This window comes from Epinephelus fuscoguttatus, linkage group LG13 (genome assembly GCF_011397635.1).
Source record: "Epinephelus fuscoguttatus linkage group LG13, E.fuscoguttatus.final_Chr_v1".
Classification (NCBI taxonomy): Eukaryota; Metazoa; Chordata; class Actinopteri; order Perciformes; family Serranidae; genus Epinephelus; species Epinephelus fuscoguttatus.
In genome coordinates, this window is record NC_064764.1 from 38878885 (window position 1) to 39167242 (window position 288358).

Here is a 288358-nt window from a genome sequence, read left to right on the forward strand (position 1 = left end):
TGTGACGTCAGCCCCATCCAACACCTCCAGGGTGATCAAACATGAACTGCATGTTCTGTGTCAGCAGCACCTGATCTTCACTAATTATACATGGAAGACATTTTGACAGTAGGAAAACACAGGCGTAAATAAAGAGTTTAATGTCGACCAAGTGTCATTAAGATGCTGTAGTTTCAGGTTCATGTCATGCATGGGCAGACTATGAGACAACAGGCCCCTGGGCACAGATGTACAGAGGGCCCCACAGTCTCTCCTACACAGGAGCAAGACACAAGGACTGAGCAGTGGTTTTACATCTCTTTGTAGTTGATATACATCTTTTTGTGGTAATTTTGTCTTTATAAGGTTGTTTTGTGTCTCTTTGTGGACATTTTGTGTCTCGCAGTTCATTTCGTGGTCAAATTGTGTCTCTTTGTGGACGTTTTGTGTCTTTTTCGAGTTATTTTGTGTCTGATAATTTTGTGTGTCTGTGGTAATTTTGTGTCTTTTTGTGGACATTTTGTGTCTCTGAGGTCATTTTGTGTATTTTTCTAGTTATTTTGTTTTCTTTGTGGTCATTTTGTGTCCTTTTGTAGTTGTTTTGTCTCTTTGAGGTCCATTTTGTGGTAAGTTTGTGTCTTTTTGTGGATATTTTGTGTCTCTGAGGTCTTTTTTGTGTCTTTTACTAGTTGTTTGGTATCTCTGTGGTAATTTTGCGTATTTTTTTGTGTCTCTTTGAGGTCCATTTTGTGGTCATTTTGTGGGAATTTGGTGTCTCCAAGGTAATTTTTTAGACATTTTGTAGTAATTTTGTGTCTTTTGTGGATAGTTTGTGTCTCTGAGGTCTTTTTGTGTCTTTTCTAGTTATTTTGTGTGTCTTTGTGGTCATTTTGTGTCTTTTTCTAGTTGTTTTGTATCTCTGTGGTAATTTTGTGTATTTTTGTGTCTCTTTGATGTCCATTTTGTGGACATTTGGTGTCTCCAAGGTAATTTTTTTAGACATTTTGTGTCTCTGAGGTCTTTTTGTGTCTTTTTCTAGTTATTTTGTGTGTCTTTGTGGTAATTTGAATCTCTTCCTGGTCGGTACATGTTAATTTGTCATTTTGCAGAGGGCCTCCTGACACTTAAGGCCCTGGGTCTGTGCCCGGTAGGCCCTGTTCAGTAATCCATCCCTGCTGTCATGGCGACCGGGACACTCGAATAGAACAGAGCCATTGTTAATGCTTTCAGTAACACCTGTTTTCGTGTCAACTCAAAATGTCTGCTGTAAAGAAGGTAAAATCAGCCAGGTTTGAAAACACTGTGTGAAGTGTTTCCCCAACACATTAACGCTCATGGTTTAGAAGCGAGATGCTGTGTGTGTGTGTGTGTCTGTTTCAGGCAGTCAGACCAGGTGAGCCGAATCCCCCAGACGACCCAGATCCAGGCGGTTGTCACAGTCGTCTCCTCCCATGGTAACCAGATGTGCAGAGATTATGGTATGTGTGCTGAACTTTAAAGTGACACATTCTGGTGAAACGAGGGTAAAATGACCAACAAAAAAAAGGAAGCTGACCTGTATTTGATGCCTCTACAGATGGTCTGTACCCGGGCCGTCTGTGGGAGCCTTTTAGGCGGTGAAAAGACAGAACACCGGTTAACATCTCTTTCATCCTGCATCAGAACTGTTTACCCCAATTTTGGAAGGTTTTTTTCATGTTACTCTTGAGAGGTCACATGGTCTCTAATGTGCTGAGTAGGTTTCATAACCACTGAGCCACTGACACCCATTAAAACCCTGTTGTATAATAACTGTGTCACTTTGAAAGTAATATTTTAGGGACATTGAAGTGGTGGAGGATGTGTGCAGACCCTTTACTTAAAGGGACAGTCCACCCCAAAATCAAAAATACACATTTTGTCTCTCACCTGTAGAGCTGTTTATCAGTTTGGATAGTTTTGGTGTGAGCTGCCGAATGTTGGAGATATCAGCTGTAGAGATGTCTGCCTTCTCTCCAATATAATGGAACTAGATGGCACTCAGCTTGAGGTGCCCAGAGTGCCAAAATACATTTGAACAATTCAACAGTAATGTCTCTTTCCAGAAATCATGACCTGGTTACTCAGGATAATCACAGACCTTGTTGTGAGCAGTGAGTGTAGCAACATCACTTTGGCTCTGACAGATCAAAATCAAGTATTTCCACCAGTGATGGGCAAAATTTTTTGAATGACTCTTTAAGTCTCCAGTAGGTTTATGTACCGGAACACCTGCCGAATGTCCAAGTGCTCATGAATCCCTGACCTGGCAGCAACGGCACTGAACAAACTGGCGAGGACCAGTTCACTAGCAAAGACCACACCACAACAATCTGTCATGTAAAGGTTTCATTGTAATTCAGGAGGTGTAGTTGTTGTTGAGGGCTGGTGAATGGATGTAAGTGGGGACGAAGGTGGAAGAGGGATGTCTTCTGATAGGTTGATCTGGGAGGATGTACGGAAGATCGGGAGTTTCGTCTCCCGAGCTGATCACAGGCCCCCCAGAGAGTACACAGAATGAGACATGGGAGAGGTGTGCACCAGATTGAATACGAAAAGATGAGGGACGAAGTGAAGGGAGCGTGGGTTGAGAAAACTGAGACAATCAGAGCAGGATGGGTCAACCAGGTGTAAGTAGGCTTGGCAGGTAGTTAGAGGTGTGGCTGAGGCGAGGCCCTGCTCCTGAACCTAAGTTAACAAATTAACGTCATTTAAATCAAACTCAAGTTGAGTCCTCTGCCAGCCAAGGCCAATGATGTGTACACATGCTCCTTGGATGGTCATTCTGCTCTAGATATTACTCCATGGGCTCAGGAACACATTGGAAAACTATTGTCGGTAAACACAGGTCATCGCTGCAGCTACAAATGCCATGCAAAGTGAAAAGCAGATATCAACAACATCCAGAAACGGCGTCGACTTCTCTGAGCCTGAGCTCAGCTGAGATGGACTGACACAAAGTGGTCTGATGAGTCCATCATGGACATCATGTCCTCCGGGCCGAAGATGAAAAGGACCATCCAGACTGTTACCAGCACAAAGCTCAAAGCCAGCATCTGTAATGGTATGGAGGTTTGTTAGTGTCCATGGCATCATGGGTAACTTCTTGTTTCGTGAAAGCTACATACAGGTTTTGGAGCAACATATGCTGCTATCCAGACGACGTCTTTTTCAGGGACGTCCTTGCTGATTCCAGCGAGACGATGAAACACTCTGCACATGTTCCAACAGCGTGGCTTCATAGTAAAAGAGTGCAGGTACTAGTCTGACCTGTCTGCAGTCCACACCTGACTCCTACTAAACATGTGTGGAACATTATGAGGCACAAAGAACGACAACAGAGACTCTGAACTGTTGAGACTCTGAAGTTGTGCTATTTCATTATTATATTTCTATGTCTATATTATAAATGAGATCTTGGTCTGAATGTGACTTTGTATTTGTACTTAAATACATCACTTGAGTAAATGTACTTAGTTACATTCCACCTCCGGGAGTTGAGTGAACTCTCTCTGCTCAGTGTAGAAAGATGTCCGTCCATACAGCGTGGACAGTACAGTAATCTTATGTCACACATTGTATTGATCGCCCCTCACATCAGATCACACCGCTGATGGTGCACTGATCCTCTAATCCATTTCAACATCTGCATTTCTGATAAGTTTCATGTCCAACTTCATGCTGTGTGTGTGTGTGTGTGTGTGTGTGTGTGTGTGTGTGTGTGTGTGTGTGTGTGTGTGTGTGTTGGTAAGTTACCGCTTTGACTCGGCCATTTGATCTGAGAGCTTTGCTTTACTTCTGTAATCCTGCCAACCGCCCATCTCCATCCCCGTCTCCATCACCATCCACCCCTCCTTCCATCACTCCATCCAGGGGATTTGACTGCCATTAAGAGATGGCTTTTTGCTATGTGTGTATTATGGAACACACACACACACACACACACACACACACACACACAGTGACGGAGGGAGGATGAAGTGTAAAAACACAACCACTCTCACTGAGAACTGTGTCAGGCTGAAGCATCAGTTGTGCCGTTGAAGGTGCACCGTGCAGACTGATGCGGGACGGACAGGATGGACACATGGACAAATATTTGGAGCGTGACTTCTAACACACATGGATGCAGCTGTTGGGGAAGATCTGCAGGTATGTCGCCTCCACCTCTGCATGTTAGATACATATCTGGCACTCACAGTTTTGATATTCTGTAAATGACTCTCCCTGTTATCAACAGTTAAAGAGTCAAACTGAGCTACAGCAGTCACCTCCAGACTTCCAGCAGCTGCCTTTGTTTGTCACATATTTATATAATTCACAGCAGTTTATCATTTAAGTGCTGATGTGCTCTTTTTGTGCCGTTTCAGACCTCCGTTAATCCTGGCATGTCCCAGATGAGAGACTACAGTAATGACTGTCATCACTTTCACTGGTCAGTTTCAATCCCTTCACTCCTCTGCTGTTTGTTTTTTTTTTTTACCACCTCTGCTGTAAAACAGACGATACCGTCTCTGTGAAAGAAACCTCACACCTTAAATCCTCCTAAAAACTTCAATTACACACCAAGTCCCTTTTAGCAGCCCGATGTGGCTACACATTTTGACAGATAAACGCCTGTCTCAATTAGAAGCCTGGTCTCGTTACCAAGCAGTTCATTTTTACCAAAGTTCTTCTGATGTGTAAAACAGACTGTTGGCTACACACTTGAGCTAACGTTAGCTGTTTAGATCACACATAGAAATATAAATGTTTAAAGTTTGGTCAGTTTGGTGCTACACATCGTTAGCTTGGTTAGATTCTCCTCAATTCAATCATTCAGTTCATTTTACTGAAACCACGAGCGCCTAAGACGACCGTGATTTATCCAGATTTACTGGCATGACGAAAAAAATGGTGACTCGAAGTTGTCATGAAGTCAAAAAAACGAGTCCATTCCTTGATTACCCAGTAACTTATTCATATTCCTTAAGTCTGCAAGAATCAAAACAGTGTCATGACGCTCTCTCTGTCGATGCCTCGTATGTCAGAGCTTGATTAAATGAATTATTTCTAATTGAAATTTTAAATTTTCAAATAAAGAATTTTATACATCTTATTATATACTTTTGCATAAAAGGAATTAAAGGCCTTGAGTTCAGTGATTTAAGCAATAGCCTGGGCTACTATTTGAAGCTTTACGGTAATAAGCTCAGGAAGATTTCTTTTGACGAACCATCCTGAGATGTTGGGTTACCTGTGTTGATAGACGGATTGATTTGACTGATTGATCAGGGCCGAACTCGAGCGAGGGCGATCTGGATGGAGGGTGAAATCCCAGCAGGCACAGACAATACCTATTGTTGTGGGGCTAATCTCTGATGTAAGCTGTTCTGTCTTAATCACATCATCATTTCACCAGCAGCTGGCAAAGAGACAGTTCAGCCCTCGAACTGCCATCAAGCATCAAATCATTACTCCATCACTGTCCTTGTGTCGCTGCGAGCGTTACATCTTGGTGAGCCGCGACCACGGGAGCTGATCAGCATGTTTGGGTCTTTTTTTATTTACTGGTGCTGAGGTGGTTGTAGATTTCTGCAGATTCTTAGTGTTGTTGGAGCAGTGGGGTAAAGAACCAGAGACAGAATCTGTGAAATTCATATTGATCTAAACTGGGGGGAAATGTTGAGTAAAAGTTAAGTAAAATATTTGCCTTAAAAACTACTTTCACAAGGTTCATTTAGTAGCTGTTTTAAAGGTTTCAATTGTGTTATGCAATCCAGCAGACAAACACAGGTAGCTACAGAAGCCTTAATGGTTACGAGTTCAAAACTAATTTTCTCTGTTTTCTCTTAATCAGCGATAAAAACTTAATTTCATCTGTTGTCTTAAAGGTCCAGTGTGTAGGATTTAGGGGGATATATTTGCAGAAATCAAATATAACAAGGTGTATAATCACCTGAAAATAAGATTCATTGTTTTTGTTCCCTTAGTATGAGCCGTTAGGGAGCAGGTCCTCGTCTACAGAGATTACCATGTTGCACCGCCATGTTTCTACACTGTTAAACATAGAACCAAACCTGTACGTGTCGTGGGTCAGGTCTCAGGTCTCAGGTCTTGGGGTCCGGGTTGACTTGTGAACACCTCTAGTTAGAGGTGCTGGTGGAATTTGTCAGAGATGGGGACTTGAGTCATTGTGACTTGGACTCGAGTCGACTTGAGTCGCTGTTTTGATGACTTGTGACTTGACTTGACAAAAAATAAAAGACTTGAGACTTGACTCGGACTTGGAAGTTAAAGACTCGGGACTTGACTTGACTTCAGACACGATGACTTGAATGATTTGAGTGTTATTCACATCATGTTTTCAGTTAGAATATAAAAATATCGATTACCCGGTAGGAGCGCAGGCTGAGAATGGCGTTGTCATGATTGGATCACTACCCTGTCAATCAGTCATGCCCTCTCTATGTACCTTACGTGTTTATTGGAGAAACACGCCCTCTTATATCAGATAGGCATCAACATGTCAGCGGGAGGGGTACCGCGAGTAATTTATTTATTTAATTTATACTAATTTATTTGCTAACATTAACCCCAGAAAACGTGAGCGAACATTCTGACTGGCTCATCACAAGACCAGCTGGACGTTTTATAAACGAGCAACACAGGGTTAAATGAGCTAAATGGGTGATTTTGGCCGCTGCCTTGGTTAGTGTGTGTGTGTGTGTGTGTGTGTGTGTGTGTGTGTGTGTGTGCTCGCGCATGGGGGTCGTCCCTGCAAAGTAAACATTGCAGCGATGAAGTCACCTAAAATTTGGTTAAAACTGAGTAACCCAGGTAACTTAGGTTGTAAAGTTGAGCGAATACTGTTTGAGATGGACTAAATGAAGTAATGGTTTTAAAATTGAGTAATTATTACATGCTACAACACTAGTAAACAAAGTAGATATTGCTTAAAAACAGATCATGACATAAATATGGGTTTAAAACTAAGCAAAGCAAGTAAATATAATTTAAAATGGAATAAATAAATGGAATAAATGAAGTAACTTTTAGTTAAAAACAGCATGTGAGGTTGATTTGGGTGAACAGCTGAGTTAATGAGGTGTATATATAGCGAAGACAAGATTCTCCAGGTAAAATTACAATAATAAGGTGACTTGGACTTGACTTGACCTATTACAGGACTTGACTTGACTTGACTTGACATAACCTGTGACTTGACTTGACTTGCCCAAGAAAAAATGACTTGGGACTTACTTGAGACTTGAAGGTTAAGACTTGAGACTTACTTGAGACTTGCACATGTGTGACTTGGTCCCATCTCTGGAGTTTGTTGCCTTTAGACAGAGCCAGGCTAGCTGTTTCCAGTCTTAATGCTAAGCTAGGCTAACAAGCTGCTGGCTGTAGCTTCATATAGGCACTAGAGTGATATCAATCCTCTCCTCTAACTCTTAGCAGGATGGCAAATAAGTGTATTTCCCAAAATGATGTACTCTTCCTTTGACTAATTTGTCACTGCACAACAGAAACTAAGACGAAACAAAAATGTTATTCCAATAAATTCAAGTTGGTTTCTTTTGTTACTTGTAGCCACAGTATTTTTACGTGTTGATAAAAATGCAGTCAGATCTTGTGTTGAGACAGGGGGGACATTTTCTCAACCTCAATGACAACAATAAGTTTGGGAAGCACAGATTTCGAACTCCAGTGTCGATTTGAAATAATTAAATGGAAGTTTTTAGTCCTGAACTACTTTGGAAATGATTTCTGTCCTCATATTTGAACAGCCCACATGGAAATTGGTCGCATTGTTCCGAAAAACTGACGAGTAATCAGATGATGCTGCAGTAGAGTACGGATTACAGAGAGCTGTGGATATAATCTGTACACATTTCAGATGGCCATGTGTGTTGTTTTAGTTGAAGAATCCTGTCTTGTTTGGTTCCTGTGGTTCTTTGCAGCTCAGTATTTGGGCCTGACTGCAGAGCTGTTCTGATATTTGTTCTCCCTCTGTCCTCCTCCAGTCTCTGTGCTGTGCCTGCTGCCTCAGGCGGTGCTGGCACGGTGGGCGTGTGTTCGGGCGTGTCCAGCGTCCTGCACCTGCACTCAGGAGAAGAGCTGCAGCGTGCTGTGCGACCGCACCGGCATGGCTGAGCTGCCCAAAGAGTTCCCCTGCGAGGCCTCGGCCATCAACCTGGACAAGAACAAACTCAAGTTCCTGTCAGAGAGGGCCTTCGGCACCCTGCCCTCCCTCAAGTCTCTCTCTCTGGACCACAACAACATCTCCTTCATCACCCCCGGAGCCTTCAAGGTGTGTTTTGCTTTTTGAACGCTGCCCATTAACCAGTCAACCTTGTACATTTTTTTGATTTTTTTTTTTTTTTTTTTACTATTATGTGGGAAAACCATGTTAAACAAAATATTATTATAGATGGTACTCTAAAATGTGTCTGGAGTCAAGTCAATTTAAAAGATTAACAAAAATAACAAATAGCATGTTTTTAGGATCTGTACTGGAAAAAAAGAACAGTAAGATGTTGTCATTCCATTTTTTTATTTGATTTACTCCTCTTAAAAGACAAGAACAACGTCTACAGACTGCACCTTCTGAAGGAGTTGTACATGTTGTTCTGTCAGTGAGTAATAGTTTGTGACATGCAGGTTTTCATAACATGAACTACAAGGTTGGCTTGCATTTTTTGTGATGGCCTCCAGCAGAGTGAAAACTGCTTGAGAAGAAAACACTCAAAGAGCACACACACTCTGTCAAGGCTGAATTATTCTCTCGATTTTTATAACAAATAATTCCTTAAAAATGCACATTTAGTAAATGGATCTCAAGTAGCTCCTGAGAAACAAGGTCAGTTCATCCAAAGCACCAAACAAACTAACATTTATTTACACATAGTGACATCCAGCGTTGTGGACAGTTAAAGGGAGACTTCAGATTTTTTTGATGTAGGGTTGTACTAGGTACTTATCGATTGACAATATATTACATACAGTAGATGCCAGTCAGCACGTCCCCAGTTTGGAGAAGCAGGCTGGAGTCTGACATGGAAGCTCAGCAATGTACTGTGTTGGATGGGGGCCAGCAACAAAATGTACTTAGCCACCTAAAAATGTCCCACCTAAAAGAAAAATCAATATCAGTGTCAGTGTGCACTATATTTAGAATATTTTCCCTGCTGTACCTTAATGTCAGACAGTTATTTTCTACTGGAAAATGAAGGTGTTATATTGCTCTCTTCAAAGCCAGGCTCCATTTAGAAAAACAGTGATTTAACATTGCTGAACACAGGAGCTTTTAGTCTACCGCTGCCTCAATCAGTTAGTTTGTTTGTGCCATTTTATTACTTTGGTGTTTAAAAGGGTTAGTTCGGATTCACTAAAGTCACACAATAATACAAATAAACGAACTCACCAAAGCAGCAGTAGACCAGCAGCTCCTGTGTTCAGCAAGTTAAAATGACTGTTTTTGTCAATGGAGTCTGGTGGCTCTGACGAGAGCATAGATGGGGAACTGAAGCTGTTAATGGCTTCTGTACCACAACAGGCTGTCTGCCTGAAAGGGAAAGCAATAAAAATACTCCTAATATAGTGTACACTTGGTGGAACTTCTTCAGGGTAGCTAAAATATGTTTTGTTGCTGGCACCCATCCACAGCATTGATGAGCTTCCGTGTTGGACTCCAGCCTGCTTCTTCAAACTGGGGGCAAGCCGACTGCCACCTACTGTATGTAATACACTGACTATGGATAAGTACAAAAACAACCCCACCTGAAAATATGCCTAGTTTCTGAGATATCTGCTGCTGAGAAATTTGCTGCAGCTCACACTGGATGTGAATGAAATTAAAATGGTCGTGCTCAAATCATCACAAAATTACATTTGAAGAGCCAAAATAGCTTCATGCAGAAACAACTTCCTGATATAATATGTTCTTTTTTCCAGTGCTTTGAGCAGCAGATATATAAAACCAAAAATATCTGCATGATTACCACTAGGTTTCAGTGGGATTATATGTTTGGAGTGAACTGCCTCTCAGAGAAATGAATCCAGATCTGCACCAGAAACAGTCACTTGTTTGTTCGCCCAAATTTCTACGGAAATTCATGTGAACCAGTATTTTTCTTACTGATGTGTTATGTGCTGTGAAATCTCTTCTCTTGACAGCACTTCTGCTAAAGCTTTGAAGTTTTACAAGGGGTCTTGTAAGACTGAAAAGCACCTTGTGAAACTACATGTTTAACCCCCCTCTGTCCTGCAGGGCCTCGCCAACTTAGTGGAGCTGAAGATGGCGCACAATGAGTACATCAGTTACCTTCACACACGGACATTCACGGGACTGAAGAAGCTGGTGCGCCTGGACCTGTCAGACTGTAACCTCTTCAACATCCCTGACCGCATCTTCATAGAGCAGACGGCGCTGAAGGAGCTGCTCTGCTTCCAGAACAACTTCAGGAGGATCCCCGGAGCCTTCAGGGGCATGGAGAACCTGACTCACATCTACCTGGAGAGGAACAAGATCGAGGCGGTGGCCTACAACTCCCTGCTGGGCCTGGGTAGTCTCAGGTGAGTCACAGGCTGGGGTGTTGTTAACTCACAGAGCTACAAGCAGGAATTAATATAGTCTACATATGTTAAAGCCTGAATGTGTAATTAGAGGTGATATTTTGTGATGCAGAATTAAAGCTGGAGTGGGCAGAAATCTGGAAAATGAAAAAAAGCAGAACTTGAAAAGACACCATCCTCCTAAGCCCCTTCCACCAGACAACCACAGGCATATGCACACACTTCATACAGTAACCCAGTGTTTCTCATACATAGATGTATTTAATCTTATTTCATTGTAAAGTTGCTCTCGGCCCCTCCCTGCCCAGCTTTGTCTCTCTGTTTATCAGTTTATCAGACCAACCTTTAGTCTGTGGCTGTAGCAGCTCAAATTCAGTCAGCACCAGGTGTCACAGTCGGATGGGGGCCAGCAGCAGTGTTGGGTCTTACTTGTGTAACAGCAGCAACAGAAAGTTTCGTGATCCAGCAGGTAGTCGGGGCCGTCCGTACCCTGGATCTGGAGTTCGAGCTGGCTGGATTCGGGTTGCTGCAGCTGCTGACAAGGGGTCTGCTTTTGGAGCTGCTGCCCATTCTGCTCCCACTGAGGTGGTCTGTAGCGGCGGGGAGTGAGGTGGAGGACACTCTAGCTAATGTTAGCTACATAAACTAAAATGTAAAGTCGCAGCTGTGAGGCTTTGGCTCTGGTTGAAATATTAGCAACATTTTCTCTCCATCTCTGAAACACTCACTGATACTGACTTTTTTTTTGTTTATTGTCAGATTCTCTTTTAGACTCTCTTTGATCAGTCCGTCTTTCTTTCTTGGCTTGCTTTGCAGTGTAGGCAGGTGTTGCCAAAGGTGGATTAGCAACTTTCTCTGCAGGATTCTCCGTCTCCATTGAATCAATCTTTCCAAAGGATCACAAGTATCTGTATTTGTAGAGCTGCCAATAGGAACACCCTCTCTCTGAAATGATCTGAGTCTCCTGTCATGGATTAGATTTTCTAAAGCCTAAAAACAGATTTTTGCCCAAGATTTTTGCCCAAGATGCCAAAATGAAACTCCCTACCCCAACTTTAACTCTGCCATCTCCTTATATCTGAACATTTCAGTCCCTCAAAAGCCCATAAAATTTGTTTAAAGAAGAATTCTGAGTTTTGGTATCTTTGCTACAGCTCAGTTTCTCTGTGATGTTAATGTGGAGAACATTTGTCTTTCTTGTTGTGCTTTTCCTTTTTGTGTGTGTTTTGGTATCAGGGGGATCTCTGGAGAGTATTAATATTTTTGATCTTGTGTGGTTGAGGATGTGCTGACATCAGTTCAGTCTTTAAAGGTGCTTTCACACCTGCCCTGTTTGGTTCAGTCCAATCAAATTCAAGTTCGTTTGCCCCCTCAGTGCGGTTCGTTTGGGCAGGTGTGAACACAGCAATCACACTCAGGTGTGCACCAAAACAACTGGACTGACACCTTCTTGAAGAGGTGGTCTCAGTCATTGTTTGGGTTAAACATGAGCATGTTCCAGTCCTGGATTATTAATGTGCACCTCCTCCTGTACTGCCTTAATATGCACATTCAGCACATCCAATGCATCAAAACATTGTTTTCTAGTTGGAGCCGCGTTTGCCTCGTTTTCAAACTGTATGCTTTGACTAAAATGAACAATGACAGCAATATAGTCCACGATGAGCAGCGCTAAAATCAACCTGCGTAGTTGTCCCTCCATTGTGACATTAGAAAGTGTCACATTTATCTTGCAAGTGTACTCTTCTTCAACGTTTGCTTTACTTCCTGGATTTTTCCCACATGGAAATTCTGACCAATCAAGAGCAGCTTTCTCACACAAGGCATTTGATCTGGTCCTCTTGTAAATGCTGCCGTGAGAACACCAACCAACTCTAGGCAATTATACAACTTTGGAACAACATGAGTCCCTGATTCAGACCAAAGGAGACGACTATAGGTCTGAAAGCAGACTAAAATGTGTCTGTCTTCTTCTTACCTCAGGTACCTGAACCTCCAGGAGAACCGCATCAATGTGATCCATGACCAGGCCTTCCAGGACCTCGTACGGCTGGAGAACTTCTACCTCAACGACAACCTGCTGTCTGATCTGCCCCGGCTCGCCTTCAAGGGTCTCATCCGCCTCAAGATGCTCAACCTCGGGGGAAACCAGCTGACCAACGTGTCCAAGACGTGGTTCAGTGACCTGGTGGAGCTGGAGGTCCTGTACCTGGACAGGAACCAGCTGGTAAACATCGAGGAGGGCACCTTTGAGAACCTGACCAGCCTGATCACGCTCCACCTGAACAGCAACAACCTCACCACCCTCCCCTTCCCCGTTTTCCAGCCCATCTACTTCCTGGGCCGCCTCTACCTCTTCAGGAACCCTTGGGAGTGCGACTGCTCCTTCGAGTGGATGAAGGAGTGGATGGAAAGCTACAAGCTGGTGCGGGACATCCCCTGCGCCTCTCCGTCCTCCGTGGCAGGGCTGGATCTCAGCGAGGTGGTTTTCACCAAGGTGAACGGCACATGTGTGGACCCTGGAGAGCTGAACTTGACCACAGCCTCGTCAGAGATCATCTCCACCACAGAGAACCGCTTCAACAGCCTCATCTCCAAGCTGCTCCAGCAGGAGCTCAGAGAGGAGATGGGGAACGGTACAGAGAGCCTCCGCAACGGGACCCTGCTGGAGCCTGAGGAGGGGCAGCTCTCAGCAGGGGTCGGAGGGCGACGGGCTGAGGCGAGCCAATCATATCTCTGCTTCACTGCAGTGTGGCTCATCTTTGGTTTGATTGGCCAGTTAGATATTAATTACTGTCTTTCTTGCACATGAGAAGAGTGGAAATGGACATGGGGTTTGCTTCCTGACCCTCTGAAACAACAAGGAGTAGCTTTTTTGAAATTGCCGATGAGATAAAAGATGTTTTCATTTCTCTATGAAAGCATGGAGGAATACGCTTCCTCTCAGGTGTGGTTGCTGGTGTGAGTCTGCCCTGCCAAACCTAGGATTGGGGATTGTTTCATGTGAAATGCAGGCATGGGCTATTCTCAGCTATCTTCAGAGGAAAGACTGACATTGACATGGCAGCATCTATGAGCTGGTTCTATACAATAATCTATGATATTTATAGATTACATAACTGATGCAAATCTGTCCTCCTGGTTCATAAACAGCTGTACAGTTGCAGGATTTCTACGATCACAGACGCGGGTGTTGATTTCAAACGACTGTGGCGACATGCTCATATATGTAAACCTACACTTTCTGTTGCATAATGCTCAATTTTAATTAATATTATATAATATTCGTAGCATTACGTAGTCTGTTACGAGTGTTTTTTTGTATTTCCATTCACATCTATGTGTAAAGTTAAAGGAGATAAGAGCTCCCGCAGTTATCTCCTAAACAGATGTCCCCTCTGCTCGTTTCTGTTCATTCAGCTCTGCAGCTTTTCCATAAATGCATTAATCTTCTTATTGCATGCGGCTCAGTGTCGTCGCTGCTTCCGTGTGCTACGGCGTAATGGAGGGACTTTGTCGTTGCTTTTGCCTCCGGTGCACTGGACTGTTTTCCCCATATGGACGTGACCTCTCTGTATATGGGGGTGTGACTGCCATATGTCAGGCTGTGGACGGGGGAGGGAGTAGTGTCAAAGCATTTCACTTCTCTGTGTGATAAGAAAGCTTTCAGGTGTATCACAATCTGCAACATGTTGTGCATATTTCAGAGTTTCTCTGTATAAACTGATGTGTTCTGTGTAGCTGATAAAGATCATCCCTGTTCTAACACCAGCCACTGCTTTCGTCTTACCCTGGTGAATGTACGTAGTTTGGTTCAGACAGCCGGTGATCCAGTTCAGTGGTATTATTAGACAAACTGCTCTGTCACATGATATATTTTTCTAAATAAATAAATTAAGAAATTGCTGTTGAACTTTTGACGTGCCTGCTCAGTAACTCCTTTCAGCCTCGGTCGAGGAGTCGACCCGTTTCAGCGGTGAACACCGGTTAATCTGCACGCTGGCCTGTTGGCCCTTTAATGTGGGATTAGGCTGGGACTAAGACAACTGGGGGAGCTGGATCTAATGCAGCTGGTTTTAATCCCAGACCTCTGCAGGAACGTCGCAGGGAGTGCGTTCAGGATGTTTTTAATTCATCTGGTTGAAATGACAGAGGTGTCACAGAAGGGCTACTGTAGTGAGGTCACTGTTGTCTATGTAGCCACTGGTTTGCGTTTCACAGGTGTGTTGTAGGACAAACTGGTCATGCTTCCTTTTACAGGTGATTTCCTGTTCATTTTCTGTAACTGCTTATCCTGTTAGGGGTTGTGGGTCAGGCAGGGTTCACCCTGGACAGGTCACCAGACTATCACAGGGCTGACACATAGAGACAGACAACCATTCACACTCACATTCACACCTACGGACAATTTAGAGTCACCAATTAACCTGCATGTCTTTGGACTGTGGGAGGAAGCTGGAGCACCTGGAGGAAACCCACGCTGACACGGGGAGAACATGCAAACTCTGCACAGAGGGACTTCAAAAAATGAACTCTCCTAACATGTGTAGTAGTATGTTAGGAGAGTAATTTCTCAGTCTTATTATCTTCAGTATTTCACAGTGGTATCTACATTAGCCTGTCTCCATCCAGCTAAGGTGACGTATGAATTTCAAAACCATACTTCATAAAAAGCAAAGTGAAACACAGCTGTCCTCTGTCACCACTGCCTCTTTTTTCACGTTAATGCTGCAGGATTACGCAACAGTAAAACACCGTGTTCAGGCTGCCGTTTGTTCTAATCACTCACTTGGATTGATTGAAATCACAAAATGCAGCACTTGACTCGGAGGTCAGCCGAGTGCACATCCACCTGAACCAGGACTTTGTATTCAGTGTGCGTGACATTTTCTAAAATTTTAAAAGTCAGTTTTAGGACTGTGAATTATGATTATTGTCATTATTATTGTTTTGTGGATTGTTTTTCTCCATTAATAGATTGATTCGTTCCATTTAAATGATGCATTGCAAAAAAACTGTAAAAAGATCATTACATTCCTCATGGTAAAAAATATATTTTTATGAAATATTTTTGGGTGCATTTAATGCCTTTATTACAGCAGAACAACGACAGGAAATGAAAGGAGAGATGTCAGGAATTATATGCACTTCATGGTTTGCATCATATGATTAACTCTAGGCAATTTTAAATACTGACTTTTTTATATTTAAGTTTAGCTGCCACCACTTTCATTTTCTCCTCAAGGCATCTGAGTGACTTTTGAGTTGATGCTGTCTCTGATTGCTGGTCTGTTGATATGTATCCATTTAAACGCCACTTTTTTATTGATTGTTTTGCAGATTGCTTTCTTCTTCTTCTTCTTCTTCTTCTTTTTTCTTGTCCCAATCAACAGTCCAAACCCCAAAGATTTTCAATTTGCTGTAATAAGAATGAGAAAAGCAGCAAATGCTCAGCAAATATTTAAAAAAGACAAAAAAAAAATAAAAATTATCAGAAATAGTGACATTTTGTGTCAGTCGACTGATTGATTTTGATTAAACATTTCAGCTTCAAAATATAGTCATGCAGTCACAGGGACAGAGATTAGTGAGTTCAGTAATATCACAATGTTGTTCATCTGACTGTATTTGTTTGTGTGTTGCATGTTGCTTTGTGTCATTTCTTTGGCATGTTTTCTGTGCAGTTCTTGATTCAGTTAACGACCCTGTTTGCCCTCAATAATCCATTTTCTTCCACTCTGTTTGCCTTTTGTCACCATGTCCCTGCGTGCCCTCTCTGCCTCACTGTGTGTTTGTGTGTTGTCCTCCTTATAAAAAAAAAGCTTATTTATTATTATGAATATTTTTTTGTGATGGTTAGCATTGTTGCCTCACAGCAAGAGGGTTCCTGTTATGAACCCAGTGTGGGGGAGCCCGTTTGTGTGGAGTACACCAAGACATTTTGTGATAGTTTGAACAACATACTATACTATGACTTTTTGATGATCTTTGATCACATTATAAAACATGACTTTTTTAAATGAAATTTTGAATGACATACTATACTACGACTTTTTGATGATGTTTTGAACAACATACTATACTATGACTTTTTTTTAATATTTTGAACGACATGCTATACTATGACTTTTTTGTGATGTTTTGGACGACATGCTATACTATGACTTTTTTATGATGTTTTGGACGACATGCTATACTATGACTTTTTTGTGATGTTTTGGACGACATGCTATACTATGACTTTTTTGTGATGTTTTGGACGACATGCTATACTATGACTTTTTTGTGATGTTTTGGACGACATGCTATACTATGACTTTTTTGTGATGTTTTGGACGACATGCTATACTATGACTTTTTTATGATATTTTGGACGACATACTATACTATGACTTTTTTGTGATGTTTTGGACGACATGCTATACTATGACTTTTTTGTGATGTTTTGGACGACATGCTATACTATGACTTTTTTGTGATATTTTGGACCACATACTATACTATGACTTTTTTATGATATTTTGGACGACATACTATACTATGACTTTTTTATGATGTTTTGGACGACATGCTATACTATGACTTTTTTATGATGTTTTGGACGACATACTATACTATGACTTTTTTGTGATGTTTTGGACGACATGCTATACTATGACTTTTTTTTATATTTTGAACGACATACTATACTATGACTTTTTTATGATGTTTTGGACGACATACTATACTATGACTTTTTTGTGATGTTTTGGACGACATGCTATACTATGACTTTTTTATGATGTTTTGGACGACATGCTATACTATGACTTTTTTTATATTTTGAACGACATACTATACTATGACTTTTTTATGATGTTTTGGACGACATACTATACTATGACTTTTTTGTGATATTTTGGACGACATGCTATACTATGACTTTTTTATGATGTTTTGGACGACATGCTATACTATGACTTTTTTTATATTTTGAACGACATACTATACTATGACTTTTTTATGATGTTTTGGACGACATGTTATACTATGACTTTTTTATGATGTTTTGAACGACATACTATACTATGACTTTTTTATATTTTGAACGACATACTACACTATGACTTTTTGATGATGTTTTGAACAACATACTATACTATGACTTTTTTATGATATTTTGAACAACATACTATACTATGACTTTTTTATATTTTGATCACACTATAAAACATGACTTTTTTAAATGAAATTTTGAATGACATACTGCAGTATGAAGTTTCTATGAAATTTTGAACGACATACTATATTATGACTTTTTTTCTGATATTTTTGATCACATATTAAACTATGACTTTTTAATTAAACTTTGAACGACATACTATACTATGACTTTTTTTCTGATATTTTTGATCACATATTAAACTATGACTTTTTAATTAAACTTTGAACTACATACTATGACTTTTTGTGAGATTTTGATTACATATTATATTGTGACTTGATACTGTGATACTCTGCTCAGTCTGAGATGTTTGTGCCAGTGGAAAAGAAAAAATGAGAGCCACTCAAAGGTTCACTTTCCAACACATAAAAGGAAATATATTTAAAAAATTGTTCATACTGAAGAGCTTGTATCATTGCAGAGTCATTTACACAAGGGGCAGTTTGTATGTCATTCTGTCATATTCATATACATGTTAATCAGATGCCTCCTCTTCCCTCGCAAAGTCGTCACCTTTGCAGAATGTATAGTGTACACTTCCTTTGTAGACAGTTACACAGTTTCAGAATAAAAATCAGCATTTCATCTCTCGTTGATTTTTAAACTTGATTGAAACATTAATACTCTTGGACATCACATCTCTGAAATGGAAAATGAGGAATAAGGTGGAATTCTTCCTTTTCTTGTGTATGACAAATCAAAAAGAGAAAAATCGACTTTTATTAGATTTTTTTTTTACAAACACATCTCACTACATGGTCAATCATCATCATTATCATCATCATTATTATTATTATTATTATTTTTTTTTTTTATAAATCTGTGGTTTAGAAATGTCACCCGAAATGCAAGGGATGTGCATAGGTGTCAAGTCAACGTCCGGCTCCGTCGCTGTTAGTTTTTTCTTGCCCCTCTTGCTTCCCTCGGCTGAGTTCAGTCTTCCAAACAGCTGGAATGTTTTTTTAAGGTATATATTTTTGTCTTCTTTTCTTTCTCAGAGGTTTACAGAGGGACACGGGGAACACTGACTGACTGACAGCATGGAAGCTTGCAAATGTCCACATGCATGATAACCTCATTCAAATCTCTAAAACATTATTTATGGATTTATTTAGAAGAGACAGTACCTGGCAGGTAGGAAGGTAGAAAGGTGTGAGATAAAGTAGCTGTACTGAGGGCTGACAACAGGATGATGGGAGGATGTAACCCAGTGTTACAGCTCAGAAAAGAACAAGAATGAATAAATAAGGAGGGCCGGTGACATGATCTATAGATGAGAAGACATTGCAGTGTGTTTGTGTGCTTTTACTTCAGTCTGCCGACAGACAGAATACCCACTGACAGTGTCTTTCTACAGATGGTTTAGTACTACAACACCCAACAGGACTACAATGCGATGGGAGGATGGGACACAGTACTGTCTCTTTAAAACAAACATCTACAAAAATGTTGCCTCCTAGCTAGTACAGACATGACAATATTCACTTTTGTTTAAACTCTTGTTTTTATACATCACTATGACTAGGTCGTCTGTCAGGGCAAGAGTCCGATAATCGGCTGCCACAGGTTGTTGGTGCGGCGTTCAGGAGGAGTTCGGTTGAATGCTGTGGTCGCTTTCACAGTACGCTGAGGGGGGTTCTCAATCAAGTGCAGTGTAGAGAGAGGTTTCCCGTCGTTTTTTTGTTAATCGTTTTTTTTTTTTAATTTCTTATTCTGAAGAGGGGATGATGGGAATTTGGCTGAGGTGTTGTTGCTGGGAGGGGAGGAGGAGGAGGAGGAGGTGTAGGTGTAGGTGGTGTCAGTCAGGGTTGCAGGTCAGTAGACCCAGGACACGGGGACCCACTGGCTGGTGGTGCACACCAGGTCAATGGCCTCCTCCAGGTGCCTGATGGTCTCGTCAATCTCATTGTTGATGATGGTCTGGTCGAAGTAGTGAGCGTAGGTCTTCTGCAGGATCTCAGACTCCTTCTGCAGCCGCTGGAGAGACTCGTCCTGGAGGAGGAGGAGGAGGAGTAACAGAGGGTGTTAGACATCGATGAAGGCAGAGAGGGTGATGGAGAGAAGAGACCACATACAGGACTGAAAGAGAAATCCTACAGGCCCCTACACACTGTGTGATCGAGCTGTCTGAGACAAGAACAGAAAACTGAGAGAAACATGATGAAAACTTTGCGAGCAGAGAGACAGATCAGAAACTGAGAAAGATACCATGTACAAACTCAGTGATCACACTCTGGACATACAGACTGGCCGACACAGGCAGGCTGCAGTGAGAGTCTCTCTCCATGGGATATTTAAAAACAGCAGCTTTGTGCATTTAGTCCTTCTCAGGCAAGCTCAGGGGTTTAGTGTTGCTGGAGCCCACAGGAAGTGAGGATTAGAATATATACACGTAACACCTGAAGATCCACTCATTATTAAAAGTGTCTGTCATCCAATAAAGACAATAAAAACTAAAGTGATGGTCAAAGTTGTCACAGTGAAATTTAAGGTGTGCTGATGGATTCACGTCATCAACTCATGCGTTGAGTAACATTACAAGTTAACGTTCCACCTTAAAAGTTGCCGGCAGTCGGCCCAGTGAATGAAGTTATTTTTTCTCAGACTCCAGCTGCTGTGAGAGGCAGCAAAACATCCTTTCATTTTATAGTTACAGTTTACTAATAAAACTCTCCACAGTATGAACAGCTTTTACAGTGGGAACAGGGCTTTAGGGTACCTAGCACACCAGATCTGTGTGCTAGGTACCCTAAAGCCCTGTTCCCTGTAACTATAAAATAACAACTTTTAAGGTGGAACGTTAACTTGTAATGTTACTCAATGCATGAGTTGATGACGTGAATCCATCAGCACACCTTAAATTTCACTGTGACAACTTTGACCATCACTTTAGTTTTTATATGACACACACTTTTAGTAATGAGTGGATCTTCAAGAGTTATGTGCGTATATTCTAATCCTCACCTGTAGAACAAAAAAAAAAAAAAAAAAAGCATCACAGAGCGTCGTTCCTGTGGGCTACAGCAACACTAAACCCCTGAGCTTGCCTGCGAAGGACTAAATGCACAAAGCTGCTATTTTTAAATATCCCATGGAGAGAGACTCTCACTGCAGCCTGTTCTATTTGTTGTGAAAATGTGGGCGTGCAGCCTCGTTCTGTGGACGATAAACCAGGTGCAGACTGACAAAGGAGGAAATACAGTGAGTGCTGGACGGAGCAGTGAGTGACAACAACCCCGCCCACATTTAAGAGGACTGTCTGAACACACCGAGGGTCTAGGTACCATGTCTGAAGGGTTACTGCTGGTTCCAAAGGTACTGTGCCGAAAATGTTTGGTGGAAATGGGGCTTTCAATGATTTTGTTTTAATACATTGTTGTTTCTTTAATAATTTCATTACCTTTTTTATTCCATTGCATTTAATTGAATTCACTGTTTTAAATCGTAATTGTGCTTTAGCAACAGTGTGTGTGGGGGCCTTTACTCAGCAGAAGAGGAAGTGAATGGGAAACACAGAAGGCGGCACTTTCCACTAGAAGCATATGGCAAGGAACACACACACAAACACACACACACACACACACACACACACACACACACACACACAATTAAAAATAACAGTGTGTAGTCACTGTCCTGTCAGGCTTTACTTACTGGCAGCGTTCGACACCACCTGGGCATCTGAGGGGAGCGCCAAAGAAACAAAGCGCATGCAGCATGCAAAAATAAACGAGTGCAGAGAGGAATGAGAGGCAAACAGACGAGAATGAGAGGCTGCTAGCACACACACGCACACACACACAAACACACTGAACACACTGTGTGATGGTGACAGTGCTTCACATACTGACTCTGCAGATTTTAACCAACACAAAATCTGTCAGTGAATCAGAGTTTAGAAAACCAGCAGACAGGTTCGGAACAACTGATGATGTAAAATGTGTCACTGTAAATGGGTCAGACATGTAACAACTAATTGTTTGAGTCATTTTTTTTTTAAAGTAAAAATGAAATATTTTCTGGTTTCACCATCATTATTTGTGAGGATTCGATTTGTTCCTGTTGTTTTTCATACATGACAGTAAACTGAATATTTGGGGTGTTAAAACTCTGATTCACAGATAAACCTCTGCATTTTGACTCGACAGTCTTAGAAACAGGTGTGCAATTTTAAAACTATCTAAATCTGGGTGGTTAACAACACATTATTCTGCAGTGTGACTCGTTACACACATTTATTTTTACTTAACAGGACTTATATAGTGGGTCACAATAAAGTTTTATTTTTAAAAAGGCTCAATAAGTTCGTTGAGCAGCTGGGCACTGTGGCTTTTTCAATTTTCTACTTTTGCAAATATTGTTCAGATGGAAAAAGTGCATTTGTTGTGGACTATTTTCAGCAGCGGATTGATCCTGATTCAGTGCTGTAGTGAGTATTTGAGGCAGCAGGACGGTGTGTGTGGGATTGAGTCAAAATAAACTACAGTCTGTGTGTTCATGGTGATGTAGGAACGTGGTTCACTGATGTGTTTCTATTTGTGGGCAGCAGTGGAGCTCTGAGGCACAGAGGCAGAAGATAAATCAGGCTTTGGATACATTCAGTGTTGTTTTGGGTCTTTTCATGAGATTTTGTGAATAATAATAAACGTGGAATATCAACACCCTTATTCTCTAACATGTATCGTGTGTGTGTGTGTGTGTGTGTGTGTGTGTGTGTGGTGTTCCCACCTCATTGATGCCTGGCGTGATAGTTGGTGCAGCAATAAAGACGACATACGGGGCAAACTCTGCTGTCCGCAGGACCTTCAGGGCCTGATGGAGAACAGGTGTTAGACATAAAAATGTCCTCATATATGCACGAATGCACACACACACCTCCACACATCATAGGCTGCATAAATAGGTGGCTGACGCGTCTCCACTTCCTCCCACTTTACAAAACATTTGGAGCCAGAGTCTGCACAGTAGTGATATCTGCACATTGAATTCCCGCCCATAGCCCTGTCTGACCAATCGTGAGCAGCACCGTTAATTGTAAGGACACTGACCGGCACAAATTGCCGTCAATCATGGCGTCAAACCCACTTTTTATAGCATCAATCAACAAATTAAAACAAAACTTCTCTGGTATCTAGATATTATCATACGTCTATGAACTGTCATGTTGTCCATCTTTATTATACAGTCTATGACACACACACACACACACCTGAGGTTCGACATCCAGTATAGCTATGTGTCCCTGTTGGTGGATCTTCCGGATGGTCTCCAGCCGCGTCCCGTACATGGCGTCCTCGTGGCTGCCGTACTCCAGGTACTCGTTGTTGCTGATGTCCTGCATCATCTGGTCGTGGGAGACAAAGTAGTAGTTCTTCCCGTTCTCCTCATCTTTCTTTGGAGGTCTGGTTGTGTCTGTGGGACACCAGGACACACAGAGCGTTTACATCACTGACACACACACAGTGGTGCTCTTAAAAGCTGCAGAGGACTTCGATCATGTGTCTTACGTGGGATGGGGTAGGCGAATCTGTCAGGGTGTTTGGTGATGAGTGTGTTCTTAATGTGTCGTCTGCCCACTCCATGGGCCCCTGACAAAGACACACACAGTCAGTTATAAAGGCAGACGCTCAGATTTCCTGCTGCTACACTCAGCAGTACTCACCTAACAAAACTAGTGTTTTTCTCTTGAAAGCAGGAAGCTTCACAACTTCTTCATACGTGACGAGATCTAGTTGGTCGAACACTGGAAGTGAGACAGAGAAGCAGAGTAAGAGGATGTGGAGAGGAGCATTCTGGGACACACAGCAGTTAGAGTGAGGGGAACAAGGCGTACTAAAGCGTCTTAAACACATCTGGTGACTATGTGGTGAAGAGAAGAGGAAGTTGGGACATTTGTCAAAACAAAGAAGATTAAAAATCTCTCTGGCAACAAGCCTAATGTTGAAACAGTGAGTGGAAAAGACGACTGGAGAGCTGAGATGATCTGTGGAGTGATGATGAGTCTTTTAAAATAACATCCCATCAGAAATTCCTCCAGTGAGAGAATGGATCATGGGAAGAGCTCATGCTAGAAAACAAAATATATTTAATCAGGATAATGAAAGTATAATTACTGCTGCTGTGTTCATCTGTGCCTGGTTGCATAAAGACTGCTACAAGAAACAGCTTCTCTTGACTGATGAAGTGAAGAAGATTTCTGAAGTCTAGCAGGACTACAGAAAGTTTCCATGAGGATGACACTGCTGTAAATTGAATTTAGCTTGTTATCCAAACCTCAGTGATGTCTTCATAGAGTTGTGGCAAAAACTACTTTGTGAAAAAGACAGAAAAATGAGCAGAGCTGGAGGAAGAGACCTCACGTGTCTGACCAGCTGATTAAATCTAATGGAAAAGTGTCTTCTAGTTTGAAACAGTACTAAAAATATAAGTCAACTGATTCCTCAATAAGCAACAACTCAGTTTGCGTTTAAGTGTTTTTTGGTTGAAAAATGCTTAAAATGATCTGGTTCCAGCTTCTCAAATGTGAATATTTGCAGCTTTTTTCTTTGTCTTCTATGATAATAAATTAAATTCAAGGTTTCCCACACATTCATTTCATTAAAACAAAATTCACTTATTGCCAAACCTGAATATCTGTCTCGTTGGAGGGTTTTTTGATACATCCAAATGCTGAAAAAGGACTTTGTTTTAGGCGAACTAAATGCCTTTCATGACCTGAAAACACACTGAAATAGACGCAGCTACACATATGCTGTGTGTATCTGGAGTTATACCATGGTTGTGTTACCTAACCAACATATTCACCGTAGTAGTGACATGTCAATGGACAGCAAACATCTGTCACTTAAAGCAGTTCAGAGCTGATCAGATCAGATCAAACTTTTCGACCCAGCAGAATGAACCGTTACGTTTCACTTTCAATGCATCTGTTGTTCCGCTGCTCCATCTCTGCCCCGAGTATGCCCAGTGCTTCGACAGAGTGGTGCTACAAATAACTGAACATAATATATAATCCAGCAGCGCTCCTAATGAACAGTCCAGGTGCAAAAATAGAAATGCGGCACGCCATGATTAAAACATCTGACGCCACAAATAGTAGCTGCAACAGTCACTTTTTACAGTGTGTTTTCAGATAATAAATGGCATTTTGGTCAACTAAAAAAAGTTCTTTTTAGCATTTGATTGTATCAAAAAACTCTCTAAGGAGTCGGATATTCTGTTTTTGTAGTGAGTGATTTTGCTTTATTGGTTTTCATCGTTTTTCTGTTGAAAACTATTATTAAAGCATTATTAGCACCATGCTAACCAAGCTAACAACTAGTGTTAGGGTTACCTCCACCCTTTCATCCAATATGGTCATTTGTGGCTGTGAAAATAAAAAATGGCGACGGCGAAAATGCCAAACTCAAGACTTTAAAACAGGAGTCCACAAACCCATGTGTGACGTCACGGTTGCTGCGTCCATTATTTGTACAGTCTATGGATCAAACACGCAATGTGAATATCCCAGCTTTGGCTTTGATTAATTATTATTATTAAATATTCTTAATTATTAGCCAGAGCTCAAGGTGTCGCATTAAAATTGATTGTTTTATCCAGCAATCATTCAGTTTACTTTCATACGTGAAAAGCATCAAAAAGCATCAAATTGTCATATTTGAAAAGCTGGAGACAAACATTTTCTGCTAGAAAAATAATCCACTTATTTTTAATTCTACCTCATTGATTAAGTCTTTTCATAAGGACTTGATTTAAGTTAAGTTTGTGCAACGATTTCCTTTAAAAAAAAAAAAAAAAAATCACAAGGTTACTTTTATTTACTGACTTCATCAAAAGCTTTATGCAACTGTGCACAGATTTCTTTGAACCTAACTTTAGTAACTGAACATTATATGGTGTGTTTTTCAACAGAAACAGTAATTTCAGTGAACGCCTGTTACGACCCTCTAAACATTTCTCTGCGTGACAAAACACAGAGCAGAAAAAATGAGGGTAATTGCAGGTTGTCTGTTGTGCAGAGTGTATCACATGTTGGAGCAGAGCTGCTCACTGTACAATGTGTTCTCAGCCTCTGTAACATGAGCCTCCGCACAGCCACCATCTCAGGGTGCTGACTGGGGAAATACAATACCCACCAGTCACTGGGTTCTCTGATGCAACAGGCGGCTGCAGACTGACGGTGAGGAATTGTTTGAAGCTGCACAGAGTGAAGAAAGAAACTGTATCGACTGAGTATGTTAGTTAATGCCAGAGACTGTTTACTGTCGTCTGGCTCTGCTGATGAGCACATTCAACCAAACGTGGATTAAAAATGGGTTAAGATGAACATCACAGCACACAGTGTCTGAAACACACACACACACACACACACACACACACACACACTAAACTACATGTTTCAGTTTTGTCTCAGCCTTCTGTTGTTTTATGATCCAATCAACAGAAGCAAAACTGAAGCGGTGGCAGTGACAGCTGATTTAATCTACAGGGTTAATCAAAAAAACAGAGAGAAGAAGAAGAAGAGAAGAAGAGAGAGGAGGAGCTGGTTGCTGTCACTGGTTGTTACTTACATGCACAGAGGCCGTTCAGTAGGAGAAAGCGAGAGAGATGAACAGGAGGGGTCATAACATGGTTCGGTTACAACAGCAGAATTACAAAATGTTACACACAAACAGCAAGATACAACAGCTGGGCAGCTGTGCAGCACAGCGCCAACAATGGAGATGGAAATACACAGTGTGCTGCTGTTGTTGCTGCTGAAGGGTAAAATCACACCGACTGGTGAAACGTCACTGTGTGAGACGTGGTGTGGACTCTGCAGAGGATCTGCTGATGGTGATGACAAACACCAGCAGCACTGCAGAGTCTCAGACACACTGGGATCAGTCACGGCCAGAAAGGGAGAACCAGGATGTGTGCTGTGAATTTGAGATCGACTTTAAATAGCAAATAATTAATCTGAAATTTGTGTTTATTACAATTTTCTACTTTGATGGTTTTCTTTCCAACACATAGTAATATTTAATCTTTGAGGTGGAAACAATAACGACAGTTGTTGGGAGCTTAAGTCTATTTTCCACACACCAACACGGTGAATGAAGAATCCAAAAAAAGGCAAACATTGTTTGACTGATTGTTTCATTGACTGAATTAAAGCAAATGGCATTTAACAACGGCAAAACTACATAAAACTTCTGTTTGCAAACTCTCACACAGCTCGTGCACTATAATCTAAGCCTCATTCGTCCAGTCGTACGCTCAGTACTTCACAAAGTGTTTCTGCTGAATTATTACAGTTTGAAACATGCGGTTACACGGACGAGGTGCCTGTCTGAGTGTGCGCCTGTGTTTGAACTCTGCTCAAGCAGAGGTCATACGTACACATGCTCAGGGCATTATTCATAGCAAACAGATGTTTAGATTTAGTTTTGCTGTTGTTTAACACAGCCCCCCTTTTTCTTCAATTCATCAAGAATGTTTGCATTGTTTTGGATTCTTTGCTCGCTGTGGAGGCATGCAAGAAAAACAAAGTTTTCTTAATGAATTCAACGTACACAAATCATCATTTTGTGGGTGAAGTATTCTTTAATGGCTGTAAGGTAACAGTGATGAACTGAGCTTATTGCCTGAGCTGTTTACCATCTGAACATTTCAAATAAAAAGCTAACAAATGTGAATTTCTGTATCGATACCAAAACAATAGCTAATGCGTCCGGGGAACATAAACATGCTGTAATCTTATTTTTCAGTACTCAAATTATGCAAAAACTGCTCATTACATTAGTGTTTAATAAAGAAATCTGTCACAGATTAAATAAAGTAAAATGTTTTCTGACCCAGATCAGAAACAATTTGATTATAAAGTAAGTAAACAAGTCTAATGTAGGAACATTTGGGTCAGTACTCTGCAGGTTTGAGGTTTGACACCTGGTCCTGGTTAACACTGAGTGCAGTGAAGGAAAAGCTGTTGTATGCAGCCATTAGAGTTTGTTGTTTGAAAGTGTTGCTCTGAGATGTTCAGCACTAATGTTAATATCTCATGCACCTGATGCTGCACTGCACTCTGATTCAGGGATGGAGGCCTGTTTGATTAAATCTTGTTGGATCACCTGCGCAGTTTCTACTTCATTCACACTTAGAGCCTCACAGCTGCTGTTTTAGCATTAAAGTAATCACCACTGCAATAACGTGAGGTTGGAGTTATTTGGCTATGACATTTAGTGGTGGTGCAGATGTGTTTTGTAGAAGGTGTTTTTGTTTCGGTGAGTACAACAGTTAAATCCTTGCTTCTCACAGCTATGTTTTCTTGGGTGTAGGAAATAGATTTTGAAGAGAACTGGAAATACCAGACTCTCGATGCCCTGTGTTCAACCCTTAGTTAGCACGGATGGACAGTGAATGACACCATGAGATTAAAGAGTTAAACATGAACTGTTGATGATAAAATGGGGGATGAATGAAGTCATTGTCTTCAGTTTAAATAGTAATGAATAAATGCAGGCGACTCCATGCGTTCATGCTTTTATAGCTATATAACTATAATGTTGTAAGGTGCATGCTTTAGAATATAAAGACAGTTCCTTTTAACTGGACATGAGTCAGCAAAGGTGTCCATGGACAGTTTGACAGACATGCTTATAAACTGGATACTCAGATGCACACACACCCAAACGTACTGCACACACAAATATCATCCCATCATCTTCTGAGAAGAACATGTGACGCAGGGGCGATTGCTTCGAGACAACAAGGGAGGAAATGAACTTCCTCTAAAATTTCATAGAAGAAATGGTCAAATATGCACTATAAATTTACATAAAATAAGAATTTACATTGCATTAAACGTGCTCTAGGATGAGTTTAACATCATGAGTATGATGTTCAAACGTCAGCTGTTTATCACCAGTTTTCAAACGCGACCTCCCTGTCATTCATTCTCGTGTGTCAGCACAGTGGACGCGGAGCCTCCAAGCATTCCTATGAGACAGCTCTAAGCAGGGTTTTTTCATGCAGCAAAGTGAGACGGTCATTGGATAAATGCGACAAAACTGTCCCTTCCAGGGAGGCTAAGCTTCCCGGGGACCTGATGGAGCGGTAGGCGGGAGAGGACGCTCGGTGTCTGCATGATGATTGGAGGGATTGTCCAAAGGCTGAACCCCTTTGTGACTGACAGCGCTTCGCATTTCGAGCTCAGTCCCATGCGGATATTTGCGAGTGTCATCTGGAGTTCCTTATTTCCATAAGCCATATAGCTCATTTTCAAACCCATCTGAAAATCTTTGAGGTGTGTTTTGCTGAGATTCTATGGCATGAGTGTGGTTCAAAAACGGCTTCAATTAAATGATCCTTTCATAAGTTACAGCCTCGCTACAATATGACAAAGTTTATGATGTAAACTTAAAGTGAGCTTCCCCTGTTTGAAAGACCAGCAGCCGCCACTGATGCGACATATAACTTGTCATCCAGAACTCTTCTCCTCTCTGCGCTCAAACAGTCTGTTAGGAGCTGGTTTGTCTCTACAGGTGCTGAGCTGGGGGTCGTTTCTCCCCCTGGCTCTGGTCCCAGCTGCAGCGTGACTTTAAATCTCTGCTCCTCCTCACTGGGCTCATTTGGAAGGTAACGTATAGATTTTGCTCCTGATATAGACACGACATATACTGACAAGTGCACGTGCGGCCATACACACACCTGTTGCTCGGTGCACATACTGTACAGAAGGTGTGAAGCTGCTCTGAGTACACACACGTGTTTCATCTCCTCCCTCAACCCTTCACACTAAAGTCTCCATTAACTTGTTCTGGTGGTTCCCACACTGAGATCTGGATCCTCCCCCAGGGGTCCCACGATACATTGCAAACACCGAAACGGTCTTAACCAAGTGATTTTGGTGCCTAAATCTAACGATGTTAACCACCATGTTGTTTCAACATATCTGCAACATAATGACATAATTGCCAACATTTTTTTAAACAATTGGGTTGTGATTTTTTGTCCCTCTCTCATCGCCTGTCTCAAAATGTTGGTCTGACAGTTATTATGCACAAACAATTTGGCGAAACATTTCAAGGCAATCATTCGCAGCCAATCATCAGATAAGAATACAACACATTTATATAAACAACAGACCCAACAAGGTGAAGGCTGAAGCCGCAGTTTTTTCACCTCTACAAAATCTATTTGGCGTCAAAACTAAAAGTAAACAAAAACTTCCTCAGTCTCAGCACTTAACTCTCACTCCTCCCCCGCCCCTTCCTGTCTCCTGTGTTAACTCAACAGTCACAGCTCGAGTCTCAAACACACGTGATGAGTTTTTGCCCCACAACACTGGCCTGGTCACACAGCCAGACACATGGCTGTGATATTCGAGAGGTGCATCTACAGTATGTGCTACATCGATGCCCAGATGCCGCTAAACATAAACTGTGTCTGATACTGTATTTGATACCACGTGTTCACTGAAGACACAAATGGTGAGATACTTTAGCACACATGCACGTGATTTTAAACGATGTCTGAATGCAGAGATTTGCCGTCTGTGTCAACGAGCGGCCCACGTTTCCCTAAATCGCCTCTGTGCTCGTATAAGATTTCTGCCACACTGGCAGCTTTGACTGTCGTTCCTGGCCGTGACTCTGCTATTGGAGATGAAAGCGACCAGATCCTGTTACACACCAGTCCCACCTACAGACACACGGACAGACACACACTCACCAGCCCACACACTCATGCATACATGCACTGGAATGTCTGCAGCATGTTGCTCTGTGTGCACATGCATGTGATTATGAATGTGTATGTGTGTGTGTGTGTGTGTGTGTGTGTGTGTGTACATGCTGTACCTGCGTTGTGCTTTGCCAAATACTTGTCTTTGTACTGTTTCTTCTTCTTGCCAAACCAGGTGCAGCTGGCCTGCTGCTCCTGCTTGGTCTTCTCCATGGCTATACACGCCACCCGCCTGCCACAGACACACAGACAGTCAGTGTTAGTTTAGTGTTGAGCTGAGGGACTCTCGATATGGGGGAATAATAACCTTGACTTTTTACCCAGGGATCGACTTTAAGGCTTGTCCGCTTCTCCAGGACAAGTGAAAATAAATATACTTGCCCCACCGGACAAGTTAAAAGTCATACACAAAAAAAAGTACTGCGTGTCTTCATGTAATGTGCCACTCATTACTCGCAGACAGCTGGAGCGATGAATTTGACTGGGTGCGTTACAACAAACAGGAAGGGATAATGTTCTGCTGCGTCTGCCAGGGGCCACCCAACTTGTCTGACAAGTAGGTGACATCAGCTAGCTGGTGTTAGCAGCTGTGTAATGCCCGAGGTCAGTCGTATCCAAAGTCTGGCCTGGAGGCCAACTGTCGCCCGCAGACTGATTCAAAACAGCTCTCAGCTTGTCTTTCAAAATATACTTTGTGATTTACACAATATTGGTTCATCAAACAAGACACTTTGCATTTTTTAAACCTTATAACACCAGGACAATCATACGATTTGCAGCATCAAAGCAGAAGTAATGTGTTTTCAGTAACAGATGGAAAACATCCATCCATTTTCATCTGCTTATCTGGGGAAAGGTTGCGGGGCCAGCAGGCTGAGCAAAGCAACCCAGACATTTCTCTCCCCAGCAACACTTTCCAGCTCCTCCTGGAGGACTCCAAGGTGTTCCCAGGCCCGATGAGATATGTAATCCCTCCAGTGTGTTCTGCCCCGGGGCCTCCTACCAGTGGGACGTGCCCAGAACGCCTCTAACAGGAGGCGCTCAGGAGGATCCTGATCAGATGTTGAACCACCTCAACTGACCCCTTTCGACACAAAGGAGCAGTGGCTCTACTCCGAGCTCCCTCCAGATGTCTGAGCTCCTCACGCTATCTCTAAGGCTGAGCCCAGACACCTCACGGGGGAAACTCTGCTCATGACCATAGGTGAGGGTTGGGACAAAGATGGACCAGTTACTGCCTAAAGTGAAGGAGTTCAAGTATTTCAGGGTCTTGTTCACGAGTGAGGGTAGAAGGAGAGGGTAGCAGCAGACATGGCCACAACAAAGAAGCACACAGTGAAGAGCGAGGGCCACCACTTTCAGGAGCAGTGGAAAGAAGTCATTTATATGTGATTTTTTTTAACTTCAAAAATAGTTTGGACACCTCTGCCCTTGGTAAAGAAACTGATCACCAACCTAGAGAATTTTGACGTGCCCTTGCCGATCTAAAAATACATTTTGAGGAGAGCTAAGCTACAAAACGAGTTAACTGGAGAGGGGAGAGAACAAGCTGAGACAGTGAGTGTGGTTACTGACAGTGGCAGTGAGTGGCAACGTCACGTAGCTGCTGAGCTGAGTGGAACCAAAGTGGCAGTTAAGAGACTCCCTCGACTAAGTAAAGAGTGTATTTTGGTTTCTCTGATTTCAAAAAGGGCGAAATTGTAACCTCCTTCCCGAAAGTAATTTCATAAAATGAATAAAAAACAAAGAAGTAGACTGTGGTGTTTCACCAAAAACAGCTTTAAGGCTGCTGAGCTGCTGACAGCAAACCATGCACACTTCTCTCCTGGTTGACAGCAAGTCGAGGGAGGCGTCTCTCAACTGTGGACACAGTTCCACTGTGGTGCCTCTCAGCTCGGCATAAAAGTAGTAAAATATGTCAGAAAAAACATCATATAAAAGTCATAATATGTCATAAAAATACGATAAAAACTGTCATAAAAATGTCGTCTGTCTGAATTCTGCACTCCAACCAAAATGAAAACAGTAAATTAATGTCATTTCACCCAGGAAGTGACTTTTGCACCTGGACATGTGAAAGATAAATCGTGCCTCAAAAGTTAATTTCGAGTCCTGTGTGTGTGTTTTTTCCTCTCACCACTCCTGCAGCTCTGGCGACGGGATGAGACCTGCCGTGCCGTTTTTCGTGTTCTCCAGCTTGCCCTGCCACCAGTTGTGGTCGTCCTTGGAGATGATCTGGATGATGTCGCCCACCTGGAAGCGAATGCCGGCCTCCTTGCAGGGGATGAGTTCATCTTTGGACGGGTCGTATTCAAACTGAGCCCTCACGTAGATCTGTGAGGAAAGGCACTGATGTTAAACGAGTGAGCTCACTGAGGCATGGAGAGGGGTGGTGGTGTTGGGATTTCCAAAATGGGCAGTGGTGTGTCAATTGAAAGAAGTGAGTGATGTGTGGGGACAGAGAGGAAGATAAGAGTGGCTGGATGGTAGACTTTGGCATATTGTGGCAGCTAGAAGTGAAGTAATGAGCAGTGGCCTCTTGGCGGGGGTGGGAGGGTGGTGTTTTGGTTGCCAGGTTGGAAACGTGTTTCCAAGGAAGGGCTTCCTCCAGTGAGATAAACCCAGACACTGCTGGGCTTTTAATGAGCCTCTCAACACGCTGGTAATTTCGGCACAGGCATTGTTTATGTGTCCATTAGTTCAAAACAACAGTCATTATCCTGCTTTATTCCATTTTTAACCACACAGCCGTTTGTCGCTGATTTACAGGCTGTGTGAGAGTCAGCTGGTTCAAGTGTCAGGACTAAAGTGTAGAGGGGTTTTTTGGTTTCTTTTTTAGGGGGGTGGGAGAGGCTGTCTCTTACCTTCACAGACATTTTGTCCTTGATTGGAGGTCTGGATACAATCTAGGATTTGAAAGCATCACACACATCATGCAGCAAAACGGCTATGCAATGTCTAAACAGCAGCATGGCGGCCAGGGTTGGTGGAGGGGACAAAGGTTGGGGGGGGGGGTGATGATGGTGGTGAGACGGGACAAGGAGGTACAACTCCTCTTTAGGAGCGACAGAGCGCAGTCTTACCCTCGTAACACTTTCTAAATATTTGCCTCCCGTCAGACAGATTATAAACTGAGTCACTTTAATGGTGCTGAGATCAAGCTCTGTGGTGTCAGGTGGTCTGTTGTGGACTCTACCGCCCCCTGCTGGCAGCATCCGTCACAAGATCCTTTAATGCCACGTTAAAAGAGATGGTGTGATGTTGGGGTGAGTCATATTGGATTACTGACACATAAAGACACTGAGATGGGGTGAGGTGACAGTTACGGAGGATTGTTATGTGGACACAAAGCTTCAGTTGGCTTGAGGTTGCTCATGAGTTCATGTCTGACGTGGGATCAGTGTTTAGGGTGATCTGTGGATCTCTGCAGGGCTCTACAATGCCTGTGCCATTATTACCACACATACAGATATAAGTGAAGGGAGTGAAGTGCTGCACTGTCGGGCTGATGACACTAAATTGGTCACTTATATTGATTTAGTGTATTAGCTTAACGCCAGTGAAAGAAAACTGAGTAGAGGTCTTCATAGGTGCTCTGAGTTCATAGTAGCAGAGACCTGACTTCAGAAATGAGTCTGACTGGAAACAAATCAGTTATAATAGGGTCAGGTTCTATCGCAGTAAATCTAATAACTGAATATATGTTAAAAAAATTAATCATCAACTATTTTTACAATCAAATTATTGCTACACTTTTAAAGCCAAACATCCTCTGATAACAGCTGCCGAGTATTTGCAATAGACTGTAAAAAGAAAGTGCACGTAGTCACCGCTGACGTCACCCACTCGTATGTAAACTAGCAATTTGAAGCTTCAAGTTTGGCATCTCAGCTGTCGCCATCTTGGTTTTTTGGGGCTAAAAGTGACCATATTTGGACAAGATGGTGGAGCATCCACAGCTGATTATCAACTGCTGATTTACAGCTCACAACTTGCACCAATGGCTGACGCTGCTGGCTAGCCAAACATCCTGGCACCGACTATTTGCTGGAGTTCACCAGCCTGTTGTGCATGCAGCATTCGAGGGTAATTACAGGCAAGGCCATTCTCGGCTTTCAATGTCTGATAGTCCACCACGAACATTGTTGTCTCGCCTCATCTCGACTCGTCAACAAAAACGACACATTGATTTCGTCTTAGTTTTTATTATAAAGATCTATTTTTAGCTTGTCATCGTCTCATTTACAGCCAGTGTTCTTCTTTTTCGAGTTAGCTGCTAACTGCTAACAACTATGTTTTAAATCTCCCGCGGTGGTAATCAAATTATTGCTACACTTCTCAAGTCAAACATCCTCTGCTACCAGCTGCTAAAATGTGAGTATTTGCGATAGACTGTACCAAAGAAGTGAACGTAGCCACCGTTGGGGTCACCCACTGGCATGTAAACTACCGACCTGAAGCCTTAAGTTCAGCATTTCAGCTGTCACCATCTTGATTTTTTTGAAGCTAAAAATGACCATTTCTGAGGGTGGAGCTGGGAGGTCCCACCAAAGTATACGTTCCACAAACTCGGATCACATGGCACACCCTACTTGTATTTTGGATCGTCAATGGTTCTATATCAGACTGGTTCTAACTCTGCTCGGATCCGTTCAGGATCAGGTCTCTGTTTTTGAAAATTTGCAGGTCTGTTTCACACTGGGTCCAAAATATGAAGACCTATGAAGACCTCTAGGACCAAGTAACTAATCACAGAACTGGTGCGGGACACCTTCATGCACTCTGTAGATGTCCAACATCAAGGGACCACTGCAGTGTGATTTCTGTTTTGTCTGTGGAGGTGTGTTTGTTAAAGCGTACAGGTGAGGAGAGAAGGATCACACAGATGTGTGTGTGTGTGTGTGTGTGTGTGTGTGTGTGTGTGTGTGTGTGTGTTGTCAGTGACACAACTGGTCTGAGATCTCTCGTCTTCCTTCACCAGCTGGATGTTCACAGACAGACCGATGCATCTGCATTAATGCTGCTCTGACTGTTCTCCTCGTGCATTTGAAGGAAGCATTATGTTCTCTAAATCAATAAAATCTAATTTCCCAAAACACCCTCAAGACAAAGCTTAATTTGAATCCAGATGCATTCTGTCTGCTCCTCTCTTTGGTCTGCTAACAGCTCAACAGCTGCAGACCATTTTGGGATAAAGTATAAAAATTTGGTGCAGGCCCAGAATTCAAAATCTTTTTTTTAACAGTTTAAAAAGAGGTCAGACGTCGGCCGCACAGCCAGACTAAACAAACAGCTATCTGATGAATTAATCCAAATTACACTGACGAGTTTTGTGAAGCAGAACAAAGAGGGGAAGTCGAGACACACACTTGTGTATAAAGGGAAGGGATGCAAGCGTTGTGTAAGGAGCTAGTGAGTACAGGTGAGTGAGTGACTGTTATTCACCTGTCGACCTTTGGGCTGAATGGTGGACGGCAGGTCCTGTGGGAGTGAAGCATCGACGACAGAGAAACATGGTTAAACAAAAATAAAACAACAACATTCAGATATCATTTAGAGAACTTGAAACCATGCATGCATTCATCTGCGATCTAGCTACTGCTCGAGAGAGAGAGGAGGAGAGAACAGAGTAATTCTCATCTGTTAAAGCAGATCTGGCCGTGGAGCAACCAAGCAAGCAGAGAGCAAGCAAAGCAGCTGCAGCATCAGCACCACCACAGTGTCTGTCTGGAGCCTTGGCACAGAAACAAAGGAGCTGCACAACCTGATTAGGTTTTTAGTGTAATGCACGGCGGGAGCCCGGAGTGTGTCCCCTGTGCCACCGTGACCACAGGAGGCCCGGTGTGTTGTGTCAGCAGTGAGGCACAGCACGCAGCAGGCGTTATGAGGCACACCAATTTGTTAACTGAGATATCGGACACGGGGGCCTTTGGCTCAAACATGAACATGAGCAGGGAGAGTACGCTGCGACCCGCCTACTGCTACGTCTACTGCTACTGGGACAATCACAAAATAAACATGAGCCATTGTAAAACTGTCGGAGAGACACGGACATGTAAAAATACCACGACACATGAACGTGACAGATGAGACGCATCGGGGAGAGGAGAGAGAAATGACTGTGGGTCTGTCTGAGGGGGGTTTCTGGGGGTGGGGGGGTGGGGGGGTCCTTACCAAGATAGAACTGTTAATGCTGGAGTGGCCATTGGCAGGGGACTGCCTGGAGGTGGTGGGGGACTCTTTCTGAAATAAGACACACAGGTCAGCAGCGCACAGCCACCACACACACACACACACACACACACACACACACACACACACACACACCTCACACACACATACAGTCACACATTTGTGGGCAGCGACCGGAGGCGATGAGAGGGTGAATCTGTAGAGCACAATAGAGACCCCACAGCGTTGACGTAATGAAATGCGTCAACAAGACATGGGAGACATCATCATCAGCTGCCCTCCAGCCTGCACGTCCTTACAGCACCACAGGGGGGCGGCAGACTAACATTAGATACTCGTCTGAGAGACCATGAGGTCATCGCTAACACACACTGCCACAGCTCAGGGACTGAACATCCCACAGAGCAGCCAGTGTGTGCTGCACAACCAACAGGGCAGACATTTAAATGTAATAAATGGTTTTATGATATGATTTAAGAGATGAGCTCAAATATAATAATAATATAGTTTTAACTCAAGGGAAAGAAGCTGAGATGGAAACTGAAATGTGAAGTTTTATAAGCGGAAATCATGATCACAGAGAGCTTTTCAACAAAACAATAAATGACAAATGAAGTGACAAATCACCTTTGTGTATAAACTGATAATTCATAAATTATTCTCACGATCAATCTGGTAATCTATGGAGTTATATTCAGTGGTCTTTTCTCTGTCTTCAGCTAAAAACTGCAGTTGCTGTGGTTTGCGTGTACGACTCTCCAAAATAAAAGCCATGTTGTGCAGCAGCAGCTGACCTCAGCTGTCACTGAGTTTTAACCCAAATAAGGAAAACCACAATAACCCTGTCATCCCGCTTTTAGGCTCTTAGCTCTGCTTCCCAAATGTCTTTTTTAAAATAATGTAAGTAATTACATACGAGGCTCAACGTGGCCAGGTGCCAGATTACATTAGTGAATTCCCTTCTGTCCACAAAGACCTCTCGGATTGGCTGGTTTAACCCTTTCAGCTGCTCCAGAGTCCACGACACAGGGCAGTGAAGCTTTGATTCACAGATCTCCTCCCATCTAGTCTTGGTTTGCTGACATTGTTTTTGTGACTGATTGTTCCTGCTTTTTTTTGCTGCTTTTAGAACTCGGTATCTGGTTTTTGGACTTTCCCTCAGCTGGAGTGCTCTTTGCTTTAAAGGTGCTGTATAAATACAAATAATTCTATTTTATATAAATCATTACTTAGTGTCTGACTTTGTCTCTCAGCTTGTGCCGGGCAGGAAGAGTGTGTTTGCTGCTGGAGCGCAGTTGATGAGAGCCGCGAGACTCAACCCAAACAATGAAGGTGTTCGCTGTAAAATCGGTTGATGGTTGTTTTGTGTCTTTCATATTCTGCATGTCTTCATCATTTATGAGTTTATTTTGCCTTATCAAATCAATCTGCTCCGTGTGCGTCAGTTTTAACAAAAGTTATGAGCTTTAACAGTTGTGAAATCTATTTTATTGTCATCATTTTATTGCTGTTTTGTCTTTTTAGTACATTTCACTTTTTCCAGTTTTTATTTTACTCTGTTTTAGGGCCGCACAATTAATCAAAGTATTATCAAAGTAGTAATAAACTGAGGAGAGCAGTACACAAACTGCTGGAGCTGCGGATAAAATGTGCCACAACAAACTATTAGAAATGAAGCTTTGTGGTGCTTAAGAGACGTCTCAGTTTACAAATAATTTCCAGATTTTAGAGAACATGTTTTTTAGTACAGATTGCTGCAAAAATTACATCAGCATCATTTTTATATTTTTTTTTCTTCAGTAAAAACAAAATGCAAAAATTAAATTCCTGCTAAATTTGTGACTCACATTGCAATGTCTGTCGAAAAAATGGCAACATGATTATTTTGATTGTAGAAAGCAAGTGTCACACTGCGTTTTGGCCTTTGTCTTCAATGAAATTTAGCGTCATCAAAATAAAATAAATGCACATGGAGCCGGAGTGTGACACTTGTTTTCTACAATCAAGTCTACAGCTCCTCATTCTAATCCTTTGTGTGCTCTATTTTGCTCTATTCTGTTGTACTACTATTACTGTAACTCGAATCTCGGACTCCACCAGCTTTTTGGCACTGACACAGCAAGGCGACAGTCCACATTAGGCCATCGGTGAGTGTCTATCACCCTAGCCGGCTTTTCTTTTTGGCCAATTCAGCATGATGAATGGATGGAGATTTTTTGGCCAAGACGATGGCCAATATTTTGGGAGATCCGGTGCAGCCGGCAGATACTTGAGCCACGACATCCTCTTCTGTGTGCTAGTGATGTTGGCTAATCTCTAGAAACAAACATCTGTAGAGGAATGCAGATACATTTAAAAAACTAATAGAAATTTCAGCCAATCATCTGCCTCTCCACACAGACAGTTTACCTGGCGTACAGACGTGATCTGTCGAGACTACTTGGACTACAAACTTAAAGCAGGATGCTTCCAATAATAAAATCTTCTCCAGCTGCCTAAAGTCATCTGCGTATAGAGAGTACTGTTATTACAGCTTACACATCTATTGTTATTACATTTTTGTTTTATTGTCTCGTGTGCACTGGTCTCAATTTGTTAAACTTTATTTGTCTTTGTCATCTTTACAGTCTGCACGTGTTCTTTCTTATTGGTTTGTAACACAGACAAGGTTTAATTGGATTAACTGATATTGTCCTGTGAGGTGTTTCTGTTATTGTGTCCACCCCTGTAGTGTGTGAGTGTGTATACAGGACGGGATCACACAGAGAGGTGTGGCTCATTCCTGGACCAGAGGAGGCGGAGGGAGGAGAGGGGAGGGGGTGGTTCCGGTATCTTGGTTGTGAAATTGGTGTGCTGAATATCAGAGCCCCAGCAAAACACAGCAAAACACACACACATACACACACACACACAACCACAGCACACCCCATACACACTACATATGTTGGTTACACACACACACACACACACACACACACACACACGCTCAGTAACCAGGCGAGCAGTTAGTAACCAGATCAGGAGCTTCACAATCAGCAGTAAAGAGGAGGAGGAAGAGGAGATGTTACCTCACACGAGGAGCCCTGCGTCCGGTAACTTGGCACTATTTTGAAGGTGATGCTGCCTCGCATCTCCCTCTGTGGACACACACACACACACACACACACACACACAGATACTGTGAGTTTTGTCTTATCTTTTCAGAGGGACAGTTCTGATTTTTTGAGGTGGGACTGTATGTAGGTATGAGTCAGTGTAAACACAGAAGCTAAGCTATGTGCTGCTGTTAATGAGGGTCAGCAACAAAACATATCTTTGCTAGCTAAAAAACAGTTTCACCTAAAAAAAAAATCAACATCAGTTTAAGTGTTTGCTATGTTGAGAGTATTTTCACTGCTTTACCTTTCTGTCAGACAGCCTGTTTCGATGGGGGAAGCCATTAATGCTGCAGCTCCCATCTATACTGTCATCAAAGCCAGACTCCATTGACAAAAACACTAATTATAGCTCGCTGAATACAGAAGCTGCTTCGATCAGTTAGGCTGCTGTCAGCCCTAGAGTGGTCTCCTTTGGTCTGAATCAGGGACTCATGTTGTCCCAAAGTTGTATAATTGCCTAGAGTTGGTTGGTGTTCTCACGGCAGCATTTACAGGAGGACCAGATCAAATGCCTTGTGTGAGAAAGCTGCTCTTGATTGGTCAGAATTTCCATGTGGGAAAAATCCAGGAAGTAAAGCAAACGTTGAAGAAGAGTACACTTGCAAGATAAATGTGACACTTTCTAATGTCACAATGGAGGGACAACTACGCAGGTTGATTTTAGCGCTGCTCATCGTGGACTATATTGCTGTCATTGTTCATTTTAGTCAAAGCATACAGTTTGAAAACGAGGCAAACGCGGCTCCAACTAGAAAACAATGTTTTGATGCATTGGATGTGCTGAATGTGCATATTAAGGCAGTACAGGAGGAGGTGCACATTAATAATCCTCCAGGACTGTAACATGCTCATGTTTAACCCAAACAATGTGTCATGTGACTGCAGTTGCTTCACATCCAGGTCGGAACACCTTCTCACCACAAACCAACCGCACCAGAGTTCATTTGTAACTGGACTGAGACCACCTCTTCAAGAAGGTCTCGGTCCGGTTGTTTTGGTGCACACCTGAGTGTGATTGCTGTGTTCACACCTGCCCAAACGAACCGCACTGAGGGGGCAAATGAATCTTGAGTTTGATTGAACCGAACCAAACAGAAAACGTTTGTGTTATTGTGTGACTTCCGGTGAATCCGAACTAACTCTTGTAAACATCAAAGTCACAAAATAACACAAATGAACGAACTGATAGAGGCAGCAGTCGACCAGCAGCTCCTGTGTTCAGCTGTATTAAATCACTGTTTTTCTCAATGCAGTCTGGTTATAAAGACAGCGATATAACAGCGTTTTTTCCTCCACTGGATATCATGTCTGACATCAGGGTAAAGCTTCTCTGCTTCTCCAAACTGGGGGTGTGCCGTCAGACATCTACTGTATGTAAAATCTGGACTATCCCTTTAAGTATGTGACATTTAGCTGATTAACACAGTAATGTAGAGATACACCGAGCATGTGCTAACAGACTTAGTCATAAACATATGAACACACACACACACACACACACACACACACACACACACACACACACACACACACACACACACTCACCAGCATCTTCTGCAGCTGCTCAACAGTCTGGTTGGCCACACTGATGCTGTTGATCTCCCTGATCTCGTCTCCTACGTGCAACGTTCCTGAAAGGAAACAAGAGGAAGGAGGAGAAACACATACGTGGAATCAGACCTTCGTCCTCATTAAACAGCCTCGTTATATTTCATTACTTTCTCTTTTTTTCTCCCCAAAGCAGAGAAAAGCATCCTCTGTAATCGAGGTGATTTTCTAATTACCTCATGATAAATCAACTGGGGATTAATTAACAGTATGTCGCCGTCACAAAGAAACACAGCAAGTGTTGCCTTCAACCAAAAGAGCAGATAAAGCAGCTGTTGGAGTGTCTGGGGATGCATGTGCTCACACTTAGCAACCTGTACTTCTCTGGTCTCCTGTTTAAGTGAAGATGGAGGAGTTTCTGCTTCCTGTAGATTCACACTGACAATAACACGATATTTTAAGTTTTATTTTAACTAAAACCCTATGTTTTTTGTTTTTATTTTACATTAAATGAAATTATAAGCACCATGAAACGGAGTGTCTGCAGGTATCTGACACTTAACTTTAATGCATATGAAGGCCTTTTTGAAAGATATTTTTAACCACATTAAATTTTTGGATAAGTTATATTTTTCTTATTTGAGCACAGGTTAAGAATTAAAGTAATTATCTATCTGTAGGAATATGGTTATAAGTGTGAGTTAGGTTAATCTGCTTTTTGCCAACAGGTAGAAAGACAGCCTGAGGTTCAGTGGTAGGTTTACAGATTTGTAACATCAGAAATAAGGACTGCTTGACTCATTTTAACTAAGGCTGCAACTAACCGTAATTTTCATAGCAGATATATCTGTTGGTTAATCTCCATTAGTTGATGAGTTGTTTGGTCTATAAAATGTCAGAAAACTGTGAAAAATGTCTCAGTGTTTCCCAAAGCCCAAGATGACCTTCTGCAACATCTTGATTTGTCCACAACCTAAAAATCATAATGCTCACCCACACCTGCTCCCGAGACCTCATCACCCCCGTCCTCAAAACCTACACTGGCTCCCCATCACACATCGCATACAGTTCAAAATCCTCCTCCTCCTCACACAAAAAGTACTCAACAACCAGGCCCCTCCTACCTCACACACCTACTCCACCACCACACCCCCTCCCGCGACCTCCGCTCATCTGAAGGAAATCTCTTCTCACTACCTGCACGGACCAAGCACTGAACTTAGGGGGACAGGGCCTTCTCCATCGCTGCCCCCTCCCTCTGGAACTCACTCCCCAAACCCATCCGTATCTGCACACACCTCCCAACATTCAAGACCATGCTCAAAACTCACCTTTTTAAATTAGCTTTTAATGTATAAGTTTGTGTGTTTTATACTGTTTTATTGCTGTTTTTTATTCTGACTCAGATCTATTTTATGGTTTTTAAAAAACTGTAAAGTGTCTTTGAGCATTTGTTAAAAGCGCTTACAAATTAAATTTATTATTATTATTATAATTATTATAAACAAGGAAAGAAACCAAAAATTCACATTCACATTTAAGAAACAGGAATCGGAGAATTTTGATTTTTTTGTTTTACAAATTTACTCTAATCCATTAATCTGTTATCAGATTTGCTGGCGATTAATTTAAAGATTTTTTGGGGGGCTTTTCAGGCCTTTAATGATAGAACAGAATTGGCGTGAAATGGATGAGAGAGAGAGGACGCGACATGCAGCAAAGGGCTGCAAGCTGGAGGCGAACCTGTGGCTGCTGAGCCACCACTAAGCCACGACGCCCCAAGGCCATTAATTTAATAACTGACAACTAATCGATTAATCGTCGCAGCTGAAATTTGGACAAAAAGAAATTGAAATATGGAGAACTGAAATTAGATGACCTATAAATTCAAGACTATTTAATGACTTTTAAGGCCTGCTACTTATAAAAATTTAACTTAAAACATTTTGACTCTTCTTAAGGACACACAGACACCCTGTGATGCTGTCAGTGTGAATTAGAAGTCAATCTCTAGACGTGAAATAGTCAAACTGATTCTTTCAGGTATCACAACAGACTGTGTTTAATAAATACTACTTACCGCACACTGCTGTTCGTCTGTAGCAGCAAATTTGACTATTTTACAAATATTTACAAGGCATGCCTCTCATAGAGTCACACAGCCTGTAGGCAGCCATTTATAATACAACACCCTTTATCAATGTGTCGGCATTAAAGGGATATTTCACATTTTTTAAAGAAGATAGTCTGAGGTATTTATCCATAGTCAGTGTATCAGATACAGTAGATGTAAGTCAACAAGCCCCCAGTTTGGAGAGGTAGGCTGGAGTCTGACGCAGAAGCTAAGCAATATACTGCTGTGGAGGGGTCAGCAAGAGAACATATTTTAGCCCAAACAAACTGACTTATTGAGGCAGCAGTAGATCAGCAGCTCCTGTGTTCAGTGAGCTTAAATCACTGTTTTTCTCACTGGAGTCTGGCTGTGAAGAGAGCGATGTGACGACCTCAGACTCATGTTGGAAACTGTGGTCTGACAGGAAGGTAAAGTTGTGAAAATATTCTAAATATAGTGTACACTTAAACTGATATTGATCTTTTCAGGTGGCTAAAATCCATTTTAGATCTGCCCCATCCACAGCAGCACACTGCTACAGCCTGCTTCTCCAAACTGGTGACCTGCCAACCTCCATCTACTGCACGTAATATACCGACCATGGATAAGAACCTCATCCAACCCCATTTCAAAAGATCCCAACTATCTGTTAATTGCCAGTTGTAAGAGTGTACCTTGTCTGTGGATCATCCCTCCGTGCATTATCCTTGCAACGATGCAGTGGTTTGACTCGTTCATCTTCAGCGTGATGCCCTGCGTGATGATACAGAGCACACAGTCTTAACAAAAGGCACCATTTCAGTGAGCATGTGTGAGTGAGTGCAGTGCATCTGTCATGCTGCGTTACCATTGGCTCGTCTGTGTTCTTCTGGAACTGGACCAGGCGCACCCTGGTGACGTTCTCCAGGTCCATGTCTCCGTTGGCGCTCTCTGGGGAGTCCCCGTTCAGGTAGGGCGAGGTGGGCGGAGGGGTCACCCTCAGAGCCTCGTCGCTGTAAACCTCGTGGGCCACCACGTCGTGCGCCTGCAACAAGGCCTGTGGACACAAACACAGAGTCGGCGTTAGGACGGCTTTATACAGAGATAAAAACAGGAGGATGAGCACGGCAGAAAGAGTGACGGGGTGCCTACAGCTGCAGCTCAGGGGTGAAGGTGTGAATGGCGATTCAGTAGCAGCCTGGCGATATTTGCACATGATGTAATGTAGGTAAACACAGTGGATGGTTGTGTGTGATGTCACTGTGCTCAGATGTGGCACTTCTCAAATCAGAGGCTGCAGATTCATCAACATATGTAACTAGCTTCAGATGGCTGCAGGGATTTAAAAACTGAGGGAGAATCTTTTCATACAGTATAAAGCAACCATGAATATCAGACACTGTAGCAACCACTCATTAATTTATAAATAAATGCAGATTGTTTAACTGCTGTTCCTGCTGTCAGTGCATTAAAGGCCTTTACACACCGTGGGTGTGATGAATAAACACCTGCCTGCGAATATTTTGCTTCAGTGATGCAAATATGCAACGATGACCGGGATCCTTTTGACCCAGAGCAGCGTCTGGCGGTCTGTTTATGGTCAATTGTTGTATAACCTCAGGCTACTGTAAGATTTTTTATTGAGTTTCTTGTTAGTAAAATGCACTCAGTGAATTTGAGTTCCCTCTGGCTAAGTTACGCAGTGTATATGTCCAGGGCCTTTGTGTTCCTCATGTCATTTTCTTTAGTACTTACATGCATAAAAAATAAAATGCTGTTCCTCCCTGCCCGCAGCAGTACAACAACAGGTAAAATAATATACATTCACCAGCCACTTTATTAGGAACACCTTGCTAGCAGTGGGTTGGACCCCCTTTTTAATTCTTGGTGTCACAGATTCAACAAGGTGCTGGAAACATTCCTCAGAGATGTTGGTCCATATTGACGACATATTGATGACATCACACAGTTGATCCATGATGAGAATCTCCCGTTCCAGCACATCCCAAAGGTGCTCTATTGGACTGAGATCTGGTGACTGTGGAGGCCATTGGAGTACAGTGAACTCATTGTCATGTTTGAGATGATGTGAGCTTTGTGACATGGTGCGTTATCCTGCTGGAAGTAGCCATCAGAAGATGGGTACACTGTGGTCATAAAGGGATGGACACGCTCAGCAACAATAGTAAATACTCAGAACAACAACCATGTCACGTTCAAAGTCACTTCAATCACCTTTCTTCATCATTCTGATGCTCAGTTTGAACTTCAGCAGCTCGTCTTCACCATGTCTACATGACAAAATGCACTGAGATGCTGCCACTTGACTGGATGATTAGCTATTTGCTTTAAGGAGCAGTTGAACAGGTGTACCTAATAAAGTGGCTGGTGAGTGCATTTAAAATTTCCTTTCAAAACAATACAACAAATGCAGAAATAACCCAGTTCTCAGCTCAGCGCCTCATCTGAACCCACCTCCCACCTGTGCACTCTGTGCTCTCTGCTCTGAAATACAACAGACGGACTAAGCAAATTTCAAGGTCAAGTGGTGTCAGGGCTGCTTCAGCTGGCTGCTGTGCCTCCGCAAAAATAGTTCCCTAAAACAAAATCATGTTAATGTGTAAGTCATCAAAATTCACCTCAGCAAAATATGTAAATTCAACACTTCAGTGCTTGTTCTGATTTTACATTTGACTCAAAGTGAGTGGGATCCTGAACCCCAAATATACTGTCTCACTCAAGGAGGGACATGGAGAGTATTTCATGGCAATCAAACTACACACAGAGTGAGAACCAGTTGAGCTCGACTTCATTCTCAGGTCAGACCACAGAGGAGCAGGAGGGATTTACATCACGACTCTGTCTGCGTCTCTACTCTGCCGTAGTCTCAGGTATTCCCCCTCTTCCTCAGGTGCTTTTGGTGTGTCGCCCCTGTGTCTGTTTGAGTTAGAGCGGCGTGCGTTGTGAAGCTGCAGAGCCCGCTGGTGCCTCACACCCACAGAGTGTTCCTCTCTGCTCCTCCAACAGCCGCAGAAGCCCCTGAGTGGCACTTTAACAAACCAGTCTGAACTTCAGAGGACGGCAATCAAACCTCAACAAAGGGGGAACCTGTCACTGTCTTCCCTCAGCGTCTCTCTCTCACTCTCACACACACACACACACACACACACACACACACACACACACACACACACACAAAAAGATCAGAGAGGCAGAGACGTGAAGGCAGTGGCAGCGTCTCTAACTTCCATGTCAAACTACATCACATAAAAGAAACTTCATGTTCCGAGACACAGAGGAAGTTACGGTTGTGTGTGTGTGTGTGACTGTGCCCTAATAAGGACAGGGTTAAGGGGTTAACTAATCCTTCCGTGCCGTGTGGATGTGCTTGAGTGAGTGTGAGAACGCAAAAAAAAAAAAGAAACAGGGAAAAGCAGCACAAGTGAAGATAAGTGAGAACGAGTGTGAGAGATAACAAACGCAGAGCGAAGGAGGGACGGGGGAGAGATTTTCAGATTATCTGATGCCCCGGTCAAATTCTGTGAAAAGAAAACTTTTCAAAAACAACCTGCAGCACTCAAACCAAATGTAGACTTCACAAACATCCTGTAGATACCTGTTGACATCGAGGTGAAACACACAGATGTTGTTAATGTAGCCGAGGACAGAAAAGGTCACGGCAGAAAACACTGAGGTCACACAGTGACATAAACTGCTGCAGGAGCTTTCAAATAATTCGTCTTAAAGAGGGGAACAGGAGGTCTGCGCCGCACTCTGGGTGGACCTCACCTTTCTACAGTTACAGCTTAGGTGTGAGAGATGTGTGCTTTGAGCCATGCTGCATTCTGTGTTCTCTATTTTCATCTATTTTTTAGTTTTATTTTTTGTATTTATATTTTTATTTCCTGAATTGCCTTGTTTGTCTGTTTTATATTCATTCTGTCTATTTTCAGGTGAAGCACTCAGAGCATGTAGTTCCCTTTTATAGAGCACTTTGTGCTGTTTTATTTGTATAGAAGTGCCCAATAAATAAAGTTTATTCTTATCATTATTCTCTCCAGTATAATGGAACTAGACGGCACTTGGCTTGAGGTGCTCAAAGTGCCACAGAAATAGATTTGAGCAACTCAACATCAATGTCTCTTTCTAGAAATCATAACCCGGTTTCAAAAGGTAATCCACAGAAGTGAGCAGTTTCATGTAGGAACTATTTTCTTTCTCCCGAACTACACCCACCAACCCAGTTACTAGCTCACCTAGCACCACTGAGATAGCTGACGTCACACCTCAGTCGAGGCGGACGCTGTAATGTTTACATGTAATGATTATAAGTACATGCACACTTCCCTCTGTGTGGTGACATGGTTTGTCGGTGTAGCTCGACAGAAAGGAAATAACATACATGACAAAACGTTTTGACTTGACCAGCAGACTTCACTACAAGCTGACTGGCTACTGTGTAGGATTTAGTAGCATCTAGCCCGTGAGACCCCCCAACCATTAAAATCAACTGATTCATATTGGGATCTTTTTGTACTTTTAATGTAAATAAAACACCGGAGTGCATAAAACCCCTCAAAATAGAGCTTGTTCATCAAGAAAAAGTGCAAGAGGAGGATCCTCCAGACCCCCTGACAGATGTGTCAGCTAGGCCCTGAATGTCCTCATTTTACACTGCCAGTTTCAGCGAATGTTGGGCCGTTTTGCCGGCAAGCTGCGAGCGTTTAGACACACAGAGCCGGATTGGCGAGTTGATCCGAGGTGTCCAATTTTCCGCCTCGTAGGGTAGACATATTGGTGGAACCCTTTTAGTTTAAACAGACCGAGGCGGCCTTCTGTAACGGGAGGAGCTGTTGAAGACTTGTGGGAGGAGCTGTTGATGACTTGTGGGAGGAGCTGTTGAAGACTTGTGGGAGGAGCTGTTGATGACGCCGCACGTGCGAGCCACTGGTGGTGGATAAACAGGAAACAGCTGATAGCAGGAATTAGCGAGCAGCTAGTAGCAAGAGGGAAACACAAACCTGACAGACACTGTAAAGATGAGCAACTGGGGAGACAAGGAATTGCGGGCCCTCCTTGTCCTCGCAAACAAAGAGGCCATTAACCGTCAGATGACGGGGACGGTGAAGAACGGGCCGACTTATGAGAGAGTCACTGAATGACTGACCAGCCGCGGCTTCCCTCCCACGTCACTGTTTACGTCACATGCTGAGCTACACGTTTTGTTACTTGCTCATGTCCCCCATTGCCCCGAAAAAGGCACATTCTGTATAAACAAAAGTAGGTAGGCGGCATTTTGCTGCACTCCCCGATTTTGTTTTTATACTGCCAATGCTGAAAAAAGACCGATTGGGCTTTCCTGCAAATTTGCACAACTCCTGTTTAAAAAGGGCCACAGAAATGTCCCTGTGTACCCCTGAACTATGTTGATCTGCTGTGACTGGCCCCTGACCTCCTGTTTGTTTGCAAAAGTGTCCCCTGAGCAAAGCAAGTTGACTATCCCTGGTGCAGGAGAACTACAGTGGCTGCTGAAAAATGCAAATGGACCTATCTAGAGGCAGTGTTTGGTTCGTCCGTTTTTGGCTACTGTAGAAACAACACGGTGGACACCATGGACAAGGACCACGTGTAGATATAAACAGTTCATTCTAAGGTAAAAAACCCACAATGATTCCCTTTCTCAGGTGATTATACACTACAGAAAGTGTAGTTATGGATATCACATTCCATTTCTGCCCCTAAATCCTGCACACTGGACCTTTAAAGGAGGACACTGTTGTAGCACAGACATGAGAGTGATGTTGATATCCTCATCTCACTCATGGAAAGAAAGCTAATAATTATAATTCCCAAAATGTAGAACTAGTGAGGACAGGAAACAAACACTATTCCTTTAAACACTTCACTCTCACTCCTCGCTGGTGTGGTGTCGTCTGAACTTCGCTCTCACTTGAACTCATCGGAATGCAGAACTCGCCGGTGCCTCTCTTCCTCCCTCCCTCCGTCAGTTTACGCTCTCGTAGCGCTATGAGGGAGCCGGGCCTCTGACCCGACACAGCACATCGCATCAGACTACGCCTTACTGACCTCCATCCACACCTCCCCTCCTTCCTCACCTCGCAGTCTGAACCCTCTCCTTCCATTCATCTTCATCACTGATCTCCTCTCGCTCCTTATCACTGCAGTCTGATACACTTTTCCCTCCTTCTGTTTCACGTCTCCTCCCTCCCTCTGCCTCCCCCTCTGTGTTGGTCTGTCTGTCTGATATCATCGAGCAGGCCACTGATCAGAGACGGACATCAGACGCATTAATGTGATAGGATTAGCAGGGGAGGCTGCTGACAGGCCCATAGTGACTTTCTCTTGACTGGATTAACCCTTGCTGCTCAGTGCTCAGACTCAGACGCGTCTATTTCAGCAGAATTACTCTTGAATGTTGTTTTCAGAAGCAGAGTTGTACCCAAATGTTAATTATATAACAACATAAAAAACAAAAACTGTGACCTTGTTAAGATGAAACCACTTAGCGCTCTAACTGACACCACATTGCAGAAAATAAAGCTGTAAAAGCCTCACACTTGTGTTGCTCTCTTTTAGCACTTTTTAACTCACAAGTTGCAGAATATAAGGCTGAGGCCCGCAGAGGCTGTCGAGCAGAGACACACGTATTCAATCGCGCTTCATCGAGCTCACGTCTGTTTGTACAGAGGCCTCCTGCACCCGTCTGAGAGCTACAACGGACATGAGTCGTGCATGTGTGTGTTTTGACTCACCATGAAATGTGGCTGGGTCAGTATCCGTCTGAGTTCTTTAGCTTCGTGGTTCTCTGGGTAGCAGGAGATCTCTTCCAGTACCTGTCGACGTAGAGAGAGGAAGAAATATTACAACAGTCTGTTTATGACCTGAAGTTCTTCCTCACATCACTCACACACACCTCAACGCACTGCCATACCTGCTGCACCTCAGACAGTATATACAGAGCGACCCGACTACCTCACAGCCGCCCTCAAACTTTCACCACCTCCAACATGTCCAACAGCCAATGTGAGACACCACTCAGAGAGTCAAAGAGACTGGTCAAGGCTCTGCCCCTCCTCCTGCCCTTTAGACGTGACTTGATGTCAGCTCCAGTTATGTTGCGCCTGAATGGTGAATGTGGCATTGTAGAGGTGAGGCCTCTGAGGGTGTGAGTGTGAGTGTGTGAGTGAAACCTGCATTGTGGAGTTACGCTGCACTCTGTCGCTTCAGTCTGCCTGTCAATCAGAGGAGTGTGCAGTTTGCGAGTGTGTGTACATTCAGGTATTCATTATCTCTAAACTGTGATAATCACATTTACTTGTCACGCTCAGGAGACGGCGGCACTCATCGCCATCAAAACCATATGCTGCAATCTTGAGCTGCTCCTGAAGGCTGACAAAACATCTCCCTGCCTCCACACTGAAACTGTCCGATCTTATAAGTAATAAGAATCAGGGTGTGGTGCTGCAGGAGCGCACAGGAACGAAATTCATGTGCATCTTTTTAAGTGCTTGCAGACCCAATCATCACTAAAGCCTAATTCACACTATTGAAGAGTACCAGCACCAATACTTGTCTTTCATGCCGCACACTGGGAGAATTTTGTTATGTTGCAGACATCATATTTTGTCACGCAATGTGATTGGTAAAGTCACCACTGTCGCAAACAACATGAACAGAGGTCTGCCCACTTCAGCTCCCTGCAGGGCAGTTTATTAGCACATCCACGAGTTACGTTTCGAGTTAATGCTCTTCTTCAGACTTAGCTGTATGTATAAAGACACATCTTTAAATCCGTATGCTCCGGTCACGTGATTGTCACTGGATGATCTCCGTAAAATACACACCAGAAACAGCAAATTACATTTTATACAGTATATACAAATGCATATTATAATGACAAACCGAACACTGGCTCTAGACAAGGACATTCAGGTTTTTGCGTCCCACCGTTGTTAGCAGCCCCTCCGTGACGAGCAGCGCCAGAAAAACACTGATTTGTAATGTGAAAGTGATTTATTCAGTGTTTTTACTGATTTAAATCTGGTCCATTTGGTTTGGAGACGAAGAGACCTCTGTGTATAATTCCGCTCACAGCAAAAAACTCCTGAACGTCTGGATCTTAAGTTATTAGAAAAATAAGCAGGTGGAAGAATCACACACACTCTCCCACTCACTCCTCTCGCGTTTAGTATTGATGCCGGAGGACAGCGTGCCAAAAAGTACATTTTTGCGTGCCTCCACTTCAGTGAGCAGCGTCTCCAATTCACATTCTGTGAAGTTTTTCTTTTTTCCTGTCTTACTCATTCTTTTGTTTTAGTTTTCTGATCGTGCAGAGAGGGGAATGTCAGGTGCAGGGCACATTTAAATATGATTTGCATATTTAAATGGGAGAGTGGACGGGGAGGGGTCGGTTACTCCAACATGTGCGCTCAATTCCACGTTGATTGGGATGTACAAAGGAAATGTGCTTGGATTCATGCATATGCACAGATTCATACATCTGGATGTTTTTGTGCGTACGACATTTTCTAGATTTAAGCGTATGCCATGTTTCAGTAGGAAATCCACACAAGCCTTTGTACATGAGGCCCCTGGTGTCTTTGTGTTAGAGAGGAAGAGACCTCTGCAGATGATTTGGCTCCTGGTAAAAGCCTCCTGAACAATGAACACTGAAGGAATTCTAACCAGGAGAAGTTTCAGCTGGTTGCAATCTGCAATCCTTAAAGTTATATAACACTAATCTCTCTAAATCTGACACAGTGAACTTTTAAAACAAGTTGATGCAGTTGATCATTGTAATGATATTTATCAAGAAAAGAACCATAAAGGTCTGCTACAAAAGCCTCCCCAATCCATCACTTCTCTTCTCACCAGAGCAGATCTGAGGTCTGCCTCACTCTAGTTCCTCCTCAGGTGAACACTGAACCTGGACAAACTGTCTGTCTCTACTTTGCACCTTGTAAATGGAATAAATTACAGAGGAGTTTAAAGATTGAGCGTCTCATCCCTCTTAAACTCGGACTCTATTAAATAATGTCTGTGCTTTTGTTTGTCAGGTCTCAATTACTCAGCAACACCACCTGATTACATATATATATATATATGTATATATGTAATACTTTGACTCTGAGTCACACTCACAGCAGGTCTGATAATTCCTCCTGCTCAAATGTTCACACTCAGATTATTGTTCAGTACGTTCTGATCAAACACAACAGAAAGTTCTAAAAAGTCGGGGCGCTGCGTAAAACATGAATAAAAACAGAATACATGATTTGGCAAATCTTTTTTTGACCTATATTCAGTTGAAGACAGCACAAAGACAAGATATTTAATGTTCACACTGATTAATTTTATAATTTTTTGTAAATATAAACTCATTCTGAATTGGTGGATAGATATTAGAGCTGCAGCAATTAGTCAATTAATCAGTAGATGATGGCCAGAAAATTAATAACTTAATTGGTAACTATTTAAGAAACTGAGTTACCGCTTTAGTCGATATTCTTTTGCAAAAGAAAATAAAAAAAATAATAAAAATACTTGCTTATTTTGTGCTTTTATACGCAACACTTCCAAGCTTTTCTTTGTCAGAAATAATAATAATAAACTTCAGTGACCTGCTTCAGATTTTTGGGTCATTGGTTGGATAAAACAAACCCTCTGAAGACGTCTCCTTGGCCTCTAGGAAATTGCAAATTTGACTTTCTGACATTTTAAAGACAAAACCAATAGTTGATTAATGGAGAAAATAATGGGAAGATGAATCGATAATAAAACTAGTCATTAGCTGCAGCCTTCATGGATATTAATGGATAACATCAACTCTCCCCCTCAGTCCGAACCTCCTCCAGCTCGGCCTCCTGCTCTACTCATTAGTACAGTGAACAGCGTGCACCATGATGGTGAGTTGAGGGCTTACATATTCCAGATGTTTCAAAGCGCCACTTGCTTCGTCTTGGGAGGAACTCTTAAGTGAAGGAAGACACAGGAAGAAGGTTATACAAGCTGCTGACTGTGATGACAGCGGTCCACCCCGCCTTTAATCAGTGCCAGCCGCTTTGAATGGGCTGTGAATTTGTGAGATTAGTATCTACAGCCAGAGCAGTTCACTCCACTCCCAAGAAGGATTAGTTCTAACGCTAAGAGAACTGATAGGTTTGAAGGTAAAGACGTGCATTAGTGGAATCAGAACAAAGCCTTGTTAAAGTCTGAAGCACCTTATCGCTGCTCTGCTGGACCACAAACCCACGAGAGTCGACTGGAAGCTGCAGTCTGATTGGTTCAAAGCATTTCAGGGTCAGCCAGAGTGAATCAGTGGAGACAGAAGGAAAGCGCAGGAGGAGGAGGAGGAGGAGGAGGAGGAGGAGGATGAAGGTAGGGGAGTGGGTCGTCCTTGAGGGCACAACCAAGATTAAATAATGAGTTTATCTGAGGTGAAACTGTGTTGAATTACACTCAGAGTTTACTTAGTACACTCCTACATGGATTTATTATACAGTCAGGTGATGGACAAAAACAGGAAGTGACCAAGTGGATCAACATTCTTCTGTCTGAAGTAGAGCTGCCCCCCAACAGTCAACCAAACATTGGTCGACCAGAAAGGTTCATTGGTCGCTTAGTCGCCGAAAAAAAAAAAAAAACTATTAACAGCTGCACCTTGTCAAAATAAATCCAAACCTATATGACTGGACCATGTGTGACTTTAATTTGAAAGGACAGACACAGGAAGTGTCCACGCTCAGCAGTCAGACAGGAGTCAGGTTAATCTCCAGGGCTGGTACCTGCGGTTATTCCACAGGCTAGTTAATAACATGTCGGGCAGGAAATCCAAAGTGTGGGATCATTTTGAGAAGGTGAAGGACGAACCCAAGGTGATATGTAAACTCATCTTCATTGGTCGACTACAAACATGACGTATCATCTGAAACATGGAAGTAGCTACATGCCCATTAGCCCACAGCGTCATTAACAGGTGGCTCGCTCAGTGTGTGACGTGCACAATATATCAATTAATCATTACATAATCATTACATTCATATCAGAAACAGACTAGTCGACTGATGGCCCTAAATGATGACTACTGGTCGACTAGGAATATTCTTAGTCGGGGGCAGCCCTAGTTTGAAGCTTCGATAAAAAGCACTACAGATTAAATGTGAACATGCTTCAGATGAAATCAGTTTAATTTGCTGCAGGTGAAGCTTTGGCACATTCGGTATATTATTCTAATGTCAGGATAAAAGTGGGTCAGCTACGGAGCACAAATCTATAACCCATTACATACAGATTTTGTGAGATAGATTAAACTGCTCTTCATCTCTGACAAATAAACGAAGCCAAAATGTGCACACAATCCTTTAAATCACTGGTACCTTAATGAATATGTGTAGAATTGGAGCATTAAAGAAAAGGTGAACAATTCAAGGCTGTGCTTTTGCTGTAATCATTTCTCCTGCTCATTCTAACCATTAAAAGATCCTTTAATAATTCAGTTTTAATCAAAGTAATGGAGTACAAAATCCACAGCCCTGGTTTTGTGCTAAAATGTATTCAGAAGTTTATCTGAAGTTCACATCAGGTCAGTCTGAGTCTCATCTTTTCAGTGCAGAATTCCCTTTTGTGTTTCCTTGTTGGGTTGCAGCAGCAGAGGGATAATAATAAGAAAAAGGGAGAATTTTGTACTTTAAAGAGTGTACACTTTGGAAAATTAGATTTTAATCTCTGGTGGTTGAAGCCTCAAATTAACCTCTGATAAAGTGTGCAATATATTTTTACACTATAAGGGGTGATCTGAGGATTTCATCCAGTATGAACAAGAATATTAACAGAAGGTAAATCCAGTATAACTCTACGTTTATATGACATCAGAGAAAATGGATTTATTGTGTCAGTTTGACTAAAACCAGCCTTTAAAATACATTTTAATATGATGTGATAATATGATGTTGGAAACTATAACTTGACTCCTTTACACTTCTATGACGGCTCTCGTTACTCGTTACATTTGTTTTGAAGTTAATGGATGATCTTATCCTCTTTCTAAAATGCATAAGTTCATAAACTGTAATCATACAGTTCGGCATAGTTTGTCCAAGTGGTGTTCCCATACCTCTACCTCGCACATGTGCTACTCAGATTGCTCAGCTTATCAGCAGAGATAGGTAGAGCGGTTACTGTGGTGGCTACAGCAGCAGATGTAGATGAAGATTCTTCCTTTTATCCTTTTGTCACTTTGTGTTTGTGTGGGTACCTCTATCCGCTTTGCAGAGTATTCAAGAAGCTTTTCACTCTACGAGCACATCAGTGCATTCAGTGGTTGTTTCAGAGTCGTCAGGTTCTGTAAATGTATTGTGACAATATACAACAATGTGTTGAGGTAAAAGCAAGTGCACTGATAACTTAAGAATTTTTAAAAGCAAGTACTCCAGTACTTTAACTCAAGTAATAATCTGAGCAACTTTCACTTGTATTGGAGAAATATTTGACCAGGAGTATCTGTACTCTGACTCAAGTAATAGCATGGTGGGCCTTATCCGCCTCTGATTGTCTGTCTGTAACTGTATCCTGCTGCCTGTCTTGTCTAGAACACTCTTGAAAAGGAGCTTTATAATTTTAAGTTTTTTTCTGGATCAATAAAAAAAATAAAATAAAAAACAAACCTTTAAGTATTTTTCCCCTAATGTTAATTAATTTTTTTTAAGCCATCCATCCATTTTCATCTGTTTATCCGAAGCCGGGTTGCAGAAGCAGCAGGCCAAGAGACGTCCCTCTCCCCAGCAACACTTTCCAGCTCCTCCTGAGGGACCCTGAGGTGTTCCCAGGTGAGATGAGATATATAATCCCTCCAGTGTGCTCTGGGTCTGACCTGGGGCCTCCTACCAACACCTCAAACAGGAGGCGCCCAGGAAGATACTGATCCGATGTCCAAACCACCTCAACTGACCTCTTTTGACATGAAGGAGCAGCGGCTCTACTCCGAGCTCCCTCTGGATGTCTGAGCTCCTCCCCCTATCTCTAAGGCTGAGCCCAGACACTCCAAGGAGGAAACTCATTTCAGCCGCTTGTATCCACAACCTCATTCTTCCGGTCACTACCCAGAGCTCATGACCATAGGTGAGGGTTGGGACGTACATGGACCAGTAGATCCAAAGCTTTGCCTTCTGATTGAGCTCCCTCTTCACTACCATGGTCCGGCGCGGCGCCTGCATCACTGCAGCATTTTAGTTACTTCTTTTACTTTACTCCTCTTTATCATTTATTATGGTAATTCTATGCATGTTAGTAAGAATGTCTGTATGTTTAAGTATTTAAATTACTGTCATATCTTTTATAGTTTTGCTTGTTTTTGTTATTGGAGAAGTTGGGATCGTGAGGTCGGAGGGACGTACAGTCGCTGTTGAAAAGATTGACACTTTCATTTTTCTTTTGTTTATTTGAGAAGGAGCTCAAGTAGCTACTGTAATATATAAATTATAAATGAATAAAAATAAAGTATTCCTGTAAAACAGTCAATAATCATTCAAGGTGCAGTACAGACAGTCAGTGCTGTGAGAAAGCTTCTGCTCCTGTCACTGTTTTATTTCCTTTTAGCCCGTGAAGCATAAATTAGAGGAACTACAGTAGGAGGAACTGATGTGGATCCAAATAAACTTAATTTCTATGCAGAGTGGACACAGTTTTTTATAATGAGTGACACCACTGCAGTCAAAAAGTTCTGGTTTCCGTATTCACACGTCTCCCAGACTGTGTGTTCATTCCTCCTATCATTCGCCATCTGCTGGGAACTCCTGAGAGCTGAAGACAAATCTGAGCTCTCCTAAACCCCAGAGCAGATAGCATTACTTTCATGCCTATAAAAAGACGATAAAATCATTTCGGAAACAAGCATGCATCATGCCAAGAGTTTCAAGCTGGCCAGGACAAAAAATGTCGACTCTGAGATGCTTTGAAAACACAGTGAGTCTGGTTATAAGCAGAGTTTAGTGTGTTTGTGATGCTGAAGTGGCGTTTCTTCTCTGTAGCCAGAAAACTAATAAAAGACACGGCGGATTAAAAAAGTCTTAACTCCCTCACACTCGCACAGACAGCGTCACATCTGTTGCGGCTCCATCTGCAACTCTTGATCCATCCAGACTGATTTAAGTAGGAAAATGTGAAGCTGACTCTATAAGCAGAGCTGCTCGGACACAGTGTACACAGAGCTGTGTTAATTAGCCAGGTCTCTTTGACATGAACCAAAAGCCACATAAAACAGAGCTCGCCTCCCCTAAATGCTTTTCCCTGTCTTAACAGCACTGGGCTTTGAGACGCCAGCCCTCACCCACTGCCTCACTCTTCAGACTTTTTAATTGCTCCCCTCAACAAAGCACACAACGTAAACACGGCAGCATTTTGTCTACCTGCACACACAGATACACTCACACACTTTTCATTTCTCACACACACTCCTTGTTAAGCTCCAGCCTGCATCCTGCTCAAGTGTTTACACTGAGAGGTAAACACATCAACCCAAACTAACAGTGTGTGTGTGTGTGTGTGTGTGTGTGTGTGTGTGTGTGTGTGTGTGTGTGTGTGTGAAGTCATCACAGCCAGGGTCAGACCCCGGAGACCATAATGCAACTCTCTGTAAAGAAAGAAAAACCACACTAATAGCCCACAAACACACTGTTGGTGTGTGTGTGTGTGTGTGTGCATCTCTAATGAGGAAGGTCACACACAGAAGCCAGAGCTCTTTATTAAAGCAGCTCTGTGTAAACAGGCCACTAGGCTGTGATACAGCTGCTCCGACAATCAGCCCGAGTCACAGCGAGTCTGATCGGGAGCACACAAACCTCAGGAGGTCACTGGAGTTTGAGAGGAAGCTCACAGAGGACTCAATAACTCCACATGAATAATTGAATGATTCAATCTCTCTCTAATTTTGAGTCAATATAATTTCTGTGCAGCTGTAAAACAAATCAGGAAGAGCTGACTTTTTCTCCTTGTGTTTGTGGAGTTTACGTCTTCGTATCACTTCCTACAGGTGCTCTAGTTTTACTTCTTGTACTTGTGTTTGAGTATCCTCTTTGTGTGCCACTTTAACTCTGCTATGCTTCTGTTTTTAAAGAGACAGTTCAGATTTTTTTTTTTTGCAGTGGGGCTGTATAAGGTGAGACAGTGTATTACATACAGTAGACGTAAGTCAGCATTTGGCTAGGACTAATCGACTATTAAAATAATCGGTGACTATTTCAGTAGTTGATTAATCGGTTTGAGTCAGTTTGAGTGAACTCAAACCCTTTGGCGTGAGTATGAAACAAGACATTATGACATCATTTTGGGGTTTGGGAGAGACAGACCGAGATTTTTCAACATTTTAACACATTTTTCGATAAAATGATTAGTTGACTAATCAAAGAAATAATCGACAGATTAGTCGACAATGAAAATAATCGTTAGTTGCAGCCCTAGTCTGCACGCCCCATGATTCAAAAAGCAGGCTGGAGTCATGGAACATGGAAGCTAAGCAATGCGCTGCTGTGGAGGCGTCAGCAACAAAACAAATTTAGCCACCTAAAAAAATCAGTATCAGTTTAAGTGTATGCAATATTTAAAATATATTTTCACCACTTTACCTTGCTGTTGGACAGTGATTTCAAGCAGGAAAATGAAGCTGTTATATCGCTCTCATCAAAGCCAGACTCCATTGAGAAAAACAGTGATTTAACATAGCTGAACACAGGAGCTGCTGGTCTACTGCTGCCTCGGCCAGTTATTTAGTTTGTGTTATTGTGTGTTTTCGGCGTTTAGAGGGGTTAGTTCAGATTCACCAAAGTCACACAATAACACAAACTAACTAACCGATCAAAGCAGCAGTAGACCAGCAGCTCCTGTGTTCAGAGAGCTAAAATGACTGTTGTGGTCAATGGAGTCTGGCTTTGATGAGAGCATAGATGGGAAACTGAGGCTGTTGATGGCTTCCCTGTTGGCTTGGGCTGTCTGATGGAGAGGTTAAGTGGTGAAAATAATCTCAATATAGTGTACACTTAAACTGATATTTATTTATTAAGTCAGGTGGGACATTTTGTTGCTGACCTCTCCACAGCAGCACATTGCTGAGCTTCCATATCAGACTCATACCTGCTTCTCCAAACTGAGGGCGTGCTGACTGACATCAACTCTATGTAATATACTGTCTGAAGATCCGAACTGTCCCGTTAAATCCTGTCCTTCACAGGGTTTACAGACTCTCCTTGGTGCCTGACACCAACTCTTCCAGCTCTGTTGTGATAACACCTGATTTTAGGGTTATTTTAACAGTTTCAGTTGTTGGATGACTTATTTTATTTATTTATGTCTTTTAACTGTGTGCTTTCATTTTGCTGCTCTTTAAATTTTCTGTCTGTATTTGTTTCTTTTTATGCTGTCGATGGAAAGCACTTTGTGCTCCCCGCTTGAAAAGTGCTAGACATTTATTCATTATTTTGTTTATGTCTGTGTCATAGGCGGCACGGTGGTGTGGTGGTTAGCACTGTCGCCCCACAGCAAGAGGGTTGCCGGTTCGATCCCAGGTGTGGGAGCCCTTCTGTGCGGAGTTTGCATGTTCTCCCCGTGTCAGCGTGGGTTCTCTCCGGGCACTCCGGCAGACATGCAGATTGGGGACTAAGTTAATTGGTGACTCTAAATTGTCCGAATGTGAGTGTTGTGAGATTACAAGACACAATTACTTTGCATAACATCTTCCGGTCTTGCATGCACAGAGGCATTTCTACAGATAACTGGTTTATTTATATGTTTGATATGTAAACACATATCTCAGTCTTTGTGCATCTTCCACAGTTACAAAATCAGTATCTGTTTTTATCTCATGAAACAAAGCAGCACTGTGGGGGTCACTATAAAAAGGCTAGATAGGAAATGAAACAGAACTCACAGTCTATACAAATTTTCCAATGTTTGCAAACAAGTACTTTCTAATTAACAGTACTAAAATCGGTCAAATTTGTATGGCACACTAAACTACAAACATTATTAATCAAAAATAAACAGTCCGTCTAGTTTTAGAGTATTGTGCTCTTACTGCCACTACACAGCACAAGTTAAGCAGAAGCAAGTATCCCAGGTCAAGTAACCCCAAAATGTATTGTCCTTATATGAGGACACAGGGTCTCAGGAGGATAAAGATGGATGCATGAGAGACTAACTTTGATTATAAAGGTAACAGACTGACAGTTCCAGGAAAGCTGGATTTTTAGTTGTGTGAAAATGAGATAAGTGACTGACTGACTCCTCAAGAATCTAACTATACATGAAGTTATGGAGGCTACGAAGTAGAGGCTGACATTTTTCAGGAATCCTTTAGGTCACAGGATTCCCACAGGATGGGAGGCAATTTCACTGTTCATCACGTGAGCAGGACAGGAGGGAATCACAAGCCTGTCACACCTCTCTGCTCCTGGAATGCCGGCTGTCTACGATCATACACTGAGGTGGCATTATGCTGGCGTTTTTTGATTTGTGGGATCTCTGTGTAAAACGGGCTAAAAACAACAGAGCAGTTTTTATATTTAAATAGTTCTGACAAGAAAAAGAATGATCTTAACTTGAATAAACGCGGGAACAGGAGTCATTCTTCTGGGACTGGGAGGACAGAGGAGTTTTTTGTTGGAGCGGGATGATACAGGAGTGAAAATCCACTCCCTTGAAACCCTCAAGAGGAGATACTGAACTCCGTTTCCACCAACAGAGGGGGGTACCAAACATGGTCGAGCTGAGCTGAACTGAACCGGACTGCTCGGTAGAAACGGGGCTTTGGAGACTGCTATAACAGTGACTGGTCAGCGTGGACTGCTCGTGTTTTCTCCTACAAGTTTCTGAAGGTGGTGGAGTTTGTTCATCATAAAGAAAACATGACGCAAGTTGAAAGCAGTCATCGTCTCGGCTGTCGCCTTTTCAGTAGCACACATCTATGAAGGCTGCAAACCTGCATCACTCACTCTCACAGTGACTCAGTGAACATGAGCAGCCTTGACTTTATTCCTCTGTATCACAAATTGAATGAAAGAAAGTAAGTTAAAGCTCTCAACATGTGAAATCTGACGCTGGAATATAAATCATCACTGTGGGCTGCAAAGCTGCAAAAAGCAAAACCTGAGCTCTCTGCAGCGTCGTCTTTAAGGTCAATATTTCAGAAACTGACTAAACTGATTTTTACCAGCGCCCCCACCCATCACATTCAAAATTGGAAAATTACTTATTAAATTGCTCTCATGGTCCCGAGCGTCATAAAACTTTCTCCAATGGCATAAATGACCTTTTAAACCTTCGCTTCACAGAAATGAGGTTTTCTGGTGACAGCTCTGGGTTACATTGATCAAATATTAACTGTGTTTCAGCAAAAGAGCAGGACGTGACAAATGTCCGCCGTGTTACAGAACTGTATTCGCCGTAAGGGAGCGGCCTAGTTATAATATATGAGCAGTGTGAGGTCGAGGTTTCATCAAACACACCCTTAAATTCCACCGTCACATTTCAGATGAAGGGTTTTTTGATATTCCAACAAGTTTATTAAAGTGAGATTCTCTTTGAAGGATGACGTTAAAGTTGGAGTATTCCCCATTTTTACACCGATGCCTCCCGGGACACACGTGTTTGTGCCCGGCGTCGACGTCACACAGAGGAAACAGAGCAGGAGAGCAGACTGATGCACAGCAGAGACGAGTTAGAGCTTTAGTGAGCCAGAAGCGAGAGGAGGGATTAATTCAGACACAAGTGTGAGCTCAGAGAGGGAAGCCAGCGACTAGTGAGACTGCCATTCAAATCATGATCACACGCATCACATGAAGAAGAACGGGACAAACAGGAAGTGTGTTCATGTTAATGCTGATGTGTAACTGTTGTATGTAAAGTGTGTGTGTGAGTGTGTGTGTGTTCACCTCTTTGGCTCTCTGCACGGCATCACTGGGGGGGTTTCTGATCTGCGGTGACGACTTTGTGTTGATCTTATCGTAGAGCTGAAACCAAAAGATAAAAGTCAGTCAGGCGGAGAAACACAGATGATCAGTGACGCCTCGATAACAGCTGATTGATCAACAAGTTCGTCAGATGAGACAAAGCCAATCATGGCTGCGCTTTTGTGATGTTGACATGTTTGTTTTTCAACGATTATTGATCAATTTAAGCCTCTGTTAGATGTGGGATGGGTTTCTACACTCAGCGGCAACAGAGAATGTTCACCTCCAGAAGAAGCTAAAATAGTTGTGACTTTCAGGAGGATTTGTTGATTGCAAATGACAGTCATATCCCGTTGTGTGCAGGTCACTAAACCATCCACATTTACATTCACACCTACAGACTGTGGGAGGAAACCACGCTGACACGGGGAGAACATGCAAACTCCACACAGAGGGTGTTCGAACCTGACACCATCTTGCTGTGAGATGACAGTGCTAACCACTGCAACACCGTGCCGCCCCAAATTATCATCTACTTTTACGTTTAATTTAATCAGATATAATGTCACGAAAGGTTATGCTACAGCAACACAAAGATGCACAATTTATTCAGTTTTTGGACAAAGTTTTGTCGCTCTGATGAGGCCAAAAAGTTAATAATGTCCCTGTCTGATCAATCACCAATTAAGGCAAGGCAAGGCAAGGCAAGGCAAGTTTATTTGTAGAGCACAATTCGTACACAAAGTAATTCAAAGTGCTTTACAGAACAAGAAAATGCATTAAAATCACAATACAAAATAAAAACATAAATAATCATTATAAAATGAACTTTAAAAGAGAAGAGTGCAGATAAGATAACATCCTTTCAGTCATATGCACAGTGAAATAGAGCTGTTAACCTGCATGTCTTTGGACTGTGGGAGGAAGCTGGAGCACCTGGAGGAAACCACCGCTGCTGCAAACTCTGCACAGAGGGGCTCCCCCACCCTGGGTTCAAATCAGAAACCCTCTTGCTGTGGGGCGTGCCGCTCTATATACTGTTGTTATAGAATGTCACATCAAAACTGTTTATACTGGCAGCGATGCTAATTTGAGATGACTGCAACACTTGCTTAGTGACAATTTTGAACAGATTTTCACCATCTTTTTATTCAGAAATAAATTCTGAGAGTTATAGATCCTTCTAGGAAAGGTAGCACCTCATTGGAGGAGGCAGAGGACCAACTACTATAGACATAGACCCAGAGCGTCAGGCAGTCTGTCTGAAGTGAATTTGCCCTCTTGGTTCTGACTTCGGAGTCTCCGTGTTGTTTCCAGGCCTCATAGAGGAGACTGATATCTGATTTCGTAGCTCTGAACTGTGTGAGGAACACTGCTGCTATAATATGTAGTGATGTCACCTTGTCATGTTTTTGAACTAGTATTAGTGAGGGTGAACCCATGAGTGTTTTTATACACTCTCTTTGAGGTGTGCAATATTACTGATGCCATGTTTTTATATACACAAATTACAGGGGATGATCCTTTGTAAGCCCTATGACGTTTTCCTGCCTTTGAATATTTAGGTTTGACTTCATTCCCACTGTAGATATATATAGAAGATATTTTTAGGACATTTTGCCTTTAATGGACAGGACAGCCAAGTGTGAAAGGTGGAGAGAGAGAGAGAGAGAGAGAGAGAGAGAGGATGACATGCAGCAAAGGGCCACAGGCTGGACTCAAACCCGGGCCGCTGCGGCAACAGCCTTGTACATCCACTAAGCCACCGACGCCCCATTCCTCCCCACTGTTAAATCCTTTTGTCAGTTATCTTGAGTTATCTTATTATATAATGACAAAACCTCTGTGTGTGTGTGTGTGTGTGTGTGTGTGTGTGTGTGTGTGTGTGTGTGTGTTCCATGTTTTTCTCCTCACTGACTTGGTCAATCCATGTGAAATTTGGCACAGTGGTAGAGGGTCATGGGAGGATGCCAATGAAGCAATATTACATCAATTGGCCAAAGGGGGGCGCTATAGCAACCGACTGAAATGTCAAACTTTGAATGGGCATATCTCATGCCCCGTATGTGGTAGAGACATGAAACTTTGCACAGAGATGCCTCTCCTCACGAGGAACACATTTGCCTCAAGAACCCATAACTTGCGCTTATATAGATTTTCCGCCATTTTGAATTTTTTGAAAAACACTTCAAATGGATCTCTTCCTAGGAAGTTTGAGCGATCTGCATGAAACTGGGTGAACATAATCTAGGGAGCAATATCTAAAGTTCCCTCTTGGCAAAAGTTGGAAAACTTCCTAAAACTGAGCTTCTATAAGGCAATGAATATTGCGGAGGGCGTGGCTCATCACATAAAGGTGTATAACATCTCAAGGGTTTCACCCATCACCACGCAACTTTGTAGGCATATGAGCACACATAATCTGAGGGGACCCCTCCATTATTGAGCCCATCAAACAAAATGGGGGTGCTAGAGAGCTCATTTCTTATCTAGGCCTAACCGCCATATGGATTTTTACTAAACTTGGTAGATATGTAGAACAGGACGCCTCAAGGTGACTGGAGAAATTTAACTCTAATTGGCAACTGGGTGGCGCTATAACAACAGAAAAATGCTTCAAAATGGCTAAAATGTGACCGATCGCTGTGGCTCCCCCTGTGGACCAATGTTGGTGTTTTTCTAATTTTTGGTATGACTAAGTCATGGTATGGTATGCTGTACATAATCACATAAACTGTCAGTGTGTCATTCTGTCAGTCAGTCATTCTGTCTGTCCCACGTTTTTCTACTCACTGACGTGGTCAATCTACAGTCAGGTCCATAATTATTTGGACAATGATACAGTTGTTGTCATTTTGGCTCTGTACACCACCACAATGGGTTTTAAATGAAACAATGAATACCTGCAGGATGAAAGCTGAAGTGTTTGGGGCACCATTATCTGCTCAGATTCAACCAAATGCTTCAAAACTCATTGGACGATGCTTCACAGTGCAGTTGGACAATGACTTGAAGCATACTGCAAAAGCAACCAAAGACATTTTTAAGGCAAAGAAGTGGAATGTTCTGCAATGGCCAAGTCATATCATCTGACCTGAATCCAACTGAGCATGCATTTCTCTTGCTGAAGCCAAAACTGAGGGCAAAACACCCAAAACACAAGCAGGAAGTGCAGACGGCTGCAGTAAAGGGCTGGCAGAGCATCACCAGGGAAGAAACCCAGCATCTGGTGATGCCTATGTGTCCAACACTTCAGGCAGTCATTGACTGTAAAGGATTTGCAACCAAGTATTAAAACTGACTGTTTAATTGATGATTATGTTAGTTTGTCCAAATACTTATGAGCCCTTAGAGTCGGGGGACTGTGTGAAGAAATGGTTGTAATTCCTACACGGTTCATGCTACATTTTTGAAAAAAGCCTTAAATGAAAGCTGAGAGTCTGCACTTTAAGCAGGCATTCATTGGTTCATTTAAAACCCATTGTGGTGGTGTACAGAGCCAAAATGACGACAACTGTATCACTGTCCAAATAATTATGGACCTGACTGTATGTCAAACTGCACACAGGCATTGAGGATTGGCATAGGTAGAAGGTGACAAAGCTATCAATAGGTATGGACTAGTAATAATGATTCTTATTTTATTTAAATCGTTTCTTTTCTGTTTATTTGGCTTTGAACCTTTTTTCTTGTTACTATATATGTTGATTATTTACGGTATACATTTAAGTCATTTTCATTTGCAATTTCTGCCAACGTGTTTTTTTGTCTAGTAGGGCTACACCTATATATCATGTAAGCTGTGTCACATGATCCTCCTGTTTCCAATCCATTTTACACCCTGATGAAGACTCTCTAATGGAAACGCGCTGGTTTATCCATGTATTAATAAAGCATTTTTAATTATAGTCAGAGGGCCTCGGCTGCATTTTTGGACATGCTTGTCTGTACCATGGACTTTAACACTGTTATTGTTTTTTTTTTATCTCTGTGTTGGTGTTATTTCAAACACCATGATTGGCTGATGCCTTTATTCATGGTGCTAAAGCTCAGAAAAATCAACCTCTACTAGTCACACTCTATGTGAAAATACTCAAAACAGCAGTTTGAAAAATGTGTTGACCTACGAACTGATTATACACACAAAAAAAACACCCACATGTGGAGGAGCTTTCAGATATGTGAAAAATATTGTGCTAAAATCTGATTATAAAAGATTTCTTACACTGCAGTTACACAGTTTGCTTTGTTACTTTGAGGATCAGTGAATCAGCAGCTCAGTTGCATCTTCTTTTATTTCCATCTCTGGAGCTCTGGAGGACCTTGTTTACTGTAAACTGTATTATGTGGCGGAACTGCAGCTATCTTTGGTGTGTGGAGACAAAATGTGGTTAAAACTTTGGTGTTTTTCCACTGAGATTGGTTAAAAACAAAGCAGTTGTCCTCATTTATCCCACTTGTCCTCAGCTATCTCCCTCTGTTTGGTTTCGTTTGGCGTCAGCACGTCAATACCACTTTTTCTGTTTTGTTCTTTTTCTTCTCGACATCGAACATTTAACAAGAAGGAACTGTTTTCTCATCTCTCTGATTGAAGGACGACAGACACAAGAGCTCTGTCTGTAAAAATCCCAGCTGACTAATAAACCGCGCAGACTAGACGGGCTTGTATGGGTCTAGTCAAAGATGAGGAGTGTGGGTGTATTTAAGAGATTTTATGTTTGTAGACAAAATGTCCCTGAAACACAGTCTGAACAAAGACAGCAGCTGTGCGCTCCAACCGAAGCAGAGGGCGGCTGTTTTAACAAAAGATCATCTGAAACAACTATCATCATATTCAAAGCCGTGTCATGTTTGATGAGTAACTCTTCTGGTGTATTTTTCATTTAACCTCTTGTACAAAACACAACACACACACACACAGAGTCACAGACAAACAGTCCTTTTGAAACAGACAGTTCAATACAACCCTGAGACTCAACACGCTTCTGTTTTCCCTCTCACAACAACATCAACAGCAGCAGCAGCATTACACATGTGATGCTGGACATCATCACAGAGCATGTGATGGACACACAAACAACACTGACCTCAGAAACTCCTCATGGTCTGCATGTTGTGCACTGGAGTATCAGATCCAGCACTACAACAGCTCAGTTTGCTTTAAAGAAATTAGGCTGCACAAAGTGTTTTTAAACCACAGGCGAAAATAAAGGTGTTAAAAGCTGCTAAAAAAAACACACTCGAAGGCGAAGAGAGCAGAGGTGTGACAGGACACAGGAGTCATGGTTCAGTGCATGTTTGGTACAGCGGGAACAAAAAAACAAAAACAAAAACAAACGCATGAAGATTTCTTTTCATTTCCTCTGAACAGCAGAACAAGTGTCAAACACAGAAACAATCCTCCTGCTGGGGACTAAGGGAACATTTTGCCCGCCGGCAACTTTGGTAAACTATTTTCATTATAAAAATAAAGAACATGTCAAACACTTGTGTATCACACGTACGAACACTAAACAAACACTTTCCCAAAAGGCAATAGGTCACCACAGGTTGTAAAACTGAAAAACACCTGTTGTGATATGAAACTGAAAACACCAAAATACATAGGATAATAAAAAGAGTTCCACCTTGGCTTTATCTCAACATTCAAAGCACCTAAGCATTCAACATCCTGCTCATCAGCACATCTGGGCGATGCTGTCGGATGTGTGTTAGCATGTTGGATGTGTTTAGTCCAGTTCAGACCAAAGATTCACGATGAGACGGGGAAACAGGTAACTACTTGCAACGCTCCGTTCTGCAACGTTCTAAAAACCTGCCGGTTCACACCAAGTCGCCACCATGAGACGGTGTATCATCTCTAGTCAACACCTCTCTGTGCTTCTGATCTGTAACGTTGACAGGAAGTGACCGCCATGAGACGGCGTATCATCTCTAGTCAACGACTCTCTGTGCTTCTGATCTGTAACGTTGACAGGAAGTGACCACCATGAGACGGCGTATCATCTCTAGTCAACGACTCTCTGTGCTTCTGATCTGTAGCGTTGACAGGAAGTGACCACCATGAGACGGCGTATCATCTCTAGTCAATGACCCTCTGTGCTTCTGATCTGTAGCGTTGACAGGAAGTGACCACCATGAGACGGCGTATCATCTCTAGTCAACGACTCTCTGTGCTTCTGATCTGTAACGTTGACAGGAAGTGACCACCATGAGACGGCGTATCATCTCTAGTCAACGACTCTCTGTGCTTCTGATCTGTAACGTTGACAGGAAGTGACCACCATGAGACGGCGTATCATCTCTAGTCAACGACTCTCTGTGCTTCTGATCTGTAACGTTGACAGGAAGTGACCACCATGAGACGGCGTATCATCTCTAGTCAATGACTCTCTGTGCTTCTGATCTGTAACGTTGACAGGAAGTGACCACCATGAGACGGCGTATCATCTCTAGTCAACAACTCTCTGTGCTTCTGATCCGTAACGTTGACAGGAAGTGACCACCATGAGACGGTGTATCATCCCTAGTCAACGACTCTCTGTGGTTCTGTTCTGATTTGCAGCTTTTCAGACTTATTTTGTGGCTGAATATAATTTGTAGCTTCTTAAAATCTGAATGAGGATAGTGATAGTGAGATAACATCTTATACAAACAATGGAGTTGTTCCAATACCTATACCAGTGTCAGAAATGCCTCTGATACTGCCTAAAATGCTGGATAAGATAGCCACAAGTACACAAGTCTACGTGCCGTTCTGATACCACATAAAGTAGTTTCACACCCGCAAAAAACATCAGTTCCCCCCAAAAGGTACAGTCACATGACACATTGTTTGGGTTAAACATGAGCATGTTACAGTCCTGGAGGATTATTAATGTGCACCTCCTCCTGTACTGCCTTAATATGCACATTCAGCACATCCAATGCATCAAAACATTGTTTTCTAGTTGGAGCCGCGTTTGCCTCGTTTTCAAACTGTATGCTTTGACTAAAATGAACAATGACAGCAATATAGTCCACGATGAGCAGCGCTAAAATCAACCTGCGTAGTTGTCCCTCCATTGTGACATTAGAAAGTGTCACATTTATCTTGCAAGTGTACTCTTCTTCAACGTTTGCTTTACTTCCTGGATTTTTCCCACATGGAAATTCTGACCAATCAAGAGCAGCTTTCTCACACAAGGCATTTGATCTGGTCCTCTTGTAAATGCTGCCGTGAGAACACGAACCAACTCTAGGCAATTATACAACTTTGGAACAACATGAGTCCCTGATTCAGACCAGAGGAGACCACTCTAGGGCTGAAAGCAGCCTAAGACACATCAACATATTGCAAATTTGGTAATTAGAGAGGTGACTGTGGCACTGATGTAAAATATAATAAGTTTCCTTTGAGCTTAAAAAACAAAACACTTGTAAATGAGAACAATAGGGAGCAGATAACTGGCGTGATATCATCAAAGAGATTCACGAGGTGGCAAACGACTAAGACTGACTAAGGAACGTCGCCCCCTCACTCCTTAAAATCTAATTTACCTTCTTTTTGCCGTGGGTTTGAACAGTCATGGTTAATTATGTGTAAATTATGCAGGGCTACATGCAGACTTGCTGTCTATATTATCTAATGTTGGTTACGTAGAGGTCATGGCGGCTGGCGATGACGTAACTGTTCTCTTGTTTTTGACAAGAAAAAGATTTTCTAATAAAATCTAAGATGTTATTTTGAAGAGAGGGGATAACCAGTGTGGTTTCCATTACAGCTCTGCGACAGTGGAAAATAACTCCTTAAAACCATCAGCTAATGCAGTGAATGGGCTGTAAAACACATCTGGTATATTTCTGTAAACTGATCCATTTGTGTAATTCTCTAACAGCCTGTCCAGACGCACACACAACGTCCAGCAGGCAGAAAATAAAAGCCATTGTGGGTTTATAAGTGAGCGAAATTGTGTGTGTGTTGCTGTTAGATGGAGGAGGATGTTGCATCTCTCCCTGCTGTGAAAACCTGACACTAACCAGCACAACAAAAAAGGGGTCCTGGGAATGACGACGCACGTCTCCAGTGTGCATCTGCATCCCTCCTTCATGAGCACGCCGTCTCAGAAAGACAAACACAACACACTCCTCAGGAAATCCTTATAAGACTACCAAAATAAAGCAGACAGCCCGAGGGCTGAATCGTACTCAGTGCCACCGAGTGCGTGCCGTCCCACATGCTGTCTGCAGCCACTGAGCATGCATACATATTTACTGCACTCTTGTTCTTTCAAGGGGAGAGTTGTCAACATCTCTCTGCTTTTGTCGAGTGCCAAACAAACTTGAGATGACCTCCGAGGGGTTTGTTTGAAAATGTGCAAAGACTCTGCGGCCCACGTCTGAACAAACAGTACCAAATATTTAGATGTTTGCAGGTAGGAGGTGTGCTGTGCATGCTGAGAGCCTGGCAGCCATAATTCAGGTGTGCAGATATTTACAAGCAGGCACAAGCATGATTGCATCATGTCTTTATGTGCCATGACAACAAGCAAGCAGAGAAACAATAACATATCTTAATTTCCTCTTAGTGACAAATAAATTCAGACATTTCCTAAAGGGCATCTTATTACCCTGCCCCCATTAGCCTGGGAGCCTACAGAGCTTCTGAAACTAGCACAGGAAGAAAAAAGAATACAAATACACTTGACTAAAACGCCTCATTATACATGTCAAACGCCAAAAACACACACAGGGGGATGCCAGGCTGACTTTAAATTAGCTTGAGGCGTCTCTTGACAAAACGCTCTTCCTGCAAACACATCACAAAGAGAAGCAGGAAGAAAACACACTCACCCAGGAGACGGTAAGTGGTTTGTCAGAAAGAGGCAGCCGACACAGTGCAAATGAGACTCTAGTTATCTGAACCGGGAGACTCCATCCGCTCTGCAGGATTTCTGGTTTCCTCTGAGAGTTTCAGCGGTGTGGAGGCTACTCTGAGCCTCACGCAGGGTGATGGAGGCTGTGCTTGTTGTGAATGGCACTGAGGCCTGACAATAGAAGCCATTGTTCCTTCACTGCACTCTTCTGTCCTTCTCTGACTCCCCCCTCCTCTCAGAGCGGGGCAGGGGTGTGAATGTGAGGCTGAAAAGGAGACATCTGCAGCCCCAGGCTCCCACTGACACTGCCGCACACACACACACACACACACACACACTCACTTGGCAGATCCACCAGTCTCCTGCAACCCACTTCAACCTATTCAGCCTCCAGCAACTGGGAGAGACTTTAACACAACACACACACACACACACACACACACACACACACACACACACACACACACACCTCTTTAGCAATCCCTTTTCCTCAATTGACTCTGTGCAAGTCCCGGTAGTTCCCTCAAATGTTTTAATTTCAGCCTCTTAAGACTAATTTGCTTCTTGGAACTCGTTAGAAAAAGACGGTCGGCCTCGACATTCAACCACATCACACTGATTTAAGCGCCCATCTTTGCAAACATCTGCAGCAGCTTATCGACAGTGACATGAGCTTATGTTCACAAGTTCACGAGTTTGGATACCAGCGCAGCTCTGAACAGGAGGGCGAGGATATCGACTGACTGCTCGTATCTCTTCCTTCGACAGCTACCAACCCTTTGAACCGACTGCTCTGGAGCTGCTGCACAGAGATGCTCAAAGATGTCAGAGTTTTGAACGTCATGACTTTGTGAGCTCAGGACCCTGAGGTTTCAAATTCACAAAGGATTGCTCGGCTTTTGCAGCCGCTAAACCTGCACTAATAGGACAAAAAGAAACCATGTAGTTCTACAAGCGCCTGCAGAGGGTGAAATGCACCCTTAACTGTGCTGTAAAGCAAATAGCATCTCAGTGCTCCTGTGTTTGCACATATTAAGTCATACACATAAATCTGGCAACTGCAAAAACAGTACAGTCCACAAAGATTAGCACAAACAGCCACACACAGTTACAGTGACACTATCAGCATCTTCAGAGAGCTGGAAGGAGCTGATCACATTCACAGGGGTGTCACGTCCAGACTTTCCAGACTGCTGAAGTTCTAAGGAATGCCTCTCATATTATGTATTGTGATACTGCTCGGGCTGCCACACGTCCCACTTATCTCAGTAAGATTTTTATAATGCAAAAGACATTTTTGAGAGTGACGAGCTTTGCTAAAAAATGTGAATCATCTGCTTCTTTCTTTGGAAAATATCAACTTTTATCAAGTTCTACTGTGAACATAAACCAGACTCTTGTATTCATGTATGAATACGTTCCCACTTGTGACTTTCCGAGTGTTTTCAAGATCTTCCTCAGACATTCACTCATATTCTGTAAGACACTCTGAGGACCTTTATTGTCCATATTGTCTGACTTTTCTCAATCAATATTCACTGAAACACAGAGGAGTTTCTCTTTGGAACAACCATCTTTTCTTTTTATGTATGATTGCTGTTATTTAATAGGGGAAGTATCATCATCACCCATTTTTGACCTCTCCTGCACAATGTTTTAACTTTTCATTTCTTTTTCCTGTATTGTCTACACACATATGTGCAAGTAAACTAAACTAAAACTCGCTTTCTAAGCGTTTCAGTTTTCTTCGTCTCTGCTGCAAAGGCAACATTTACTTTGCTACATGGATAATTGCAATCAAATGCAAAAAACAGGAAAATTGCACTCAGCTGCAAATCCTTATGTTATGTGTGTGCTGTAATATCATTAGTGCAATATCTTTTGTGAACTGTACTTTGAGACGGGGCTGATGGCGGCTGCAGGTGATGCACAATTTATGTAGACTCACAAGTCAGTCTTTAGACGCTTTGCTTAACTAAAGACTGATGACTTTCTCCCTGATTTTGTGTTTAGATGGACGGATACAATTTCAGAGTTTTAAAAAACTCCCTACGTTGCAGAACCAATAGTAAATCTGCAGGGCGGTCCTTCGGTGGCTCGCTGAACTCTTGTGCTTGTAAACATAGTCCCACTGGAAACACGTGTAGCGGTACAAAATGGCTCAGCCGCGCTCGCAGAAAACGCCGTCAAAGTTAGTGGATGTTTGTCGCGTTTGCGGCGACACATTCTCGCCAACTAAAAGAAACAAACATAATCTTTTACAAGGCCATGACTCATCCGTCCGGCCGGACTATAGAGGGAATCGCCTTGTTGTTTAGAAATACTTCCGGGTAGAAAACCAGCAGAGCTTTTAGCTATATATATATAAGCTCTAACCAGAGCTATAAAGCTCTGCTGGTTTATATATATCACATTTTTCACATCACTGTATCACCGTTTAGACTAATCCGATGTTTGTAAAGTCTATAAACACAGTGATTGAACAAACATTACTATTTGTGTGCACGTTTAGCTGGGCCAACTGTTAGCTGTTAGCCCTGTTAGCCGTTAGCGGTGTCTGTAATAGGTAATAACTCATTAAACGGTCCGTGAAAAAAATATCTTTTCCAGCGGATATCTTAGTTACAACATGACTGAGCTAGCAAAGCAGTTTTGTGTTGTTATGTGTGGTATTTATTCAGTTTTGGGAAATCACAATGTCTAGAAAGCATCAGTGGCTGCAGCTGACAGGGACAGCTAACAGCAGCAGCAAAGCTAACATCAGGACGTCATCTGTTAAAAGCCTCCCGTTGTCGGATACGACATGAAACTACTCCAGTTAGCTCAATCATGTTGTAACTAAGACATCCACTGGAAAAAATATTTTCTTCACGGATGAGCACACGTTTGATAAAACAGAGTTAAATCTCTCGGCATCCATTTTCAAGCTCTCTGTGTGTTTGTTTCCTTGCGGACGAGAAAAGGGGGAGCACACATTTCCGAGAAGGCGAGTCCTTTTCAAAAATACAAGAGGCGTTGCTTTGTTGCCGGCTGTTTTCGCCGGTGTGTTAAACACACTTAAGAAAGGAGTGTCCCCAGACTATCAGAAGGTGGAGATCTCTGATTGTCTGGTGGCGAGACTACAATTTATGAGGCTTTCAGCGGCTGGAATCTTTTTTCTATCTGAATTCACCTGTTAATCTCTACCAGCTCCACGAGCCAGATACATAAACTCTGTGACCCCAGACACACGACATCTATTGCATGTCTGTGCGTCCTGGATGACGGATCCCTCCTCAGTTGCTCTTCTTGAGGTTTCTACCATTTTTTCCCCTGTTAAAGGAGTTTTTTGGGGGAGTGTTTCTTTATCCGCTGTGAGGGTCCACAGGACAGAGGGATGTCGTATGCTTTATAGTCCAGCCCCTCGGAGGCAATATAAATAAAACTGAATTGAATTGATGGTTTTGTAGAGACTGGATGAAACTGGGCTCACATGTACAAACCTGATTTCCCGGACGGGTGTCAAGAGTGCTGCAGTACTTGTCAGACTCATGACAGGTTTTAAAAGAGGATCAAAACTGATGCACCAGAATTCAGTTCAGAGATATAGTTTGTTTTATTCCACCTCTTCCTTGTCAAAACCTGACACCTACACTACCCACAATGCAACTTGACTGCTGACACTTGGTGTAATGGTGTAATGCTAGTAGCAGCTAATGCATCCTGGAGCCTCCAGCCTACAGCAGAGATGAGCAGCAGGCTGCAGCAGTGTGCTCTAACTCCACACCTCCAGATTTGTTTTTTACTCTTCAAACTTGAAGTCTTCAACCAATGCTGACTCAAGTGACATCACTCAAGGACATTTATCAGACCTCATTGAGGCTTTATACACTTCCTGTTTGCCAAAAGAACTTCCACCTGCTCCACAACTCTTTAGACAAAAAAGACATCAATAAGAAAGAACAGCACAGAGAAAATGCAGAAGGATCCAGTATCAATAATCATGACACTTGTTTGATCATTAAACAGCAGGAGGTCATTAAGATTTGAGAGTTCATAGAGCTGATAGTGAACCAGACTTAAAAAATGTTTCCCAAACAAGAAGATCACGGTCACAGAGAAATTAAAACCTTCCAACATCAATAGAAACATAAATCTGATCTCACAAAAGTTACTAATCCAAATTTAGGTATTCTCATATTTCCCTCGAATATGCCTGGTCTGACGTGTGTGTGCGCGTTTTTTCTGTTTTTAAAAATACCAGTTCAAGTGTGGGAAACCGCAAACGCAAGTTTGACACATCTGGCCTCCTGCTGTGTTGTTCAGCCTGCTGTTAAACCACAGTGACGGAGGAGAGAGAAAATCTAAATCTACAAGTATTGTCTATTATTATCCTGTGCAGCTGCAGGAGGACATTTTCACTCAGCCGTGAGCTGCTCTGCAGATGGGAGGAAACTGAGAAAGGTACATTCTGTATGAACTTCATTAAGATATGTTGTTAAAGTCCTGTTTTGTCAGCACAGATCATTATTATAGATAATTATAATATTCCTTGTTTTTAGATACTGTACATTCAGAACACAGAAATTAAAATCAAATCAAAGGAAAATCTTGTTCTTGTCCTGAAGACCACAATCCTGAAATTCAAACAGCCTTTGAATCCAGTGAGTTTGTGTGTGAGGTGGATCATAGCGCGTCTCCGTTCTTCTTGGTAGTTGCAGTCTAATGTGTGACACTGAGACAGCGCCTGGATGCAGGCGACAGATGTGTTAAAAAAATGCAACGACAACACAGATTTTTCTTAAACAGGAAGCACATAACGAGGGCAAAGTGTCTCTGTCTCTGTCGCTCCCTCAGCCTCTCTTGATGCTGATGATCTTCACGCTCATCCTGTCCTTTACAAGAAAGGCAAAAATGCCACAAAAATAATTCCTTAAAGAAGTTTTCCACCCTCGCATAAATACACATCTTCTCATTTCCTAAATTTTAACAAGTAAGAAAAAGCTGTCAGCTAATTGGTCTTTATCGTGAGCAGTATAATGTGTATCAGTAGCAGCATAATATTTTATTTCTTTCCATTTGTATCAGAGTAATTAAAATGAATATGAACATACACCACATTCATTTCTGTTTTCCCATCATTTATTGTTACAATCATCTGATTTTCTGACTTGTGTTTCTGGATGTTTCTCTCCTCTAAATGACTCAATTGTTGGATAACATTCCTACAAATCCTCATGTCTTGCCAAGAAATCTTGTGTTTAACACCCAGAGACATAGCGAGAGAGAACTGAGTAAACAAAATGGACTAAGGGAATAATAACAAGCAAAATTATGCTCTCACGGCGTCAGACAAACTGTGGACTAATCTAAAAATGCTGTCTGGCCTCTGCCGGCTGCTGGGAACTGCTGCTGCTGGGGATTTTGTGACCCAATATGGTGGCAAAGCAGCAAAGTCACAGCAACTGGTCATCAGTCACCGCTCACACTCTGCTGCCGTTTGTTTGTACACACACACACACACACGCAGAGGAAATACGGGAGGAATTTAATGACATATTTAAAAACAACATGACCTTTTTAAATTGCCTCCAGAGCGATGAGCATCCTTGTGTGTGCAGGTGGAAGGAAGCTATTTAAGCCTTATATTAATCATGCAAAGGCCAGCGCGCAATGCTAACTCATAGCTGTGCGTCGTATCGACAGCACAGCCGCATCCAAACACACCTGCTGTTTATTCACTGGGGGCTCAAACTGCTGGTCTGACGGCACCAACCCCCCCGACATGTTTAATATTTATCCTTAAGTGAAGTTTCATATGGAAGACAATGTTGGAGCTCTGAGGGCGGGTTGGTTGGTGCTGCTGAGATGATCACACTGTGGGTCTGAATGAGACTTAAAGCCGGCCTGCAGACATTTATTGACTTCTTCTTTATTTTAGAGTGATTATTTACTTTCATAACAAGGCTGCAGCCCAAAATTTGTTTTTTTATTTCACATTTAATATCATTAAGTTGAGCCCGACTGTGTAGCCTGTCAATATGAATGCTTCAGTTTTACTGTGGAGCATCAGACAGCAAAATAAAGCTTTACCTGGAGGACATGCAGCTTCAACAGAGCTGGACTACTGATTATATTTAGTGGACTTCAGCGTAGGGCTGTGCCTAAAAGTTCAAAGCTTCATTATTAATGTTGACATTCAAATTCTAAATCAACATTCGAATGATGTGTGTCTGTCCTTTAACGGGACATTCGAGCAGCAATCTAACATTCATTCATTTTCCATAGCCGCTTATCCTGTTAGGGGTCACATTCACACCTACGGACAATTTAGAGTCACCAATTAACCTGCATGTCTTTGGACTGTGGGAGGAAGCTGGAGCACCCAGAGAAAAGTCACACTGACACGAGGAGAACATGCAAACTCCATTCACCCACAGTGGGGTTCAAACCCCCTACCCAGGGTTCGAGCCATGAACCCTCTTGCTGTGAGGCAACAATGCTAACACCGGATTTCCACTGGATGCGTGTCCGTTGCGGAACGGCAGCGCTGGTTATCCGCTGCGTGCTCCGCCGTCCGTCAACACCCACCAGCTGCGTTTGCTGTGCGGTGTGGTGCAGCTCTGCCAGAAGACATCTCAGTGCACCTCCATGATTAACATCTCCTCGTCCATGGTGTCAGTGGGGTGAAATGACGTCTGAAAACCTCTGACCTGTTGACTTCAGGCCTGCCTCTGCCCATTATGTAGTTTTCAAGGTGTAGTGCAGGGAAAATATGATCCGCCATGAACACTGTGTATTTTATTTTGAAAATTAACTGGATGTTTTATTTTGTTTCTGTGCACGACTTCCTGCCCTGCACGATCTGCTCTGTGCTGAATTGCTGCGTTGTGCTCCGGCGTCCGGCAAAAATAGAAGTCCTGCATATCTGTTGCGGAGGGCTCCGGAGCACCGCAGCTGAGACGGAGCCGGAACGCAGCACAGCCGCAGCCGGTGGAAACACACACATTGACTAGAATTGAATCCTATTGGCTCCGCTGCCGTGCTGGAGCGGAGACGCAACCCACACGCATCTGGTGGAAATAGGCCGTAAACACTGCACCAACGTGCTGCCCGGCATTCTAACAGCACAATAAATTACATTTATTAATCATATAAAATTGATTTAATGCAAGTAACTGTACATATTTCTTATGTTTACTCTCATTCTATTTTGTTTAATTTTAATGATGTATATATCGTAGTTAAATTTTCACACTTACAGCCTCAGCACAGTGACAATATATATTTCATTTTATACACTTTTAATATCTTAAGTACTAGTGTTAAACACTGTAGCACAAGGCACTTTTTTATTTCCATTTTATTGCTTTATATTTACATACTTCTATTTCATACTCTTATTCTTATTTCTTATAATTCTCTATTCATACATCGATACATAAGAGCAACTGTAACGCATCAAAATTTCCAATCATGGATCAAAAAAGTATTTCTGATTCTGACTCTGATTTGATTAAAGATAAATAACTAATTCAGTCACATTTATAATTTTATTCAAATTTAGAATTTTATTTGAGATTGTTTTTTAAAAGATTCTAGGCTGATGACACTGTACAATATACTTATTCAAAAATCTCAATAAATGTTTTGAAAACAAGACCAGGTCAAAATCTTGCATGTGGTTTGAAATGCTAGAGGGCCTTTAATTTGAAATTTGAGGTTCAAAGACAAAACAATCGTCTTGTGCTGGACACATTTTCCCCACAAATACAACATGCTAATATTATTAGCATCAGCCTATGACTATTCCCATTGCCTAAATTAGCCTAGCAGCTAGCGGAGTTTTCCTTGACTCTTACGAAGCCAGGTTTAATCACACAAGACTTCAAGAGCTATCTTGTTGGGGATTTATTGTCTTTACAATTTATTCTTTGGTTTCTGTGAAATAAAAGTAAATAAAACTTTGTCTCCACTGAGAGAAATGGTTTCAGTTTACAGAAATAACTGTCAGCGCCTGCTCATTTTGAAAGAGCATCAGTCACTCTGACTAATGGTAAGAGCCTCAGCATGAGGCCTGTCTGTAATGCAGTTTATTTTTTATTCACATGATGTTCAAGTGCCTCCTGGGAGACACCAACCTGACCTAATTTGAGATTGATACCTGTGAGTGCAGCACAGGAGGATTTGGGTCAAGTGGTGTATAAAGGTGTAGTGTACAGCTGTGCCACAAACTGACGTCTCTGGAGTAGACTCTACATATGTAAAGTCTGTTAATTCCTTATTTTCTGTGCAACATTTTATCTTGCAACACAATGACTGACATACAACAGCTGTCGTGTAGTTTCTGACTCTGTCGTGGGCGAAAATAAAATTACTACAATGCATGCAAATACGAAAAAAAACAACAACACTGTGAGTGAATCATCTAATTGTGTGCCGATCCAACATGTTCCCACAGTGTCAAACATAAGCCAGTAAAACAGAGAGTTGTATAACAGAAGGCTGATGTGAGTAGAAACGTGGAAGTTTGTTATTTTGCAGCAGCTGGATTTGAATCCTCATCAATTCATTAACTATAACAAAGATGCACATCTATCAGCTCTGTCTAGTACGAACTTTGTACTCTGAGTGAGTGAAGCCGGGGTGTCTATTCTCAGTCAAATGTTAAAACCTGTTTCCACCACAAAACCAGCAACTTGCTCCACTTCCTCACTTGCACCAAACTCTCATCATGCCTCTGCTCACACTTATACCACAGGGTACAGATCATTTTGTATCCATGACAGGGCTATTTCTCTCTTTGTTTTTGCTATCTATTTGCAGCGCTGACGGTAATGACCTTTTTTTTTTTTTTTTTTTTTATTCCAAAGAAACAGAGCAGCTGCTGCAACTAGAAACACACACAAACCACACCACTTCCTGTTGCCAGAGGGTTCACAAATAAATCATTATTCTGTTGCATTAGTTACCAATAAAGGAGAAAAGCTATCATAATAAAACAAAAATGAATCAATCACAAAGGTGGTGATGTTCCAGTGTGCCTCGGTGTGACACTTACATCGAGCAGTGTGTGTAGATGCTGGTCCTGGAAAACACTGTGGAGGAAATCTAGATCCTTTTCACTGCAGTCTGTCAGAGCATGGATCTCCTCTAAACTGTCCAACACCTGAGACACAGCCCCTGCAACACACACACACACACGACAGCCTTGATTTGTCAGTCAACTTGTGGCTCTCTGAATGTGTTTGCGGTGAGCATGCACATGCACAGAAACATTTAACCTCTCCGTATTTATAACTGTGGTGAACATTAACGGCAATTTACTACATACGGAAGGACATCTCTCAGCTACAGTTCAAGAGTAAGAAACATCATCATCACAACACACAGAGAACCAGCGGATACGTACGTTCAGCTGCTAGTAGTCCTAACAGGTTGGGAGCATTAACAGAAACAAACACATGAACAGATTTTACAAATGAACACAAGTGTTAATATCAATGTTAAAATGGACCTATTGTGCTTTTCTTTCGTATATATAATTTTACAATGTCAGATGTTCATATTAAACATGACCAAAGTTTCAAATAATGAGGTAAATGTATGTAGAACTAATTCCTTGAGTGAGTAAAAAAACCTAAGGCTTCAAATCGTTCTAAACACTCTGTTTACAAGACAAGCCGACGTCAGCTAGTGACAGATTTCTTTATATTGTCTTCTGCTCCAGAGACGCTACTGTAAGTGTTTATGTTACATGGTTTATTTGCACAATTAAAAAAACACAAAACAGCAAGAAAAAAAAAATAAAATAATTAAATACAGTGCAGGGAGAGGCAAAAAACCCAGAGGACTTATTTAAAGCCTCCACCTAATGAAATTTTCACAAAGTTAATAAAAACTCAAAAGTACAGAAAAATACAATACATGCACTGCTACATGTAGCTACATGCTAACGTCAGGGAAACATTTATTATCGGTTGCCGAAGTTGTTAATTTCTCCCTGATTTCAGATCATATTTCTGCTGGAACATGTCCGGTTGTGTTGAGTAGAGCTTGATCTATATTGGAGTTTGGGGGCCAATGTCGGGTCCGATGTGAGGGAGTAAAACATTTCTGGTAACGATACATTGATCTATGTTGTTATACACATGCACACAGTAAAAATGTTTGATTTTCAGTATGGGTGTGGTCTAAGATCTCCTGAGCTCAAATATTTCATTATGGTCACAAATAATAAGGCAATGTTTTTTATAGATGTCATTTCAGGGTAAAAATACGTGATGTTAACTTTGGGAATGGAAGACCTGATGCTACCCCATCGAGGTTAACTCCCGAGGATTTGCCGGCCAGTTGCTTTACAAAGCCCTTAGCTGCTGGGGATCAGAGCACTGCACAGCAAGAGAGCCATCAGGAGCATCACTAACGCTGCTGAGAGGGCGTCAAAATGACTGTGGATCAAAAGGGGCGATCAGCGGACCACACAAGCCACCCATACACGGGCTGGGGTCTGATCATCCCTGGCTGGATCGCCTGGGTGAGATAGTCGGTAATGTTGAAAGACTCGAAACATTTGAAGACCCCAGGTTACATCACTGATGATGTGTCTAGGTTGCACCTTAAGGTGTTTTTAGAATCATTGGAATATGTCTAAATATATACAGTTATTACAGCTTGAATTTGGGGCCTGTACGTGTCAGTCATTATCAGTAAATTATATATTCAGTCGTCGTCAGTCGACAGTAGCTGCACTGTCCTGTAGAGATAGGACTGGCTATTTGATGTGTGACAAGGTTTCAAGGAGTTGTAATAATAGTGTTGGTGTGGGAGAGTGCCCCCTGCTGGATTAACTATGGAATGATTCCAGTTGTGCGTGTTATATTACTAGAAAATGTCCCAAGAAATTTTGGCTGGTGCTGCTACCACCACAAAAACATCATGAAATGTAAACTGCGATTTCATGAAAACGGTTTTAGATTTCAAAATGCACATCAGGCTCAATAAAGTCCCAGGTCTCGTGAGCTGTTTAAACTTTTTAATAATTTTTCTATATGAAAGTACGGCGATTTGGTGTGGCCACAAAGTGAGTGGGTTTGAGCTTTGTTAACATTAATTTCCCAGTATTTTCTACGAGGAAATGTATCACAGTTTTTTGCAATTTTCTGAAAACAGCTTGGCAAATCTCTGTCAGTCATAGCGCACGATTCCCCACCATTTCACACATTGGGATTAATTTTAGATATACAGACAATTACAGATATACAGATTGAAAATTGGTCAAGTTCCAGTGTTTAGAAGCTTTTATTGTTGATTGTTACGCTATTCTTCGTTACAGTCACGCCCCAGCTGTGAGTACCCTGCTACATGTAACCACAAGCTAATGTCAGAAAAACATGTAATCTTGGTTGTGGATGTTGTTAATTTCTCTTTTTGAATCATATTCGTGCTGAAACCCATCCGTCATGTTTTGAAAACTTTTATTGCAATTCTTTTAATGGTAGAAAGTGCCTCTATTCTCCGTTACAGTCATTCCCCGGCTGCGAGTACACTGCTACATGTAGCGACATGCTAACGTCAGAGAAACCTTTAATCTGAATTTGCTAATGTTGTATATTTTTCCCCAGATTTCGGAACATATTCCTGCTGGAACATGTCTCGTTGTGTTTAGAAGCTTTTATTGGTGATTTCTTACGGTAGAAAGTGTCACCATTCTCTGTTAAGACTTATTCTCTGTCTACAATGATGGTGCAAACACCTGGAAACACTAACTAATCCGAGCAGACAGGGCTTTTTCAGGAGGGGGGCCTGAAGAGACAGATGCTAAAATGGAGTGTCTCAGACAGGGTAAATACAAATGTTCAGCAGAGACAGGATGAGGAAAAGACAGCGTGTTTTGACCATTAAAGCCTGTAAACATGTATTTTGGATTTCTACTAAAACAAGCATGAACCTGAAAATGAGCCTAATGGGTCCTTTTTAAAAACAGCTGGAAGCAAATATTATTTGAACGATGGGAAATAGAAATGTGTCTGCGTCCTGCGACTGAAACACACTAATGTCTCAATATTATTCCTTTTACAGCGTCTAGTAACCTGTGTAATGGAAATTGAAGAGAACAATCATCAGATCGCTGTGTGTGGAGCGTTTATGTTGTCGTTCTGGATGTGGTGCGTTTAAATGCAGCTAGAGTAGAGTCAGTTTGTGGTAATAAGAGTCCCTGCAGGGCCCGAGAGAGAAAAGCAGAACCAAAAAAACAACAACCAGAGGACTAACCAGAGGAAGGAAATCTGAGGGAGGAAGTGCGTTGAGGATGAAATGATAACACATTTAAGTGTTTAGTGTGAGTGTTTGTGTACCTGAGGAGGTGGGGTCTTCAGAGAAGTCGTGGAGTTCCTCGGGGGGGTCTCCATAGAAGGAATTAAACTTGTGACTGGACACTGCAGCCAGAACAGCCCCCTGAAACATCAAGAGAATTTACCTCATTGTTGCAGACACAGTGATATTGTCACCACAACAAACCTCAAATGTTGCAATATCTGAAAATGGATGCATGTCAGCACGTATGTGTGTGTGTGTGTGTGTGTGTGTGTGTGTGTGGACTGAAACCTTGAGCTTCCTCCTGGAGTTGAACTTTCTCAGCTGCTCCACAGTCTCTGGCAGGTGGATTTTGTAGGCATACCGGTCCCTCTCCTTGGAAATACAACACAGGAATAAAAGAATTACTGACACAAGTAAAGATGTAAAGGAGCTCTCCACTGATCTGACACATGAAGATCAGTTTACCAGTCATGACGAGCAACATGCAGCCTGTGAAAACAGTTATATGATGCCTTCTTCCCCCTTTCATGTCCAGTCCTATTAGCCTGGGGCTTGTAGACAAACTTATAACAGACACCCTGCTTTGCAAACTGCAGATGTCACATGGTTGTTAACTAGTCAGGGAGTCTCATGGAAGACAGCACATTATGGGAAATATGGTGTCCAGCATTGTTATAGTTTGATCCCTTCTAGACACTCGAAGTCAAGATATCTGGGCATCTGATGCATCAATTTTTCACTAATCTTTTTTTAATTTGTCGCCGTCAAGTCCTCAAACTTCTTGGAAGTGCAATATTAAAAAGCTGGAATGTCCCTCTTAAAGAGAACTTCAGTGTCCCTGAAACAATGTCAGACTTAAGATGGGCCAAAATTGATACTGCAGAAAGAGAAATATCCCATATTCCGTGCAACCTTCTTTCCTGTCAAAACCAAAGGCCTGCATTACCCAAAATGCAACATCATTACCCACAGTGTGGTCAGAGATTTGGGTGTGTTGAGCTATTGTAGCCTTGAGCCGCGACTCTGCAGCAGAGATGAGCAGCGGGCTACAGAGGTTTACGTCTTTCTAACTTCACAGTTGAAGTTTGTCATTTTTTTTCGAGGGCAGGGGATCTTTAGGTGGAGATAGCAGGTCAACAGTAAATGCCACACAGAAGTGGTATATGTCACCTGAAAGCTGGGAACCTGAAGATGAATTTGAGACGCAGCTCAGCACTGTGTGTCAAGTTTTCTAGTCATAAAAATGTATAAACATTTGTGTTGGTTTGGTGCCTATTAAGACTTTGAAAGTTAGGAGAGTATAGCAGATCAGAACATCATGATGGAAGTATATGACGGCTATTCTCATGCTCAGTTATGTCTCCTGTGTTGTTGCAGCAGCTGTTGAGTCTATGCCATTTGTTACACAGATGTGGTGCTAAATTTAAGCATTTTTCTCCCAGCCGAAACTTAATGAAACAGGCCAAAATCTCTCCAAAACACCACATTCAGACACCAAGAACACCACAGAAAATCCATTATGTGATTGGAATCAAAATTCTTCAATGTTTGGACATTTCTGTGAGAATAACATTTGTCTGTGATTGGATGGCGAGCACTTCTGTTCTGGAGACTGCTCAGAGACCCCTTATTGTCAGTATATCTATGAAGGCCATCCATCCTCTGAATGCTCAAGGTCTCGTGATTGTAAAGTTTCATGAGGCTGTGATTAAGGTCACAAGGTCAGAATCAGTCATTCTATGCAGTGAAATCAGTTTCAAAGAAATGGTCTCTACAATGAAATGACTGCGACGGGGGGCTGACATCATCACACATGAATAAAATAGGGCTCATTGAATCCTCAAAAGTCTGTCAAACCAAATTTATACAATTCCGACTGTTTAGAGGTCAGAAATATACAACACAATAGGCGAACATGTCATATTTGTTCTGTAGGCGAAATATGACAAACCTAAAATTTAGCCCAGCAATGGAACATTATTTAACCCCTTCCCGATGTGATAGCGGGACTGGTGCCAAAGGATGTCTTAGATCTTCTAGTTTCATGAGACCAGCTTTCAAACTTTAAGACAGTGATGTCGGCCAAACACGCAGGAGTACCTGGCTGAGTGTGAGGCTGCTTTCACACCTGCCCTGTTTGGTTCAGTTCAATCAAACTCAAGTTCGTTTGCCCCCTCAGTGCGGTTCGTTTGGGCAGGTGTGAACACTGCAATCACACTCAGGTGTGCACCAAAACAACCGGACCGAGACCTACTTGAAGAGGTGGTCTCAGTCCGGTTCCAAAGGAACTCTGGTGCGGTTGGTTTGTGGTGAGAAGGTGTTCCGACCTGGATGTGAAGCAACTGCAGTCACATGACACATTGTTTGGGTTAAACATGAGCATGTTACAGTCCTGGAGGATTATTAATCTGCACCTCCTCCTGTACTGCCTTAATATGCACATTCAGCACATCCAATGCATCAAAACATTGTTTTCTAGTTGGAGCCGCGTTTGCCTCGTTTTCAAACTGTATGCTTTGACTAAAATGAACAATGACAGCAATATAGTCCACGATGAGCAGCGCTAAAATCAACCTGCGTAGTTGTCCCTCCATTGTGACATTAGAAAGTGTCACATTTATCTTGCAAGTGTACTCTTCTTCAACGTTTGCTTTACTTCCTGGATTTTTCCCACATGGAAATTCTGACCAATCAAGAGCAGCTTTCTCACACAAGGCATTTGATCTGGTCCTCTTGTAAATGCTGCCGTGAGAACACCAACCAGCTCTAGGCAATTATACAACTTTGGAACAACATGACTCCCTGATTCAGACCAAAGGAGACCACTCTAGGGCTGACAGCACCCCAAGAGGTTTTTAATAACAGTAAGACTCAACTATGTTGCTGTGTGTTTTCTGACACAACTTGCATAAAACTGGTCTTAGAGGTATTCAGAAATTTGTGAGTATGGTATACCACTGGAAACTTTCCTCCACCATTACCACAAAACCTGCCCAGGTCAGTGGAACATGTGCTTTCATTGAAGACCACACCTCTATTATGTTGTAAAGCTTGGAGTTATGACTATAAAGTTACTTACATGCATGTTTATAAAGTATTTTTCCGATCACAACAATAAATCACTTTAACCAACACCAGCAAAAACACATTATGAAGAGTTTTTACTCACTGACAAACAAAATTCAGAGGCCAAATAATCAGGTTCTGGCTACCTGTGGCACTGTAGAACATCATTTCTCTGTAACAAGCACTACCACAAATACGTATGGGTGTAAACTGAGCACTGTGGTTGATGTCAGTAGGTCAAAGTGGTGACACTGCTGTATAATATGCAGACGACCATGACATGAACCCATTTCCTCTTTTCCTCTTTTCGGGCAGCAGCTTTTTGACCGATGAGTTCATGGGTTTGTTGGTATTACAGTAACTGCACTGCTGTATGTCCTGTGATGCTGCTTTCAGACAGTTGTGGTATTTCATCAGGGGCAAGTAGAAGTCAACACTCGAGTCTCATTACGCTGCTTCTGCTGGACCTCGCCAACAGAAGTGGATCCGTCTAAACTTTCTGCAGTTGAGTAAGAGACTAAAATGCAGCATTGAGAGCAGGGATGCCCCTTAAAATGTGGAGATGTGAATGATGTGTCATACAGCCCCCAGACAGACTGCAAGTGTCTCAGTTGAATTGTCATCTTTAAGTGCCCCTCCATCACTGTCCAGAAGACGACACAATAAAAGCTTGTGCTGACAACACATGACAAGCGGTAACACCACTGTGCCGCCGCTCACTGTCACTGTTTTCCTGTGCGAAGAGCTGTGGCACCCGAGTGACTGATCATTACGTGATGGCTTTAGGCTACATGGGTTTACTATGCTGCTCTCGTCTCAGCCTAAAACTTTAACAAAAGTCAAAACTTTGGATACACGTCTCAGAGAATACCCACGCACCAGAGCAGGTGATATGTCATCAGATGTATGAGTGGATGTTTGCCATGTTGCAGGCAGACATGAGGTGATGTAACATGGTTAACACTGACAGTGCAGCTGAAAACAGCCTTTGGTGATGGTGCATTCAGGTTCTCGTGATGTGTCAAAAACCCAGAGGAGTGAAACTATTGTATTAATCTGTCAAATCAGATTCGACACTGAAGAGCATGAACATGATGATAAAGTCTAAGTGAACGCTGCATTACCTTCAGCCAGGGGTGGTTAAGAGCCTCGTAGACAGTGATCCTCTCAGCAGGGTCCAGCATCAGCATCCGCCTCACCAGATCCTTAGCGCTCTCTGAGATTTGGCCCCATTGACGTGGATTCATCTACACACACACAAATACACACAGACTTTTCAGGAATACAGCATTTTTCTAGGACTGTCCTTTGGCTGCGACACAAGTATCTAATTCTAATCATCCACATATACCTGGTCTCTGAGGATGCAGGAGCATAAAAAAAGGGAATGATTCATGTACTATAGATAGTGACAGTAAGAAAAGAGTGACACACAAAGGTCACAGATTCACTGTGTGCACTTTAAAGGCCCAGACACACCAAATTGACATCAAAGAACTAGTGGTGTTGAAGGCTGACTATTGTGTCACCTCACATTGCCTGTGTCTCGGCCAAAAAGTTGCACATGAACACACCTCAAGGACTACATTCAGTGGCGAACCAGCACATATGTTCCGCACCTGCGTGAGAGGAAGTAACTGTCCACTCCAGCAAGTGGCGGTGGTTTATATTCGTCATTCAAAAAGGGAAACCACAAGACCAACAGGATGGATTCAAGATGCTAGTTAGCCAGTTAGCATATTAGCAACACAACCCAGAGTTGAAAGAATAAAGCATATTTACTGTGCGCTAGCCAACAATAATATAAACCAACATAACACGTTTCTGCTAAAGAGCTCAATGCCTAATATAACAAGTTTGTTGCAATCTCACCCCTCTTAACTTAAGTTCTTTGTTTGCTTTCCTCACTTCATTCACCATCAGGCTCCTACATCTACGACACAGATTCAACATTCTGAACCCACCACATAAAGGGACAACATGGGTCAATGATGCGGGACACAAAAACCAGGGCAACAGACACACACCGATGGCCCGATGTTGACTAACAGCCGACCATCAGCTTGTCGTGTCTGGGCCTTATGACCATTGAGCCTCAATGTCCCCTACTTCACAGATAATTCAAGTTTACTTGGGTTACATTTCTGTAGTCTCAGCCATTGTTCCTATTTGTAATAATAATGTCTTGGTAGTTGTTTCCTGATAACCAGGAGCTCAACTATGAAGAAACCCAAAGACGGTATAAAAGAAGTGGACATATCCTTCCAATCTGAAAAGTGAAGCCAATGCTGAAGTGCTTTAGAATTGCATTCTTCCTAATGGCCAGCTGGGGGCGACTCCACTGGTTGCTAAACCAAGTGTGATTGCACAGAAGTCAATGAGAAAATGAACCTACTTTTCACTTTACTTACTACTTCAGTAAATATTTTCCTAATGAGTTTATGGTCCCAATCTCTAGTTTCAAGTCTCTTCAATAGAACACAACGTTCATTTCACACAACGTTCTGATCTAATTAAGAGTAAAATAGACCATAAAGAAGGGAATGCTTTATGCACGTCAGTGAATGAAATCCCTCTGATTGGCAACTCAGTGAGGAGAAGAGAAACGGAAGTAAGGAAAGTAAACTACTTAAGTCAAGAGGACGTGAGATCAAAAGAATCCAGTCATGTGAGGTAATATTTTTTTTGCCATTGAGCTCTTCAGCAGAAACAGTTCTTAATTGTTTGTGTTCTTGTTTGCTAGCACATGGTTAATTTAATTTGTTCTTTCAACATCGAGTTGTGTTGTTAATGTGCTAACTGGCTAACTAGTATCTTGAATCTGTCCTGTTGGTCTTCCTGTTTCCCTTTTAGAGTGACTAAAACAGACTTCCCCCACCACCTGCTATTTCCTGTCAGGCAGGTGCAGAACATGCGTGCCAGTTGGCCTTTGGCTAGTTTTTGCGGTGTGCTCAATGAAACTTTTAAGCTGAGACACAGGTGATGTGAGGTGATGCAACAACGGCCTTCGTGTGTCTGGGCCTTTAGGGGGTGGCAAGGATATTCTCCCCGCTCCACTGTCTTGTCCAAATTTGGTCACTTCTAGCTTCAAAAATCCAAAATAGCAATGATCAAAATGCTGAACTCAAGGCTTCAAAACAGGAGTCCAGAGAGTAATGGGTGACATCATGGTGGCTATGTCCACTTTTATCCAGTTTATGGTAAAAACAGAATTATCTAAACCACTTTTTTTTGTGAGTAAAAACAAAAGACAGCGCACCCAAAACCTCAGCAGTAAAGCTGCATTTACACAACACTGGCATGACAGGAAGCTGGAAGTGTTCCCTCGTGCTAAATTTTCAGTCACACCAAATAAAAAGCCTGAAACAGCTACTTTTGTTACGTATTTGTAGCAGTTTGTTACCAAATGACACCAGATACAAAAAGTGTTTAGCTTTAAAATATTAGCTAAGTGTTAATGTCGGATTTATTCTGATGTAACTGTCAGCAGCGTTGCATTTGCAGCTGTTCTGCCAACCGTTTGTTGACCTGTCTGTAGAATTCCTGCGAATGTTTTGTCCCACTTGGCAGCTTGTAATTATGGTAAAACCAAATGGCGTGTTCTTCACTGTAAAGGGGAAACATTCTGTGTCTACAACTGCATCAAGTGTTATATTTAGAACCAGGAAACTGATGTTCACAACCAGCAGTCTGTGTAAAACATCAAACTGTTCACCTTGTTTTCTCTGCCAGATGAGTTGGACTTATCGGGGAGTTTATTTAAATCCTGTCTGACTTCTATTTTACAATGTTGTCATGTTCCCAGATCTCAGTCCATTACTCAGAGAGCACAATGTTCTGTTACATACAGGAACTACAACCAAAACTATGACTGTAACATAAAAGTTTATACTGGAACAGAATTGTCTTTTAATGTGCCGACATCGACTAATGCTGAGCTGTACAGCTTTATAGGAAAAACATGCAAATCCAATTAAAGTGTGGGCTGTCCCTTTTTAGGTGGAGACTCTTGAGTTTAATGCTTGAAACCACACATTTAAAAACTTTTTATTGCCCTCAGAGACTGCGGAGGCTCTTTGGACGACCTCCTGACCTTGTATTTGCCCTTGCAGATGGCTTCGAACAGACGCTCCTTGGTGCCGTAGAAAGGCAGGCAGCCTGAGAGGAGGATGAAGAGGATGACTCCACAGCCCCACACATCCACAGGTTTACCATACGGCTCTCTCTTTACCACCTCTGGGGCCATGAAGTGCGGAGTTCCTACTCGACCTGGGGTCACAAAGACAGAGCGGTGTGGGTGTCAGATCATGAGTGTATAAATGCCTAAATGTTAACACACACACACACACACACACACACACACACACACACACACACAAGTAATAATAATAATTTAAATGTTTGCAGCCTCTGAACGAGAAAACAGAAGTGTTTCTGTGTGCACTTTGTGAGGATATTTGTTTCCTAATTTGAATGCAGTGTTACATGAAAGAGGAAACAAACCTGTTGTGGCTTTGTTTCTTATTTCTCCACACCAGCTGAACGATGACAGTTTTCACGCCCCGTTTCAAATTTACAGCTTCAATTCCTGGTTGTGAAAATGCAAAGTGAAGTGGACTTTTGCTGCTTTCCTTTCTAAAAGGTCACAACCACGATTTTCTTTCTGAGTCAAGAGTTATTTTGATCCTCAGGTCTTTATGGTGTGACTGAACTTGCATGAGAGCTGCTGCTCAGTCCCATTAGGAATACTCGATACATTTCTCTGGACCAACTGTAATCACTGGGTAACTTAAGAGTGCTGAGGATGGGACGATATACAATTTTACTGCAGATTTAAAAACAGTCACGATAAGTTGACTGTGGGGAATTTCCATTATTGGGCTAATTGTGAATATCCTGTCCAGCAGCATCCAAAGGGAAAGCTGGACAATGGACAATAAAAGAGGTCTTTAATGATCTTAAATCTTAATAGATCTTAATCAAACATCGGCTTGTTTCATATTGAAAGATATTGGCCTTTAGTTTCCCGGCGCGGCGCAGGGTGGCGCAGGGTGGCGCAGGGTGGCGCAGGGTGGCGAACCCCGCGCAGAGCTAGTTTTGAGCAGCACAACCTGAGGCGCGCTCAGTTTGGTAGTTTGGCAGACCGAGGTGCGCTGAGATGGGTGTGGCGGCGCAGCAGGGGGAGGTGTCGACAGATCCAGCTTGGCGCAGTGATAGTTTCGTGCCAAAAGGCTTCACCGAAGGTGCGGTAAAAGCTCGCCAGCTGAAACCAGGTCTACTGTCAGCGCAGGGGGAGCGCAGCAGGTGTAGTGGCAGTTTGGCTGACTGGTGGACAGTGCACACACGGAGGCAGGTTTCCAGAATATCAGGCACATTAACGATGCAATAAATTGCCACAAAAACCACTATTCATTGCAACTATCTGCAATCAGCACATAAATGTATCTCTATATCGACTGTCCCGTCACATCTGATGTCAGATCAAAGGGGATTGGCACCGTTTGGCATGTTTGGCACGCGTAATGGAAACCCAACCTGATTTGATTAACACAGCTGCAAACTAATGAGTTCACATCCCTCTCAGCCAACCACAAACAGCCACAGCATCAGATAGGGAGTATATATTCAGCATCTGTCATCTTAGAAAAGTCAAAAGAAAAGAAACAGAGTGAGACTGCGAGATAGAAAGGGACAGCGCGCACGCACGAGAGAAACGCAACATTGATTTACAATTGTGGTGACCTCCTCCCAGGCTACCTTTACATCATCACCGTGGAGGTCTGCTCGCAGTTCCGTATATTCAGACACTGTGAGCTTGGATGTCCCGGACCAAAACATCAGTTTCCTCCTGGGAGGAGAAGTTTGGCCGTCTGACGCTGCTGCTCTCTTCTGCCATGGCGAATTGAGTAAACTCTCATTACGCCTTCGCGCGGCGCATTTAAGGGCGAGGAGAGGGGCTCATTTGATTGGTGTGATGTGTGTAAAACCCACTCCACGCCTTCTCTCCTCCCTCTTTCCGACTTGCACAGGTAGGAGGGATGGAGGTGGGAAAGAGGAATAGCTGCGCCAGGGCGCACGGTATGCCAAACTTACAAAATCCGCCTGGCTACACCCAGTTGCCGAAGCGCAGGTGCGCTGCGCCTCCGCCTCGCCTGGTCTGCGAAACTAGAGGCCATAATGTCAGTTCAAATGGCTGGAGGCGTGTGTCCTATCCGTGATGTGAGAAAAACAATTGTGTCTTAACCAGAGGTGAGGTAATGTGAGTTTGGACAGTTTAGTCATTTGTTACCACCACATCTGGACTCATAAAAGAGAAACAGCTCCCACTTTGTGAGTGCAGAACAAACTTAACAGAATGATGTAACAGATGCTGAATGTTGTGAAGGAACAGACGGCTTAAATCCCTAACACTTTATGTGATAGCTAACACTGAATGGGAAGAAAGTTACATTAATGTTTATACAATATACTATATGATGTTCTCAGTCAGTGGCGGAGCAACATCCTTATATCGTTAAATATTACTTTATTTATTCTTTAATCAGCTCAGCTGTGTCAAAAATGTTGTGATGGAAACAATACAACAACAGAAAACATTAAAGCCATCAGGTGAGAGAGCTCATCAAATATGTTGTTGTAATGTCAGCAACTGGTGCTGGAATGTTCTATTCAGTCCTGTTTTTATCTTTATTTCTTTACATTTTGTCAGATTGGCTCCATTAAAAGTATGCTGAATTTGCTGTCTGCAGCTCCTGTTCAGATCCCATCTCCTCCACAAGACTGCTAAGGAGACACAGTGCTTGTGTCTCGGTACTGGTGCCCCTTTGCCACACACAACCACGAACTGCTCTGTACAACACCATCCGATACCTCAAAGGCTGCCTGGATTGAGGTAAAATGGAGGGACCAGTGGAAGTCAGCAGAACCATCAAGGCTCCACCTGCCCCGAAAGCAATAGAAAACCCTAATCGCCTGAGGAAAGACGTAGGACGCTTCGGGGCAGCATTGCAAAAATGGGGTCTCGTGGACACCCTGGACAATGAAACACTGGACTGGCTTGCCTCAACGGAGCTGAAGGTCTCAGGACATACGCCAGAAGAAGAAGAGGATTGTACCCATGGATGTACAGACAACTATCACTGGATTAATTTGATATGAAGAAACATTTATTATTCTCAGTGAAGTCCTGAAGCGCATATTTTTACTAAGATTTCCTAACAGATTTATGGACGTTTCTTCATGTTGGACACCAGAGACAATGATATCCTGGAGAAGTAGAAGTCACATTGAATAATACATACATATACATTTATACGTGTGTGTGTTTCATGTGTGATTTTTAACTCTAATTCCCCTCATGCAGTGTCTTCCTCTGCACCCCCTTGGGAGTTTCTAGGCTTTCTCTTTCTGAGTGTCTATTTCAGACCATATCCTGTCATTTCCCAGTGGTTAAAATTAGTCAAACTACTGAGGAGCACAGTGGATATTTTATTCCCCACCTACCTCTGTAATGTTAATCCCATTCTGGTGGGAGCTTCAGACACTTTTGCACAACTTTTTATTTCTTTATTTAGCTTTAATTAAACCTGAAAGGTCCCATTAAGATACAATATGTCCTTTGTCAGGGAGTCCAGGTAAAGACAGGCAGCAAATATTACAAACTTTCAAATTCAAGTACAAATGGGGACTGACAACACTACAGGAATCAGGAATCAGGCACTAAAAAGAATCAAATAATGGCACTTGTTAAACGCAGCAACACTACTCTGTAAAAACTGATTTTATAATACTTTAAAAAATGTCAAGAGAGGGTAAAGTTTCCAGGTTGAGTGTACCGTGCAGCTCATTCCAGGCTTGCAGGGCGTGAAAGGAAAAGGTGGATTTATCCAGCTGTGTTCGGGGCAGTAAGGACCACAAGGAGAATTTTTTCCGATGACCTTGTGTCATAAATTAAATACGGTCAAAAAACTGTTTGCCCCAGTTTGAAAAATGAAAAGTATCATTAGAGATACATTTCCTACACAAACACTGGTGAGAATTAAAATGTCAGTGATATTTTAATGACTCTACATGTTCATAGTGTGTGTGGTTGTGTTACTGTACCTCCTGCCACCAGTCCCGACTCTCCGAGCTGGATGGCGACTCCGAACCCCCCCAGCTTCACCGGAGCTGAGTTCTCCTTGGACGCCAGCAGCACACAGTGAGGCTGAGAACCAGAGAAGAGAGGAGAGAAGATAAGACACATGATTTGATGCTCGTGTTTTGCTAATTAAAGAGCGACACCCTCCTATAAATAAAAATGAAAATGTAAAAAAATCGCATGTGCGAGACACACCCAAACCCCCGAAACCATCACTCACCACGACCTCACACAAATAAGCCACACTGAAGGAGGATCACAGGACGAGAGGAGTGAAATACATTTAAGGTTTTGCTTCGGCATCTTGAGCACAGTGTCAGTTTGTTTTAGTCACAATTTAGTAATTTCAAACCTTTTGCTGAGTTTGTTTTTAACCAAGATGTTTCCAGCATGACAGAGAATTAAAAGAAATGAAAATGCAGCCACTGCTTGAGGAGAAATTAACTAACGTGCAAATTAAAGTTTTGTTAGACACACTGGTGAGGAGGGAAAACGTTAAAATGCTGCAGTGTCGCATTATTCCTGAAGGACGGATCAATATTTATTTTCCCAGGATGAAGTAACCCAACCATGACTTTTCTGGTTCGCCTAAAGTTAAAGCAGCTTCTTCCATCCTTTCACATACTCTCCGCTGCTTTGAAGCTCATTTTATGAACAACATCTGTGGTTACGAGCCGTTTCTCATGCCTCAAAACATGTGTTGCATGTGCATCTACTGTATACTGTATATACGTCTTTGTGTATGACTTTGATTGTATCACGCAACCATCCTCTGCAGGTGGAGCGGGCTGACGAGAAAGATAGATTTGCATAAGGACTTCTCATCAATGTTCACCTAAAACTGCTGGTTAGTGTCAATTAATATAAAGATTTAACATGTTAAACTAGAAGTACCACCTCGTGGTTGTGTGCCTCTGTGAACCAGTCAAGTTGCAGTTACAGTTTACATCCATGTCTGTGAAAAGCCAATCCCAGATACTGGGCGAGAGGCAGGGTTCACCCTGGACAGGTCACCAGACTATCACAGGGCTGACACGTAGGGACAGACAACCATTCACACTCACATTCACACCGCACGCAGAGAAAACCCACGCTGACACGGGAAGAACATGCAAACTCCGCACAGAAGGGTTCCCCCCACCCAGGCTTCAAACCAGGAACCCTCTGTGAGGCAACAATGCTAATCACTGCACCAACTTCACTGTTAAGTACAAGTGGACATTGGTGAAAATTTTTGAGAAATTCCCATGAGGCGTTCTCGACATATTGTGCTCACAAGAATGACACGGATGAGGTCACAGTGACCTTTACCTTTGACCAACAAATTTGAGTCCTTATTGACTCAAAGTGGACATTTGTGCCATTTTACAGAAATTCCCTCAAGGCGGATGGACAACCCAAAAACATAACGCCTCAGACCACGGCTGTCGCCAGCGCGTGGCATAAAGTCTCCATGTAACAGCAGTTATCCTACTCATTTGTTTCTCTTATGCAAACCAGTCGAATGAAAACAGTACGAGGACACTCAGTGTTAAGACCTTCACCTCTTGTCTGGTTTATTCACCCCATGTGTAAATCTAACTTTGTGGCTGTTAATAATGCCCCTGCTCTGGCGAAGATTTCATAACATGATGACATGATTATTATTCAGAGCAGGTGTGTGGTTCCACATTTAGCTGCAGAGGTTGACAGTAGCGAATGTCTGCTGGGTGGCAGTTTAAACCTGGTCTTCCTTCACTCTGAAGGCTGCTTTAATTATCATGAAGACATACACTGGTATTTTGGGAGCCTTTTTCTTTCACAGTTGGCTACACTCAGCGGATACCTCCATATTATAATCAGAGCCCAAAGTGGAAAAGCATATTGTGTATATACAAGTGAAGCATGCTCTGTGATCCCACGGCTTGCCCTCATGTGTGTAATCAGAAGGTCTGCGCTAAGCCCTGCCCTGTCTTTCTCTCTATCTCAGCCCAGGCTCTGCATAGCGGCTGTGAGGAACGAGGGGGGGGGGTTAACCACAGCTTCAAGTTTTCACCATACGACATCACCACATTCTGCACTTCAGCATTTCTCTGTAGACTTTCCACAGCACTGCTGGGGAGGGCACGCCTCGCTCACAGAGGAAACAAAAGACCGACTCCACAGAGAACTGTTCTCATTTGAACTTAATATTTGAATAATAGCAGAGTTAAATACACAATGACAGAAGGAAAGGATCTTGAAACGTGTGAGTCTCTTCAGGACAGCGAATTTTGGATAGCCTTTCCGACAGAGTAAGCTGGAGGGGAATATACTGGAGAGAGTGAAAAGGACCACAAAAAGCACAACTGATACTCTCCAGCTCAGAGTGTGTGCACAAGTGTTTTTAATGCACTTCAATGCCTGGGTGAGTACTCTGACAAGTTTTACTTTTAAGTATTATCAACATATCTTAGTTTGTTATCCTGGCTGCAAGATAAGGGCTGTGTGCTGCAGGGCAAGCACGCTGATCTTCTGATACAGGCTGACTGAGTGTGCACCTCTGGTTGCTCAACTGTCTGGGTGTTACAAAACTAGAATTCGTGAGTTTGGGGTTTCTGTAAACTCATCTCCTTTACATAATTCATAGATGAGATAGGACAGAAAATTAAAACCCATACAGAGTTATCAATGCTGTCCTTTCTGTCGGTCAGCTGGTGTTTTATGTGGTTATTAAGGGCAGGATTAATGCTGATTTAGGACTAATCCATACAGCTGGACCAAACAAACCTGCACTAATCAGTCCAAAACTTCCTCTCTCTTTCTTTCACAGTTCTTTTTAGAGAGTTCCACAAATAAATTTGCAAAGAGAACACCCACTACCACCTGCTGCCACTCAGTGACGTTAAACTGACTCTACTTTATCAAAGAGTACACTATGAAAGACTACAGTTAATACAAAGCACTCAGTGATGGAAACTGAAATTGAGAAATGAAAAGCTTTGGTTACAATGAGAGGTTAAACAGGAACAGCGCATCCAGGCCTGGAATTTAAAAACACCACATCGAGGTGTGTCAAAGGTCAAAACATAACAATTTCCATATTTATTCCTGTATTTGTGTGGAGGGTTCAACAAAGAATTTCCAAGATCAGCTGAAGTATGGAGTTTCATTTTGGCATCACTCAGCAAAAATCCCGTATTAAACTTTGAACTCTGATTAAAGTCCTCTTGGCTCTGTCTTCAGAGCCTGTGACGAAAGGCTTTGGCCAGTCACAGGTCATTTCAGAGGGAGGGCGTTCCAGTTGGCTGTTCCACAAATACAGATGCTTGTGAACGTCCCTTCAGATGGTGAAAGCCGGATTCAGTGGTGGAGAATCCTGCAGAGAAAGTTGTTTTTTCCAGTACTGGCAACAACTGCCAACACTGCAAAGCAACTCAAAGAAGGAGTACGACCCGATCAAGAAGAGAGTCTAAGAGAAAACGTTGCAAATAGTTTAGCTTTCTGCTAACCGAAGCTAAAGGCTCACAGCTGCAGCCTTAAGTTCACGTTTATGTAGCTCATATTAGCTAAAGCTTCAAATCACAGCGTGTCTTCCGCCTCACTGCTCGCCACTACCTCACCAGGAGGAGAGCAGGCAGCAGCTCTGGAGACAGACCCCAAGTCAAGTGTTGCAGCAAACCAAATCCAGCCAGCACAAATCCCAGCTCTAGGGGAACGGACAGCCCGAACCCTCTGCCGAACCAGCAAACTTTATGTTGCTGCCATTACAGGTTAGACCTGGCGTTACCTCTGGCTGCCAGCCTGCTATGACATCCAGCACTGGCCAAATTCAAGCCGTTACAGCTGCGGAATGAAGCTCTGGAGCTGCTGCCAGCTCTCTTTTAGGGAAGCAGTCCACAGTGGCGGGGAGTGAGGTGAAGGGACGATGGGGTGGCTAGCTAGCTAACTATCATTTGTGGTCTGATTAAGAGAAAAAGAGAGGGGCAAGGAGGAGAGAGAATGAGCTGCCAACAACTCTACAATAAAATAAGATTAAATAAATCAATTCATGGGAAACACTGGGTTACTCTTTGAAGCATGTGCATATGCCTGTGGTCGTCTGATGGGAGGGGCTAAGGACAAAGAGGGGAGAGCTGCAGGAGGAGGGTGTAGTTTTAAATCCTGCATTTTTTTAATGCCTTCTCCAGATTTCTGCCCACAGTCCAAAACTTTCTCATGAGAAGGACAGAAACAAAAAACAAACCTCAAAACACACTACAGTTAATCTAAAAATATCTGCCTTCTTCCCATTTGACAGGACTGAGGATCACAAAAGCCATCATGACACAAAACATCTCCACCACGTCTGCCACAACCACCTTCGAGACTTCAAACAGCTCCCTCTTGAACTTCACCACAACCCCAGGATCCTGTTTGGATTACGAAGCTCTGCAGATCCCGCTGGCGGTGCTCTACACTGTCATCTTCGTCCTGGGTCTAGTTGGGAACCTGGTGGCTCTGTGGGTTTTCTTCTGTGTTCACTCGAAGAAGAACTCAGTGCGAGTGTTCCTCATAAACATAGCTTTTGCGGACCTGCTGCTGGTGGTGTGTCTGCCGTTCAGGATACTCTATCACAGCCAAGGGAACGAGTGGAATCTGGCTCCCACTCTGTGTAAAGTTGTGGGCAACCTCTTCTACATGAACATGTACATCAGTGTCACGCTGCTGGGGTTGATCAGTGTGGATCGCTACCTGAAGATCCATCGAGGTGCTGGGGTGCAGCACAGATTGAGGTCCACGAGGTGGAGCACTGCCCTCTGCGCTATCGTCTGGATTGTGGCCTTCTCTTTGACTTTGGTGCTCCTGATGTCAAAGAATCACCCAGAGGGGAAGAGGTTGGTGGTTATCTAATTATTGAGTCTTATTGTTTTGGTCCCAGCATGTGTGATATGAGCACTCCGAGCTGATATGTTTGCTGTTTCCAGGTGTTTCCACTACAAGCCGCTCCACAATGCAAAGTGGAAAGCCTACATCAACATCTTTTTGCTGGTTCTCTTCTGGCTCGTCTTCATCTCTCTGGTGGTGTCTTATGGAAAGATTGCCCTCAAGCTTCTGAGGACATCACAAGAGAAACCAGACCTGCCCAACGCGTCCCGCTACACACGAACCGCCAAGAAGTCCTTCTTCATTCTCTTCCTCTTCACCATTTGTTTTGTCCCCTATCACATGGTCAGGGTGTTTTACATCAAAACCCAGATTACAGAAACATCGTGTTTCTCACAGAACGTGGCGGACAAAGCCAACGAGGTGGCTTTGCTGTTCTCAGCTCTCAACAGCTGCCTGGATCCTGTTATGTACTTCCTGTTGTCCTCTTCGGTGAGGAAGGAGGTGCTACGCTTGGTCGGCAGTATGTTTTGTCTGCGAGATGTTGGTGGAGTCAGCGGGAGCAGCTCCACGGCGGAGCTAGATGGTAAGAACATGAGGACTGACAGAGGACAGACAAACATCAGCTTTACTAGCCATCTGAAGGAGAAGACATTTATTGAATCCAGCTAAGGGATGTAGAGGAACTCTGAGACACTGAGCCTCCATCTTTTACGAAGTAAACATGATGGGAGCTAAACTGGCGAGGGAACAGTAGCAGCGGCAAGGAGCGTGAGGTTAACTCAACATGTACGGCCATCTGTGCTGTTGCCTGAGTTGTCAATGGAACTTATCTTAATGGAGTATTCTGAACTATACATCTTGTCATCTACAGTGAACAAATGTATATATATATATACACATATAAAAGAATTACCTGCTTACGTTTTCTACAAACCAGTCAAGTTGTGGTAACCGTTTACATCCATGTCTGTCCAGACTCATATGTAGCCATGACAGTTGCAAATGCTTCTAACATGGATGTGGCAGCAAAGAAGCAACAAATTCTAAAACATAGATGCTTCACACATCTTCAGCCCGGCAGCACAAAAGATCTATTCATTCATTGTGGTTTCAGGATGGACATTAAAGATTAGTGTCACCAATTCAGTATCTGACCAAATGTCTCCCCTTCTGTACCTAAAATATGACGTTAAATGATGGGTAGAAATGTGTTATTGCAGTGCATTATGATGTCATATTGAAGTTGACCTTTTGGATATAAAATGTCATCACTTTATCATTTTTGTCCTATTAAACATTTATGTTAAATTTTGTCAAAATTAGCTTATGAATTCTTGAGTTATGGCCAAAAACATGTTATGTGGGGCCACAGTGACTTTTGATCTTCGACCACCAAATTCTGATCAGTTCGTTCTTGAGTCCAAGTGGACGTTTGTGCCAAATTTGAGGAAATTCCCTCAAGGTCTCTTTGAGATATCACGTTCACAAATGTGAGATTGACACAAGGTCACATTGACCTTTGATATTCAACCACCAAACTCTAATCAGTTTATGGTGAGTCTAAGAAAACATTTGGTCCAAATTTTCACAAGTTTTTCTCAAGGTGTCCTTAGAATATTGCATTCATGAGAATCAGAGTGCGAAATTTGAAGAAATTCCCGCAAGTTGTTCTTGAGATATCAAGTACACAAGAATGAGTTGCATCAGGTCACAGTGACCTTAACCTTTGACCTATGTTCACCAAAATCTAACCAGTTCATCGTTGAGTCCAAGTGGACATTTGTGCCAAATTTGAAGAAAGTCATTCAAGGTGTTCTTGAGATATCACGTTCACGAGAAAGGGGCTAATGAACAACCAAAATACATAATGGCTCGTGTCGAGGCATAAAAAATGGTGGAGCACCGTCAGCCTCATAGTTTGATTATCCTGTCTGAGCTCAGAAAGTGAGCTTGGCTGTGGCTCAGAAGGTAGAGCGGGTCATCCACTAATCAGGAGATTGGTGGTTTGATCCTCAGTTTGCATGATGAAGTGTCCCTGAGCAAGATACTGAGCCCCACACTGCTCCCAATGGCTGTTTCATCAGTGTGTGAGTGTGTTAAAGAAAGTAGCAGGTGGCAGGTGTGTGAATGGGTGAATGTGACGTTGAAGACTGGAGAGCCACTATACAAGTGCAGGTCCATTTCCCATTCACAAAATTTCTGACATTAGGTATATGAACTTACTGATGGTGTCATTTTACAAAAACCTGCCGTGTTAATACTGTGTCATACTGCCTAACCACTTCCCTTTAGTTGAAGTAACAACCCTCTAAAATGCAACATGGTGAGATCAGAGTTGGTGGATAACTGTTGTGTTGTGTTGCCACCTGTTGTGTACAGGTGGAGACATTAAAGGGATGAAGGCAGAGCTGCATTTTGTACTGCAGCCAAATTTACACAGTTTCAATATGGCCTCATGTATTAGTGGCTATGAAGGCAAGGCTGCAGAACATTTGGGGCTTTTGTGTACTGTATATGTATTTATTGGTTATTTGATTCCACTGATCTTGCAGAGACAGACTTTTCAATCATGTATTAAAGCAAATGTAACATCTGCTATTGATGGGTTTGGAGTTATCTAACACAACAAGGGTGTAGTGTCTACAAGTAGGGTTGTAGGGCAATAGCAATTAAACGTTTGTTCTACCAACAACAATCCTTCCATTTGCATCCTTTCAAGGGTCATTGTGACTTTAAATAATTTAAATTCTGTAATACAGTGACACCATGGAATCGCAATATTTTCGGAGACATTTATCATAAAAATACCCTTACAACCCTATCTACAAGGCACAAGTCAAGTCTGCTCAATGACTGGACAAGATCGCAACAGAGATATGTAGAGGACACCAAGACTCGAGCACGATACAGAATTTCTGACAAACAGAGTGGACGCTGAATGTGACATCCTTTCACAAACACACACAACCTAATAAGAGTTCAACTGACATGAATGCATCACAGTGTATGAAGATATTTAAACTTCATGAACAATTTAGTGCTACATTTTGTTTTAACACAGTGAAAAACACCAGTCTTTGTACAGAGACTATCCGACTTTCATTGTGTCTCATCTGTTGTACTTTTTTCTTTTCATTATTATCATTCTGAATTTGTTTCCAGAGCAACACAAGTAACCAACAGGAACACACATATGACACAACACGAGAAAAAAGGGGGAACTGGACTAAAACGAAACAAACAAAACAAAAAACAAAGGGCAAAAGTCCATATTTATTTTTACCACTGTGTTAATGTGATGTAACTAGGTGGTAAGAGATAAAGCAGTGACCACTATTATAAAACTGGTGACTCTCCTACTTTACTCAGATCTGAGGTCAAATAAATCCGAGGACACAATGGACCGAGACGTGACCCTGCAGACAATCAGAGTGCCATTTTTCATTCAGACAAATCCGAAGGAAAAGACGATGCGGACGACATCAAAGCCTAAACTTTCATGACAAATTATGATGATCACAAGCGTACAGAGAACCCAGAGGACCATTTACTGAGATGAAAGCACTCTGAGGCTTTACCAATAGAAAACCACTCTTTGTAAATGTCACAGCTCTTTTTTTTTATATGTAAAAAACATGTCCTCCTACTGAGGACTGTGTCCGGACTTTATACTGTGCTTACTTATTTTCAAAGCACATATCACTGTGGTTAGTTATACAGATAAATGTGTTGTAAGATGCTATAGATTCTGCAGAGTGACCAGAGGAAAGAGAAATTTCTGCCTACAGCCGACTCTCTTTGCTGCTCAGCTACAACTAGAACAGCAGCGCCACCCCAAGGCCGAATGAATACAGACAGTGTGAGGAAATGTAACTGGATCACTGGGTATCACTTCTGTGTAGATGAGACTGAAGGAGGGAGACAGTGGACTTTAGTCGTACAGCGAAAAGCTGCTGAAAAGGAGTACAGGTTCTTCAAGTGGAGAGATGGAAACTCTGAATTCCAAATGTGAAGAAATAAAGAGCTAGGAAGAGTCACTATCAAGTTGGGCAATAGATCTGAATACATTACTTGAAGAGGATGATTACAAAATGTGTCATAAGCTGCAGCATGGTGCTGTCAGCATGCATCGCATTTCATCTAAGACTTCTTTAAATACACAACCACACAGCAGCACCATTTCTCACCCTCATTGTCTATTCTCTGTCAGTATGTCTTTCATCATCATGTATGCTAATTGAGGAAGTCCGAACAAATATAGCGTGAGTGACACCAACACACCCACAAACAATAGACCAGCTCTGAAATGTTTACCTCGACTCAATGAGAAGCAGGAAGTAAGAGAAAATCTTCATGTCAAGCTGGCTGGTGACTTCTGGCGTTACCTTCACCTGTACATGTTTAACTTGAGGGAGTGTTGATGTTTTTGGATGATCTCGTCACAGGTATGTATAACACCATCGGAGTCTGTGTGGGATGCTGATGTGGATATGTGCTCTCATTTGCAAGATGTTGAAGAAAATAAAATGACTAAAATGATACAGAAAATAACTCAATTTTTAAAAAGTAAAACACCTAGAGACTAAATTCCTGGAATTTGTTGTAAGTTTTCTTCTCGTGTTCTTGTGCAGAGACACAAGAACTATTATCAGGCAATGACTTCAGTAGAATTTTCCATGTACGTCAAATTAAAAGGAAGAGCTCGTACCTCCACTGCGATCATCACACTACAGACGTGAAACCAGCTGATGAATATTGCTGATAAAGAGACGGTTCAGATATTTTGAAGTGTGGTTGCATGAGGTACTTACCCCAAAGTCAGTGTATTACCTGCAGTAGATGTCAGTCAGCACGCTCACAGTTCAGAGAAGCAGGCTGCAGTGTGATACAGAAGCTGAGCAATGTGCTGCTTTGAATGGGTCAGCAACGAAAAGTATTTTAGCCAGTCTGAATCAGGGACTCATGTTGTTCCAAAGTTGTATAATTGCCTAGAGTTGGTTGGTGTTCTCATGGCAGCATTTACAAGAGGACCAGATCAAATGCCTTGTGTGAGAAAGCTGCTCTTGATTGGTCAGAATTTCCATGTGGGAAAAATCCAGGAAGTAAAGCAAACGTTGAAGAAGAGTACACTTGCAAGATAAATGTGACACTTTCTAATGTCACAATGGAGGGACAACTACGCAGGTTGATTTTAGCGCTGCTCATCGTGGACTATATTGCTGTCATTGTTCATTTTAGTCAAAGCATACAGTTTGAAAACGAGGCGCGGCTCCAACTAGAAAACAATGTTTTGATGCATTGGATGTGCTGAATGTGCATATTAAGGCAGTACAGGAGGAGGTGCACATTAATAATCCTCCAGGACTGTAACATGATCATGTTTAACCCAAACAATGTGTCATGTGACTGCAGTTGCTTCACATCCAGGTCGGAACACCTTCTCGCTCACAGAGTTCCTTTGGAACCGGATTGAGACCACCTCTTCAAGAAGGTCTTGCTCTGGTTGTTTTGGTGCCAACTTGAGTTCAATTTAAGGGAACCAAACAGGGCAGGTGTGAAAGCACCCTAAGTGTACGCTATTTTGAGAGTATTTTCACTTCTGTACCTTTCCGTCAGACTGTCTATTTTGACAGGAAAGCCATTATTGTCTTCATTTCCCCACCTATGCTCTCGTCAAAGCCAGACTCCATTGACAAAAACAGTAATTCTAACTTGCTGAACACAGGAGCTGCTGGTCTGCGACGGCTTCGATCAGTTAGTTACTTTGTGTGAAAGTGTGACTTTGATGAACACATGAACTGACATTGATTTTTTTTTTTAAAGGTGGGACTTTTTTAGCTGCTAGAACATGTTTAGTTGCTGACCCCTTCATAGCAGTACATTGCATAGTTTCCGTGTCAGACTGCTCCTACAAACTGGGGATGTGCCGACTGTCCCTTTTCTGTGTTGTTAAAAGAAGATTTTTTTTCTCTTCCCACTTTTGTGTTCTTACAGATTAAATGGAGTACACGTCGGACACTCTTCCAATGGATAACGTTTCCCTCCCCTTCTCTGCTCTCTCCCTCTGCCCCACCACCGCCACACTGTTCTTCCTCCCCTCTGCCTACATGCTCCTCTTCCTCACCGCTCTCCCGGGCAACGCGCTGTCTTTGTGGGTGTTCCGGCGGTGCATCTCCTCCATCTCCCCCATCCATGTTTGTCTGTCCCACCTGAGTATCTCCAACCTGATGCTGTCCATCACCACACCCTTCCTCGCCGCCTACTACGCCTGGGGCTCAATCTGGTCACTGAGTGGTGCCTGGTGTCAGCTGGTCCTGCACGGTATCACCCCGGTGCTCCACATCAACATCTACATTAGCATGATGATCCTCACTTGGGTCGCCCTCAGTCGCTTTGCAGCCCTCATCCAGAACACCCACGCCTCCAGGCCGAGTGGCTGCACGAAACTGCTGCCAAACACCTTCTTCTCCCATCTCAAAAGGACGTCCTTTGCCACCAGGGTGTGTGCCGGAGTGTGGGCAGTGACAGTAGGGTGCACGGTGCCGATTACAGTTTACTACTCAGTAAAAGAAGCTGTTAGCGTCAACGCTTCAGCAAGAAGTGGATGTGTGGAGGTGTGCTACAGCCCTGATGTGGAAATAGGGGGCAGTCTGTCTGCGACTTTCACCATCCCTGTTATCATCCTGTTCTTTCTGTTCTACCTGCTGGTGCTTCTCTCCTACATGACTGTGTTAAAGCATATCAGACGCTCACGTCGCAGCACAACCGTCACCACCTCCCTCAGCCTGCTGGGTAGGGTGCTCCGAAACATCGTGGTCATCCAGGTAGCTATGAGTTACATCATACTCTGAAATAACAGCTTTAAAGGAACGCTTCACCTCTCAAATGACCGTCGTCTGTGTGCCAGTTACTCACCTGTGTTGTGTTGGATTTGTGAAGAAAACTTTCGGTGGATGACAAAATTCAAAAATGGAGAAAATTCTTGATGAATTGAAGTCATAGGGGTCCACGTTTAACAACAGCAAAACGATATCAAAACATCTGTTTATGAATTAAACTCATGCATAATATTCCAAGTCTCATTTATCCAGCAGTATGCTCAGCACTTCCCAGTTAGACAGACCCTTCCGAATATTTTCACACTGCTGATTTATTCCCGAGTTAATAGTCTGAATGGGCGGAAGTTCGCTGCAGAGATCAGCCTCTCATTGGGCGGAATGAGCCACCCACTGAAGTCCCGCCCTACCACCTCCGGTTGTGCAGCAGTTTTCAACCGTTTTCAACACGTCCTTTACTAACATTTGCAGTGTTTGATCTTGCGGGGATGTAGCCATTTTTCTGCCATGGTTCGCGTCCTGTAGGCGATATTTTTGTGGGCGTGTTACACCAAAACCTGTTTCCCCCCACCAATATTTTTGCAAGCGCACCGTTGCTGTGGCACCGCCCAGAACGATTGTGATTGGATGAAAGAAATACAAGCAGCCGGGGTGGTTTTTTTTTTTTTTTTTTTGATTCTTCGTTTTTCACTGAAGCATGCGAGAAAAACAGTTTTCTTAAACGTAACACAAGGCAAGTTATTGATAAACCAATGATCATTCGGGGGGTGCATTTGTCACCATGATTATTTCCTATCTCTTGGTTCAAGCATAAATCATAAACCACTTCCACCCATATTTCACTCTGCTTTCCACAATCATAACCAGGACTGTCAGTCTTTTAACCAGCTCCTCTCAGGTTGTAATTTCAGTTTGCCTGCTGCCGTACCACATCTTCAAACCCATCTTCCTGTCTCGGGCCCATGACCTACGTCAGCTGTCATCTGGTCACAACACCTGCAGCCACTGTCATCCACTCTCTTCCTTAATCGAGGTGGGTAAATATCACATTAATGCAAAAAAAATAAAAAATTTGTACAGTTACACAGAAACTCATCATCCTGTACCCCCTCTTGCCATCCTCTAGCTGAAGAACTGCCTGTTTCTTCTGGCTGCACTGAGAGGTTCAACGGACCCTCTGATGTACTTCCTGTTAGACAAGACCTTCCGTCATCAAACCCTCAGACTTTTTGGGTACGACCAGAACAACACTGGAAACCAACAGATGTGTTCGCAAACAGGAAGTACCACTAAGAGGGCTGAGCAGCTGCAGGACGGAAATGTGGCCACTGCTACCGCAGACACAGGTCAAGGAAGTGTTTTGTAGGCGGCAAATGTTTCTTTTAAAAGCAGCCCGATGTATAAAATGTATAGTGTACAGAAATATATGAATCGCAGTGTCTTCTTGTGATGTCACTCTGTCTTTTACAAAACCCAAAATAAAAAAATGAAACAATCCACAGGGAAAAACAGTGTCATGTTCAAGTATACAAGGAAATGTTTGTAAAGCACTCGTCATGTGCAAGAGCAGGATATAAATATTTGATAGGTGTGTGTCATAAACCTTGTTCAGTAATTGCGTCTAAATTATTAAAGCGGCATTACAGAGTGAGCTGCTGTTTGTGCAGAAGGTGTGTGAGACTGCACTGGGAGAGTTTTTAAGAAAACAATGTTCTGTGAAGTATGGCCCCTGCAGATGTGAGCGCCCCGAGGGGCCGGGGGTTTTCAGACTGAAGCAGACAGCCGAGAGGATCAGACACCGTCGAGTGTAACACACAAACAAACACACACAGGCCAGAGGAAAGACACACAGCACACATAAAGACGGAGAGGAGAGGATAATAATGAGTGATGTGCTGAGCTATGGGCGGCTGTCAGAGCCTGTGCTGCCTGTAATATACTGTAGCTGGAGAAAAACTACGAACTGGAAAAGTCCCATCTTTGGTGTCAGAAGGAGGCGGACACAAACTGAGGTTTGAAAAATAAAATACAAAACACCTTTTTCGCATTTATGTCAAGTTAGCAAATGACACACAGTGATAAATTTAGTCAGTGTGTCTTTTAAAATAATGATAGTCGGGTTGGGTACCAAACTCTGTGCTTTGAATGGTATTAAATGAACTGTGTCGGTGCTACGGACCACTGAGTCATTAAATCCACCTGTGCCAAATATCGCTACCAGAAAGTGCTTCTAGGTGAGAATGCCGGGTTAGACAAGAAGCAGAAGTGCTGCAAAGCACCCTGAAACCAGGAATCCAGCCATGGAGCTCTACAGAGCCACCACAGTTCAATTTCAAACAATAGGTGGACACTCCGCTTGCCACTCCATCAGTCGCTCCCACGGCTGCTCTATCGCCTTCCCACTGAACCAAACTGTAGCTGTAGCTCCTATCTGCTGCGACGGTTTCAGTGTCTGGTCTGTTTTCAACAAACCAACCAGTCAATCAATTATTCATTTGTCACATGGGATTATACGAGGTACACCTCCAGTGAAATGTCATCTATCCTTTAACTTGTGCACTGTAATTTAGTTTTTGTGTCTCCTTACATCATTGGCTGCTGCTTTATAACTGTCCATGTTTCCAGTGGGTTCTGGTTGTAGAATGATTTAACTGTCCACACATCCCATCCTTAACATGATGGCCACACGGATGCTCCTCTTCAACACGTACTAATGAACCTTCATTAATATAGGCCTATATTTTATCTCCAAGTGCACGTCACACACTGAGCGAGCCGCCTGTTAATGACGCTGTGGGCTAATGGGCATGTAGCTACTTCCATGTTTCAGATGATACGTCATGTTTGTAGTCGACCAATGAAGATGAGTTTACATATCACCTTGGGTTCATCCTTCACCTTCTCAAAATGATCCCACACTTTGGATTTCCTGCCCGACATGTTATTAACTAGCCTGTGGAATAACCGCAGGTACCAGCCCTGGAGATTAACCTGACTCCTGTCTGACTGTTGAGCGTGGACACTTCCTGTGTCTGTCCTTTCACATTAAAGTCCCACATGGTCCAGTCATATAGGTTTGGATTTATTTTGACAAGGTGCAGCGCTTAACAGAGTTTCAGGTTTGTTTGTTGTTTTCTTTCTACGACTGAGCAATCAATGAAGTCTTGCCAACTAATGACCTTTATGGTCAACTATTAGGGGGGCAGCCTTAATTGTTACATCTCTTAAGTCCAACAAAAGAATCAAAAACATTCACTTTTATATTACAATTGTCTAAACTTTACTGAAATGCTCATTTAGACCTGAAAACAATAAACAAAATCTTTGCATCTTTACCCAAATGTATTTTTTGTATCAAGAGCAGTGACTCTTTCTGCCTTCTGTTTGATTTATGTTCAATTTAAACATGTTTTTAGGAGCATATCATAATGTCACACCTGCAAATTTAAATAACTTTCCTCAAACACATTACCATACATATTTCTCTTACTAGCTGTAGTATCTGCAGAGCTTCAGTTTTATCGGCGTCTTTCATCCCACTTATGACAGCTGGTCAGTGAGAGAACGCTGATTAGAAACATTTCAGTGACTGACTGTAAAGCTATAAAACATGTGGGAACAAAAACAGGATTTAGAGAAGTGAAGGAGGCGTATTCTGCCTGTCCCCAGAGGAAATGATGCCCTTGTCTCCAGAAACTTTTAGAAAACATTTCATTTCTCATGTGAAACTGAGTACTGCTGTTCACGTGCACATTTGTTATGCTGTCATAAAAAAGTGAGAGGTCTCTTGCAATGTATCGGCAGGAAGGGCAGGTCTAATTTAAGTCACACTCACTTACCCTGATTAACACGACCTGTGGAGGCTTAACTGAAAGCATTTTTTCGCTCATTTGCTGAAACCAATTCTTTACTGAATGATTGCGACTGTTATTTAAATAATTTCCCCAATTATTCGACTTCATTACGGATGCCAGCGGCCCGTATCAAAGACTATTACTTAACCCTCTGTGTATTCAGTGCATGTATATATGTGTGTGTGTGTGTGTGTGTGTGTGTGTGTGTGTGCATTCTTGCATTCATTTGTTGTTGTGAGATGAGCAGGAGTCTCCCCAGAGATGGCATTAGTTCCAGTGGCTGTCCATTGTTGTCAAAAGACACACACAATGACTGATTATTGTTTTTGTGTGTTCAGACAAAACGCTTTCAGACATGAAAGATGGTCGCCACCAGCAGCACTCTCAGGAGGTGTGAGGATGTCCGTGCTGTGCCAGCTGACAAACAGCAAAGAGCACTTTTTTAAAGTCCTCAGACGGAGAGCAGGATCCCGTCTTTATGTTGTTATGAGGAGGTTTTTCAGACACGCACCTCCTGTTAGAGAGCAGGAGGATATGAAACTAACGTCACAGAAAGTAGGCTTCACACATATGTAGAAGTGAAGACACACTAGCGCTGCCGCGGCGCCTCATGTTTCCTCAGCACACACCGGATGCGTCGCACTGCAGCTCATGAACAGATGACCACACAAAGCTATTACTACTTTTACTTTAAGATCTGTACCTCCTCCTCTTTGTTTAAAATCAAGTGTGTTCAGCCCCTGATTAAATTTGATTTCTTACCTGAAGAGCGTATCTCCAGAGCTATGACTCTCCAGGCAATATCTTTTTGGCCATTGTCTTTAGAATGATGGGATTGTGGGTTGTTTAGCTCGGGTTATTTCTTGACCTCAACAACAAGTCACTCTTGAACCATTCTTTGTCACACACGAGACACAGCAGCAGCAGCTACAGAGTTCTCTTTATACATCCATAGTGAAGAGAGGAGTCGAGCTAACGTAGGAGCAGAGAAAAAGAGCTGCTAGCAGAGAGCAAGTGGAGGAAAAATGTGTTTTAGTTCCAGGACCAGTGAGGCTGGGAATAGGACAGTGGCCTTAAGTGCCACGTCTACAATGAATATAATAAGGGCATATTTTTAAGACGTGCAGTGTTTGCCATCGGTGTGTTTTTGCCTTAAGGCTGCTGGGCACACACTGATTGTTATTAATGCTACGCCTCTTGCTTCTCACATTTTTATGGGCTGCAAGCTGCTGCAACAAGTGTATCTTTAACATAGCTTTGAGATCGCACTACAGAGCAGCTACAAAGTCCCTCCTTTGTATTTTCACACTGAACCAAACAACAACGGCATCGTGCCACTCCAGTGTGTGATATCAGACATCATGCTGCCATCGCGGAACCAAAAGAGGCGTGACTGGCCTGATGTTTAACACAACAGTGTCGGCCTCTAGTGTGACATTAACATATGTGTCGGCAGCGCTTTATAAATAATAGCAATGGCATAACATGACAATAACAATCATGTTCTGTCTCTGTTACACAGCGGCTGATCTCATACTCTGCTTGGAGGGTAAGGAGCTCCCAAACCTCATTGTTTTCCCACTTTGCTGATATTTTCAGCCACTGTCTGTTGTTCCTCTGTGAGTTAGCCACTAACTGCTGCTTTCTGCCTTTTAAATGTCCCGCAGTAGGACGCACACATAACACATCATCAAAACGTCACACCTGTCCTGCCCGTGGTCCCATCCTGCTGGCTGTTGCATTCATACAGACACAGTTTAAGTGCTATTACTACCTCAGGTGGCAACTTAAAGGCGAGACCACTCTGTCCCCCCATTTCGCGATCATACCCTATATAGAGAATGGTGAGGCGGCATAACAGCACAATACTACCGCCTTGAATAGGCAGTGCAGAAGGGGCTTTGGTTGACTTTACACTCAAACGCCAGCTACAGGCTGCTGATGAGAGCAGCATCTGTTTGTTGTTTTCCATCATGTTTTTATCACATGAATACACTGTATACAGAATTATTAATGCTGTAGCTCAGAGCTGTTTATACACAGCACAGAAACAACATATGTATCTGGCACTGATTATCTCAGACAAAAGCACAATATGTGAACAGAGACAACAAGCTGTGTCTGTCACTCTGTCTCTTTCAGACAGACATTTGGACAGTTAGACAACAACTCTGCAAAAACAAAAACAGCTGCAATTACATAACAACAAAAACTGACACGAATGTGACGAGCACTGTTACACAAAGGTGTAATTTTGCCATCAAACCTGGACAGCTGAGACGCATTTAAGATGAATGTATGCAGATCGAGTGTGTGTGTGTGTGTGAGACTGTGAAACCTCAATGTCAGAATTTCATGGTCAACACCTCAAGGCCCATTGGATGCCATTAAAGCAGATATTAGCTGTGCTGTGCAGCCACCCATCATCACACAAACAGCACTAACAAGACGGCTAATAGTCCTCTGCGTGTATCGCAGAGCAGAGGGCCATTTTACCTTGTAAAAACAGCTGACATTCAAGTATTCAGCGGGGGGATGAGTCTTCTCTCCATCCATCTCACTCCTACCTATTCATATGGAGAATATGGCATTCGCTGCACAGAGGGACTGACACGTAAATACACAGATAAAATCCATTAACTTTTATCTGTTTCCAGATCAAACTGACCACCTGTAGGTGATGATCAGGCTTCAGAACAAACCACTCGTGGGGATATTCACTGAGGCTGTTGCAAATTATCTAAAAAAAGATCCGATACTGCAGCTGCGTTGACACGTGTTGCACATCTCTAGAAAGCAACGGAGCATAAAAGGATGTGTTTACTGCTGCTTACCCTGAAATATTTGGTTGAAGATGACACACTTTTCACGAGTGAATTAATCCCGCCAGACTCAGGACGACTGTGAGTGAGGAAATATTGGTCAGATTGTTGTCAGCTCAACAAAGATCAGTTGTTGAATATGTCGGGAAAAATAAGTGCGGGAGATTTTTTTGCTGAAACTAAGTCAAACTCATTTCACGAGATTATTGCTGTAAACACATCAGAACTAATATAGCATGCCAAATTAATTATGAATTAGTGGCAGTTTTGATCATGTCGCGCTGGACTGGAGCTGCTATGAGTCATTGTACGTCTGAAGAAAATAGCAGGAGGCCACGGAGCAGAGAGGCGAAGCTATGTGAGAAAATAACAGGCTGCTCATTGCTACTCTTTGTTGTTTAGCTGCATGGAGAGTTCCTGTAAAGTAATCTCATGATGCATCTTTGAATTTGAGTCTCTGTGACTCTGTTAACACTTGGTTTTAAAATGTGTTTCGAGACACATCGTCATTCACACCTGTGTCAATCATGCATCTCCAGCTGACCGCCTGTGTTCAGACCAGGGACAGACTGGGACACAAATTCAGCCCGGGACATTCGGATGCACTGGCCTACGCACCGGCCCACGCACCGGCCCACGCACCGGCCCACTTGGTGACCGGCCCATCGGGATTTGTCCCAAACACCCCGATGGCCAACCGCCATTGGTTCAGACATTGTTACTGCCTTCGTCTCTTCAGCTAGAAGGTCAAAGGGCCCTGCGCAGAGATATTAAGTCCACACTGTCACTAGTGAAATTAGCGGCTATGTTGGTACAATTGGAGATACCGCTGTCGGCAGAATTCAACACGTCTCTTCCGTACGGTAGGTACGGTCATCTTAAAATGGGCAAGTTGTAGACCGTTAGCACACTGTCACCGAAACAACTAAAGCGGCCATCACTCATGATGTATTTTCATGTTACATGCTTATCGGGGACACGCTTGTTTATTTACTTACCAGTATAAAAGCTCGGCATAAACTTTAAGTACATAAGGAGAAACACAATTTGACTGTTTTTTGCTTAAAAAAAGCTGCAAATCTTTAAATATCTCCCAAGGACCACACTCTCTACCTACACACAAACGTAACCAAAGGAAGCAGCTTTTTGCGATCGTACAATCCTGATTCCAAAAAAAGTTGGGTAGCTGTGTTAAACGTCAATAAAACAGAATGGAGTAATTTGCAAATCCTTTTTAACGTACCTTTTTGGGATAAAATGTCATCACGTCATCATTTTAACCTGTTAGATATGCGTGTGAAATCTTATCATTAGCGTTAGAATTCTTCGATTATGGCCAAAAACCTTCCCCAACAGTATTCTTGTGATATTGCATTGACAAGAATGAGACTGACGCAAGGTCACAGTGACTTAAATCTTTGGCCACCAAAATCTAATCAGTTTATTGTCGAGTCCAAGTGGACGTTTGTGCCAAATTTGAAGAAATCCCCTACAGCAAATTACCCCAAATTTCAAATTCAATATCGATACCCAGGAAAATATTCAATACTTGATACCATTTTCGATACAGCAGCAAAAAATTAAAAGGCATGTCATTTTTTTAAATAAAGATCAGAACAGTAACATCAATGATAACAACAAAAAATCCCCCCAAAATAAATAACAACCAGAAACAAGATCTGTCCATACAAATGTATTTATCTACAGCCCTGTTTATTTTCTGTGCTTCTGGTGAACTGGCACCATGTTTTCGTTGCTGATCAAATAGAGTTGGTAGTTTAGGCTCAGGATGCTCCTGTTTCTACCTCACTATGTGATCAGAGAACCAGGGGTCACGGGAGAAACCAAACGTTTTTTCAGCTTCAATCTGTGACTTTACAGTTAACATAACTTTCAGATGCACATAATTGTGTTGTCCTGTTAAACTAACATTGTCTATTAATGTTACAGACGGGCATGACTGATAAAGTTTTCTGCTTAGCTCCCACATTAACGTTAGAAGTTATATTTCAGTTTGATGCTGGCGACACCAGCTGCTAGTGAGGGGAGGGGCTGTACCTGCCGTCTGCAGCGTGCTGTGTTCACTTCACTAAATATTTCCAAAGAGCGCTTTTTCCTTTATCATTTTAGACCAAAACTGGCTGCTCTGATCCTCCTGCAGCCGCGCTGGCCATATTACAGCAACAGAAATGTGTGCATGCGTGCACAGCGACGACAACAAGCCGGGTTGCAGCGAGGGCTCTGTGCCTGCCAGACGCTACCTGCACAGTGCGTGTCCGCACCCGACAGGCACTAAGGTGGCGTGCACTGTTAGTATCGATACTTTTGTAAATTAGTATTGTATCTGGATACAGCGTTTGAGTATTGATACTTTTCAGAGTATTGATACTTTTGACAACCCTACGTTCACCAGAATGGGACAGACAACACAAAAACATGCTGCCTTCAGCCCCAGCTATTGCTGATGTGGAGGCATTAAAATCATAAGCAATAAAGTGGAATGACACAGGAAAAAGTTCCCAAACGCTTGGTGAGTGCTGTAAAAGGAAAAGGTGATGTCACACAGTGGTTAACAGGCCCCTGACTGGAGGCATCAAATTCAAAATGACTGTATATTAACAAAAAAACAATTAAGTTTTTCATCTTGAATATTAAAAATTCTGTCTTTCTACTATATTCAACTAAATAAAGGTCGAAAAGGATTTACAAATCATTGCATTATGTTTTTATTTATACAGCATCCAAACTTTTTTGGAATCAAGGCTGTAATTAAAGACTAAAATAGACTGTGACATAAAGACAAATACTGTAACTAGCATTGACCTCTCTCAGATAATTTAGCAGAATTACACTTCCTGATCACATCATTTTAGACGTCTGATGTGGCTGACACCAGCTGACGTAACACATGCGCACCGCTTTAACCACAACTTAAAGACAAGTTCTCTGTAACAAGAAATGTGGAAAAGTTACGAGGAAGCGTGAATGCTGACGTCTGTGCAAAGTTTCAGTTTTCCTGCAGAGTCTCTATGTTATATTCTAGGAACTCTAAAATTCACAGAGGTACAGCCGGCTGTTTCTTCTGACAGGAGATCCCTTCACCTTAGCATACCTGGAGAAAAAGAGATACTATTGTTGTACGGTAAGGTATGGCTCTCTATTCATTTATGTTTACATCAAAGGTTCTGCCGTGTTTATGGATTCCTCGCACTGCTCAACACAACGTCAGGATCTGTGCTTTGCAGATCAAACGTTCGGCATCACTCCCACTTCAAAAGAGTACGCTATAGCACCAACACTGGAAGGAAACTTCACCGGCGCTCAGCGCTCAAACTTGTGCAATCAAAACGGAGCAAGATAAACTAATTCTACCAGTTTGCGCTGCATTTGCATGAACGCCATCTGCAGCAGCGCGAGGGCCAAAGGTAAACACACAGATGCACGGAAACAAACACACAAACACAAACACGGTGGCGCTGCTGTCACCAGTGGAGGTCCGCGGTGGAGTGAGGAGGAAGATAAATACCGAGACATCATGGCGATTTATGAACATCAGGATTTAAATGGATTCAGTGACTTTCACGCACGGAGAGATGTGGCACACTCGAGCTGATCCATATTCAACAAGGACAGCTTTGTGGTTAATGCACTGCATGTGTACGTACCGGTCTGTGTGTGCCCCCCTGTGTGTCCTCGTAAAGGGCATAAATCTCAGGTGGTACATCTGATAAACGAGAGACGGGAGCTCACACAGAGAAGAGAAGTGACCCTGCAAAGCTGCATTTGTACAAATACTCATGTTCTATTCATCATATATGTATATTTATACACTTTACTGTTCATTTATTCAGTCGTTTTCCATAACCGCTTATCCTGTTAGGGGTCACGGGGGGGCTGGAACCTATCCCAGCTGACATTGGGTGAGAGGCAGGATTCACCCTGGACAGGTCACCAGACTATCACAGGGCTGACACATAGAGACAGACAACCATTCACACTCACATTCACACCTACGGACAATTTAGAGTCACCAATGTCTTTGGACTGTGGGAGGAAGCTGGAGCACCTGGAGGAAACCCACGCTGACACAGGGAGAACATGCAAACCACAAACCCTCTTGCTGTGAGGTGACAACACTAACCACTGCACATGAGAGATGTGTGAGTGAGGATGTTTGGCTGAAATGCGTCCTACATCTCTGGGGAGGAGAGGGAAAAAAATATACCAGGAGGATTTTTTTTTTTATTATTCTGTGTCCTTTGTGAAAATTGTTCTCTGTGGGCCACATGTTAGCAGTGTGACACACACACTTAGACACACACACACACAATTCCTGACACTTAAATCTCTGACAGAAAGACTGGACTGCAGTGTTTCATTATTAATCGACTTACTGCCAGCAAACACACTGCCCACAGGGCTGAGACTGGTTGACATGTGGAGGCTGCTGCTGCAACTCTTTAGCAGAGAGACACATCAGTATTTTGTTATCATGGAGGGAAAACGCTCCTTCAACATTTAAAGACACAGTTAACCCCCGCAGTAACCCTGGTGTGTGTTCTGCAGTGAAGTTCAGTTTAATGTTCTGCAGTCTCAAACATGTAAAGCACTACTCCAGTAATACTATAACAAGCTCACTACAGTTTACAGCAGATTTTTAGACAGGAGGCATATGGGAAACTGGACTGTGGATCTGCTCACACTCCAAGACAGCTGACAAAAATGCCAGAAATCCAACTGATGGCAACTAACCAGGCATCATGAGCCCAAACTGCACAGAGAACAAGAACTGATCTGGCAAAAATTCGGCCTGATTATGAAACTAGTCGACCAATTCGGGCTGAAATCAGGCTTAAAGGGACCCAAAAATCAAAAGTACATATTTTTCCTCTCACCTGTTGTGCTATTCATCAGTGTGGATAGTTTTGATGTGAGTTGCCGAGTGTTGGAGATACCAGGCAGAGAGATGTCTGCCTTCTCTCCGATATAATGGAACTGGATGACACTCAGCTTGTGGTGCTCACAGTGCCGAAATTGTTTTGGAAAAACTCAACATCAGTGTCTCTTTCCAGAAATCATGACCTGGTTACTCAAGATAATCCACAGACTTTGAGCAGTTTAATGTAGGAACTACTTTCCTTCTACTAAACTACACCTGCCAACCGAATCACAGCTCACAGATGAGAGCAAACACTAATGGCGTCCTCCTCAGCTGAGCTGAAATGTTAGCAGTAGATGCACTCTTCCTCCTGCACAGTGAGATCATAGAAGTCCTATACACATTGCATCAGTTGCCCTTTGTTTAAATGTAACAATGCCTACGTGTATCATCCCCATCATAGAGTAATAAATAAATAAATAATCCATCTTGGTTTTATGAAGGAAGAGGTGTTACCCAAAAATGTCACAGTTAGAGCAAATGGGTGGTGCAATATTACGGAAGCGTACTGCATTCACTTGACAAATAAAAAAGCCCTGTTTTTCTGAGTATTTTTTTCTGTTTTTCTGAGTATTTTTTCTGTTTTTTTCTGAGTAATATTTTCTGGTTTTCGTGGTAATTTTTTTCTGTGTTTCGTGGTAATTTTTTTTCCTGAACGAGGAGACGACATACTTCAAAATCTTGCGAGAAGCTCCCACCTGGCACCTGTAAGTGACCCCTGCATCCATGGTGACTCCTGCTCATGGATGTATTTTGCATCTGTGCTCCTGCTCCTAGACAATTTCAACTACGGGGTCAATAAGGGTAAGACACGTAATTAGTTACACACAGGGTATGATAATCTAGCTATGTTTTCCACTGCATCCTTTTAGTGTAGGCCTATCGCTCAATGTAACAGGTTAGGTTAGTAACAGGTTGTAACAACGTTAGCTGACAACTGCCAGGTGGGAGCTCCTCGCGAGATTTTGAAGTATCTTGTCTCCTTGTTCAGGAAAAAAAAATTACCATGAAAAACAGAAAAAAATACCCCGCTTCCGTAGAATATGACTGAGTATATTAGCTCAGTACTGAAGTACAATTTTAGGGGTCATTGTTCTTTATTTGAGTATTCCATTTTATAATAATTCATACTTCCACTCCCCTAAATTTTGGAGTCAAATATTGTATTTTTTACTGCACTAGAATTGTTTGAAAACATTAGTTACAATAAACTTTGCAGATTTAGATTATTAAAGGTAAACTGAGCAGAACTGAGAGTTACTGTTTGTCATCATGCTCGCCAGCAAAGGTGAAAGTAAAAACCGAAGCCAAAGCCAGATTCCATCTCGTTTGGCATTTCGTCTCGCTGCAATTGTCTTTTTTTCGGTGCTGTGTGCTGCTTACGGTCTGGCGCCTGATTGCTAACTCCCAACATCCCCAACCTCACCTGAGCACTGTAGGGGACCATGCACATAAACATCCTGAACACAGGAAATAAGAAGAAAATATGAAAATCCAGGCAGAGGGCAAAGTCTCTGCTGATAACTAAACCATCACACACTGAGAGTGGGTCTTCAGTGATGACTTGGTGGGATTACTTCTGTATATGAAAATCCTGCACAATATACCTCTGATGCAAAATATAAATCATGATGTATTATTAAAGGTTAAACACCAAGCAGAATATAAAATAAATAAAATTATCCACCTGTCTACCAGCTCCAAAATTTAAGTGATGAACACATTCAATACATAATAATAATCCAGTAATTTATGATTTTAAATGGGTCATCCTGCCCAGTGACTACCGTAAAACTTCTATTAATAGCCCAGGCTATTATTTGCTTAAATCACTGAAATCAACAGGCCTATATTTGGGACAGGCCTTTAATTCCTTTCACACAAAACTGTTGCTCAGCAAAGATCAGGAAATACAATCAAACTGTTTATTTAAACCAGTGTAAATATTACTTAACATATCAATTATGAATCATTAGTTTGAGAGTTACTGCACTTAAAGATCACTGCACCGTGCACACAGACACAACACCACTTTCTCCTGTTAAAACAATCCTCACAACTTGGATTAATTTCTATGGAAAAACTCTTCTGATTCTTTTGATGTGAACTTACAGTGTGATAGAGGACTGGACACAAAAGGGACTGGGCGTTTCACTGAAGTTTTATGGTACTTTAACTTTTAGTATTTGATGTATATTTTGATGGTAATATTTTTGTACTTTTACTAAAGCAACATTCTGAATGCAGAGTGTTTCTTCACTGCCGTGTTGCTACTTGAGGATCAGTAACAGGTCTGAATACTTGAAGACACCTGAAGACAGGTGATGTAACTGAGAGCTAAAACAAAACAGCTATCAGTCCTCCGACCAGAAACACACTGACGGTGGCTGTAAACAGTGGGCTGTATCATCTGGTGTCCCGCTGAACTTACCGGCTGGCTATCGCTCACACATAGACAATGAACCTAAGCCTAAGCCAGTAATTCAGCAGGGATCCAGTGTGGGAGAGCAGCCGACTGGAGACAGAGAGATAGGACTGTACGGCCTACGATGACTAATACCTGAGCACAATGCCGAGGACAGAGATAGTAACCCACAACAGGAAGCTGACTGCAGCCATATAATATGCGTTATGAGTCTCTTGCAAAAGGCAATAAAACACATATAAAAGGAAGCACTGCAATTGAGATCTCTGAATATCACATAAAAAACATTAAACTCACAACTGGGGAGGCTGCCGAGGGAATTGTGTTGTGCACTGCTTGTTTGTGAATGCGGAGAGTGTGACGGAGGAGACAAGAGACGGCGCTTTGAATGCAAAGCCTTGTTCTTTCTCTCCTGGAACCGGGCTGGCTCTACTTATTGTAAGAGTTGGTTAAAACTGGCTGACACAATAGCTACCTGCAGCCCGCAGCACACACAAATAATGATGTACAATCACACGACTGACGCAAGCAAATGCATTAACCTTTTAACACAAGCACACACATCTGCACACACAGACCCGATGTGAGGGTGACATACTGGAGGGAAAAGCAGTAAAAAGCATCTCATAGTAATTCTGCAGTATGAATCTCATACGTGACATGTGGATTTCCTGCTGTGAAACCACAGGCCACCTGTCACTCCACGGTTTCCTACCATCCACCACACAGCAGGACGCAGACACGGTCTCATTCAGAACACTCAAAGTAATGTGTTGTCTTACTTTATGTGAATGACACCTGATTTAAAAGTGTTTTAAATTCACCGTGGAGTTTAACACTGAGATCAGGGTCGCACTGAGGAGGCCTGTCTGCTGATCTGCACCATGATATGATAAATTAAGGTGAGCTGATGAAGCCAAAACTATCTCCCGCTTTTTTAATCCCAGCACTGTCAAACAGGAGTCCTTCAGTACACGCTAACTGAATCTGTATCTGGATCCTGCACACATGGACAAAGCAGTAAAAGAGGAGAGTGGAAATATTTTTATTCCAGATACTAAAGCTGGATTTGTCCTCCCAAACTCACAGGCTCACTCAGTCATGTTTAGGAGGCTGAGGCAGTCTACACATGCCAACAGGCGCCACCTACAGGAAAAGAAAGTACCTGCAGAAGTAAACATAATAATGCTGCAGCCTGCAAGCATAAAAATTAACAATTAATACCACAGCAGGCAACTGAAGATTATTTTTCTTTTTCCTGCTGCTGTTTCTGAGTGTAAATTAGTATCAAGCTGTTTCTCAGGGAGACTGAGATTCACTAAGACTGAAGCTTTGTGCTCGATTGACCATCAGATAATTGAGTTACAGTAGGTGTGAACTGACTGCAGCTAACTGTTTTAGAAAAGTGCCGATTCAACTTTAACATCACAGGGTGTCTACAGGTATAGCAGAGTTAAATCTGAGACTTTTTCAGACCCTTTAATATCACCTTATATGAAATTTAAGACCAAACCTGCGATGGAAATACACAGTGTGTGTTTGTTTGACACGTGTAAGTACTCTTTCCAAGTAAACACACTGATGACAGTTCAAACTGAACAAAACTACAGTTATTGGGTCTGTCAGGATATTTAAGACCCATTAAATCTGAATTTAAGACAATAAGACATTTTAAGGACCAGCAGACACGGTGGATCATTTTGGGGGATGTGCTTTGTGTTGCTGCTGAAATATATGCTCTGTACAGACCTTCTGTTATTCAGACTACCCTCACTGATATCAATGTGGTGGGCAAAATGACAGAAACACCTGTTGGTATAAAGCAACATGAACCTTCACTAAGGCCCTCCCTGTACTGGCTACTATCCAATCCCACGTTAGCAACTGTAACTGAGCACAGGAGGCCTGTCAAGCTATCAGAATAAGGGAACGTGCAGAAATGTAAATGTATATGTTTTTTTTTTAAACTTTCCTGAAGCCAAAAACACAAGACGAAAGATGTCTGATATGAATTTAACAGTGTGGAAGACTGACTCACACTGAACCCAACAAAGATCAACAAAAACTCCTTCATTTGCTCCAGGTATGGACCTGATTAGGTCTATATAAAGAGAGACCTAATCAGTGGCGTAAAGCAGTTACAACGGGCCCCAGTGCGCACTAGTTACTAGTCATAAGGCACGCGCGCACACACACACACACAAAGCTTTGATTTACTTTAATTTTACAGATAAGAAACCATAAATTGTGAAGACAATAAAGCCTCCATTAAAATAGCATTTGTGTGTGATTTATCCTGGCTTCATATGAGCAGAGGAAACCTCTGCTAGCTGCTAGGCTAATTTATACAATGTAAAATGCCATAGGCTTGTGCTAATAACGTTAGCATGTTGTATTTGTGGGGAAAATGTGTCCAGATAAAGACAAGTGTTTGTCTGTGAATGCTGTAAGTTATAGTGAAGCTGATTTGTGCACTTGTGTTTGAGATTGTCTCTGTTAAGCCATGTTTAATGTGTGTTTAATGTGTGTTTTGAATCAACTAAACTTTACAGCACTTCACAGAAACCCGACCATGAACTTGTGTTTTGAAGGTGTAACTGCAGAGTGACACAGACACACCACCACACAAGTATAAATGCTCACAGTAGCGTAGACCACGTGGGTAGGCTACAACATAGGCTCTCTATAGAGCTGACACACAAGTATAAACCCTGCTTTACTTCTCCTGCCTGTAGACCATCAGACTATAGGTCTGACTAGAACTGATGGTGAGGCAGCAGCTTTACACCTGTCTGTGTCTGATTCTGGGCGCTTTAAATGAACAACTCTGTGTCGTTCTCTATAATCATGTCTCTGCGATGCATCGTCACTCCTCATGTGTTAACATTACTCCAGCTGCTCGTACTTAACGCCTCGCAGGCAGACACAGCCACTTTGCAGCTTCAGCAAACTGCGGTTGTAGTAAAGTGTGAAAATTAAGTCAGAAATACCTTGACGTCTCGGTGGATGACATTGTTGTCGTGGCAATAACGTAGCGCCTCCAGGATCTGTCTCATGTAGTGACTGAGGAGAAGACAGTGCACAGGTATCGTTACATCACAGTTAAGTATATCTAATGGTTATAAACTTCAAGAACAGCATGAGAGAGAGCATCAAACGTGTGTCACCTCACCTGGCAACTGCTTCGCTGTAGACAAAGCCAGCATCAGCTCTCTTCACAATCTCAAAACACAGGTCTGCTCCATCCATACTGATACAGACAGAGACGGAAATAGAGACAGACGGAGACAGAGGATCAGTGTGGTGTAAAGGTCAGGGCAGGAATCTGGGTACGAAGGAAAGGTCACACTTATTAAAACGTCTCTGTGATTGGTAGTGGAGGTGAAATGGAAGACGGCGGTCAGAGGAGCAGAAGCTGTAATTATGTTTCTGTCTCTGAGGGTTGATGCAGAAACAGCTGTATCACCACAACTGCTGACGTGATGCTGACAATATTCCTGTCTCGGCTGACTCGGGGATTTAGACACGGTGACAGTTATTCTTTAAAAACAACTTCAGATGAAGCGATTTGAGGAAATTTGTTTTTTTTTTGTGTGATCTTTCAAGAGGGCAATTTTGACTTTCTCTGAACATAATTACTCAGAAATCTTGTTTTAACAGTCTGTTTGATTAGTAAAATACACAGATGGAGATGATTAACTCCAGAGACCAGATACAGAAAACTCAATAGATTCACGACTAAATCTGGCTGAGTATGCATGAAGGCAGAAACGTGTGCAGGTATTCTTTTCATAACATTTATAAAGACCCGGGATCACCTGATTCTGTTACATAAATCTCAACTGTTGTGTAACTGGGTGCACATGCATGAGCCTTTTTCAACACCATAGGCAGCCACAGATAGAGACACCCTTAAACATCCTTTTGCATATCGATTCCTGTGCCCACTGCACCACTCTTTAGACCTGTCAATGAACAACACGGTAAATAAAGTGCAGTTACACTAAGTGCATCTAAATGGACCCCAATATTCCACTAATAATCAAAATAAAAATGCCTCACATAACCACCTAGATTGGAAAAGACTGGCTGATTGATTGGGCTGAGAAGGGTGGTGTAAACCTTTATCATCCTTTAATAGGAGAATTCTGGTGCTTAATAACCATGTAAATGCTTAATGTGATCATTTCTCCCTGGTTGTAATAAATATATTCTTCCTGCACATGCAGAGGTAACACTGAGGTGATGTAGGAGGTGGGCGTGCCACAAACAACATGCTGCATCAGCTGTTTCTACGAGCCTCCCCCTGCTGATTTTGACAGAGAATCATTCATATATTTAAAAAAATAAAAATAGCACTCTGCTCGTGCTACCTTCTGATGCCAGTGCTCTGAGTAACAAATGTATTCCTTGATTTTGAAAGAGCAGCATTATTGTTATTGTTATGGCCTGTGATGTGGAGCTGCTGGACATAACTGTCTTGTTTTGCCAACAGTAACAGTAGTCTGCATTACGGATGCACGATAATACCAGTACATCATCGGTATCGGCTGATACTGGCTTTAAAAAGAACATGCTTTTTCTTATACTGCACAATGAATGAATATTACATATTACACATTACATATTACATGTGGGCCATCATGATAAGTATGCAAGAGTATGCATGCATAATATGATGTTAATTCCACTACAGAAAAGACTCGACCATCACTAAAATTAGGTGGGAAAAAAATATTTATATCAGTATCTGTTATTGGTCAAATGAGTTGTTACATATCTGCATACCGGATATCTGCAAAAAAAATTCAATGTCTTGCATCCCTAGCCTGCATATGAGACGTTCAGACAACACTGGTAAACTGTACAGTCTGACGATTATCCACATGTGAAGTATTAGCATCACTAACCATGTTGTATGTAGGGATGCACCGAAATGAAAATTTGTGGCTGAAGCCAAATAAAATTAAACGCTTGGCCGAATACTGAATGCCGTTGTTTAGTTTTTCATTAGTTTTTGCAGATGAACCCCCTCCAGATTAGTGTTGTCACGGTACCAAAATTGGGACCCACTGTGCGATACCAGTAAAAGTATCACAGTTCTGAGTAGTATCACGATACCACAGCGAAAATGAGGCAGATGTGCCTTTTGTCATTTATAAAAAGATAAATCACTTTTCTATAATACATCAATATTTCAATGGAATAAATTACTTATTGACTTATTCATACTTCAAAAACAGGATCAATAAGTGATTAACATAGGGGGGATCAAAATAAAATAAATAAATGAAATAAAAATCAACCAGCCACCCTCCTTCCCTGACAAGTAACGAACAGTCCCTAAAGTGCGGTGAGGTTTGTGGGCCGTTACTGCCACAAAGAGAGAAATGTGAAAGGCTCGTTTCTCCTCTGACACGTCACATACCTGAGTGCTGCCACAGCTTGGCTGTCCAGGTGCTTTTGGGCAGTCATGACGCTAAGAAGACGACATTATTGGAGCTGGAATTCTCCATTGCTGGTAAGCCTTATCTTGCGCCGTGGAGCACTATGACTGCCGTATTGCTGCTGCTGGTTGAAATCTGTACTCACACAGCGTGCTGGACAATTTATTTTGCTCGCACAAAACTATTTTTAGTCGCAAATGCAAGTGCGGTGAGGGACAAAGTAAAATATCGCCACACTGCCGACATTTCACTCCGTCCGTCACCGCATGCTGTTTGATTGCGTTATCAAAACACGCCGCTATTCTTCGGCCATGCTTTTCACTTATTCCACCAAATACCGAAAGTGTTTTTTTTTTTCTCAATATTCGGCCGAATATATTCGGTTACTGAATATTCGGTGCATCCCTAGTTGTATTAATATGCAGAACGGCTTTATCTCTTGTTTTACTTTATGTATTGAATGAACTGAATTTTCTCAATTAAGTTGTAAACTAGAATTCCTGCCTTGCAGTTAAGTTGCACTTAAAAGTCTCCATCCATGTCAGTGAAAACATGGATGCTTCACACACAGAAGATCTATACAGTCAGCACAGTTTCAAGATTAGAGTCACCAATTCAGTATCTGACCAAATGTCTCTCCTTCTGTTCCTGAGATATGACGCTGAGTAATGTCCAGCTCAGTGTTTTTGCAGAACATGATGATGTCACAGTGAAGCTGACCTTTGACTTTTTGGATATAAAATGTCATCACTTCATCATCTTATCCTGTCAGACAACTGTCCACAGTTTTGTTTTCACATGAACTTTCGAGTAATTTTGACCTTCGACCACCAGTGTCTTATCAGTTTACTGTTGAGTCCAAGTGGCCGTTTACGCCAAATTTGAGGGAACTCTCTCAAGGCTCTCTTGAGATATTGCGTTCACATGAGTGAGATGGACAGGGTCACAGTGACCTTGACCTTTGACCACTAAATTCTAATCAGTTCATTGTTGAGTCCAAGTGAGTGTTTGTGCCAAATTTGAAAAAACTTCCTTCAAGGCGTTCTTGAGATATTGCGTTCACAAGAATGGGACAGGTGAGGTCACAGTGACTTTGACCTTTAATCTGTAACCACCAAAGGAATGGTGTCCGCTCAGGTGCTTTTGGAGCGCGCTCTTCTAGCCTACTTAGTTGTGCTCAGTCTGACATAACCTTTTGGGTACACTCAACTTGGATGATGGCTGATTATCAATAGAAAGTTTCCATATTAAAAGCAAAATGATGATTTTAAAGGATCTTTTAATAACTGCAGAGTTGTAACTGTCACCCATATCTTTATTTTTCATATAAAATATATTCCGGCTCAAGGCCGACTACAGACACCTCAGTGAAAGGACTCAATTAACCCCATGTTTTACGATAGTGTGCCAGCTATTGAGCCTTTTGGCAAGTGCATATCAGATTTTACCGCGCATGTGTTGTACCCCAACGATATGATGAAATATGACACAGTGAAAACTCCTCTTTGTAACCTCCTTAGCAAAACCTAAGGTGGGTTTTAAACACTGCAAAGCTTCCTGAGCCTCTAATGCTTGTGGGTATGGAGTTCCATTTCCTCACTACTTCAACCGGATGTGTTTCTGACCTGCGGTACCAAGTCACTGCTAGCAGATGCCGCTGCTGAGATAGACCAGGCATCCTCGCAGGTTGTGAGATCATAAATGATTTTAAACAGGCATGCATGAGAGAAGAACTAAATTAGATATTTTACAGTCAGATCATGTCTTAGATTTGTTTTAATATAATGTATACAGACAGAAGAAAGTGGTAAAAAGTACAGCAGTGTCTCCGCACACTCCTCCTGACTGAGTGAAATCAGTTGATCTTATAATAAACTATTTAAGAGTGTGTTTCAAAGCAAAAAGAAATTTTAAATCCGTGGACGGTCAGGTTCTTTTCAGAGGGAGAGATGTGGAAGACCTTCAGAGAGATGAGAATATTTGCACTCACTTCATGCAGCATATTAACGGAGCCTTCAGCAGCAGAAGCTGTTTCTGTAATGGTGAAGTTTTAATGCTTTTGCATTCATAAAATCCCTCCAGAGGCATTTACAGTAAAGATACAGCTCTGACAATAACAGCTGCTCAGCGCAGTCAGAATCAGGTTGTAGCCGAAGGTGACAGCGCGTCTCACACCTCGCAATCAATAAGCTGCCGGGGACTCACTTTTAAGCTGCGGTCATTAGGCCCTTACACACCGCCTTGGTCCTGTTTAGCTGGCTGTTTACTTACACACACACACACACACACACACACACACACACACACACACACACACACACACACTGAAGACTGAGTGACAATCCTCACACACGCACGCACACTTAATTATGGCCCAGTCATTTTGCTTCAGCCGATTCTGTCTCTCATAATTGCTCTGTTCCCATTCTTCCCCAATTACTGTAACCTACTCTTTATTGTCACTAAGCCTCTGCACCAATTAAACAGGGCTGTTATGTAGGACTTGGCTGTGGCACATCCATATTTCCTCCACTCCTATCACCTCACACACACTCTCACATTTTAAGGCTGCCTGATTAGCCAGCAGGGAGACCAGGGAGATAGGGAGACACATGAAGCTGTCCACATCTATCTGCCATGTTTACCCCGTTATCAGCTCTGCTCTCTGCACCACTCCAAGAACGCCTCAAATCCACCTGCACTCCCACGTGTGTGCATTAGTGTGTATGAAACACAAGCTTGTGCACAAATGAGCTCCAAAACCATGAAAATCCCTTTAAATGGAGCTCGCTTTGCGTTTCCTTGAGAGTTCTCTCCCCTGCACCGAGCCGTATGATGGAACTGTGTGCGAAACCCGAGCGCTCGCCTGTTCAGCGATAACAGAATTAAATGATAAAGGAATTAGTTCTGGGAGAGAAGGAAAGATGAAGATAGGAGGAGCTCTGGGAGAGGCACAGCTCTGAGAAAGGCTGGAGGTAGCAGCGAGTGTGAAATCTTAATCTCATCTCTTTCCCTTCATATATATGGGACTGCGCTCGCCCCCTGCACACCGTCGTGCCCCCTTTTCTTTTTTCTTACCCCACCCCCATCCTCAGCTAACAAGCTTTCTCATATCAGTGCTGATTATATAAAACCACCGCAGGGTTCCTCTCTGTCCTGCTGCTGCTGCTGCAGCCGCCCTCCTCACACTGTCATCCTTCTCTCCTTCCTCTCACTCCTCCGACTGTATGTCCTCCGGTAGGCGCAACCCACTGTGACCCCGCCCACCATCTCTGCCTTTCACCCACATGAGCTTTTGATGTGACTTGTATGTTTGAGTCATGTTCCTTGCTGGGAGAAGACTTACAACTCAAAGACCATGTAGAGCATCCCGTCTGAGCTGTACGTCTCCAGCAGCTCCACGATGTGGGGGTGCTTCAGCATGTGGCAGATGCTGGCCTCCCTCTTCAGATCTGAAGAGCAAACAGACACAGAGAGATGAGCATACATGACAGCAGGACCAGCGTGCATTCATATGATCTGTCATCACATACTGATTAGCCCTATTAATTCTACAACTGAAAGATGACATAATGGCCCTCATTCATCAATCTATCTTACAAACCAGTGCAGATTGGAGCGTAGAAATCATCTTACATTGGGGTTAACGTGGGATTCATGAAACGTTCTTATACAGTATCACCGATCACAGTGTAGGAATGATCAGATGTTGATAAATATGGCAGCTGAAAACAATCGTCATTTACATATCCCTACCAAGTATATTCTGAGTCTAGAGGCCTTGTCCCTTGAGAGTGAGAGTGAGCGTTTACAACATGGAGAATCGTGATACAGCCAAGAAGAGAAACTTCTCTACGCCAGAAATGGAAATGCTGACATCCCAGGTCCAATATAACCAACTGGTTCTATGTTACAGTCTGAGAAGTGGAATCAAAGGAAGTCAGAAAAATTAAGTATGGAAAGAAAACACTGCTGCGGCCTTGCAGAGTATAATCAGCCTCGAGGTTGGAATATTTATACATCCATGATATGTACCAACCTACGGCCCACATTTACTGATAATATAGCCTGTACATTTTATCTTACTATATAATGACGAAACTCAATATTACATCAATTGGCCGAAGGGGGGCGCTATAGCAACCCATTGAAATGGCAAACTTCGAATGGGCATATCTCATGCCCCGTATGTCGTAGAGACATGAAACTTTGCACAGAGATGCCTCTCCTCATGAGGAACACATTTGCCTCAAGAACCCATAACTTCCGCTTATATAGATTTTCCGCCATTTTGAATTTTTTGAAAAACACTTCAAATGGATCTCTTCCTAGGAAGTTTGAGCGATCTGCATGAAACTGGGTGAACATAATCTAGGGACCAATATCTAAAGTTCCCTCTTGGCAAAAGTTGGAAAACTTCCTAAAACTGAGCTTCTATAAGGCAATGAATATTGCGGAGGGCGTGGCTCATCACATAAAGGTGTAGAACATCTCAAGGGTTTCACCCATCACCACGCAACTTTGTAGGCATATGACCACACATAATCTGAGGGGACCCCTCCATTATTGACCCCATCAAACAAAATGGGGGTGCTAGAGAGCTCATTTCTTATCTAGGCCTAACCGCCATATGGATTTTTACTAAACTTGGTAGATATGTAGAACAGGACGCCTCAAGGTGACTGGAGAAATTTAACTCTAATTGGCAACTGGGTGGCGCTATAACAACAGAAAAATGCTTAAAATGGCTAAAATGCGACTGATCCCTGTGGCTCCCCCTGTGGACCAATGTTGCTGTTTTTTCTAATGTTTGGTATGACTAAGTCATGGTATGGTATGCTGTACATAATCACGGAAACTGTCAGTGTGTCATTTTACCAGTGTGGCCCACTTTTAAGTCAATACAACATATAAACTCTTTAACTATCTGCCTTTCAACGTGCTACCTCAACTACTAATGTACAGTTTTAGCCCACTAACTATCCCACTATTGGCAATGGTACTACTGTACTTTCAATAAAGCAGTCGTACTATCAAATAGAAAAACACTCTGTCTGAATACATTGCTCTTCTTAATGGGTTCAGTTGACTATTTAATCTGCAGTTTCCTATCCCAAACACACACCATGTGAAACTGTACGTGGGCAACTGTGCACTCAGTGGGTATGGACTAGTAATATAGATAATGTTCTAATATTCATACAAAAGCTTGTAATTGATCCAGACTGAGGAGCGTGTCGCTGCATGTATCAGGTCTGCTTCCATTTCAGGCATAACAGGTAGCGGAGGAGACACAGACGTGTGTCCGAGCTGGACACCGGTAAAGATTTAATCACCTCGGCTACTAGTATTTAAATAATGACACAGTGCATTAAAATGATATTTTAATGATAAATCATATAAACATGCTTTGATTTGTCAGTGTTAAAAAACAGAAAAGTTTCAGACAGAGCTGAGCACAAGCGTCAGTCCTACAGAGCCTGGCAGCTGCCAGCTGTGACAAACAGCACGTGTCCATATGGCGACTACACATTTTTAAGGTGATTAAATGTGACTGTAAATACTTAGATGTCAGTCAGAATATGGTCTATTAACAATTCTCCACCTCAGTCAGATTTACTGCTGCACCGATGGTCCACGCTGACCCAAACTTCCGTGCACGAGCTAAGACCTGACGTGAGATTAGATCGTAGCCTCTGCTCACGTCCACGTTGATAAATGCCGAGCTTTGCATGGAAGTAACCGTACGCCCAGTTTTGTGTCGTACGTTTGTTTAATAAATTAGGTCCAATGTATGCATCCTTCATATATGATAAATATTTTCACAAGAGACCAGACACTGAGATAAATCATCAAAAGATCTAATGCGGTCTGTTGTAGGGGTGCCATCTCTCGTCCTGGCAATGCAGTTCACTCATACACTGTATAAATAATGGACGTAGCTTCTGGTTTGTGGTCTCCTGCTTTGAAGTCTCAAGTTGGTACTTTAGCCGTCGCCATCTTGGTTTTCTGGAACCAAACGTAACCATTTTCGTACAAGAGGCTGAAGCTGAGAATAAGAGAGGAGTGAACCGGACTCACAGACTGCAGTGATCCTTGCAGACAGCCTGTCACTCAAGCAGCCCCATCCTTAAAAATGCTTAACTTTGAGCCTTAAAGGGAAATTTCGGTTTATTTCAACCTGTCTCCTATCGTCCTAAATTTGTTTCAAGTGACTAGTGACATAAAAATAATAGTTAGCATGTTAGCCGTTAGCCTAGATACAGCCGGGGCGCATAGTAGCATCAGACCTGTTAAAACGTAAGTGAACGGGCAACCTTCAAGTGCAAAGTTAGTCCACTAAACAAGCTTTTTTCCACAAAGACCGCCTCATATTGTTAGGATAAATGTCAGAGAACATATAGAAAACGACATGTAAACGTGTTGTCTTACCTTACCGGTGTGCTGCCATGTTTGTTTACCATTTAGCTCTGCTTTCCAAAGCGCGGCTGAAATATCGCGAGAACAAGCAGCAACAGCTGGAAGGCAGAACCGGACAGTAGCCTGAAAAGTTCATTCATTTATTTTATGAAAGATTTATAGAATAATGGCTGACTTTTTGCCAGACTTCAACTTTGTGGAGGAGGAATTTGATTTTGCAGAGTTTGATGGCGCCCTTATTTATTTGAGCCAGAATACACTGGCGAAGAGCTTCGTGAAATTGAAGAACGGAGGAGAGAGAGAGAGAGGTGCAACAGGTAGAGGACGAGAGAGGAGCAATGGCTGCTGCAAGGCTGCGTAGCTCTGGAGATTGGTGGTGTACCTGTGAATGCTGTGCCCCAGTGCCCACAGAAGAGGAATGCCTCTATTGCAAGGAATGGGACCGGTTGCAGCCTTATTTTCAAGGTCCGGATGTGACCGAGGACGAGACACCTCCACCTGGAGTAGTATCCAGCTGGGCTTTATCTAGAGCTCGCCAGATATATTTCGGCTGCGCTTTGGAAAGCAGAGCTAAATGGTAAACAAACATGGCAGCACACCGGTAAGGTAAGACAACACGTTTACATGTCGTTTTCTATATGTTCTCTGACATTTATCCTAACAATATGAGGCGGTCTTTGTGGAAAAAAAGCTTGTTTAGTGGACTAACTTTGCACTTGAAGGTTGCCCGTTCACTTACATTATAACAGGTCTGACGCTACTATGCGCCCCGGCTGTATCTAGGCTAACGGCTAACATGCTAACTATTATTTTTATGTCACTAGTCACTTGAAACAAATTTAGGACGATAGGAGACAGGTTGAAATAAACCGAAATTTCCCTTTAATAAAATGTAAATGGGTGAGTTATATAAAAATTCATCCTTGCTCAGTTGTCATGAACAGAGAAATTAGCCATAGAGACCAAATACGTTTTTCTGTACCAGGCTGCAAACATGTTTATTTCTTCTGTAAGGTTTTTAACATGGAGGTCTATGGGGATTGACTCGCTCTTGGAGCCAGCCTCAAGTGGACATTAGAGGAACTGCAGTTTTGGCACTTCATCATTGGCTTCATTTTTTTAGCCTCAGAGATTGCATCTTGAGTTCACCTCAATGTGTTCATCAGTGAGTAATAATCACAGTCACACCATGGTTGAGCACTGTTGGGTATACTGCTTGCCCAGGGCATCAAATACGCTAGTTGTGGCACTGCAAGGCAACTATCTGTGGTACTGATAATGTTGCCAACGTCTTAACAACCCTGTATAACTGTCTGATCAGCTGCTTCTTTGCGTATCGTGAAAGAGGCTATCCCCCACTGTGCAGGCGCCCTGACCAATCAGCAACATAACACTATACCCAGGCTCTTTTCTCTCCTCTATTACCTCATAATTAGAAGTCTTGGATCATTTTGATTGAGTATGGTAAGCCCTGTCAGATTTGAGGGTTTTACTGCTCTTACCCTCGTCACAACATCATAACGCACCCTCCTTATTTTGCAGACTCCGGCGCTACTGGCAAAAAAAAGACATATTTACACCACATCATATTTTATTTTACACCAGTCTGAGTAGTTGAACCCCGAAGCTTTTCCGGCGTAACACCTCAGCTTTTCAGACGCTGCTGCCTACCTCAGGGCTTCCTGTAGCTTAGCTCTCACTGTTAGCAGAGAGGAAAATGGAAAATGCACAGCGCAGCATACTCCTGAAAAACGATGACTCATCTGTAGGACTGTCTCGTGTGCAAATTGGCAACACGTCTCTGCTCTTCTTTAGGTTCAAGTGATGTTTGTATTAATCCCATTATTTGAGATCCTCTTACTGCTGCCTGGCAATAAGCATCTACCACTTTAATTGGTTCCTTAAGAAGAGGAGGGTTAATGGAGGGGGTTAGTGAAGCTGAAAAGAACAATGCAGTCGGCTGTTTGGAGGAATCACTGGGGAGAGATGACAGACAGAGAAGGCAGAGAAAAAAAACACAAACCACCACATAAAGCTCTCCTCGTGAGACAAATGTGAAACATAACGTTCTGCTTTTAAAGGATGAAAACGGAGGAAAAGATAATTTGATATAATCTGATGAAGCCAGGGCGTTGACGAGACTGACGTGAGGGAAAAAAAGACTGCTCAGACAAATCAATATTCTGTCACTGTCTCTCTGATGCAAACTGAAAATTGTTGTGTCATGTAAAACGGGTTGAGCGGAGGAAGGATGGACGGTGATGCATTAACTGAACTGAAGCACATCACTGGATAACAAAGACTTTAAATGAAACACTGAAAAGTTTCAGTATGGTGGAGCACTGCAGTGAGACAGTCAAACTGCATCACAAAGACAAGCTTCTTTCTTGGGGGGGGGGGACCACTCTACTTTTCCTTCCTGCATCCTCATCATCATCACTGTTTCCACCCCTGAAGACCACCAGCTGTCTCTCCAACTTGTTTGCTGATAATTAAGGGGTTTCAATGCAGCTGTGGACTGTAGATCCTGGGGCTGTAACAGTCCATGTGTTTGTGCCAAACTGTCACAATATGGGGGTCATGGTACAGTGATCTCAGCCGCATGCAGAATGCAGTGATGTAGAGCCAAAGCTCACAAGCATGAGTTCTATCCGCAAACGTTTAGTCGTACCGTGTTAGCAACTGTGCTAAGGTTAACACAAGAAGACCCACCAACGGGTTCCCCAGTCAGCTATAACAGGACCAGAGAGACAACTGTGTATAAGACGACCAGTTTCGACAAGAACGCACATTTGTCGGCATCACCCCACAAGTTGTATCCTTTATTATTTTATGTATCCAAGAGTGTTCAACCCTCTTGACGAACACTCTTCTTGACAAAAGTCCAGGAGAACCAAAACGCTACTGTTATCAATAAATGGTGAAGCTGAGCAAGGCTCCTGTGTGCAGGATTTTCTGTTCAAAGACACGTCAAAGAACGACAAAGAAACGTCCCACATAGACATATTTGAGCTACATGACGTCAACAGCTACAGGACATACCTTTGACGCTATGTTACACAACGTTAAAGGTAGGGCCATAACGGTACATGTATCTGTGTCGAACTGTTCGGTACGCGACTTTCGGTTCAGCACGACCCTGTACCAAATTATTGGGCGCAGGATATTATTTTATTTTATTTTGTTTTATTTTAATTCCGTTTTTGCGAGCCGAACCATTTAAAATATCTAGTTCCCCGACGGACATAATTGAGTGACGGACCGAGTCCCGTAAATCTCCACTTTCACTTTGTGCAGCGCATTCTCGCATTTTGACAACATGGCAAGTGAGCCTGACGAACCTGAAGACCCACCTGCAAACCTTAAGTCCTCCGTTTGGGAACACTTTGGTTTCAGGGTAAAATACGAAGATGGAAATAAACAAGTAGACAAGACAAAAGCAGTGTGCCGACACTGCAGAACAGCGGTCGGGTATGTACTTGGAAACAGGTCTAACATGCTAACGCATCTAAAGCGACACCACCCGAGTTTGAACGTTAACCGGCACGACTAGAAAAAGCAATCTAGTGCAAACTACAATATCGTCGTCGTTTAAAAAGAAAGAGCGTTTCCCTGACCATCGCGCTAAAGAAATAATCAACGCCATTGGAGTTGAGTAAAATTGTTTAAGCTGCACTTCAGATATAAGCATGTTTTGTTTACTGCACTTTAACAAAGTGGGAAAGCTAAGTAAGTTCCTAGTAAAACTGAATCTGAGCAGGCTTTAAAGCTGACCAGCTGCACTATACTTTTTATTTTAATTGAGTAAAACTGTTAAAGCAGAAATTTATATTTATATTTTTCATTCAAAAAATGTGTTAAAAAAACAGCAGGATTTTATTTTACTTTTATTTATTTTTCACTTTTATATTTCTATTTTCATTCAAAAACTGTGTAAAAAGAGTTAACCGCTGTGGTGGTATGTTTTAATAAGGTTACCAATAAGTAAAAGATATTTAATAGTTGTCTATTTTTTTCATTACTGTACTGGGAAAAAACCGAACCGTGACTTGTGTACCGAGGTACGTACCAAACCGAGATTTTTGTGTACCGTTACACCCCTAGTCAAAGGTTATCCACAGAAGATTATTGCAACAATTTCACTCCACACAACAAATTTCCATGACTTTTCCAAAACCTTCAATGATTTTTCCAGGTTTTCCATGACCCTGAGAACCCTGTTGACTAATGTAAATTTTTTTTGCCAACATGCCAATATGTAACAAGTCATTTGACTAATAACTGATACAGATATTGATAGATCCACTTTCTTCCTACCTAATTCAGGGTATATGCAGGAATCCTGAGGTTAATTTCAATACCTTTTTAAGACTTTTTTAAGGCATTCCAAAAAAAAACCTTAAGACCTCATCGCCACTTCAAACTGTCGTTAGCAGCAACGCATCTTTAACTTACTAAACAGCTGTAGTTTGCAATTAAATCTATGGAGCACAAACATACAACAGAACTCAGATAAGATGAGAAGGATTTTTTATTGTCTTTTGTTCCTCTGTTTGGCGCCTGGACATGTGCTGTTGCGTGATGTCGCACAGGTACGTGCACGGCCCCGAGTGGCAGTCCGAGTGTGCCTACCTACACATCGTTGTTTGTAATAGCTGCAAGTAGGAAAATAAATTGTACATTCATGGATACTTTTTGTCAAAGCTTGAATGCCAAGAAAATTTAATACTTCATAAAATTGCGATTAAGAATTTGTAATACTTTTTAATGGCCTTAATTTTTGACATTTGATTTATCAACTTATAATACTTTTTAAGACCCCGCGGACACCCTGTAATTATAGTGATCACCAAGTCTCTTCAGCAATGGAATTAACCATAACCATAATCATATTATTGTGACGGTCCGTCAGCAGATGGAGACATGAAATACAATACTTTTCAATGTATATTATATTCATTCATTGTGCAAAATAAGATAAAACCATGTTGGCTGTTCATGATAGTTAATTTTAAAGTCGATAATGGCCGATACAGATTATGTACCAATATACAAGGGCGGCTTCATTCTCAAGATCTTTCCTCTTGTGAATTCATTTTCTGTCTCCATCACTAGCAGACAGAAGCTCAAGGACGACGTTTTTCATTGAGAGAAAATTACTTTCTTTTTCCCGTTATGATTTCAATGCGCACGCAGCAGCAGCCTCAGATAGCCGGCTGGAAGCAGATGGGTTAGCGCAAGGCAGAGTATCTGGGGAGTGAAGGTAAAAACAAAATGGAAAGAAAACTGTTAGAATTGTTCCATATTTTTGCATGTATAAAAAGACCCAAAGAGAACACTGTAAGCAGATTACTTGATAAATAATCTAAACAGCACTGGAATTATTCTGTCTCAAGCTTTTTGATCCATATGAGCAGTTTCCACTGTGTATCAGATTGTGTATCAGTACTTCCCTGCAGTGTATAACAATAATAAACTTTATTTATATAACACCTTTCATACAAGAGATGCAGCACAAAGTCTTTACAATGAAGGCAGTGTAAGCACTGAGTGCTTCACATGAAAATAGAATGAACATAAAACAGAAACAGACTTGCAGCAGCGTGAAGTATAAAGAGAAATAGTTTCAGACCTGTATCAGGAAGTCAGAGCGAGTTTGAGTCTAAAGGGAACAGATATGTTTTTAGCTTTCTTTTAAGAATATTTAGCGAGCTAGCTTCCCTGATATCTATAGGTAGTGTGTTCCATAGTTTTGGGGCGTCACTGACAAAGGCTGCATCTTCAGTCTTCTTCCAATAAATCAGCAGCAGATGATCGCAGTGTTCTTAGAGACAAATAGTTAACAAGGGAGTTAGCGATGTAGCTCGGTCCCAGCCCAGTTAGGGCTTTGTATACAAGGAGGAGGAGCTTAAAATTAGCAGTCGAGTCGGCTTGAAACAAAAGCATGAATCAATTTCTCAGCATCTTTTCACTTAGAAATGGTCGTACCTTAGCTTTGTTTTCGTCACCTTGTTAATGTGGGACTTGAATCTTAGATCTGAATCAAGGATCACTCCGAGACTCGTCACCCCAGATTCAATCCAGGGGGTTAAATTCACCAGATTATTTAGCAGCATTTCTCTTTCTCAGGGTTTCAGTTTTGTCTTCATTTAACTTTAAGAGACTATTGCTCATCCATTTATTTATTGCCCAAAGACAGGTCGTAATGGAGTTCATGGCTGCAGCATTGTTTGGCTCAGCAGAGATGTACAGTTGCGTGTCATCTGTGTAACTATGGAAACAAACGGCTGCATGTACAGTGAGAATAATAAAAGACCAAGGCAGCCCACTTGTGCAACCTCAAAACAGAGGTCATGTTTCTCAGACACATGATCTCCAAGACTGATGTAAAACATATAGTACCTGATGGATATAAAATGACATGTAACTAATACAGGCAATGAGTATTGCTCAAGAAGTATTGATCATTCTCCTGCAGCAACAACAGAGCATTTAGTCTTTTAGGTGTGTAACGTCTCGACAGGCCACGATCACATACCAAAAAAAACTCCAGACTTTGATGCCCTGACGTGAAGTAAAAACATATTTAATATTGTTGTGGTGTGAAGCCAATACGTTTCAATTCTCCACCTCAAAAGGCCCCGCTGCTTAATGTGCGTGAGTCCCTCGCTACCAGCAACAGATGGAGAATGTTGAACACAAATCTGACAAGTTTTACATGCAGGCAGTCAATCTACCAGATTGGATTTGATAAACAAAAGGGATTCAGTATGAACATCTAAACATAGCCTATCCCATCTATCTGGCTTTCATCCCTCCATTCAGTCTCTCAATCCTTTGATCCATCCATTCATACTTTCCACAAAGCAGCTCCTTCCTCACTCCTTTCCCTCCTGGCAGCTGTTGTTCTGAGACCTTTTGAAGGCTGAAGCCAACCGGAGAAATGTCAATCATATACGCAACCTTTCTGCTTCAGCTCAGTCTCATTTGCTGAAAATGCATCACCGAGTGCACTTGAGTGTATTAACTTTTAATATCCGTCTCTACGACTGAAGCAGCCATGCTGTGTCTAAATATACGCACTCAATATACAGTATATATGGAGGCTAAATATTCCAGATTCCCAACAAGGTTTTCCCCTGACTGCTGCTGCTGGAGGTGATTTATGGACACTGAATGTGAAAAAGATGGAACTGAGTAGATGTGATAGCACGCAATCACACACACACACACACACACACACACACACACACACACGCATACCCGTGTGAACTATAATGAAAATTTACTGTATTGTTCTTCTATGTATGCAGTGACATTTAATTAAGCTCCCAGTTGAAGCCGTGAGCCACTTGTGCTGCTGCGAGTCGCGGCGCTAACATTAAGCTAATCCTCTGAGGACAAGCACGAGGCGTGGGCTAGCTCTAACACGAAGCTAATGCTGCTAAAGCCGGATAAGTGGCTACCTTAAGGGCATTGCGGCATGCCACATTTAATGTCATCTGGTGAGCTGGCTGCTTCTGTCCGTCACCGTAACTGCTGCTGGAGATTACCAAAGATACTCTATCAAATGAGAAGCAAATCACGACACCGACTTTATTGAGCCAAGAACAACTGCTGCAGGGAGGCCCCTTTCACTGCTTTAACGCGTGTGTGTGTGTGTGTGTGTGTGTGTGTGTGTGTGTGAGCAAACAAAAGTGTGTAAGCAACAGAATTCATAACCACAAAAAATGTCAGAGAAAGGCAGAGAGGAGGACGACACTGATAAGACTGCAAGATGGGCTGCGTGCAACACCAGAAATCTCAGCTCAATGTATTTTTACTTTATCAAGAATATATGTTGTTTAAAATTCAACTGGCATTGCTACACTTCCTGTATTTTATTTAATTTTATTTATTATGAACTAATAAATAAAATTGAAAAACCCAACTTAAATCTTCTCCCTGATGTGCGAAGGTAAACCTTAAACATTATTGGAAGGCCGGCAGTGACAAATAAAGACAGAATTACTGCTTACAAATATTGATATGATATGAACACAAATAGCTAATCAGCCGATCGCGTGGCAGCAACTCGATGCATTTAGTCATGTAAACATGGTGAAGACGAGCTGCTGAAGTTCAAACTGAGCATCAGAATGATGAAGAAAGGTGATTGAAGTGACTTTGAACGTGACATGGTTGTTGTTCTGAGTATTTACTGGGATTTTCAGCACAACCATCTCTAGGGTTTACAGAGGATGGTCCCAAAAAGAGAAAATATCCAGTGAGCCAAAATGCCTTGTTGATGCCAGAGGTCAGAGGAGAATGGCCAGACTGGTTCAAGATGATAGAAAGGCAACAGGAAGTCAAATAAGCACTGGTTCCAACCAAGGTGTGCAGAAGAGCATCTCTGAAGCAACAACACCTTGTCCAACCTTGAAGCAGATGGGCTACAGCAGCAGAAGACCACACCAGGTGCCACTCCTGTCAGCTAACAACAGGAAACTGAGGCTACAATTCACACGGGTTTTCTCACCAAAACTGGACAATAGAAGATTGGAAAAACCACATTCAGATGGAAGCATGGATCTATCCTGCCTTGTATCAACGCTTCAGGCTGCTGCTGCTGCTGGTGGTGTAATGGTGTGGGGGAGATTTTCTTAGTACCAACTGAGCATGGTTTAAACACCACAGCCTACCTGAGTATTGTTGCTGAGCGTGTCCATCCCTTTATGACCACAGTGTACCCATCTTCTGATGGCTACTTCCAGCAGGATAACGCACCATGTCACAAAGCTCACATCATCTCAAACATGACAATGAGTTCACTGTACTCCAATGGCCTCCACAGTCACCAGATCTCAGTCCAATAGAGCACCTTTGGGATGTGCTGGAACGGGAGATTCTCATCATGGATCAACTGTGTGATGTCATCATGTCAATATGGACCGAAATCTCTGAGGAATGTTTCCAGCACCTTGTTGAATCTGTGACACCAAGAATTGAAAAGGGGGTCCAACCACTGCAGCATTTGTAGCACTCATGTAGCTGCCCATGAAACTCACAGATCGACTGGACACGTTTAATCATCTCACATGATACTACACAGCCAATAGAATACTGTGCATCCTGATAAGCATGGCGACTGTGTGAGAAACACACACACACACGGAAGAGACGAGACGAGGAGCAACAGTCGAAGAAATAAGCGAGCCAGAGAAAAGTAATTTCACATGGCGTGTTCTAAAGGGAGAAAAGCAGACAGAGAAAACAGCTTTTTATCTGGAGTGGACAGACTGGGGATTAACTCATCGTCTACTGGCTGGCCATGCAGAGCAACTGGATGCTTTATAAATATCAGTTGAAATTAGAGTCAGCAGGAAAGTTAGTGCTGAAAAGGAGAAAAATAAATTGCAAATAGATACACAGAGAGATAGAGCAGGAGGAGGTGATACACAGATGTGATCTCTACAGCGATCCATGTTCCTCCTGCTGGGAGTCAAAGTCTGCAGTGGAAGGAGGCCGTGCTACCACAGCAGCACCACACAGCGCTGTACAGCAGGGGTGTGTGTGTGTGTATGTGTGTGTAGGCCTACTTAGTGAGGACTAAAACATGATTTAACCAACAGAGTGAAGACAGTTTACAGTCACTCCTTGCTTCTTTATTATAGGCCTGTTTGAGGAATAAGACAAGGCAAGGTGGTGTTATGTGTTTAATTGCGATGGTTGAGGTTAGGGTGACATGTAGGGCTGCCGCTGACTGAGAATTTTCCTAGTCGACCAATAGTCATCATATTTAGGGCCATTTCTGGTCGACTATCAGGGGGCAGCCCTAATAAGAGGCCAGGGAATGCATTATATCACAGAAGGTCCTCACAAAGATAAGAGTACAGGAATGTGTGTGTGTGTGTGTGTGTGTGTGTGTGTGTGTGTGTTGTGCTGCTGTATGTGTGAGACCTGACAGTGATTTAGCAGACAGTTAGGACAGGATGTCACAACAATCTAATAGAAACAGTGAAAAAACACACACTGCTGCAGCTTTTACGACTCTGGAGGAAGACAGGAAGAAAGATGGAGGAGGAGGAGGAGAGCTTCACAAACCCAGAGAAGAGAAGGAGAGAGTGAAGGAATCAGAGAGATGGGAGAATGAAAGAGGCGGAGGGAAGTGAGTAGGCGATGGCACATGATGAATTTTGCTCATTCTCTGGCCAGCTTTTCTCTCTCATCCCCACAGAGGGCTGACCTATTCGTCAGACGGACCTCCGGACAGGCTGAAGAGAAACAAGCTGGTGTGTGTGGGTGTGTCTTTGTGTCAGGCCCCTGCTGGCCAATCCATTGCCAAGACACGAACCATTTGACCCACTTCCCCTGGTCTGAGCTCAGTGCCGTGCGTTTGTGTGTGTGCGTGCTTGATTACTGTGGTGCTGTGTTACAGCTGCCCGCTCGAGTGAAACTGCTCTGCTTTCTAAAGGCAACAAGAAAGAGGGAAAATAAAAACAAATCAAGAATGAGAGCGGCCGGCCGGCGCTGGGAGGGAACACATGGTTTGATGGATTCCAGAGTGCTGCAGAGGAAGGGCTGTGATTGGATATAAATGACTGTGCTGACCATGTACCAATGTGTGCACATATATACACACACACACACACACACACACACACACACACACACACACGCAGTCACTGTACACATGTGAACATAAATGACGGCAATAAAGAGAAATGGTAGCATGCACTGTGAGAGCAGCCAGAATGAAAAACTTTCATTTACGCGTTTGCTGTGATCCGTCAAACCAGCTTTTCATCACCACTTTTTATGGGAAGAGAAACATCAAAATGCCGTTTCTACGGAGGGAACACTTAATCAAGATCCTTTGCTCTCGCTCACAGAAAGCCTCTGTGTACTGTGGAAACACAGTGATGCCAACAGGACAGAAGACGGCTAAGAGACTACCATCAAGGTGGACGTCCTGTAGTTAACAAGTCATCACAAAGTTACTAGTACTACTAGTTTTTAGATAGGAACTGTGCAAATTTACAGGAAAGCCCAATCAGTCTTTTTTCAGCATTGGCAGTATAAAAACAAAATCGGGGAGTGCAGCAAAATGCCGCCTACCTACTTTTGTTTATACAGAATGTGCCTTTTTCGGGGCAATGGGGGGCGTGAGCAAGTAACAAAACGTGTAGCTCAGCGTGTGACATAAACAGTGTCGTGGGAGGGAAGCTGAGGCTGGTCAGTCCTTCGGCGATTCTCTCATAAGTCGGCCCGTCCTTCACCGTCCCCGTCATCTGACGGTTAATGGCCTCTTCGTTTGTGAGGACAAGGAGGGCGCGCAATTCCTTGTCTCCCCAGTTGCTCATCTTTACAGTGTCTGTCAGGTTTGTGTTTCCCTCTTGCTACTAGCTGCTCGCTAATTCCTGCTATCAGCTGTTTCCTGTTTATCCACCGCCAGTGGCTCGCACGTGCAGCGTCATCAACAGCTCCTCCCACAAGTCTTCAACAGCCCCTCCTGTTGCGGAAGGGCGCCTCGGTCTGTTTAAACTAAAAAGGTTCCGCCAATATGTCTACCCTACGAGGCAGAAAATTGGGCACCTCGGATCAACTCGCCAATCTGGCTCTCTGTGTCTAAACGCTCGCAGCTTGCCGGCAAAACGGTCCAACATTCACTGAAAATCAAGATGCTGTGCTGCTAAAATCTTCAGAGGGAAACTTTCTTTTGCCTCCAACTCTGTAACTGCTCATTTTGAACCCTGATATATCTGATCAAACAGTGCAGGTGTTTGATTAATCTGTATTTATGTGCACCTTATCAGACAACTTTGCGTTCCTGAAACAGAGATTGGTCGACAGTATCAACAGTAGTCCCAAGTATTTATGATCCACTATGACTACTTTATACATTACAGTTTTCTGACAGCAGGAATAGAAAAATATGTTGATGACTCAATTGTGTTAAGTTATCCTGAAACTGCAAATAAGTGATGAAGTATGAGGCGCTACACCTTTAACCTGCAGAGTAACTGAGCTCTGTCTGTACCGCTTCTTTTCAGATGATCACTTTAACCTTAAGAAAAAGATATGCAAACATGTCCCACACTATTTTGTATTTCAGTGTGAATGGAAACTTTTTAAACGACCTGAAAAGGCCAGCATGTACAAGACACAACCAAACAGTGTTTTCAGGTTTACCTGCTGTGAGCATGAGCTCAGTGTTATTGTGATGAAATCCAGAAAAATTAAACAAGGCTTTTGAAAGATTTGTGGTCATCAGAGAAGAAAAAGCCAAGTCTCTCTTGGAAGCCAGAGCGTCACCAAAATAATCCACACTGCTCTCTCATTGTCTTTTCTTTTGTCCTCATTAGGCCTGAAGTCCTCTGACATTTAGCTCCACTCTTTAGAGGCTTTCATCAAGTTAAATGGTTCTGCAGGTGTGTGCATGCTCATATGTAAATGTGCCCCTGTTGTGGTATTTCTGATTGTGTCACAACACTAGATAAAGCCACAGTGGTGTCATGTGTTAGACGGGACGATTCAAAATGTTTCCGCTCTTGTTAAAATCAACACAACCATGAAAATAAGAACAGGACAGACTCTCCTACCGACGTGATTTTAAAAATCCCCCTCTTACAGTGTGAGAACCGTGCATGTGGTGTTTTGTGGGGGATCACAGTATGACTGGCTGAGCACTTTATGTCTGCCTTGTAGAAGCTTAAGTAAACCGAGGAGACGCCCTGTCATGCTGGATTATGTACTCTCGATCACTGAGAGAGAATTAGAGGTGGTAAGGGAGGCTGCTGTGTAATGTGGCAGGTAAAGCTCCTCTAAGAAACATTAATTATCTTCAACTCACAGCATGTGTGCACCGTCCATCGCTTGAAAATGTCACGCCTGATATTAGTATAGAAAATCAGATACAAGTACAAACCATTGGGGATGGATATCTTTCCCAAAAATGAGACATTTAGTGTCCTGGGAGCAAAAACACACCAGTGAATGTTTGTTTGGTCGCTCCTTCAACAAGTCTGAGCCTGCTCCTGACATGGCGTAAAACTTATCAATGATCTTAGCAAGTAGAAGGATTAAGCTTAGATGGTGTAACCGGCGTAAACAATCACCTTTATCTATCCAAACATACACAAATATACCTTTCTACACTTGCGTATCCTGTTCCTGGTGTAGATGTGCAGCATTATGGCTGGGTAAGAAAGATTCTGGACATATGACCAGTCTGATATGGGGCTTGGTGTGGGAACAAGTCCACTGTCTGTCCACTTAGGCCTGCCACGATAACAAATTTTGCGGAGCGATTAATTACATCAGAAATTATTGCGATAAGCGATGATCATCTACATCTCCTGAGACGAAGAATGTTTGTCCAAAATTTTAATGACAATCCATCCAACAGTTGTTGAGATATTTGGGTCTGCACCAAACTGGTGGACTGACTGACATTCCATCCAAAGAGCCATGACACCAGCGTGGTTAGAAATCTGTTAGAGAGCCGAGTGAGATGCCTCCTTGGTGACACAGATCTCTGTTGGCATCATTCAAGAGCAAATCTAACCTCATTGGATTTGAAGTACAGTAATTCAGAGCTCGACTACAACAAACCAAATACCAATAATTTAATTTTCAACCCCAGGATGACATTTAGGCATTTATGATCATCTGCTCCCACAGACAAGACAGACTGCAGCAACAATCTCACACACATCCAGAGCAGAACAAAGAGGCTGAAAGCAGCGACTCTGCCCACAGCGATCACACTGAACAATCCTGAACAATACTGAGCTGAAGGGAACAAAAGAAAGATAACTCAGGTTCTGTTGCTCTATGATGTTGTTTTCATGGCATTAAAATGACTGCATGGTTACATGTAATCTATGGTATATGGAAGGGTCCATGAGTGTATACAGATATTCAGTCTAATCCAGTTTACGAGACCTGGCAGAGTTAGTCACAGAGAAAACTGCACCAATATGACAACATTTTGGATTTGAAGCCAACGTGAGGGGTGTCCTAACAGGTCGTGAGCTATGCAATGCTCCTTTGTGAGCGAAACTTTTGTCAGATGCCGTGTTTCCATCCGTTCCTGCCACTCACTTGGAAAGTGCCGCAATGGAGGATGAACGGCTGATTCCATCCATCCATCCATCCATTTTCATCCGCTTATCCAAAGCCGGGTTGCAGGGCCAGCAGGCCAAGCAAAGCACCCCAGACGTCCCTCTCCCCAGCAATACTTTCCAGCTCCTCCTGGAGAACCTAAAGGCGTTCCCAGACCAGATGAGATATGTAATCCCTCCAGTGTGTTCTGGGTCTGCCCCGGGGCCTTCAACCAGTGGGACGTGCCTCAAACACCTCCAGCGGGAGGTGCCAAGACGGAACCTGATCAGATGCCTGAACCACCTCAACTGACCCCTTTCAATGCGAAGGAGCAACAGCTCCACACCAAGCTACCTTTGGGTGTCTGAGCTCCTCACCCTATCTCTAAGGCTGAGCCCAGACACCCTCATTTCAGCCACTTGTATCCACAATCTCATTCTTTCGGTCACTACCCAGAGCTCATGACCGTAGGTGAGGGTTGGGACGTAGATGGACCAGTAAATTGACAGCTTTGTCTTGTGGCTCAACTCCCTCTTCACCATGACGGTCCAGCAGCGGCCGCATCACTGCAGAAGCCGCACCAAACCAAACGGCCAATCCATCTCACGCTCCATTCTACGCTCACTCGTGAACAAGACCCTGAGATACTTGAACTCTCTCACTTGAGGAAGTAACTCTCCCCCAACCAAGCTGTATTGGGTTGCAAGAGAGGGTGGATTGGCTGATTGATGAAGTCCAATAAGAAGTTATCTACCAAACTGTCTTATTTCACTATAAAACATAATTAAGGTGGCAGCTGGCCGGAGGGAGATCACCAAGGAGCTGAAAGTTTCTCGTAAATGGTCATCACTAATAACAACCTACCTGCTGTTGGCTATAACATAAAATGTGTATGGACAATGTGGACAAAGAGCTGGCCAAACTCTTTGATAGGTTTCATTTTTATATTCTTTATTTATGTAAAATCATGTTTAGTCTAGGGATGCACCGAATATTCAGTAACCGAATATATTCAGCCGAATATTGCAAAAAAACACACATTCGGTATTCGGTGGAATAAGTTAAAAGCAAGGCCGAATAATAGCGGCATGTTTTGATAACACAATCAAACAACGTGCCGTGACGGGCGGAGTAAAATCCGCCCGTCACCGCACTCGCATTTGCGACTAAAAATAGTTTTTAGCGAGCAAAATAGGCTTAACTCATTCAGCACGCTGTGCGAGCAGCCTACAGATTTCAACCAGCAGCAGAAACGAAAGGCGAATCCCACCGATTGTGGGTTGAGCGGGGGTCACAGACACAGACAGTAACGTTAATGTATTCCTGTCAAATACGGCGGCCATCGGCTTACCTGGCGACGGAGAAGTCGGCTCCAATAATATCCTCTTCTTGGTGTCATGACTGCCCAGTAGTACCTGAACAGCCGAGCCAGCCGAACACAGGTATGTGACGTGTCAGAGGAGAAACGAGCCTTTCACATTTCTCTCTTTGTGGCAGTAACGGCCCACAAACCTCACCGCACTTTAGGGACTGTTCTTTACTTATCAGGGAAGGAGGGTGGCTGGTTGATTTTTATTTCATTTATTTATTTTATTTTGATCCCCCCTATGTTAGTCACTTATTGATGCTGTCTTTGAAGTATGAATAAGTCAACAAGTAATTTATTCCATTGAAATATCATTGATGTATTATAGAAAAGTGATTTATCTTTTTATAAATGACAAAAGGCACATCTGCCTCATTTTCGCTGTGGTATCGTGATACTACTCAGAACCATGATATTTTCATTGGTATCGTACAGTGGGATCCAATTTTGGTACCGTGACAACACTAATCTGGAGGGGGTTCATCTGCAAAAACTAATGAAAAACTAAACAATGATATTCAGTATTCGGTACTCGGTATTCGGCCAAGCGTTTAATATTATTCGGCTTCGGCTTCGGCCACAAACTTTGATTTCGGTGCATCCCTAGTTTAGACATATTTTCACTTTACTGAATATAAATTCTGCATCTGTTCAGTTGTTAACTTTGAGTGTGACAGTTAATAAACTCACACTATATGAATTACATTAAATAAAAGCAGGCATGACGAGAGATGTGACTTAACTTATATGACAGCTGCAGATTACACAATTTCAAACATTACTACCTCCTCTGATAAAAGAACTGATATTAAGTGGAATATAACAAACCATGGAACAATGATTCAGAGGTGACATCTAAAGGAGCAGTTCAACATTTTGGCAAACTTGCTTATTTGCTATCTTTCTGAGGATGAGATGTTGGATGCAAGAAGCATGTGTTTAGCCTAGCTTAGCATAAAAACTAAAGGTGATGGTGGGGGTTGTGAGGTGTGACAGCAGCAGGTATAGTCTTGGTTATAATTGTTTTACATAAATTGAATTGTCACCATGAAGACAACACCTCTGCCTGTGGTCTGAAACTCGCTGTTGTTTTTTTTGTTTTTTTTTTATCGTTCTATTTTAACAAGTAAAAAGACTCGTCCCTCCACACAGTGCAGTGATACGTGAACATGAGGTCAGACGTTAAGTACTGTCGGTGTATTCATTGCTTTCTAAAAATACCTGCTGGGTATATGGGCTGTAGTAAACCTGCGTCACAGCTGACTGACCACGTTCTCCTGTCTCTGAGAGAAGGCCTGCCTTCCTCTAAATCTCTCCTCAGACTTCTCAGCTCGCCTAATAGTTTCTGTCTTACCACCTCCAACCCCCACATCCAAATATCTTAAATTCAATCTCTCCTCCTCTCTTGTTCTCTCCATCGTTCCCTCCTCTGCTCCTTCAGCCCGTGGCAGGTATCTGATAAGACCTCTGATTCATCCTGACGATGTTCAGCAGCCTTTATTTGTATTAGTGAAAACACATGTTTAATTAAACTCTGTGTAACTAAACAAATATATATGAAGTTGAGTTGTTGCCGTCTACCTACACCACAGTTTCAACACGGCATGCAGCGTGTGGATGCATGACACATAAATATTAATCATTTTTACACTGTGCAGCCCTATCTCTACATACAGTACATCCTACAGCATCACACATGAATCTGATTTACAAAGTGTGTTTCTAAGTGAAATCTCCGTACAGACAGAGGAGGGATGGTACAGTTCTCTCCTAACAACTTGTCTCAAGGTGCCCTTGGCGTGGCTTCATAATTAACTGCTTCAATGAAAACAGCCCAAAGACAACAGAAGCAGACTTTGATTGAACTGTGAAACTCCCAAGTGTGGACGCGAGCGACTGAGTGAATGAGAAGTAGGCCAGTGTGGACTTACACACATAAACAAGGACGAGCGTCTGACCTCTTCATTGCATTAACTTTTAGTGTGCAACAGAGTGGGAAAAAGCAATTATCTCTGGTTATATTTATGAGCAGCTGGAAACAGCAGAGTGAGTAACAGACGCAGTGATACAGTGAGAGACGGTGATCTCTTACCCTCAGTGCTGAGTCCAGGACTGGAGGTGAACTGGGCCACGTCCACGATCTTGACAGCAAACTGCTGCCCCGTCTCTCTGTTGATGCATCGCCGCACCACGCTGAAGGGACCCCTAAAACACAGAGGGGAAAAATGTATTTAATATGATGTTTGTTATATGTGGTCCTGCCATCCACCATGTTAAGACTGTAATGACTGTTTTTAACACATTATACAGTTTTCATAGTGAACTTATGAGCAAACTGTTTATTCCACACCAAGTCAGACACAAAGAAATATCAGCTTTTATTTGCAGTCGTGTATGAGGAGACTCTTTAATTAAACATTTCCAAAACCAAAAACATGATCACTGATTTTAGGATGCAATTTCTTTAAAAACATGGGGGGAGAAGTTAATTAGCAACTTGTTAAAAAATGTTCCACAAATTGCAAAGAAATGAATAGATTTAGAAAAACTTTTAAAAAGCCAGGGGAAAAAAGAAAAAAGCTATTATACATTTAAAATCATGATACAGAATTATTTGAATTTTTAAGCTCTTTTTTCAGGTCGTTTCCTCGTGTGTTAGTTTGTTTTTAACTTTTTAACTAATTTTCTTGTTTTTAATTTTCTCATTTTAATAATTTCATGCACATTTTTTGAATCATTTCATCTTTCGTTGCCAATTTGCCCAGGGTTAACCCTTTGACACCTGAGCAAATTGGCTTAGTTTTCTTTCAATAACATAGGAAGAAGAACAGAAGAAATGACCCCAAAAATTTGCAAGAAATTAGTAAAAAAAAAAAAGAAAGAAAGAAAATTAAAAACAAGAAAATTTGTAAAAATAAATAAATAAATAATAGAAAAACAAATTAGCAAAAATTAGTAAAATTTAGTTTAAAAAAGTAAAAAGAAAAGAAAGTTAAAAACAGACAAAAAAATGACCTAGAAAAAGAACTTAAAACTCTAATAATTCTATAACATTATTTTAAATATATAATTAAAAAATGGTATAAATATTTAGCTTCTTTTTTCCCCCCAGCTTTTTTATAAAAAACCTTTTAAATCTACATTTATTTTTTTTTTAAGAGATGTGACTTCATGTATGTAGACATGTCTTCTAAAAATCAGCGATCATGTTTATGGGTTTATAATTTTTTTTATTAATTAAACATTTCTTAAACCATAAACATGATCGCTGATTTTAGAAGACACGTCCACATACATGAAGTCACATCCCTTAAGAGTCAGACAAAAGGATGCAATCTTGCAAATATCGTGGGACAGCAGGATTGACAGGAATATCCAGACAGTTATTCACTCAAAACTAAACTAAAAAGCAAACTGTGGAACCAGCATTTGGTTTGTTAGGTCCAGTTTCCACATTGAGTATATTTACATGCACAAAATATTCCATTTCTTGTCTTAACTCCAAAAAAAGACAACATTCCTACCAGGCTGTTTACTTGACTAATGAAAATGAATTTCACTGATAACACTGTTTCCATGCAGCCATGCAGACTCTGATTAACGCTCTCTAACATGTCGTTTATCACATCCACATAAGGAAAAGCAGAACAGCTGGAGCTGCTTTTGCTTCTTTGACTCAAAATCAGATTTTTTAAAGAGTTGTTGGACTGTGCGAACACACCCTCCCTCTTTCACTCCTTCAAGCACCTTCAGACATAACGACCTTATTCTATCACAATTTCTTTTTCTTTGGCATCATGATTTAGACACTGTTCTCTAAAGAACAAGAACTCTCTGAGTCAATCTGTAAAATAGTCTAATAGACAGGCTGATGGGTGAATCACAGTCTGAGCCGGTGTCCCTTTACACCAGACAGTTAGAACAGATAACCAGCTCAATTAAATGTCGACTCCCTCCCTCTGCACACTGAATTTCAGTCTCTTCCTTCTGGATGAAGGTTAATGGTCCCGAGGTGGAGAACGAAGAGCTGCTTTGTTTCAGCGGCCATCACTCAGACGAGTTACAGAAGCAACATTTTTTTGTTGAAATTTTATTTTAGTGGTTTATTCGTGGTTATTATTTAGTGGTTACTGGAACCTTGAGTACTTTAATAACGTCTGCCTATTGTCTGTGTTGTTTGTAAAATGTGTGTAAGGATGGATGCTTCATCTACTGCACAGCAAATCTACCCACAAGTACAAATAAAGTAACCTGAACATGCGTTTCTGTTCACCTGATGACTGCCTGTTACCTCTCTACAGTCTGATCTCACACTACGATAAAATCCCCCCCAAAATACACAAAAACAATAAAGACAAAATGACATAAAATAGACAAATTGATGTTCAGAGCAGATAAGGTCAAGTAACACACATTATTCTGAGTTATACAAGCCCAAACTCTCCACATCACAAAATCTCTACTGGCTAGTTTTGTCAGTTTTTTATAACGTTTGTCTGGAATCATTAATTTGGACAGAAACACGCCATCGTAATACTGTGCTGTACTGCAGAAAGGCAGCAGATAATCATCCTGACTTACTGCCAATCCCTGGGTGAAACTCAAGTAAATAAAGTCAATATCACACTACCCTTTCCTCTTTGCCTTGCTACAACTCCTCCTCTTACTACTGCATGCATCAAAGTTATGTTAAAACGTTAACCCAGGAGGCAAAAGAACACAGAGCACACGGAGGCTGAGCGTGGGTTATGCTCGTTTCCTGCACAGCGCTGTGTGTAGCAGCATAACTCCGCATGCAGAGAAGCCGAGACTGCACTTTGGTTCTCATTGCCGAGGTCAGGAGGGCTCACAAATTGAATCATCCCTCCTGTGGAGTGAGTGTATCATCTCATTCAGTCAATGGGATAAACAGAGGTCTACCACTCAAGGGCTGCGGGTTAGAATTAACAAGCCGACAGGTCAGGGTTACAGAGCAGTACAGCAGGAGCACACCGCCTAAATAAAGCTGCTGGCTACAACTGCTCTCACTACACTGGGGTAATGGGCTTGAACTGACCTGTACTCACTGTGGAATAATGTGTCAACGTATATGTGTGTGTGTGTGTGTGTGTGTGTGTGTGTGTGTGTGTGTGTGTGTGCAGGGAAGATGAGGGTTAGCAGCAGGGAGGGGGAGGAGGAGTTGGAGGGGCAGATAAATGAAGCAATGGATCTTGTGTAAGAAAAAACACACACAGGCTAAACATGCTGGCAGCAGCAGCAGGCACATAATCCCATCCATCTAGTTTCTATACCTGCTTATTCCTGGAAGTTATCCCAGCATGCACTGGGTGAAAGGCAGGGAAACACCCTGGACAGGTCAGCAGACACAAGCTGTAATGTGACAGATTAAAACGTAGGGAAGCACACTGTAGCTCCCCGCTTAGCTGACAGAAGTTATTTGTGGACGCTGATGATGAGGTTTAATGATGTGGATTATGTGGCCATGAGATAATCATAAAGTTTGTGTGTCCTTGAAAAGGGACGGGCACGACGCCGGGTATCGTTTGACATTTTTTACAGCTGATGCTTTAAACATTAGTCTGATATCTGAGTTTCTGTGCTGATATTGAAACAATACTCTGATACGGCACAAAGCAAGGCCATTGTTTAATGTTTCAGGGAGTGGGGAGCTACAGCAGCACAACGCTGACTCTCCATCAGGGTTTGCATCCAAACTTAACCAAACACCAAATGCATCGACCTCCACAATGCTAGTCCAGTCGGATTCCGGTCTTAAAATGTCAAGATTAGGATCGCACGGTGTCTACCATATTGGCGTAAGACAATATCCACAGTGAAACATCCTGATGGACGATGATGTGGGGGAGTAGGCTGCCACTTTCTGACCCACCCACCAGAGCCCAGATATTAATATAATGTTACTAGTAAATTAAAATAGTAATAAAGAAAACATCTGTGAGCCCAGCAGATGCGATCAGATATTGATAAGCGACGACAGAAAATCTTCACGAGGGCTGCAACAACTTTGGTCACCAAAAAGGGTACCACAACGCCCACCTGGCAGCCTGCGGCAGAGCCCTGAATCTCAGCCCAAGTCCGATTGGGCCCGACCTGTTCTGCCATGTTGTTGCCGGGCCAGGCTACAAGTTCTCATTATTTCTCTGGGCTTGAATCAGGTCGGGTTCTCGCCAGTTTACTGGTACTTTGCTGTTGTTGTTGTTATGAAACTGGCAGTTCTCGTGCATAAGTAGCAGGAGTTTTAATGGACTGAATCGAGAGGGAAACAGAGGGAGGGGGGGACTGCGACTGAGAGAGGGGAAAGTGACAGAACAACAGAGCAATGTAGAGGAGAACCAGAAGAGAGTGTGTGAGACAGAGGGATGGAAAACAAGAGGAAGACAGAAGGGTGGGCTGCGAGGCGATTTGATTGGCATTGTTTGTATCTGCCTCCCCAGCAGTGGGAGTGATGTGTGTAAAGGCTCAGACATACTTTCCCCATTGAATGTCTGCAGAGAGTTGCAGTAATGTAGATGCACATGCAGTGGTAATCATAGTACAACTGACTGTCCTCTTCAGCCCCAAACAGTAACAGGAGCACTGGGAGGTGAAAGTGAAAAGTGAAACTTAGCAGTGCTGCTGGGTCTGCAGTGAATGTCTGTCAAATATCCAACTGAAAACTAACTTCACCGTGGTGAGGCAGCTGCAGCCAGATAGATCAGTGTTTTGGACTGGACTGGACTTTGGAACAAGAGATTGGGCATGCGCAGTTGGTGTGCTTACTATACCTACAGTCGGAGCAGTCACAAAAAATGGGCTGCACGCAAGCGTCCTCATAGCGGTTCATGTGGACTTTCACAGACATGTGTGGATGGCAACATTTACGTCACATGGAGCAAAGCAGACCCTTGCCAACACGTGGATGCAGAAACTGTGAATTGGCTTTATCATGCACGTGATCATCTGTGCGCTGCATCACCACAGACCACCGTGCCATTAGATGCACCGCAAACCACAGCCCTCCCCTGGCCAATCTGTCATGTACGAGAAGACAGACTGATGAAATAATGGAAGAACGAGAAGAAAAAGAAGTGGTGTGATGAAACATATCAGCCCTTAGATTGTTATAAATGTTTTCATTTTCTAAAAAATTAAAATATGATTTCTACAGTAGAGATTCTGGTTTTTAATCGGGCTTGGACCCAAAGCTGCTGCCGGGGTTTATGCTCGGGTCAAGCTTGTACAGAGAGATCAGAGCTCTAACCTGCAATTTGTCTGACAGATAAATCCGAATTTTTACTTTTTAAGGCCCCGACACAACAAGCTGATGGTTGGCCGTCAGTCAATCTTGAGCCATCGGTAATCATCTGTCACCCGAGTTGGTGTGGTATGTCCTGAACCGTTGCCCCTCGTCGGCCCCCATCAGAATGTTTTTTGACAGATTCATCATGTTAAATCAGTGTCGGAGAATGAAACCACTCTGATTGTCATTCAGTTCAGTGCATTAGAAGAGAAACAGAAGTGAGGAAAGTAAACAAACGACTAAAGTCAAGAGGAAGTAGGACCAAAACAAATTTGTTACGTTACGTTACGTTGATACGGTAAGATTGAGCTTTTTAGCAGAGACGTTTCCTGATGGTTAGTGTTACTGTCCACTGGCACACAGTAAATACGTTCTGTTCTTTCAACATTAGATTGTGTTGTTAATGTGCTAACTGGCTAACTAGCATCAAGATGGTCTTCCTGTTTCCCCTTTATGAATGACGATTACAGACTGTCACTGTCTGCGGGTGTAGAGAGTAATTTCCTCTCACACAGGTGCAGAATGTATGTGCTGATTGGCTGTCAGCTGTAGTCTTTGTGGTGTGTTCATGTGCACATTTTTGGCTGAGACACGGTGATGTCAGGTTACGCAGCAGGGGGCCTTTGTCGCCCTAAGTGCTCTTAAGATTGTTTGATGTGTCATGGCTTGTTAAGCACACAATGAACGCCATTCGCTCAACCGCAAATCTGCGTCCCAGTGTTGGTGTGCATGATGGTGAGCTGAGGCTCAGTGGTGAAGGACCAAAAACCATCGGCATAACAAAAAAATAGCAGCGAGGACGATGACACGAGGTTAGAAAATGAATACTGTGATTATTTACAGATTCAGATAAAATCCCAGTTAGCTGCTTTGTCAGATTACATGCTGCACTTCTTTCCATGCACAAGCTGTATGCTCTTGTGCTTTTGGTGTAAAACTGCAGGACCTGTGAGAACAGGTTTTCCTGCACACCATTTTTTGCCTCAAAAGTTAAACATTGTCTTTAACCAAGCGGACGTAAAATAACTTTAAGTCTATAACTGGCATCAGTTTGATTTAAATCAGGACATATCGTACAATAACTTAACAAGAATGATGTATGAATGTTCTGAATTCTTCCAGGGAGGAATATTTTTGTACTTGATGTTTCAGACTTCTGTTTGATAAGCACCGAAAAATGTTGAATAATGATACCCAGCCCTAGACAGGAGCACAAAAGACATAAAGTTCTGCTGTCTGTTACCGTGGTTACAATGTTTCTAACGTCAGCTCTGATGATTGCACAAGTCAAGATGACCCAGATCACACCGATATCCAAAAATCATAGTCACAGTTTGTACGTGCCTGTGAAGTGGAGTGAATCAAACTGCCTCGACTCTTTGGTTCTTCCCTGTCCTGTGGGTGAACTGGGATACACAGCAGTTTGCAGGGTTCACCAGCAGAGCAGCTTTTAACTAGCGGGGAGACACAGCAACCCTCCGACACAGACACAAACACTACCTGCAGCCTTCTGTGATTTACCCATCCCACAGCAAATTACACTCAGCACAACCTCAGTGGTAATGTGAAAGCACCCATTTCACCGCTACACACAAACACCACCCCTGGCCACAGCAGACAGCACAACACCGACCGGCTGGGGTTTGAACACAAGCAGTGCTGCTTGAGTGTGTGTGTGCGTGTGTGTGTGTGCGTGCGTGTGTGTGTGTGTGTGTGTGTGTGTGTGTGTGTGTGTGTGTGTGTGTGTGTGTGTGTCTGAGTGGGTGAGGAGTGTGAGGCAGTCTTTGTGCACAAACACAGACTGGTTGAACAGATGGTGATCAAGCTAAAGCTGCTTAGCGTCAGAAGGGTTTGGTAGGACGGCACCGTGCCCAAGCATGCAAGAGACGCACACACACACACAAACACTTGTACACGTGCACACATGTGGTATAAACATAGATCAAACTCAGACTGAAATAAATACTATGGGAAGTGTTGCTGCGTAAACTGCCACTGTGACCGTAGGGGGGTTTCTGCAGTGTTCCTGTGCTGCATGTACGCATGCATGAAGCCCTCTGTGGCTCGCTCTCACACACACAGAAACACACACACAGGCCACTGGGTCACCAGTTCACTGAGCAGGAACATTCCTCTGTGTCCCCAGTTCACCATCACATGACAGGCATTTAGTTTACAGGCTGCCTCTGAGTGCAATTAACCAAGACACACACACACACACACATTGAGTGAGATATAAATTCCACAGTAACCCGCCAAATCCATCTGTTGGTCCTTCAGTCCATTCACTCATCCACTGATTAATTGAATCTTTACTGGATAAATGGGCAGCACACAAACACAGCCTCCTCTGCATTTAAACAATTAAAGCTATTGTTGAAAATTAAAAAACACACTGTTGAATAGTTACGCTGATTTTCTAGCTAACCTATTCTGCTCATTTTCAGGTTCATACTTGTATTTTGGGTCTTTACTACAACATGTTAACATCCTTTAATGGTCAGAAAACACGTTATTGTCCTCATACTGTCTGGACTGCAACACCTGTGTTCACCCTCAGTCTGAAACGCTCCATTTTAGTGCCTGTTTTTAAGCTCCCCTCCTGAGAAAATTCCAGTCTGCTCTCATTGGTCACACGGACATGTTCCAGTGGGAATATGATCCAAAATCAGGGAGAAATGAACAATACTGGCAAAAACGTTTACATGTTTCCCTGACATAACAGGGCACTTCACCAATAAAAGTTTTTTAACACAACCTGACATGTTCCAGCAGGAATATGGTGTAAAATCAGGGAGAAATGAACAACATCGCCATCTAAGATTACATGTTTCCCTGACGTTAGCATGTAGCTACATGTAGCAGGGTACTTGCAGCTGAGGAATGACTGTGAGTAGCAGCACTTTCTACTGTGAAAAAAATCACCAATAAAAGCTTCAATATCAAATCTTCGCAATATGATCTGAAATCAGGGAGAAATGAACAACATCGCCAACCAAGATTACATGTTTCCCTGATATTAGCATGTCGCTACATCTAGCAGGGTACTTGCTGTTGGGGAATGATTGTAACACACTTATTGTCCTTTGTATGATCAAAAATCACCAATAAAAGCATGGTAACACAACCTGACATGTTCCAGCAGGAAAATGATGTGAAATCGAGGAGAAGTTTGACATTGGCAACCAAGATTATGTTTCCCTGATATTAGCATGTCGCTACATCTAGCAGGGTACTTGCAGCTGGGGAATGACTGTAACAGAAAGTAACAGCACTTTCTACCTTGAAAAATCGCCAATAAAAGCTTGTGAACACAACCTGACATGTTCCAGCAGGAATATGATGTAAAATCAGGGAGGAATTTACAACAACAGTACCTAAGATGATATGTTTCCCACATTAGCATGTTGCTACAGGTAGCGGGGTACTTGCAGCCATGGAATGACTGTAATGGAATATAATGGCACTTTCTACTGTGAAAAATCACAAATAAATAGCTTGTAAACACAACCTGACATGGTCCAGCAGGAATATGATGTAAAATCAAGGAGAAATTTACAACATCAAAAAACCCAGATAACGTGCTTTCCTGATGTTAGCATGTCGCTACAGGTAGCAGGATACTTGTAGCCAGGGAATGACTGTAATTGAGTATAATGGCACTTTCTACTGTGAAATACCTTGTAAACACAACCTGACATGGTCCAGCAGGAATATGATGTAAAATCAGAAAGAAATGTACAACATGGAAAACCCAGATAACATGCTTTCCTGACGTTAGCATGTCACTACAGGTAGCAGGGTAATTGCTGCCAGTGAATGACTGTGATGGAGTATAACTGAGTTTCTACCAATAAAAGCCTCAAAACCAAATTTTCACAGTGTAATCCAAAATCAGTGAGAAAATAACAGCACTGCCAACCAAGATTACATGTTTCCCTGATGTTAGCATGATGCTACATCTAGCAGGGTACTTTTTTATAAGGGAATGAGCATAACGGAGTATAGCAGCACTTTCTACTGCAAAAAATCCCCAATCAAAGTTTGTAAACAAAACCTGACATATTCCAGCAGGAAAATGATGCAAAATCAGGGAGAATTAACAACATCGGCGACCAAGTGTTTATGTTTCACTAACGTTAGTATTTAGCTACATGTAGCAGTGCATGTAATGTTCACCCTTTCAGTAGTGTGCCTGGAGTACCATATAAAAAATTATCATGAGCTGGCATAAGCTTGTCTCAAAAAGTAGAAAAAACATTGGAAACAGTATTCAGAACAGTCTGAAGCCAGAGGTTTTTGCTCACAGGGAAAACTTATATTAGCAGTTATCTCATTTTTTGAAAGTCTGGCCTTGTTTAATTTGAACATCCAACACTGTAACATAAGGAAACTCATTATAGATCCCCTTTAACTGTCTGCACAAAGTAGCAGTGGGGAAAGAAAGGGAAGAGTGACAAAAAGGAGAGCTTTCGTCCAGCTTTCTCTAAAACCTCTTGGACGGTGAGGAGCCGAGCTCCGTGGGGAAATTTACCATTCCAACTGAAAGATAACACCAGCTTGCAAACAATGAATTTGTCAATTTCAGGAAGTCAGCACTTAGAGCCAAATGAAAAGTCTATCTGAAATTAACTCAAACTCCAGCAGGAATACGTCTCAGCCTCAAACTTTGTTGAAGCAGGTACATTGGGTCAAAGAGCTCTCATTAGTAATGCAGTCAAGTTCTCCACGGCTGCGTTATCTCCCTCCACGCTACAGTCCAGTCACTCCACCTCTGACCCCCCCTTCGCAGCACAGCAAATGTCAGGCCTTGCTCGAGGCTGCACTCTATACAGCAATGAACAAGAGGCCCTGGAGGAGCTGGGACAAACAGAGGACAGGCGGGCGAGATGGGCAGTGATGAAGAAAAATGTCGAGCCTTGAATAAGAAGCATACTTGAAGAAGTAAAAAGATGAAATGTAAAAAAAACATGGAGGTAAAAAAGTTTGGGTCTAAAGGAGCAGGAGAATGGATGATTATTTAGAGAGACAAACTGAACAAAGACTTTGTTTTTCATACTACATCATTTTTTAATTCAATTTACTGAAACAGACAACAAGTGTGGATCGCAGCAGAAAAGCTCTTAAATATAAATCAAAGGGGTGACAGTCAGTCAGATGCAGTACGGTGCATCCTCATGTTTTATTCAAACTCAGCTGCTGACAGTCACTGTCCTAAATGTAGAACTACAACTTTACTTTACTTTTGATATCATGTTATATTAAGTGTCGTCTTTTCCTGGTTTTAAAGGCTGTACTGCAGTAATATGATGTAATGTTCTCAACTTGGCAGACTGTTCTAGCTGCTTTATTACGCGTCATTACCCACTAAGTCATATCCACATTACAGAAACTTCATTGTGTAAATATTAAGGCTGCCCCCTGATAGTCGACCAAACGTTTGTCGACCAGAAAGGTCATTAGTCGGCAAGATTTCATTGGTCGCTTAGTCGCAGAAAAAAATACAAAACAAACTACCGTGTCACTATGAGGAGCTAATATAAATCCAAACCTATATGACTGGACCATGTGAGAATTTACTTTGAAAGGACAGACACAGGAAGTGTCCACACTCAGCAGTCAGACAGGAGTCAGGTTAATCTCCAGGGCTGGTACCTGTGGTTATTCCACAGGCTAGTTAATAACATGTCGGGCAGGAAATCCACAGTGTGGGATCATTTTGAGAAGGTGAAGGACGAACCCAAGGTGATATGTAAACTCATCTTCATTGGTTGACTACAAACATGACGTATCATCTGAAACATGGAAGTAGCTACATGCCCATTAGCCCACAGCGTCATTAACAGGCGGCTCGCTCAGTGTGTGACGTGCACTTGGAGATAAAACATAGGCCTATATTAATGAAGGTTCATTAGTACGGTTTGTATTTCTCTGTAATGTAGCACAGTGTTAACAATGTTACTGATACTATTCTTTCTCACACCTTCAACTCAAACCACCAAAATATATCATTTAATCAATACATTAACATGCAGGCAACTTGTCGACTAATGGACCTAAATGACAACATTTGGTTGACTAGGAAAATTCGTAGTCAAGGGCAGAGTTACGGTGGAGCAGATGAGAAGCTTATTCACAGCAGGGCGAGCCTCGACAAAAAGGTTTAAGGGACACAATCGATCCATCAGGCCTGCAACACTCTAAAGTAGGAAAGATTAACTTCAGAAATCTGTGAGGAGAAAGGAGGTGGAGCGAGGCAGACGGAGGGAGAGCATGACGGGGAGGGAAGAAACCGCTTTGAACCGCAGACGGCTCAAGTGGCGGAACTGGGCGTCTTGGAAGAAATCAACTGTACATGGAGGAGCCATTCTGGCTTTGAATGGGCCTCAGCTGCACACAGCGTCAGCCATTATAGCTGTGAATAGAAGTCAGCTGCACATGGGCTGTTCTGATGATTCCTGCACTTTAGCCACCCTCACTAAAATAACAGGAAGAGGGTGCGAGAGAGGGAAAGGGTGGAGGGGAGACAGAAAGAAGAGAAACATGGACAGGAAGAGAAAGAAGTGGCAGTCGAGGAGCAGGGTGAGTCCCATTCGTGCAAACACGCCTCCTTCATATTTCCCAGATTTTACTCCAGTATTTTGGAGTTTATCCAAACTGTGAGCAACATTACACTCACCCCAGTACCTCCATTATCAGCTCAGGGCTAAATGTTTATCACAGCGTTTACTTCACATAGTCTGACATCATTAACATGGATTTATGAACTACATAAGACACTACTTGTCAGTGAATCATGGAGGCCGGGTTGACCAAGGTTACTCCAAAGTGTGTTGATCTCATTATATCAAGATGTTGACTTAAAACCCTCTCTTCTTGGGATTATGATTTATTATCTCATTATCTGCTAGTAATTACATGAAATGGGTTTCTCAAGGTCAAAACATGTTGCTGAGCTTGTAATGTATTGAATGTGCTGCACTGCTTATCAAATAAAGTGTTGATCAGTGTTGTGGTCTCTCCTTCACACAGTTAAACTCTAACCTTTCAACAGACACAGTTATAATGTAGATTATAGTGTTAAAAAATGAAATGCTCCTCATTATGTATGGTTACCAGGCTTTAATATCTCCAAAATCACAGGCTCATCTTAAAAACACGAAGTCATAGCGTGCATGTTCACGCTACTATTGATGATTCATATAACATGTATTTTATATTTAATGTAAAACAAAACCTGACTGGCCTGTGGAGTTTAAAATAGGACAGTCACGAATATGCTCTGCTGCTGCCTCTATAATTAATTCATTGTAATGTGGACACTTCTTCGGTAATTGCTGTCGGCTCCGGTAACGGTAATGATAACACTTTTGACCCATTTCTGATCACCTCTCCTCCTTCACTCATCCCTTCTCTACTTCTTTGGCTGTTACTTCTGGGAAAGCAGCGAGAGAAGGAGGGAGTGCAGCAGTGTTCACTCTCCTCTCACCCAAAAAAAAAAACCAGGAATATAAGGATATTTTGGATTCTGGAGAAAAGATAGGTCAAGAGACAAAGCACATACTGTATGAAAACAACGCCTTTACAAGATAAACTACTCAAGAAGCATCATGTACCTGGCCGGGCGACTCACTTGCTCTGACCTATAACCATCAAAATCGGCTCATCCAAGTGGATGTTTGTGCCAAAATTGACGAAATTCCCCCAAGGCCGTTCTTGAGATATCGCATTTCCAAGAATGAAACAAATGAGGTCACAGTGAGCTTGATCTTTGACCATCAAATTCAGCTCATCCTTGAATCCAGGTGGACATTTGTGCCAAATTTGACTTTGAAGAAAGGTATTCACACATCCAACTGTCTCAGATTCAGGTGTGTTAGAAAATATCACTTGAGTCTTTGAACAGAAAATCCCACACACTGCTCGTGCTCAGCTTCACAATGTATTAGTAACACTAATGTTTCGGTCGTCCTGGACCTTCGTCAAGTGTTCGACACCTTTATCTCCAACACTGAACTTAAATAGAAATTGCACGGAAGCTCTCCCCTTTATTTTAGTTATTTTCTATGAGGAGACTTTTTACACAAACTTCCATGAACAAAATATTTTCAAGATTCAGTTACAGCAATAAAACGCTTGTTCAACCAACAACAGCCCTTCTGTTTTCATTCCTTTAAGGGTCATTCTGACTAATGATAAATTCTGTTACACTGTGAGACTGTGAGATGGTTATCATACCATGAAAATATCATACCGTTGCAACACTAGACCATCAAAAATCAGCTCATCCTTGAATCTAAGTGGACGTTTGTGCCAAATTTGACCAAATTCCCTCAAGGCCATTATAGCGTGTTCACAAGAATGAGCAAGTTACAAGTTCCCCCTGGACACTGACCTTTGACCACCAAATTCTAATCAGATAATCATGAGTCCAAGTGCTGATTGTGCCAAAATTTGCAAACTTCCCTCAAGGCTGGTACTTATGATATCGTATTTATGAGAATGGGATGGACAAACAGACAGATGGACAACCTTAAAACATAATGCCTCAGGCCACAGCAGTCACCCGAGCGTAATCATAAAAAACATACATGCAGACTGCAATGCAAAAATGCTGAAGCTAATGATGGTGACCAGCAGAAAACAGTTGTTTTGTCTGTGAATCTTGACAGATATATTGAGCCAAATTTCATTCTCTTGTTTAATGTTCTAGTGGTTAGGCTGTTTTATGTGTTGGTGGAGCCAAATTAAAGTCAAATTTACTGCTGTACGTGTTGTATTTTTTCTTTTGTGGCCAAAACCAGAAAGAAAAGGGGTTGCAGCTTCCTCTGTAGCTGACTGTGTTGAATGGGCAGATGATGTCATCCTCTATCGATCGTAGGCCTCTGAACTGAGTCAAACTGAGACTGAGGCAGACACTGCATTATCAGCAATATCTGCAGTGCTGTATCGTTGACCAAAGAATTAATAAAACATCATGTCACAATGAAACTAGTGATTTACACCCCTCATTTTAAAACACATCCCTGGCCTGGTTTATGTGGTGTGTGAAGCTGCATGTGTGTGTGTGTTGACCATGTTGAATGCAGTTCTCACACTTAGTCGAGTGTAAAAAGTAAACACGTGTGACCTCTGGGCTCACAGTTCACAGCAATAAGCACTTAATGACCTCAAGACAACAACAGCTCCTGACCTCTGCTCCCTGCACTGCAGCTGACCTCTCAGGTAGGAGGTGTTGCAGTGACTTTAATCTGTTGATACTACGGCTGACCCTGTGAGAGGATGTGGATGTGAACTGGCTACAGAGAGAGAAGAGCGTGTGCTGCATTCCATGTCACGTTAACCAATGGGAATTTACGACAGCATCAAAAAGATAGGGTGCCCTATATTGCATGCCATCTATCTGCATCTTTGTGTGTGTGTGTTGCTGTAGTAAAAGGTGATTTGCGGGCTGCACTCCTTTCCTACTTCACAATGCATCAATCATGCTGTGTCTCATTCCGTAAATGTCACCAGCTTTACGACACACACAAGTCCACGGCATCACTCAGACTCAGACTATGGCCGACCTGCATTCACACACGTCAGTCAGTCAGTCGGGTCATCGAACACAACAAAGCAGGAAGTCGCAGGAAGCTGCTTCACACCAGCAGCTCCTGACAGAGATGACACGCACATTCTCTCAGCTGTCGGATTACACAGGTGACGCTGCAATCAAGTCATCTGTTCACTTCTCTGCATAAACAATACAAAAAAAAAAAAAAAAAATCAAACAATGCTATCTTCAGAGGAAATAGAAAACGTTAATACGTCCTGAGGAACCTACAAAGGGAAAACATAAAGGAGAGATAATGTAGGAACAATCGCAGCCTCACTCTTATCAGTGAAAGCACAATGAGACTGAAATGAATAGGAAGTGAGGAGCTCAGGACCGTTACACTCTATCAGGAGACATAATGAAACTTCAGCCTGGAGGAGACATTGAACAGAATCGACACTAAATGAACATCATTAACATGTTTACACCTCGTATTGAGCCTCAGGAGAGGAGGGAGTCAGAGTGAGACACACGAATGATGAAATAAACCAAACAGATACTGTGTCAATAGAGTTAATAGTTAAAAAGCTGCGACTTAATAAGCTCCTCAATGACCTTTGTTTCCATGACTAATACCAGCCAGCACCAGCGTCATTAAACACTAACTGTGTAGGAGCCTAAATGCAGTTTTTACATTTGTAACTTTTACGATGAGGGTACTGTTAATGTTGTATCGTACCTTTAACTGACCCTTTTTTACACTCTCACCAGTAGGGGGAGTTAACTGCAGTGAAGGGTGGAGCCACACAGTTATTTGACCTCCTGTCTTTTACATCTTTTACCTTTTTCTGTTCCTCTTTGTTCTGGATAATGTTGACTTTAGAAATGGATGATTGTCTCTGTACCACCTTTGAGTTTTGAAGTGAACTGTTAAACTTTATCGTGTGGTCCAGTGGAATTTTTAGCGTGTGGATTAAGACGAAGGGGACGATTACAGCGTCAAGCTGTGGCTTTACTGATTGGAAACCTACCCATTGCCTGTATAACATGTAACATGCAATATCATTGATGAAAAAAGAAGAGACTAAAATGTAGTTTAAAAAATAAGAAATTGACTAAAATCTCTATTTCTGTTGAGGAGAAAAAGAGGAGACAAAATATTATAGGAGTCTGTTCCTTGCAGCAGTTTTGTTTCCTGTGCTTCACAAGTCTCAGTCTACGGATCGACCGATTATCAGCTGTGATGTTCAGCATTTTCACGATTATCTGAATTTTTCTCATTCGCCAGAAATAAAAGCAATTCAAACGTGCTAATTTGGCTCTGTTGCTGCTTTTGTCTGCCACCGATCTTACTGGTCAGACTTCACAAATAATACTTCACAATCAACGCTGAAGGCTGCTGTGCCACAGACCAACAGACTGGAGCCGCTCCAATCACCGAGCCGAGCTACATGATGACTGTACGGATGCAGATGTTACTGAAGTTGCAAAACCACCTGTTGTTTCTGCAGGTAACATTCTGCCATTACTCTAGTTGTACTTACAAGATGAAACTTCAATGGTATAAGGACTGCAAGGAGAGGATTACAGAGTGAGATGGCGCCTGGATGCCGGCAACCGATTTGAGGAGTTACAACAATGATAGTTTATAAACTATAAACACAGTTAATCACTGAAAATACAGACATTTTATTCACCTGATATAATAATGAGGATGTGCTGAAGTGCATCGACACTAAAGTGTATTTCCCACCCCAGCCCACTAGGTAGCTGTACCTACACTAGTTGCCAACAGTTGCCAACTGCTAGTAACGGAAGAAGAAGAGGAAAAACTTGGAGGCAACAACAAGTTTCTTATCAAAATCGTCTTATTAAAAATTTGAAAAACTTAGTAACGTTAAGCATCCAACCAGAGCAACCTGAGTTGATACTACGGCCGACCACGCTGGAAATAGAGCAGTGGGCTGAAGCAGAGCGGCGCCTCGCGTTGGCCGGTGCCGGTGTGGGTTTGTTCATAGAATGTAATGGAGGCGGGCGCTTTGACGTGCGTTGTATGGTGGCGGTGTGTGTTGCACTTTACTTCAGAGAACTAGCAGGGACAAAAGCCATCTGCTGCGTCACCTCACGTCGCCTGTCTTGCCAAAAAAGTTGCACATGAACACACTGCAAAAACAAACTGATGGCCAACCAGCACGTTTATTCTGCGCCTGTGTGGGAGGAAATAACTCTCCACACCAGCAGATGTCAGTAGTTTGTGATTGTCATCCAAAAAAGCTCCCAGTGTCTGTGAGCCACAGATTCCCCTCACTTGCTATGGTGAAATAAAATCAATGAATCAGTAAAAACAAATTTGTTGATTTCTTCCCGTGGTGTTGAATGAAAAACACTTGGGTTCAGTAAATGTCTGCTATCAGTCAGCCTGGTGGAGGCAGTTTGGGTCGGCCACACTGTGCAGGAGCTGCTGCTGATGGGACAGAGACACCGAAAACAGGTCAGATTCGGTGTGGATTTTAAACTACTGTCTCTGTGGCAACACCAGTAACACTACCAATCACATTTCGCGACAAAATATGACAATGTCCATGACATACGAAAGTTCTCGATGTGCGTGACATGAAGGAAAAGTGCTGAGCGACACTTCTTTCTGTCGAAAATACATCACTACTGTCTCAAAAAGTGTCACACACCCAATTATAAATTAGACTTGAAAGATAAGAGACTGACACCAGCAGCTCTCACCATCATTAAGCTCCAGAGAAGCTTGAGTGGTCAGCTCCGGTGCAGGGGGAATTGTTAAACAGCACTGAATTGACAGCTTTTCGACATCTTTGATTGGCTTAGCTGTGTCCTCTTTATTTATCTGCCTCTGTATCTCTCTTCCTTACGCATGTAGAAACACACACATCGATCCGGCTGCTGACAGTAAAACTTCAATCACAGTTCACTCTGGCTGCTGTACGTTCTGACTCTCAGACAAAAATAAATTATGGTAAAAGTGACAAAATTTGCAGCAGGAACAGTGTCGATCTGACGCAAAAGCAGCTAGGTACATTAGGGACATCGATGCAGAGAACACAGGCGCTGCTGGTGTGAAAATTCATGAGTCTGCAGTTTATAGAGTTATAAAGTGAACAAACCACAGACCGAGCAAACACTGAAAGGAACAAAAAAAACACGGTCCTGCCTGGTCCCAAGAGAACAAGACACAAAAGCAAAGAGTGTATTAGAGACTGTGGGTGGACACCACTATACGTCTTGTGTTAATGCAGACCAGCTGAGCAAAGAGAATGAACCTCCCTCTATTGTTTAAAGAACGTGTTTAATGTTAAATTATAACAAACCACATACCCTTTTCTCACATGCTGTAACGTAAGGCATTCAGACGCAGTATTTTTAATCATAAAACAGGCTTGGTGAGGTTACACTGTGTCCGCTGTTCTGACTGAAGGCCAGCGTGTGTTGTGCAATTCAGAGTTCTGCAGGATGAGTTCAATGTGTTTGACTTATGTCCCGTGTGTGTAATCTAGAAAGGGTCAAGACCCAGTTATAACAACATAAGTCTGTTATGATCAGCCCCCTCCAGCCTCCTGGGCCTGTAAAAGCCTGAGTGTGCATGTGTGTGTGTGTGTGTGTGTGTGTGTGTGTGTGTGTGTGTGTGTGTGAATTAGAGCTGGACTGTGTATGCATTAGACACTGCAGCAGGATTTCATTTCATTTTGGGGATGATAACTTTGCCAAAGTCATTTCTCTAATGTCACTTCACTAATGTGATTATCAGCAAAACTGGAAAAAGTTTGACCCCGTATCACCAGAGAGGGAGACGCAGAGAGGAGCGTTTGATGTGCTTTAGTTCAGTGGTTTAAGCGCTTTATACTGACAGCGATAACCCCTCTTATAGGAATACTCCCCCTTCTCCTTTCAGCATATTATCTGATCGGTCTAACTTCCTGGGCTGCTGATTGGCTGGGCTACAAAAGGAGGGTGGGAAGCCAGTGAGGGATCTTATACTTTTCAAGCCCAGTTCAGACCAAAGATTTGCAACAAGACGAGCTCAAACAGGCGATGTACCGTTCTGCAATGTTCTAAAAACCTGCCAGTTCACACCAAGTCACCACCATGAGACGGCGTATCATCTCTAGTCAACGACTCTCTGCGCTTCTGATCTGTAGCGTTGACAGGAAGTGACCACCATGAGACGGCGTATCATCTCTAGTCAACGACTCTCTGCGCTTCTGATCTGTAGCGTTGACAGGAAGTGACCACCATGAGACGGCGTATCATCTCTAGTCAACAACTCTCTCTGTGCTTCTGATCCGTAACGTTGACAGGAAGTGACCACCATGAGACGGCGTATCATCTCTAGTCAACGACTCTCTGCGCTTCTGATCTGTAACGTTGACAGGAAGTGACCACCATGAGACGGCGTATCATCTCTAGTCAACGACTCTCTGCGCTTCTGATCTGTAGCGTTGACAGGAAGTGACCACCATGAGACGGCGTATCATCTCTAGTCAACGACTCTCTGCGCTTCTGATCTGTAGCGTTGACAGGAAGTGACCACCATGAGACGGCGTATCATCTCTAGTCAACAACTCTCTCTGTGCTTCTGATCTGTAGCGTTGACAGGAAGTGACCACCATGAGACGGCGTATCATCTCTAGTCAACAACTCTCTCTGTGCTTCTGATCCGTAACGTTGACAGGAAGTGACCACCATGAGACGGCGTATCATCTCTAGTCAACGACTCTCTGTGCTTCTGATCTGTAACGTTGACAGGAAGTGACCACCATGAGACGGCGTATCATCTCTAGTCAACAACTCTCTGTGCTTCTGATCTGTAACGTTGACAGGAAGTGACCACCATGAGACGGCGTATCATCTCTAGTCAACGACTCTCTGCGCTTCTGATCTGTAACGCTGACAGGAAGTGACCACCATGAGACGGCGTATCATCTCTAGTCAACGACTCTCTGCGCTTCTGATCTGTAACGTTGACAGGAAGTGACCACCATGAGACGGCGTATCATCTCTAGTCAACGACTCTCTGTGCTTCTGATCAAATTTGCAGCTTTTCAGACTTATTTTGTGGCTGAATATAATTTGTAGCTTCTTCAAATCTGAATGATGATAGTGATAGTGAGATACTGGCTACAGCTGCATTTGTAGTAGTGAAGAAACAGCGAACAATACACCATGGGGCACCGTGAGGACGGAAACAGAGGGCTCGGAGGGGCGGAGCACCTGCCGCAGCAAGTGAACACACGGTCTGCGGTCATTTTGACTTGACCAGCGGACTTCACGACAAGCTGATTGCTGTTGAAACAGGTGACATGCTTTAAAACCAACCAGTGTCAGGTGACACCATCAGCCGACTTGAGTCAAGCTCAGACCGGCCAGTTCACACCGCTCCAACTTTTCTCTGCAACATTTTTAAACAGTTTCATCTAAGCTGGAGCTGAAGTTGCACTAGTGATTGTTGCTGGTTGACTGGGGCACCTTTATGAGGGGCAGTGGGAACTAAGGACGGGAAATGAGACCTGGTTCAAGTTGAGAACCATTTCCGAATTGTCCTATGAAGTCCTTTGACTGATGGACAGCTTCTTTTTTTTTTTTTTTTTTTTTTTTTTTTTTTAGGCAGGTGTGCATTGAGTGCCAATGACATGAAACACATGCATCTATTCGGGGTGAGAATCTCCAGGCACCTCAAAATGAATGTACTGAAAAGATTCAGAGGGCAACGATTTGATGATAATGCAATTATCGATGCATCACAATGCATCAAAATTTTCTACACATGATTTATTATTATTATTTTTGTGAAGAAACAAGACAACTCTTGCGAGTCTGCACTGTAGACTGTCCAGGTGCTGCTCTGCTCTCATGGCTGCTTCCTGCCTCTTTTATTCCATCACACATTATTAACAAACATTTAGATCAGTGGTTCCCAACTGGTGGGTCACGGTCCAAAAGTCGGTCACGGGTCCGCTCTGAATGGACCGCAAGTGACTAGCAAACGTGTTGAGTTTGTAGATGACACATTTTATTTTTAAGTACGAATTTCTGGCACAGAGCTTTTATTTTGAAGGGCCGCCTCTTGCTGCAGAGTGAGTGACTAACTGACAGAGACAGCAAACTAGCTCAGCGACATGGCCAAACACAAGTGTGACGCTGATGTTATAAACTGTGTGGACCTTGAAATAATGACTAAGGAGAAATCTGGACCAGTTGGGAGCCACTGGTTTAGATAGTGGTTTACTGACATTTGTGAATCGATGCCGAGTCGTCCACGCATCAATTATTCCCCCCACCACGATGAATAACACAGTCTTTTCGAGTTTCGTGGAAACATCACATCCAGGATAAGATCAAAACCAGGATGCTGATGTGGACGTAAACAAACTCTGTGAAAGAGGAAACTGTCTCCGTGTTGTTCTGTCATGCACAAAGTAAACAGTCAAAACAAAATTGATCGTGGTGATCTTTAAAGTTGAATGTGATGCAGACAACAAGGCAAGAGCAGCTGAGTGAGACAAGAAGCCTAATGAATCTCAGTGCGCGCACACACACACACACACACACACATGGTTGTATAACTCAGTTTCAGATCATAGCAGGGCCTCCATGTGTGAGGATGTAACAGCTACCCATATCACAACGAGTGCAGTCCTTTGGAGACGTGTGTGTGTGTGTGTGTGTGTGTGTGTGGTGCTGCATACTGCCAATGATCACTTTAAAGGGATCCAGCAGTGCCACAAATTCAATTAAATGTCTGACATTTCTCAGCATCGTCCTCCCGCCCAGGGGCTTCACTGTTCAGACACAAGAAGAGCAGAAAATGGGAAACCAGGAAAAAGAACAACGGAGAGAGTAAAACACTCGTTAGAGGGGGAGGAGGAGGAGGAGGAGGAGGAGGAGGAGGAGGAGGAGGTGGGTACAGTTGGAGCCAGTGTGACTGCATGTGGTGAAGAAAACACAGATAATTCAATGTTTTCATCAGCGACACCAGACAGAGAAAGAAAAACCTAACTGAAGAAACTGCACCCACACCTCCCTCTGACAGTATGCCTCCACCTTTCCTCTCTTCATCCCTCTGTTCTCCTCCAGCCTCCCCATCAATGGTCTCCTCTCCGTCCTCCTGTCTCTGTATCCATGCCGTCATCCCTCCCTCCTCTCTGTGGCAGAGTGGTTATGTAAGGAGGCACAGCTAGGCAGCTTATTTACGCTCCCATGGGGATTAGGCAGAAGCCTGGACATGCCAGCACCTGCAATGCTCACTGACAGTCCACGAATACACACTCACACACGCACACACACACACACACACACACAGGCGGAGGGCACTGCAGCAGAGCTGACAGGCTTTCCCTTAAACCCCCTCACAGAGAAGCGAGTCAGGGCGTAAGATGCACTTTGATGTGCGCATGCAGCGGCAGCAGGAGTAGGCCAGCGGGCTTAGACAGATAAACTGTGTTTGATGCGAGAGGCCACGACGTATACTTCTACAGTCGAGGGTATATGATCAAAGACCGCTTTAATATTTCAAGCCCAGATTAATGTTATGTTAATGCTATTAATGGTGCACGGCAGCAGAGTTATAAATATGCACCATATCTATGTTCAGTGATGCTCCGAGTGTTTTTATTCATATTTGCGTCATCATGGCAAAGAAACACGTAAACTGTCATCACACATTGGCAGGGGCGGATTGTAACTGAGTACTCAAGTACTGTAATTAATTTCTATTTTATGCTACTTATTACTTCTACTCCACTACATCTTTTTTACACTGCTAATTAGTTAATTAGCAGGTTCAGATTATGAATAAATCAACTTAAAAATTGATTTATGGATTTCTTTTATCAATAAATTATTTTATCTATGTATAAAGCTACCCTGCATTATAGAAAGTGGAGCTGCAACAGTTGTCAACTAATAAATTAATTGCCAAATAATTTGATAATTGAAAGAATCTCTCATTTCAGCTTCTTAAAATTGAATATTTTCTGGTTTCTTCGCTGCTCTGTGACAGGAAACTAAACATCTTCAGGTTGTGGACCAAAAAAAAAAAAAAAAAGCAGTTGAGGACGTCACCTTGGGCTTTGGGAAACACTGAACGACATTTTTTGACATTTTATAAACCAAACAACAAATCTAGTATTTGAGAAAATGATTATCAAAATGAATCAACAATGAAAATGATCATAAGTTGCAGCTGTACTATAAAGTAATCAGAATTAGCTCCACCTTTACCAGCTGCAACATTTAAGTGATGAACACATTAACGCATCGCTAATTACGATCCATTAATATCATATAAACTGTATGATTCTGCGTAATGAGTACTTTTACTGTTGGTACTTTCAGTATATTTTGTTGCTGATACTTTTGTGCTTTTACTCAAGTAAGATGAAACTTGAATGCAGGGCTTTAACTTGTAACAGAGTATTTTTACATTGTAGTGTAAAAGATCTGAGCACTTTGCCCGTCTCTCTATCTTGGTTTGCTGTACGGCACACATCCATGATGTCAGTGATGACATAAGTGACACTACTGACAGTATAAGGAAGATCTGTTGGATCAAACCAAATCACTCCCAGGCTACATTAACAAATTACAAGGATGGGTTTTTCAACATGACAAACTGTGCAGGCAGAGGGACGGCTCGGTCTCACATGCAGGGCGTCAATGTATACTAGTGGATGTGGATGGGTCCAACAAGCACAGGGCTTTCACCTAGGAGACCAGTGTTTGTGTCCTGTGAGAAACTAGAAGTCAATGTTGTGTTATTTTGTCTCGTCAGACGTTACTTGACAGCCAAAGTCGATCATCAACCACGACCTTCTAACTCTCACCGCCAGCTCCTTCTGCGTCATGATAAAACAATGCGGCAACCTCCAGGGCTGAAAAACAAAGCCAATGAGGAAGTAACCAAAACTGCAATGTATCGAATGGTCACTTGAATATGGTCCCACATTAAAATGTCCAACGTTACAGCAGAAATAAACATGTTTACAGCCTGGTACAAAAACAGTTTCGGACTCTATAGCTACCTTAAACATTCATGACACCTGTACAGGGGCTGAATTTTTATAGAACCCACCAGTTTACATTTAATCAAGGCCCAAAGTTACGCATATTTAATCTGCTGATAGTGTCCTCGGCTTCTGCAAAGATCCACCCCTCACTCCTTCACAGCTCCACCCTCTCATCCAAATATGATCACTTCCGGCTCCAAGAAACCAAGATGGCAACGGCCGATATGCCGAATTCCAGGCTTCAAAACAGGAGTCTAGAAACCAATGGGTGACGTCACATTAGCTACGTCCGTTATCTATACAGTCTATGGACACAACGCAACAGGCTGCCCAGGCTTCAAAATATGACAATTTGGGATGAGATAGTTGCAGAGGGGGTGTGAAAACAAATCTAACATGTAAAAGAAAGAAGAGGAAATGTGATGAAATTGAATATATTAAATAAAAATATCACACAAACAAAAAACTGGAAACAAAATATTATGAGACAAAATCAGTTACCTAAAGAACAGTCACTCCTTTCCCTCTACTCTATCCTTTTTTTATCAGCTTAAAAAAAAAACGATAATTTCTTTCTCAGCTCTCAGTTAAATGCCAGCCAGCCATTCCACTCCTGTTAATTACTTTATTTTATTCTCCACACTAAAATCTTTCCGTACGAGCTGCTGCTTCTGTTTGATGCATCAGATTTCTCTCACATTGTTCCACAGAGAGGCCACCTGTGTGCCGGAGCAGGAGAGTACACATGATTGATGAAGCATTTTATGAATAATGCTTTTCTTTTATAAAGCAGCGACACTTAAAAAGCACCAAAACAAAATCAGACAAAGAAAACTAAAGGGATTATTTATTTCAGGAAAGTGCCAATGAAAGCAGAGCAATCGCAGATTTCTGTTTTATTTTGTATTTTGTGTTTGGTTTCTGTGAGACTTTGAGGAAAGCTGCTTCAAAGCTCTCGTTTCTGACCTGTGTGCAGATAACAAGCCCTCGCTTTGAAGATGTTTTACAGTGCAAAAGATTACAGCAACATCCACTCGCTGTTTGAGCATCACAGATAATGCTAAAATTCCTCTGTGCACATCAGTTAGCACGCCGCTGCACTGCCTCCAGGGACGACACTACTCAGCGTATTGTTAGAGCAGCTTTTAAACCAATGATGTCATTGTCATCACCAGCTGCCAATCAGAAACCAGAGTGTATGCTCATTAATTCCCACGCCACTCACCTCTATTTGATTAGACCTTTTTTCCTACTAGTCAAGGTTTTGTATTACATTTTTCAAAAGAGCCGAGGTCCCCGGGCGGATGGAGATGCAGGAGTTTATGAAACCTCTGGGCTCTGATGTGTTAATGTGGGATCACAGAGAGTGGCAGATAAAATGAAGGAGAAGGGAAGGGGATGAAAACATGTATTAGGATTCAGTCTGAGTCATCACGCTGACACACAGAACATAGGAGCTTTTCAAAGAGCAGAGAGTAACAGCTCTTCTACTTTTACATCTTGGTGCTCGCAGTGTCTCTGCTCCCGTCCTAACGAGTTTATAAGATGGTGGTTCGGTCCGGTTGTTTTCCCCCAAATGAGAGCGCTTTAAAGAAGCAATAGTGAAGTCAAGACATTATCTGCTGAGCACAGACATTTAGGGAAAAGGCTTACAATTTTCATCTCATCCTCTCACCTTGTCCCTTTAGACCCACACACACACACACACACACATGCACACACACTGGAGGTTTTAAGCATCAACTCTGCCTTAACTGCTAATAACTTGTGTTGCAATTACCCAGAGGAATGCAGAAGGAGACAGAGAGCAAAACAGAAAAGACAGCTGATATAAGAGAAAAAGTCCACATCAAACTCCACCCAAACGCCCACGTATCTGGCCCTTTAACCACCCCGACTGAGCTCCCTGCTGCAGGAGCTATTCGGAAAAATAACCACCATACTGACTCTTGTAATTCTGAACCAAAGCCTTTTCTCCCAGTGAGGCCCTAATGTGGTCTGGTCCTGTCTGCCGCCCACTGAGGCTGGAGCTGTGCTGGCCTGTGGAACGAGGCCAAGGCAGCAACAAATGCTCACAATTAGGCAGAAACAGGAGAAGGTACCAAGCAGTGTGTTCTCTGAGAGAAGGAGCATGCATGAACACACAGGCTCCATTCACACCTCACTTCTTGTATCCAGATAAAATCCAGATGAAATTTAAGACACTTTCATTTGCACATAAGTGTCTGCTGGCCAGATCACAAATCTGATTACAATCAGTCTTTGTTTTCACAGCTACATGCAAGTCAGAGTCAGCCCTCCTCCAGTGCAGGAGGGGATGATGACGCACCTGTGGTGTTTAAATCACTAACGAAAACACCTAAAAAAAAACGTCTGTAGTTTAGTCACAAAAACTAGAATCACCACCTCTGCAGACCAGTCAAGTGGAAGAGTTTACATCTAATAAATCTAAAGATATGATGTTGAATAATGGCCAGAAAACCATTTATGCAGAACATTATGATGTCACAGTGAAGCTGAACTTTGACCTTTGGGATATAAATGTCATCATGTCATTCTTTTATTTAATCGGACATCTGTGTGAGATTTTGTCATAATTAGTGTGTGAATACCTGAGTTATGGCCAAAAACAAGTTTTGTGAGGGCACAGTGACCTTTGACCTTGAACCATCAAATTCTTATTAGTTCATTCTTAAATCCAAGTGGATGTTTGTGCCATTACCCCCAGGACTTCTTGAGATATTGCACTCAAAAGAATGACAGACGCAAGGTCACAGTTCCTTGTGCCTAATTTGAGGGACTGAGAAATCACGTCCACAAGAATGAGATGGACACAAGTTAATTGGGACCTTGACCTTTGACCACCAAAATGTAATCAGTTCATCGTTGAGTCAAAGTGAACGTTTGTGCCAAATTTGAGGCAATTCCCTCCCAAGGCCTTCTTGAGATATTGCTTTCATTAAAATAAGACAGATGCAAGGGGACAGTGTCCTTGAGCTTTGACCACCAAATTCTAAGGAGTTCATCCTTGAGTCCAAGTGGATGTTTGTGCCAAATTTGAGGAAATAACCCACAGAACGTCTTGAGATATCGCCTTCACAAGAATGATACAGATGTGAGGTCACAGTTCCCTTTACTTTAGACCACCAAATTCTGATCAGTTCATCTTTGCCTCAAAGTGGATGTTCGTGCCAAAGTCGGAGAAATTCCTTTGAGGTGTTCTTGAGCTATCGCATTCACACAAATGAGACAGACACGTTCACAGTGTAACAAAGTAACAAAGTAATAGTGACCTTGACCTTTGATTACTAAAATGTAATCAGTCCTTTAGCTCAAGTGGACATTTGTGCCAAATTTGAGGAAATTCCCTCAAAGCCTTGAGATATCGCTTTCATTAGAATGAGATGGACGCAAGGTGACAAGGAGTCTAACAAGTTCATCCTCGAGTACAAATGGATGTTTGTGCCAAATTTAAAGGATTTTCCTCAAGATGTTCTTGAGATATTTTGTTCACAGCAATGGGACAAACATAACGCCTCTGGACACATGAACTGTATCTATGAACTACAAACGTGACAAAACTTTTGTTGTCTTCACACACATTATAACTTTTCGTGCAGCCCTCTCACACACACACAGATCACTGAGCGGCCAAACTGATCAGGGATCAGGTAAAAGCTACAGCAGCTCACTGCACCTTGTTTTATGTGAAGAAATGGCTGGAGCCGTTTTTCCTGGTAGCTTTAATGAGACAGAGAGCAGGATTTCAGTGAGCTTTTAGTGTAACTTTAGCTGCCGCTATCACAAGGACGGAGGAGACAGGCCATGGATGTGTTTAAGAATCAGACAGTAAGTGGATACTTCCACAGACTGCTTGTCGCACTGTGGGAGGAATCAAGACTCTGATGCATTCACACCATCTCAACATCTGACTAGAGCAGATTTAAACAACTGATTTCAAATACAGTTACACTTCACTTTTTAGAGATCAGATAGCCGTGCGATCCGCCCACAGCATGCACACATTACCTGCTCCCTGACCCAGAGAAGAAGAAACAGGGAGGACAGAGGAAATGAGGACAGAGTAAGAGAAGAAGAAGGAGAGAGGGACAGGTGGTTGAGATTTATAGGCTGTGACAGGAAGTCCCACTGAGCTCAGATTTCGCTTTGCACTTTCTTTCAACTCCCCTTGTACCTCTGCTCCACCAGCTCGTCTCAGGTGAGGGTCGAGGCAACAGAGCCACCCTCAGGGGGATCCACACATCGAATACTGACCGAAGAGTCTAAGGAATCAGTGTATGAACATTTCCAACTAAAGTCAAGTAGTTATGAGTAGTTTCAGCCTCATGTTACCCACATAAGAATCATGACAGGTCGGGGTACATTGATTTTAAACTGGAAATGAAAACAGACACGCTAATTGTGGTGGAAAACAGGATAATGATAGGGCTGAGTTTTTCTCCAACAAACCAATGAATCAACTAACTGTTTCATGACTAATCAATCCCTAAAGAAGACTCCTGGTTCTCCAGTAAGTGGGATTTACAATGATCCCAGTTAGGATCAATGTTCTGCTATGCTGGTGATGGGATCCACAGATCGACGCCTGTGAACTGACACAGTCATCTGTCCTAAGATTTTATAAAAAGCCATTTCAGTATTTCCCAGAGCTGCAGCCTGAGTCACAGAGGCAAAAACCCTGAGAGGTTTCACACTGTCAGCGAGCACCTTTGGTAGCTTGGTGACGTAAAAATGATTGGATAAAAAGAACATGTCTCATCTTTGGAAAACTGCAATAATAAGAATACATCTGCTTCCTGTCTGGTATGAGCTTTTATGCATAATTATTAGTCATCTTTCAAAGTTGGTTAAGGAACCGAACTAGTTAAAAAACCATAAGGAAAAATAAATAAATAAATAACTAAATAAAAGCCCAGATCATTGTGTCTGTGGTGATGGGAGTGTGTGTGTGCTTTTACAGTTGTCAGCTGACGAGGAGGGGAAGACATGAGGAGTGACAGCTCTGAGTCCCGCGGTCGAGGGCCTTTCCTGCCTCCTCCCACGCAGCTGTGGATGAATGAGTGCGCAGCCACTTCCCAGGTGGCTGAGTGGAAAGAGACCTTCCATCTCTGCCCCTCATCCCTCCTCCCTGACACACAACTCTGATGTGACGAGATGATTCGGTCGGTCACGTCAGATTTATTCAGCCTGAATTAACAGTAAACTTCAGTCTGAATGAATCTGTATAATTTAAACTGATTTGTGACGGCTGTGCTACTCACTTCTTTTGATACATCTGTGGCTTTTTAATCAGGCAGAGTGTCATTTTACTGATTCACTTGCTTTGTCACAATGTGTGACATGAACGCACATATTCTTGATAACTATCTCTGTACATTACACATATTCTCATATTTTCTACACTTTAAAATTAAAACTTTTGCACATTCTTTGGACAATATTTTGAAATTCCTTCACGAAACTGTAAAGCTTTTTATTTTAAGAACAGATATACTGTACACATTTATTATGTATATTTTTTTCATATTATTTATGTCTATTTTTATTTTTTATTTACGTTTCCTGACTGTCATAATTCCTGCTTAAACTTTTATTTTCTTTTACTTTATCAAGGCAAATGCCTACTATGTGTAACCATACTTATGTTATAATGTATGTTATAATGTTTCATGAATTCTTTTTTCCTTAAAAATATACTATGTGACTCTTCTGCATTAAAATGTCTAAAATGACTAGACTAACGTTACATATTTTGTTGAGTTGTTTACTCACATTTTCCCAAAAGTTTGCAACATTTTTAGGGTACACTTTTATGTCTTGGTCATTTTTATTAAGAGGTAAGATGGATTTTTATTCATACCGATGGAATTTGCTGTGCAGCAGTTGCAGTATAAAGATACAGAATGAGATACACCTCACATTTTGTGTTTACTTGATCTTACACTTCATTCTAATTAACTACGACCTGTTGTCCTCGTTCGTGGACACCTTTGTGTGCCATCTGGTGGTAGTAAGAGCATAAAAAACTAATCTATGTAAAAACAAAATGGCAGCCATCTCTACCAAGTCAGTCTGCAGCTGATCCCGACATGAAAGTGGACAAGGTCCAAAACCTGATCACATGTTATGGTTGAAACATGTTTATTTATGAATAACAATGTTTGTAGATTGATACGGCGACAAGTTTGACCAATTTTAGTTAGTTTAATTAATTTTAGTTAATTAGAGAGTACTCATTTGAGGACATTGGGACATAATTATCAATGACACTATTTCGTTTTTTATACTTATCAGTTCCTACTGATCCCAAACATCTAGGAAAAATTAAAAAATGCATACCAAACAAAAGTTCAGGTCCCAGGAAACTATAGCAAATATAATCTAAACATTAGCCAAAAGTAAGGTACAAAATATAACAAAAAAAAAAAGCTTTACGTTTTAACCGGATAAAAGATTTTGGTCACTGGATGTCTGGATCTTAAGTAACCGCAGAAACAAGCAGAGCAAACATTGGTGGCAGCTCAGCTCTGGTCTCTGCTGTGCCAAACAGCCTGATTTCTAACATGAAACTGCTTGATGCAGTGTTTTCACTGGTTTAAATCACTGGGTTAGTTTGTTGTTTGGAGAGGACGACACCTCTGTGGATAATTCAGCTCCTGGTGAAAACCTCCTGAACAATGAACACTGAAGAAATCCTAACCAGGAGAAACAGACTGGAGTGAAAGCATTGCTCATCTTGTTTAAGTATTTATTTAGAGACCCGTCAGCAGAAAATCACATATTGTACATTTAAAATGACAGATTCTTTCAATTTCTCTCCATCCCCTTTAACTGTATTCTTATATGTATGTACTGTTTTATAAATATCCCAGTGATAATGTCGAATCCATGTGATTTGAGGTGTAGCTCTGTAATGTAGACAGCGAGGCCAGGTATAGCCTACAGCAACCACTAACAAAGCTGCTATCAAAAGCTAATGCACTCCATCGTGCACAGGAGCGAGGGAGGAAACATATTTGGTGTAGAAATGAAAGCTAACAGGTCCTAATGAAGCCTGAGGAAAACACACGTCGGGGGAGTGCGAGGTTGAACAGCGAGGTAGAAAAATGAGCGGAGCACAAAGCAAGAAATGAAAAGAGAGGAGTTGGCGAGAGCAAAATGGAGTAAAGCACAAAAAAAAGAAAAGTCAGAGGAAAGAAAATCCTCCTGTTCAATCCCCTGAGTGTTTTGGGTCTTGAGCCAAGTGTGAGATTTGCTGCCGGATGCTGTTTCGGGACTGTCTGCAGACAGAGAGGAGGCACTCTCTGGATTAACTGGCTGATTTGTTGCCTAACTTTGAGTAAGTACCCAATCAGCTCAGTGAGAGATGCCCATTCTTTACAGTATATTCAAAGTAATTAATGCTCGATTTCCGCAAATCGAAAAGCAACAAGACAGAAAAAAAAAACAGGAATCTGTGAAGAGAAACAAGATCCAAGGTGAGCTGCTCATATCTGGAAACTTTCTGTGCTTATTTATTGAGATATCTGTCACCTCCTTTGTTTTCACTTTTCTTCCAGAACGTGCAACCTCAGAAAGACATAACGAAGCTGCCAGAGACACCGCTATTGCTTTGATTTATTGTAGACCAAAAGGAAATGGAAACACCACGCTGAAAGCCAAACAATTCCTACAAGTATTGTCAGGGATGAACTGATTTATCGGCCACACATCAGTGTGGGCTGATATTCGCCTTGGTTACTGCGATGTCATAAGGAACTAAGATGACATTCACTGATGGCAGTGGCCGATGTTTGTCTGATGTGTCACATCAATTTTGGGCAGGCTAAAAAGCTAACGGCATCCAGTCCTCCCAGGGACCCAAAAAATCATGTTCTGGACAAACGGAGATCTTTCCCAGGATGCCGTCTAAACAAAAGGACCCAGTAAACTCACTATTGACATGTCAGAGGATGCAACCTATTGTTTCCCTGCTAATGTTACATTGCAAACAACAAATGCACGCTGAAATCTGCAGGAGGTGAGCTAGTTAGCATTAGGTGTTAGCTATTGGCTTCGACATTGAGTTCAATTACGATACATTTAAGCACTGATCAATAAAAGTGAGTATTGGTGGAAGGCCCAGGGAGAGGGATGTCTGGGGTGCTTTGCTTGGCCTGCTGCCCCCGCGACCTGACCCTGGATAAGTGGATGAAAATGGATGGATGGATGGTGGAAGGTCAATTATAATGTTCTCATGATGTGTTACAGTCTAGTAAAATGTAGTTTTAGGCAGAAAACTTAAATTACAGCTGTTCAAAGGAGAAATTTGTTGATGTTTTGACAGCAATATAAAATAGATATTAGAGTATAGAGGAATCGCCTTGTTGTTTACAAATACTTCTGGGTAGAAAACCACATATACATATATATATATATATATATATATATATATATATATATATATACACACACACACACACACACACACACACTCTCACATTTTTCACGTCACTATATCACCGTTTAGACTAATCTGATGTTTGTAAAGTCTATAAACACGATGACTGTGTGCACGTTTTGTAATTAATAACATGGTTATCGTAGATTAGCTGGGCTAACCATTAGCTGTTAGCTGTTAGCCGTTAGCGGTGTCTGTAATAACTCAGTAACTCAAACTCAACTCAAAGCAGTTTTGTGTTGCTATGTGTGGTATTTATTCAGTTTTGGGAAATCACGATGTCTAGAAAGCATCAGTGGCTGCAGCTGACAGGGACAGCTAACACTAGCAGCAAAGCTAACATCAGGACGTCATCTGTTAAAAGCCTCCCGTTGTCAGATACGACATGAAACTACTCCAGTTAGCTGTTGTAACTAAGACATCTGCTGGAAAAAAATATTTTTTTCATGGACCGTTAATTGAGTTACTGAGTTATTACAGACACCGCTAACAGGGCTAACAGCGAATGGTTAGCCCAGCTAATCTATGATAACCATGTTGTTAATTACAAAACGTGCACACAGAAATAGTAATCTTTGCTCAATCATTGTGTTTATAGACTATACAAACATCAGATTAAAACGGTCTAAACGGTGATATAGTGACGTGAAAAATGTGAGCTATATCTATATATATAGCTAAACTCTGCTGGTTTTCTACCCAGAAGTATTTATATACTTATACTTATATATTTATATAACAACAAGGTGATTCCCTCTATAATAAAAAGACTTCTACAGCTGTTTCTCATGTGAAAGGAGGTTATATAAAAATAGGGCTGTCAGCATTAATTTGTCCAAACATAATACTTTATTTTCTACATTTTGTTAATCAAGTGCTGCTATTTTGTCCCTTTGACGCACCCAAGTCAAGCCGCCATAGCTGCTTCCTGGTTCCTGCTGCAGCAGTGATGGAAAATAAGACATCACCGCACTTCTGAATAGCTCATTACACTTTAAAAAACTCCCCCACTGCTCAGTTGACAAGTCCAAGTAATAGGCAACTTGTGTCAAATCAAGATATCACCAAATTACTTTGAGTTTGAGCTACTAGATACGAGCTGAGCACACAGGTGCAGCTAATCAGAGTTATGTCAGCCGCATCCCCAAAGCCGGCAAAGCACTTTTTTGGAGTCAGCAAATCGCCACAGACCTGGATGAAACTAAATTAAGTGTAGCACTGATTTTTAAAGAATAAATCTCGATGTCAAGATCATAAATTACATTTATTTAATTTAAAATAAGGACACCCTGGTAATAAATGCTTCACCTTGTTAAAATGGACTTTAAAACTGTTTTTAAGTGAAAAACATGAAATAGTAATCACGCGTTTAAAAATGCGATTAATCGCGATTTTCAAAAACAATCATTTGAGTCAAAATTAAGTTGTTTCATAAATTAGTATTGTTGAACCGTGCATATTCAAAGGTAGTGAAATAAATGGCTGAATGACTTTATAACTGAATGAAGATTTATTCACTTTCCAGCACAAAAGGGAAAATAAATAACGATAAAATCCAAAATGAAAAACAAAATCTGATCAATATCAGACCAGAATTTCACAATCGGTCCCTGGTTACTGTCAGCTCAAGTTGCACTGGATTAATAAAATCAGTTTGTCAGTTTTTATTAAATTATTACAGATAATTTGGGGTTTTATTGTTTGACAAATTAAAGAAATAACAGTTCTGCATGACATGGAAAAATAAACATGATCTCCAAACTGATGTACAATTAACCCGATGATGAAAGGACCCGACTGCCGCCTGATGTCATGATCCTACTGTGTGTGTGTGTGTCTGAGATCTGCTGCAACATTAATGGGGCGGATGGACCATTAGGTCGATGACATCATCCCACTGCTAAATCATTGATAAGCTGCGGGGCCGACTGCTGGATCAGAGGGGGTCCATTAAGAAAGCATTTAAAGGCAGGCTCCCCGGGAGAAGACAACATGTTTATGGTAGTCGCCTGCAGCCTGCTATGATCGAGCATCCACAGAGGACTCACAAGCAGGTGTGTGTGTGTGTGTGTGCAGTACAGGCCCACACACACAGCCAGGTACAAATTATTCTCTCTCATAATGTATTAAGGACAAACACAATCCACTGTAGACTCGTAGTGTTCTCAGGTACGACTCAGACGGTGCGTTCAGGTGCTCTGGCTCGCCCTCTAGCACTGTGATGGATTACAGCTCCGAGAGAGGACAATGACACAGGTATTTACAGGACAGCGTGACCTGATGTAACCTCTGAAGCAGGTTTTAAATCCATCACAGAGTCAGAGAGCAGCACAGGTCGGCCATCAGCCCACGAGAAACACACAAGGATTTCTACTACGATGAGGAAGGTGACAGGTCAGAGGTCAGTAGACAGTTCATTTGTAACTTGGGATTTAAGTAATGCTTATTTTCTGTATTGGTTAATGTTGATTACTTCTCAATAAATCATGACAGTAGTTTATAAAATGTCTAGAACACTGTGAAAAGCCTTCTGACTGCTTTCTTTGTCCGGCACACAGCCCAAAACTCAAAAGATATTCAGCTTTCAATTTGGATTACAACTGCTGTTATGATTATTTTCTTTACAATTTATATGCCAATTATTTTCTCAATGAATTGATTAATGGTTCTGCAAGTGATAAGAGTCTTTTTTTGTCTGAGCGACGGTCCATCACCCAAAGAGTTTACTCTTCTCTTACAACGGTACTTAATACTTTTACCAACCAAAATAACGTGGTACCAAGTAATATCCAAACTTCCATAGTAAAACTTTACCTGCATTTGATACTTTTTGTACCAACATTTAAAGAAAAAAACAAATTTATATAGTTTTGCTTGCAGCCGATCGCTGCAAGCATTCTGTGATTCAGTGCAACATGTGATTAGCCCATGACCGCAGCAGCTATACAACCCATCGCAGTCTGTGGTGTGGTGAAGTCAAACCTGGTGTATCTCACAGAGTTGGCACTACAGCGTGCAAAGATGCCACCAAAATATTTAAAAGTATGGCTATGCAACATGCCTGTGGTGTTAGCTGGCATTTTAAGCAAGTTAATGCTTATATTCACAAGATGGGTATCGAAGTAGAAAAAAAAGGTATTCCAGTAGGGCAGTAGGGTAAATGGTATGATTGTAATACAGTTAAAATTACAAACGCTCATCTCTCTATTTCGCTCATTGTATGTGCATATCAGTCGCCATCAGGAGTCAGTCTAAGGTCTCTGCAACTAAATCAGGCAGCTGAGCGGACATATAAAGCAACACCGAGGGCTGAGGGGTGGGGATAACGTTACAGGACTGTAAACAGCCAGCCAGTGATTTACTGTGTTAGTCTGACTAAAACCGGACTTTCAAAATCTATGTAAACATGTTAGTCCGACTGAAATCATACTAAATGAAATTTCTTACAGACACACTAACACACCCAGATAATGTGACTCCTGCATGTTTATAGTCAATCAGACCCAAACTGGCCGAGGCGCTCTGAGCATGTGCAATGGCTATAAAAGTAAAAGTTAAGTTGAAACACTTATGTGAACATGCTAAAAACAGTAAGCAAAAGAATGCTTTAGTTCATGAGAGTACAAGGTTAAGAACAAAACATTATTCATCAAAGGTAAAAACTGATAAAGGTGAAATTCATAGTGATCTGCTTATTAAGTGATCTGTTATCTACTACTCTGGTCTCCCAGACAAATGAGTATAGAGTGATAAGTTAAAAAAGGATAATCTGTGTTTAAAACACAAGTAATTCCTGCTGCCATTTTGGTTACTATTACTATTCTGATTATTATTTTATATTGTTTGCTACAGTGATTCCTTTTCTTCAAGTTTATTTCTTTGAAAGTTGTTTCTCTAATCACTGATCTGGTTTTGATTGCTTGCGTCTGAGCTAAATTGTAGAGGGGAAGACGTTGCTGCTGTCAGTCAGTTGCTGGACGTGACTGAAGTAACATCGTGTCTGTGTTTTTCCTTTTATTATCCCCCTTTACAGGTAAGAAAAGTGATTATAATATGTTTCGTGATGCATTTATATTTGCTGTGTGTTAGAAGATAAGTAGGAAGTAAAACACAGGTCTCTGCAGTAACTTTGAGAGCTAATAATAAGTTCAGTACACGTGAATGTTACACTCACCGTAGTTTTCTTGCTAGCTGCACGGTGGCGCAAGCAGCATTGTTTCAGAAGTGCATTTGTGATGTTTCTGTGCAGTGTTGTACATTTAATGAGGTTATATTTGATAAGAAAACATGTTTCCATGTTGTTATATGTGTGTTTATGGATAAAATAGTGACGTTAATAGCTTTCATTTGACAAGATATTAGTTTGGTTATGACATGACTGATGGGAAGTTATTTTCATTTATATTTGAATTGAAGCAGATGTAAAATGTCACTTCATATTCAATACGGAGACAATAGTTTGCCCATTTAAAGGTAGTCTGTCAAATCTGACTTAAGCCATTGTAAAGATATGTTGTGCTACAATGCTTTGTATTTCTACCACTGTCACCTGTGTTGTTGTGATATGACAGTTGCTGTAACAAAAATGGTGCTTTATTTTGAAAAATGTATTACAACACTGGACGTGACTGAAGTAACATCGTGCCCGTGTTTTTCCTTTTATTATCCCCCTTTACAGGGGTGTAACACATGCTCCACAGTTTCCGCCCCGGGCTTTGACCTACTCTAATAGCATTAAATGTGTAACAGAAGAAGAAGAAGCCGGTAACTACATGGTGATATCTACGCCAGAGCTGTGCATCCTCGTACAGAGCTGTAAAGTTGTCCACCATGGTACCAGTTTGCTGCCAGCTAACCGTACTTGGTCTGTGACGTAATAGGTCAACAGGAGAAAGGTCCAATACTAACAAGCTGTAAGGAGGCATGTCTCCACCTACTGTAGAGGAGTCCCACACACTTCTGTCAATAAATGGATTCCCCTCCCGTGCTTGTACTCTGGGACAAGGACAGTAGTCCAGTTAAATGTCCTCATTGAGCTGTAACCATAGCTCAACTGGATATTTTTACATTTAACTCACTGAAACAAGGATTTATTTTTGACCAAACCAGATTTGGTGATTGTTGAAGCAGTGGACAAACTAACACTAATACCCTCATATATATTATACCCCCCTAAAATTTCAGGATGGTATGAAAAGGATGCATGCCGCCCAAGATAACTATGAAAAATGTAATTTTACAGCCATTTTTTAAAGGGATAAATGCTCTGTGGCTCAGTGTGCATCACATGACGCTGCAGGAAGTTGCATTACAGAGTGTGGCCACTACGTCCAGCCGCTACTGCCTCACACCCCATCACTGATCCTGAGCGCTCGGATTCACTGAGTTGAATATCAAAAAGAATCTACTTCATTGTTTTCGGTACAAAATAAATGAGAACACACCGTTCATCCAGAGCAAACACAGCCAAAGCTTTCAGAGATTTTCCATACGGAAGACTGAGGCGGTGGAAAAATCACTTCTAAAATATTTACCCTCTTTGGAGGAAACTGGAAAACCCTCAGCTGAAGAAGCATCTTAATTACAGGAAGAGGAGGAAACGTGCTCTTTATCTTAATAACAGTAGCACAAACAAACCACAGATAAACGCAGAACCCCAAACTGTTGTCTTTACTTTGTTCTTATTTGTTTATGGTAATCAGACTAATTAAAACTAATCAGAATTATCAGTTATATAACAGGGATTAAAACTGTTACACATATCACTTTTAAGAGCAAAGAATTAAAACGATCCCATTATTTTTTTGTAATCAGCTGCTGATGCAATGTAGGATTTTCTCATTAATAAAGTGCTGTGAAATTATAAACAGAAGGCCTGATTATCTGCTTTGCCTTTTTCATTTGGTCTAATTTGGGAGCTCTCAGGCTCGATTCCCAGTGCAGACTAGTTTTGCATCAAAAGCGAAGGGGGAGGGAAAGAATAAATTATGCCAATAATAAACAGCTCAAGAGGGCTATAAAGCTGTCATCACAGTTCAAATCACAATGATTCAGTCGGAAAAAAAATATCATAGAATTACCGCCTAATGGTTGTTCGCCTCGTGGTCCACACACCAGTCAAGTTACACTAAAAATGTACATCCATGTTTGTGAAAACACACTTCACACACATCTTACCCCCAGCAGCACAGAAGATCTATACAGTCAGCACAGTTTGAGGGTGGACACCCAAGGTTACTGTCACTAATTCAGTATCTGATAAAATGTCGCCAGAAAAGGGTTTTTGCAGAACATTATGATGTCACAGTGAAGTTGACCTTTGACCTTTTTGGATATAAAGTGTCATCCTATCAGACATTTGTGTGAAGTTTAACAAATTATTGAGTTATGGCCAAAAACATGCTTTGTGAGGTCACAGTCACCTTGACCTTTGACCACCAAAATCTAATAAATTTATTCTTAGTTCAAGTGGACGTTTGTGCCAAATTTGAAGAAATTCCCTCAAGATGTTCTGGACATATTGTGCTCCCGAGAATGCAATGGATGCAAGGCCACAGGGACCTTGAACTTTGACTTTTAACCACCAAAATAATCAGTTCATTCTTTGACTCCAAGTGGATATTTGTGCCAAATTTTAGGAAATTTCCTCAAGATACTGCATTCACAAGAATGCAATGGACAGGGTCATGTTGACGTTTGACCACCAAATTTTAATCACTTCATCCTGCTGTGCTTTGAAAGGTCACAGTGACCTTGACTTTTGACTACCTAAAGCAAATCAGTTTATTCTTGTGCCAAATCTGAAGAAATTCCCTCAAGATATTCTTGAAATATCTCATTCACGAGAATGCAATAGACAGGGTCACAGTGACTGTGACCTTTGACCACCAAAATCTAATCTTGAGTCCAAGTGGACATTTGTGCCTCATTTGAAGAAATTCCCAAAAGGCCCTCTTGAGATGTACTGTTCACAAGACTGCAATAGACAAGGTCACAGTGACTGTGACCTTTGACCACCAAAATCTAATACCTTCAGCCACAGCTGTCGTCGGTGCTGAGGCATAAAATCCACTCCCAGCACCAAGCCCTCTTCTCCAAGGTGCAGGGCAGAAACACACTTTTCAAACTGAGCTGTGGTCACTGCTGCATGAGGTCACTGGTGAAGCAGAAGACGTTCATATTTTGGGTTCATATTTAGGACGGGGCTGAACACTGTGTCCCGTGTTAGACTGCTCTTTATTCAAACAACCACAAAACAGCGGTCAGCGCCACAGCCTCGTACCCAGAACAGAAATATGTCTTTCTAAAGGGCCGTTACACCGAGCCAGACCTCCCAAAGCCTGAATGAAGCGGCTCTACTGGGAATCCACCCACAGCCGTCAGCCTCCGCCGCTCAGATGCACTCAGCCGACCACAAACCATCAGGATCGTCAGGAACAAGAGCGGAAACTCTGAAAATCCCTGGCATCCGTACAACTCCAAACACAGCTCGCACTGCAGAGCTCCAGCATGCAGAGATCAATGAAATCAATCAAACTTTTGATTAACACTGCAGTGCATTTAAATAATGAAAGGGTCGGCTAAGTGCAACAGAAACGCTGCTGGATTCTTCCCAACAAAACAACCATGAATTTGTCTTTTCACTGATGAAGAGTCCGATGTTGTTCCTCACAACAATTAATCACGTCGTCCTGGATCCAGGCAGACTGGGGGAGAGTGCAAGAGAGAGAGTGTGTGTGTGTGTGTGTGTGTGTGTGTGTGTGTGTGTGTGTGTGTTTGTGTGTACTTTGCGTCCTCTGTGAGGGGAATCTGCACAGTGGTCAGCATATTGGCTCGGCCATTTCCTCCTCACTCAGGCTGCAGTCTATAAAAGTTAATGAGCCCACTGAGCTGAGATTTGGCACGCAACAATGCGTCCGTGCACACGCAAACACACCTACACACATCAGTATGTTTATATGATCGCTGAGACATGTAAATGAGCGCATGTGTCCCATTAATCCTCCTCCCACATGCAAACACTCCACAACGCCTCGCAGTCGTGTCTTTTAAAGCTCCATCTGAAGGGGGGGGAGCAAGAGGTTTCCTCCCTGTCTCCTCAAATTTCACACACACTTCAGTTGTAAGCCTTCTTACGTAACACCGCTCCCGAACTTCCGCTGCGCTGCCAGAGATTTCTCGGAGTGTGTGTGTGTGATTCATCGGGCCATGGGGACCCTTTCACTGGTCAGTAATCACTGTTCTAAGCGATAGCCGCTGTCCTGAACTTCTAATTCTCTGCTTTGCCCGAAAGACAAAAACAAGGAGACACGAAAGGACGGCATGAGAATGAATGGTGGCAAAATTCCGCCTACATACACGGAGCCCACGCACATTAACACAAGCCTGGTTAAACACATATGCAGACCTCTCTGCCCCAACATTTAGCTCCCCTACATCCTCATCCTCCCTTTTTCCCTGCCTTTATATTTTCATGCATCCTCCTTTAAGAGAGGAGAGGACGAGGACTGAAAGAAAAATCAATGTTAAGACTAATGAAAAGAAAGACTGACAGCAGTGGATGAGAGTTAAAGAAAGACCTGAAGCCGAAGATAAAAAGCACTGAAAACTAAAGAGGAGGGAAACCTGGCGGGATGGAGGTGGACGGAGACATATGGTCGTCTTCTGCAGACACGTTTACACAAACAAGCTCATATTGGAGAAATGGATCTTATTATTATGAGCTGTAAGTGAGAGCTGAACGAGGAGAGCTCTCTCTGGGTTGGTAAAAAGCAGCGTCGCAAACAGATGTCACATCAGAGTATCACATTGATGTGATTTGGCCTGCTGCATGTCAGTGAAACAGAAGATACAGTCACAAGATAGAGATTTTATTGTTCTGCACATGAAGACATGCACTGGAAAGTGTTTTCTCTAATGTATCCTTATTAGCCTCCTGCTGTTATCTGTTAAACCCTCCTTTATACTTTATTTCTTCCAGCAGCCTACACTCCGTCTTCTTCTCACTGTTGTTCATCTCCTTTTCTTTTCTGTGAATCCAAGACCTTCACAAGAAGCCTACAGCCAACAGAGAATGGCCTACACACACGTATGTGCACATACAGGTAAATACTAGGGCTGCCCCCAAACATTAAGCTAACCGGAAAGGTCGTTAGTCAGCAAGATTTCATCGGTCGCTCAGTCGCAGAAAAAACAAATAAATAAACAAACATGAATCTGTTAGAAGCTGCACCCTGTCAAAATAAATCCAAAGCCTATATGACTGGACCATGTGGGAATTTAATTTGAAAGGACAGACACAAGCCCCTTTTACACTGCCAGATTTTCAGTGAATGTTGGGCCGTTTTGCCGGCAAGCTGTGAGCGTTTAGACACACACAGAGCCGGATCGGCGAGCTGATCCGAGGTGCCCAATTTTCCGCCTCGCATGGTAGACATATTGCCGGAACCCTTTTAGTTTAAACAGGCCGAGGCGGCCTTCTGCAACGGGAGGGGCTGTTGAAGACTTGTGGGAGGAGCTGTTGATGATGCCGCACGTACGAGCCACTGGCGGTGGATAAACAGGAAACAGCTGATAGCAGGAATTAGCGAGCAGCTAGTAGCAAGAGGGAAACACAAACCTGACAGACACTGTAAAGATGAGCAACTGGGGAGACAAGGAATTGCGCGAAACGAAGACGCCATTAACCGTCAGATGACAGGGACGGTGAAGAACGGGCCGATTTCACCAAAGGACTGACCAGCCTCAGCTTCCCTCCCACGTCACTGTTTACGTCACACGCTGAGCTACACGTTTTGTTACTTGCTCACGCCCCCCATTGCCCCGAAAAAGGCACATTCTGTATAAACAAAAGTAGGTAGGCGGCATTTTGCTGCACTCCCCGATTTTGTTTTTATACTGCCAATGCTGAAAAAAGACTGATTGGGCTTTCCTGCAAATTTGCACAACTCCTGTTTAAAAAGGGCCACAGGAAGTGTCCACGCTCAGCAGTCAGACAGGAGTCAGGTTAATTTCCAGGGCTGGTACCTGCGGTTATTCCACAGGCTAGTTAATAACATGTCGGGCAGGAAATCCAAAGTGTGGGGTCATTTTGAGAAGGTGAAGGACGAACCCAAGGTGATATGTAAACTCATCTTCATTGGTCGACTACAAACATGACGTATCATCTGAAACATGGAAGTAGCTACATGCCCATTAGCCCACAGCGTCATTAACAGGTGGCTCGCTCAGTGTGTGACGTGCACTTGGAGATAAAATATAGGCCTATATTAATGAAGATTCAGATTTGGATGTTTTTCTCTTAACAGAAATTTAAGAGAGAATATCAGAGACATTTAAGAGATTGTTGTTGCATGAGGCCCGATTCTGATAAATATACAGTCATTAAAGAATTGTGAGCAGGACATTTTTATAGTGGAAACATAAACAGTGTTTCTAATGACCTCAAATATCTTCAGCGTTTCTGTGCTGATGTTTTAATTTATCAGCCAACATACACAGCCGTACCTTATCAAGCCCAAATTATCCCATAATAACTCTGTGTGTGTTACATGCAGAATCTTTGGTATGCTCCGACAACAAACCACAAAAACATCTGGCAGAGCTGTGGGGTATTTCACGTCTGATCGAGTTACACACTAGCTCACATTAAACCACATCCTTCTATGAGTACCAAATAAATCGACGATGACTGTAGTTTCCAGGACGCTCACATTACTCTGAACCACAAAAACGCTGCAATCAAACTGTAACAGTCTTTTTGTGTTGCGTTCTGTGGATGGAAACGTTCGGCTTAACAGCACAAAAGAATCAAAGCTGCGATACTCACTCATGCTTTTGAACACTAAGCTGGGCCGTAACCTAAATAATGGCTTCAGTATATCAGGAAAATGAAAGCTTTGGCTACATTTTCTGTTTCAGCTTGAGTCATCCCTATTATCATTACAGTGAGAGCAGCATCAGCCGTTCCTGAGCACAGCTTTCTGCCAGCTCTACAAGTTCTCCAGGACTCAGCAGCCCCTGCCAAAGAGGAAGAAGCCCGACTGCCGGTTTCTGCCAAGTCTTCAAAAGAAACTGAGCCACTGTTCTGTTCGCTTCGACCACAGAGAAGAAGTTTAGTGGCCTGCAGGCCGACAGAGGGAGAGAGTAAAGGAGAGACAAAGAAATAAACAGTAAAATACAGAGAGAGAGATGGAAGCAAATAAATGGCAACCTGTGTTTGTTGTTGAATGGTTTCACATATGTTGAAAATGTATCTGAACATTGGGCAAATAAAATCCCAAATGTGAAAACTTATTCATAAAAGCACAGAGTGTACTGTATGTATCTTTATACAGTCTATGCACAAAACATACAAATGTCAAATCTTGATTGACTTTCTTTCTCATCATTTTGCCCGAGATGTGCGCAAACTGTAAGAGTGGATACCAATAATTTCCAAAGGATCAAAAAATGCTGGCATTTACGGTTACTGCTACACATGGTTATGTTACATTTGCCTGTATTATGTACATGTTGAAACCTTACATTGTGGTTAGGTTTAGGCCCAAAAACCACTTGGTTATGGTTAGGAAGAGGTCATGTTTTGTCTTAAAATTCCAGGTTTTGGGGGGCGTAATCCCAGCAGGAAAAGCAACGACGTCTCAGTAAAAACACAAAACAATGGCTTTTAAGGAGCTATCCCTGTTGATGGGTTGCCACAAAACATCCACAAATAATGCCTTAAAAAAAACCAATGGAAAGATACAGACTGGCTGTTACAAAACACCCGCCTTTGGAGCCTAAAAGCCAATGAAAACGCAGCCACAGTTTGCTACGTAACACCCTCAATCTGAACCTAAAAACCAACGGAAACACACAACAGGTGACAACAGGTTGCCACAAAAGCCCATGGAAGACAGTGATGGGTCGCAACAAAACACTTACAATTGGTGCCTAAAAGCCGATGAAAACACATCAAGGGTCACCAGAAAACACCCACAATTGGTGCCTAAAAAAGGTGATGGAAACACACTGACCGGTCACTACAAAACACCCACAACTGTTGCCTAAAAAGCCAATGGAGACGCACTGACAGGTGGCTACAAAACACCCATAATTGGTGCCTAAAAAATCCAATGGAAACGCACTGACAGGTGGCTACATAACACCCACAACTGGAGCCTAACAGTGTGTTCACACCGGGCACAAGGCGAATTTTTCGCGCGCTAAGATTATATACAAAGTCAATGTAAAGACGCAAATTTGTGCCGGCGGCGCAAATGACGCAAAAACGTGAAATTCATTCGTCATTCGCCTCTTTGCGCAAATTCAAAATATTGAACTCAAGCAAAATATTCGCTTGATGCTGTGTCGGGGCAGCCTATCAGTGTTGAGATTTTCCTGTCGTCACCGACGTCACTGACGTGCTGCTGCCGTTGTAGTAAACAACACTCATTCAGGCGACATGTGACGTGCTGGATACAGTGAACATTTATTGATTTTCACACGCCAAAAACTGCCACTGTCTCGCTGTAGTAAACAACATCCATTCAGGCGACATGTGACTTGCCGGATACGGTAAATATTTACTGATTTTCCACAAGCAAAAACCTCACCGGAGACAGATGGATATTTATTCTGGTGCTAATATTCAATGCAGGCTCCACTTCACCAACGGCGACTGGGATGTTCGCCCTCACTGCAGGTGTCTGAGTTATGGAGAACGCAGGTAGCCTTCACACACTTCTCTGCCACATCTGGATGGACCTCAATGGTCAACAACTGCCCCATGTTGTTCCAAAAATGGAGGACAAGCTAATAATAGCTGTTTGTGGCCACCCTGAGCTTTATGACGCTACGTCCCCAAATTATAAGCTTCGGACCAAGAAAGACCTGGCGTGGAGGAAAGTGAGTGAGGAGGTCGGTCTGCCTGGTAAGTTTTGAAAATTGATTCCAACTATCGGCTGTACATTTCTATCAACAAAGTTAGCACTAGCATTAACGTTAGCCCCAGTTAGCACAACCAATGTAGCTTGCTTTCCAGCCGGCATACTTGTCTGATTTACTAGCGGTGTGAACACACTGTTACTCGCATGAATGTCGCGAGTAAAAACAAATATTCTAGCGGTCAAACTCGCGCAAGTAGAGCGAGGCGAATATTTTACTCACGCCCGGTGTGAACACTCTGTGAAACTGGATGGAAACACACCGAGGGGTCGCGTCATGACGCCCACCTTTGGAGCCTAAAAGCCAGTGGAAACACAGAAGTGTCGCTAAAACACAACCGGATTTCTTGTTTGTTGTTCTGTAACAGTAGTCTGCATCTTGCCAGTCGTCTCACCTAAAAACAGAGACCCAGAGACCTCCATGCCATGGCACAGACACTGCCGTGTTTATGCCAGGTGATGGCGATGCACATAGCTCGAGAGAGAGCTGGTGATGAGGGTGAGCAGGAGGGCGGCCATGTGTCAGATCTGTGCAGAGCATCAGAACAAAAACACCTACAGTATGACATTAACAGAACATTAGTTTCACTCTCAGTGTTTCTGTAACATGAGAAATATGTTCATAAAAAGTCACGTGACGTCTCTGTACACTGATTTGTTGTTAATAATGTGGCATTATCATGGAAAATAAAAGCGTGTCCTTCTGGATTCATTTGACAGTGAGTTTACTGTGTCCTTTCAGATTTGAATGCATCAGGGACGCAGAACGCGTACCGAGCAACATCACTGATATTCTGAAGCTCGGTGACCTACTGAAAACGCAGGTTAACTTTGAGGAGATGGAAAGAAACAGCATGAAGGATAAACACACACTTTTATATCTGCAAATGCAAACCTCCCCGTCAGAGGACGAAAAGAAGAGCAGCTGGGGTCAACTCCTGGTGTCTCGTCTGTCCGCACACGCGGCTCCACTGAAAACAGACATACACACTGACAGGCCCTGTTTACCACCTTCACCATGTCTGCTGTAAAACACCTCCCGTCCTCGTGCATGGTCGTTTCTTGCTCACTTGTCGTGCTATTCTCTGCGGTGAATCTACATCCTCCTGACACACATGGCATAACCTCAACATGTTCACGTCCGGCTATTACTGCTCTCCTTCCCACAGTCAAAGGCAAAGCCACACAGCGGAGGGCTGTATCTGATTTCTGGTGCAAGTCGGCATTGATCTACATGCCAGTGATGCTTCTCCAGGGCCCGGGCCCCAAACAGCCCTCCACACACAATACACTAAATCTATGCTACACAGTCAATTGTCTGGGAGCCTGGGAGAGGCTGTGTGTGTGTGTGTGTGTGTGCAGAGAGGAACTCAATACTCAGCAGAAAGCTCTGAGCAAAGCCTTTCTGTGGCCCACAATAAGTTCCTGTGTGCTTGTAAAGGCCATCTCTGATCCTAAGTGCACTGCGGTTAAAGCCCCCGTACGCACCAACAAGTCACTCGGCACTATAAACAGCCTGAAGCCTCCGGCCATCTCAGCAGGACCTTGGAGGAAAAAGCTCTGACCTTTACCTCTCTCGTTTCAGCATCTCTGGGAGTCGGAAGCTGCAGCGCGACCCTGAGTCCATTCACACACCCATTCAGGCCTCGCCGAGGTCACAGGGCAGGGCGGTAATGACAAGATGATGTGCTCAGCGCTCAGCATGAAGAGAGGATGAAACCACAAGATGAGCTTTAGTCTCTCAGTGACCACTCCTACTGCGCTCGGCCCGTCTTCTAAAGCAATCTATGTAATGTAGGAGCCTGAGGCATTAGAACTTATGGAGGGTCACATCCCGTCGACTATGTCCATCAAACCAAGCGTAACATCAGGGCAGCAACTGATAATTATTACGTTCAATATTTATTTTATTGATTAATCAAGAAACCAACCAAGATGAAGACCAACCAACAAGTGTTCAACGGTAAATCGTATTTTCACGTGTATTGTTATATTTTTATCTCAGACGGTTATCAGCTGCACTGGAGGGTGCATGTTTGTGCCAAAATGGTCATGAAATTAAACTATGCTGAGAGTCTCTTCAAAGCTTTGGTGTCATTCACAGTCGTGCTGTTTCTGTCAGAGTCTGACACACACACACACAGTAACAGGGACTTCGTGGTGCATTCAAGTGCCCCTTGTTAACTCAGTAATCTATACTCAAATGGCTACAAAGATTTTTTTTTTTTTTTTGAACAGATAAGTTTTCCTTTGTTGAAACACACAGGCCTTCAACAAGGAGGTGCAAACATTTCCACTTGGCTCTCGCTCAGCTCTGGTACATTTTAGGTTCTTATGTCTGTTTCACAAGTGAGTCACTCATCACTCATCAGGACAAGGAAATCAGCTCACCAGTCTGTAAACTCTCCTGCTGACTTCTGGTAGCAAGCTGCTGGCTAGCCAGGTCGAGGTTTTCAAGTGTAAACATCAGTAAACATGGAGAAGATGGACACCAGCTGAATCAGCATCCTGTTAGCCATCGTACAGGCGTTGGAAAATAAACAGGACGGCCTCCGTGTCCAACCGGGAGGCTCCATTTCTTTATGCCGATCTGAAAGAGCAGAGGACTCTGGGCGAGAAGGAGAGGGGGCTTTTGCTTTGTGGTGAACAAGGAGGGGATGGTGGATGGTGTGTCACCACTGGAACCTGTTGTGATTTTGCGAGTCATTGCTGTGTTTCCTGTGCGGCTTTTTAGGCATGAAAAGTGGTGGTTTCTTCCTCAAGACGTCACTGCTTTCCTGCAGGGACAGGGCCATGAAGGCGGTTGTTTGTTGACAATATGGCGGTGTGCACAGACGCAGCAGCTTCTCTGTGCCCTGTTAACAGTGCTACTTTTTGTATTAATGATGTTAGTTGTGATTTTACACGCCTGATAAACAACCCTGAGACCCTTTTGTGAGCCTACATCTTGGACTGTTCCACTATTTGTGCTGTATTTCTACTGTGTTATCCACGTGTCACCTGTACAGCCCTGTGAGCTGCACTAATCTGTATGAAAGGTAAAATATACAAATAAAGATCGTCTGATTTATTGATTTTTTTTAAGTCATCTGAAAATTATTTTAAGCATGCATTGTTAGTTTCAGTTTTCCATCAGTGTGAGATGACATCATCTCTCTGGCTCTGCACCTAGTTACTGTTTAAACACCATCTTTCTACCTTGGACTGTCCATTTAGCATTTTGTTATTCTGGCAGAAGCTCCGCTCGCTGTTGGCTGCGAGTTTGAACCTGCCATCTGTCTTTTTATTTTTTGCTTTGTCTCCAAAATGTCTCCGCTCATCTCTGAGCTCATCTGAAATAAATGATTATCAGTTGTTTTGTCTCCTGTGTTTCGGCGCCGGTGTGGACGTACAGGCGCACACTACCGTAGATCCCTCCCACTCGAAGCTGCTATTTATTTTTGTGGATAGCACTTTTGTTTCCACTGTGTCATTAATCATAAATGGTGCTGCACAACAGCAGCGAGGCTCACTAAGTGCTCTGCGTTTTGCAGAAAATAGTTAAATGACAGAAGGGATGGTGAGAAAATTACACTGTTGTTGTATTGCATCTGCAGTTCTGCCTCCAGCAACGAGCTGAACCAGTCTGTGGCAATAACAGGCCATTTGTAAATGGATAATGTTTATATCACACTTTCTGGGCATCATTTTGTCATCTGAACACAGATATTACTTTTTTCATATTTACCAAATGTTATTTAACCGATATTTTATCAGGAAAGCCACATTATTCCATCCAAATGTAGCACAAATTTAACCAAGAAAACCTACAGAGGAAAATCACAGTTTATTGTACATTTCTATTCACCTCTGTTATATGAATGTTAGGAGCTGGTTGATGGAGCTGATTCTACAGTCTGTGACATGAAACCACTGCAGGAGAACATGACCTATGGTCATTAAAAGAGCTCCAGTCAGAGCTTAAGCAATTAAAAACCATGTGGAGGAACACATGATGAAGATATGACTTTGTTTATGTCATGTATTCATGTGAGGAAAGCAGCGGTGCCTCTCTCCTGGCTGCCAGCCGCTGCAGGATAAACCAAATCAACCTGAGAGGAAATCAGAGTTTCAGCACACACCAGCATCCTCAGAGTGACACTTATTTTATTGACAGCTTACATTAAAAAGAAAAAGAGTCAACCTGAGTATCCTGGTGTGTGCTGAAACATTCCTCACTGAGACGTAAGACCATCTTGGGATGGGATCACTCCAGCTGTGATACAGCAATACACGACTTAAACCAATGTGACAAAGGGGGCGTGAAGTGGGGGACTAATGGCCTCTTCTCTACTTCCTACCGCTTTAATTCTGGTGCCCTTGCTCGCGCCACATTCATCTTCAAAACTGACCTTCCTTTTGATCTCAACTACACACCTGTAATATTTCATGAGTGCCTCTTGCAGGGTTGTGACACCATCAGTGCTCAAAGTAGTTTAATTAAATATAAATATAATATATACCCTTTGACCCCCTGACGGCGGGCGTGACCAAGACTACATTCTGCCATGATAACACACACACAAACACTCCAAAAGTGCGTCAGCCGTCATCACATTGTTGCATCTGATTTATAGACTGGGAAGATTAAAAACACTAACTATGCCACAGGGTCAGAATTAAACATAATTATGACTATAAAGTCATATAAAATGTGATTTAAACAATGAGTTAAAGTCTGAGAACTATTATGTCACATGTTTTCTACATCTGAATTCATGTTAACAAAAAATGTGTTTTTCTGGTTTAGTTTTCACACTAAAGCACAATTTGTGCACTTCTGGAATAAGTTCTTCAGGACTTTAAAACGCGCTCTCCTTCTTGGTGTGCAGCTTGTTGTTACTACCGAGCTCTGTCCAGCAGCACTCGTCGTGTGCTTATGTCTCTTAATCCTCATCGTTGGCTAAAGCCAGGGCTAAAGCTAAGATTAGCCCACATGCACACACACACACACCACGGGGTCACACACACCCCCTCACACACACACACTATTACAAACTAAGAGATCACACACGCCGTGCATAAAGGGGGTGACACCGACTTACACACACATGATTACACACGATCCACACGCACACAAACACGAGCACTTTGTGTTGTCTCTGTAGCTGCTGAGTGAAAGAGAAGAGTCGACATCCAGTGATGTCAACACACAGTCAGAGGGACACGGGCTGCGTTTCTTGGTGTGCAGCTTGCTTACTACGCTCTGTCCAGGAGTTCAAGAGGAACTTCAATTCCAAAGTCTTTCTGCTCTTTCAGGCGCCTGTAGGAAACGTAGCCTCGCCTCTGTTCACTCTGTCTCACAAAGCACTGTGACCATGTTTTAAGTCGCTATTCTCTACGACTGAGTAGAGTGGCATGTACGCAGTGATAAACACTCATTAGTCATTACTCTGGCACAGTCTGACTCTGCAGTGGGAGGCCGCCTGAACACTGTGGGGAGAAGGTCTCACCTTCCAGTGATCACTCTGTCTCACAAAGCACTGTGACCATGTTTTAAGTCGCTATTCTCTACGACTGAGTAGAGTGGCATGTACGCAGTGATAAACACTCATTAGTCATTACTCTGGCACAGTCTGACTCTGCAGTGGGAGGCCGCCTGAACACTGTGGGGAGAAGGTCTCACCTTCCAGTCTGTTTTTGTCTCGTTCAGCTAATCGACACATTTGGTTGATGCTGTCATAAATTAAATGTTAGCAGCCATCCTGAGAGCTTCGCCTCGTAGTAGTAATGAGAGCTCAACAGGCGGCACCTGCAGTGGGCACAGCAGGTTCTGGTCTCCATTTCAGAACCGTTACACTCCTACAGAATTATAATAATTGTTAGTTGGTGCTCTAATGGCCTGTGGGCTGAACTCAAAGTATAGAAGGTGATGGAGGGCAGGTGAGGACAGGATGCGTGTTAAAGCAGCTGAGTATCAGCAGGCAGCGCCGACTGCACTGCAGAGCGTCAAAGACCAAATGAGGACAAAGCAGAGGAGCAGCATGAGCAGTGTTTTCAGATTTAGCCAGACGTGGTCTCAGAATCTTAAGGACAGAGCTTTGTAAAGTTAATGAGAGTTAATGAACTTGCATTTGACTCCATTAAGTGACTGAGTCCAATCAGCAGCTACTAGTGATCCTTATCACACACATTACACACTGCTGCATCACACACTGAGCTCTCTTCAGGCTTTCAGTCCAGTTTATTATACAACGTGTATATTTTTAGTTTTCCCAGCAGGGATCAAACCCAAGCTGTGACAGCGTTAATGAGACGTCCCACCTGCTGACCTACAGAAGCACCTGTACCTGCTGAGGTCGCACACATTCAGGTGGAGTGTTAACAATATCTTCCAGGTGTCAGTGTGAAGGAGACGGTGACAGAAAGGTGTCAGCTCCTCCGCCGCAGGCCAAACACACAACTAAGATTTTTTGACAGCATGAAACCAGCTGCGTGAAACGACGGCTGACATTCAGTCAAAATACACCCACTAACAACTCAGACATGACACTAAGAGACTCAACAGTAGGTTTTTAGTTTTTATAACACACAGGTTGTTGCAGCATCTTGGTGTTTGTGATGGTTCATGGTTTGATCAGAGAAAAACTGACACTGATGTTTTGTTGCTGTTATTTATTCCCCTTCTGTTCTCGGAAAACGGACATCTTTATTATAAAACAATTCTGGACTATTTTAAAGTCATTCAGCCCTTCATTACACTACCTTTGAATCAGCACAAATGCAATCATACGCATTTATGAAACAACCTTTATATAACCTTGAAACAATCCCTCTTTAATATCTCCTTTATACTGCTGCTGAAACATCAACAAATTTCTCCTTCAAACTACGAACGTCGACTTTTAACCATTAATCAGCTAACCACCGAACGCTGGGCAGTGTTTCCACATGTTAACATGAAAAGCAGGGCATCTGTCAGCAGGAGAAAACAAAAGTCAAGACATTTAACATCGCAAAACATTAAAATTTCATCACCTCTAAATGTTTAGCACTTTGAAATGCAGCTCTAAAGCTCACTGCGGCAATAAAGCAGCAGAACAACACGAAAGGCCTCTTGAATCTGAAATATTAACTGGTTAGTTACTGGTTAATATGTGTCGGCCTATCAAGAACAAAATAACTGATATCTCCACTTCAAACATCAGCATTTACTTAAGTTTCTCCCCAAGAACTACATTTTATAAGATTATATTTGAACACATCATGAGAGCGTTAAAATTTACCTTCCCCTCAATGCTCATTTTTACTGAAAAGAGCTTGAACGCATCATAATATAACTCCACGCAACCTCCATCTGCATTTAGTACAAGCAACCGGCTGCTAACTGCTAACAGCTAACAGCTAATGCTAACTAGCTCTCCGCCTGCTGATGTCAACACAGATTTGTTGATCAAAATGTAACAGTACAGTGTGTCCACTGCACATTTACGGCATCCTTTTTACTCAGATGCATCCCAGGAAGTTCTCTGTTCGTCCCAAACACATACCTAAGCATACAACTAAACACATAACTAAATAAACATAACACATTCTAATGTTCCCGGGATGATGGGACGCCATTAGTCTCAAGCCCTGCTTTTTAGCCTGATCTGACAACAGAAAAACATCGGTCATTGCCATGAGTGAATGTCACCCTATCTGCTGAGCTGGTAGTCAACAAGTCAAATATCGTCCAATATCCAAGTTCGACAGAAAAATCCGTGCATCCCAAATTTTGAACATAATGCACATCATCCAAAACATTAAAACCACCGACAGGTGAAGTGAGTTACATTGATCGTCTTGTTACACTGCAATGTTCTGCTTGGAAACTTCTGGACCTGGCATTCATGTGGATGTCACTTTGCATTCTCCACCCGCCCAAAAACTGCTGCAGACTAAAGGCCCGTTTCCACCGCAGGAACTTCGGGGTAATTTTACGGGGCCGGAGCCGTTGGTGCATGTCTCCACCGCAGGAACCACCCCCGAAGGACAGAGTTCCTGAACTTTTACAGGGGCTAAACAAGTCCCTGCCTCGGAGTAGGTACTCAGAACGCCCCGAAAAACTCCTGGCTGGGGCTTGGGGTTTACTTGGTGCTGACTGGATATACTCAAGGCGGGATGTGACGCCAACAGAAAGCAACAAAATAGCCGGCATTTTTAAAACTCAGCAGACGAGGAGTCTTCTCCTCTCATTCATAGCTTCCACCGCCATGTAAACGAAGAGACACGCCAGAAACCCAGCAACCACCTCAGCTCCTTCCATGTTGATAATCGTCTTTCTTATGTCTGCTTCTTCTTTGTTGTTCTTCTTCTTCTTTGTTTGTTTCTTTGCCGCGTCGCCCCGGTCAAAATGGTGGTGCAACGATTACGTCACATCTAGAGCCCGGTAACTTTACAGGAACCTTCCTCCTAGTCCGCCCTCTCAGTGGAGACACAGCGGTTGAGAGGGCCGGGTAAGAGGACGTAAAGTTCCTGCCCCCCCACATAGTACTAGAAACTTCTTCATTGGAAACGGGTCTTAAGTACACCTACTTTTGGCAATGGCACTCCCAGATAGCAGTGGCCCCCCCAAGCAGGACAATGTACCATGTTGATTCGTAAGAACTGCTCAGGGATGGCCAAAGGAACATGACAAAGACTTCAAGGTGTCACACCCCAATCCCCGACTCCCAATCCCAACTCAAAATCATAGAGAGTCTCAAAGATCCACCGCTAACTTCCTGGTCTCAGACACTCCAGAGCCCTCCCGGAGGTCCTGTGTCTGTGCCTTTACCTGGCCTCAAAATTCCCCAGATCCCAATGCGATCGAGCACTCGTGGGACATGCTGGTGCCCAAGAGGTACCTCTGATGTATGTGCTGCCTCCTTAGATCGGAGTTGGCTCTGACCTGTCGAGGAGCAGACACAGGACCTCTGGGGGATGTCCTATGGTGTCTGGTACCAAAGCAATGGCGGCGGACACTTTGTGGCTTGTCGGTTACCAGCACGTCCTACAGATGCTCGATCAGATTGGGATCTGACACCTTGAGCTCTTCGTGACGTTCCTCGAGCCATCCCTAAAACAGATTTTGCAGGGTGGCATGGTGCATTGTCCTGCTGGGGGGAGGGCCACTGCCATCTGGGAGTGCTGTTGCCTTGAGGAGGAGTGCAACAGAGTTTGAGAGGCTTCCACATGAATTCCAGGACCAAAGGTTTCCCTGCATCGTAACATGATGATCAATATTATTCACTGCACTCACCAGTGGTTTTACTGTTTTGACTGATCAGTGTATATTCTGAATATGATCTGAATATAAAGATGATACTGTTTGACTGTTTTAAGGCGTTTTAAAACTTCTGGGATGTCGAGGAGTTGGTTATTTCAGGGTTACCTCAGGAGTTAAAGATGAACCCACTTTGATGTCTGGCTGCTTGGACAACTCTGCCGTTAGTTATCTTCTCCATTTCATCGACCGCAGAAGAAAACTTTCACTTTCATTTCAGCATCTTCATCATCATTACATCATTCATTATGGTATTTATCATAATGTAGTGAAAGAGGTGGAGTGAACGACACAGACAGAGAGAGAGGGGGAGAGAGAGAGCAGACAGACAGCGTGGATTCTACAGATTCTTGTATTTCCCTGCAGGTTTATATATAATTTGTGTTAAGTAATGTCACACAGTGTGACTGTGTGAATATGAGGATGTAAGAATGAGATTCTGACGAGTGTTTAAATGTGCATAATTACACAGAACCTTGAAGGTCACAGTCTGCAGAGCGTACAAAGCGTGGGCCTTCCCATAAGTTTCCAGCCTGAGGCATCAACACTTTTATCCAGAAATGAGAATATAGCTGGATGCTATTTAGATATAATTACTTATGTTGGCTCGTGGTGTATAAACAGTATCTCGCAGTGGGCATGGCCGGGGACAAGCTTAAGCCCCAGATATCAGACTGCACAAACACACGTCGAGGGCTTCGGCAAACACACACATATGGCAGCAAGGCGTCACTGAGAGCTGAACAAAACGCTGTGATACTGTCTGGGCAACCATATGGAGCTCATGTGTGTGTGTGTTTGTGTGTGTATGTGTGTGTGTGTGTGTGTACACAGGAATGTGTGTTGTTTGTTTACCAAACAGAGTTGTAAAGAAGGTCCTGTCTCTCAGCTCACTGTATGTTTACCTGACCCCAACTGAGAGTACGCCTCCACCAGATTGCTTCGCAGAATAATCCAATGTGTGTGTGTGTGTGTGTGTGTGAGTGATGTACATAACTGTACAGTGAGCTGGGAGCCTGGCTCGGTCAGATGCTTTGGCAGAGGTGAACACAGAGCTTTCATAAAGGCCTGGGAAAACTGCTGAGCGATGCTGTTATAGGCGGGTGTGTGTGTGTGTGTGTGTGTGTGTGTGTTTATACACCGTTAATACCGGTGTGTAAAAACCCCACTGACTCCAGCATATTTCAGCTTTCCTTTCTCCTCACTAAACCTCAAATTTCATCACTGTCCTCAGGAACACTGACACACCGTTTCCCCTGCTCTCGGAGTTTTCGCCGACCTGGACAAACTCAGTAGAGTAAAACACTGTATGCTGCTGCTGCTCTGCCCTCAATCACTTTTAACTGATCCTCCATCCAAGGTCTATTTTTAGAATCAAACACTCGCTCCCTGTAGATTTGATCATTTCAACAGAACATGGCTAAATATACAGCCTTTTGTTTGTGGCACACGCTGTGAGTGAGCAACAAAGGAAGCAGATTAACTCACAGGTGTGCGACTAGTCATTTATTGCTCTGATTATAAATAGCAGCGACTCAGCTGCGTCCACCTGCTAGAAGAAAGAATCTGATTTAATCGCTCCGTCCTCGGCATTAATTGTAATGTAATGCTCTGATTCACACTGATCATGATTATTTGAAGGAGGTGGATTTTCCTGCAATGCAGACTTTTTCGGGAGGGGTTCACCCGATCAGAAACTAATGTCAGCTTGACACCAAACGTCTTTTCAAGCCATGTCACTATCGCCATCAGCCTATGGGCAAATAAGATGACATTTACCAGTGGCGGTGTATGCCGTTTTTTCATTTTGTCATGGCAATTTTGCGCAGGCTAAAAAGCAGAGCTCAAAACTAACAGCATCTTGCTGTCTCAGGGATGGAAAAAAAATGTGTCTGGGACAAACAGATCTCGCTGAGATTCCTTCAGGGCGAAAAGACGCAACTCAGAAGATGTACCCTATCGTTTCTCCGATAGTGCTACATCGTGAACAACAAATGTGTGTTGACATCAGCAGGAGGAGAGCTAGCTAATGTCAGCCAGAGGTTGGACTGAGTTACATTATGATGCGTTCAAGCTCTCTTCGGTAAAAACTAGTATTGGGCAATAGGGCTGCCACGATTAGTCGACTAATCGATGAGTAATCGACTATTAAAATAATCAGTGACTATTTTAGTAGTCGACTAATTGGTTTGAGTCATTTTTCATAGAAAAGTACTATTAAAGTACCCCAAAATACTCCTACTGCAGCTTCTTATGTTCAGATATTGGCAGCTTTACACACTCTCCCGTGACAGTGAACTAAAACCCTTTGGCCTGAGTATGAAACAAGACATTAGATGACGTAATTTGGGGGTTTGGGCGAGACAGACTGACATTTTTCAACATTTTAACACATTTTTCAATGAAATGATTAGTCGACTAATCAAAGAAATAATCGACAGATTAGTCGACAATTAAAATAATCGTTAGTCGCAGCCCTGTTGGGCACTGGTAAACGACAACGTTCTCAAGTGTTCAAATTTCATCTTGTAAAATGTAGTTCTCAGTGAGAATCTTGAATAAAACCAGCTGTTTGAAGGAGAAATTTGTTGATGTTTTCATATATAAAACAGGTATCGATATCTACCCAGAATTTCACAATCAGTGCATCCCAAAATAAAACCACATGAGATTAAAGGGATAGTGCACCCAAAAATGAAAATTCAGCCATTATCTACTCACCCATATGCCAAGGGAGGCTCAGGTGACGTTTTAGACTCCTCACATCACTTGCAGAGATCCAAGGGGAGAGGAGGTAGCAACACAACTCCACCTAATGGAGGCTGACGGCGCCCCAGATTCAAACGTCCAAAAACACATAACTGAAACCACAAAATATCTCCATACTGCTCGTCCGTAGTGATCCAAGTGTCCTGAAGCCCCGACATAAAAAGTTGTTTGGAAAAACTAACGCTAACTGCCTCTCTGTACACCGCGCTCGTGTGTGTGTATGGCGATATTTTGTGGTTTCAATGATGTGTTTTTGGACGTTTGAATCTGGGGCGCCGTCAGCCTGCATTAGGTGGAGTTGTGTTGCTACCTCCTCTCCCCTTGGATCTCCACAAGTGATGTGAGGACTAAAACTTCACCTGAGCCTCCCTCGGCATATGGGTGAGTAGATCATGGCTGAATTTTCATTTTTGGGTGCACTATCCCTTTAATCTCAGTTGGTGCACGCACCCATGATCTTAATGTTTGGTGTGAGGTGGTTATAAACTTCTCGTGCTGACATTCTGACAAAATTAAAACATGTTTAATATTATCATAACTTTTCAGTCTTGGCTCATGCAAATACTGAGGTTCAGTGACATGAACACTGTCAACAACCGATAGCTGCACTCTCTCCAGCACCAAACAGGAAGCAGCAAACCTGGTAGACAGTAAACATGGAGGGAAATCTGGGGAGGAAGAGACACGTGAACAAGTCTCAGTTCTCGTTCTGGAAGGGTGAAAAGGGTCTGTGTTTAACTCAGAGTATCTGATCCACCAAGCAGCAGTTATTTTAGCAAGAAATCTTAATGTTTAAAATGATTCGTCTCTCATTCCCACAGTCTTGTATTTCTAGAGTTGTAGATGTGTTTTTGTGGAGATGTAAGAAATTTTTAATATGTCACATTTCTTAAAAGGAGTTTGGTGTAATATTTTCCACCAGGAGCAGGATGGGAAATAATCTCAAAAGGAATCCAGTTGTAGCCTTGCAAAAAGTGACTCTGCAAGATCCCCCATCTTTGCAAAATCTTAAACTCACATTGTCTTTAGATGTGAGGGGGTGTCAGAGTTTAGTCTTTTAAAAGTCTTCTGGTGTATAGTGGGCACAAGGCGCAACGCTGCATTTAATTAGGAAACAAAGAACAAGCTGAACCAAAAGTTTAATATAATGAATGGCAGCATTTGGGCTTTTCAGAGAAGAAATGACAGCTGGATAAGACCTATCAGTTTTTATAAAACTGCACTGAAGTACAGCGTGAACAATTGTCGGCATCACTAACCTGTTTGACAAGAAGGTTGGGGACAACCCTGCAGGCGTGGGCCATTATATCTTTGGAGACAAGATTTATTTTCATGGATTACGCCCTCACAGTTCACTTGAAACTGTTACAATTTAAGGAACTATACAGACGTGAGCGCCAAGGTACAAATTACAAAGCCTGTAGTTTTTCAGTGGCAGGCAGATCCCCTCACTTCAAAAAGACTGTACCGTGTATTTTACAGTTCTGTTCTCAGTATTCTTCAAAACCCAGAAGACAAAGAGAGCAGCTGCGACTCCTCTTACAGGGTATATTCCCACACACTCTGGCAGGTGATCCAAAGCAAAAATCAGTCGTAACGCTTCAGCCATTCTCAACCGAAGTCGCCCAGGGCACAAGCTTGTGTGATTGTGCCTTACTTGCCCTCCTCCTCCTCCTCCCCTTCCTCCTCCTCCTTCCATCAATGAGTCATTCTTTAAGAGTGCACCTGATCTCAACTCGTCCTCTCATCACTCCCGCTCATCCAGCCCCAGCAGCAAACAGCCAGGAGGTGAATCCACAGATTGGAGGAGAGGAGGGTAAATATTTGAGAGGGTGAGTGTGTATGGGTCAATACAGCCAAGTCTCTGAATCTATCATATCTCCAGCAGACTGCTGACTGTGTGGGCACGAACCCATCCATACCAGACGAAATGAACAAACAAGCAGTGTTTTAACACCATTAGCTCCTCACAAACTGCACGCCAGTCAGGGAGAAGGTGAAACGACCGTGATAACTGGGTGTTTTTGACACTGAGTCAAGCTGCTGCTGCTCATGTGCACGTCCTTAGTTGACAGGTGGGATATTTTCGAGCATATTTCCTCGCCGCACACGCACCGACACAGAACATATGCAGTCGAAGGCTGTCAGCTCCCCGTGGTGCTGCAGATGGCAGGGCAGTGAAGGCCAGAAAGTGACAGTGGTACCGTTCTTCCATTCATTCTCTGCCCTGTTGCTACCGCTACAGAGACTTCATCTGACTCGTCTACAAAGAACAAACACAGCCATTGACGCTCAAGTAATGACAGCTTCATTTAAGCCACTGACAGATTGGAAAAGAGAACAAATGTGAGCAGAGACAATGTACAAGGCCACGAGTAGGAGTGACACAAAAGAGTCAGAGAGCCCACAGTGTGTGGAGTGTGTGTGCCTGCGTAGGTCAGAACACGCGTAGAAACATCACGTGGCTCCTCGTGACATGAGAGTGTCATTTTCTGATTTTAACATCGTAGGAAGTCGAGCCGAGAAGAGATTGTTAGGGTAAAAGTAACACTGGATATTTGAGAATTTAAAAAAATCAGATCAGATTGCTGGCTGTGCAGAGTGCAACAATCTACAGTTTAAAGAAAAAACTGTCAATGTTTACTGGTAGACAAAATATTTAATAGCTTCTTTGCATATGACATCACACACTGGTGTGCTGTCCAGATAGAGAGCAGGCAACTGGAAGCAAAGACAACAACACTGCACAAATGCACATGATTTGTGCTGCCTGAAGCTGATCCAATCGTTCATACTGGGTAAAAAACAAGGGCCAGTTTAAGTCCCAAAATAAAATAACTAGTCCATACCCATTGAAAAAAAATGCAACACAAGAAACAATATTAATAAATCATAAACAGCATCAAATTTAATCAAAGAGTAACTCACTAAGGATCGGAGCAGGTAGTCGATGTCAACTTCATGTTTTGATTAACTGGTTTTTGATATTTAAAGTTCAACACTCAGCCGGAGTCCACCTGACAGGTTTTTGCATTTGAATCTACAAGTGTTTCTCTATTTTTCTTTTTGTCATTTCACAGTTGTGCCATTCATCCAATCCGACCTTTACAGGCTCCGCAGCATGTTTCTGTGGATGAGATGAAAACAAGGAACGCGTAAAACTAAATCACTGCGATTACACTAGAAATGCACGAGTTGTTTTGTGACCTCGCTGCACATTTAGCCAGCTGGGAGATTTACTGAAATAATAAAGCGCAATACTAGTATTTTATTTACACTACATTTAATGCACTCGTAAATAAGACCAACGTTGTAAGCAAGAGTTGAGGGAGAGCCGAGAGATTGAGGGAGTGGAGGAGATAAAGAGGGAATTGAAGTGGTAAATGTGCATTGTACTGTGAGATTGTGGCAGCTTGAAGTAAGACAATGTGGTTTTCCACCCAGCTCGCCACAGCGACTCTCGCACTGTGCCTCTGTCACCGAGCCCCAGTTGCACTTACAATGGGGCTGGGACACAGAGCATGTGTCACCCATCTGTCAGACAATATGTCAACACAGCCATAATACCCCGGCTAAATGTGGCTGCGGCCCGTTAAGGCCCTCCGCATCGATGCTCCTCCAAATATTCACTGCCTCCTAACCTAATCTCTGCGCCGTCTTACTCCGCCTGCATCTCCTCCACATCCATTCATTTCTCTTGTTTTGCATCTTTTCCAATCAGTTCATTTTCATCTGTGGGTGGTGCCATATGCAGACACTGACTGCTCAACATCCTCCAAAATATACACTCATCAGTCTGAAATGTCTGCATCATTACAAAGACTGATTTTAAGGTGAGATACTCCCCCCTCTCCCCGCCATGCATGTGCATGCACAGGCCAGCCAATGCAAACCTACCTCTGCACCACACACTGCATCTCCTCTGCAGCCGCTATCAATGATTTAGACCCGGTTGTAAGCTACAGCACAGACACAGGCTTTGAAATAAATAATTTAACGGGTGCAGGTTGACGTCCAGGTCTGTCAAAATACGTGACTGCTGTGTGTTTGACCTGTTATATATCTGCACAGCACCGTGAGATAATCACAAACCAGACTCAAGGACAAAAAGGACAGACAGTTACTGGGTTACCGTGTGTGTGTGTGTGTGTGTGTGTGTGTGTGTGTGTGTGTAAGTCTCAAATGAACTTACACAGCACCTACACAGCCATTTTACTAATCAATATGAAGCATTGTTTGGGAGGCAGGCGGGCTGGAGTGTGATCAGTGTTTATCACAATAAACAATAATGAGAGACTGAATGAAATCCATGAAATGCTTCTGTTCCTCTTTTCACCAGAGGCCACCAATCACCACACATCACACTCATCTGAGTGCACACACAGCAGAGCACATACAGTATAACACGAACAGGTAGAAACATGAGTCCAGGTCTAAACAATGCAAACAAAAGTAAATGCTGCGTTTTTCTGTCGGGAGTTGGAACAGTTGGATGAAGACTGTAGCCACTGACATCCTGACAGCGATAATGAAAAATACAAAGACTAAAAACTAGTAGAGTGCACATCTCTGTAAGGCATGCCTGTGGGCAGTAGTGGAATGAAGGGGAGAAAATATGCAGGTATATTATTACCAAGGTGTAACCAGAGGAGACAGACCTTGGATACAGTGTCCAATAAAACCCCCTCCCTACCTCACTCTCATGTCCCAAACAAAAAAAACCATAATTCTCTCTCAATTGTCCCTCCAGGCTCCCTTACAGCCAAGATAGTAGCAACATTAACAAAAGCAGGGATTTATTGATCTTGTATTGTCCCTAACTTTAGTGGAACATATATTTGGTATCAAATAAATCTACAGATGCTCCAGTTCGAACTGAGATCAGACTTTTCCATGGATGTCAGTTTCTGAGTCATGACAAAAGCTAAAATGCGGCCTGCAACAGATGAGGTAAGGCTTGTTTTTAGCAGAGTCAATCCCTGAAAAAAAAAGCCTTTTGCAGTGTGATTTTGTTGATGACTTGTGACTCGTGTATGGAAAAATGACAGCGATTGGGTGTGTTTAAGTGTTTCAGTCTGTCCAATAATTGTAAACGGTCATTGGGTGCGTCAGGCTGGAGAAATTTTCACAGTAATGTGACCAAAGATATTTAAGACCATTGAATCTCAATTTAAAATAATTTAAGACTTGTTAAAGCCTTATATCAAGAAAGGATTTTTAAGGACTTGTAGACCTGTGTTTCAGTCCGCTAGATATATTTTGCTGCAATAAAAATGAGTGAAGTGAGATTAACAGACTGAAAACTTTATCTTGTGAGACAAAATTGATGTTTTCTTTTGGGGACATAATTTGCAGTTGAAAAAAGGTCTTAAATCACAATATCTCAATATATTTATCAAAATAGTCTGCACACTGCAACAGTTTTAAATCGCAATAATATTGTATCATGACTTAAGTATTGTGATAAAATCATATCATGGGGCGTATGGTGAGTCTCACCACTAATATTTACATGCACAAATTATTCCAGGTTTTTCTGCTTAATTCGAAAAAGACCATATTCCTAGTAAGCTGTTTATGTGGCTAATAAAAATATATATTCCACTAATACTCTCTAAGTCGAATGGCTAGAGCCTCTTGACATTGTGCTTCTTTGCATCAAAGTTTTCCACAGCCTCTTTTTCATTCCTTCAACCACCTTCTATGAAAGGTCGCTGCTCAGTAACAGTACATATCCAAAAGCTTGTTGATATCCAGGTTTTTATGAATAATGTTTCAAAGTAGGTGTGTTTCTTCATCCGACCAGAAATGTGGGTTTTTCTTTTGAGAATGCATCTCTTCACCAGCCTTCAAACTGTTGGCGAGTTGGATTGTGTGTAACGTCTCCATGATAACGCACAGAGCCAGCTGTAAAAAGGTAAAAGACCATGTCTCACAAACTGTGGTAGAAACCCCAGTTGAGACACGTATTACAAATGGACCTTTTACATGACTAAATAATACTAATAAAAGCTGAATAATATCGGCATAACTCACTGTTGTGCCATACAAGGATTTATAACAAAGGCCTACACTTTATCCATAAACTTTTGGGCCTACATGTAACAATCAAAGCCTGAGACCACATGTTGGCGCCCAAAAGAACAAAGGAATCAGTCAACCCCCTTTCTCTGTGTGAATCAGCTGATTCAACCCCAACACAGCACCCCAGCTGACCAGCAGAGGCCCCCTGAAATACACAGCTCCCATTGGGTGAAATCCGCCACGGCCAACCCCGCACCGGTGACGTCACGCCGGGGTATATCATCACAGAGCGTACCTGAGGGAAACGCTTCTGGCTGTGATCCTCATAGCTAATAGAAGTACCCGCAACTGTTCCTAAAGCTTAGCAACTCGTCCCATGTGGCGAACGCTTTAGAAAGAGTTATTACTGTGCACAGTTAGACGCGTTTTAGGCCTACGGATTTCCCTCGCTGGTCGAGCTGATCTCCTCTCTTCTCCCTCACTCTGTGCGCCGAGGAACACAGAATAGCCCGGTACGAGACCACGGATTGACCCTCTCACCCGGATGCCCGCGGATGCGAAGTTTGGTAGATAACAAGGACTGCCTGCTTCAAGAAGAAGGACAAGGACCCCTTCTTTCCCAGTGATTCCCGCTACGAGCCGGAATTAACTCGCCTCGCCAGAGACTTGCCCCTCGCCGAGGACCCGTTAGCCGCTGTGAGCCGCTAACCACTTCACCTCTGCCGTAACAAAGGGCGCGCGAGAGCGGCCGACACATCACTCCACCTTCTGCAACAGTAAGAGGCTTTAGCTCTGGGCAGATAGTAGTTAGTGTGTGTTTTCTTTTTAAGTTTGTAAGGGCTTGTTGATACGGACCGCCGCGTCCGATTTTGGCTGCATTGATATTGTAAAAATATTGCCTGTGTTGCTGCTGTCTGTTATTCTCCTGCCCGTTTGTGTCTGCTTGTAATACGCAGTGATCTGACCTCGTCGGACCGCTATTGTGTCGCCCCGCACGCGGGATTGATCAGTACTTCGGCTGTGTTGGTTCAATGTCCAGATTCACGCCGCTCACCAGCTGAGCCGAGCGCGTCTCTGCGTAACACAGACGGGTTACTGCAACTCAATACCGCCTGCGTGACCACACTTCTGAGTGTTTCCCTTTTTCTCTTCCTCTCTTCCACTAACCTACACTTGGAGCCGAGCAATTCGAACTTCCCTCTCTACCGGCTCCCCTCCTTTTTGAGTCGCGTGCTTTCTTGGCGAGCCGCCATTGCGTGACGTAGCTTGCTGCGTCACAGCCGCCATCTTGCTACGCTCACACGCCTCTCTCTCCCTCACACACCCACTCGCTCAGACATACATACACATACACACACACACACACACACACACACACATCCTCGCTCACTCACCCACTTTCTCACACACACACACACACACACACCCTTCTTGATGCTTGCTGGTTGATTCGGTAATGTTTTATAGTTGATAGGGTTTATAGAGCAATGTTGATGTTGGTTGTAAATTAATGTCATCAGTGTGAATAAACCCTGTTATACTGCAAAGAGAAGTTGCTTTGGTTTTTCATTGTATACTGTGATGAAGCTGGTTGACAAAGTCAGTGCCTGAGCTCCACTCCTTCCTGTTCATCTTATAGTTGCTGATATCTCCCTAGAATTAGCTTCCTAAGTGAACACTCTTGAGACTGAATTTACGTCTGATCATTGGTCCGGTTTTCCCGGTGGTGCCCCGCTGTAAGCTAATTCGATTATTATGCTTATGTAATAATTAATTAATTATTAATTAATTAATCAAATATTTTAATAATCCATAATTAATATTAATAATTATGAATTATTGCCAATGATCATATTTAGCTCCTCCTCTTCCCAACACTCACATTGCTCTAAATTCGGCCTAATTCGGGAAATCCAAATTCAACATGCTGTTTACATGGCCCGTATTAAATGCAGAATATCTATATATTTGGAATAATAGGGGCGTATTAGTGTGCATGTAAATGTACTTAATGATGGTATAAAACAGAGCAGTCATAAACAGGTTTTTCAAAAATTGCGAAATGAATCGCCACAACCACAAGAAGTCCCTGAGCATCCAGTCATAAAAGTGCATACACAATATTAGGCTGATGGGTCCAGTAGTTTGTGAGATAAGTTGCAGACAAACACACACTCACACATATCACCAAACACATGATCCCTTGCTGCCTTACATCCGGTGAAAATAAAAATTTGACAATTACCAACCAGACTGATGAATCTTCAGCTCAACACAGTCCTTGATCACACACACACACACACACACACACACACACACACACACACATCCCTGAGCAGAGGTATCAAAGCAAGGTAGTAGTGTGTGTTGCCCTCCAATTAACAGGCAATAAGTTTTAATGGGCTAGTACCTTGTTAGAGGCTGGAAGTTTTTATAGGTTAGTAAACAACTAGCTCGCACATTAGCAGACTACAAAATCTGGAGGCTAACAGCAGTTAACAGATAGATGATTTTATAAAGCTCCCTATATGAGCTTTACAAATGCCTTCTAGTGTTGATATAGGGATTCTACTTACTTGTTAAATGATTTAAGATGTCCAAGTTGTGTTTTTTAGCCCTAATCCCAATCCTCATACCAACGAGTGGGAGTCTTCAGATTCAAAATCTGATTCTTTATTAACTTATTATATTTTGAATGGATTTTACTAAATAATACATCCACACGGAGCACATTTAGTCTACAAGAAGCTTACGTTAAACCCAGAGCAAAAACACACAGGATAAAAAATGGATCTGGCTTTGTTTAGCCAACAGAGATCCATTAAAAAATGCCTGGATCGGCCTGATTCCAATCCCACGGATCGCCTCAGGACATCTGTACTGTACGGTGCAGCCCTCTGATGCCTTATTCATAATTCAGCAATCCAGTCATTTAGCGGCTACCCTCATTTAGGTAATTTATAGTCATAGTCCATAACCAAGATCTCTAAATCCTGCAGCTAAAAACTATAGAAGCACCATGGACGCTGATTAGAAAAACATTTCTACAGCAAAGAAAACCTGAGGATAATCCAGACCACACATGCAGCACTCGACCACATAACAGAGTGAGTGCTGTACCTCCAGCTGTCTCGCCACACTTACACAGTAAATATACATTTGTTCTTAATTGACCTGCCTCATTAAATAGAGGTTAATTACATAAAAGCGTGTTTTGCCCACACCCATCAGCGAGAGTGAGACAGAAAGCATGTGGGAGCAGAAACGGGCTGATCTTTCACTTACTTGGATAATGAGAAATCAGTGAGTGCTGAGAAGGAGCTCTATAGAAACAGCTTTAGAAAACTGGCTGAATAGAGTGATAAAAATATCATCTATTACAGCAACATACCTGCAGGCCTTCACGCCTGCTGTCATTAACAATGGGCCTGCCACTGTGAGAAAGAGGCCCTGCGGCAGGAAACCGTCCCACTTCTTTTCACATTACAGAACTCAATGTGCATTTTAAAATAACTACTGTTCGACAATTTTCAACAATTACGCCTGGTGCTCCTCAAGGATCCATCCTAGATCCATTTTTTTTACTCTGCTCAGTTATGTGACCACTTGGTGCTCTCTGCAGATAGCGTTCAATTTTAATATTGTACCAAGTGCCATGTTATGCTCTCTAATTCTGCTCCTTGAGCTTTATGAATCATCAAGCTTTCCACTTGATTTTAAAAACTGGTTGTATTCCTGTTTTTCTGCTACTGTTGGAATTTTTATGTTGGACAAGCGATTAATATTGTACTGAAAATACTTTCTCAGTCCTCAACAGTTCAAGGTTCTGTGTGCAACATTCAGAACATTAAAGCAAACAGCTATCTGCTATGTAAAGATATAGTGGAGAACATATCCAGTATACTAGTCCACACTCCTTATTTGGTTCAGACAGGGACCTGAACTGGCGACCCTGTGGTTCCCAACCAAAGTCCCTTTGGACTGAGCTACTGCCGCCTAACAAAATGAAGTCAGACTACCTCTCCCTGGACTGTAATCATTGTTTCTGATTCTGATTCGTTGTGGTAGACGGTCTGGCTGGGCATGCATGTGGATCTCTGTGTGTATCCCACTGGCTAGGTTCACTGATCTTTTGCTAACCCCGCCCCTTTGTAAAAGTGAACCAACACATTACTGGCGATCCAAACTGATGACAATGACTAACAAAAACCAAAATTGGAATCAGCCATCCAAACACTCTGCAAATCGGAAATCGGTATGGCCCCAAAAAATTGTAATCGGCGCAAGTCAAAACGTAGCATACATTCAGTAGCTAGCTAACTAACTAACTAACCCTTCACTGTTCAGGGTTTTACTTTGGTTTTAGAACGGGGACCAAACGTATATCTCCTTCCATCCTCTCCAGGTATCATTCATACACGACATGCCCCCCGGCACAGCATTTAGCTGAAGGAACTATGATACGACTGCACGAGAGTCTATGGAGCACAGCAGTGTTGTTGTCGGATCCTTGTTGGAGCTGACCGATGCTGTGATTGGCCAGTCTGTGCTTGAGAGGTGGGACTTAGCAACGGGTCTATTGCCACTGTTCTGAACTACCTCCATACAGCGGGTACGGAGGGTTATCACTGATAATGGCAACAGCATCATCACAGAAGTGTAGCTCCCACCCTCTGGTCTTAGCTCTGTCAGCACTGTTCACGCTGTTTGCACCGTTAGCTGCTAGCCGTTGGTTCAGCCACCTCCATGTTGAGAACAGGCTTGAGCGCTATCAGTATAGGGTAACAAGAAATCCTGACGGTATGATTTTCAAAACCATGAAAAGCCCAGACGCCTCTCTCTAATACAGAGATGCACGTTCCACCAGAGGTCAGTCTTGAATAGGGACTGGCATGAGTATTCGAGTACTCCTTTGGACATCAGTATTCGTTGCTACCCCTCCTATATGAGAAAACATCTGTTTACCATGAGGCTACACAAATACTATCATCTACGTTATACCCCAGTAAGATGTCAGGAAGGTATAAAGGTATGAAAAAACAGACACCGCCCCAACTCACATCAGGATTGAGGGCAAAGAAAATTCCAGAAAACCCCTACTTCAAGGCACTCACTCTTACATCCAGCACAGTATTCTGCATTGAGACTAGCACCTGACAACCCTCTCAGACCTTATTAACTCACAGAAACCCGCACGCACTCTGAATTCTTGTGATTCTAGTTACATCCCAAACAAAGCAAAGACTCACAACAGACCTCTTCTCACTGCCCTGCAACATCTAACCTCCCTCAGCCTTATACGCTCGCCCAGCAACTGTTTCACCTTTAACGTCTCCGCATGATAAGGCGCTTTAAATAAACTATAACTTGACCTGAATTATGCATCAGGTTTTTAGCTATGACCTGAAACAGGGTTAGCTTTATTGAAATATACACAACAGACCGCAATGACGGTTTAGTGCAGTGAAAACAGATGAGATCACGGCAAAGCCTCTCAACATCTGCAAACCATCTTTAGCACAGGAGCGTTAAGCTTTCTCTGAACAAACAGGTCTGACTGTCACATTCTCAACATTAAGCCCAATCTTTTGTCTGATACAGGTACATTCACTTCTCATTTGCTTGTTGCACGCAGGCAGAGAATGAGTTTCAGAAAGAAAACCCAGCCCCAGTAACCAACTTCTGATGCTCTGCGTGGGCTGACAGTCTGAACGATGTCCTCGACATTTCTGCTGCTATAAAACTCCCAAAAGCTATTTTTTAAGGTTTGAAAGGGAAATGTCTTTTCCCCGTGTGTTTCATGGTGGGTGTTGTTTTTCCAGGAGGCCCCAGCTGTAACCCAGGTGACACTGTGTGCCTTGGCATGCAGCATGGAAATTGGTTTAGATTGAAGAGGCCCCAGTTGACAGAAGGACAAAGAAAATAAACTGGAAACAAGAGAAAGGAGTAAAAAATAGCACTAAAATGTCATTGGCTGCATCAGCGACTTTTGGCAACTTAATTCCCGACTCAGGCAAACCAAAAACCTCCAGTCGCTAAAAAATAGACCAGTCATTTCAGTCAGCAATGATATCATATTTATCCATAAGAGCCAAAGCAGCTCAAACACAAACCTGCTGCAAGTGTTGAGTGTATGCTGAGGATGACTTCGCATCATCGTCTCTCTGACTGTGTTTCTGTGTGTTATGAACCTACAGTTGAAACTCATTATACACACATGACATCTCTGTGGGAGGGCACTCAGACACACACACACAAGGTGAGGTGGAAAATAACGCATAAATAATGTATTAATAAAAAAGATACTGTATCATCTTGTTAGCGAACAGAAACCTGCTGTGACCACAAACTCTGATCCTGAGTCTCTCTGAGACGTGCGCCCACATATAAAGCAGTGAATAAACCGTGTGTGCATGAGTGTGTGTGTGTGTGTGTGTGTGTGTGTGTGTAGTGTCTGCTATGCTTCAGTGCTCAGGGCAGGTACGGGGGACAACAAACATCATGGGGCCTCTCCTGACTAGAATATCGTTGCTTTAATCAGCCTATCAGCCTCATGCTCCACTTTGTTTTTTACTTTCCAAAATTTTTAATCAATCATCTGAAAACAAATCAAAAATTCTGATAATCTATCTATCATCTATCAAAATGATAATCTGAATCATGCAAACCTCTTTCTGATTAAAAACAATGCTCAGATTTTTCAGTGTTTCCCCTTGGTTGACTGCTCTGGGGCGGCAGATGGGCCACTAACACACCAAATTCCAGTCTTAAACTTAACACTTAAAAGTTTCTTTAAAGGTCCAGTGTGTAGGATTTAGGGGGATTTATTGACAGAAATAGAATACAATATTCAAAACTATGTTGTCATCGTGTGAAATGAAGAATCCTGTCTTTCTTGCCTTAGAGTGACCCCTTTATATCCACATACAGAGTGGGTCCTCTTCCATGAGTTGCCATGTTGTTTCTACAGTAGCCCAGAGTGAAAAAATCAAACACTGACTCTAAACAGGACCTTTCGCATTTTCACATCCACCACTGCAGTTCTCCTACGCCCATGACACTCCTGTGGACCAAATCTGGCCCCTAATCAGTAAAAGATTGCAATAAAAGCCTAAAATTGAGCTTCATTTATCCAAAAAGCTGCCAAAGGAGGATCCCCTGGACCTCATGTCCTCAAATCCTACAATCAACCCTGGGTACACCTGACCTGCGTGGGCCTGAAGCAACTAGATTTGCCTCTTGGCAAAGATGAGTGAAGATGGTACAATTCAAAAGTTTGAAAACAAGGAATTCATTTTTTTGTACATACCGATAATTGCCATTAATGTTTGATTATTAACTGGTCACTGTCATTTTGCATCCCTGTCCTACACACCTGTCACACAGGAAGAACCTTAGCTGGTTGTAATCTGCAGCCTCACTGCTAGATGCCACTGAACCCTGCACACTAGATCTTAAGAGTTTCCTTAAATATTTACTGCTATTTTTCCAAGTATTTATCAGTTACTATTAGAAATCCACATGAGCCACTCTTCACATTACCATAAATTGGATCCAATGCAGCAAGAAAATATTTGACTTTTGAGTAAAGGTGTTAGTTTCACCACAATACAGTATCATATAGATTTTCTGGACAATGATATGATATTTGTTGGTACTACAAAGTGCCACCATACGAGTTAAGTTCGATTCAGGCTGCTAGCAGTGTTTAATGCAGCGGTTCCCAACTGGTGGGTCATGGGTCCACTCTGAATGGACAGCAAGTGACTTGCAAATGTGTCAAGTTTAGGGATAGACCAATATGGATTTTTTAGGGCCGATGCCGATACCGATTTTTTTCCATCACCCTTAGCCAATGACCGATTATGGACTGCCGATTTTCTTGAGCCGATATTTGGGGCCGATATTGTTTTTGCTCCCTCAATTTACATCAAAAAAATGACACAATGATAACAAATATTACAGGTCTCAAGTTTAAAATAAGAAACATTTATTGAACAGTATAAAATACTAAAACAAGATGGAAAGTTGAGGTAGAATAGTTAGAATATTATTATTATTATTATTATTATTATTATTATTATTATTATTATTATACATTCAAATAAAAAAAGAGTTCAGTGCTCTTAAATCTTCCAGTAATGTCTTTATAAATAAACAAATATTTAAGCTGAAGCATAAATAAAACAACTACTGTACACAGTAGGATTCGCTGCATGTGCGCTGCAGGGTCTTCCGGCAACACAGAGCTGCCCGTGGATGCCTGTCTGTAAATCATGCCAGGGAAACATAAATCTGCAAGCCAATGCCGATACAAGTAAAAAAAAAACTCAAATATCAGTCCGATATATCGGCCGGCTGATGTATTGGTCTATCCTTAGTCAAGTTTATAAAAACACACTTTATTTTTAAGTACAGTCAATTTCCAGCACAAAGCAAATACTTTCAAGTGCTATTTCCTGCTGTAGAGTGACTGACTAACAGACAGCTACTTGACAGAGACAGCAAACTAGCTCGACGACATGGCCAAACACAGTGCATTACACCGTGTGGAACTCGAACTAATGACTAAGGAGAAATCTGGAGCCCGTGTTTAGGAAGGAGGTACCCTTGGATGGAAATAGTGACCCAGACTTGCCAAGGGAAATTCAAACTACATGCGTATCTTAAAGATGACAGTACGCGGGGCGTCGGTGACTTGGTGGATAGAGCAGGCGCCCCATGTACAAGGCTGTTGCCGCAGGGGCCCAGGTTTGACTCTAGCCTGTGGCCATTTCCTGCACGTCACTCCCTCTCTCTCTCTCTCCCCCTTTCACACTTGTCTGTCCTGTCGATTAAAGGCTAAAATGGCCAAAAAAATATCTGGGGGGATGACAGTACGTATTGATTCACTTTGCATCGATGCCACTGGATCACTGACCACAGACTCAATATATTGACTCCGGTCAATAATCAGCATCTTGCTCTTGATATTTCCTGGTGGTGAAGCACATCAGGAGCAAACACCAGGAGTTGAGCTTTCACTAAAACAAAATTGTGACTAGTGTGATTTCTTACGAGATCAAAGATCATCCAGCACCAGATAACAGTATCTGTTATATCATGCTTTATGAGAGATAGATCAGTAACAGTTACTTACTTGAGATGTTTCGGCACACAGCCTTCATCGGGGTATTTTACATAATGGTAAACAGCACAGTCTTTTATGAACACCACAAAAAGCTGAGTCTCTACTAAATATGCAATTAAGAGTAGATACATAACTGGCTAACCACACAGGAACAGAATAAAGAGACAGAGTAAATATAAAAATACTATTAAATAACAACAAAAGAGCTGTTTTTGTAAATACAAAATACTCACAACAGTTAAAACCCTTTCAGATGCAAACCTCTGAGAGTATAAACTCAGACTGCCTCTTTCTCTTTCCTGTGTAAATTATCTGGAATGTCTCAAGCTTTTGCAGCCAAGCAAATTAAGTAACTGTAGACAGCAAGTTCAGTTTCCTGATGAGGACTGTTTCCAGACAGCGCACGCTGTCACTTGTAATGTGCTCCAACAGCCCAGATCTAGTAGAAACTTTAGAGGTTTTTCACACCAAATTCGGTCCATACCAGAGAGACGAGCCCGTAGAAAAGTTATCTGTGATGAGGCTCTGTGGGTCAGTGTCCTGGAGGAAGCTGCTGTTACACAGATAACTGAAATACTTAGCCTGCATAGCCAATCTGACAACAATGAGACAGATTGTATCTTCCTCCGCATCATCTGGAGAACATGACTGATTACTCCATTAGCAAAAAGGTCAGGTGTCACATATGCTTTTTCCTTCCCTCAATGCGAACATGAAGTGGAAATGAAGAAAGCGAGGAGAGGTCCCTGGATAACAGCTCTGATTACGCTGCTCTTCCTGCAGCGCTGCCTTGCATACACAACAGCCTCAGGAGGTGGAAATCACATCTACACTTGGTTTAAAATGAAACAGTGACTGGCAGTCTCTATAAATATCTTAAGGACTGTGTGTTTGCTGGAGGAGCCGCAGATCGCTACACAGCTAGAGGCCATAGACACATCACTTCAGTGGAGGACATCAGACAGTCGTAACTTCCACCTTGATACTGGCCAGTTCAACAATTTGTCTTGGTCAAACACTCGCAATGAACACATGACATCATGCATGTGAACTGTAATCACTTAGTTACAGCCTGGGGTTTGCAATGTGCATCACGGTACCGTAAAATGCAACAGCTTCACATTTCCTGATGCAAGTATTTACATACTTAACTATCAGTAAGGTGAACTGCTTGAGTGCACAAACAACCTATCATATTACAGAAATTATGCTACGGTATTCCTAGGTAATCAAATGGCAGCCATTTAGGCACAGTCAGCATGAGTTTCAGCTCATTGTTTTTTAAGGCTGTACTGCATAGTTCAGGCTTCATTTGTAACATTGATGTCTGAGTTTTTAAGCCCAGTTCAGACCAAAGATTTGCGACGAAACAAGTTGAAACAGGCAACTAATTGCAACACGCCGTTCTGCAACATTCTAGAAACCTGCCAGTTCACAGGAAGTGACCACCATGAGACGGTGTATCATCTCTAGTCAACAGCTCTCTGTACTTCTGATCTGTAACGTTGACAGGAAGTGACCACCATGAGACGGTGTATCATCTCTAGTCAACAAATCTCTGTACTTCTGATCTGTAACGTTGACAGGAAGTGACCACCATGAGACGGTGTATCATCTCTAGTCAACAACTCTCTGTACTTCTGATCTGTAACGTCGACAGGAAGTGACCACCATGAGACGGCGTATCATCTCTAGTCAACAACTCTCTGTACTTCTGATTTGTAACGTTGACAGGAAGTGACCACCATAAGACGGCGTATCATCTCTAGTCAACAACTCTCTGTGCTTCTGATCTGTAAGGATGACAGGAAGTGACCACCATGAGACGATGTATCATCACTCAAACATATCGTTGTGAATCTTTGGTCTGGACAATCAGATGCTTCAGCTGATTTCCCCCTTTGCATGTCCATCCATCCTGTTGCAGTTATTAACATTAAAAAATATATATTTGTTCATACATGATTCTCTTAACTATCTTTCCTAAAGCAGAAAATAGTGCAGCTGAATGCTTAGCAAGCAGAATAACTTTTGCTATCTTCCACTCCTGTGGACAAACACGTTTTTACTCTCATTAATAATGTTAACAGTTGTTTGCACAGTTGCAGATAAATACAGAGTCATTTTTAAAATTAGATTCCAGTTGTGGTTGTGTAGCCTATGTGTAGTACTGTTTCCAAGTCATGTGAGACCCACACATTTCCATTATCATTCTTCTTCAGTCCATATTTGTTGGTGTTTAGCCCTTCAAACTACATTTTCACTGCAGTCAAAAAACTGTTGCACAAGGGGCACACACCTGTATGAACAGGACAGTCTAGCAGCAATCTAGCGGCACAGTGTATTACGCTGTATTTTTTTCATTAAAGACAGCTGATTTATTTTTATTTTTTTAAAGTGAATCTATTTATTCAAACTGAGGTTTTTGTTTGAGGATTTTTGTTATGGGAGGTGACATCATAAAATATATGACAGCGGACATTTAAAGCTTCATCTGAAAACCCCAGGAGAAGCTCTGGTGTAAATAAAATAAAAGGTAGGACTTGATTGTTTATTTTTCACGCCCACAACTCTGCTGCTGCTCAGCTAGTGTTCAAAGGCTTTTACAGCTTTTTCTCTGAGAATGACACTGTGAGAGTGAGCCACAACAGTAAACAGCTGACATACAGGTAGAGACTCGCTGCTCAACATAGTGGAGCACTTCGCAGCAGAGACTGATATTTTCCTCGGGAGCTGGTGGAGACCAAAAACAGAGCTACAAGAGAGATTACTGGATTGACATTCACGAGGACTCCAAATTAATGATCATGTTTCTCTGTAACTGCTGGATGCGTAAATAAGCAACTGTTTACTGTTTACATATCAACTGAAAAGATACGTCAATGTTTTGGTCACGACTTGTTTCCGCTGCCCCCAAGTGGCCAAAATAATGAGTTATTGCAGCTTTAAACACGCCACATGATACTGCTTTGGAATCTAAATTCTGACACAAGCAGGGAAGAGATCCACTTCAGAGGGAATTTTAAATCCTGACAGCTCAAAAGCCACAACAACCATGAATGTAAACAGAAGGAGAGGGTGCTTCAGCAGGTAGCTGTTGTGTGACTTGAACAGAGCCTGTTGGCTAAACGAAGCTTTTTCTCTTACCGCTGCACATAGAGAGCTGCTGCGGCCTGCTGGGGGTGTTTTCTCCAGCTTGATGAGGGTGGATAAATATTTTAGTGGTTGAGTGTGAGATCTCTCTGCTATATCATCTATGTGTAATTGTGCGTGCAGGGAACCAGCCTCTCAGCAGATTTTCTCCTGCAAACCCCAACAGAGAGGCCAAGATCGTCTAATACGAGCTGCCTGCACACAATTATGCACATGGTGTGAAAGACGGCCCTGGAGACAACTCCACGAGTGCATTCCCTCGAGGCCATGGACCCCATTCAGTCACATCCACATTGTTGACGCATTATGACTTTGAAAACTTGCAGTTCTTAATTGGATATAGGCTGAGTACCTACTTTAGACTCCCAATTAAAATGGATTTATTAGGATGGAGCTAAAGAGAACTTGTTAGAGGAGGAACATCCTGGCCATCCCTGCCAAGCGGTTATCTCAACCACTTAAAAGGGACAGAAAATACCACTTGGCAGATGCTGTTATTCAAATTGACCCCCAGTGTAATATCTTTTTCTGGGAGACGAGCCTCTGCAGCGAGCACACAACTGCTGTTAAGTTGAGTGCCGGGCAGGCTGCCTTTTAAAACACACTCAGGTCTGACAATGTAAACAAATCAGTGTTTAACCTACTGACCCACAGCCCGAGGGTCTGCTGCTGCCGTGGCCTCGGTGGCTTATTTGTAGAAAACCTCTGGCCGATTCATCAGTGCACAGACAACCTGAGCCCTGTGGCTAACTCTGTCAGAGACATGGCTCCTGTAGTGTAGCTGCCTGTCCTGATGTAGGTCAGTGTTTCACACATTGTGCTGAGGACGAGTGTCTGCAAACGCCTACACATAAATACACACAACCTGAGCAGAGCCTTCAGCCATTTTTACACTTTTTAGATGGTGCTACAGCGTCGCTACTAAGTCCCTTCTTTATGCCTCCTTTGCATTTTTACACACAACCAAACAACAGCCACATCATTCTGCTCCAGTGTGTGATTATAGACTGTATCCGGGAAGCAAAAGAGGTGTGATGGGCCTGACATGCAACACAACAGTGTCGGCCTCCAGTGTGACATAAAACATTTGCGTCAGCAGCATTTTCTAAACAATAGCAAAACATGACAATAACAATCATGTACTGTCTCTGCTATCCCATCCTCTGCGCGAAGGGTAAGGTGATCCCGAATCTCTTGTTGTGCCAATTTGCGGACAATTACTGCCGCTGTTCTTCTTTGAGTTAGCCGCTAACTGCTAACAGCTAACAGCTACTTTTTAAATCTCCCACAGTCGGTTGCACACATAACACGGCATTAAAATGTCACACCTGTCCTGCCCAGGATCCTGTCCTGTTTATAAAGACACCATTTCAGCACTGTTACGACCTCCCATGGCGGGTTAAAGGCGAGACAACTCTGTCCCCTCATTACGCCATCGGATCTTATACAGCATTACAATGCAGCATAATGGCGCAATAATCCCACCTTGAAAATGCACTGTAAAGGGGGCTAAGGAGATCTCGCTATAGGGCCGCTACGAGGATCCTTCTTTATATCTTCTTTGCCAAAGGCGACAGCGCCATTATTCCAATCAAAAGAGCCGTGACGGTCATCATATGTAACTCAACAACGTCGGCCCCTAGTGTGATTTAAAACATATGCATCAGCAGCACTTTCTAGACCACAACAATGGTAAAACATGGCAATAATAATCAGTTACAGCCCCTGTTGCATGGCAGCTGATCTCGTCCTCTGCTGGGAAGGTAAGGAGCTCCTGAATCTCATTGTTTTCCCAATTTGCGGACATTTAAAGTGGCTGTTCTTCTTCTTTGAGTTAGCCGCTAACAGCTGCTTTTTAAATCTTCCGCAGTAGGTGGCACACATGTCGTCAAAATGTTACACCTGACCTGACGCCTGTCCTGTTTATACAGACACTGTTTCTGCGCTGTTACTACTTCCCTGGCGGATTAAAGGTGAGATGAGATTGTACGTTATATACAGAACAGCAAGGTGACGCAACAATGGGATAATCCCACCCTGAACAGACGGTGTAAAACTGGCTTTTAAAACACATAATTAACAAAACTGGCGGGTTGCACCTTGGCACAGGAAAGCACTCTACTCTTCCTGAGGGAAAGGAAGAGGACGAGGGAGACACACACTTACAAACCTCCCTCATTATTACCATAATTTCCTCCACAGCAAGCTGAAAAAGGCAGCGGTGGAACAGTGAACTAGTATTTCACTCCCCGTGGATTACAGAGTGATGTCACTTCACTCCATGAGGTGAATGGGACACATACATAGTAGACAGAGCTACGCCTCGGGCTTATATTCCCTGTCACCTCCTGGAAAGGGACACACAGGACCACACAATTGCAAGAGCTGACACATGCACTAAATACACACACGTTAACACACACCTCCTTGGGCCCAAAGTTATAATGACATTCAGGCTTTGTTCAGCACCCCCCAGTGTCCTCCCAGGCCATGAGGTATGCAAATGGTGGGTAATTCATTTTATTCACAGAGGAGCAGATCAGCTCTGCAGCCATGTATGTTTTAGTACAATATCCACTATTAAATCCACAGTGAGTCCAAATATTCAGGACAGGTAGGCCATTGATCCATTCAGCTAATATTCACTCTAGTTTTTTGGCTCCATTAGAGGAGATGACGCTCTGAATAAACTCTCAATGGCCTGTGACTGTAGCAGTAGTGGCCCCTTTTACACTACCTGTTCAAGGCGGGAATATTGCACTGCTATGCCGTCTCGCCATCCTGTATATAAGGTACAATCTGGGAAAGAGGGTACACAGCGTCTCACCTTTAAGCCGCCACAGGATGTAGTAATAGCTGGCAGGATGGAAGCATGTGCAGCACGGGTATGACCTTTTGACAACATGTAATGCATGCAACCCACTGCAGGAGGTTTAAAAAGTAGCTGTTAGCAGTTAGCGGTAAACTAAAAGAGGAACAACAGTAGCCAAAAATGTCCTCAAATTGGGTAAACAATGAGACCCAGGAGCTCCTTACCTTTCGAGCAGAGGACGAGATCAGCCGCCACATAACTGAAACAGTAAACCGGGTCCCCACATAATTTCATGGACAAATTTTCCAAACTTTTCCATGACTTTTCTCGCCCCACTTGCACAACATTTTTCAAATATATCAGATTCAAACTCTATCAAATATAATTTTACAGGAAGGAGACAAACCCAGGGGAAAATGTGGGAACGTAAATGATGGTAAACAAAATGCCACACATCGACAAATATTAGCTACGAGCTACGTTACTTCAACAGCTACAGAAAATTAATCTGGTGTAATGTTACATTACATGGACGGTTATCCACAGGAGATTAGTGTATCTATTTCATTATACCCAACAAAATTCCATGACTTTTCCCAAACTTTCACACGTTGTACCCCTTTTTACACAGAAATGGCGCAACACGGCTGCTATGAAGTCCCTTCTTTATGCCTCCTTTGCATTTTTACACACAACCAAACAACGGCAGCATCGTTCTGCTCCAGTGTGTGATTATAGACCGCATCCTAGAAGCAAAAGAGGCGTGATGGAAGTGACAGTGTCTGTGTCAATACTGGTGTGACATAAAACATACCTGTAAGCAGCATTTCATAAACAATAACAATCATTAACTGTCGTAGTTATATGGTGACTGATCTTGTCGTCTGCTCGGAGGGTAAGGAACTCCAGAATCTCATTGTTTATCCAATTTGCTGACATTTTTGGCTACTGTTATTCCTCTTTGAGTTTACCGCTAACTACTCTCTCCCGCAGTGGGTTGCACACATAACACATCATCAAAACATCACACCCGACCTGCCCATGGTCCCGTTTGGACTTTCAGTGCTTTTGATTAATTCCATGACTTTTTCAGGCCTGGAAAATGTGATTGTGAAATTCAATGACTTTTTCAGGTTTCCAAGACTATGGGAACCCTGGGGAAATTATTGTTATTGCCATGTTTTGCCGCTGTTATTGTTATAAAGCACTGCTGAGGCGTATGTTATACCTCCCACCAGACACTGTTATGTTACATCACACCCGTCACACCTCTTCGGAATCTGCGATGCCAGTGTTGTGTTTCCCCACCTGTAAATGCATAGCACCGCACTTGGTGGTCAGGGTTCGTGTCAGGTTTAGGTGAAGGGGAAACACATATCAACAATGATACAGGCTTCGACACAACACCTGCACACAGTCTATAATCACACACTGGTGCCGCTGTTGTTTGATTCTGTGTAAAAATGCAAAGAAGGCATAAAACAGGGACTTCATAGCAGCTCTATAGCGTAATCTGTGTAAAAAGGGCTCCTGACATCATAACCAAACCCTGGATACCGTGCAGTTTTCATCTAATGCACCGAAATTAGCATTTGCTGTTGTCGCCAAGTATTAACTGCAGCACAATTTGGAGCTGCAAAGAAAAACAAAAACAAACAACATCTTTCTTGCTGTCCATTTCTTTATGCACAGCGCTGTGTTACATCCCCTACTGTGAGAAACACAGGCACACACGCACACTTTTTTTTCTGAGGATGAACTAGAAAAGAGCGTGTCCCGAAGGCACAGAATGTCTCTTAATGTGTGAGTCAAACTAATGGACTGCTTCCCTCTACTGTGCCCCTGACCTCTCCTGCTCCCTCACTCATCCCATATCCCATGCAACCTCCCTTTCCCTCTCTCATCCTCCATCCCAGATTTACTCTCCTTGTTGTTGTCTTCTTGGTCTCTGGTTACTTTCTCCCACCCCCATCCTCGTGCCTTTGTGCCTGAGGACGCAGCAGCAAACCGGGCAGGATCAATCTGACAGCAAGACAGATGTACACAACACACTCACGTGGGTGACAGGCAAGCCTTTGTCTGAGGTCACTGCTCTAAAAATACAAGCACAGGGCTAAAATCTTGTTTATGCACCGTCAACTGATGCATGAGCATAAATATGGACACAACTGCAGGGTGGATCCTGCTTTCCATAGAGCCACACACCTAAATCCAAGGGACACACACAGAGCAGGGATCACAACACTGCTTTCCAAGCACAGTTCAGGATGACCTATATATGGATCTGTGTACACACACGCACACTCACGCCCATGCACGATGCAGGGCGTTGGGCTTTTAAAGTAATGCCTTTCCTGACTGCGGTGTTGTCATTTGCCTCCCTGCGGTTAATCCAGTCTCTTTTAGGATCAAAACCCACAATTGGTGCTTCAGTGCAGTCTTAAAAAGAAAGCTGTGGCTGCAGCAGCTCTCTACACAGAGAGCAGCAGGTCGGCTGATAAAAGGCCGCTCTCCTCTTCTGCAAACTGTAAATCACAGACAGTCTGTCCGATGCAATGTGTGAGGCTGTGATTCAAAAAAACTAAGACCAATTGTGTGTGTGGCTGAGTCAAAGCTTTAAAAGGTGGTCCTCCTGTCCCACAACAACCTCGCCTGAGCACATATTTAAAATGCTGATCATTGTATTTTTACATTATACATGAAAGCACATGGCTAACGGAGCACGAGGATTCCTTTGAGACTGTGCTTGTGTGAGTGAGAGGGAGAGAAAGAGAAACTGATTGTGACTGTGTGGGATAGAAACGAGCAGACACACTGTTTTCAGGCTTGCCTAAACATGTACTGTGCGGCGCAGGTCTTATCACCCTGTCAAACAGTCAACCATCTCTGTGACACCGCAGAAGTCCCGTAACCAGTCAGCCTGCTATGACTGACTGACTGCGTCTGTCAGGCCTGCCAAGCTCCTGATTCACATGGAGCTTCTGTTTGTAACGCCCAATGAAGTGCTTCATTCAAGACCAGCAGCTTGGATGACACAGTCGGTTATTCATGCAGCGGTCAAAGCAGAAACAGTTTTCCCTCAAACAGATCTTCTCCACTCATTCAACTGTCTCGCCCAGATATCAAAACAAAGTGACTGTCTCCCGTCAGCGTCTACAGCCTCTCCTCTTCCCCCGTTACTTTACAGGAGCCGTGCGATATGAAGCTGGAAAGTCCCAGGTGTGGTGCAAGTACTGCAGCCAAACACTGGGTATAAAGACCAGAGAGGCTGGGTCACCAGAAATAAAACACTGGCGCCGTACGGACACATCTTTCTGTTTCTCTTTTTAACCGGTTTGGGTTGTTATTCATCTCAGGGGCAGCATGGGAACATCTACTTTCACACACTGAGGCTGTCACAACACTCTACCTGGCTGCAATAGAGTATAATTACACGGATAAATGTTAATGATACACCCAAGCTTTGTTACCTCCCATACTTCTAAAGAAAGATTATAAAAGGGAGGTAATTGTGGCAACCACGGTATAAATCATGTGTCACAACCGGAAACAAGAAGTATTACTCTGAGGGGAGTTCTGCTAGTTTTTGTTTTATGAGTGCTATTTATGTAGGATGAAATGCACATTTTATAGACAGATGTTTGCAGTATAGCTACTCGCTTCATGATGGGGTTAATGCATGCTGTTATTCTGCATCCTAGACTCCTCCAGGCAAAATCCCCAGTGCTATCCTCTTACCCTCGCAGTCAATATCACTCCCAAGTAGCCTGGATGAGACCTCAAGTCACTAACGATGACCAGATGTGCAGCGTGCATGACTCATGATGGCTCTGGTGCCCTGCCCTTTAATCTCTGCAGCAAGTTGCCAACTGCCACTAGGTCAAAGCACAAGCAATGCATGTCTGAGCACACACACACACACACACACACCGTGCAGGAGCCTGATAAAAATGCTGCCACGGTGAAATAGGAGCTCATCTTCCTGTTGGAATAAAGCAATAAAACCGGGAATGCAACAACTGTTATCACGTCCATGAAGAGGCGAGAATGCATGTGTGTGTAATTGTAGTGGGACAGGCCTAATGTGGTGTTAAAGAGGTCACTATATGTTTAATTATGATGACCACACACACATATCACCACGCTTTATGGAGGCGTGCGTGCACGTCTGAGTGTGTGCGTGCATCCCGCGCGCGTGCCATACCCTGAGGATATTATGAGGAGCTAATTGGAAAGCCCCGGTGACCGACGCTTTACCGTAAAACCACACTGAAATAATAAAGCAGCGATGCAACACTTACTTGCCAATGACCTCGCAGAGCTCGTACACATCTTCAAAGAGAATGTCGTCGTCCGCCATAGTCCGACCCCGGCTGGGGAAAAATTATCCCCAAAAAATATGCGTCCCAAAACCTGATGGTGCTCCTGCACGAGGCGGGGAGGGGAGGAGGGGGACCGGAGGCCACGGGCAGCTGACCGTTTGACAGAAATAACTAACGCAACACGGCCGGTTCAGCAGCAGCAGGGCAGTCGGTAAAGAGTTCCCAAGAAAGGTTTCTAAATTCCAGTTGTTGCCTCCTCCGTCGACCCCCCGCCCCCCCAAAAAACGCTGCGTCGCTGTGGGTGAACGGCACAGGGGGAGCTCAGTAATCCAGTTTGGGAGTCCACCGGTTCGGCCCCGCCTTTCCCACGGCTTCCCGGTATCTCAAAAAGCAAACCATACGTGGCTGTCAAACAAACATTATAGTAAACTACTCTGCCGGTGTGTGTGTGTGTGCTGCTGCCCGTTAACCGCCCCCGAGTTAACGCTGAGCTCAGAGAGGAGGAAATGCCCGGTGGACTGTGTGCATCAGGCTCACGGCACCGGTCCAGGTGGGTTACAGTGATCTCCACTCCCCGGGTTACTCTTTCGTGTTTTCAGGGATGCACACACACGCGCGCACACACAGTCCGTGGGTAACTGACGGTTCAAGTCCTCAGCGTCCGGATTCAACACCCCCACTCTCCGTGTCTTCCTCCGCGGCTCCGTTAACACTTTCCAGCCGTGGGTTGGTGTGTTTTTCTCCCCTCCGCCGCTGCTGCTGCCCGTGAGCCTGCCTGGACCGACGTTCAGCTCCGCGGAGCTTCCAGAAAACCAGGCTCCTCCCACACGGGGGTTATGAAACTGTTCCGCTGTCCTCCATCTTGGCGCCGAGCCGTTACCCAGGGTTCTCCTTTGAGGCCTATAGGCTTTGAGCCAACATGGCGGCGCGGCGGCGCCATAAAGGCTTCTCAAAAACCGCAGTTTCCTTCAATGGATAGACATGAAGTGGAGTTCCCACCCGGAAGCGAGAGGGAGTATGAATGAAGTATGTCCATAAATCTTTAACAAGTACCTGATTTAACTGGAGAAGTTGTCGCCAAAGTCCTCTGTGATTTATCCAGATTTTAATGGTGAATTATATCACATATGCACAGAGCCAACCAGCTGACACAATCAGTCCATTAACCAATTGGTCCACTGACAGAAAATAAATCGTCAAACTATTTTGATAACTGTTTAATCATTCCAGTAATTTTTTAAACAGAAATGCCAATCAGCTGGCTCCAGCTTTCCAAGATTACCTGACTGTAAACTGAATATCTCTGGACAGTTAGTTGAGCAAAACAAGACATTTGACACAGTTATCCAAGGCTCCTCTTTATTTTCTGTTTTCTTATTGACCAAACAACTAATCACATAACCAAGAAAGTAATTGCCAGATTAATCAACTCTTTTAAAATCGCTAATTGCAGCAATTTAAGAACATGGCTGGCCGGCTTACTGTCTGAGCCTACTGGGACCCAATGTTGAGCAGCAAAGGAACAGCAAAGAGATGGAAAAAAAAAAAACCACAGAGGGCACAAAACGACTACAAAGAGACACAAAGCGACAGAGAGACACAAAATGACTACAAAGAGACTCAGAACAACCACAAGGAGGCACATGGTGACTACAAAGAGACACAAATTGACCACAAAGAGACTCAAAATTACCACAAAGGGAAACAAAATGACTACAAAAAGACACAAAACAATCCCAACAACCACAAAGATACACAACATTACTACTAGGAGACACAAAACAACCACAAAGAGTCACAAAACGACCACAAGGAGACACAACACGACTACAGAGAGATTCAAAACAACCACAAAGAGACACACAATTACTACAAAGCAACACACAACAAGAAGGAGACCCAAAACAACCACAAAGAGACCCAAAACAACCACAAGGAGACACAAATTATTATAAAACAACAGAAAACAACCACAAGTAGACACAAAACAACCACAAAGAGACACAAAACAACCACAAAGAGATATACAATGACAACAAAGGGACACAAAACAACCACGAAGAGACCCAAAACAACCACAAAGAGACACACAATGACTACAAAGAGACACACAACAAGAAGGAGACCCAAAACAACCACAAAGAGACCCAAAATGGAGGAGACACAAGGAGACACAAAATGATTACAAGGAGACACAAATTATTATAAAACTACAGAAAACAACCACAAGGAGACACAAAACAACCACAAAGAGACATACGATGACAACAAAGGGACCCAAAACAACCACAAGGAAACACAACATGACTACAAAGAGACACACAACGACAGCAAAGGGACCCAAAATGACTACAAAGAGATTCAAAACAACCACAAAGAGACGCACAATGACTACAAGAAGACACAAAATGACTACAAAGAGACAAACAACAAGAAGGAGACCCAAAACAACCACAAAGAGACCCCAAAACAACCACAAGGAGACACAAAACAACCACAAAGAGACAAACAATAACAACAAAGGGACACAAAACAACCACAAGGAGACACAAATTATTATAAAATGACACAAAACAACCACAAAGAGATAAACAATAACAACAAAGGGACACAAAACAACCACAAGGAGACACAACATGACTACAAAGAGACACAAAATGACTACAAAGAGATTCAAAACAACCACAAAGAGATGCATAATGACCACAGAGGGACACAAAGAGACACACAACAAGAAGGAGACCCCAAACAACCACAAGGAGACACAAACTGATCACAAAGAGACACAAAACCACCACAAAGATTGTGCGGCCTGCTCCTACGTAGGAGAGGTGGTGAGGGCCTTTGCATATCTGAGCCCAGGGGCCCACTGTCTCATGATGATGAAACACTGGTCCAGATTATTCTGGTACAGGCCCACTTGTCCTAAAAGTGTTCATCACGCACACAGAAAAAAAGCACTATATTTATTCATTAAACTGTGAATGAATTCTTTCTGTAAATTATGTGTCTGCATCATGATCTGAATTGTCTCCACACTGCCATTAATATAATCCTAGTGGAGAAACAACAGAATTATTTCCATGAGAGGGATTTGCCCATAATGTACTTTACTTCAACATAATTATTTGCTCACTACAGTCACATTTAAAGATATCCACTCGAAGGAATATCAGCACACAAGATGTAATTTGTCTGCAGTTGTAGAATGTAAACGCCTCCAAAGATTGTTAAAATCCTCGGGTTCCTAGAAACAATAACCAAAGAGGATGCTGCAGTGTACTCAGTGGTGGGTACATCCTTGACTACATGCTGTCTCTGACATCTTTTTTAATAATATGAGGTGGCTTTCACACACAGACAGTTTGTCTCTTTGACGTCATTGTAGGGCCAAAGATCTAGATACAAGACAGGGTGACACACATGACTCCTTTCAGAGGTCAATGATGGAATTCCATTAAAGAAGATTTACTGCACACAAATCGCCTCTAATTCTAAGGCAGCATAACCATTTCAACTCTATATCTATTTCAGCATGATAAATTGGCAGTAAAAAAGCTGACCAGCGCCAATGAAGGCCAACAGTGCAGGACAACAGACGCTCACCGACAGCCCCAACATTGAACGACGGCCAACTGTCAGCTTGATGTGTCAGGGCCTTTACTCTAACCTCCTGAGACCTCAGCTTCTGTCTCGTACACATTTCTAATGTCTCCAAGCTGTTTGGGAACAGTCGGACCTGATAGATATAAAAAACTAAACACTGTCTTGAACAGGAAGTAGTTTGGAAGAAAAAAAGGTGTCCTCATATGAGGACTTTGGGGACTATTTTTAGTAGAGTGTGTAATAAAGAATCAAACTGTTGTTGTGTAAGACTATAACAAATAATGAAACAATCTAAAAGTCTGTGATTTGTTCTTTCAGAAACTCTGCATCAATATTCTTTGTTTCATACCCCGAGCAAGGTCTGTCCTTTTGTCTGTGGATACAGTCTGTCCATAAGAAAGTCCCAATGTCCTCAGACAAGTACTTCCGAATTAACAGCATCTTATGTTGTTCCTGTTGATACATTTGTCTCATGTGTTTCCATATCAAACTACAAATGCTATTTATCATAAATATAAAGGTTTTAACCATAAAATGTGATCAGGTTTTGGATCTTGTCCTCTGTTGTGTCAGGACCAGTTGCAGACTGACTTGGCAGAGACGGCTGCCATCTTGTATTTACATAGATTAGTGTATTGTGGTCTCACTACCACAAGATGGGACAAAATGTGTCCATGAACGAGGACAACAGGTCTGAATTCGGCAGCATGAAACCCAGAATGTGACATCCTCAAACGAGGACACAGGGTCTCAGGAAGCAAATGCTCCTCAGCTACATTCGACACCACCATTTCCCTTATGTTTGATTTTTTTTGGATTCCCAAAACTATTTTGGCAATTACAGCACACCCCCTCCCTGGGTAGCATCCTAGGCAGCTGCCTATAGCCCCTTTTACACTGCCAGATTTTCTGCGAGTGTTGGGCCGTTTTGCCGGCCAGCTGCGAGCGTTTAGACACACAGAGCCGGATTGGCGAGTTGATCCGAGGTGCCCAATTTTCCGCCTCGTAGGGTAGACATATTGGTGGAACCCTTGTAGTTTAAACAGACCGAGGCGGCCTTCCGCAACAGGAGGGGCTGTTGATGACTTGTGGGAGGAGCTGTTGATGACTTGTGGGAGGAGCTGTTGATGACGCCGCACGTGCGCCCCACTGGCGGTGGATAAACAGGAAACAGCTGATAGCAGGAATTAGCGAGCAGCTAGTAGCAAGAGGGAAACACAAACCTGACAGACACTGTAAAGATGAGCAACTGGGGAGACAAGGAACTGCGCGCCCTCCTTGTCCTCACAAGCGAAGAGGCCATTAACCGTCAGATGACGGGGACGGTGAAGAACGGGCCGACTTATGAGAGAATCACCGAAGGACTGGCCAGCCGCGGCTTCCCTCCCACGTCACTGTTTACGTCACACGCTGAGCTACACGTTTTGTTACTTGCTCACGCCCCCCATTGCCCCGAAAAAGGCACATTCTGTATAAACAAAAGTAGGTAGGCGGCATTTTGCTGCACTCCCCGATTTTGTTTTTATACTGCCAATGCTGAAAAAAGACTGATTGGGCTTTCCTGTAAATTTGCACAATTCCTGTTTAAAAAGGGTTTGAGATTAGGTCTGAGTTCGGCAGAATGAAACCCAGAATGTGACATCCTCAAACGAGGACATAGGGTCTCAGGAGGCTAATGCTCTCCATCTATATTCCACACCACCATTTCCCTTATGTTTGATTTTTTTTTTTTTTAATTGATCTCCAAAAAAATATTTTGGCAATTACAGCACACCCCCTCCATGGGTAGCACCCTAGGCAGCTGCCTATGTCGCCTGTAGAAAGATCCACCACTGAAACCAACAGGCTGTTAACACCAAACACCTGAGACACTATTCCTCACTGACAGTGCTTCTGGTGTAAATCACATTCCTCCAGTTTAAATGTTTCTAATTGCTTTAACACAAAAAGCTATTTTATAAACAGAGACAGGTGGTGTGCAGCGACAACATTCACACCTTTTACCGTCTCCGCTTTGACAAACTGTGCTACTACAACACAGAGCCAGTGTCGACATGTGAGCACAACACACAGACAAGTGCTGTCTATTCATATTTTATGGGCTCTGGTGGGCTAAATACATTGCCAGCTGATTGCCTAATTAATGCTGGGTGAATAATTAAGCAGAGTTAGTAAACCCAAGATGATGAGCTTGTTCTTTTATTTATGATTTTTCAACAAAAAGGATTTGATGTAATTAAATCAGCCCCATAGCAGCTAGTGTAGGTATTGTTTTTCTCCCCTGGTAGACGGCTGCTTATGTAGCACAAAAATCTTGTATTTGGGCCATTTGAAACATAAAATGTGCGCCCTCGCCGATCCTCTGAGGCCGCGTACGTGTGCAGAGGTGTTGTGAGGTGATGAGCAGGCGGCAGTTTGGCTTAGGAATAAGCAAAATCAGGACATCAGAGAAAATCTTATCTCTAACCAACACACCCTTCTAGACTCAGCCGGTGGGGCAGTGATGTGTGTGTGTGTGTGTGTTCTGAGCCCCCTATCCTTAGTCAGAAATCACAACCACAAACTGATGTACTAGTTTGATGAATAGGGGTTGTAGCACAGCACACACACAGAGCCATGTCTTGTAAATGTCTTTAAAGCAGCAGTAAATTCAGACAGGATGTTGGGCTATATAAATAAAGCTGACTTGACTTGTATGTGTGTGTGTGTGTGTGTGTGTGTGTAGCAACTGAGAGACTTCATCTACTTCGGCATGCATATTAGAACAGATTGCCCCTCATGACCTTGTGGGCTGGTCAATGTTAGCCAAAAACACTCCTCCGTTTAAGTGGTGCTCCAGCAATTAAGTATTGTAGTTCCATAAAGAGCGTGCTTAAAGCTGGTGTGTGGGACTTGTACACATAGATGAACGTATGTTACATTCAAGCCTTTGAGTTCACACAATGCTGATTCAGCCTGTCGCTGCCAAGGAATGTTAACGTGTTGTGTTTGGACCCAGTTACAGCACACAGGACACCATGAACTGTTGACAATGACATTTAATGCCACAATTCAGCAGGTACAGCGCAGTTCAATACTCCACCAAAGTCTCTCCATAAAGTCATAAAGGCAGCCTGGTTGTTTTGGCAGGCCAAACGGAGCTGGGAAGCAGGTGAGTGGGCGGTGATGTTAGCCCAAACACACACACAATTCAGTTCAATAACAGGCAATGATACTGTGTAGGAGCAGGCAAGGAACATAGTCATGGAGGAGGAAGATACGGAACAAGATGAGTACTCAGTCCAAGCAGACGAACCAGTAGGGGACAGGCAGAATGTAGTTCAAGGCCAAGCAGAGAATCGAGAAGCCAATGGTAGGTGTGGCAACACGGTGAGGGTCTCTGGACTACAGGAAACCACAGGTAAGCAGACTGGAACACTCACACTGTAGGGTCGTCGTTAGATGGTAACGCCAAGCAGCTACAGGCAAACAGGAGCCAAAGACGCAGAAGCAGATCTGGTGGTCGGGACAGAAGACTGATGCATTTATCAGGAATTAGACGAGGCAGGTAGGGTCGGCAACGGGAAATAAGTCTGGAATAAAGTGCTGGAGAACAATCTGGCAAAGAGTGTCTTTGAGGGTGGGGTATATGTACCAGCTGTGTGTAATCAGGAACAGGTGAATGGAGTTGCCTTAATGAGGTGACTGATTCAGATACCCAGGAACCCAGGGTGAATGGAAAACTACTGAACAGGAGCTGTGTGACTGTGCAGGCAGAAGTGAGCAGGTGACCGGTGATGCAGAACTGCGATGGAAAAGCTCTATATTTTGTAGAATACCAGAGTTAGTGCACTGGCAGTGATGCATTTCCTTCAACCAGCCAGAGCTAAAGGGCGCAAGAGTGGGGGAAGAGAGTATAGTAATGGAGCAGTGGCTAGGCTATGGCAGAAAATCTTGTTCAAGAACGGGAAGACTTGAAGAGAGCGCTTCATGGGGACAGGGGGCAAGCTTGCCTGCAGGCATATGTCATAAGCATGCATCAACAGCGTTTGTGTAATCCAACCCCTCTAGGATGTCACAGTGTTTCCCACCAAACCAAATACTGAATTGTATTGTTGTCTGTAAGTTTCACCAATCATAGCAGCCCCCAGCATCCTCCTTGTTTCTGGCTGAGAAGATGCAGACTTGAAGCAAGGTCTTGCCCGAAAGCCAGGGAAAAGTCTTTTGCACCACATGCAACATTGTGGACAAGACAAATCCCTGTGACAGAGGCTGTTGCATCCACTTCTATTGCACGTGCTAAAAGAATCAAGGTGAGTTTGATTAGATATGCAGAGTCAGTGATGTTAGTGTACTTTAAGGCCCAATCCCAATTCCTATCTTAACCCTCAGTCTCAAAAATCTGCGCTCCCGCGAAGTGCTAGTGCTGTCCGATTCTCAGTGTGTTGAGTTAAGGGTGAAGATTAAGGGCTGTATGTCCCTTACTTTTCAGATTTTCCAGCACCACACTTGGCAGTGAGTGCTATCCCAGAATCCCTTGCGCATCATCGACCGAGCCCAGCCGAAATCAGCTGAGCCCGTACGATTCATTCAAAGCAAAATGGCGGCGGAAAGCGGTAAAAAGAAGTTATAACTGAGTATTTTCCTTGCAAATATGAGTTTAAAAATTATGATGAGCATTCTAATATCTTAGTTAAATGTCATTTTATGGATTTTAGACCTCTTTGTAGCATAAACACGAACACATTTTTTCGCTAACGATCGATAGTAACGTTAACGTTAGCCGTCGCGGTTCACACAAGCCATAATGTTAGCTGTCGTTCAGTTAATGTTACGAAATATCATTTTTCTCAGTGGTAATGTTGTTAAGTTTTATCAATATACGTGTAATGTACCTTCTTCTTCTTCTTCTTTAGAATTGACAGACTGGATGGAGCTTTGGCGTATTGCTGCCCCCCACAGTCTGAAGACGTATCTGCCTTTAAGGGGTGTCCCATTTCTAAGTCTCTCTAGCCCTAACACTTGGTTTTTAAGGGCTAGTGAGATTGAGGGTTGAGCTTGAAAGTTAAGATTGAGGGTTAAAATAGGAATTGGGATTGGCCTAAATTTCAAACTCAGAACACTGCAGCTTGATTCTTACTGGAACACATTGGCTTTGATTAATTAATCAATTAATTAATTAAATACAAAAAATTCAACTGTTTTTGCAATTTTCACTTGAATATAAACCCCGTGCATAGTCGGTGATGCCTAAAAACATTGCAACATGCGAGCTGCAACCATATGCTAAATAACACCATTTTACAACATGCATTTTTACATTTCACCAAAAACCAACCCAATAGCCAGAAAAAAATGCTGGCATTGTACGTTTCTTTAAACCACAGATATGTTACATTTGAACATTGTTATGCAGCAAATACAATGAAACGCTGCATTTCTTTACCTTTCAGTAACGCTGTGGTTAACATGAGGTGAAGTTCAGGCACAAACCCCACTTGGTTGTAGTCAGGAAAAGATCATGTTCTGGCTTAAAATACCCAGTTTTGGGGGCGCAATCCCTGCTGGATAAATGGTGATGCATCATTAAAAAACACCCATGTTTAGGGGCTAAAAAGGTGCAGGAAACACAGCAATGACTCGCTAAAACACAACCAGTTTTGTTGTTTGCTGGTTCCAAACTGTGGTCTGCAGCTTGGCAGTCCCTCAGGTGTCAGCCATATACTACGTCACTTTAGAAATGTTGATATGAAACGTACAAATGTATCATATTCTTGGTTTGCAGAAATGTACAATGCCAACATTTTCTTCTGGTGACTGGGCTGCCAAACATACATCTGCTGTTGACCTAATTTCAGTGATGACACATTCTGCTGCAAATTTGTAATGTGCTTTTGTTGGTGTTACAAACAGTCGCCTCAACGATCAGCAGTTCTATTTTCTGATTCCCTTTATCCGGCTCGTCTCGGTGGGAAACTACAGTGAAATCCATCCTGGCCAGAGGTAATCTGGTAATCTGTGTGTCAAACGCAAGAGAACAGGAACACTGCAGACTGCTGCTTCAGGGAGCAGGTGATGCTGCAGGGCTGGGTATGATTATGACGCACAGCAAAAGGGCCTTTGATCAAAGGAGAGACACTCACATTTGTGGTGTCCAGAAAACTGGTGTCAATCTCTTCTATATTTTAATACCAGGCACATTCTTTATTATTTTACTCCATTGTTACTAGACAGAGAGCCACAAGTGTGTAACGGTGCAACAGGAGCTGCGAGTGCTGCATTATTGACTCAAGTCGTGTCACTAAAAGACATTTGGAGGAACTCTCACAGCAGTTGACTTCTAAAGCGCCAGAGCTCAATGAAGTGACGAGAGTCTGATAAGTATAAAGAATACAGTGTGTGTTCCAGTGTGTGAGGATGTGCTTCCTTTGATGCAGCAGGAGGAAGATCACAGAGTGTGTACAAGTCTTCAGCGTTCCTGTGATCTCACGGAAGTCATCAGCTACCCTGGAGCGTCTGCTGAAGGGCGACATGATCTCATTCAACTCTGCTGACATTCTGCTTTCTTTCACTTCTACGTCTCCTCCTCTCCTCGATTCAGGGAGTTTTTAGCTGGGAATATAAATGCAGTGCATAGTCAGTAATGTAAATGTACTGACAGTATATTGTACATTTTTTTAAAGCATCCAAAGAACACTATAGGGTTTTCTTTTGTGAGACTGCATACCTTCACAGTGCTACTTTGTTTTCCCTCTGCTTGTGGAGTTTAACAGGACAGTTTAACAGTGATAATAATTTTCATGACATGCTTTATTCCTCACAATATTGTTTAATTAATTAAAAATTGTGCAGCCACTGATGCAGTTTATTGTTTGAACATTAAATCATTATCTGTGCTACTTTGTTACCTTACTTTGTTTTACAATACCTCAATGAAAATTCAGTAACTTTCACTCATTCGGTAAATTTGAGTGAAGGTCATAGATGTTTGTGAAAGAATGTCTATTTGTCCATTTTACATTTTACATTCCACCCCCAGCATTCCAGTGTCAATATACCTTTTCAGAGGTGAAGGCTAATGCAAAACTAAAGTCCCCATGAAAGGAAGCATTCCTCAAAAGAAATAACTTTTAAACTTTATTTCAGTGAATGTCTCTGAAAACTATTTGTTACTTTTACACAAACCTGCATTAATGGATTTTTTGGGCCACTGCAGGGCAACAGAACGAGCTGTATACACAACCGTGACACATTCAGTTTGAAGTCATGTTTTTGGCTACCTGAAGGATGCAAGTCAAATATTTTTTTCTCTCTTGCTCCACAATATTCACCAGCATGTCACTGTTTGCACTTTGCTGCTGAGAGGTACTGCCAAACATCACATTTGTGTACTCTAAGTATTACTGTCGCTTACTGTCAAGTTGAAATGAAGCTCTAGCAAAGGTTCAGTCAGGAAGACAATACTTTTCATACTCAGGCTCTAAGTTTTCACCCTGCCATTCACTCCTTGCACGCATGTCCACACACTGTCTATGTGTCATTGTCTGAATAGGTCAATTGAGTCATCAGCTGATTCACAATCAACCAATAGCACAGCAACACAACTACTCTGTCAGCCTATCATCTTACTGCTCCTCATTTTAAATATGGTTCTTTCTCTGCTGTAGTTCTTTCTTGCTGCAGTTGTGTGCGCCCTCCACCTCCCTATCACCACCCAGTCTTACGGATTCATCAGCCTCAGCAGTCATCAGCCACCACCGATACCACCAGTGTCTGGACTCCATGGGGGGATTTATCCTGCTGCTGCTCAGATGTCTCTCGTTCACAAAGTATCTCCCTCTGATGTCTTAATCAGCACTAATCATCTGTTAATCTGTGCACTCATATTCTGTATTAAATATTATCTTTACTTCATTATTCTGTCTCTCCTGATTCAAATAATTTTATATTGCTTTTTTCTCCCCACGTCAACACTCAAGTTCTTCCACACCCTGAGGTAAAAAGCCTTTTCTGTTCCCAGTGTGGTGGCTATTTGGTACTAATAAGTTGACTCTCCCTGTGGCCAATGATGTCAGAAATGTCTGTACAGGTGAACCTTCCCTGTCTTACTTGTTTAACTGGAAAGCCCAGTGCGCACAGTGGACACCTAGTTACAAAAATGCAGAAGTGCCCCGACAACTTTTGGAGTGATTTTTATGTCATTTTCTGGTGCTCAAGCCTCATGCCAGGGACATGACAATGAGTGTAAACCAGACTTAAAAGTCCAGACACAATGTTGCCTCACATTGCTTGTGTCTCCGCCAAAAAGTTGTACTAGATCAACAAACAGCTAAAGTGGTTGTGTTTTAAGAAGTCATTGCTGTGTTTCCAGCAGGTTTTTAGTCTCCAGAGGTAGGTGTCTTGTTTCGACCCATGGCTGTGTTTTCAGCACCTTTTTAGGCTCTAAATACAGGTGTTTTGTAGCAACCAGTCACTGTTTTACCAGCAGTTACTAGCCTCCAAAATTGGTTGTTTTGTAGCTACTTGTGGTGGTTTTTCTACCTGCTTCTAACACTCCAAATGTAATTGTTTTGTAGCAACCAGTCTGTTTTTCCATTGTGTTTTTGTGGGCTTCAAATGTTTTGTAGCAACCCGTCGCTTTATTTCCAGCAGCTTCTTAGGCTCCAAACTGGCAGCAATGAAAGCCAACTGTTGCCTCACATTGCCTGTGTCTCAGCCTAAAAGTTGTACTAGAACACACTGTGAAGACTACAGCTGACAGCCAACCAGCATGTATGGTCTGTGTCTGCATAAGAGGACATAACTCTCCATACCAGCAGACAGCCATAGTCTGTATTCGTCATTGAAAAAGAGAAACACTAGTTAGCCAGTTAGCACATTTAGAACTAAATCCAAAGTTGACAGAATGAAGCAATGAACAATGACACAAAACATCAGGAAATGTTTCTGCAAAAGAGCTCAACAGATGGAGAAAAATAATCTGACCTTCTGTACCAATTTTGTTTTGGTCTCACTCCCTCTTGACTCTTTGTTTACTTTCCTCACTTCTGTTTCACCTCTTGTGTGCTGAGCTGAACTGACATTCAGGGTGATTTCATTCAACTGACCTGATTAAACATGCTGAAGTGGACCAATGGAGGCCGACGAGGGGCAGTGGTGCAGGACCCACCACACTGATGAGAGAAACAGACGCTCACGTCTGATGGCAAACCGTGGGCTTGGTGTGTCTGAGGCCTGGTCCACACGTACACAGATGTATCTGAAAATGTAACTTTTGCTATGTATTTTGGCCTTTTGTCCACATGCAAACTGCATTTTAGGTCACTGAAAATTAATGTTTTGTAGTCCTTTCAAGTCCTTCAAGGTGAAAATGTTCAGAAATTGAATAATTGAGTTTTTGGCTTGAATCATCAGAGTGTGGCTCTGACTGAGAAGCAGAGGACACTATCGCCAGACAGTCTGCCACTCAAAGTGGCCATACCCTTAATTATGTGTAACTTTAAGCCATAATGAAACGTAAACAGGTGAGTTATATAAAAATTCAGCCCCCATACAGTTGTCATGAAAGTTGAAATTAGCTATAGAGACCAAAACTGTTTTTGTACCAGGCTGTAAACATGTTTATTTCTACATGTTAACATGGGGGTCTATGGGGATTGACTTACTCTTGGAGCCAGCCTCAAGTGGACATTAGAGGACCTGCAGTTTTTGGCACTTCCTTGTTGCAGGCAATAAAACCAAAACAACAAGCTGAAAGACGATAAAGCACTGTGTTTAGCTGAGGGGAGCTGCAGAGACAGACACCTTCACATTACATCAAGCCATCTAATCCATTATTCATATAAGAATATTGAGTAGTGTAGCTTTAAGTAAATATTACATGCACAGTGTGATACATTTTGAAACAGAGCTGTAACAGCTATCCTTGATTCAGGCAAAGTCCTGAACACATGCTAAGACATCACTGATGCAGGTGCAGTTTACTTGCTTTAGAAACGACTGTATTTGCTCTGAAAACATCTCTTTAAACAGCGAAGCACCGGGGACTGTCTCTGATGTGTGATTCACTATGTCCAGCCTCAAGAAGCACACTGGTACACATCACAGAGGCAGATCATGACACCGCTGCTTAATGATATCCTCCTCTGGTTTTGGTGTTGGAGTATTAAGTCTTGCCCCTGGCTGAGTCTAAAGCAAAGCTTGTTCCATTTTTCAAGAGCCGAGTAAACTGAACTAGCTCACTAGGAGGCTTTAGGAAAAGTATTGCCTGTAGAATGCATCATCCTCCTCCTGCTGCAGGAACCCATTTAGGAGCTGTTTGTGTCTTTCCTGTAATACCCTGACATTGCCTAGAAAAACAGCGCACATATTTTATCTTTTGACGGCCATTTTGGGAGGATTTGGTGCTAATTGTGTTTGTTTGCTTGATTACAATATGCACATCCCACATGGAAATAAGAGAAGACTGCTTCATGTTTTCTCTCAGCTCAGGCAAATGTCAACAAGTGTTATTCTTGTACTGACCCAAAGCCTGTCTGTGGTTATCAGCGAGTCAATTTTCCTCAGTGTAGCTGAGACTAATTGTGTTCTGTCTTGTCTCTGGGGCAAACAGAGACACACAGAAGGTGATCATTATAAGCCTTCCTGCTCCAGCAAAGAAGAGACCTGTCCTCACACTGACTAGTGGCTCCTTTAATGTTATTAACAAAGCAGAAATCAATGCTGGTTAACACAAGCTGGATCAATGGACTTCACAGCCCACGGGATGGATGAATAATTTGGTTACCAGTCTGGCTGAAACAATGAACAGGCCTCACTTTATACTTCTATTTGGAATTTATAAGCAATATATAAACATTTAATACATGGTTTATAGCTCACTATAATGTAATTGCTACAACTATAACTCCCAGAACTGGAGGCAGCTGTATAAACAGATTATGATAATATAGGCCTAGAAAAAACAGCTTAGTCACCAGAGGAAAATGTTGGCATTGTGCATTTCTGCAAACCACAAATACATTACATTTACATGTTTCATATGCATCATACCAACATTTTCTAAAGTGATTTAGTATATGAGCTGACTTTGTCATGGGGAGATGGAGGGATTGGTGGATGGTGTGTCACACAGATGAGACACTTGCCAAGTTGCAGATCACTGCAGAACACTGTTCAAGATAAACAAACAAAAAAACATGTTATGTTTTAGCAAGTGTATTTCCAGCAGCTTTTCAGTCTCCAGAGGTAGGTGTCTTGTCGCAACCCATGGCTGTGTCTTCATACAAGTGTTTTGTAGCAACCAGTCACTGTTTTACCACTAGCTTTTTGGCTCCAAAATTGGGTGTTTTGTAGCTACTTGTAACTGTTTTTCCATCTGCTTTTAAGGCTCCAAATGTGGGTGTCTTGTAACATCTAGTCTGTGTTTTTCCCTTTGGCTTTTTTGGCTCCAAACATGGGTGTTTTGTAGCAACCCGTCTGTGTTTTTCCATTGGCTTTTTTGGGTCCAACTATAGGTGTTTTGTAGTGACCTGTCACCGTGTTCCATCAAGTTTTAGGGCTCCAAGCATGGGTGTTTGTGTTCTGTAGTGACAGTTTTCCAGTGGCTTATTAGGCTTCAAGCGTAGGTGTTTTCTTGTGGCTGTCTGAGTATTTACAGCTGCTTTTTAGGCTCTGAATGTAGGTGTTTTGTATCAACCAGCCTGTTTTTCCATTTGCTTTTAAGGCTCCAATGTACTTGTTTAGTAGCAACCAGTTTTAGGCTCAAAATGTCTGTGTTTTGTAGCATCTAGTCTGTGTTTTTCCCTTTGGTTTTTTTTTTTTGGCTCCAAACATGGGTGTTTTGTAGCATCTAGTCTGTGTTTTTCCATTGGTTTTTTTTTGGTCCAACAGTGGGTGTTTTGTAGTGACCTGTCACTGTGTTCCATCAGGTTTTAGGGCTCCAAGCATGGGCGTTCGTGTTTTGTAGTGACAGTTTCCAGCGGCTTATTAGGCTTCAAGCGTAGGTGTTTTCTTGTGGCTGTCTGTGTATTTACAGCTGCTTTTTAGGCTCTGAATGTAGGTGTTTTGTAGCAACCAGCCTGTTTTTCCATTTGCTTTTTGGGCTCCAAATGTGGGTGTTTTGTAGCAGCCCATTGCTATATTTTAAAGTGAGCTATTATTCTACAAACATGAGCTTTTTTGTAGCGACCTGTCACAGTTTTTCAGCAGCTTTTTAGGCTCCAAACGTGGGTGTTCTGTAGCAACCTGTCACTGTGTTTCCATTGGTTTTTAGGGCTCCAAACATGGGTGTTTGTGTTTTATAGTAACCTGTCACAGTTTTCCAGTGGCTTTTTTTGGCTCCAAGCTGGGTGTTTTCTAGCGACCTGCCAGTGTTTCACCAGTGGCTTCTTAAGCTTCAGATGTGGGTATTTTGTAGCAGCCTTTTGGTGTGATTCCACCAGCTTTTTAGGCCCCATTCACAGGTGTTTTATAGTGACCCATCTGTGTTTTTCCACGGCTTTTTAGGTTCTAAATGTGGGTGTTTTGTAGTGACTCATTGCTGTTTTTCCAGCAGGGGTATCAAAAAATAGATGTTTTTAACAGAGATATTGCTGCTCTTCTTGCCAAAACTAGGTATTTTAAGTCTAAAACATTATCTTTTCTAACCCTAACCAAGTGTTTTTGTGCCTTAACCTTACCACATGTTAACCACAGTGTTTTAAATGTAAAGTTTGAGCATATCTGCTATTTAATAACTGGCAAATGTAACGTATCCATTGTTTGCAGCTTATACCTACATTATAGTGGATTGTATAAGATGTACAGTATTAAATGTTTATGTTGTGTGCGTTTGTGCATGTATTAATACCATTGTGTGAGAGACAAAGAGAAGGCTCATCTGTCTGTCTGGCTGCAGCAGAGGTGCTGTCTGCAGAGTGCTTATCAGGGACATGGTGAGCAGTGAGGAGGAGGAGGCGAGAAGAGGAGACAGGGTGGAGAGGAGGAGGAGGAGAAGGAGGTATGAGATGAATGACAAATGGTGTCTGAGTTTAGAGGAGCTACTTCTTTGGAATGCAATCACACAAAGTTCAACAGAGTCCACAAGAAAAACATTTTCTTTCTTCTGCCCCCCCAAAGACCCAACATGTCTGATGATACTGTCACAAAGAGAGCAGCACAAGAGGGCACTTGAAGGCTGGAAGAACCTCATGTGGTTATGTTTTTTGTCTTTCCTCTGCTTTATGCCATCCATCTTTACAAAGCTTGACTCTTGAGTAGAATGTATTGCTCGAGCCTGGGGCGAAATGAACATGGGATTTTTTTTTTTTGGTTGCTTTTGTGATAACTTACAAATAATTCTCGCATCACTCTTGTCCTATACATTTTACTCCCAAACAGCGAGTGTCCTCTGAGTGTATGTCTGAATGATTTTCTAAACTAAACCCAGTGGAGGAGGAGTAAACTGGGCAGCTACACTCCAACATGTCCTGCCTGCTGGGCGCCAGCACACCAGAGCAACCTGAGTAAATATGATCTGTTGTTAGAGAGAGCAGAAAGACACACATCACTTTGTTTGTTTGTAATGTTTTGCCCGGGCACGTACCTGTGCCTGCACTCATTTTGGTATCTGTATTTACATGCATTCCATCTGCTGTGCATACTGCAGCCGAATTGCCAGAAATAATGTTGGTTTTTTACATTTTTGCAAATCACAGATACGTTATGTTTGTACGTAGTTATGTAGCAGATAGATTGAAACTTGACTTTTCAGCAACCCTGTGGTTAACATGTGGTTAGGTTTAGGTCCAAAAACAACTTGTCTATGATTAGGAAAAGATCATGTTTCAGCTTAAAACATTTTTTTAGGAGGCATCAGGTAAAGTAGCAATGTCTCAGTTACTGTTTATGCCTAAAGCCACTGGAAACGCAGCTATGACTTGTTTTTGTTGTTTGTTGGTCTCGATAGAGTTCTGCAGCGGTCTGCAAGCAGGCATCTTCCTTAGTTGTCACACCATCCACTATCTCCTCTGGTTGCTACAAAACGGCCCTGTTTGGTGCCTAGAGGCCACTAGAAAAACAGATGGGTCACTGCAAAACACAAACACCAAGTTTGGAGCCTGAAAAGCTACTGGAAAAACACCAACTGGTAGCTACAAAATACCCACGTTTGAAGCCCTAAAAAGCTTCTGAAAAAACACAAATGTTTGGAGTGCAAAAAGCCGCTGGAAAAACAGCAACAGGTTGCTACAAAACACCCTCATTTGGAGCCTAAAAAGGAGCTGGAAAAACACTGATGAGTTGCTACAAAATACCCACGTTTGGAGCCTACAAAGCCACAGGAAAACAGTGATGGGTTGCAACAAAACAACCATGTTTATAGCCTTAAAAGCAGCTGGAAAAACACTGATGAGTTGCTACAAAACAATCACTTTGGAGCCTACAAAGCCACAGGAAAACAGTTGTGGGTTGCGACAAAACACCCACATTTGGAGCCTAAAAAGCAGCTGGAAAAACACTGATGAGTTGCTACAAAATACCCACGTTTGGAGCCTACAAAGCCACAGGAAAACAGTGATGGGTTGCAACAAAACAACCATGTTTATAGCCTTAAAAGCAGCTGGAAAAACACTGATGAGTTGCTACAAAACAACCACATTTGGAGCCTACAAAGCCACAGGAAAACAGTTGTGGGTTGCAACAAAACACCCACATTTGGAGCCTAAAAAGCAGCTGGAAAACAGTGGTGGGTTGCGACAAAACACCCACATTTGGAGCCTAAAAAGGAGCTGGAAAAACACTGATGAGTTGCGACAAAACACCCACATTTGGAGCCTAAAAAGCAGCTGGAAAACAGTGATGGGTTGCGACAAAACACCCACATTTGGAGCCTAAAAAGCAGCTGGAAAACAGTGATGGGTTGCGACAAAACACCCACATTTGGAGCCTAAAAAGGAGCTGGAAAAACACTGATGAGTTGCAACAAAACACCCACATTTGGAGCCTAAAAAGCAGCTGGAAAACAGTGGTGGGTTGCGACAAAACACCCACATTTGGAGCCTAAAAAGGAGCTGGAAAAACACTGATGAGTTGCGACAAAACACCCACATTTGGAGCCTAAAAAGCAGCTGGAAAACAGTGATGGGTTGCGACAAAACACCCACATTTGGAGCCTAAAAAGCAGCTGGAAAACACTGATGAGTTGCAACAAAACACCCACGTTTGGAGCCTACAAAGCCACAGGAAAACAGTGATGGGTTGCAACAAAACACCCACATTTGGAGCCTAAAAAGCAGCTGGAAAAACACTGATGAGTTGCAACAAAACACCAACGTTTGGAGCCTACAAAGCCACAGGAAAACAGTGATGGGTTGCAACAAAACACCCACATTTTGAGCCTAAATAGTAGCTGGAAAAACACTGATGAGTTGCAACAAAACACCCACGTTTGGAGCCTAAAAAGCCACAGGAAAACAGTGGTGGGTTGCGACAAAACACCCACATTTGGAGCCTAAAAAGGAGCTGGAAAAACACTGATGAGTTGCGACAAAACACCCACATTTGGAGCCTAAAAAGCAGCTGGAAAACAGTGATGGGTTGCGACAAAACACCCACATTTGGAGCCTAAAAAGGAGCTGGAAAAACACTGATGAGTTGCAACAAAACACCCACGTTTGGAGCCTACAAAGCCACAGGAAAACAGTGATGGGTTGCAACAAAACACCCACATTTGGAGCCTAAAAAGGAGCTGGAAAACACTGATGAGTTGCAACAAAACACCCACATTTGGAGCCTAAAAAGCAGCTGGAAAAACACTGATGAGTTGCAACAAAACACCCACGTTTGGAGCCTAAAAAGCAGCTGGAAAAACACTGATGAGTTGCAACAAAACACCCACATTTGGAGCCTAAAAAGCAGCTGGAAAAACACTGATGAGTTGCAACAAAACACCCACGTTTGGAGCCTAACTAGCTGCTGGTAAAACACTGATGAGTTGCAACAAAACACCCACGTTTGGAGCCTAAAAGCCACAGGAAAACACTGATGAGTTGCAACAAAACACCCACATTTGGAGCCTAAAAAGGAGCTGGAAAAACACTGATGAGTTGCAACAAAACACCCACGTTTGGAGCCTAAAAAGCCACAGGAAAACAGTGGTGGGTTGCGACAAAACACCCACATTTGGAGCCTAAAAAGGAGCTGGAAAAACACTGATGAGTTGCAACAAAACACCCACGTTTGGAGCCTACAAAGCCACAGGAAAACAGTGATGGGTTGCAACAAAACACCCACATTTGGAGCCTAAAAAGGAGCTGGAAAAACACTGATGAGTTGCAACAAAACACCCACTTTTGGAGCCTAAAAAGCAGCTGGAAAACAGTGATGGGTTGCTACAAAACACCCACATTTGGAGCCTAAAAAGGAGCTGGAAAACACTGATGAGTTGCAACAAAACACCCACGTTTGGAGCCTACAAAGCCACAGGAAAACAGTGATGGGTTGCAACAAAACACCCACATTTGGAGCCTAAAAAGGAGCTGGAAAACACTGATGAGTTGCAACAAAACACCCACGTTTGGAGCCTACAAAGCCACAGGAAAACAGTGATGGGTTGCAACAAAACAACCATGTTTAGAGCCTTAAAAGCAGCTGGAAAAACACTGATGAGTTGCGACAAAACACCCACATTTGGAGCCTAAAAAGCAGCTGGAAAACAGTGATGGGTTGCGACAAAACACCCACATTTGGAGCCTAAAAAGCAGCTGGAAAACAGTGATGGGTTGCGACAAAACACCCACATTTGGAGCCTAAAAAGGAGCTGGAAAACACTGATGAGTTGCAACAAAACACCCACGTTTGGAGCCTACAAAGCCACAGGAAAACAGTGGTGGGTTGCGACAAAACACCACATTTGGAGCCTAAAAGGAGCTGGAAAAACACTGATGCGTTGCAACAAAACACCCACATTTGGAGCCTAAAAAGCAGCTGTAAAACAGTGATGAGTTGCGACAAAACACCCACATTTGGAGCCTAAAAAGCACCTGGAAAAACACTGATGAGTTGCACCAAAAAACCCCCTTTTGGAGCCTACAAAGCCACAGGAAAACAGTGATGGGTTGCAACAAAACACCCACATTTGGAGCCTAAAAAGGAGCTGGAAAACACTGATGAGTTGCAACAAAACACCCACATTTGGAGCCTAAAAAGCAGCTGGAAAACAGTGGTGGGTTGCGACAAAACACCCACATTTGGAGCCTAAAAAGGAGCTGGAAAAACACTGATGAGTTGCAACAAAACACCCACATTTGGAGCCTAAAAAGCAGCTGGAAAACAGTGATGGGTTGCGACAAAACACCCACATTTGGAGCCTAAAAAGCAGCTGGAAAACACTGATGAGTTGCAACAAAACACCCACGTTTGGAGCCTACAAAGCCACAGGAAAACAGTGATGGGTTGCAACAAAACACCCACATTTGGAGCCTAAAAAGCAGCTGGAAAAACACTGATGAGTTGCAACAAAACACCCACGTTTGGAGCCTACAAAGCCACAGGAAAACAGTGATGGGTTGCAACAAAACACCCACATTTGGAGCCTAAAAAGCAGCTGGAAAAACACTGATGAGTTGCAACAAAACACCCACGTTTGGAGCCTACAAAGCCACAGGAAAACAGTGGTGGGTTGCGACAAAACACCCACATTTGGAGCCTAAAAAGGAGCTGGAAAAACACTGATGAGTTGCGACAAAACACCCACATTTGGAGCCTAAAAAGCAGCTGGAAAACAGTGGTGGGTTGCGACAAAACACCCACATTTGGAGCCTAAAAAGGAGCTGGAAAAACACTGATGAGTTGCTACAAAACACCCACGTCTGGAGCCTACAAAGCCACTTAAAACATGACTTGCTAAAAAAACAACTGGTTTTGTTGTGCGTAGCAGCCACTTGCCTAGGTGACAAGCCATCCACTGTCCCCTCCTTCTCCCGATGACAATGTCAGCTCATATACTATGTTAATGCAGAGACACTGATCAACATACAGATGTAACGTATTCTTGGTTTGCAGAAACAGACAATGCCATGATCTTCTCCTGGCGACTTGGCTGCATGCTCAGACTGCTCTTAAAACCAAATTATTAATATTAAAATGTCTCTGCACTGGCCTGCCTCTGTGTTTTTCATGTGTCGGTGTGCCGCGTGGCGCTCTCAGAATGAATATGGTGCTTTGAAAAATAGCTCTTTTGGTGTTTGCTCAATTTCATCTGCCCCGTGGTACTATGTCCCCAGACAGGTGAGTTGAAAGACACGCCGAAGGAATGTAATGGACACATCTTTAATGGATTGTTGCTCCGTGGCGGCGAGGAAGGAGGGGAAAACACAATTATTCACTCTGTCTGTTGCTCCATAAAGATTCGGGACTGTGAGAAGCAGTTAGGAGAATATTCAATAGCTCAGACATATGTTGTCATCCTATTGTCTTTATACAGGTATTATTAGAGGTAGTAGGTGTAGCGGAGTATTACTAGCATTTATATTAATGTTGCTTTGGCAGTTATGCAATTTACCATGAAATGGTACATTAAAGAGATGCGTCATCTTTCACAACAATCAGTCATAGATTGATGCAGCCTTTCTAAAGGTCAAATTTTACAACGCTCAAACTGTTAGAGCTTAATTTATCTTTCCACAAAATATGTTAAATAAATTGAGCTCTCTTTGCTGATCAAATAAGATCATAGAAACATCTACCACAATATTTTTTCTGCAAATGACTACTTTGGGAGTGAAAACCCTTTGTTCTTTGACCCAGCTGGCCACGAATGTCTTGTGACGTCGGGTGACCAAAATTTAGATCCATTGCCAGCGTCAGTTGATGCAGCATACTGACGACAGATGACATTAATATTTTGTTGGTTTTAAGTTGTGCTGTTTATCAACCAAAATCCACCGTCTTCCAAATGTCTCGTGCGAACGTCATCTTGGCAACAAAACCCAACAGCTGCAAAACTTCATAATGTCAACATCCACATAATATGAAATTCTAACATCACTGGACATTTAGAATATCATCAGCCTGAATCCAGCCAGTTATTTTGACACCCGGTGGCAGCAGACAAGGCTATCTGACATGTATGAACCTAAATACACAACTGATCCAAAAAGACATATTTAAAAGAACAATATTGCCTCTATTGACTTCACATAACTCTGCTACACAAACCCTCTTTATGCAATCATTGCAAACACAGGTGCATAAATTTGGTGGAACATGGAGCACCATAACAGCCAGCTTTTACAATCTTTGATGTTCATCTTACAGGAGAGGATGTAACGGGTTGTGTTAGGAGCCAGTTGCAGCACACGGAAAGACAGGAACAGTTGGTAAGGACATTTAAAGCCACAACTCAGCAGGCACCGGACCAGGCAGAGAATCAGCACACAATACAGGTCAATACTCCAGCAAAGTCTCTCCACAAAGTCCTTAGCAGCCTGGTTGGTTTGGCAGGCTGAACTGGACCAGGAGGCAGGCGAGTGAGCAGTGACGTTTGCCCAAATACACACACAGTTCAGTTCAATAACAGGCAATGGTATCATGTAGGAGCAGGTAGGAGATGTAGTCGTGGAGGCCGAGATCCAGAACCAGGTAAGTGCTCAGTTTAAACAGACAAACAAGTAGGGCACAGGCAGAAGGTGGGTCGAGGTCCGCCAGAGGGTCAAGAAGCCAGCAGGTAAGCACTCACAGGACGGTGAAGGTCTCTGGACCACAGGAAACCACAGGTTAGCAGATAGGAACACTTTAACTCTAGCGTTGTTGTCGGGGGGTAACACCAAGCAGCTACAGGCAAACAGGAACCAAGGATGCAGAAGCAAAGCTCAAGGTTGGCAACATAAGGGTGGTGCATTTACCAGGAATCAGGTGAGGCAGGTAGGTCAGAGGCAGGCAGGGTCAGTCTGAAATGAAGTGCTGGAGAGTCTTGAGTAAGTGGAGAAGAACAATCTCGCAATGAGTGTTTGTGAAGCTGCGTTATATGTACTGGCTGTGAGTGATGAGGAGCAGGTGAACTGAGTTGCCTTGATGAGGTGCCAGAAAACCAGGGTGTGTTGAAAATTTCTGAATGGGAGGTGGGTGACCAGGCGTACAGTACATTACCAGGAATGCAGAGCTGTGACACAGGATGCTAAAGAAGCTCAGCAGAGAGAAGCGTGTTCAGGAGTGGCTCACTTTCTACAGACGATGTTGCCGCCAATCTCCATGTCAGTTCTTGGAAAGGTAAGATGCACTTTTAACTTTGGCATATGACGCTGGTGGCTTGCTGGTAAATGGGCTAAATCACCATGGTAACTCAGGCTCCACAGCTTATCTGCTCTATGATCACATTGTTCGTGGCATTTAATGAAAATACTTTTTTGTTGTTGTAAAAGTTCAATTTACAAACCTGATATGAATAAAAACACTGATTTAAATTAGAGGAAACAAAGATTTGTGCAGAGAATAATCCTGAATTAAGATATAGTAAGTGTTGGGAGACCAAAATATCCATTAAATAAGGGATATATGGAATAGTTGTAGCATTTCCTGGAAAAATTAGGGTTTATGAGAGACATTTGACTTAATTTGCCAGCTGTGCATGAAATTCACCATCACATAGACATAACTTTTCTCCATTAAATTCAATGTTGCTTCATGCTGATAGCATTTCACAGGATTCCTCAGATGTGTGATTTTGCTAAAAAAAAAAAAAAAAACAGACCTGGAAATGAGACAGACTTCTAAAAAAAGCTTTTTCCAGACTTTTTGTGCACACACTGTTCTATCAGTGAAAATCTGCCTTAATGATGAAGCAGTGATAAGCTGATATGAACTGATTATACACTCCACAGTCATCCTCCATCAATTATGTCAAGCTTTGGAAGTTGTAACTCTCATTTTCACCATTAAGATTATCTTTATAATGATCACATTAATTTACTCCTCAGAGCAGAACATGTTGGTGATTCATTTCACACTTTTTTAAAGTGGCAATAGAAAAGTGATTTAACTTACTATTATGGAGTAAATGTTATTTGAACAATTAATTGCTTTAGAATAACGACACCAACGTTGTTCAGATTGGTTCCCAATAAGCCTTGCTTTTAATATTACCAAAAGAATATCAGTGCAAGTCTGCAGTTATTATCCTCAGTCGTGGAAGCTGCAGAGGGGTTTAAAAATTGTCTGTTTCCACTTTAAAACACTGAAAATGAAAATAATAAATGTTTCCATAAACTGTATATACAGTCACTTTTGTGCATTATTCATTATTACATTCTTATTTCTCCACATATGATCCATAATTTCTTCTGTCCTGCCTGTTAATGAACCAACTGCCCAGATGTCAAAATGGAGGCGAGCTCCTGGCCTTTAGATTGACACCTCGCTTGAGCCAATAGGAGCTTCTGATGCTGTTGCTGTGGCCTCATTAGCCAACCAGGGCGTGAGCTGAGGGAACATATGTCACTGAGATTTTAACCCCTTACTGTCATTGTAGACTGTTATAAATGTACAGAAATTATAAACAAATGGCTCCTAAAAAAACAGCCTTTCCTATCATACGTGCTTTTATATACAGTAAGCTCCTAAATAGACATTTCTGTCTGTGGTGATGAGTTTTTCCCTTACATTCACACATTGTTTCACCCTCTCTTTTTGAACACCTGAACAAAACCTCAGAAAAACATGTATAAAATGCTTATTTTCTTTGACATTGTTATCTACTTTGAATTTGGACTATGTGAGCCTTCATGCTATGGTCCCATTCAACACCGTCTCACTCCGAAGTCATCGAAATCCGGCGCTTGGGTAGTGACTTCCCGTGTTGGACACTGACGAAAAAATCATCCTTTAAAGTTGGCATGATGTGAAGTAGTCTCTTACACAGACGCCAATGACGTCAGCACGCTGGCTGACTCTGTCGTCTGTGGACATTCCCATAGGAAAGTTGTAATAGAATTAGCGCTGGCTCCCAGCGGCAGTGATGTGATTGGATCCAAATCCGTGTACTTCTGTACTTCCTCGACCAACGGTTGATTAGCTTTGCCTTACACCCGCCTACACCGGAATTGCTGTTCTCCAAATTGTTGTCCGTAGTACAACAGAAAAGGAAGTGTTCAGTGCATCGCAAGAAGAGATTAAAATGGATATGATTTCATTTGATTCAGCTATATTGCAGAGCTGCAACATTTCTGTTACATGTAACACACGTGCCGCACCTATGGCAACAGCATTACGTGGTCTGGATATCCCCGCCCATTTCTATTACGAAACCAAAGACGAATGTCCCCAGACTCCCATTCTGAAGTATGGGAGGCTGGTCACACGAGACTAGATGTGAGGCAGGTAGCCGTTACAGTTTAACAGTGCTCAGTGGTGTCAGGGGGAAACGTGGCGGGACAAGAGCGAAAGTTAAGGCGGCGAAAGTCCGAGTAGAGTGGGTGGGACAGGTGGTGGATGGGTCCAACAAATGACTTTCACCCAGAAAAGCAACGTTCGCGTCCTTTAAGATTATAAAGCCAAACCCTGCTCTTTTTTCCAAAACCTAATTAGGTGCTTTTGTTGCCTAAACTCAACCATGTGCATTAGCTGTTAACGGAAAAAAAAAGTCCATTTGTGGAAAGTCCAAACCAAACGTTGATATGTGACGAGGTCAGAGTGAGAATGTGTTGCTCCATTGTGTTTTCCAGTTAATACCTCCCAGTTCTAGTCACCTGCAACATCTCTTTTCAAGAAAATATTCAGGTGAAGATGAAAAACATTTCATTTCAATGTGTTGAAAATTCTGCTGTGCAGTTCTGGCTGTTACCTTTCAAATGAGACAGCGCATGTACATGTGCTAAATATGGAACAAGAACAGCTGTTAATTTCCTTCAGGTACACCTTGAATAGGCATTTTAAGTTAGGTTTACAGAATAATTATACTTAATGTATACTAAGGAGTGCAGGTCTCTTCTTACTGGCAGAGAGGGCCAACCTTCACTCTTGAAATGAATCTCAGAGCGCTGCGAGGAGGAGATGGTGTAAATGATTTCATCACGTTTCAGCACTGACAGGACTGAGACTAAATTAACTGTGTCCAGACTGCATTAGAGAAACAGCCGTGTTAGCACAGAACTATTACTGATTAATTTCACATCATTTTTACACATTTGTTTGATGACAATTTATGAAATACTTATTTTCATTGCCTAGTTGTACATCAAATTCATTTATCATTTGAACATAAACATATCTGGACTGAAGCATCCCTAGGAGCACAGAGCAAGTACATACCCACCCTTGTGTGCACATTAAATGTTGACTACCTGTCTAGTGTGACACCAGCTTTCACGTAAAATAGCTGTCTCTGTTAGCGGCTGATTGAGGCCCCAGGGTCCCATCCCTTGTACATGAATTACTGAGTTTGGAGCAAGTTTGTTGACAATCTGGCATCAGTGTGAAAATCTCTGTTCCTTTACGCAAGCTGAAACACGTTTGCTACACTTTTTGCCCGAGCAGCATCTCCTCACATCATCTCTGCAGGAAAAATTAACATGACCAGGCCTTTTGAAACTTTGCAAGGACAGGTCAAGATGATCAGACACAGAGAGGATCCTTCCACTGGTCCAGAAAATGTATTGCTTTGCATATGCACGTTTACTTTAAGAAACCTGTGTGAGTCCTGCATTAAATCTGAGCAGTCCAGTCACACAAACATTGCGTGCTGCATTTCATCTGTGGCATTTTTCTTGTTCTACCCGCACCTTCATTTAAGTGTAGTTTGTGCTGAAAGGTTTCCTAATACGGGCCTGTTATTGTGTTTCCTGGCAACAAAAGCCAACACAATCAAACAAAGATTTGATGGAATCAGGTGCGAAATACTTCCGCTTTGCACAACAAAACCGTGACTTGCTCCTCAGTGAATGCTCCTTTAATATCTACAGTATCAAAGCTGTAATTCTGAACATTCTCCTTGTAAACTACAGGAGAGATGATGCAGTATATAGTGTTGCATTTGTGAAGTTGTTTCACCACTCTGTGCCCACACAACTGCCAGAAAAATGTTGGCATCACACGTCTCTGTCAAGTATCAGCTCAGGAAGGACAAAATGCAGAGCAGCAGGCAGGTCTGAGGTTAAACAGAGAGTGAGCTTTAATAAAGCTGATAAAAAAAACATCCAGAACAGGCAGCTAACAGAAAATCCACATGACAGAAGAACTAAACTGAAAACCAACAGGGATATGATGAACTCAGATTAACAAGGGTGTGGAGGGGAACACTCGGGGTGGAGCACACAAGACTAATACAGAACAGGTGTGAAGGGAAGACTCTGGGTCCGTCCCAAGTCTCTTAAATTACTGCTAGTGCTACTGCTAGCCGACTTTGCTAGCTGTTTAGCCCCTCCCACCTAGGAAAAAATGTGAGGAGCTGGCGCTAGGAGCGATGAGCGAGCATTGTCGGTTTAAGAGACATGAGACGTCCTTTCCACTGTAGCGTCACGTGAAGCGACGTCCATTTCTGATGACGGTGGCACAGCTGGATCTGCTGCATATCTACATCCCTGCTGATCAAAATTATATTTGCTGATCAACCCCCCACTCACCATCATTCAACAAGTCAGCTGCTGAGTGAATAAGACATCAGACCTGTCAGTCTGCCTCAATCAATCAATTTTATTTATAAAGCCCAATATCACAAATCACAATTTGCCTCACAGGGCTTTACAGCATACAACATCCCTCTGTCCTTAGGACCCTCACAGCTGATCAGGAAAAACTCCCCAAAAAAACCTTTAACGGGGTAAAAAATGGTAGAAACCTCAGGAAGAGCAACTGAGGAGGGATCCCTCTTCCAGGACGGACAGACGTGCAGTAGATGTCGTACAGAACAGATCGACATAATAAATTAACAGTAATCCACATGACACAATGAGAGAGAGAGAGAGAGAGAGAGAGAGACAGACAGAGACAGAGAGAGGGAGAGAGAGAGAGAGAGAGAGATGCAGGACAGACGGTAATGACAGTAGCTTACAACGACATGAAAGTAATAATATTAATTAATATTAATATTAATATTAATATTAATATTACCTACAAGCTATTAAACATTATTCCACTCACATGACATGCAGGACAATTAATGATGGGCAAATGTGTGTGTGTGTGTGTGTGTGTGCGTAGTGTTATATCAACACGTGTGGTTCTGAACATGAGCAGCTGCACATTTAACAGCCACACATCACCGACAGTCCGCTGAACAACGTAACGGGTTGTGAATGAAATAAACTTAATTACAACATGACAGTCTTGCAGGACATATCATCAACGTTACTCTTCGTAGTCACGTAGGCATGTGAATTATAGTGTTTCATTGCAGAGAATGCATGTAAGGGGTACACTTGCGCTATTTCTCCGCCATCTCGTTCAAATGAGCCAGATAAAGGGGGCGGGTATTTATACGTCAGAGCCTCAAGCTGAAAAAGACTTCCCGTTAGGAACCTCTCGACCATCCTAGCTCGTAGCTGCTTAAAGCTTGCTGCTAGCTCCTAGTGCTAGCTCCTCGCTGCACAAATAAGAGACTTGGGACGGCCTAGAAGTTGGCGGACCTCGAACGACTTCCGGTTCAAGCTAGGAGCTAGCAGTAGCACTATAAAAATAAGAGACTTGGGACGGACCCTCTGGAAACAGGGATGGACTAACGAGACTGATGAAGACAGGTGTGATAGAAAACAGGTGGGAACGTCTCCAAAAAACAACCTCTTCATGTGCCACTAACCATTGAAGAAACAGCCACAGGTCCCTTAAACACCAACATTTGGTGGCTAGAAAGCCGCAGTAAACACAGTGATGACTCCTTAAAACACACCTGGTTGTTGTTGTTTATCTCACTTCTACAGATTCTCGCCAGTTTGAACGAGATCCTAGTCACGGTAGCTATAAAACTTCTTTAGTTATTAAACATTGTTAAGCAGACATCTCACTCTCCCCATTAGTCCGATAGCAGACCTGCGTCCCCTGATGGAAGACAAAAGTGAAACCCTCAGGCTGTTGTTTTTAACACCATGCCCAAGGCAGTTTGAACACTCCATCTGACACGCAACATATTAATTACAAGCATTGTCCTACAATTTGTAGCCAGCTCACTGAAACAGAGGCTCCCTGCAGTGCGTCCTGTGATGACCTCGAGGCAGTGTACCTCGAACAAAACCAGACGCAGAGCTGTGAGGGGCAAACCTGCAGCCAATGTATTTATTCATTTAGTTACTTTTATTTATTTTTTTCAATGTAGGATTCTTCCTAGTGTTAAAAACCAGTATTCATTTCAACATTCAGTGTAACAACAGCCTAATGCTGCCACCCAATCACCAGAAACAATGTCGGCATTGTACTTTTCTGCATGTTGAAACTACTTGGTAGGGTGGGGCTTACGTGGAGTTAGGTTTAGGCACAAAAACACTTGGCTATGGTTAAGAGATGTTTTGGCTTTGAGGGAACAATCCCAGCTGAAAAAGGAACAAAATCTCAGTAAAAAAGACAACCAGCAGCCCAAAGCTGTTAATAAAACACAGCGACAGGTCCCTGAACTAGCCTTGAGGTTGTGTGACTCCACACAACAGTGAAGTTGCAGTTACAGTTAATATCCATGTCTGTGAAAACATGATGCTTCACACACATCTTGTAGTTCAGTATCTGACCAAATGTCTCCCCTTCTGTTCCTGAGTTATGTCGGTGAGTAATGGGCAGACAATATTATGACATCACAGTGACATTGATCTTTGACCTTTTGGATGAAATACAGAAATCATCATTACATCTGATTAGACATTTGTGTGAATTTTGGTCAAAATTAACATATGAATTGTTGAGTTATGACCAAAAACATGTTTCAGTCAGGACCACTTTAGTCAAAGAATTTTTTTTTTTCCATTTGCAGTATTATATTTGGCGGTATGGCCTCTCTGCCCTTCCATGTGCCTACACAGAAAGCCTGATGCAGAGAGCACACCTCTCTGCCCTTCCATGTGTCTACATGGAAAGCCTAAGGCAGGGAGAGCAGCAGCAAAGACCCCCGGGAACAGAACATAGCAGCAAATACAAACAGAAATGACAATGATAAGTTAGACACAGCTAGAAAAGGAGGAGCTGGGGTGGAGGCAGGTTGCAAAGCAGCTTGCAGAAGAAGCAGCAACAGTAGGCAGGCCAGAGCAGTTTAAATAGGGAGCCTAGACAAGAATCATGTGATCTACTGTATCAGCTGATCCATCAGTTGATTGGGATGTTTGAGATCAGCTGATGTAGCTGGGATATGAGCGGAGCTTGACATCGAGTCCTGCCTGAACTTACGCTATGTTCAATTTTGTGAGCTCACAGTGACCTTCGTTCACCAAAGTCTAATCAGTTCATCGTCGAGTCCAACTGCATGTTTGTGCCACATTTAAAGAAATTCTCTCAAGGCATTCTTAAAATAAAGCATTCACAATAATGTGACAGACAGACATCCGAAAACATAATACCTCCAAACACAGCTAGCACCAGTGCGGGGGCATAATAACACCCACGTTTGGCACTTAAAATCCACTGGACACAGCAATGAGTCACTGCATTACAACCGTGTTGTTGTTTGTTGGTTTCGGGTTGGTTTGCAGGTTGGCTGGCGTCTCACCTTGGTGTCACATAATCGACTGTCCCCTCCATCTCTCAATGACAAAGTCAGCTCATATACTAAGTCACTTTAGAAATGATGTAATGTAATGTATCTGTGGTTTGCAGACATGTGCAATGCCAACATTTTCTTTTAGATTAAACTGACATAAGAAAATCAGATCTCTGGCTCCATGAATGACAAACTGGTGGCTTTCAGCTTCCCTACATCGTTACTGAGTGCATTCTGCTTTCTGCAGAGAGCTCAATGCACTGCAACTTAACGAAACAAGCAAAAGTAGAAAACATCCTCACAGGAAAAAAATGCAAACAAGCAAACTGAGAAGCACATTCTCCAATTTGGCAAAACATATGCAGCATAATGATTCTCGCTGCAAACACACAACCAAATACAGAACACAGTGAAGCTGCCCGCCTGTCAGCCGAGCTGGAAAATGAGCATATGATTTAAGTTTATTTCAGTTTTATTTACCACTAATGTAGTTGTTGCTACATCCTCGCAGTGTATCAGCGATGATGCTAAAACACAGCTGTGAGAGGTACTGAAGCATAAAACAAGCACTTTGTGAAAACTAGTTTAAGATGTAAAGTCAAAAGAAAAAAAAAAAAATCAGGAGAAATCAGCCGTGTCTTGCAGTTTGCAGCAGTAACATTAGGCACGTACACATAAACACACCAGCACACACTCACTTAATTTGTCCTCATCGTAATGCACCAAGTCTGAACTAATGTTGGTTTTCATTAATGCTGTTATTTTTAAATGCAATTTAATAAAAATTTTTAAATGTGTAATGATTCATGCAGAAAACGTAATGGCAACAATGATTAAAGGATAAACAGAGGCGAGGAGACAGATCCCAGCAGATACTGAGGGGAGAAAAGAGAAGGTTCCAGACAAGTTCAAACCAGACAGAAACAAACGGTGTGAGTGGTGACATTCCTCTCATGATGAAGGTGACAGAGTACACAGTGAGTGGATGAAAGTTTGCGGAGCCGAGGAGGACGACAGACCGAGACGTGCCCTTGTTGCATCTTTGGGACGCAGCCTGTGAAATGGTAATGTGCCTCTGGGATCACACTCATCAGATGTAAAGTAATGGAGCATCCTGAGTGCGTGCCAGCCTGCCGGGTCATGTCAACGCACTGAGTTGTCTCTGCTGGCTCTTTTTTTTTTTTTTTTTTACATGTCTTTTTGTTTTCCTTTATGATTTATTAGGACAGAGTATTCTTTCAGACAACCTGACGAATGTGCAACACTTGGCAGCAGAGCTCTGTGGGTGATGCAGGCGTCTCTTAATCACACTGACACTGGTGAGTGATATTTTGATATCATATGTGAAAGTTACATAAACTGTGGTTATAAACATCACTTATGTGAAATAAACGTGGAATATATAAAAACTGTCATGGTATAAGATTCTGATTATTACTCTCGGCATGAAGAGGAAGATAACTGCAGTAAAGAAACACAAAATCAATTTTTATTTTGTGGTCTGTCCATTAGATGATGTAAGCAGCAACATCATTCCTCTGGTGCTTTAGCATCCAGGTCACCAGAAGAAAATGTTGGTGTACGTTTCTTTAAACCACAGATACGTTACATTTGCACATCTCATGCGCGTCATATCAGTGTGTCTAAAGTGACACAGTATATGAGCTGACTTTCATCAGAAGGTGAAGGAGATGGTAGATGTTCAAGAGCAACACACAATAAAACTGGTTGTGATTTAACATTTCTCAACAATGCTTTCGTGACGGTGTGTTCAGGTTCAGGCACAAAAAACACTTGGTTACGGGTTAGGAAAAGATCATGTGTCGGCTCAAAGCACTCACATTTGGTGACACAAAAACGGAAAAAAAAACGTTTGGTGGCTTACTTGGAAATACTGTGATGTGCCGCTAAATAGACTCAAGTTTGGTAAAAAGAAGCCCAAAAGTGCAAAAAAAAACAGTGTCAAAGAACTAGAAGTTGGCCTGATCCTGATGTCAGTACCGCAAAGGAGACTGAATGATCTGGCAGAGTCTGGATGTTTGAGCCGGGGTTTTATACAGCAGTGGCTTGATTGTAGATGTGGTTCAGGTGTGCAGGTTCAACAGCTGCTGGCACTCAGGAGGATCGCCAGGAGGCCACGCCCAGCAAACAGGCTGAGAGGCCGTTTACACGTTGCCGGCTATTTTCATAAACGGACATTTCACCGTCTCCGTTTTCAAAAAGATCTTCGTTTACACTTACCCGTGTATATATACACAAGAGCACGCCAAACCTGTAGGTGGCAGTGTAACGAGAAGCTCAAGCCTTCCATGTATCCATTGTCACCATAGCAACATAGGTCGCACTTTTGACACAGGCGCAAGTTACGGCGCATACTGTGACGTTGGCTGCCTATAACTCCGTTTATCTCTGTTTATCTCAGTTTACATGCAAACGCGCAACCGGAGTTTTCCAAAATCTCCACTCTGGCCGGAGTTTTTAGAAAGACTCGTTTTCAGAGGAGAAATCTCTGTTTGCGTGTAAACGAAGGGCACAAACGAAGGAAGATGTCAAAATCACCATGTACGTGTAAACGGCCTCTGAGGCTGAATCCAAATGTCCACCATCTGGACTTGTAGACTGAGCCTTCGCAGACTTCTGTCCTCTTTTGCCCGGACATGTCCACTTTTGATGTCCTGTCCGGGGCGTCCGGGGGGTGTTTATAAACTGATGATAATGTCCGGTTTTGCTTGTGTGTGTGTGTGTGTGTGTGTTAGAGTGCAGCATGGTCTGCATATTTCTGTCCAAACCCGTCCGAACCCGACAGTCATTCCGTTTTGTTATGTCCGAACCCGACCGAGCCCGACATTATTTAATAACTAAAGCACTGAGTTTGTGTCACACAGTTGTTATGGTTACAGGCTATTTAACAGGCCGGGCGTGCACCATGGGTGCTCCACGGAGAGGGAGACCTCCGTGTTTGAGACGGGAGCGTTGTGTTCAGGTGTTGTCACGTAAATAACAGTCCCCAAGCAATAAACAGGACAGACAATAGGATTTTATTTATTTTCACACTTTATTTTCACTGAAAGCTGACCGAATCCGACCCGAGCCCGAATACAATTTATACTTTTTTGTCCGAACCCGGCCCGACCCGTCGGGACCCATCGGGCTCGGATCGGGTAGCCACACTCTAGTGTGTGTATGTGTCCCCTATCTATAGGGGCCTGTCTGAAATTCTGTCTTTGAGAGATATTATTTTGTAATATAACTGAATATTCTATCCATACATATAAACTTTAGATTATATTAAAATTATAAGGCATCTTTGAGTAAACTGCGAGTGTAACTAGGCTATGTTGTGGCCGGGCCGAGTGTCCTCTTTTTTGGAAATCAAAATATGGTCACCCTATGTTGTACATAGTGTGACGTATTGACTGTCATCACGTAAAGTCTGCGAGGGCAGAGACTGCAAGCTGCTAATAGACAGCCCTCAACTATTGCTGCTGTCATATTCATATATATGTCATATAAGTGGATGAACAGTGCCTACTCATGTGTTCCTGTAAATAACAAGATATGAATCCCATGTATGGCCTTTTTGTGACTTAACAAAAATGTATAAACACATCTCTTTATAACAGGCTACACACATTCAAAACCAGTTTGTAAATAAGGACTATAACTCCATAAATTGTGTATTTACTGACATTAAATGTTTTCCTATTGCACTGCACAGTCTGACAGGCTGCAATAATAAAATACATTTTCAGTGCCTCTGCAGCCTACATGTCTACATATCTTTGTATCATGATGTGGCTGAATATCATTTCTGGCCTTCACAATTCAAGTAACATTTTTATAACTTTCTATAACTATTTCACACATTTATAAGTTTTTTTTTTTTTGGCAGTTGAAAAACCCACGTTGTGTCTGTATGGCAATGAACTGCAGGTGAAGTCTACTGAAGTCTGCACCCCAAGCAGACTCTCTTGAAGTCCACTTGAGGCCCCTTGCGGACTGGATGAATCATAGCTTTGGACAGCCCTCTGCATTCCCAGACTTCCCATGAATGTGCCCGCAAAGTCCGCGAGTCTGCAAGTGCAGTGAAGTGCAGACATCTGGATTCAGCCTGGAATCATACGTGAGACACTAGGAAGGAGAAAAAGGAAACATGGGAGACACAAACATCTGTGTTTTTCTGACGCTCTTGTCGCAGACGGGCTGCAAACTATGGTGGCCGATACGGGCCCCATCTAGAGCCCATATTTGATTTGTCTGTTTTGGGATACTGTAGAAACATGGCGGTGTGACATGGTGATCTCCGTAGACAAGGACCTGCTCCATGTGTAGATAAATGTCAATACATCGCCCTAAACCCTACACTGGACCTTTAAAGATTCAAATTAATACATTCAACCAGTTGTAAATAACTGTCTTTTCCTCCTAAGGTTTAAGAGGCAGATGACAGAGGATATAAAGGAGTGTTTGATGGTGTCAGCTGGTGAAAGTCTGATTATCATTATCATAATTAAAAAACAATGTAACACAGTGTCAATGAAACAGCTGCTGTTGTGAGTACCTGGACACTGTGAAAGCCATCCGTCAGTATAATGTGTCTGAGACTCGCTGAAGCCTTTCTGCATCTTTCTGCTTTGCTGCAGCTCTGTGTGCTCAGGATTAACTGAGGACAACCTTCCTGCAGACACCACAGGTGCAGACATATATTTTATATATATGTATATTATGCTGTGTGTTTGGACAGCCCTTGTGTGGAGTCCATGTGATGGATTAATGCCGTCTGGTTTGTGTTTGAATCCAGAACATACCTGTGGTACATTACATCATGATAAAGACTGGAGCCGATCCTCATTAGCGCTGACGTCTCCATAAAGCCAGCAGCAGCCTGTGGAGATGTCACATTTAAGCTCAGTGCTAACCTTGAGCTCGACAGCCTTATTGCAGCACACTCCTCATACAGCGCACACAACAGAGGAGGCTGCTGCTGTTGTCGATGAGCTCATCACTTTCATCCCCCATGATCTCAGCCTCAGGTTGTCTCCTGCAGCTCTCCACCTTCTCTTTGCTTTTCCTCTCACTGCCTCCCATCACACTCTCCGTATGACTTCATTCTCCCTCCTCTGTCTTCTCAGCACCCTCCTCAAAATATATATATATTTAAAAATGTCTCAGGGATAGTTAGTTTCTCAAACCGAGGGAAAGGTGGCCTTGTTAGTTTGGCAGGTATGTTTAATAGACAGATGAGGAGACAACAGCTTGACAAATGCACCAGGATATTTTATCCCCAGCTCTGATGCTTACTGGGTCTGGTGTTTTAAGCCTAGTTCACATTACACGATTTTCACCCCGATTTTGCATCGCGGAGACTATCGTAATCTTTTGAGTGTTCATACCTGGCGACATGTGTTTCTGTCAGTGGGAGTCTCGCCAACTGTGTTACAACCTGTGTGCACACCACAAGATTTCTCCACCGAGCCCTCGCCGACAGAGCCCCAGATAACGCGGTGACGTCACCAAACTACGTTCTTTAACTTGGAGACGACACATCGTAAAGGCATGGATATTCTTTATTATCCCGGGTCCAAACACAACGTGCTCCCTGTGATCCTGTGGACGCCGCCATTGTTGTTGTTGCTTGCCGGGTTGTCAGTGTTGCCAGATCTTGGAGAGAAACAAGCAACCAGGGCTATGGAAACAAGCCCAAAAGAAGCGACGGATATATATAAAGAAAGACAACGTTTAGACAGCAAACCCAAATAAGCAACTCCACTTTAGAAACAAGCCTAAAAAACTGCAACCCCTCGACTACCTATATTTGTCAGCGACTTTACAAAAAAACAAGCCCAAAGTCGCGGCTAATAAGCGGACCTGCGGCTTGTCCTCCTCACATTTCTTCCGTCCTCCTGCGTGCTGACGTGGGACGTATCTCGCCTCTCACTGGCTGATGCTCTTAGTCAGTTGTGTCAGCCTTCTCCAGTTTTCTAGCATGTCAGATATCCAGTCCCAGTCACAGACGAGGGGGCGACTTGCTCATAGGCTTGTTCACACACGAGGACTCGTCATGGCAGACTATCTGCCGACCCAAGGTGGCTCTCAAGATCCTCTGCGACGTCAAAATTGCGGTGAAAATCATGGAATGTGAACTAGGTTTAAGGTAACACATTCTCAGTCCAAACTCATCAAATACTGACACTTGGTGGTTGGTACACGTCAAGCTATGATGCTTTCGAAATCCCTCCTGCGTCAGTTTTGGATGTTTAGGGACAACGTGTCAGTTTGCATTTCTTACATGCAATGTGTCTTTTCAAAATAAACTTCCAGTTAACCAGAAGATGTATAGTCTTGTCTTGTCAAACACACACAGTCTCTTTTCAAAATGAAACTACAATGCAGGTAAAAAAAAAAATTGTCTTAAAGTTTTACGTCTTTAGGTTGAGGGGCCATACACATGCCACGTTTTTTGCACCCTCAGATTCATTATTTGCAATGCAGATGTGTGGCAATGACGCTGCGGTGTGCTCACATTTCTGACTGCATATTTTTCAGGGTGTGTTGATGATTTCCTTCTCCATACAATGGAGTACTCTGCCTAAAGGTGTGTCTGATGATGCACTTGTCCGTGTGAACCAACAAAACCTTTTTTTTCAGCCCTGTTGGTGTCACTGTGGTCAACAGTTGTCTTAGGCTGTCGTCAAAGCTTATTAATTTTCTCCCAGCACTGCTTGAATGCTCACCGGATGCCCATCTCAAGTAGGACTTGTGTGCATCTGCAGACCAAGCGCTTGCCATTCACAGCTGAAACTGATGAAGTATCTGCTATCTAGCAACAGTAGCGGAGGCTATTCGAACATGACGTTAAATCATCACTAATTGTAGTGATGAGTAATGATGAGGCACCCCGTCTGACGTCATTTTCGGGCGTGACTTGGCACCACTCAGCACATTTAAACTGGCAATGGACAGCAAGAAAGCCAAGATTGAATACCAGAATTGCCACTGGAAAAGCCCTAATGGATGAGACATTATAAGAACATTTGCTGACATAACAGGAACGGCAGGCAGGCAGATAAATGGTTATAACAAACGGGGAGAGTGAAAAAGCAGAAAATAGATGATCTGGCAGAGAAACTAAAGCGTGGACGGTCTGCTAGCAGGTGAGGATCAGATGACTGGGGACAGAATATGGCCTAAGAGGTGAGGAGGTGATGGTGAGGGACATAAGGTGTTAGCAGCAGGCAAACAGACAGCAGCAAAATAATATCAAACACTGGGAGAAGACGAGCTTCAGGTTCAATTCAGGTTTGGTTATTTTCAGAAAGCTGATAACAGCTTTTGTCACTCTGCTTTCTTCACCCTCCGCTGGCTCCCTGCTGCTGCGTTAAGGTCAAGTCACTAACGCTCGCCTGTGGAGTGGTACACACCTACCTGAACTCCCTCAGTCAGGTCTCTGAATGACAACAAGTCCTTCCATCATTGTAAGGCAGGATGTCTCAACCCAAAGTCTCCTCTTGTTTGGTCACTCAGAGGTTGAACAAGTTTCCTTTGTTTCTTAAAAAGTTACTTGATAAGTACTGGGTGATTCTGTTAATCAAAATGATAAGGGGCTTTTAATTTGAAACACATACAGGAAGTGTGCTGTCGTGAATGACAAAAAGAAATTCAAACATGCATGCTGAGGCGTCCCAGTCGTAGCATCAGTTGGCGTCTGCTATGACACACCACACGAGATAAAACGATGGATTGTCGCGTACAACACTCGTTGTCGTTCATGATACGAGCTGACATGGAAAAACTTATTCATGCATTCATTTTTAGTAGGTTGGATTATTGCAATGGCTTATTTACAGGCCTTAACAAAAAATCAATCAGACAGCTGCAGCTGATTCAGAACGCTGCCGCCAGAGTCCTTACAAACACCAGGAAACTGGACCATATTACACCGGTCATTAAATCGCTACACTGGCTTCCTGTGAGTCAAAGAATAGATTTTAAAATCTCACTGCTGGTCTACAAAGCCCTAAATGGTCTTGGACCAAAATACATGCTTGATCTACTGGTTCCTACGAAGCATCCAGACCCCTTAGGTCATCTGGAACAGGTTTGTTGTGTGTTCAAGCAAGGTGAGGCAGCATTCAATTATTATGCTCCTCACCTGTGGAACAAACTTCCTGTAGATCTGAGGTCTGCTCAAACTGTCAGCTCCTTTAAATCAGGGCTAAAAACACTATTGTTTACTGAAGCGTACTCTTAGATTAAATACTTACCTGCTGTATTCTACTGCCCGTACTTTTTAACTACACACTGCTGATTTATGCCTTTTATTATTCTACTTCTTTTCTTATCCTGACTGTTCAATGTATTGAGCCTGTTTTTATTTTATGTTACTGTATTTTATTATCACTATCATTCTCAATTTCTATTTCCCTTTTTAATCCACTGTTTTTATTGTTTTAAATTGTGTCTTGTTGCTTTTTTTTTTTTTTTTTTTTTTTTGAAATTTTCTTTTTATTTGGAAAAGCAAATATTTACAGTTTCATTTACAACATTGCAATCATTCCCTGGACCCCAAAAGTGTCATCTCCCTTGGTTTATCCGCCCCATTCCCCTTGGTAATTGGGTAGAGTGAAGTCCAAGTGTCCTTTCCATGCTGCTCTTCCAAGTTATTTTAAAGTCATTCAAGTATTATATCCAGTGAACAGAACCAGGGGAGCTCACTTCCTGAGGCATCTCAGTTTGTCTTGTTGCTTTTAATGTCTCTGTAAAGCACTTTGAACTACCTTGTGTTGAATTGTGCTATACAAATAAACTTGCCTTGCCTTGCCTTGCCTTGCCTGACACCGTCAAGCATCGGGCTATAATTGTGCTGATGTCATGTAATCTGAACCCAGCATTAGACAGTGGACCTTTAATTCACCCAGTTAGATGTGAAAGTGTGATGGCTTGAAACTATTTAAAATGGCTGTTTATTTAAGATGGAGTCTGCTGGATTTGGCAGTGACGATTTTGGAGCTGTTTCTGGTGAAACAAAAAGGATCTTACTCTTTGACAAAAAGGTTGACCACTGTAGGAATCCCTTCAATAATGTTGTCAGACACTTAAAATAATAATCTGAGTCCATCAGTGGCAAAAACAAACACTTCAGAGGACGTAAATTCCCAGAAAATTGTTCTTCCCATTCGTCACTTAGACACAGAAACATGAGCAAATGGGGTCCAGGTTAAAAAAAAAACAAAGTTACCCTTTAAAGTGGTCTGTATTTGTTATTCTCAGCCTGAAGACACACACAGTAATCCGTCACATAACACACACACACGCACACACACCAAAACTGAGTGTCATTGTGCAGACTGGTCAATCACAGAGCTGAAAACACAAACAACTGGGGATTCAGGTCACCAGTGAAAACAGAGCAGCTAAGGAGATTCCCCACACTGGAGTATTCTCACAGACTCTTCAAAGAAGAAGGAGGCAGTAAGGAAGGATTGGATTTGGGTGCTGTTGGTGTGTGCCGCAGTAAAACCATCTCCGAGCTCTGTGAGTGCTTTATCTCCTCCACTGCCTGGGCAACTGCCTCTCTACCCCCCTCTGAGGAGAATTAGGCTATTAAAAACCACACACATGCATGCACACAGCCGTGCATACCGGACTCACACGCACTCCCTGCACACACACACAGTCACCCAAAACCACTGCCAAAATGTGGTGCATTTGGAGCGAGCTCACTGGGTCTAACATGCCCTGCGGGTGAGAATCCACAGGGGCCCCACGCCATTAAGTTCCAAGCCATACAAATGGACCCTCAGTGCATGTCGAGCCAGGAAGAAAGAGGTGCCAAAAATACATCAGTCTGTCATTATTCTCACCATGAAGCAGATTACAGTACAGAGACAGAGTCATCATCCAGGACTCATTGTGCACCTGGCTTTACTCACAACAGACCAGCAGGTATGTTGTTAGCGTTATGTCATCATGGAGAACTTGTGGCCTTTTGTTCACTAAACTTTAGAGACATAGATAGACATGGTTAAAGTTGTGGATGCACGATAACATTGGAACGCCATTGGTATCAGCAGGTAAACACTTTGAAATGAGCTCTGGCCTGAAATGAACATTTCTGCTGATATGACACTTAAATTCTGGGCTGCCCCTCGAAAGTTGGAGATTCGTGTCATCAGTCAGAGACCCCTCAGTCGACTGAGATTGCTTCAAGTTGAGCAGTCTTTTTATTTATTTATTTTTTGTCTGTTTGTTTTTGCTACTCAGAGTGATTCTGGTCTCTTTCCGAAGTCTTCGAAATCCAGCGCTTGTGCAGTGACTTGTGACTTGTGGCTTCCTTGAAAAACTTCCTTGAACATTGGCATGAAACGCGGCCAGTTGCTGTTATATTTCACCGGCGTTCAGCAGCATTGGGACAAAACGTGGTGGGATAAGAATGAAAGTTAAAGTGGCAAAAAGTCTGAGTGGGGTGGGAGGGAGGTGTGGTGGACCGACCTTCACCTGGGAGAGCGGAGGTCGCGTCCCGTAAGCCAAACCCTGTTCTCTTTTCCTAAACCCAACCACCTGTGTTTGTTGTTGAAGAAGAAAAACGGCAAATCGTGGTGTTGCACCAATATAGTGCTTTTATTTTGAAAGAGACTGTATGAAACGTGAAATTTCCTGTGAAAACAGAAGTGTATTTTGAAAAATAGACGATGCATGTAACAGGCTGAACTTGACACGCTGTCCCAGATTGTCAACAACCAACACACCTAGGGTACCTTGCACGTCGTATCTGGACACAGAAAGTCCATGACCACACGTCGATGTGTGACGAGGTCAGAGTGAGAATGTGTAGGCTTCTGAGGACATTTTGGCCCCCAGATTTTGCTGCGGAGTCAGCGCTCTTAACTTTCACGCTACTCTTTGATAAAGACAGCTGTGGACACAGAGAAGGAGAAAGTTTGCAGTGCAGGGCTCCGACATAACATTATCTCCTCTCTACTACTTGGAAGAGAAGAGATAAGCTCACAGCAACTTAATACACAGTCTCTGACTTTTGTTTGATATCTAGTGAGATGTTGTTGCACTGTTCGCACCCTTAGCTTGTCTACTATATCACATGAATGCCCCTGTCACACTGAATGTCCCGCTGAGCCCTGATCAAACTTTAAAACTTTATATGGGGGAAAAAAAATCAGGCTGTCAATTGATTAAAATATTTAATCGCAAATTAATTGCGCTTGTTTTTTTTGTTTTCATACAAGTTGTGTATCTTGAGTACAGCGGTGGCTCTTGAAGGCAATTCATACGTGCAGTTGTCTGATGCAATGCAAATTATTTCAAGCGGACCCACTAAAAAAACAACTTGCTGAATATTCGTATTCTATCACGTAATCGTATCGTAATCTATCACTGAAGCCTTGAGTGATAGATTCATATATGTTGTATGACACCTTTCAGTCCGGTTTTCGGAAGCTGCATTCCACTGAAACGGCCTTAGTTAAAGTTACTAATGATATCCTGATGGCGGTGGATGATGGGAAATGCTCTCTCCTCGTTGTACTAGATCTCAGCTCAGCTTTTGATACAGTTGATCACAAGATCCTCTTGAGCAGGTTGTACCATTATGGTACCTCTGGGTCTGCATTAGACTTTTTAAAATCATATTTGACTGATTCTGTTCTGTTTTTCTTTGTCTGTGGGTCAGTTCATGTCTGTCCCGGCACCTTTGTCATGTGGTGTCCCGCAGGGTTCTGTCCTCGGTCCTGTGTTATTTGCCCTCTATATGTTGCCTCTAGGTTGCATTATTGACAGATTCGAAGGCATTTCCTTTCATTTCTATGCAGATGACATTCAACTGTACTGTTCATTTGTACCTGAAGAGGTTCACAAACTATCTAGCTTACTAGATTGTCTAGTGGCCATAAAAATCTGGATGTAGGACAACTTCCTCCAACTTAATAATGAAAAGACAGAAACTCTAATTGTTGCCCCAGACATTGTAATCTCAAACGTGAAGCCTATTGTGTCCAACGCAAACTTCGTAATTTAGGTGTCATATTCGACCAAGCCCTATCATTTGATAATCACGTCAGCCTACTCACCCGTTCTTGTTTCTCACAACTTAGGAACATTGCCAAATTAAGGTCAGTTGTGTCCAAAGCTGAATATGAAATGATCATTCATACTTTTATTAGCTCTCGCTTAGACTATGCCAATGCTCTTTTTACCTGTTTGAATAAATCCTCTCTGGCCCGTCTCCAAACTATCCAAAATGCTGCTGCTCGGCTTTTAACCCATAGCAATAAGAGGGCTCATATCACTCCAATCCTGTCCTCCTTGCACTGGCTTCCAGTAGAATTCCGAATCAACTTTAAAGTATTGCTCCTGACTTTTAAAGCCCTATATGGTCTAGCCCCTGCGTACATCACAGACCTCCTTCAACCTTACACTCCTTGTCGCTAAAATCCTCGGATCAGCTCCTACTGTCAGATCCACATACTCGTTTCGTCACTCGTGGAGACCGAGCATTTAAAGCGGTTGCTCCCAAACTTTGGAATGCCCTTCCCTTGTCGTTGCGATCCGCAGCGTCATGTGACACTTTTAAAAAACAACTGAAAATACTGCTCTTTAGCCAGGCCTTTGGTTAACTAACTCCTTTTACCCCATCAATCTCTTACTATTTTTCTTTTCTCTAACGTTTTATTTTCATTTTGCACTTTACAGACACCTTGTCGTTTGCCTTGCTTTGTTTTGTGCTTTGTTTTTAATGTTGTGTTATATTGTTGGACTTGCTTTGTCTACTGGAAAGCACTTTGTGATCTAGTATCTGTGAAAGGTGCTATATAAATAAACTTTACTTACTTACTTACTATTAAACAGCTGAATCTGATTTGACTGACATAACCCTGAGTCAGCCCAGTCAGGCACAGCCATACTTAAATTATCCCCTTTTAAAGGGTTAAATCAAACACACTGCAAATACAGAAACGTTGCAAAGTCAGAAACATAAACCCCCAAAAACAAATGCAACAGCATCACATCCAGTCAACACAGCAGACGTTCTCCAGGCATCTAGAGGGAGTGTTCAGTGGAACAGCTTGATTTTCATATGTGTTTTTGATTTGGCTCATTCCTGAAGCTGCAGCACGTTTCTCCTGATGGAAATGTTTCGTGCTGTTGTGGTCACTGTATCCTGCAGCCTGCAGCCTGCGGCAGAGATGAGCCGTAGGCTGCAGAGATTTGGTTTTCTCACTTCTTTCTAACTCCACACCTCCAGATTTTCTTACTTTTCAAACTTGTAGTCTTCAGCTCCAACCGACGCAGGCAGATATTCAGACTCTGGAGCATCAAAGGGCTTTTCCACATATGCAGTGGGACTCCCTGAATACAGCAAAGAGATTTTAATGTAACATATAGGTGGAGTTTCCCTTTACAAGGTTACCAGGTTTGTTACCCATTCTCCAACGAACTGCAAGTCTCACTCCCTCTGTGCCACACAAGAAAACAAAATCTATTTCTATGATGGAGTACAGAGGATATAAACACATCTAGAGCACTGATGTTTTCTCCCTCTGTACATTATGTGTCATCAGTTAAGTGATGGACCCCCACAGTGAGCTGCAGGTCGAGCTTACGGGCTTATGAGCTTCATGAACTTCCTCAGACAGCAGCTGAACACAGCGAGGTTTTTTTAGGGAGCGTCTCGCCCTGTTCACGGACAGAGGAGGCTGTTCAGGATTCACGGGGCCTACAGGAGATTAGGCTGGAGAGCAGCAATTAAACCACGACACAACTCTCTATCTCTGTCTCTCTCCTCCTACCTCATCCCAGACTCACATAACTACAGGTTACTATGGAAACTACTTCCCACCCTCCCTCCCTTCCACTTTATATCCCTTCCCTCCTCTTGGTCTGCCTCTTGCATCCTCCTCTCTTTACCTCCATTCATCTTGTTTTCGTTATCTCTTCATTAACACCTGTCACCTTCGTTATCGCCTCTCTTCTCCACCAGCCTTTTTAGTGGCACCACTTTTTTTTCCTTCTTCGTCGAAAATATTCCATGTTGCTCCCTCTATCTGACTTTCTATCTGTCCTGCTGCTTGCAGCATGAAACCAAATGTCAGGTCTGAGCTGGCACAGAGAGAAACCGTAAGGGAGGCAGATGGAGGAGCAGAAATGAAAGGAGAGACAGAGACGGAGGGGGTGGGGGGAGACAGTGGGAGACAGATAGAGGGGAGAAGGAGACAGGGTTATATAGAGTATAGCTGACCAGAGGAAGCAGCTTCTGCTGATAAGGTTGATCAACTTACAGTTTTCAGTACATGCACACATACAACAGGGCTGGGTGCTATCACAGGAAATAAAGGCTGCGGCCAGGGCTGCATCTACACTGAAACAAACAGACAAAAGACAAACATTTTACCAGGTGCAGACATCAGAATGACAGCATTTTATTAACTGGAGTTGCAGCTGCCTCTCCCCCACAGGGCTGTAGGCTACATAGGAGTCTTAAAATGTGTTTGTCTTGTTGTGTTATTGGGAGCCAGAATAGAAGGAGTCATGGCTCAAAACCAGCCGCCACTGCCTGTCAACAAAAACAAAGACAACTATGTCAGGTCCTGTTTCAAGCAGTCTGCCATGTTTTTTCTACAGTAGCCCAGAATGGACAAAACATTCGCATTTCCACATCACCAGCTCTAGGGATGATGTGAAACAGCGAATGGGGGCGGCAGGGAGTTCGAGTCCGGCTTTCCTTCCTTCTCTCTGCCCTTTCATATCTGTCTCTGTCTCTCAATAAAGCATGAAAAAAGCCAAAAAATATATTTTAAAAAAATCAAAGAAGGGTAACACAACCAGTTTTGTTCTTCCCATCCATATATTTTCATCTGCTTATCCAGGGCCGAGTCGAGGGGGCATCAGGCTGAGCAAAGCACCCCAGACATCCCTCTCCCCAGCAACACTTTCCAGCTGCTCCTAGAGGACCCCAAGGCGTTCCCAGGCCAGATGAGATATATAATCCCTCCAGCACGTTCAGCATGCTCTGGGCCCTCTACCAGAGAGACGTGCCCGGAACACCTCCAACAGGAGGATCCTGATCAGATGCCTGAGCCACCTCAACTGACCCCTTTTGATGTGACAGAGCAGCGGCTCTACTCCGAGCTCCCTCCGGGTGCCCGAGCTCCTCCCCCTGTCTCTAAGGTTGAGCCCAGACACCTCACGGAGGAAACTCATTTTAGCTGTTTGTATCCACAACATCATTCTTTCAGTCACTACCCAGAGCTCCTGACCATAGGTGAGGGTTGGGACGTAAATGGACCAGTAAATCAAAAGCTTTGCCTTCTGGCTCAGGATCCTCTTCACCACAGTTTTGTTGTTTGTTGGTCTCAAACACTGGTCTGCAGCTTAGCAGGTGTCTCAAGTATGTGTCATGTCATCCACCACCCCTTCAACCTCCAGATGACATATACTATGTCATTTAGTAACTCACATACAACAACTGTAACGTATTCGTCGTTTGCAGAAACGTAGACCACAATGCCAACATTATCTTCAGGCAGCTGAGCTTTAATAAACTTCCCACATCTGCAACACGTTCCTTTGATTAATAATCTTTTGTGTAGATATAATAACTGCTGAGTTACTCCATGAGGTGGAAAATATCCCGTCTTTATTTTCTAAAAGTAACAGATCCAAGTTTCACAATGAAGAACATCTTGTGATGTTTACAATTAACCTTGGCTTCACACCTGTTTTCATCTCTCTTTTGAAGAGAACTTAAACACCAATTTAAAAGAGAATACAGGACTAAAAGACCTTTTAGAGGAGTATTTTTTAACTGTGTGGGTGTGATGCCTCCGTGCCATGTCAGATTGGCTGTAAGATCAAAGTTTCTCTTCCTTGTCACGATTGGGAACAGTCCCCCTTTTTATCACTACGATAAGTGCCATTTCTTCACGCACAATTTGGATTTACTTCCACTTTCATGTCAGAAGTGTTAATAATTCTTAAACACTGATGTTATGCAAGTGACCCCATTTCTGAACCACTGAAGTCTTCCTCACTTCTCGCTCCTTTCTTCCTCCTGCTCGGTTCTTTCAGGATCTCTGCAGCTGCTGAACCGGGTTTGAAACCTGCGGAGCTCCTGGTTCCTTTAGATGTGAAGCTTTTCCCTGATTCACACAACAAGACAGGGCATCCATCTGTGTGTGTGTGTGTGTGTGTGTGTGTGTGTGTGTGTGTGTGTGTGTGTGTGTGTGACTGTAGGAGACATGAAGTGAGGCTCTAGTGCTCTTGGTTTTGGGCTGGTGTGTGTTCGTTCCAACAGTGTTGTTTATCCCCAGAAAGTTTTTTGAGACTTCAAAGTAAAAGGCTGGTTATGTTCTTTATTTTCTTATTGTCATTATGAAAAGATCGAACCCAATGATGAACTGACCCTAGTAGCAATTATTTCCTGTATCGCCAAAGCCTGATATAACTCATTCCTCTGTGCCATCATTGTTGTCCAAAACCCGACATAAATGAGCCACATCATTGTGTCACAGAGCGGCTCAGAGCAGGTGATAAGTAGACCAGAGGGAGACGGGTTAGAGAAGTTAAAGCGTTGCGTGTCACATCCTTTAAGAGCATGAAAAAACATTCATGTCAACCTTTGACTTGAACACCAACAATATCTCCCACTTGGTGAAAAGAACTTCAGACTTGACAATAAACGGTTTGGCAAAATGGCTGCAAGTGAACCACCACCAGTTAAATTAAAATGGAACCCATCATTAACACTAATATGATCCATTCAGCTGATTTTACAGGTGCTATTCAAAGTTTGTTTGTATCTTGTGGTTTCACTTTGTAACTAACTGCTACACATATGTGACAACAGTAGTTATTTGAGGCTTATTATTTGGTGTGACTACAAGGATAGCCAGCGTGGTCTCACTCGTCGAATACTGTTGCTTGAGCAGTGTCTTCCGGGCGTCAGACACCACCAAACACTGGGACAGCAATGTAAGTTAAAGGGGCGAATGCCTGCGTAGGGTGGGTCCAGCAACCTCTGACTTTTACCCAGGAGGCTGGAGTTCACTTCCTGTAAGACTGTAAAGCCAAACGAAACCACGTGCATTTGTTGTTACAGGGAAAAAAAACATCAATTTGCAGTGTTGTACTGAAGTAGTTTGAAAGAGACTGTATCAAACTGTAAATTTCCTGTGAAAACAGAAGTGTATTTTGAAAACAGACAATGCATGTAACAGGCTGGAGTTGACACAGCGTCCCAGAGCATCAACAACCAACACACCCAGGGTACCTTGGACGTCATATCTCGACGTGGAAAGTCCATGACCAAATGTTGATATGTGACAAGGTCGGAGTGAGAATGTGTTGACAAGGTTAGCCAGCCTGGTTTCACTCCCAGGTCACCAAATACCAATGCTTTGTCACGCGCCATTTGATACTGACGCCCACGGCTCCCTTTAGCATCTGTGTGGGGCGCACTGGGCTGTCAACTAACTCATGTAAACCCACCCAAGGTAACATTAGACGCACAGAGCAGTGTCTAAAGCCCGGCAGAGTCCAAGAACTGTTGTGAGGAGGTCGGGATGAATTGATGGGTCAAACAGGCACAGGACTTTAACCTTGGAGACTGCTATTTGTATCCTGTGTAAAACCAAAAGTTATTTTCATGTAAGTTACATATCAAGTACTGAACGCCACATCATGGCCTCTAGTTTCCCGGCGCGGCGCAGGGTGGTGAACCCCGCACAGAGCTAGTTTCGAGCAGCGCAACCCGAGGCGCTCAGGCGGATCGCAGCTGGTGTAAACCAAAGTTTGGCTGACCGGCGGACAGTGCGCACACCTCACCAAAACCTCACAGGCAGGTTTCCAGAATATCAGGCACATTAACGATGCAATAAATAGACACAAAGTCACTATTCAATGCAACTATCTGCAATCAGCACATAAATGTATCTCTATATCGACTGTCCCGTCACATCTGACCGTTTGGTACATTTGACACGTGTAATGGAAACCCAACCTGATTTGATTAACACAGCTGCAAACTAATGAGTTCACATCCCTCTCAGCCAACCACAAACAGCCACAGCATCAGATAGGGAGTACATATTCAGCATCTGTCATCTTAGAAAAGTCAAAAGAAAAGAAACAGAGTGAGACTGCGAGATAGAAAGGGAGAGCGTGCGCGCACGAGAGAAACGCAACATTGATTTACAATTGCGGTGACCTCCTCCCAGGCTACCTTTACATCATCAGCCCGTGGAGGTCTGCTCGCAGTTCCGTATATTCAGACACTGTGAGCTTGGACCTCCTGGACCAAAACATCAGTTTCCTCCTGGGAGGAGTTTGGCCGTCTGACGCTGCTGCTCTCTTCTGCCATGGCGAATTGAGTAAACTCTCATTATGCCTTCGTGCGGCGCATTTAAGGGCGAGGAGAGGGGCTCATTTGATTGGTGTGATGTGTGTAAAACCCACTCCACGCCTTCTCTCCTCCCTCTTTCTGACTTGCGCAGGTAGGAGGGACGGAGGTGGGATAGAGGAGTAGCTGCGCCAGCGCACAGTGTGCCAAACTTACAAAATCCGCCTGGCCACACCCAGTTGGAGAAGCGCAGGTGCGCTGCGCCTCTGCCGCGCCCGGTCTGCGAAACTAGAGCCCCATGTATTAATTAACGGTAACCCCCGTAACAAACATTTATTTTTAACCAAACCCTCGATCTAATTTCTAAACCTAACCAAGTAGTTTGTTGGTGCTGTCTGTTCAAGTGTTTGTTTTTCTGACAAGTTTGGTCTTAATCGGTTATTTGATGCTATAAAACTGTGATTTTACAACATGACAATCAAGCCAACTGGTGGGCCCACATTCAGTGGTGTGCTTGTGGTTGGTCGAACTGGTCTATCGGTGGGAAACTTGATACTGCAGAGATCGCTACTGCGCAGACTCTGGCTCTGAATGACATCACCAAAGCAAGTTGGCAGCAGCTATATCCTGGATATTTTAGCTTCACCTCTGTACAGTTGGGGTAAGAGGAGACACGTTGTCCATCTTTATACAGAGTCTATGGTCCAAAATCACAAAGTTGCCTTAAAGGGCTTTGCAGTCCATAACAAATGCACTGAGTGCCACAGACAGGAAGATGTAAAGTACTGAGAGACGGGCTAACAGGATTGTTGGTTTGGTATTGTCGTGGGATTTAGATATCAGCTTTATCCTTTAATATTCATACAAATACTATGTTGACGACAAACCTTACCTCAGGTGTGTCAGGTTTCTTCCTCTCTGACTCCCACTCTGGCAGCACCTTCTTTCCTTCTCTTTTACATAGACAGCCGTCCCTCCCGCTCTTCGGGCCCCACCTGTGTGTCACAGATAGAGGTGAGGTCAGCCTCTCAAAAGACTCCTCAGCCCGGCTATCAGCCATGCTGCCCACAATGCAAGTGGCCAGTGGAGCATGTGAATGGGGTCATGCCTGGGAGATGGGAGACGGAGAGTGAAGCTGCCATCCGTGAATAGGGAAGAGAGGGATAACGATTCCTGAGGCTGTCTCCTCTGCATTAGCAATATCTGAGGGCCTGTGGTGTAGTCTGCCTCTCAATTGTTTGTCTCTTCTCCAGATGCTCGAAGGGAGACGATATGTGCTCTGACGAAGGCTGCAGTGGTTTGTCTTTGCTGCTGTGTGTGCTTTGAATAAACCAGGAGCAACACAAGAGCTCATTTCTTCATTTCGTGCTGCCGTCTAAATTTTTTACGCAATTACTATTTTAAATGGCAGCTGGAGATGAGATTTTGGGTATATTTATGATTAATGATTATAATGATTTTTCCGTTTCCCAGAGTACAACTCAGTGAAGTGTGAATTCACCATCAGCGCTCCTGCGCTTCATTTTGTATGTAAATAGAAGTCTCTTATCGGCGTCTCAGGTTGAGAAGCGGCATAAAGTAGATATGAGGAAAATATTTCATTTTCACTTCAACTGCTTCCACCACTTGAATTCAATTAACAGGGTAATGGATGCATTCACCCTCTCCTCACAGGTTCTGAATTAAAAACTTCAATTGGGTTTATAATTGAGTGCAAATGAAGCTGTTGGCCTCAGGGGGGACGAGACACGTCTCCAGGGGGTTGCTGTGATTTTTTTTTCTTCCTTGTGTGTGTCTGTGCTTGTTTGCATGTGCGTGTGTGATGTGCCTTAAGGTTTGGCTTGTGAACGAAACCGTTACAAAGTGCAGAAGATGAGATATACCAGCTTTTTACCACATCTGGTGAAACTCTTCACTCGTTACTGTGTTGTATTTCTGAAATAATCACCTCTGCAAAGCAGATTATGCTTTTGTTTGGGTTTGTTAGTTTGTCAGCAGGAATGCAAAACAATTACTGGGCCACTTTTCATGAAAATTGGTGGAAGAGTGCAACATATTCTCATTCAATGGTTCATATGATATCTAACAAATTAGCGCCCCACGAAAGGGCGTCGGCACATCACGTTTTTAAGTTACGTTCTTAACAGAGAGAAACACAGGTTAGGTTTAGGACAGCCAAGTTACGTTGGGTAGATTTAGGAAAGTAAAGCTGCATAGGTTAGGTATAGGAAAATAATGTTGTGTAGGTAATATTTGGAAAGTAGAGTTACGTATTTTAGATTTAGGAAAGTAAAGTTATGGCAGTTAGATTTAGGAAAATAATAGAACGTATGTTAGATCTAGGAAAGTAGTGTTACGTATGTTAGGTTTAGGAAAGTAAGGTTGAGTAGGTTAGGTATTTGCAAAAAATATGTATGATTAGGAAAAGAAACATGATGGCATACCTTAAAATAACTCAAAGTTCACTTATGGGACACAAACGTCAGTCTCCTGGGGGAAAGTCCTGTGTTTCTGTTGGCGTGTGAATGCAGGTTTTTTTAAACGCAACGAAGAACCTGTTAAAAAGAGGCGATAGTTTGGTTTCCCTTTGCCCATAGACCAGAGACATGTTGTACCGATCTAGCACAAAACTGGGACTCAGTTGCAGAGAAAAACACAAAACACCAAGAACAGTTTATCAAATCCAAATCTTTACCGAGGAGGTCAGGGGTGAAACATGTGAAGGGACTCAGCAAAGGCAGAAAGGTCCATTCAGGAACATCATACAAAAAGCAAAGTCCATAAAACCAAGCAGAGTCTAAAACCTGGGAATCAAACATGAACAAAAGGCTCCAGAACATGAACACACTAAGGTGACAATGACAATCTGGCAACTGAACAGGGCAAACACTGGGCTGTAAATACCGAAAACCGAATAGTAAACAGTAGAAAACAGCATGCAGCCCATCAATATGCATACTGGAGAAGCCTTACGCTTTACCTCCTGAGCCCCAGCCACCCTATTTTCCAATTTAGAAGTAATTAATGTATCATATTTTGACATCACTCGTAGAGGTTTGGAAATAAACCCAGAAATATATTGTGGTTGCACTTGCAGATTTGCATGTCATAGAAGACTGGACTATTGGCCTTAGCGGAGGTCTGCACTCTCTGCCTTCTAGTTCTCAATCTCTTCTTCTTCTGTGGTAGCCTCCTTATTTAATTCAGTTTTCTGTGAGGTTTATCTTGGATATTTGGATATTTTTAGTCATTATAGCAGTATGGCTCTGGGGGTGTTAACTTCACTTGGTCAATCCATCACTCTGTTCAGACTGACAACCATCAGTTGGATTGTAATGAAATCTGGTTCAGACAACATGTGTCTGCCTCTTCAGATGAAATGAACTTCAACCAGCATCATCAGGTCAACATATTCCTTTGTCCAATACTTTTGTTTGTGACCAAATAGCTGCAAAACTAAGGACATTCCCAGCAGCCTGATCTGTACTTTGTGATTCATTTTTGTAATCATTGCACTGCGTCAGACGCCCTACAAAGCAGCAAGTTGGTATGGGAGATGAAAACGCGGCTGGAAATATTCCCATTACTTGATTTTGTTTGGAGGCACTAAGACTCTTTCTACTTCGAAAAACACATCCTCAAACCTGTGGTCTGAAACACCTACTACAACTGGCAGAACATGGAGCTCCAGGAAATACACCCTACCAAAGGTGAGCCCTCTGCAGCCACGAAGGTCGGCTACAGCCTTTTACTGGCTAAACAACCAAAACTAGATTTTACTTGTGGACAGCTGCAGCTACAAAGAAGTTGTGAAGCTTGTAGCTGGATATGTGGCGGATGAAATGTTGCTAAATGAGTGACTCCTCGGAAAAATACCGGTCACAGGAAACTGAAAACCCCCATGTAAAAAATAATTTCCAGCTATCTAGCCTCGGCTACACTGAGTCTACTGGTGATTACCCGGACGTTCACACAGAGGCACACACCTGAATTTGTGGGAGATACACAATTACTAATTTTATGGGTTGTGACTGTAAAGAATTTAGTGCTGTGCCTCAGAGCTGCCTCACAGAGCATGTTGGAGACTGTGATCACATGATTTGGCTCCTCTGTGTGGTCGCCTGTGTGACAGCTTAGCGAGGTGAGACTCACAGACAGGCAGGTAAAAGGTAGACAGGCTTTCTGTGTCGATGGCTCTGTGTGAGGTTTGTTAAAAGGTCAAAGCAGGCACACAAAACGAAGAGCACACAGCAGAGACGGGGCAGGTATATATGCTGGGGAGCTGATTAGGGAATTGGGAACAGGTGCGCAGGTGGGCGTCAGGTGAAGACTGCTGCAGGGCAACAGGGGAAGAACAGGCTCTGACATGACGGAGAGTTACCGATAAGCCGACTGACAACAGGAAAAACTATGCAAAAATATGAAGAGCTGGTTGTAGCCATGACAGCCCGTTATTTATTCTCCTAAATGATAAATGAGCCACATGAAACATACATGTTCTCTGCTCCACCCGCAGGAAATGTTTAAATAACTGCAGATATTTTAAGACGGTCCAGATCTGCACAGCTGAGAGAGCCCTTTCTTCATTTTACATTCTCCGCTCACGTGTCACCTCAAGGGCTCTGATTTAAATTAATCCCTTCTGATGATGAGAAAAGTCAAGACGTATGAGCCTGTAACACTCAAATGAAGATTTCTCATCATGTTTTACCATCAAGTGTGCCCCGAAATAGCTGAAGTGCTTCACTGTCTGCGTGCTGCAGTAAGGGTTTCTCAGTAAGACCACATCTCCCTGTTTTTAATCTGCTGACTAATACCCTCCAATCATTCTAAGTAATCTGCCGTATATCTCAGTCAGACTGTCACATAGATTTTGAGGCAAAAAATAGTGCATTGTCCCATTTAGTTTATTAGTAATTTTGATGGCAAGTGATGGCAGCGCCCCGAAAGCACTCAAGGGAGGAATCAAATTATCATAAACAATGTCTCTGCATATGATACGGAGAAAATGTAAGCACATAATTTCACAGAATCATTTCGCTGCTGAATCAAGTTAAACGCTAATGGATGGCAATCAGAGCGATGGGCGCACACACACACACACACACACACACACACACACACATGGTTACAGATGCATTTAGGTCTTAAACACACAACCAGGAGAGACAGTTTGGCACAGACGGCACTGCTGAGGTGTTGTTTTGTGACGCAGACTTTGTGGGGTGATGAGGAGGAGAAGGGACAGGCAGAGGATGAGGTGGTGTGAGGTGCACAGAGGTGTGATGGCAGCACATATGGTGGCCGGTCAGGGTTTGTGAAGAAGTGGGTATTTAGCTGCAGACAGACTGAGATTAATGGGGTTCAGTGAAATGCAGCACGCTCGTGGAGCCCACACATGCAACACACACACCTGCATATGTGTGCATAGAGTGCAAATATTCACCTTAACCTTACAAATACATTTTAATTTTTCAAATGTAAATGTAAATGTATTTTTAAATCCAGCATCTAAATGAAAAGAAATTCCTCACATCAACTGGAAATATTCGACTAAAAGTCCAGAGATCTCAGATTTCAATCATTCCTATTTATGTGTCTCTCACAGAAGTATTCACATCCTTTAAGTAGAAATACTTCATCACAAGTAAAAGTCCAGCAGTGAAAATTACTGATGCGTTAATGTAATGTATGAGTAGATTTTTTAACTGCTCTGGCGAGGTGGAGCTAACTTTAATTTTTCATGTAATATTGGGCAGTTTAATCTTACTATGACGAAAACTCTGTGTGTCTGTTCCATGTTTTTCTCCTCACTGACTTGGTCAATCCATGTGAAATTTGGCACAGTGGTAGAGGGTCATGGGAGGATGCCAATGAAGCAATATTACATCAATTGGCCAAAGGGGGGCGCTATAGCAACCCATTGAAATGTCAGACTTTGAATGGGCATATCTCATGCCCCGTATGTGGTAGAGACATGAAACTTTGCACAGAGATGCCTCTCCTCATGAGGAACACATTTGCCTCAAGAACCCATAACTTCCGCTTATATAGATTTTCCACCATTTTGAATTTTTTGAAAAACACTTCAAATGGATCTCTTCCTAGGAAGTTTGAGCGATCTGCATGAAACTGGGTGAACATAATCTAGGGAGCAATATCTAAAGTTCCCTCTTGGCAAAAGTTGGAAAACTTCCTAAAACTGAGTTTCTATAA

The 288358-nt window shown here is 42.8% G+C and overlaps 4 protein-coding genes across 17 annotated transcripts; 3 read left to right on the forward strand and 1 right to left on the reverse strand.

Moving 5' to 3' along the window:
- The first annotated feature begins 4410 nt into the window (after nucleotides 1-4410).
- nyx (nyctalopin) lies at nucleotides 4411-13781 on the forward strand. Its single transcript, XM_049593371.1, has 4 exons — nucleotides 4411-4432; nucleotides 8007-8293; nucleotides 10253-10557; nucleotides 12541-13781. Exons 1-4 carry the CDS (start codon nucleotides 4411-4413, stop codon nucleotides 13367-13369), a joined length of 1443 nt encoding a protein of 480 aa, XP_049449328.1. The 3' UTR covers nucleotides 13370-13781.
- A 4347-nt stretch (nucleotides 13782-18128) lies between these two features.
- On the reverse strand, nucleotides 18129-233371 carry caska (calcium/calmodulin-dependent serine protein kinase a). 14 transcript variants are annotated; one of them, XM_049593351.1, is made up of 29 exons: nucleotides 232545-233371; nucleotides 149902-150014; nucleotides 129285-129390; nucleotides 123664-123741; nucleotides 123482-123554; nucleotides 94752-94854; nucleotides 90742-90917; nucleotides 87773-87895; nucleotides 83871-83954; nucleotides 83621-83720; nucleotides 80677-80694; nucleotides 80326-80447; nucleotides 62413-62490; nucleotides 53418-53465; nucleotides 50248-50328; nucleotides 44343-44531; nucleotides 44170-44248; nucleotides 41380-41465; nucleotides 39745-39813; nucleotides 36659-36727; nucleotides 35930-35965; nucleotides 33349-33390; nucleotides 32622-32818; nucleotides 30601-30716; nucleotides 23424-23489; nucleotides 23269-23349; nucleotides 22971-23173; nucleotides 22490-22573; nucleotides 18129-19753 (listed from the first exon to the last, which is right to left on the reverse strand). In XM_049593351.1, the coding sequence occupies exons 1-29, from the start codon at nucleotides 232601-232603 to the stop codon at nucleotides 19577-19579; spliced, it is 2856 nt and encodes a 951-aa protein (XP_049449308.1). In that variant the 5' UTR covers nucleotides 232604-233371; the 3' UTR covers nucleotides 18129-19576. The 14 variants fall into 14 exon arrangements, with proteins under 14 accessions (XP_049449308.1, XP_049449307.1, XP_049449313.1 ...); XM_049593350.1 differs by having other exon boundaries at nucleotides 23424-23504; nucleotides 232545-233370; XM_049593356.1 differs by lacking the exon at nucleotides 36659-36727 and having other exon boundaries at nucleotides 23424-23504; nucleotides 232545-233370.
- On the forward strand, nucleotides 96832-102297 carry LOC125899249 (probable G-protein coupled receptor 34). The gene is made up of 3 exons (XM_049593375.1): nucleotides 96832-97174; nucleotides 99047-99623; nucleotides 99714-102297. The coding sequence occupies exons 2-3, from the start codon at nucleotides 99070-99072 to the stop codon at nucleotides 100282-100284; spliced, it is 1125 nt and encodes a 374-aa protein (XP_049449332.1). The 5' UTR covers nucleotides 96832-97174; nucleotides 99047-99069; the 3' UTR covers nucleotides 100285-102297.
- LOC125899248 (probable G-protein coupled receptor 82) lies at nucleotides 103923-108045 on the forward strand. The gene is made up of 4 exons (XM_049593374.1): nucleotides 103923-104060; nucleotides 105610-106439; nucleotides 107350-107484; nucleotides 107578-108045. The coding sequence occupies exons 2-4, from the start codon at nucleotides 105615-105617 to the stop codon at nucleotides 107815-107817; spliced, it is 1200 nt and encodes a 399-aa protein (XP_049449331.1). The 5' UTR covers nucleotides 103923-104060; nucleotides 105610-105614; the 3' UTR covers nucleotides 107818-108045.
- Nucleotides 233372-288358: the final 54987 nt, after the last annotated feature.

Coding starts and splice junctions, on each gene's coding strand:
- LOC125899249 (XM_049593375.1), top strand. CDS start 99,070: ATGACACAAAACATCTCCACCACGTCTGCCACAACCACCTTCGAGACT. Junction 99,624..99,713: donor AATCACCCAGAGGGGAAGAG/GTTGGTGGTTAT, acceptor TGCTGTTTCCAG/GTGTTTCCACTACAAGCCGC.
- nyx (XM_049593371.1), top strand. CDS start 4,411: ATGACTGTCATCACTTTCACTG. Junction 8,294..10,252: donor TCACCCCCGGAGCCTTCAAG/GTGTGTTTTGCT, acceptor TCTGTCCTGCAG/GGCCTCGCCAACTTAGTGGA. Junction 10,558..12,540: donor CTGGGCCTGGGTAGTCTCAG/GTGAGTCACAGG, acceptor TTCTTACCTCAG/GTACCTGAACCTCCAGGAGA.
- caska (XM_049593350.1), bottom strand. CDS start 232,603: ATGGCGGACGACGACATTCTCTTTGAAGATGTGTACGAGCTCTGCGAG. Junction 123,555..123,663: donor TACAGCGAAGCAGTTGCCAG/GTGAGGTGACAC, acceptor TCTTCTCCTCAG/TCACTACATGAGACAGATCC. Junction 36,728..39,744: donor CGCAGGGCTCCTCGTGTGAG/GTAACATCTCCT, acceptor GTCTTATTTCAG/AAAGAGTCCCCCACCACCTC.
- LOC125899248 (XM_049593374.1), top strand. CDS start 105,615: ATGGAGTACACGTCGGACACTCTTCCAATGGATAACGTTTCCCTCCCC. Junction 106,440..107,349: donor GAAACATCGTGGTCATCCAG/GTAGCTATGAGT, acceptor AGCTCCTCTCAG/GTTGTAATTTCAGTTTGCCT. Junction 107,485..107,577: donor CACTCTCTTCCTTAATCGAG/GTGGGTAAATAT, acceptor GCCATCCTCTAG/CTGAAGAACTGCCTGTTTCT.